This window comes from Pelophylax lessonae (assembly GCF_965119305.1).
Source record: "Pelophylax lessonae genome assembly, chromosome: 1".
Lineage (NCBI taxonomy): Eukaryota > Metazoa > Chordata > Amphibia > Anura > Ranidae > Pelophylax > Pelophylax lessonae.
In genome coordinates, this window is record NC_138768.1 from 292,116,949 (window position 1) to 292,405,306 (window position 288,358).

Below are 288,358 nucleotides of genomic sequence, written 5' to 3' on the forward strand. Positions count from 1 at the left end.
TCTGAGTCAGGACATTTTATATACTTAGTTTTAACTTATTGCCTGTAGTTGATCAAAGGCCGGCAGGCTTCATAAATGACTAGTACTGTGATTTTAAAATTATAATACCAAGTTTATGTTTATATAAAAACTGGACTCTATTCATAGTTGCTGAAAAACTACATGTGCTTAGATAAGCAAGATTTAATAATAGTTTAAACAGTAATAATGCAAATCTTGTGTAGGGATATTTTACTTCCCCTAAAAATTATAAACTGTATAAGCTGGAACACCTTCAATATAAGAAGTATAAAAATGGACTCTGGCCTATGTGCCTGTTGCAGGTGATTTCTGTAACCTCCTCACGTGTTGGAAGCTTCCATAAATATTCATGGGCACAGCAACCAGTGGACAGTTGGATATCCATACTGCAAACTGAAGAACCAGAAACATGTTGGTGTAAATTACAAACTGCTCTTGTCAAACCTCCTGATCCCGAGTAGTGCATTAATGCTCCTATTAGTCAGAATATTGGTTTCAATGATAAAGCTGCATCAGAAAAATCACCCAATGATGTCACCACATTTCAATAACTATTACATCTGCTTTTACTTGTATACATTTTTGTATCAAGTTTTTTTTTTTTTTTAGCTACACATTTGTTCCAGAGTAAACAGCTGTCATAGCAATGTATTGGTATCACAACCCATAGCAAGTCTGGATTTAGGCAATCAGGTTCCAGGGCAAAAAGGATGAATCTTCCTTCTATAATCAACTCCCATTTTGGACTTATGAGAAATGAAGAAGTATGGAGGCTGCCATAGGTGATCTCTCTCCTGAAAGTCTTGTTCATCATTCTGATCCACTAGCTTCAGTCAATACGTCTTGCACATTCTGAGTTCTGACTGTTGATAAGTGTCTCAATGTGTTCCAGACTGCTGTCAGTAGGATATTTTCACACACTGTGTTAAAAAAATGATAATATACTTCAAGGGTATCTCTTCATAAAAAAATAGCAATTTACCTGACACATACAGTGTAAAGATTATGGTTGTACAATCCCACTGATTACCCTAGAGAACATGAGATAGAATTGTATATTCATAACACATGTTACAGTTGTCTTTGATCCACTGAAAAAGTTGAAGACCAACAACATTTTTAGCAAAGTGCTGATTTGCCCCAAATACAAGTGCCATTATTGTATGCAATATGCTATAGGCATTATTTTGTCTGTATTAATGTAAAAAGTAGCTACACTAATGAAATGATTCATACTCAACAAAACGGGCTTAAGGAAATCCATGTTGGCTATTCTATTGCTGAGCATACCACAATCTGGCTACTCAGAAAAGCCTGCTGATCCTCTAGCTCTTACCAAGCCTAAAATAATTATCCTTTATTAGACTAACATTACAAGATTCATAGAGGATGTCAAATTACTTTAACCTACTTTTTTTCAAATAGATCTGTTCTGTATACACCATTGAAAAGAGCAGGGGAATGTGCATGTTTCAGATATGTGACTCACATATTTGTGTTGATGCAGCACAGGGTTCACTGTAATAAATGTAACCTTTTTAAAGGTAGCTGCAGTCTGTGCAAAAATAATTTCCTTTCACTAGTTCCTGCAATCCAGAATCTTAATAAAAAGGTGTACATATCCTGATGAGAACAGCTGTTTTCACACACAGTGGCTTGCATCCACAGAAAATGGTCTGTCTGCTGGCCAGGTAGAGGAGCCTCATTGATAATATGGACTTGGCTGCCACTAAAGACACTTGGAAGCCAAGACTCTCCATTCAGCGCATCCTCCATCAGTACCATCCCATGGTGGCTGGAAGCAGCTGTTGCAAAAAACGAACAAAATGGAAACACAACATTAATAAAGCAAAATAGAAACACAACATTGATATCCTTTGGACCACGATATGTGTAACCCATTACCATCAAAACAGATATTTCTTGTTGAGATTTTTTTTGACAGGTTGCAGGGACAAGTGAAAATAATTTGTACTGAAAGTGCCTTTATCTTTTCTATAAGCTCAGGAAATAGCAATGTGCAGTAAAATAAAGGTTGACGGTTCTAGTGTTCATATTTTGTTACAGTTTTGGAAAAGAAAAATAAATGTTCACAAGCTCTACAATTTAAGTAAAAAAGAATCGTCAATCGTTCTGCCAAATGGCACTGGCAAATTGTCAGTAACCAGGACATAATGAATGTTTACAAGTCAGATCTGTATTCTAAGAAAAAGTTGCCTTTGACATCTTTCGCACAGGAATAGGGCAAAGTCTGATCTGGCTAATACATTTAACTATGCATTTTACTTCTGTATTCTTTATTTTTTTTTTTCTATTTTTCTATTATTTGTACTTTTTTCTAAACAATGTTGCTTTCTACATCTACAAATATGCCATTAATAAACATGGCTGACTTACTGTCTGGTCTTTCTGTTAATATTTTATATTCGCTGTTAAAAGATGATGTAAAAACTTTTAGGATTCTGTCTGTTAAAAGAAAACACTGAAGAACTGGTGGCTGCAGTCCACTAGATTACATCTACTGGTATAGAAATGGATAACCATACATTGTGTTGGCTATAAAGTAATACAGTGAATGTCATGACAGGAAAACATTGCTAGCTCATTAAATATGAGAGATATGTCTCGGTTCACACTAGGTCGCTCCGACTTAGGGGGTGACCTGTGAAGTCGCGTGCATCGCGACTTGCACGGATTTCATAAAATGAATGTCTATGCAAGTCGCCTCCAGGTCGCCCACGAAGTAGTACAGGACCCTTTTTCTAAGTCGGAGCGACTTGTGTCGCTCCTATTAGAACGGCTCCTGTACGGCACAATGGGAGCGTGACGGTGCACGACTTGTCAGGCTGACAAGTCGCGGTCCAAGTCGGACTAGTGTGAATGCGGTCAAAGAATGGGCACACAGATAAGGGATACAGGGCCTGTGCGCAGCTCGAAAGCAACTGAGATGTGCAGGTTGAAAGAGGATGTTCACTCATTGGACTTGGGCCACTCAGACCTACGGCTTAAACTATGAGGTCATCCAGTTGACATTGTGTATTCCAAAATGGTTATGTTGCATTCCCACTTACACCTCTACAAAAAGCTCCTTAGTTGTGAACCTCCTGCATGGATGACCAGTTTGCCATTCTCATAACCTCCAATAAAATTTATTGTATCAGAAAGTGGAACTTCACAAGAAAGGAGGATCATCTAAAGATTACAGTTTATTTGAACTAATGTTTCAGTGGGGACCAACCAGGTTATATCAAAGTAACATATCTTACAGTGCTATATGCTAAAGGTAAATATCATTCCCACAAACTTTACCCATCCAAATGTCCACAAAAAAAATGCACAAGGTAACATTGTCAAAATCACCGTTAAAGCCCAGAGTGAAGGATCCTGAAAAGTTATTTTTTTAGCCCGTTTTTGCTGTGACAAGCAGCAAAAAAATGTCATAGATAAATTCTGTTCATCTGCTAATGAAACATATACACACACGGTACATCCAGAAAGTATTCACAGCGCTTCACTTTTTCCGCATTTTGTTATGTTACAGCCTTATTCCAAAATGGATTCAATTTATTATTTTACTCAAAATTCTACAAACAATAATGAAAACGTGAAAGAAGTTTGTTTGATATCTTTGCAAGTTTATTAAAAATAAAAAACAAAAATATCACATGTACATAAGTATTCACAGCCTTTGCCATGACACTCAAAGTTGAGCTCAGATGCATCCTGTTTCTACTGATCATCCTTGAGATGTCTCTACAACTTGATTGGAGTCCACCTGTTGTAAATTCAGTTGATTGGGAAAGGCACACACCTGTCTATATAAGGTCCCACAGTTAACAGTGCATGTCAAAGCACAAACCAAGCACATGAAGTCCAAGAAATTGTCTGTAGACCTCCGAGACAGGATTGTATTGAGGCACATATCTGGGGAAGGGTACAGAAAAATTTCTGCAGCATTGAAGGTCCAAATGAGCACAGTGGCCACCATCATCCGTAAATGGAACAAGTTTGGAACGACCAGGACTCTTTCTAGAGTGGGCTGCCTGGCCAAACTGACCGATCAGGGGAAAGGGCCTTAGTCAGGGAGGTGACCAAGAACCCAATGGTCACTCTGACAGAGCTCCAGCGTTTTTCTGTGGAGAGAGAACTTTCCAGAAGAACAACCATCTCTGCAGAACTCCACCAATTAGGCCTGTATGGTAGAGTGGCCAGACAGAAGCCACTGCTCAGTAAAAGACACATGACAGTCGGCCTGGAGTTTGCCAAAAGGCATCTGAAGGACTCTCAGAACATGAGAAACAAAATTCTCTGGTCTGATGAAACAAAGATTGAACTCTTTGGCCTCAATGGAAATCATCATGTGTGGAGGAAACCAGGCACTGCTCATCACCTGGCCAATACCATCCCTACAGTGAAGCATGGGGGTGGCAGCATCATGCTGTGGGAATATTTTTCAGCGGCAGGAACTGGGAGACTAGTCTGGATCGAGGTAAAGATGAATGCAGCCATGTACAGAGACATCCTTGATATAAAGCTGCTCCAGAGCGCTCTGGACCTCAGACTGGGGCAAATGTTCATCTTCCAACAGGACAACAACCCTAAGCACACAGCCAAGTTAAGAAATGAATGGCTATGTGACAATTCTGTGAATGCCCCTGAGTGGCCCAGCCAGAGCCCAGATTGAACCTGACTGAACATCTCTGGAGAGATCTGAAAACGGCTGTGCACTGCCGCTCCCTATCCAACCTGATGGGGCTTAAGATGTCCTGCAAAGAAGAATGTGAGAAACTGCCCAAAAATAGGTGTGCCCAGCTTGTAGCATCATACTCAAAAAGACTTAAGGCTGTAATTGGTGCCAAAGGTACTTCAACAAAGTATTGAGCAAATGCTGTGATTGTAAATTTGCAAAGATTTCAAACAAACTCCTTTCACATTGTCATTATGGGGTATTGTTTGTAGAATTTTGAGGAAAATAATGAATTTAATCCATTTTGGAATAAGGCTGTTACCTAACAAAATGTGGAAAAAGTGAAGAGCTGTGAATATTTCCCGGATGCACTGTATTATAGAATTTTGATAACTAAACATACACATATTATAGAATTTCCTTTGTTAATAACAAATATCTGTATAGTTCCAGGGGATTTTTCAGTACTTTCAGAAAATGTAACTAGCTTGAAATAGAGAAAACAAATGCAGCCACTATATCTAAGGCCCCTTTCACATGGGCTTTGTTGGTGTATGTCTCAGCCAACTTGGCAATGGCCACCAGATAGCCCTAAGCAAACTGGCGCGACTGCAAAGTTTTGTGTTGCAGCAAAACAGGTTAGATGGCTAGCAGGTGTCTTTGTGGGTGTTTGCGATCATTAGTGACTGCAGACAATCAATCCGTTTTTCATCTGAAAAAAACATCAGCAAGTAGGAAAGTCTGGTTATGTTAGAAGCAAATATGGGTTCCCCCAGGTACATATACAATTACAAACTATATATAAAACATTAACACACTTTGAAGGAGTTACCTGAAGTGCTTTTTGTTTTTCACAAGGACTGTATTTTCAAAAACAATTTTTTCCGTTGAGATCTTCACAAAAAATGCAACTATCTTTTTTTTTTTTTTTTTAGACATTTTCATATTCGATCATTTCTTATTAAAAAAAAAAATGATACAGTCTTTACAAACAACATTTATATTGCCTTTTCTAGCAATGTACCTTTTCTACAAATACAGGCTCTGCTGGGTACTAGCATATATTTTACAAGATTTGTATATTAAAAAAATTGCTTTTCGTAAAGTTTAAAAAAAGTATATGTAAACCCTTACTGGATGACATTTAGGTTGCTAGAACACTGTCTATCATAAACAGCTGCCATATATGTTTTAATATTATACAGCTTTCACGGTTGGTCAGCCTTTTTTTATTTTTTTTTATATGCACGCCAGTGCTGCTTATTTCCCCCAGACTTTTTTTTTTGTATCCAAGACCCCCACGCTTTTTTTTAGCTACCTTTTGTCTATATGTCTTTGCTCCAACTTCTGCTGCACTTTATTGTTCAGGACTGGCTTCCCGATAATGGTAGACTATGCCTGCACAATATGTGTTTTATCACTCCAGGTTACATATATATTCTACTGCAAAGCAAGCAAATATTTGCTGGTTTTGTTTGTGAAACAAAGTGACCATCAGACTAGTCCGCAAACAGATTTCATGTGGGTTAAGCAATAAGTAAATACCCACTATAGCTGACCTAATTTAACACTGACGCATAATTGCAATGTCAGAAGCTAAAAGATCAATGACCTCTTTCACAAGCTTGGGATTCCATCCTTGTTCTTTGAGGACCTTGGGATAAGCTATAAATACTGGCAGTGCCTGAATAAACTCTGTGGAGGTCTGTAGGCAGTCCAAACCTTGGGGTCCTCCTCGCAGTTTCTGGAGGTTCCTGGTGGGTGTGCTCTAGTGGGATAATATTGAACTAAGTAGTGTACACATTGGCTGCTGGATGACCCCACTACTGTACATTACATGTATGTAGCATGCACCAAACTTTTTTGCAAACTGACAGCTCAAAGAGTAAAGTGAACCCTATATCTATAGTTTATAGTTTTAACGTACTGTACTTTAACCACATCCTGTCTGTCCATCGTCAAATGACAGTGGTGCGGCTCTTGTTCTGGGATGACGTCATGTGACAGTGCCCCAGAACGGCTGCTCCCCCGCGCTTGTTGCAAGGCGATCAAGGTCGTGCCGTTTTCCTAGAACACGGCCTGACCCCAATCTCAGTAAACAGCCAATGACGCCGCTCTTTACCCATGTGACTGGTTGTGTCCAATCACAGCCAGTCACATGTAAAAGTGGAAGTGTCGTTTATCAGCTCTCCCCACCTCACACTGACAGAGTGTGTGGTGAGGAAAGCCGATTAGCGGCATCTCCTCGAAGGGATCACCAGTACAGGTAATCAGGGCACTGACTATCAGTGCCCTTATTACAGTAAATCCCTAGCAGTGCCCATCAGTGACCCCAATCAGTGCCCATTAGTGATGCCAGTCAGTGCCCATCACTGCCTGCTCATCAGTGCCCACCAGTGCCACCTTTCAGTGCTCATCAGTGCTGCATATCATTAGTGCCACCTATCAGTGCGGTATATTAGTACCTCCTCATCAGTGCCTCCTCATTAGTGCCCATAGGTGCCACCTCATCAGTGACTATCAGTGCCCTGATTACAGTAATGCCCCAGCAGTGCCCATCAGTGACACCAATCAATGCTCATCAGTGACCCCAACCAGTGCCCATTAGTGATGCCAGTCAGTGCCCATCATGCCTGCTCATCAGTCCCCACCAGTTCTCATCAGTGCCACCTATCAGTCTGGTATATTAGTACCTCCTCATTAATGCCGCCTCAGTGCCCATAGGTGCCACCTCATCAGTGCCCATCTGTGCCGCCTCATCAGCACACGAGTGAAGGAAAAAAATTATTTCTTTACAAAATTTACTGACCGCAACTAAGAAAAACAAAAAAAAAACCTTAAGAAAATTTTTCGGTCTTTTTTAGTAAAAAAACAAAAACCCAGCAGTGATTAAATACCACCAAAAGCTCTATTTGTGTGAAAAAAATGATAAAAATTTCATTTGGGTATAATGTTGCATGACCACGCTATTGTCATTCAAAGTTTGACAGCGCTGAAAGCTGAAAATTGCCTGAGCAAGAAGGGGGTGAAAGTGCCCAGTAGGCAAGTGGATAAGTTGTTATTGGGTATTTTCTCTATAGTGTCTTTTAATGAAAATGTTTTCCCTTCTTTGAGCTGATTCATGTTTTCTACCTTTTGTAAACAATTTAAGAAATATTCATTGTAATTTTCTTTCAAGATCAAATCAATATTATTTTGAATCATTGTCAAAGGGCCCTTAAACATAGGCCAGTGCCTACTCTGGTACTGAAGACTGGTACAAAGAGTGGTGGAGTTATAGCTCACAGTAAAAAATCCAATGGCATTTTTCTAGTGATGTTTAGAAGGTAAAACCTAAATCCCTGCATAGTTGCTGCAAACAAGAATTTTGGAGATAAGGCCAGCTGTATGTAGTGTTCTTTTAGCATTAGATTCCTCCATCTATGTCAAACAGTCTGAATACCTAAACAGTGGTGTCTGACAGGATGCAGTCACTCTACAACTGATCCTTTTTCATCCGGCTCAGTCGGGTCATTGGTGTCAACGGGGTCACCCATGCCTTGAAACTCAAGCCTCTTAAAGCGAAACTAAATTCACATTCACAAAAATTTCTTCAGATTCCAGAGATTCAGTGATTACATCTCTCACGGCCACTGTCATCGTTTTCCTGGGCTACTTATGGGTGCCGGAAGCAGGCAGGTAAGTGTTGCTTATCGTATGTCTCTTCTGCAGGAAAGAGCTGCCTGTGTGCAGTTTTTTACACCTTAGGTTTAGTTCCACTTTAAAGTTGGCCATACATGGGTCAAAATTTGGCCAGTCTAGTAGGGACACACACACACCTATGCTACACACCTGTGTGTTTGTATGAATATCTGCTTGTTTGGCTTCAGCAGAGTGCAGTCCTAGTTTATTTACCCATACCGAAAAGTAAACACAACACAATGATATGCAGTCCTAGATACACCCATGTATTTCCAGTATGTAGATCTACAGGGCTTCTTAGCAAAGCCGTCATATTACTGAAGATGTGCAACTTTATAAGCAGTCCTGGTTCGATGACTAAGTTCTTTCAGTACTATATTGTAAGACTTCGGATGATCTCCAGGTCATCACACTCCTCGTATCGAGGCTCCTCCTGAAGCTGCCATAGATCTTTAGGAAAAGTTTCTAATTTGGTAAGAGGAAAGCTATGTATGGATGTGTCATTGAAGATATCGCTGTACTTTGGGCACTCTGGCAACGGTGTTTCTTCTACAGCTTGTAAACTCTGCAGTGAAATGAAAGATGATAAATTCTAGTACACTTTGGTCCTAAATAAACACATACACAGCACCATGTACAACCATCTTTGCATTATCCATAATCATGTAAACTTCAACAAAATAATTTCCCATGGGATTAATAAAATCACCTTTATCTGAAAACCATTTCAATTTACAAATATGCTGATGTTCCCTTTTTGAAATAATAAAAAAAAATATTCTAGGATATCCTGGGTTAATAGTACCTGTTACATAAAGCAGAAATCCAGGCAAACCAATAATTACATACAGTGCTTTGCGAAAGTATTCGGCCCCCTTGAACTTTTCGACCTTTTGCCACATTTCAGGCTTCAAACATAAAGATATAAAACTACTGTTTTGTGAAGAACCAACAACAAGTGAGACACAATCATGAAGTGGAACAAAATTTATTGGATATTTCAAACTTTTTTAACAAATAAAAACCTGAACAATTGGGTGTGCAAAATTATTCAGCACCCTTAAGTTAATACTTTGCAGCGCCAAGTTTTGCTGCGATTACAGCTGTAATGCCCCATACACACGTGCAGATTATCTGCAGACTTTTGTCTGCAGACTTACCTTTTCTATGTAGTGCAAGGGCCTGCTGGATTGCATACAAATTGAAAGTGTTTAGGTTTGACCTCATATTATATGGTTTTGGTAAGTCTGCAGACAAAAGTCTGCAGATAATCTGCACGTGTGTATGGGGCATAAGTCGCTTGGGGTATGTCTTCTATCAGTTTTGCACATCGAGAGACTGAAATTTTTGCCCATTCCTCCTTGCAAAACAGCTCGAGCTCAGTGAGGTTGGATGGAGAGCGTTTGTGAACAGCAGTTTTCAGTTCTTTCCACAGATTCTCAATTGGATTCAGGTCTGGACTTTTACTTGGCAATTCTAACACCTGGATATGTTTATTTGTGAACCATTCCATTGTAGATTTTGCTTTATGTTTTGGATCATTGTCTTGTTGGAAGACAAATCTCCGTCCCAGTCTCAGGTCTTTTGCAGACTCCATCAGCTTTTCTTCCAGAATGGTCCTATATTTGGCTCCATCCATCTTCCCATCAATTTTAACCATCTTCCCTGTCCCTGCTGAAGAAAAGCAGGCCCAAACCATGATGCTGCCACCACCATGTTTGACAGTGGGGATGGTGTGTTCAGGGTGATGAGCTGTGTTGTTTTTACGCCAAACATAACGTTTTGCATTGTTGCCAAAAAGTTCGATTTTGGTTTCATCTGACCAGAGCACCTTCTTCCACATGTTTGGTGTGTCTCCCAGGTGGCTTGTGGCAAACTTTAAACAACACTTTTTATGGATATCTTTAAGAAATGGCTTTCTTCTTGCCACTCTTCCATAAAGGCCAGATTTGTGCAGTATACTATGGACAGAGTCTCCCACCTCAGCTGTAGATCTCTGCAGTTCATCCAGAGTGATCATGGGCCTCTTGGCTGCATCTCTGATCAGTCTTCTCCTTGTATGAGCTGAAAGTTTAGAGGGACGGCCAGGTCTTCGTAGATTTGCAGTGGTCTGATACTCCTTCCATTTCAATATTATCGCTTGCACAGTGCTCCTTGGGATGTTTAAAGCTTGGGAAATCTTTTTGTATCCAAATACGGCTTTAAACTTCTCCACAACAGTATCTCGGACCTGCCTGGTGTGTTCCTTGTTCCTCATGATGCTCTCTGCGCTTTAAACGGACCTCTGAGACTATCACAGTGCAGGTGCATTTATACGGAGACTTGATTACACACAGGTGGATTCTATTTATCATCATTAGTCATTTAGGTCAACATTGGATCATTCAGAGATCCTCCCTGAACTTCTGGAGAGAGTTTGCTGCACTGAAAGTAAAGGGGCTGAATAATTTTGCACACCCAATTTTTCAGTTTTTTATTTGTTAACAAAGTTTGAAATATCCAATAAATTTTGTTCCACTTCATGATTGTGTCCCACTTGTTGTTGATTCTTCACAAAAAATTACAGTTTTATATCTTTATGTTTGAAGCCTGAAATGTGGCAAAAGGTCGCAAAGTTCAAGGGGGCCGAATACTTTCGAAAGGCACTGTATATAGAAGCTGTTTAAAAGGAAAAATTATTTGAATTTTTATTTCTCTTTCGTTCATTGACAGACACAGCTCCTGATCTTAACCATTGGGTTATACTGGCCCCTACAGGAGTAGGACACTAGGCAGAAAAAAAAGTCTGGCTACGCCTATGGGCAGTCCCAGGGGATATACCCCCTCTCACTGCTATAGGTACTAATTTTTTTCTACCTATTCAGGAGTAAGGACCTAGTGCCTTGCTGGATCTCTGGTCCTGGCAATTTTTTATTTTTATATAGTAATTTTTCTCCTGTTTTTTCTTGAGATCTACAATTAAATGCCGGACTGGGCGACGGGCTGGATAATCTAATTCCAGTGGTCACTCCAGTCTGACCAGCGAGTTACACTGCCCCCTACAGGAGTAGGACACTAGGCAGAAAAAAAGTCTTGCTACACCTATGGGCAGTCCCAGGGGGTATACTCCCTCTCTCTGCTATGCTATATCTTGTTCGGCTCCCATAGACTTCAATGGGGTTCGCCAAGTTAACTTGTGATCTGCCTGACTTTTTGTGCTCATCAGCTATTCTTAAGATGGGTACACACGAGTCGAATGTCGGGAGACAACGGCTGGTTCAAACAAAAAAAAAAAGTCTGACATTCGGCCTGTGTGTGTCGTTCTGTTGGACATGCATGCTGGAAAACCAACATCCAATCCACTCCCAATCAGCGTTCTCAGCCAATGGCAGAGAGCGCTGATCGGTGTGTTCCGGTGGGGGGGGGGGGGGTTGCACCCCCCGTCAGAACACAATAGCTCAGCGGGGGAGATTGCTGAACTAACTTCGCATTGTTAGTACAGCGGTTCCGACTGGAGCTGTAGATTTTTTTCGTTCAACCCGCGGGGTTAATCGAAAAAGCCTAATAGTGTGTACCAGGCTTTTTTGTTAGTGTATTTCATGTATGACCCAAGACAATTCCTCTTCTTCCAATGTGGCCCAGGAAGGTCAAATGGTTGGACACCTTGGGGTAAGTCCTCTGTTGCAAACAAAAACCTGAAATAGAAATCCTACCTTAAAGATGTAAGTATAGTCTCTTTGCAAAACTCTGGATAGCAATCTAAAAAATAAAATATTTTACAAATGTAAGTATTCTATAACATTATACAGGGCACACAAAGGAAACAATCTATAAGCTAAAGTCTAGAAAATCAAAAATAGAATTACGGTAATATTTTTTTTTTAGGGCTTGTTCATGCTCTGAGATGTAATCCACATTCAGATCGTGTTTTTTGCATTTGACAGGCAGTGAAGAGACGTTGTATCATTTCCTCAGTACCTGCTTTAAACTCCCAGAACCCCACACTAGTGCGCCACAACTGTGTGCATTTCATGTAGGGGCAGGGCGGCCCTATTCAATTGAATACTTTGTATTAGATGGATGCTAAGCTTGCTGAAAGCAACAGGGAGTTTCATTCCTGCCAATGCTGCAAAGCATTGCGGCTGTGGCATATGTACACTCTGCAACTAAAGGGGGTAGCAGTTGGGGGGCAGTAAAAAGTGAAGCTGAACTGTGGGGTTTTACCATCCCCAACCTAAAATGTGAACGAGCCCTTAGTCTATTTTGTAGCTAACACATATGTGTGCATCTGTGTTCTTTGCCCATAGATACTGACACAAAAGAGTCGCAATAGTTCTGATGTCTTATAAATCCTTTTTTGTGTTAATTTAGTCTTGTAGGTTACAATTTAGTGTATTGCCTGAATAAAAGAAAACTAATGCAGACATCACATCTAAGAACTGGGAAGATGCAATATATTAATTACATTTTTGTGTTTGGGTTTAGATATGCTTTAAGATTAGGGTGACAGTAAGGTTTAAGCAAGTGGGACTAAAAGATTTTCTTTTCTTCATCGGTTTTATTGGTTAGGTGACTACGAGGATAACATTTATAGTCAGCTTAACACGCATCAGTGCCCAGACTATGGGCATTCAACTATTAACACATTCCAAAGCAAACATAAAGGGCCATCCTTGAACACTACTTATTCTTTTAATGTGAAGGTGTTCTTTTTCAGGAGTTACAACAAAGACTTGAGATTTGAATTATCCTAAAGGGTCTGTTGGGCTGTATTATTATTATTAAACAGGTTTTATATAGCGCCAACAGTTTACGCAGAGCTTTACAATATAAAAGGGAGACAATACAGTTACAATACAATATAATACAAGAGGATTAAGAAGGCCCTGCTCAGAGTAGCTTATAATCTAATAGGGTGGAGCAGGTGGTACACAAGGTTGTAGCTGTTGGGAATGAGTTGATGGAAGAGGTCAGAGATTAGTTTGAGGTGTGATAGGCTTCCCTGAAGAGATGAGTTTTCAGGGATTGCCTGAAGGCAGCTAGAAAAGGGGATAGCCTGACTGGTTGAGATACAGTGTTCCAGAGGATAGGAGAGGCTCTAGAGAAATCCTGGAACATGGGAGGATGAGACAAGAAAGGTAGTGAGTGTCTTTGTATGTTGTGGTTAGTATTTTGAATTTAATTTGATGGTGGATCAGGAGCCAGTGTAGGGATTGGCAGAGAGGGGTGGCAGACACTGAGCGGTTGGTAAGGTGGATAAGCCTGGCAGCAGCATTCATGATAGACTGAAGAGGGAATAGCCTATGAAGAGGTAGGTCTACGAGAAGGGAGTTGCAATAGTCGAGATAAGAGATAACAAGGTAGTGAATGAGTAGCTTGCTGGTTTCATTAGTTAAAAAGGGGCGAATTTTAGAGATGTTGCGGAGGTGAAGTCTACAATCTTTTGACGACTAGATTTGGGGCTGAAAGTACAGGTCAGAGTCTAGGATTACACCTAGGATTACGATTGCTGCATTACTGATTTTGATGGAAAAGTCATGGAGGGGGCACGGGGGGATATTACAAGCTCAGTTTTAGAGAGATTTTGTTCGAGCAAGTGGTGCGACATCCATGCTGATATGTCAGTTAGTAATGCGAGAGGAGACTGAAGGAGGGAGGTGAGGAGTAGACCGATAGATTTGGGTGTCATTGGCATATAGATGGTATTGGAAGCCATGGGCGGTTAACAAGTAACCAAGGGAGGTGGTGTAGATAGAGAAGTGAAGGGGTCCAATAACAGAGCCTTGGGGGATCCCCACAGAAGAGGGCAATGGAGAGGAGGAGATAGAGTTGTAGGTAAAACTGAAGGAGCGCTGTGATAGGTAGGAGGAGAACCAAGATAAGACAGAATCTTAAGGCCAAGGGAACGGGGTTTATTGAGAAAGGGCAGGTGGTCAACAGTATCAAAGGCCGCAGAGAGGTCAAATAATAGGAGTATGGAGTAGTGGCCATTGGTTTTAGCAGTTAGTAAATCGTTAGCGAGTTTTAGTAAGGCAGTTTCTGTGGAGTGCTGTGAGCAAAAGCAAGACTGTAAGGAATCAAGAAGGTAGGAGCTAAGACGGTTGTAGACCAAGCGTTCTAGAAGTTTAGAATGAAAGCAGTGAGATGAGTCTTAAGTTGTTCAGGTTGGTGGGGTCCAGTGAGGGCTTTTTAAGTATGGGAGTGATCTACGCATGTTTTAGAGGTGAGGGGAAGGTGCCACTAGAGACATTGAAGATGTGCGTGAGGGAACATAGGATAGAATAAGAGTGTGACCATAGTAGTTGTGAGGGGGCAGGATCCAGGGGACAATTGGTTGGGTGGGCATCTGAGAAAAGTTTAGTAACTTCTTCAGTAGTAGCCAGTTCAAAAAAGGAGTGTGTTGAAGATGCTGTTAGGCAAGATATGTTGGGTGGAAATGATGCATGCACAGTGGAGGTGTCCTCATGTATTGCATCAATCTTGTCTTTGAAGTGATTGGCAATCTCTTGGGCAGTGAGTGGGTAGAGGGGATGGGGGACGAAGCAGAGAGTTAAAGGTTGTGAAGAGCTGGCTGTAGATAATTACAGATAAATACAGATCGGACCATGCAAGTCCTTTATGTTTAAGAGAGGAAGAGGGGGTGAAGTAGATGTGTAGAGGCAGGGGAAAAGAATAACTTATGATTGGGTGAATGAGGGGAGAAAGTTCCTGTGGCTATAGGCCCGGCAGGGTGTAAGGGAGGTTTTCAGCATTGACAGTTTCAGTTGGTGCCTAACCGCTTAGAAACACCTACCTGGTTGTTTACTTTAGTAACTGGCATTCTAATAGCATGCTAATATTCTGTTCTCATAAAAATAAAAAATATAAAAAAAAATGTCTGTATTGTGAAATTTTGAAAATGAATTCATTCACAATGCTTATAGATACATAAATAAATGAGAATTTACTGTGAATGTGCTTTTACTGCTTGTTCTGTGTATGTCAATACTTACAGTACATCATATGGGCACAGGTTCACATTATAGCAGTATTAAACCCAAAAGCAAACATTTATTATATTGCAGCTCAACGATTCTTAGATTTGATGGCTGTATTAGTTTCCTCTTTTAGGCTTTCTTTCTTCTATGTTCATCTAGTCATCCAGCAATCAATCTGGTGGCGCTGTGCTGCGGACTAGAGCTGAGCTGAGCAGAGCAGAGCGCGGGAACAGAGGCTGACAGGGCGGACGTGTGTGAGGAACGCGTGTGTGGGACTGTAAGGAGTGAGTGAGTGTGTGTGAAGGAGAGCGGCGGCAAAACCCCCCCCCCCAGAGGAAAAAGAGCGTGTGGTGGCGGGCAGCGAGCGGCGCTGAAACCCCCCCCCCCCAGAGGAAAGAGCGGGAGGTGTGCGGGCAGCGAGCGGCGCTGTAACCCCCCCCCCCCCCCCCCCCGAGGAAAGAGAGGGAGGTGTGCGGGGAGCGAGCTGCGCTGTAACCCCCCCCAGAGGAAAGAGCGGGTGGTGTGCGGGCAGCGAGCGGTGCTGTAACACCCCCCCCCCCTGCAAGAGTGGGCGGCAGACAGAGAGGGCAGAGGAGACGTACAATACCTGACCTGGCCATTGGCAGGGAGAGGGGAGACTGATCGGTAAGTGACAAAGGAAGGAGCTTGGGTAGAAGACTGACCGCCTGAGGGAGGAGGTCAGGAACTGCAAGTGACAGGCTTAAAGGGACACATACACAAGACTGGTGACTGAGGTTGAACACTGACTGAGGCTCTGTGAGTACCTGGTGAGTATCTTTGCGACTGGTGAGTGTCCTTGCGACAGGTAAGTATCTTGCGACTGGTGAGTATCTTTGCGACTGGTGAGCATCCTTGCGACTGGTGAGTGTCCTTGCGACTGGTGAGTGTCCCTGCGACTGGTGAGCGTCCCTGCGACTGGTGAGCGTCCCTTCGACTGGTGAGTGTCCCTGCGACTGGTGAGTGTCCTTGCGACTGGTGAGTGTCCTTGCGACTGGTGAGTGTCCCTGCGACTGGTGAGCGTCCCTGCGACTGGTGAGCGTCCCTGCGACTGGTGAGCATCCCTGCGACTGGTGAGCGTCCCTGCGACTGGTGAGCGTCCCTGCGACTGGTGAGCGTCCTTGCGACTGGTGAGGGTCCTTGCGACTGGTGACTGGGCTGTGCGACTCAGGGTGGTGCGTCTGACCGGGCTGTGCGACTCTGTGTTGTGCGTCTGACCGGGCTGTGCGACTCAGTGTTGTGCGTCTGACCAGGCTGTGCGACTCAGTGTTGTGCGTCTGACCGGGCTGTGCGACTCAGTGTTGTGCATCTGACCGGGCTGTGTGACTTAGTGTTGTGCGTCTGACCGGGCTGTGCGACTTAGTGTTGTGCGTCTGACCGGGCTGTGCGACTTAGTGTTGTGCGTCTGACCGGGCTGTGCATCTGAGTGTGTGCGTCTGACCGGGCTGTGCGACTCAGGGTGGTGCGTCAGACCGGCTGTGCGACTCGGTGTTGTGCGTCTGACCGGGCTGTGCGACTCAGTGTTGTGCGTCTGACCGGGCTGTGCAACTTAGTGTTGTGCGTCTGACCGGGCTGTGCGACTGAGTGTGCGCGTCTGACCGGACTGTGCGACTCAGGGTTGTGCGTCTGACCGGGCTGTGCGACTCGGTGTTGTGCGACTCAGTGTTGTGCGTCTGACCGGGCTGTGCGACTTAGTGTTGTGCGTCTGACCGGGCTGTGAGATTGTGAGTGTTGTGCAACTGAGTGTCAAGCGAGTGTAGCGGAACACCAGAGGGTGAGAAGGTAGCGTTAGGAAGCCAGGAAATAGCCACATAGGATAGACTTAAATCGCTAAATCCCCATTAGATTAGATTAGTAGGTACAATGCCCGGCGGGTGTGGAGATGCGACTCGGTGTACATCTTGTGATATGTATGCGTTCCTCAGACATGTGATCGAGGGCGAATACAAATGTGCAAAATGTAAGCACGTTGCTTCCCTGGAAGCTCAGGTCCTGAATCTAGGGAATCAGCTGGCAACACTGAGACGTATGTCCATACCGGAGGAGAGCCAGGATCGTACCAGTCAGGTGCAGACAGGGGTCTGCACAGAGGTGGGCGGAGTATTGGAGGTGCAGGCAGAGCAGTTTAGAGGGGTGACAGTTAGGAGGGGTAGAAGGAAACAAGGCAAGGAGGCTGATCCTGGGCTGGAGCTTCCCAATAGATACGCCCCGTTGTGTGATGTTGGGGAAACCAGTCAGGGACCAGCATTGCTGAGCTAAAATGTAGTGAATACTGAAATCACCAAAAAAATATATATATACAAGAAATATATAATACAAAAACTTATATACCGCTCAATGTGTGTGTGAGGAAAAGGTAACAAGAAATTAATCGGTTATTCCTAAAAATGTGAATATCACCAATGTAAATCAATAATTAAATAAACATAAATCATCAAGAGCAAATTATAATGAAGTGAAAAGATAAGGATATTAATTAAATTCAATCCCAATAAAGTCCATACAAAAAATTAGAAGAAAATCCAAGAAGGTGTGCCACAGGGTCCCAAAAAGTGCATCCACACAATTCCTTGTGAAAATATAATAGACACCGATGTGCAAATCACCCAGGGAAAAACAGATGGCTGCTTACAAGAACGGGTAGGTCTCTCAAATTAATGAGTAGACCACAGAAAGCATAAGTGTAATGCCAAGGATGGCCACAGGATGTCTCCTTTAAACTCTCAATGGCGATGTCCACATAGTAGGAAATAAATTAGGACAGGGACATAGTGTAACTCCGTATATAAGGCATTTATTAATGATAAAAGGCAGATAAAAAACACTCACATTTGCGATGTGAATTCAAGGCATCTAAAAGTTACAGGTACGCTGGAAACGAACGAACATCTCCCTCGCTGTTAGTGTCTAAGGAGCCGGCTTGTTGGGGGCGTGGTCTCGTCACGTCTAGATCACCCGACCGGTTTCGCTATAGGTTAGCGTCATCAGGGGTGTGAGCAGAGTGACGCCCCTAGCTGCCAGGGGAAGAACTCCTCCAGTAAGGCCGGGAGAAAGGGAAAGGAAAGACAGGTGCTGGTGGTAGGGGACTCAATTATTAGAAGGACAGATAGTGTAATCTGTGACAAAGACCGTGTGCGCCGAACAGTCTGTTGTTTGCCGGGCGCTCGGGTTCGGCACATCGCGGATCGGGTGGACAGATTATTGGGTGGGGCTGGGGAAGACCCAGCTGTCATGGTACACGTGGGTACCAATGATATAGGCAGAGGAAAACGGAGAGTCCTAAACGATTTCAGGAACTTAGGCGCTAAGTTGAGGACTAGGACCTCCAAGGTAGTATTTTCCGAAATACTACCTGTACCCCGAGCCACACCAGAGAGGCAGCGGGAGATTAGGGAAGTTAACGAGTGGCTGAGGAGCTGGTGTAGTAAGGAGGCTTTCGGGTTCCTGGAGAACTGGGCCGACTTCTCAGTCGGTCACCGGCTCTTTGGTAGGGACGGATTGCACCTAAATGGGGTGGGTGCAGCCGTACTGGGTGAGAGGATGGCCAAAAAGTTAGAGGGGCTTTTAAACTAGGGAATGGGGGGGGGAGGGTACAGATGTAGAATTAGCCAGTGGAAAGCAAGTTTCAGAGGGCAGAAATGGGGGCATTACCGGTAGGGTGTTCGGAGCTCCTAAACCCAGGGTGGGTATGGGGAAAAATCAAGAGAGCAGCCTAAAAACATCAAACGAGGATAAATGTAACCGATCAAAATTACGAGGCTTGTATACCAATGCCAGAAGCCTGGCCAACAAGATGGGAGAGCTGCTAATGTTTGAGGAGGACTTACATTTTGTGGGGATAACTGAGACTTGGTTTGATAGCTCTCATGACTGGATGGCGACCATTCAGGGGTATTCCCTTCATCGCAGGGATAGAGAGGGTAAAAAAGGGGGAGGGGTATGTCTGTATATTAAGAACAGTATACTGGTAAATATGAGGGATGATATTAAAAATGGAGCTATGGACGAGGCAGAATCCCTATGGGTAGAGCTTCAAAGGGAAGGCACTGTGGGGAAGGTAATATTGGGCGTATGCTATAGGCCCCCCAACCAGAGGGAGGAGGGTGAGGCGGACCTCATGTTACAGATAGGATTGGCAGCAAGGATGGGAAATGTCATTATAATGGGGGACTTTAATTATCCTGATATAGACTGGGCAGAAGGAACTGCGCACTCAGCCAAGGCTCGGCAGTTCCTAAATGTTTTGCAGGACAATTTCATGGGTCAGATGGTGCATGCACCGACAAGAAACAATGCGGTACTTGACCTACTGATTACCAACAATACAGACCTGCTCACGGATATAGAAATACGGGACAACTTAGGGAACAGTGACCATAGGTCAATTGGTTTCAGTATTAATTCCAGTAATAGGAAACACAAAGGTAATATAAGGACACTGAATTTCAAAAGAGCCAATTTCCCTAAACTGCGCTCGCTGCTAGAAAATATCAAATGGGATAGAACCCTGGGAACAAAGAACACGGAGGAAAAATGGGAGTGCTTCAAGAGCATACTTAACAAAGGGGTGGGCCAGTGCATTCCACAGGGAAATAAATTTAAAAGAGCAAAACTAAACCCTCTGTGGCTAAACTCCAACATAAAAATGTATTTTAGAGCTAAAGAAAAGGCCTTCAAAAAATACAAGACTCAGGGGTCATTGGCAGCATTTAAGCACTACAAAGAGTGTAATAAGAAATGTAAAGACGAAATCAGGGCGGCTAAAATAGAACACGAGAGACATATAGCAGAGGAGAGTAAAAAGAACCCCAAGAAGTTCTTTAAGTATATAAACAGTAAGAAAGCGAGGTCAGATCACATTGGCCCCATAAAAGATGATAAAGGAAAAATGGCCACAGAGGACAGAGAAAAGGCGGAAGTGTTAAATTTCTTTTCTTCAGTCTTCACAAAGGAATCGGGGGGCTACACGAACCTTGCCTGTAAGGCCGAACTAAATAATACACCTCAGGAAGTGCCGCCATGGCTAACAGAGGATAGACTTAGAGCTAAACTAGAGAAACTTAACATAAATAAATCCCCGGGACCGGATGGCTTGCACCCGAGGGTTCTTAATGAGCTCAGCCAGGTGATTGCCAGACCATTATTCTTGATCTTTAAGGATAGTTTACAGACGGGTATGGTGCCAGCTGATTGGAAAAAAGCCAACGTGGTACCAATATTTAAAAAGGGGCCGAGATATATCCCGGGTAACTATAGGCCGATCAGCCTAACATCAGTAGTCTGCAAAATTTTGGAGGGCATGATAAGGGACCACATACAAGACTTTAGTAATGAAAACAGTATTATAAGTAGTAATCAGCATGAATTCATGAAAAATCGTTCGTGCCAAACCAATCTATTAACCTTCTATGATGAAGTGAGCTGCCACCTAGATAAAGGTAAGCCTGTGGATGTGGTGTATCTGGACTTTGCAAAGGCCTTTGACACCGTTCCCCACAAACGCTTACTGTACAAACTAAGGAAGGTAGGTATGGACCATAAGGTGAGTACCTGGATAGAGAACTGGCTCCAGGGTAGAGTCCAGAGGGTGATGATTAATGGGGAGTACTCGGATTGGGCGGGTGTGGAAAGTGGGGTCCCCCAGGGTTCGGTCCTGGGACCAATCCTGTTTAATTTATTCATAAATGATCTAGAGGAGGGGATATCTAGTACAATCTCAGTATTTGCAGATGATACTAAATTAGGCTTGCCAATATCTTCTATGCAGGATGTGGAAACCTTGCAAGAGGACCTGAACAAAATAACGGGGTGGGCAACTACATGGCAGATGAGATTTAATGTTGAAAAATGTAAAGTAATGCACTTGGGGGCCAGAAACCAGAAAGCAAGCTACTCACTAGGGGGGGGAACCTCTGGGTGAGTCTAGGATGGAAAAGGACTTGGGGGTACTGGTAGACAACAGGCTTGGCAGTGGCATGCAATGCCAAGTCGCCGCAAGCAAAGCCAACAGAATACTGGGATGTATAAAAAAGGGGATTCACTCCAGAAATAAAGAGATTATTCTCCCACTCTACAAGACTCTGGTCCGGCCACATCTGGAGTATGCTGTCCAGTTCTGGGCACCGGTCCTCAGGAAGGATGTGCTGGAACTGGAGAAAGTCCAGAGAAGGGCAACAAAAATAATTAGGGGAATGGAGGGCATCGGCTATGAGGAAAGACTACAAGCACTGAACCTATTCTCTCTGGAGAAGAGAAGATTGAGGGGGGTATGATATTAATGTACAAATACTGTACTGGCGACCCGAGCATAAGGAACAAACTATTCAGAGAGAGGAGATACAATAAGACACGTGGCCACTCACTAAAACTTGAGGAAAGGCGGTTTAACCTTAAAGTGCGTAAGGGGTTCTTCACTGTAAGAGCGGTAAGGATGTGGAATTCTCTTCCACAAGCAGTCGTATCAGCAGGGAGCATTGATAGTTTCAAAAAACTATTAGATGGACACCTTAAAGACCACAACATACAGGGGTATACAATGTACGGTTAATAGCAAACACACACACACACATCATAGGTTGAACTGGATGGACTGATGTCTTTTTTCAACCTCACTAACTATGTAACTAAGTAAGTCTGTTGTTTTTGACAGCACAGAAATGATCAGCTTTAAAACCAATACAAAGATTAAACACGAAAACAACAAAAATAATACAAAATAAAATGATCAGCTTTTAGTTATTCATGCAAAATAACACATTTTTGGTTTTGGGAATAATACTGCTTTAGGACTAGAATCAGGGACATTATTCCTCACTTCGTTTTTAGCACCAAAATCCCTGCACGGAGAACTACAAAAGCTCCTCTTTATGACTATGCTCCTTCCTGCTTTAGCATTGTTTGTAGGGCAGCTCACTAGACAGAGGTGATGTGTTCTGGGTATTCAGCTGTTTTGATCTGAACACTGTCAAATATCGAATCACAAAGATCTTTAAAGCCATGTCATGAAGGGTATAGAGCTTACCGTTCTTCAATCCCTCTGAAACTGTTGCCAATTATAATGATTTGTGACAAAACCTCCATTGACCAATTCCTCCACAGCAAGTTATTGTAAAGAGCCTTACCACAATGCAACATGTAGAACACTGTGGGTTTCTGCACACCCCGCTTTCCCTCCTAGAATGATAAGAGAACCTTCTGTAGCATCTCTTGGCAACTCTATTTGAGCTTACAAAGCATTAGTAAATAACTGTGAAATTTACAGTGGAACTCTGGTGCTTGTTCAGTAAAACACCATAAAAAGCAATGACTGTTCTGTTCAACTTTTATTTTCTTTGTTGTATTGAACTGCATCAGGGTATTATTTCTCTGTAGTATGCTGACATCTAGTAGGGGTTTAGTGCCACTAAAAATTGTGTACTTTGTGATATATAGGTGCATCTAAAACAATTAGAATATCATCAAAAAGTTAATCTATTTCAGTAATTCAATTAAAAAAGTGAAACTCATATATTATATAGATTCATTACACACAGAGTGATATATTTCAAGCATTTCTTTCTTTTAATTTTGACGAATATGGCTTACAGCTAGTAAAAACCCCAAATTCAGTATCTCAGAAAAAAGAATAGTGGCAAAAGTTCAATATTATAGACCAGTGTTTCTCAACCTTTTTTCAGTTGTGGCACCCTTAACAATTCTGCACAATCTCGAGGCACCCCATTCTAAAATGTAAAAAAAAACGTAAACTAATGGTTATACATAACGCAGCAACATCCATACACATGGGCCATAAATTATTTATTTCTCTACTATTGCAAACTGGTATGGACTAGTATTCTACGGTTTCTCTTCTCTCTGTTTCTCTTCTTCTATTTGCTAATGTGACCCCAGTGCTGATAGAAAAGGGATGAGGAGGAGTAAATAAGGATGCTGTGCAAGCACCTGTCATAATTCTTATCAACCAGTGATGTCACTGGTTGTCAGGGTGCCAGTGGCTTGACCCGCACAGTGCCCAGGGTTGTCAGGGTGCCAGTGGCTTGACCGGCACAGTGCCAGAGTTGTAATTCTACAAAGTTAAAACCAGTGGCAATTTGTTACCAATTTGCCAAGGCACCCCTGAAGAACCCAGGAGGCACACCAGGGTGCCACGGCACCCTGGTTGAAAAAGGCTGTTATAGACTCATGGTATCACACTATAATCAGTTAATTAACTCAAAACCCCAGTAAATGTTTCCTGGACTTTTAAATGGTCTCTCAGTCTGGTTTAGTAGGTTACACAATCATGGGGAAGATTGCTGACTTGACAGTTGTCCAGAAGACAGTCATTGACACCCTCCAACAAAAGGTCATTGCTAAAGAAGCTGGCTGTTCACAGAGTGCTGTATCCAAGCATAATAATGGAAAGTTACGTGGAAGGAAAATGTGTAGTAGAAAAAGGTGCAGAAGCAACAGGGATAACCACAGCCTTGAGAGGATTGTGAAGCAAAGGACATTCAAGAATTCGGAGGAATTCACAAGGTGGGGACTACGGCTGGTGTAAGTGCTTCAAAAGCCACCACACACAGACATATCCAGGACATGGGCTACAACTGTCGTATTCCTTGTGTCAAGCCACTGCTTAATCAGAAACAACGTCAAAAACGTCTTACCTGGGCTAAGGAGAAAAAGGACTGGACTGTTGCTCAATGGTCCAAAGTCGTCTTTTCGGATGAAAGTAAATTTTGCATTTCATTTGGAAATCAAGGTCTCAGAGTCTGGAGGGAGAGTAGAGAGGCACAGAACCCAAGCTGCATGAGGTCCAGTGTGAAGTTTCCACAGTCAGTGATGATTTAGGGAGCCATGTCATCTGCTGGTGTTGGTCCACTGTGTTTTATCAAGTCCAAAGTCAGCGCAGCCCTCTACCAGGAAATTCTAGAGCATTTCATGTTTCCCTCTGCTGACCATCTTTATGGAGATGCTGATTTCATTTTCCAGCAGGACTTGGCACCTGTCCACACTGCCAAAAGTACCAATACCTGGTTTAATGATCATGGTATCACTGTGCTTGATTGGCCAGCAAACTCGCCTGACCTAAACCCCATAAAGAATCTGTGGGGTATTGTCAAGAGGAAGATGAGACACACCAGAGCCAACAATGTAGTAGATGAGCTGAAGGCCACTATCAAAGCAACCTGGGCTTCCATAACACCTCAGAAGTGTCACAGGCTGATAGCCTCCATGCCATGCCGCATTGATGCAGTAAAGCCCCGTACACACATACCGATCGTCGGCCGACCGATCGGCCGTCTTTTGTCCCCGGGCTGTCCTGTCCGCTGAAAAGTGCAAAAGACTGCACACGAATTTTGTCCGCCGACTGCAGAAGTGATGTCATGTGATGGTTAACTTTCCCTGTTTTTTCTTCTCTGAGCATGCCCAGTCTTGCAAATCTGCTGTCTGTCGGCCGAATTCTGTACTGACTGGCGAACAATCGGCCGTTCTGGTGTCGGCATACAAAAATTGTAATGCTTGCACGACAGATTCTGTTCGGCCGAAAGTGCGATGTCGGCTGTCGGAAGCATCATACTAACAAGCCGAAAATCGGCCGATCGGTCGCCGGCCGAATCTTTTCGGCCGACAATCTGCACGTGTGTACGGGCCTTAATTCATGCAAAAGGAGTCCTGACCAAGTATTGGTGTAGTGCATACTATACTGTACATGGACATACTTTTCAGTAAGTCAACTTTTCTGTTTTAAAAATCCTTTTTTTTTTTTTTCCTTTTTTATTGGTCTTATGTAATATTCTAATTTTCTGAGATACTGAATTTTGGATTTTGACTAGCTGTAAACCATAATCATCAAAATGAAAAGAGAAAAATGCATCAAAGATATCACTGTGTGTAATGAATCTATATAATATGAGTTTAACTTTTTGAACTGAATTACTCACATAAGTTTACTTTTTAATGATATTCTAATTTTTTGTCATGCATCTGTAGTTTCTCCCTCTGTCCTCCCCTCCTGTTTAGTGCTAGTTAGTTCAATCCTAGCTAAACCTTCTCTATTTTTTCCACGTTCTCTCAGTCAGTGTTAGTTATTTGCAGGCACAGGGATTAGAAAAGTCATTGTCTTCTTGCACTTCAAAACACTGGAAAAACATCCTGTTATCTGAAGTAAAATTGCATTGGATTCAACTTCTGTGTCTTGAAGAGTTGAGCTGCTTATGGATGCTGCCAAGTCAGCCGGTTACCATACTGTCCAGATAGACTGGGTCTAAGGGGGTATGTCAATGCTTAAAGCTGCATTTGAAAAAAACAGTGACAATGCGCAAAACACAGTAATTCATATTATTGGTTTTGAGTAACTGCACTTTCTGTACTGCTCACACAGAAAGTGCAGTTACTCAAAACCAATGCTGGACAGGTTCAATACCATATAACTATCTATATCAGTGGTTGTCTACTTTTAAGGATAAAAGGGCATCCACTGAAGCCCCTGAGAGAGCCACACATAACATCCAATCTATGTAATTCTCTAAAAGACTGTCAGAGACTGTTGACATATTAGAAGAGATGGTTAGCGAGGGGAGACATCGTTCAGAAGTTGTAGAAAGGCAACCGGATTTTGGAGACTGAGGACAAGTTATGTGGGATGGCTAAAGATCACTATCATTAAAGCCCCTTTGCAAATCAATGCTCGAACACCCACTACTGGGAGTCTTCAAAGGCAAAAAGGCAAGCACCAAAGGGTCCACGTGGCCTTCTAGCCAAAGCTTGGGCATCAAGGGGCTATATGAGTCCACAGGAAAACAAATAATGCATCGCAAAACATTAATTTAAAACTATCAGAAAATGTGATTGCTGCCCTCTTCTTGAATATGCAAGGCTGTATATTTTTTTTAAGCCAGTAACATATTACTAATGTCTGCAGATCAGTATAATAGCCAAAAGATAGTGAACAAAAGTAGCTAAATATTCTCTCCTCGCGCACGCGTCAACCTTTTAGACCATTGAGAGGTCAATAAACGCACATGAAGTTTGATGGCCTCCCAGTCTTAGCTCTGCCAGGCCTCTACTGCAACTGTCTTCAGTTCCTGCTTGTTCTTGGGGCATTTTCCCTTCAGTTTTGTCTTCAGCAAGTGAAATTCATGCTCAATCGGATTCAGGTCAGGTGATTGACTTGGCCATTGCATAACGTTCCACTTCATTCCCTTAAAAAACTCTTTGGTTGCTTTTGCAGTATGCTTCGGGTCATTGTCCATCTGCACTGTGAAACGCCGTCCATTGAGTTCTGAAGCATTTGGCTGAGCAGATAATATTGCAGATAATATTGCCCAAAACACTTCAGAATTCATCCTGCTGCTTTTGTCAGCAGTCACATCATCAATAAATACAAGAGGACCAGTTCCATTGGCAGCCATACATGCCCACACCATGACACTACCACCACCATGCTTCACTGATGAGGTGGTATGCTTTGGATCATTAGGAGTTTATTTCCTTCTCCATACTCTTCTCTTCCCATCACTCTGGTACAAGTTGATCTTGGTGTCATCTGTCCATAGGATGTTGTTCCAGAACTGGTTTTACATCTTGTGGTGAACCCTCTGTATTCACTCTGGTAAAGTCTTCTCTTGATTGTTGACTTTGACACACATACACCTACCTCCTGGAGAGTGTTCTTGATCTGGCCAACTGTTGTGAAGGGTGTTTTCTTAACCAAGGAAATAATTCTTTGGTCATCCACCACAGTTGTTTCCCGTGGTCTTCCGGGTCCTTTGGTGTTGCTGAGCTCACCAGTGCATTCTTTCTTTTTAAGGATGTTCCAAACAGTTGATTTGGCCACACCTTATGTTTTTGCTATCTCTCTTATGGGTTTGTTTTGTTTTTTCAGCCTAATGATGGCTTGCTTCACTGATAGTGACAGCTCTTTGGATCACATATTGAGAGTTGACAGCAACGGATTCCAAATGCAAATAGCACACTTGAAATTAACTCTGGACCTTTTATCTGCTTCTTGTAAATGTGATAATGAGGGAATAACACACACCTGGCCATGGAACAGCTGAGCAGTCAATTGTCACATTACGTTTGGTCCCTTAAAAAGTGGGAGGCACATATACAAACTGTTGTAATTCCTATACCTTTCACCTGATTTGGATGTAAATACCCTCAAATTAAAGCTGAAAGTCTGCAGTTAAAGCACATCTTGTTTGTTTCATTTCAAATCCATTGTGGTGGTGTATAGAGCCAAAAAGATTAGAATTGTGTCGATGTCCCAATATTTATGGACCTGACTGTATACATTATATTGTGAAAAGTATTGGGATGCCTGCCTTTACACATACATGAACTTTAATAGCATTGCAATCTTAGTCCAAGTATAAGGTCCCTAAAGACATGGATGAGGAAGTATGTTGACTGGCCTGCACAGTCCTGACCTCAACCCTATAGAAGACCTTTGGGATGAATTAGAGTGGAGACTGTGAGCCAGGCCTTCTCATAAAACATCAGAGCCTGACCTCACAAATGAGCTTTTGGAAGAATGGGCAAACATTCCCATAGACACACTACTAAACGTTGTGGACAGCCTTCCCAGAAGAGGTGAAGCTATTATAGCTGCAAAGGGGGGGCCAACTCAATTTTGAACCCTACAGACTAAGACTGTGGAGGCCATTGGAGTAAAGTGACCTCATTGTCATGTTCAAGAAACCAGTGGTGAGATGATCTGAGCTTTGTGACATGGTGCATTATCCTGCTGGAAGGAGCCATCAGAAGATGGGTACACTGTAGTCATAAAGGGATGGACATGGTTAGAAATAGTACTCAGGTAGGCAGTGGCATTTAAATGATGCTCATTTGGTACTAGAGGGCCCAAAGTGTGCCGAGAAAATATCCCCCACACCATTACACCACCAGCCTGAACCATTGGTACAAGGTAGGATGAATCAATGCTTTCATATTGTTTACACTAATTTCTGAGCCTACCATCTAAATGTCGCAGCTGAAATCAAGACTTATCAGTCCAGGCAATGTTTTTTCCTATCTTCTATTGTCCAATTTTGGTGAACCTGTGCGAATTGGAGCCTTTGTTTCCTGTTCTTAGTTGACAGGAGTGGCACCCAGGGGGGTCTTCTGCTGCTGTAGCCCATCTGCTTCAAGGTTCGATGTGTTGTGTGTTCAGAGATGGTATTCTGCATACCTTGGTTGTAACGAGTGGTTATTTCAGTTACTGTTGCCTTTCTGTCGTCTGCCCATTCTCCTCTGACATCAACAAGGCATTTTCCTCCACACAACTTCCACTCACTGGATATTTCCTCTTTTTCAGAGCATTCTCTGTAAACCCTAGAGATGGTTGTGTGTGAAAATTCTGGTAGATCAGCAGTTTTTGAAATACTCAGACCAGCCGTCTGGCAACAACAACCATGCCACTTCAGTCACTTAAATCTCCTTTCTTCCCCATTCTGATACTCGGTTTGAGTTTCAGAAAGTCATCTTCACCTCGTCTAGATGCCTAAATGAATTGAGTTGCTGCCATGCGATGGGCTGATTTGCAAATTGTGTTACCAAGCAGTTGAACAGGTGTACCTAATAAAGTGGCCGGTGAGTGTATATATACACACACACAGTATATATATTTTTATTTTCAGATTACATACTGTAAATTTTGGTTTTCCCTTTGCCAGTGGTGGAAGAACAATAATAAAACCTGATTTTTGTTTAGAATCCTATTTACAATGTCTACCTGACAAATATGTTCTGTGTTTCTTTGCCTTTCTTTTACAGCCCCTAGGGATTTATTTAACTAGATTGTGAAAACAGCAACTACATGCTGTAACTCATGTCAGCTAGTCTGTAATTTGTCTGATTGGTTGCCATGCAAATCATTACCTTGTGATTCTGTTTTCTAAATAAGTTCTATTCTGCTCTGCCGGCAATTCTTTCTTATATGAAATGAGTAGCACTTTATTAGCTTACCTCATTTTTGCAAATAACTTTTAAGTCCAGTTCTTGAAGTACAGAAATCTCCAGGGAGGAAAACACTGGATCAAAAACATAGCACTGCTGATATGGAATCTGGAGAAAAAAAAAACAAACTTTAGACCCCAATTCTCCTAAATACATGCGCACAATAAACAGTATACAGGCAGTGCCCGGATTCTCTAGGTTTGTTCCTACGTTGAATTTGTATTTAAGTTAAAACAGGTACATTTTTTAGGTGTAATCAAGCCCAAAATTTTTTTTTGGAAGTTTTGGATAGCATGGGGAAGGGTTAACACCCCTGTAACCAGTGGCGGCCCGTCCATTAGGGGTGCAGGAGCGCCGCCCCCCCCCACCCCCCCATCCATGCGTCCGGCCCCCTAATCTACATGCAGGGCGCTGGATGTATGGATTCCAATGGGTTTTTTTTTTTTTTTTTGAAGCACGTGTTTAGAGCAAGAGGCTATAATAGGCTTCAAAAAGGGTGGGCTCGGGGCGCACAGTTCTGCGCCCTGAACCCACCCAGTTGTGTGACAATAGTGAATGAATATTCATTATTGTCACACGGATTTTCCTCCTGGCCAATCAGGAAGCGGGTCCTGAGACCGTTCCCCAATTCGCTGAAAGGAGAAGCCTTCCTATTGGCGAAGGAGGAAAAGGGAGGAGATGCAGGGGAATCCCGACCAGCAAAGGGGGAAATGGAGGAGACTGAGGGGGAAGCCACCGCCGCTTCCACATGTCAGTCCAAGGGCAGCACAGGGTGAGTGAGCCGACGACCCGGGGGGTGGGTAATGTGTGTGGTGCAGGCTGGAGCTGGTGTGGCCCCCCCCCCCGACCCATGGAGCACCAGCCGCCTCTGCCTGTAACATTTGTTTTGCTGTCTATGTTCCTGTTCAGAAGATTTCATCTCATTTTCTGTCCCTATGACAATTGGACTTTGAAAATTTTGGATTGTTGTGGAGACAAGGATTGGTGATAAAGCTTCAATGGAGACACCTTTTTCCCCATGATAACTCTTACAGGAGTGAATTTCCCTTCCTAGGGGTAGATTTCTCCTCACTTCCTGTTGTCTCCCTCCGTTTGTAAGTAGGAGTCGTATGTAAGTAGGATGTATGTAATTCAGGGACTGCCTATATATAGATGACATTAGATTAAGGACATTACTCCTTTTGAAAAACTTTCAATTGAAAGAGATCATACTGGATGTGACGCAGAAATGCACCATAAAAGTACAAATAAAACAAGACTGTAACACAATAAAACATGTTCTTAACCTGTCCAAAGTCCCAGCCTGCTGAGTAAGGGCAGGATTGTACCGAGCCCAAGTATACAATGTTTGTTATTACTAGCTTTATCCTGAAATTGGTTTATTCCATCCTCCTCCCCCAACATCCCTTAAAATGCATGTTTTCACCCCACTTTTCTCCCAGACATCTCCTAAAATATACATTGTATAATCAATCATTGGGGGGTCCCCAAAACTACAGAGTCCTCTGATCTACACTTATCACGTGAATTTTTACTGGCAAGCATACTTATATGTTGAAGAATAAAAAGTCAATAGGAGGTACCCACATTGAACTGAAGGATGTTCTGGCTTGAAGCCTGTGCCAGCCCCATGGGCAAAACATAGGTTCACCATAAAACCAGCTGCTCTTGTTTGACAGCTATGCTTTTCTTAAACTGCCCAAAAGAAATCAAATGTTGCTTCTTAGTAAACAAGGTAACTGCGGGTATTCAGTATACTGTTTGTTACAAACACCCCCTGATATCTTCTTTCCAGCTCATATGACTGGCTCATTGATTATCCACAGATGGCTGCACAGATCTCAAACTCACATTACAGGTAGCCCCTGCAGCAGAAATATCATTTATTAAAGTGGTTGTCAACCTCAGTCATGAAATCTGAACAAAGCACATATATCTGTAATGTTTATTGTCTCTTCCCCAAAGCTCTGAGTGTCACTTCTGAGAAGTTTTCCCGACACATGAGATACATTTGTGATGGGGAGAGAGCTCAGCACACAGTTTGTCTATTCAGAACACACCTCTGCATGTTCCTGTGCTGTGTGTGGAGGAGGTATCCTTTTCCTCCAATCAGCTCTCACACAATGTATAAGAGCTCTAACTGCAGCTCTCCATCCCCTCTGCTTTGCTCCTGACAGGTGAAGGAGTTTATCACAAATCTGCATCTTGAAGGGGGTGTAGGCAAGAGAAGACTGAAGATAAACAAGTAAAACTTATGTAGGAGGATTTGTGTAATCTCTGTGTATCATCAAAGGCAATGGGTTTACAACCACTTTATTATACTTCTAAACGCTAAGCCACATGAAATGATGGAATGCAGAACCTGCAGGTTTATTATTACAATTAGACTGATCACAATATTATAATGAAGGCAGATAAAGGTGCTGCCAAAGCAAATATTAATGTCTAAAAAACTGAGAATAGTAAATATCTGTAATGCAGGATTTGACAAATATAGAGCCAGTAAATCCAATCCAGGAACCAGCAGGATTTTTTGGAAACCAGCTCCAATGACTAGAGCAAAACTTCAAAAATTAGGTACATTGGCTACCTGGCTGATGGCATTTGTCCAGCCCCACTGTAATGTTTGCTACAATCCATAAAATGTATATAGTTGACATGCGAAGAATGATTTATTCTCTGAAAACTGGAGTTTCACTTTTAAACAGTTTGCAGTATGAAATCTTTCCTTAGACAAAGAAAACGTTTAATCAACAAATGTATTTTATGGTAAAAGTTGACTATGCAAGTCATTCCCAAATCCAACTTCCCATAGCAAGCACACCTCCTGTGTGAAAGTGTGTTCACTAAGTAGTACTAACTTAAAGGGTAACTCCACTTTAGTGGGGAAAAAATAGCAAATAAAGAATAAATAATATAGTGTACACACTTAACCACTTCAGCTCCCAAAGGTTTTACCCCCTTAATGACCAGGCCATTTTTTGCGATTTGGCGAGTTGCTTTAACTGGTCGTGTGAAGCCGTACGCAAATACAATTGATGTCCTTTTTTTTCCTAACAAATAGAGCTTTATTTTGGTGGTATTTGATCACCTCTGCGGTTTTTCCATTTTGTGCTATAAACAAGAAAAAGCGACAATTTTGAAAATAAACACAATATTTTTTACTTTCTGCTCTAAAACATTCCCAATAAAAAAATTTTAAAAATTTTTTTTTTAACATTTTAAGCCAATTTGTATTCTGCTACATATTTGAAAAAAAAAACAAAAAAAAATCACAAAAAGCATATATCGGTTTGTGCAAAAGTTATAGCTTTTACAAACTACGGGATAGATTTATGGACTTTTTATTTATTGTTATTGTTATTTATTGTTATTTTTTTATTAGTAATGGCGGTGATCAGAGATTTTTATCGGGACAGTGACATTGCGGCGGACAGATCAGACACCTAACTGACATTTTTTTGCGGACCAGTGAAATTAATACAGTAATCAATGCTAAATAATATGCACTGTTACTGTATAAAACACACTGGCAGGGAAGGGGTTAACACCGGGGGGGGGGGGGGGTGATCAAGGGGTTAAATGTGTTCCCTTTTGTGGGGGGATAGGTTGGACAGAGACAGAGAGAGATCGGTGATTCAGCGTAGCTGAATCACACAATCTTTCCCTGCCTTTCTGACAGAAAAGCCGCCTGCTTTGTTTACATAAGCAGGTGGCTCCTCTGTCATTCTGGTTGAAGATTGCGGGAGGCCGGCAGCGTTTGAGCCCGCTTCTCCCACGGTCTGGTTCCCGCTGCGTCTATTCACAGCGGGAGCGCGGCTCCGGCGGCGTGCGCGTGCCCCCGAATCTGCGTGCACATAATCACGTAGATCTACGTGATTATACGCAGCCGAGCTGCCCTGCCGCAGTAAATCTGCGTGGGGCGGTCGGCAAGTGGTTTAGTATATAAATAGTATGAAAGTGAGGCCAAAACATATTGGCCCCATAAAGGACGATGAAGGAAATCTGGCTACAAAGGACTGAGAGAAGGCAAAGGTGCTAAATAAATTCTTCTCCTTAGTCTTCACAAAAGAATTGGGGGGATACAATAACCTAGATTGTAGGGTTAACAAAAGACAAACTCAGAACTAGACTTAACTCAACATAAATAAGTCACCAGGACCAGATGGCTTAAACCCGGGGGTCGTTAACCACTTAAGCTCCAGCCCTATTTCGGACACTTTTTTTTACAAGTTAAAACCAGTATTTTTTCCTAGAAAACTACTTAAAACCCCCAAACATTATATATACTCTGGAGAATAAAATGTCGGTCATTGCAAAATTTTTTGTCACGCGGTATTTGCGCAGCGGTCTTTAAAACGCCATTTTTTTTAAAAAAATTTGAAAAATCACATTTCACTGCATTTAAAAAATACTAAACAGTAAAGTTAGCCCATTTTTTTTGTATATTGTGAAAGATGATGTCACGCCGAGTAAATAATAACCCAACATGTTACGGTTTAAAATTGCGCCCCCCCGTGGGATGGCGACAAACTACGGTCAATAGAGATCTCAATCGGCGACACTTTAAATTTATTTAACGGTTACCAGTTTAGAGATAGAGTGTAGCTCTTTTTTTTTAATTATTGCCCACGCTCTGGTGATCGCAGCGATACCTCACATGTGTGGTTTGAACAGCGATTTCATTCGCGGCTCGACTTGCGTATACGTTTTTTTTGTGCGCGAGCTAACGGTGACGGGGGCGGCTAAATTTTTTTTTTTCCTATTTATTTTTTCTTTTTTTTTAACTTTATTACAGGTTTTTTTAAAAAATCTGATCACTTTTATTGCTGTCACAAGCAATGTAAACATCCCTTGTGACACCAATATGTAGTGACAGGTACACTTTATGGAGGGATCGAGGGTCTAAAAGACCCTAGACCTCTCCACTACACTTCCCATTTTTGCATACAGCCGTTTTTTAAATCTGCCGCCTTTTGCAGCACAGTAACCCGGAAGTGACGTCATGGACGCCGCCTCCGGGTTACGTCATCGGAGACCCGATCGATGCCGTTTCCGGCATTCATCGGGACTCCATCCAGCCGGCGGACGTGCCGGCTGGGTGCTCGGGGCTCCCGGTGGGATGGGAGCCCCGAGCAAAGCCACGGAAGGCGGCGGGAGGGGGGGGGGACGTCCCCTCCCGCTCACCCGGGTAACGGTCGAGCGGCTCCCGAGCCGCATCGGCCGTTACCGAAGGAAAGCCGACCGTCGGCTTCAAACCACGGTACCGGGATGATGCCTCTAGCTAGAGACATCATCCCGGTATAACCCCGCAAAGTCAGCCGATGTACCGGTACGTTGATATGCGGTAAGTGGTTAAAGACCTCAGCCAGGTGATAGCCGCACCATTGTTCCTAATTTTTATGGATAGTCTACTGACAGGAATGGTATCAGCTGATTGGAAAAAAGCCAACGTGGTACCAATATGTAAAAAAGGGCTGAGATATATCCCTGGGAACTACAGGCTGGTTAGCCTAACATTAATATTCTGTAAGATATCAGAGGGAATGATAAGGGACTATATACAAGACTTTACTAATGAAAACGGTATCATTAGTAGTAATCAGCATGGATTCATGAAAAATCGCTCTTGCCAGACCAATCTACTATTCTTCTATAAAGAAGTGAGCTGCAATCTAGATAAAGGAAGGCCTGTGGATGTGATGTATCTGGATTTTGCAAAGGCATTTGATACAGTTCCTCACAAACGTTTACTGTACAAACTAAGGTACGTAGGTATGGACCATAGAGTGAGTACCTGGATTAAAAGCTGGCTTTACGGGCGAGTCCAAAGGGTGGTGATAAATGGGGAGTACTCGGAATGGTCTGGTGTGGAAAGTGGGGTCCCCCAAGGATCGGTCCTGGGACCAATCCTATTTAATTTAGTCATAAACGACCTAAAGGATGGGATAAACAGCTCAATCTCCGTATTTGCAGACGATACTAATTAAGCAGGGCAATAACTTCTACGCAGGATGTGGAAACCTTACAAGAAGACCCTAACAAAATAATGGGGTGGGCATCTACATGGCAAATGGGGTTTAATGTTGAAAAATGTAAGGTAATGCATTTGGGTGCCAGAAATATGAACGCAAGTTACTCACAAGGGGGAAAGCCTTTGGGGAAATCTAAGATGTAAAAGGACCTGGGGGTCCTCGTAGACAACAGGCTCAGCAATGGCATGCAATGTCAAGCTGCTGCAAGAAAAGCCAACAGAATACTGGCGTGTATTAAAAAGGGGATTTGCTCCAGAGATAAAACGATAATTCTCCCACTCTATAATTCTGGTCCGACCACATCTCTAGTATGCCGTCCAGTTATGGGCACCGGTCCTCAGGAAGGATGTGCTGGAACTGGACAGAGTCCAGAGAAGGGCAACAAAACTAATAAAAGGGACTGGAGGATGTCAGCTATGAGAAAAGATTATAAGCATTGAACTTATTCTCTCTGGAGAAGAGATGCTTGAGAGGGGATATAATATCAATGTACAAATACCATACTGGTGACCCCAGCATAGGGAACAAACTATTCAGGGAATATAAAAGGACTCGCGGCCATTCGCTAAAATTAAAAGAAAAGCGGTTTAACCTTAAATTGCGTAAAGGGTTCTATACCGTCAGAGCGGAAAGGATGTGGAATTCTCTTCCACAAGCAGTGGTGTCAGCGGGGAGCATCAATAGTTTCAAAAAAATATTAGATGGGCACCTTGACAACCACAACATACAGGGGTATACAATGTACTATTGACATAAACACTTATACACACTCATCATAGGTCGAACTGGATGGACTGGTGTCTTTTTTCAACCTCACTATGTAACAACTGCAACACAAGTCATATTGTAAATAAATGTTATTAAAAATTATATTTCCTTTTCAATCTGCAGCCACTGTAATTTTCTGAAAATGCAATACAATTTGGCTACCTGGAGCTGTTCTGTACACATAATGTATACTGAACACCACCAAGAAACAGAATTTCCTACTTGTGTGATTGGCTCACTGATTTTCCCAGAAGTCTGCCTAAGATACAAGTCAGAGTTCAGGCATCTCCTGCAACAAAAATGTCATTTTTGGTGAGATCTTTCCAATAGGAAATCACGTCTAAAGGGATGCAGGCCCAGCAGATTTCCTCATTAGTGCTCTGCAGGTGCACAGCTAAATGATAATTATGAAACCACTCCCATAAGGTTCAGTTTCCCATATGGGCATGGAGAAGCACAGAGGGATTTCTTCAAAATAACAAAAGGTAGGAATCTGCAACAAAGATTGTTGTAATCCTTGTAATGTACAGAGATCACCCAGAGGGGGGTGTTTTTTTCTCAACAAAAAATGTTTTATCCTTGTGGCTATGCATCCTTGTGTGGTTTTCTAGTGTCTGCTAACCAACTGCATGAAAATGTCTGTTCCTAAGGCTCATATATTTACACTGAAATACACACACACACACATGAATGTGCCCCGATCCCTCCATAGGAGGTTTCCACAGGAACAGGGTGTCTGAAATAAAGCTGCAGTGCTCTGGGAATCCTTTGTCGTAGGTGCACTCTCGGTATCAAATGTTAATTTGTACACCAAGATTATGTTTGTGTGTGTGTGTACAGTATCTCAAAAAGTGAGTACACCCCTTACATTTTTGTAAATATTTTATTATATCTTTTCATGTGACAACACTGAAGAAATGACACTGTGCTACAATGTAAAGTAGTGAGTGTACAGCTTGTATAACAGTGTAAATTTGCTGTCCCCTCAAAATAACTCAACACACAGCCATTAATGTCTAAACCACTGGCCATTTTCTCTCCCCAGTATCATGTGACTCGTTAGTGTTACAAGGTCTCAGGTGTGAATGGGGAGTAGGTGTGTTAAATTTTGTGTTATCACTCTCACTCTCTCATACTGGTCACTGGAAGTACAACATGGCACCTCACGGCAAAAAATTTTTTGGGTATCTGAAAAAAGAATTGTTGCTCTACATAAAGATGGCCTAGGCTATAAGAAGATTGCCAAGACCCTGAAACTGAGCTGCAGCACGGTGGACAAGATCATACAGCGGTTTAACAGGACAGGTTCCACTCAGAACAGGCCTTGCCATGGTCGATCAAAGAAGATGAGTGCTCATGCTCAGCATCATATTCAGAGGTTGTCTTTGGGAAATAGATGTATGAGTGCTACCAGCATTGCTGCAGAGGTTGAAGGGGTGGGGGGTCAGCCTGTCAGTGCTCAGACCATACACCGCACACTGCATCAAATTGGTCTGCATGGCCATCGTCTCAGAAGGAAGCCTCTTCTTAAGATGATGCACAAGAAAGGCCACAAACAGTTTGAAGACAAGCAGACTAAGGACATGGATTACTGGAACCATGTCCTGTGGTCTGATGAGACCAAGATAAACTTATTTGGTTCAGATGGTGTCAAGTGTGTGTGGCGGTAACCAGGTGAGGAGTGTGTCTTGCCTACAGTCAAGCATGGTGGTGGGAGTGTCATGGTCTGGGGCTGCAGGAGTCTTGCTGGCACTGGGGAGCTACAGTTCATTGAGGCAACCATGAATGCCAACATGTACTATGACATACTGAAGCAGAGCATGATCTCCTCCCTTTGGAGACTGGGAAGCAGAGCAGTATTCTAACATGATTACTACCCCAAACACACCTCCAAGACAACCACTGCCTTGCTAAAGAAGCTGTGGGTAAAGGTGATGGACTGGCCAAGCATGTCTCCAGACCTAAACCCTATTGAGCATCTGTGGGGCATCCTCAAACAGAAGGTGGAAGAGTGCAAGGTCTCTAACATTCACCAGCTCCGTGATGTCATCATGGAGGAGTGGAAGAGGACTCCAGTGGCAACCTGTGAAGCTCTGGTGAACTCAATGCCCAAGAGGGTTAAGGCAGCGCTGGAGAAAATTGGTGGCCACACCAAATTTTGACACTTTGGGCTCAATTTGGACATTTTCATCTTGGGATTTACTCACTTTTGTTGCCAGCGGTTTAGACATTAATGGCTGTGTGTTGAGTTATTGTGAGGGGACAGCACATTTACACTGTGTTGTCACATGAAAAGATATAATAAGATATTTACAAAAATATGAGGGGTGTATTCATTTTTGTGAGATACTGTATGTACATAAATTCTTCATTTTTAACAGCAACACAGACAAAAGTTAAAAGCATTTAAATGATTTTTGAGTAGAATAGGGGAAAGCTTTTTATTTCTGTTGTGTCGCAGATTTCCCCTCACTGTCTGGTGAAATTGTTGTCATCAGGATAGTAAGGGGGAAATCTCTCTATCAGAGCCCTGGATAGCAATTAAACTTGACAGGGGTTTTTAATACTTCCCCAGGCTATCCAAAATTAAAACAAAAGAACACTTTGGGCTCTAGTTGTGTTCACAGTGCATTGAGAGTGGATTTTCACATATTTTACATGGTTTTGCTTGAGTGCAAAGCCAATTTAAACAATGGCAGTCCATAATACACACTACTTTGTGCTGTGCTCTCATTAGTTCAGGCTTCTACCTTAAAGTGTTTGAGGAATAGCAGTAAGAAAGCCAGCTGATACCGAGATATGACACATGAAGCGAAATTTCCCAGACCATAACAGACACATTCATAGTCTTGGAGACAACGGTGAGAAGGCACAGCTTCCTCAAGGCACTGATTTTTCATTAATTCTACATTGTCACTGTTTTCTTTGGAAACTGCTGGAGCTATATTTTGACATTTGTAAAGACAACCTGCGGGAAAGAAAGATAATAATGTCACTGCAGTTGGAGCTGGCTTGTAAAAAAACAGTGTCAATAAATCTTTGTTATGTAACATTGCACTCTACAAAGGGCTTCAACTTAGTTACATCATTTGCTTTTTGCAATGTTATCTGAAATATAATTCAGAAAGTAAGGAAATCACAGATTTAAGATGACATTATTTCATTCAGATGAAAGCAGTACATTTTAAAGTGATTGTAAAGTCTTGTTTTTCTAAAATGTAAAAATAACAAACATGTTATACTTAGGGATGCACCGATCCGATATTCGGATAAGATATCTATACCGATATGGCCAATTTTGCTGGATCAGGGGATCGGTAAAATTGACCGATCCACTGGCCGATCCGTTTTTTGCTTAGTAACGGCTCAGCCATCCCTTACTAGGTGCAGTAGTAGTATGGGATGGGAGCCGCTACTTCCTGTATAGGTCCAGCTCACAGGCGGAGTGATATCAGATGCACTCCGCCTGTGAATGTAGGAGCCGTACACATGAAGCAGCGGCTTTGCTCTGTACTGCAGCCGTATGCTTTGTGTGTAGCTCAGGATCTGTGATGTCACAATGCCAGATATCGGTATCGGGTCCAACAATGTCGGATCGGTGCATCCCTAGTTATACTTACCTGCTCTGTGCAGTGGTTTTGCAAGAGCAGCCCCAATCCTCCTCTTCTCGGGTCTCTCTTCAGTGCTCCTTGCCCTTCACTCCTGTTGGGAAAATGTATGTGTGTGATTCCACGCTATGGATATTGAAATAATAAATATGGCTGCTGCTCCCACTATAACGAACTACCGTGGTAGTGTCTGGTGTGGAATTATAAACAGAAAATGGGTTTGGCGCTGCTCTGTGCATGTCTCTATAGTGTAAGAACCAATCATTCACAAAAACTCAAATGATCAATAAATAGTGCAGGTTAACAAACACAGTGTATCAAAATTCATATGTCATGTCTCATAATGGGAAATTTTAACAGTGCTAGTGCCAAGTGAAAGTGCCCAGTGTAAAATATCAGACCTATTGCACTTGAACGATCAATAAATCAATATAGCAAAAATGTATATAAAGTGACCAGAGTGATCAGTGCTCTAAAAGGAAAGTCTTTATATAGTAAGCAGTAGTCCTTCAATTAATCCAACATTCCAACCGTCATGTGTCAGCACTGCAGGTCCTTATAGTAGTGCTGCTAGAAAAATGATGTTTGGTGATATTGCAGCAAAAGGGAGTTCCACACTATCATGCAATGTGCCCGGTGTCTCCACACGTGCCCCCCTCTTGCTTCACTCACCAGAAATCTCTCCCTTCAAAAGTGGTAACCAGCATTCACAGCTCCACTTGGTTGTATAACCAGGAACAGCCCCAGGAACGTTCTAGGGTTGGTCCTGGATATCTATATACAGCCAGGTGGAGCTGTGAATGCTGGTTACCCCCATTGAGGGAAGAGATCTCTGGTAAGTGAAGCAACAAGAGGGGGGCACGTGTGGGCACTACTATAAGGACTTGCAGCGCTAACACATGACGGTTGGAATGTTGGATTAATGGAAGGACTACTGCTTGCTATGCACTGATCACTCTGGTCACTTTATATACATTTTTACTATATTGATTTATTGATGTTTCAAGTGCAATAGGTCTGATATTTCAAACTGGGCACTTTCACTTGGCACTTTTAATATTTTAATATTGCTTATTTTTTTAAATATTTCCCATTATGAGGCATGACATATTCATTTTGATACACTGTGTTTGTTTACCTGCACAATTTTTTTATATTTCGTGTTTTTGTGAATGATTGGTCCTTACACTATAGAGATATGCACAGAGCAGCACCAAACCCCATTTTTTGTTTAAAAATCCCTCCCTCCTGTTGAGTGCCCCCACTGCAAGAAGCTTTCTATGGGGGCACCCAAGCCAAACCACAGTTCCCTGTGTCCATTCAGATACAGAGGCCCTTTTCTCTCTTGGTTGACTGACTTTGATTGACAGCAGCGGGAACCAATGGTGCAGCGCTGGTGTCTCAGCCAATGAGGAGGGGAGTCTCGGGCAGCCGAGACACTCCTACAACATCGCTGGATCTAGATGGGGCTCAGGAAAGTATTAGGGAGGCGGGGGGGGGGGGGCTGCATTGAGATAAAAAAAAACATTATGAATTCAAAAGCATTTTAAGTGTTACAGAATTTTTCTCTAAAACAGTTATGGTCAGTTTACACCACAGAAACACAGTCCGTGCGTTTCTGCATGCTGGTTTTTGATGCGCTCCGGCACATTTTTTATGTGTTTTCAATGCCTTTTTTCCTGTCTTTCTTTTTTACAATGTTTCCTGGGGTTGTTTTGCTGTAATGCATATTTGATGTGTTCCAGTGCATTTATGATGCATTTTGCCAAATTTCTGTAAAAGTCTGTGCAGAAAAAATGCAGCATGTTGTACTTTTTCTTCTGCACTCCAGTGCAGTGCCTCACTGATTAAACTGGTGTGAACTTTGCCATTAGAACCCATATAATTGACTGTCCATGCCTTTTCGATGCAGAAAAAAACCACACTGGACTGCATCTGGTGTGAGCCAGCCCTTACTTCTAATAATATTGATTCTGGGCTATTACATCAGCATTTTTAAAATGGTATGTATTACCTATACAGTTCTGATATGTTGATATGTAAGAGATTTATAGCCACGTGTAGAAAGTGGGGATGCACCCATACTGGTATCGGTGCCGATACCAAGCATTTGCGTGAGAATCAGTACTCTCCCAAATGCTCCTGATACCGAAACCGATTCTATTTGCGTTAATGAATGAAAAAATTAATAGGCGCAAATCACACTGCAAAGATTTGCATGCCATTTGAACAGCAATGCAGTGCAATTCCTGTCCGAATCGCATGCAATTTCCCCCACTGCTTATGTGTGTTTGTGTATAGAAGGGAAAAATGCCATCTAGTGGGCGGTTTAAAAAATGTTAGAACTGGAGGAGATGTAGAGATGGTCCGCCCCCAAGCTGACATCACTTCCGCCCTATACCCATGGGGTCCCGGAAATTCTCCTCCTGCCCTTTGCTATCTTCAGCGGACCGGGACACTTATGTCAATTATTTTGTATGTGGCCAGATATGTACTGTGAGATCTAACCTTTTTTAAACTGCCAACTAGATGCTTTTCCCTTTCTATACACACACACAGGAGCAGACAGGAATTCAGACAGGAATCGCACCACATTTTTTGTATTGCCGCAAATCGCGCTGTGAAGTATCGGTACTCGGTATCATCAAGTACTTAAAGGATAAGTCCAGGCAAAACTTAACTAACGCTAAATCTGCTCTGTGCCACATTCTAAAACCTAATCTATCTATTCCTGTAAAGCAAAAATCGTTGTACTTACCTATTTTGCACCCGATCCGGTCTGGTCTCCAGCGACGAAAGCTGTGTGCAGGAGAGGACTGACAACAGCTGTGAAATGAATGGGAAGTGACGTCACCCATAGACTTACTATAGGGCTTCCGTTGTTGAGTGCCTCTCCTGCACCCTCCTTCATGATGAAGCCGACACGGACAGCTCAGCGTGGGACCGGACCGGTTTGGCTGCAGAAAAGGTAAGTACAGTGATTTTTGCTTTACAGAGTTAGATAGATTAGGTTTAGAATGTGGCACAGAGCAGGTTTAGCGTTAGTTAGGTTTTGCCTGGACTTATCCTTTCACTGCAAGTATGGTTCACAGGCAAAACATTTTGTATACATTTCTGCATCCCATATTAGCCATAATGTGTATACATATATATATATATATATATATATATATATATATATATATATATATATATATATGAAATGGGATTTTCTCTGACGTTCATTGACGGACACAGCTCCTAATCTTCTTGACCCACGTGGGTTATACTGCCCCCTGCAGGAGTAGGACACTAGGCAGAAAATAACTTGACAATGCCTCAAGGGCTGTCCCAGGGGCTATACTCCCACTCTCTGCTATAGGTACTCAGTTTTGTTACAAGCAGTGTCAGAAAAGAAAAACCCAACTCTATAGAGGGGTGGGTGCTGTGTCCGTCAATGAACATCACAGAAATGGATTTTACAGTAAGTCAAAATTCTCATTTTCTCTTTTGTTCATTGATGGACACAGCTCCTCATCTTCTTGACTACGTGGGACATCCCAAAGCAGTGTCAAACATGAGGGGTGGGAACAGCAAGAAAAGATTAATTCCCAAGGCTAAACATAGCCAACCAGGTAACATGGAGCTCAACCATAAAACAACTGGAGCTCACATGAAAAAAAATAAAAAAAAACCTTTAAAGACGACTAAGTCCTCTAAACCGCAGCCTGCAAAGCCAAAGGAAGCATCCGCAGATGCCAACATATCCACCTTATAAAATTTTGGCACTGACGCCTGATGACAGAAGGCCCAAGAGGCACTAAGCGCCTGAGCACAGTGCGTCTTAGCAGGGAAAGGAGGAACCTGACCCTAATAGAATAAGCCTGAACCACAGTCTGTCTGATCCATCTGGAAATAGTCTCAGCAGAAGCAGCCAACCCTTTGCGAAGTCCATCCGTGAGGACAAGTAGTGAGTCTGACTTTCTAAAAGACTCTGAAGCTGGCCAGGTACCCCCTTATTGCCTGAACCACATCCAGGGAATGTAAGGCAATTTCCCTAGGATGCTTAGGCCTGGGACACAATGTCTTCATTCAAATGAAAATCAGAGATGACCTTTGGAAGGAATGATGGACATGGACAAAGAACCACCTTATCCTTTTGAACCACCAGGTAAGGCGAACAACAAGACAGCACCGCCAGCTCCTACATCCTGTGCGCAGAAGTAATAGCCACCCAAAAGGCCACCTTCTGCGACAATGTAAGCAGGGGAACCGCCAGAATGTTTTCAAAGGTAGGCTTCTGGAGAACTGACAACACCAAATTGAGGTCCCACAGCGGCAATGGAGACTGCACTGGAGGAACCAAGTGTCTCAATCCCGGGAGAAAGGTACGCACCTAGGTGTGTGGCCAACGGACGTTAAAAGAAAACTGCCAAAGCCCAAACCTGGCCCTTGATGGTACTCAAGGGCAGGCGCTGCTCAACCCCTCGTTGGAGGAAAGCCAAGGTCCGAGTTACCGAAAAGGAGGGTGAACCCCGAGGGATTCACACCACGCAATGTACGTCTTCCAAATGAGATGGTATATCTTCCTAGATGTAGATTTTCTAGCTTTTAACAGTGTAGGAATCACTGAGTCAGACAACCCTCTATCCTTCAGCACCTGGCTTTCAACAGCCAAGCTGTCAAGCCAGGGACTGTAAAACAGGATGGAAGATTGGCCCTTGCAACAACAGATCTTCCCTGAGAGGAAGTCTCCAAGAAGCAAAGGCGAACAGCTGTACCAGATCCGCATACCAAGACTGGCGAGGCCAGTTTGGAGCCTTCTGGAGGAATCCCTTCTGCCTCGATCCTGCGCAGGAGACTCGGCAGAAGCTTGAGAGGAGGAAAAGCGTAAATCAGATGATACCGACTCCAGAGTCAGACCCAGATAGTCCAGGCTTGTGGACGGAACCAGAGCAGACTTCTGAAGATTCAGAATCCAACTGAACTCCCTCAGAGTTTGCAGAGTAATCTTCAAACTTTCCAACAGAGCAGTCAAAGACTCTGCTCGCAAAAGGGATCGTCCAAATACCCCAGTACCGCTATCCCCCACTGACGCAACAATGCTAGCACCGGGGCCAATCCTTTTGTGAAGACCCGAGGAGCGGAGGCGAGACCAAAGGGTAAAGCCACAAACTGATAATGCTTCCCACCCATGGCAAAGCGCTGGTGGCTGACACATATCGGGATGTGTAGGTAGGTGTCCTTGATGTCAATGGAGGCGAAGAAATTCCCCTGATGTAGGGACGCCACCACCGTGTGAATGGATTCCATTCGGAACTTCTGTACCCGCACAAAGCAGTTTAGCACCTTGAGGTCCTTGACTTCCTGCCTGGGAACTGTAAACAGGTTTGAGTAAAAACTTTGAAAAAGTTCCGATGTCAGAACCGGAACAATCACCCCTTGAAGTAACAAGTCTTGTACTGCCCCAAAGCGATCTAGGGACAAGTGCAGGTTGGAAGGGAAGAACCTGTCTGGAGGATATGATCGAAACTCGATCTTGTAGCCAGACCGAATTACTTTGTGGACCCACTTGTCCTGTGTCGGCGAGATCCACGGATCCGGAAACCCGCAAAGACGTCCCCCCACCCCAGATACACAGGGCGGTGAGGGTGCCCCTTCATGCGGACGAAATCTTGTGCGCAGGTCTGGCAGAACCCGCTTGTGGCTTGCCAGACCAGGTCCTCATAGAACCCCCGGCATAGGCTCTGAAGGGCTTAGATCCCTTGTCTTGAGACCCTGTGGGACAAAAAAGCCTCTTGTGAGCCAAAAAGAAAGGCCCCTGTCTGCAACGGGACCCCTTACCCTTGGAAGCCTGAGGAAGAAGAGTACTCTTTCCCCCTGTGAGGCCTTTGATGATGTCATCCAAGGAAGCTCCAAACCGGTGATCCCCCACAAATGGAAGATCGGATAAGGCCTTCTTAGAAGCCTGATCTGCAGACCCATAATTTCAGCAAGATAATATGCCGCAGGACCACCGCTGAGACAGACAGTCTAGAAATCAATGGAGCCGCATCCAAAGAGGCATACAAACTGTAGCCCTTGGACCAACTGATCCGCCAGCACTGCAAAGGTAGGGGGGAGCTGTTCCCCCTCCAGGTCCCGGGGCAGAAGTTTGCCCACTCTGTCATAGCTTGCGACACCAGAGCAATACCCTAAGTGCCGAACCAGCCACAGTGAACATATGGTGGGTCAAGGCCTCCGACCTCCTATCAGCCAGATCTGAGAAGACCGGGGACTCTTCAACCAGGATTGTGGTGGCTTTATTCAACCTGGAAACCGGGGAGTCCACTACAGGAGGAACTGTCCATGTTTTAAGGAGGGAATCCACATAGGGGTACTGCATTGCAAAACGCTTAGGGATTGCAAAGATGCGTTTCATGCACCTCCACTGTTTTGTAACAATATTGTCAAAGAAGGCAGGAAAGGGGAACCCCCTCGCCACTTTGGAGAATCTATGGGTGCCAAAAGGTGACCCGCGCCTCCGATGCTGCCTTAGTTCATCTTTAAGGTTTCCCGCACTGATACAATCAGCACATCCACCAGCGCCTTTTCACGTGCAGCTAGTGGAGCAGAGGAATCATCCTCACTATCTGAGCACGCAGGGTCTGTGGATACAGACCCCGAAGGGTAACTCGCATCCTCGGCGGTCGAATCAGATTCTGGATCTGATGAGACACAGGAAGCAGGTGAAGGCAGGGGACGCTTTGTGCTAGCCCGTTCACCCAGGACCAAATCTACCTCAGACACCAAGGACTCCAGGACCGCCATCAGTGCAGTCAGTTGTTAGGACCCAGGGGGCCCGACAGCCTCTAAGAGGGGATCAGGTGGTGAAATATGCTCCAGGGACTCCATGAATGGAGAGGGGAACCCAGTCAAAAAACTGTAGAATACTGCAAGGGACACCTTACCGCGCCAGCGGCACCACAAGGTCCAGCATGGAGCACTACCGCTGCAACAGCAGAGAGAGAGAGAGAATCCCATTAACAGACTCACCACCACCGGTTAGGTACTCACAGCACCGAACTAACTGCACACCATGCAGCGATCAGGAAGAGGAATATCCAGGGATCAACACTAGAGGCCGAGGAGGGGCTCCCACCACCGAATCACCACCCATCCGACTCAAAAAACATGGCCGCCTCTATGTTCAATGGGAAACCAAAAAAAAATGCCCGCCGAGGCTACACAAACATGGCCGCTGATTTGTAGCATAAAAGGCTACAAGAAAATGGCAGCCCGTGTTGCCCCCAGGGGCTCCCCAAAAGCTCGAAAACGATCTCAACAGGAAGGGGGGCCCTGGCAGGCACCCCCACTAGGCCCATCCCTCTCCCAAGGTTCGATCATTCGGTCGCAGGCAGCGCGCTCCCCCCACCCCCTTTGCCAGCTCAACACCCTAGGCCGAACTAAAAAGGTACGTTCACCCCCGGGAGGGGGGAAGGGCGGGGGGCGGGGGGTGTGGGCGGCTGGGGGGCAAAGCCCTGCAGAAGACCAAAGAGAAAGGGGCAGATGCTGACTGGGAGGGAGAGGAGCCGACCATCCCAGGGAGGGGCCCACGTCCAGCCCAAAACCCTCCAGGTACTTACCACACCAGGAACAGGGTGGATACTGCTCTGGACAGACCATCGCTCCATTGTAATGTGGGTGCTGTCGGCCAGGAGGAAACGTTGCAAATCAGGCCGAAACCAGTTTGTATGCGCCCTCGCGAGACGATTAACTCGCAGGCCAGCCCCCTTCCAGTGGGGCTATGTCGCGGCAGATCTAGCGCAGAGCTGAGGTCTGCACGCGCTCACTGGCCAGATTGGGGGTTCCATCTGGATCTAGATCAGCGGTCACTAAATGGCGGCCCGCGGTCCATTGGCGGACCGCATGATGCTTCCGCCCGGACCGCGAGGCCGTATTCAGCCTCCTCCTCACTGCGGCTCCCGGCTCACTCGCAGCCGGTGTTGTCCGGATGGGCCGCGAGTAGGGGTGTGACGTCACGTGCGCGTCCCGCCCCTTGCTCCTGACTGCGGCTCCCTACAGCTGTTTGATGATGCGCGGCCGGCGGAAGTGACGAGGGTATAGCAATCTGAGCGGGTATCTGTCAGAACACCGGGCAGCAAGCTAGGGCGTGACACTATGTGCACGCCCCGCCCCCCTGTTCGCAGCTTTTGGCTCAGCTCCTGGCTCCAGGTATGTGGAGCACATTTTTAGGGGAGAATAGCTGCACAAGCTTTAACAAGTGTGCAGAATGGCATATTTTGTTGTGCTCATTATAGTGCCCCATAAAAAAAAAATGTGCCCATCAGAGTTCTCCCTTGACATAAAATGTGCCCATCAGCGTGCCCCTTATTTTATGATAAGGGACATGCTGATGGGCATATTTTATGTTAAGGGGCACTCTGATGGGCATATTTTATGTTAAGGGGCACTCTGATGGGCATATTTTATGTTAAGGGGCACTCTGATGGGCATATTTTATGTTATGGGGCACTCTAATGGGCATATTTTATGTTAAGCGCAACGCTGATTTACACGCTTTGTTTTGCCCATCAGAGTGCCCCCTTACATAAAATGTGCCCATCAGCGTGCCCCCTAACATAAAATGTGCCCATCAGCGTGCCCCTTATTTTATGTTAAGGGTCACGCTGATGGGTATATTTTATGCTAAGGGGCACGCTGATGGGCATATTTTATGTTAAGGGGCACTCTAATGGGCATATTTTATGTTAAAGAGCAATGCTGATTTACACGTTTTGTTTTGCCCATCAGAGTGTCCCTTAACATAAAAAGTGCCCCCTAACATAAAATGTGCCCATCAGAGTGCCCCCTAACATAAAATGTGCCCATCAGAGTGCCCCCTAACATTAAATATGCCCATCAGCTTGCCCCTTATTTTATGTTAATGGTCACGCTGATGGGAATATTTTATGTTAAGGGGCACTCTGATGGGCATATTTTATGTTATGAGGCATGCTGATGTGCATATTTATGCTGTGGTACACACTGATGGGCATATTTTATGTTAAGAGGCTTGCTGATGTGCATATTTATGCTGTGGTACACACTGATGGGCATATTTTATGTTATGGGGCACTCTAATGGGCATATTTTATGTTATGGGGCACTCTAATGGGCATATTTTATGTTAATAACAACGCTGATTTACACGTTTTGTTTTGCCCATCAGCGCTCCCACCATCATAAAATGTGCCCATCAGAGTGCCCCCTAACATAAAATGTGCCCATCAGCGTGACCCTTAACATAAAATATGCCCATCAGCGTGCCCCTTATTTTATGTTAAGGGTCACGCTGATGGGCAAATGTTATGCTAAGGGGCACGCTGGTGGGCACATTTTGTTCTGCCCATCAGAGTGCCCCTAACATAAAATGTGCACAGACTTGAGATTCGGACCTCGGCCCAATGAAAATTTTAGCGACCGGACCTCCTTGAATTTTAATTCATTACCCCTGATCTAGATTATGCAGTCCATCACTTAGTCCGGCACTTGATTGTAGATCTTACAGGAACAAAATGATAAAAAGAGGAAAAAAATTAAATTTCAAAAAGAAAAAATTGCCATGACCAGAGATACCAGCAAGGAACTAGGTCCTTACACCTGACTAGGCAGAGAGATGGAGTAAACCCCCTAGGACTGCCCCATATGCATAGTCAAGTTCTTTTCTGCCTAGTGTCCTACTCCTGTAGGGGGCAGTATAACCCACATAGTCAAGAAGATGAGGAGCTGTATCCGTCAATAAACAAAAGAGGATTTTTTTTTTTACATAGCTCTGTCAAGTCAACAGGCCTGTATTTACAGAGATCACATACATTTACAATGTTTCCGTTTGCAAAACCCACCTGACTTAAGCCAGTAAAGTATAATAAGGGCTCCTTTACCCCAGGTTTGAGCTGTGTTGATCAGCTTTAATGGCGATTAACGGAGGCTCAAAATAAGGACACATAGAAGAAAATTTTTCTATGTGTCCTGCTCACAACACACGTGTTGGACTGCATTGCATTAAAATGTAGCATGTCTGCATTTTTATGTAGAGCAAAGCATAAAAACAAATGTCAACCCGCAGCACATGTTTTGCCTAAAGCTGAATGAAGAATGAAGTGTAATTTTGTGACATTTCAATGTGGTTAAAAAAAAAAAAAAAAGGCAGAAATTAGAAACACTGCAATTTGCAACACACCAAGTCAAAGAGTAACAATGCATTTGGACAATAAAACCTATACTGAAGTGTAAAGGGAACAATGACACTTTTATGTCTAGCAATGCCATCTGAATTATAGGCCTACTTTTATATTTAAAAAAATCTCAGAATTACTTTAAAGCCTAAGTGCAGTCAAAATAAACCCCACAAAATCAGCACAAGGGACATCATTTACAGTCAGTAGGATGTGTCCTTTGTGCTGATTCCTCTTCTGTTAGGTGAAAACCTTCTCCATTAATGCCTCCCACCCCCATAATCTTCTGGTGTGGTGTGGGTTAACAGACCTTTGGGAGCTGTGAGAGGATCTCATCAAGAGAGCCTTTTCTCCTAGCTCCTCCATTCATAAAAGCCAGTACTACAGCTTCTATGAATGAAACATGATCTATGAATGGAGGGGTGGACCTTTTAATCATCTGCCCGTCCTTCATTTTTAGATAGCTTTTCATTCATAGACAGCTTTGTCTCTATTTATTAATATTAACCCTTCTAGTCTAGTAGCGTGACATTAAGGAGCAACTAAAATGCCATAAAAAGACTTGTAAGGACTATTCCTCTTTTACTTTTTTTCAATATTTTACCCAAAGAGGAAGCAGAACAGTTAACGTATGCAAATATTTTTGAGTTTGAAATAAATTTTGAAAGGAGTCTCGGTGTACATGCAGTATAGCTGTTCACTGAAATTCATTTCACTAACACTGTAGCTAAGTGGATTTTTTTGAGATTTGACATTATTTCATTTATTTAGCTGGATTTATGGTTTGTAAATGAGGACTTTTAATACAATGTACTCACCTTGACAGGATTTCCAAAAGTCAGATATTCTTAGGTTTTCCCTATTGGATAAAAAAATAAACACATTCACAGCTAATACTTTCAGAAATGCTAGCAGAAAACCATAAATATCATTCATAAATATCACATTATTTTCAGTCATAGGTATTGAAAGTCATTCTGATAAATTGACACATATAGGTCTCATATCTCCTCCATGTGCTGCAAAATGCATTTGATTTATATGCATTAAATCAGTCATTGCAGCCAGCTGTTATATCCAGGAATATTTTTTGCTGGGCTACACAAAATAAGACGAACATTACTCATTCTTTATTTACTTCCTATGGGGTGGACTTTATAACCCCCAGCTGCTTATGCTGACCAAATGTGACTATTCACCATTTAAATGGACAAAGCCTATCTGCACAATGTTTTTTTGTACTGCACAAAAATCTACATCATGGTTGTCTCTAGCCCAGTCTCCAGGACATCCTTTTCTATGAACTTGGAAGTTCCAAGTTAGTAACTCTGCACACATGAAAACCTTTTAATATATACATGGATCTGATTATTTAGAGCATACTGGCAATGTTTCCTTTACATAATTAGTCCTTCACTGAAAGCCAGGCATACTCCAAAAGAAAGTCCTACAACATAAACACACAATTCACTTTATTCAGTTGCATTCTGTATGTGTGTGAAAAAAAATATATATATATATATTTTTTTTTTTTTTTTTTTTTTAAAGGGAAATAATAACCAAGCACCATCAGTGAAAAGAAGAACAAGGAATCCTGGAAGGGATGTCATGGCCCCCAAAGAGTCCTGATCTAAACAATATTGAATCTGTCTGGGATTGAATAAAGTGACATCAGCAACAGAGATAGTCTAAATCCAGAGAATTGTGGTTAGTTTGCTAGATGTTTAGTACAACTAGTCTGTCCAAAAAAAAAACGACAAAGGATTATGTACGAAGTATTAAATAAATTTCAGTAGCACGTTCAATACTTTTTTCCCTGTGTCATGCCATTTTTTTTACACATAACCTAATTTCTGAACTTATTTGTTTTGGTTTCTTTGTATGTATGGATTGCATGGGTTGTTACTGACATGTGGTGAAAATTTCATGTCAATAGCACTCTTAGCGCTCGTTCACATTTGAGCGACTTGTCATGGGGTTTGACAGGTTGAATTGCATGACAAGCTGCACCCTATTGTTAGCAATGGCACCGTTCAAATTGGTGCAACGCCGACTTTGTGGTGCCACATTAATATGAAAAAGTAGTTTGTGCACTACTTTTGGTGATTTTGGGTGCGACTTGCATAGACATCTATGCATGAAGCCGCATGTCTTCAAAGCACTGACATGCGGCTTTGAAATTGTGCCATTTCAGATGAAGTCACACAATTTCAAAGCTGCATTCAATGAGAATGAGGAGTAAGAAATATATTTACCTAGAAAAATGGGGACGTGTACAATTATTTTTTTACCTGCTGTGTATGTGTGTGTGTATGTATATATATATATATATATATATATATATATATATATATATATACACACAGTATCTCACAAAAGTGAGTACACCCCTCACATTTTTGTAAATATTTTGGTGAACTTCATGCCCAAGTGGGTTAAGGCAGTGCTGGAAAATAATGGTGGCCACACAAAATATTGACACTTTGGGTCCAAATTTTACATTTCCACTTAGGGGTGTACTCACTTTTGTTGCCAGTGGCTTAGACATTAATGGCTGTGTGTGGAGTTATTTTGAGGGTACAGAAAATTTACACTGTTATACAAGCTGTACACTCACTACTTTACATTGTAGCAAAGTGTCATTTATTCAGTGTTGTCACATGAAAAGATATAATAAAATATTTACAAACATACGAGGGGTGTACTAACTTTTGTGAGATACTGTATATATATATATATATAGTTTGTGGTTGCAGCATTCTGTAAATTTATTTCACTAGATCAAATAACAGTTTATCATGCAAGTTTGAAAGTCTGTCCTTCCTCAGGTCCAAGACACTGAATAAAAGAAGTAACATTATACATAGCATAAAAAGAAGTAACATTTTGCATAGTAAAAAAGGACTAACATTTTACATAATATAAAAATATAAAGTAACATTTTAATATTAAAGTGGAGTTCCACCCTATTTTTATACTTACCTCCATCTTCTCGCTCCGGGTCACCTGAAAAAGAAATGGATAATCGCATATTTTTTTTTTTTTTTTACTTACCTCGTAGCGAAGAAAAAATACTTACCTTACTTCCTTCTTCCTCGGCCGCGGCCCGTCGTCACTTCCTGGCTCTGCAATGATTCCTGGGAGCTGAACGTCATAGCTCCCAGGAATCATTGCGCCTGCACCGGCCCCGACGTCAGTTCCGGGTCGCGCGCGTCATCCCCTTCTAAACAGCTTCTGGGCATGCCCAGAAGCTGTAGAGGGATGACGCGCGCGACCCGGAAGTGACGTCGGGGCCGGCGCAGAGCATCGTGGGACCAAAGAAGGCGGAAGAAGACGCCGAAGGGGATCTCGCTGGCTTCAAGCTGCCCACATCTGAGATGGCAGCGCTGGACAAGACTTTTGCAAGGTAAGTATTTGTCCTAACAGGTAAGTGCAACCCGGGACAGATCAGAGGCTAGCCATTGTGGAATGCACTAGCCCTGACTGTCCCGGGGGTATTAAAAAAAAAAAAAAAAATCCAGGGTGGAACTCCGCTTTAACTATGTTTCTGTTTTCTGTGTATATGCTGGGTAATATACTATGTAAAATGTTACTTCTTTTATTCAGTGTTTCTGACCTGAGGAAGGGCACACTTTGCTCCAAAGATTGTGCTTGTATAAAATGCTGTTTTTTGATCTTGTGAAATAAATTTACATAGTGCTGCAAGCACAAGGTTTCCTATATACAGTACAGACACATAATGTTATTTAACAGAGGAGATGGCATGCTTATACTGTACAGTACTGTAATTTAGATCTGATAGTAGCATATCTTTATTCATACCATTAAATTCTTGTGGAACAAATCATCAGAGTTTCCATGATTTCTTATGGGAAAACTTGCTTTGATATACGAGTGTTTTGGATTACAAGCAAGCTGCTGGAAGGAATTATACTCGCAAACCAAGGTATTACTGTGTACATGTATATATATATATATATATACACACTAGGGCTGAACGATAGTCGATGTGATATCGACTATCGTTCTGCGGGCGTGGGCGATATTCATATCGCCGAAGACACGATATTGTGCAGGCAGCCGACACGAGTTTCCCCTTGCTTTCGGCTGTGATCGGAACTACGCCCCTCCAGCCCGATGCAATCCAGCCCTCCCAGCTCTGCCTCTAGTCTCCAGCTGACCATTACTCTGCCCTGCTCTGCCCATTGTCTCTCCTGGCTGCATCGGGGGCGGGATCAGGCTGTAATGTGTTGTAAATAGAGTCAATGGAGAGACAATGGGCGGAGTAATGGTCGGCTGGAGACTAGAGGCAGAGCTGGGATCACAGCCGAAAGCAAGGGGAAACTCGTCTCCGGTGAGGGAGGGGGAGCGCTGTGTCAGGTGTAGTACCGGTGATGAGAGGACGGTGACGGGGATCCTCCGGTGTCCGCTATGGAGTTCGCAGAGCTGATCAAAACCCCCCGGGTGGACAAGGTGGTCCTGTACCGACCCTTCGACCCGCCAGTGGGCGGGACCCTGTGCCTGACGGGTCACCATCTGATCCTGAGCTCCAGACAGGACAACAGTGAGGAGCTGTGGCTTCTCCACTCATGTCAGGCTGTGTTCTAACCTCTTCACCACTGTGAGTCCCGACTCTGCCTAATCCACACTGTCAGTGTCTTCTGCATTCCACCCAGAGAAATATCACGATATATATAGTTGAAAACCAAATATCGCAATGTACTTTTTTCCCCAATATCGTGCAGCCCTAATATACACACACATACCCACACATACAGGTTTACTCACATGGTGTCCCTAATTTTTTTAATGACATCTTTAACATTTACACCCAGATCCGGATCTTGTGAAGATATTTCAGCTTTACAAAGTGAGTTTTCTTTAATCTGCTGTGACTTCTTGCCTGTCTTCCTCTTGCTTACCACCTGCCAAGCATCTGACTCCATGCTGGGGAACAGCAAAGACACCTAAAGACAGCAAAAAGTTAATGTTTGAAAATAAAAGTATGAAAAATGTTTTTACTATTCTGACAAAAATAGCAAGAAATTGACCGGTACCAAATTATGTTTGAAGGAGTAATAAATAAATTTTCTATATTAAAGGGAAACTCCAGAAGGAGAGACTTTCTCATTTCTATTGTGTAAAAATAAATAAATAAAAAAGGGGGCTGTCCTCATGGAGTTCTTTTTTACCTTAAGAGCTGCAACATGTGAACTATCAACCTTATACACAACTCACCAGCATATATCAGAGAACAAAAACTCTGCTTCCAAAATTCCCTGCTGGGTCCTGCCTTATTTCACCTCAAACAGCATAGAAATGTTACAACAAGGCTATCGAATACAGAAAGGACACCAAAGACAATACTACCATTGCGGTGAAAGTCACGTGTCACTGCACTCTGCATGTCAGTGTGTGAATTGGAAAGGAGGGCTTTATGCTGCTGACTTTTCACAAAAGTCAAAATTTGTCTATACCTAATAGCGCTGTTTAGTGTACTAAGGCTGCACATTTGGTGGAGGGCAGGAAAATGTTGGAAAGAGCTGAAGGAATGAAATTTGAGGATACCACTTTATATAAATGCTTGGGGAATGAAACGATTCAATATACAGTATAATCACATACAATGGCTGTAGTAGCTTCAGGTCACTCCAAGGCACTGATCATGTGATTATTGAAAAAAAGGAAGGAGGAGAGGGAGAGGGGGGTAGAGTAGAGAAGGAAGGGCAGAGGGGGAGGGAAGACAAGAGAAAAAGGAGAGGGAAGGAAGAGAGGGGAGAAGGAAAGAGAGGAGGAGAGGGAAGAGGGGAGAGGAGAGAGCAGGGAAAGGGAAGAGAGGAAAGATGGTAGAGGGAAAAATGGAAATAGGGAAAGGGAGACAGGAGGGAAAAAAAAAGAGGGGAAGAGAAGAGGAGAGGGGGAGAGAGAGGAGGAGAATGGAATGGGAAAGGGAAGAGAAGGGGAAGAATGGACGATGAGGAGGAAAGGGAAGAAGATAAGGGAAAAGAGGAAAATGGGATAGAAGAGGGGGAAGTGGAGAGTAAAGATGAGAGGGGAAGGTGAGGGAAGAGGGAAGGGAGAGACTGGGAAAAGGAAGAGGAGAAGCAGAAGAGGGAAGAGGAGACAATGATGGGGGAAGAAATAGAGGAAGAGGAGAGGGGAAAGGGAAGAGGAGATGATGAGGGGGAGAGGGAAGGGGAAGATAGAAATGGGAGATTGGGAAAAGGAAGAGGAGAAGGGGAGAGGAGATGAAGATGGGAGAAAGGGAGAGGGGAAAAGGAGGGGAAAGTGGGAGGGAAGATGAGAGGGGAAGGTTAGGGAAGAGAGGAAGAGTGGAGGACGAGAGGGAAGAGGAGATGAGGGGGAAAGGGGAGAGGGAAGGAGAAAGGGGGAGGGGAAGAGAAGAGGAGAAGTGGAAGAGGAGATAATGAGGGGGGAAAGGAGAGAGGGAAATGGGGAAGTGAGAGGGAAGATAAGAGGGGAAGGTCAGGGAAGAAGAAAGAGGAGAGGGAGAGAGAAGAGGAGAATGAGAAAGAAAATAGGAGAAGCGGAAGAGGAGAGGGAAGAGGACACGATGAGGGGGGGGGGGGAGAGGAAAGAGGAGGGGGGGGGGAAGTGGGGAGGGTAAATGGGAGGGGAGGGAAGAGGGGAATTGAGAAGCGGAGAATAGGAAAAAGAAGAGGAGTTGCGGAAGAGGGGAGAGGAGACGACAAGGGGGAAAAGGGGGAGGGAAGAAAAGGGGAAGTGGGAGATAAGATGAGATGGGAAGATGGGAGGGAAGAGGAGAAAGGGAGAAGGAAGAGGAGAAAAAAAGGGGACAGGGAGGAGAGAGGAGGAGAACGGGAAAGGGAAGATGAGATGACAAGTCCGGAAAGTGGGAAGGAAGATGAGAGGGGAAGGTGAGGGAAGAGGAGAATGGGAAAAAGAAGAGGAGTTGTGGAAGAGGTGAGAGGAGACAACGAGGGGGAAGGGAGAGGGAAGAGGGGGGGGGAATTGGAGGAAAAATGAGATGGGAAGATGGGAGGGGAAGTTTGGATGGAAAAGGAGAGAAAAGGAGGGAAGACGAGAAAGGGAGAAGAAAAAGAGGATGGGGAGGAGGGAAGAGGAGAATGTGAAAGGGAAGTGGAGAAGGGGAAGAGGAGATGACAAATGGGGAAAGGGAGGGGGAAGTGGGAGGGAAAGGTCAAGGAAGAGGCGAAAGCACCAGTGGAGGAAGAGAGGGGAAGATTAGATGGGAAAAGCGGGAAGGGAAGATGAAAAAGAAGGAGGAGAAGGAGAGAGGGAAAAGCGGGAAGAGAAGATGAAAAAGAAGGAGGAGAAGGAGAGAGGGAAAAGAGGGAAGAGAAGATGAGGAGAAGGAGAGAGGGAAAAGAAGATGAGGAGAAGGAGGAGAAGGAGAGAGGGAAGAGAAGATGAGGAGAAGGAGAGAGGGAAAAGAGGGAAGAGAAGATGAGAAGGAGAGAGGGAAGAGAAGATGAGGAGAAGGAGAGAGGGAGGAGAAGGAGAGAGGGAAAAGAGGGAAGAGAAGATGAGGAGAAGGAGAGAGGGAAGAGAAGATGAGGAGAAGGAGAGAGGGAAGAGAAGATGAGGAGAAGGAGAGAGGGGAAAAGGGGGATAGGAAAATAAGAAGTAGATGGAGAGACAAGAGGGGAAAAGGAGAAGGTGGGGGAAGGGGAGAGATAGAGAGGAGAAGGTAAGGAGTGGGAGATGGGAGAAGATGAGAGGGGAAGAGGAAGAAAATGAGGAGGAAGGGGAAGAGGGGGTGAGTGAATAGGCAGAGCAGAAGAAAAAGTATGAGACGTTCTATGTACACTCTGAGACACATGTATAACACACTGCTCATCTTTATATCGGTCGTATATCTTTCTCAATGGGTATGCACACTAATGGATTACACTGAGCACTCCGAATGGCCCTCCATGCTAGTGGTAGTAGTAGCAGCGGACGGTCCCATATATTCCCGCACAATACACGGCATGTCTGCAGATGGGAAGAAGCAGCACGTGCTCTCTAGCCCCTCTCATGTAGAGGTAACAGAGTGAGATCGGTTATATACACGAGTAGGGGAAGGACTGACAGTCGGGATATTCCGGTAAACATTGAATAGGTTGGTCTTGCGTCCCAACAGCCTGCTCACTTACCTCTGCGTTCCAACACCAGGCAAAGCGGAAGAGTCTGTGCGTTCCAACACCAGGCAAAGCGGAAGAGTCTGTGCGTTCCAACACCAGGCAAAGCGGAAGAGTATGTGCGTCCCAACACCAGGCAAAGCGGAAGAGTCTGTGCGTTCCAACACCAGGCAAAGCGGAAGAGTCTGTGCGTTCCAACACCAGGCAAAGCGGAAGAGTATGTGCGTCCCAACACCAGGCAAAGCGGAAGTGTGTGTGCGCTCCAAGCCTCGCTCCTCCCCCTGTCGTGTATGTGGTGCGCCGTGTGTTTGGAAAGTGAGAAGGAAGCGGGGAATGTAGCTAGTGTATGAGGATAGAGGAAGAACAGGTAGGGAGGTGCGGGCTGCCTCTGTATGGGCCCATTGTACGAAGTAGAACAATAGGTGGTATGTGTGTGTGTTATTGTAGAACAGTTCGGACAAGTTTTGGCTTTGAGTCTATGCTGGGACTTGTGGTGGGTTATTCAGGGAGGCAGACACCATGGTGAGACGAGGAGCTCAGAAGCCCCCCCATTACTGAACAGGTCTCTTCCTAATGTGTGACCTCTGGGCACAGACCTTTATTAATTTTGGAGAATATCCCTGAATCTTGGCCTCTGAGACAATGAATTGCTTGCTGACAGTTCACCCATTAGCATTCATGTAATGCCACTGACTGCCAACAAGTAGTTAGGGGCCCATTCCCAGCAGATGTGTGGGGCAGCCTTGCCCAAAGCAAGAAGCCAGTTTCCTTCTCAGGTCATGGTGTGGTGTGTGTTATCTCAGGGTGGTGCCCACACCCAATCCACACATTGCATTGCTTCCAGTTGAACATAAAGGGGAACTTCACTCCCCCCTCATTCTCTGCCACCCTCTGCACATCCAGGTCTTCTTCTCTGGATGCATTCAAAGGCTAGGGATGCACCGATCCGATATTCGGATCAGATATCGGCGCCGATATGGCCATTATAGCTGGATCAGGGGATCGGTAACATTGACCGATCCACTGGCCGATCCGGTTTTTGCTTGGTAACGGCTCAGCCATCCCTTACTTGGTGCAGTAGTAGTATGGGATGGGAGCCGCTACTTCCTGTATAGTCCCAGCTCACAGGCGGAGTGATATCAGATGCACTCCGCCTGTGAATGGAGGAGCCGTACACATGAAGCAGCGAAAGCCCATTTTCGGCCACTGAAATTTTGGTACATCTCTATTAAAAATCCTGCTTGTTTTCCTATTTTTAATATGTTTTATAAAGTTCCACTTTATTGAAAGGTCGCAAATGACATTTCAGTAGAGTTTGCACCAAAAAAAAAAAAAAAAAATGTACTGCAATAAACTTTTGAACACAGTGGCATTGCTGCCTTCCACTACACATCAGCGGTAGTGTGTGCTGGTATAAATAGGATCTTAAAGGGGTTGTACACCCCTACCTATGCCCAGGGAAGTGACGGGCCTCAGGTGATACACAGAGATAAGATTCTCCTTCATAAGTTATACCCATTTATCTGCAGACATGGGTGAAAAGGATTTTTTCACAAAGCGGGGGACAGAGAGCGGATGTTACACACTGTACAAGAACTCTGAGAGCTGATTGGAGAGAAGGGACACCCCCCCCCCCCCCCTGCACACAGGAACAGAGCTGTCAATCAGCTGGCGGAGATCTCTCCCCTGACACCGTTTTTAGCTCTTGGTGTCAGGAAGACTCGTGCAAAGAATAGAGGAACTAGACAGCTAAGAGAAATGACATTTAGTGCTTTGGAGAGAGGCAAGTAAGAACTATATAAATGTGTTCTTTGTTCAGGTTTCATGTCTGAGGTTTACAACCACTTTTATCTCCCAGTAGGGAATAAATAGATTTAAAGAAAAAGTTTAGCCAAAGCTACACTATATTGTCAAAGTATTGGGACAACTTCCTTTACATGCGCTTGAACTTTAATGCCATCCCAGTCTTAGTCTGTAGGGTTTAATATTGAGTTGGGCCATTCTTTGCGGCTTCAACATCTTCAACTCTTCTGGAAAGGCTGTCCACAAGGCATAGGAGTGTGTCTATGGGAATGTTTGACCATTATTCCAGAAGCACATTTGTGAGGTCAGGCACTGATGTTGGACGAGAAGGCCTGACTCAGTCTTCACTGTAATTCATGCCAAAGGTGTTCTATCGGGTTGAGGTCAGGGCTCTGTACAGGCCGGTTAAGTTCCTTCACCCCAAACTCGCTCATCCAAGTCTTTATGGACCTTGTTTGTGCACTGATGCGCAGTCATGTTGGAACAGGAAGGGGCCATCCCCCAAACTGTTCCCACAAAGTTAGAAGCATGAAATTGTCCAAAATATCTTGGTATGCCGACGCCTTAGGAGTTCCCTTCACTGGAACTAAGGGGCCAAGCCCCACACCATAATCCCCCCCAAATTATTTGGACTGGTGCACAAAGCAAGGTCCATAAATACATGGATAACCAAGTTTGGAGTGAAGGAACTTGACCGGCCTGCACAGAGTCCTGACCTCAACCCAATAGAACACCTTTGGTATGAATTCGAGCGGAAACTGCTAGCCAGGCCTTCTCGTCGAACATCAGTGCCTGACCTCACAAATTCGCTTCTGGAAGAATGGTCACACATTCCCATGGACAGCCTTCCCAGAAGAGTTGAAGCTGTTATAGCTGCAAAGGGTGGGCCAACACAATATTGAACTCTATGGGCTAAGACTGGGATGCCATTAAAGTTTTTGTGTGTAAAGGCAGGCGTACCAATACTTTTGACAATATAGTGTATTTTGTCTAAACTTCTCCTGGGGATCACAGGAGTTCAGTTCGTTCTACACTCCTATGGCCCATTTTCAGCCGACAGCGGGCAAGATCCTGATCGTATGGTTGGGATCCACGCAGAAGCCTGGACTGCCACCTAACTCTCAGAGATCCGCTGAGAGCCTTAGCCAGCTACTCCAGTGAGCGCTGGAGGGGAGAGCAGAGAGCCATTGACTGACAGCCCTGACTCTCTGCTCAGAGCAGAGGAGAGAACTAAGCAATCAGTCGTCTTTGATTGCTCAGTTCTCAGGGCAGAGCCAGCAGGGCACAGATGCAGCATCAGACCGATGCTGCATCCACCTAGGTGAGTATAGATAATTCTTTTTTCAAAAACCATACTTCTCTTTTAACCACTTTACCACCGGAGGATTTTGCTGTCTTACGTCCAGGCCACTTTTTGCGATTCGGCGCTGTGCGACTTTAACTGACAATTGCGCGGTCGTGCGACGCCGTACCCAAACGAAATTTACGTCCTTTTTTTCCCACAAACAGAGCTTTCTTTTGGTGGTATTTGATCACCTGTGCGATTTTTACTTTTTGCGCTATAAACAAAAAAAGAGCGTTTATTTTGAAAAAATAACAATATTTTTAACATATTTTTTTTATATGAAATTCCCCCCCCCCCCCCAAAAAAGATGTAAAAACCAATTTTTTTTTACATTTTTGGCTAATTTGTTTTCTGCTACCTATGTTTGGTAAAAAAAATCACAATAAGCGTATTTTGATTGGTTTGCGCAAAAGTTATTGCGTTTACTAACAAAGGGAAAGATTTTTGTCATTTTTGGTGTTTTTTTTTTTAACGCGTAATGGCGGCGATCTGCGATTTTTTTTTTTTTTTTTTTTTTTTTTTTTTTTTTTTTTTGTGGGACTGCGACATTGCGGCGGACAGATCGGACCCTTGACTGACATTTTTGACACTTTTGGGGGTACCAGTGACATTACTACAGTAATCAGTGCTATACAAATGCACTGTTACTGTAAAAATGACACTGGCAGGGAAGGGGTTAATTTTATTGGAGAGGGAGGGGTTAATGTATGCCTGGTGCTTACTGACGTGTGGGGGGGGAGGTGACTGTGACAGAAGGACAGATCGGATGTCCAGCTATGCTGAACACTCCGATCTGTCACTCCCTGTCACTTGGGAGATCTGCCTGCTTGTGTTTACACAGGCGGGCGGATCTCCACACTAGATCCCCGACGATCGAGGATGAGCGGCGGCGATCGCCGCTGCTCTTCCCCTGGCCCGACTCCCGCTGTGACCGAAAACAGCGGGAGCGAGCCTCCGGCAGCGCGCAAGCGCCGCCCAGAAGGGGGAGTGTCTGACGACGTAGTACTACGTCGTCAAACGATAACGAGCCACTCTGCCGCAGTAATATTACTGTGGGCGGAGGTAAAGTGGTTAATTACTGAACTAAACACTGTTATTAACCTTTCTCTATGCTGTCCAAAGCTATATAAAAAGGTTTGCGTTATACATACATATTGAGGACACATTTGTTCTATGTATTGTGATAACGCTGCAGTAGTGCTCTGTAATGTAGCACACACATAGCTCACATCTACAAAGCAAGTGTGTTGTGTAGGGTGGTCATTCACAATAAATGGCAGTGTGAATGAGCCCTCAGCCATGTGAAGGAAGGATGTTTATACAAGTTAAATCCAATGTTCTCTTCTCAGTCTAAATGTAGATGGGGTCATTGGTTTTATTCTCTAATTAGGTCAATGATGTTGTGATTGGATAATTAGGGGAAGATGGAGGAAGGAAGTGTGTAACCAATGTCAATTATAACACAAACAGCTGATTTGTTCATCTGATCTCATTGTAAAGGTTGAACAAGCAGCGTACATTTCTATACTTTGATACAATTCTGTATACTAAAGCTAGGAGAGAGAGAACATGGGTGATTTACTAAGGGGAGGATCTTTACTGAAGCAAGTTCCTGTTCATGAATACTTAGTCACCTGCAGATATTTTTTGTATGATTAGATAATTAGGGTGAATATTCACACAGGTTTTTCAGTGTGTAGAACCTTATCTTTAGTAAATCAGCCCCCTATAACTGCTGCTGGTAGCTGAGAGCCAGTTTACACCGTGCCCATAACATAGACTGGTGGGTGTGCGCCACCTAGCGGTGTGTTTGTAATATTACAGGCTGAGTGGGAATGAAGGAGGAGGGGGAGGAATCACGGGAATTGTGTCTTGTGATCATTAATGTGATCTTGACTTTTCTCTTCCTTTGTTGTTTGCAGGCTGACCGGTTTGGGTGGATCGTTAGAAAGTGGAGGAAATCTTGTGAAGGCGTCTGTGATCGCCTGTTGTGTAAGGTTGGTGCAGTATATGAACTGGATGTTGGATGCCGACAGATAAGGAAAGGGGGGCAGACTAATCACATGTGCTCACTTTCTGCATGGATGGGGACCTGGCAGGATCTCATGTAAAGTTCTGTTCAACTTAATATGGGGACACTGCACATGTGTATGATGATGGGGGCTGTACATTCAGGATCACAGTCTCCTTGGGGTGGTATGATACCCTGTAATAGCACTCCACATGTGATCAGATCTCTGATTTTGATAGGTTTACTGAGAGAAGTATTGTATAGCTAAAGCAATCAATTCATGTCGTTTTTTTTGTTTTTATTTATTTTTTAAAAAAAAACGATTCTTTAATCTATGCAAGTTAATAGAGTGGTTGGAGTTGCTGATCGCTATATCTATTTTGTTTCCTGTTTAGAAATGCAGTAATATTTATGCTTTTTTAGATTAATGCATTTGTTGTATTAAGCAATTGCTTTGACTTGCGTGTTGATGTTAGTTCTCCCTACATTTTTAAATTTAGAATTCAGAGTTGATAGATTTGAGGTAGCCATAGATGGATCAAATTTTCGGCTGGTTCAGTAGGGACCAGACAAACTTAGATCCATGTGTGCCGCTGTAGTTTAACAGAAGTTGATCTATCAGATCTGATCTGTGTATTCTGACAGCAGGGGAGTCTCCCTGCTGTCAGAATATAATAGTGCAACAGGGAGGATTTGAGGTGGATGGGGGAATTTTTTTTTTTTTTTTTTTTTTCTCGCCCAGCCCGCTGGCTAAACGAAAAAAAAAAAAAAATGAACAATAAATAGCTGGCTTTTACAGTCATTTACCAATGCTTGTTAATACCTGTTGCCAATGTATAAAAATGCATGTTGTGTGCTTTGATGCTGCCATTGACTTCTATAGGCCTTGCAACTTACTAAAATGAAGTAGGGGAAAAAAAAGTTTTTTTTTTTTTTTTTTTATTCTGGGTTGAACCCATGTATTTTAGCCCATTGTAGCACTTGTGTTAAAATGCATTTGTCGGTTTTCACGCAGCAAAACTCATTTTCCTGCATTGAAAAGCATGTCAAATGCAAATCCATTCTTTTCTTTGGAGCTGGTTCACATCTGTACATTGAAGTTTAGGCCCTTTCACACCGGATTTATTTGAAGCGTTTCCAGAAGTACGTTAAAGGATAAGTTCACCTTCGAGAAAAAATAATTATATTTTCTACCCATTTTCAAGGTGTAACATGTTCCGCTTCTGCAGCCGCTCAGCTAGTGTGACAGCAGTTTCCTGTACTAGCTGTCACTTATTGAAAATATCACGGCCCTGCAGGGCTCTGCCCATATGGCCGCTTCATTCATTCACAGAGTTCTGTGAATGAATGAAGTACAACTACCCACAGCCTTTGCGGCTGTCAGCTTGTAGTTCTCAATCAACTACCAAGGCACTGTTGAGTGCTGTGGTAGTTCATTGATTCTTCCTGTCAGTGTAAAACTGCCTGCCTGTACGGGCAGACAGCTCACACTGATAGTCTGCAGGAGACCTGCATGGCACCTGGTGTAATGCTTTCTAGACTGCTAAAAAAAAAAAAAATAGTAAATGCATATACCTGCAAAAAAATGTAATTTATTTTTTTAAAAGCGAACTTATCCTTTAACGTTTGACACCTGATTTCAGTTTTGTTCTATGGGGCCCATTCATACCGATGTGTCTAAGAAATACTGTACTATTTTGTGTTAGGAAAGCAAATTTTTAGGCCTCATTGACTTTAATAGGGGCACCTGGAAAATACACATGACGTGTTTTTTGGAGGAATCTTCATGCATAAAGCCCCGTACACACGAGAAGAAATTCGGCCGGAAAATTACGTCCGACGACCAATCTGCCAATTTTCGGCTTGTTAGTATGGTGCTTCCGACAACCGACTCCGACTTTTCGGCTGAAAAAATCCTGGTGTGCAGGATATATAATTTTTGTCGACCGTCAACACACATCCGATTTTCGTCTCATTAGTACAGATTTTGACGGGGAAAAATCTGATGAGCAAGACTAGGCATGCTCAGAGATGAAAGAACACAAAGAAAGCAATCAAGCACATGACATCACTTCTGAAGTAGAATTCTGTCGTGCAGGAAAATTCATGTGCAGTCTAGAGCACATTCCAACCAACCGACACCACCCTGGACAAAAGACGGACGACCGGTCGGCGGAAATTCGTTGCGTGTGTACGAGGCTTTAGAGTCCTTTTACACAGGCATTCAGCCCCACGGACTCCAGTTTGCTCAGCAGGGGATCGATCTGTTGATCCCCGCTAAGAAGGCAGATGACATGCCGTCTCCTCTCACTGTGCAGAGACGGACCTGTCAGAGCCCCGCTGTCCTCTATGGGGAGATCAGATGAAAATGGACAGAATGTGAATTCAGATGTTTGATTAAAAAAAAATAGCTGAATTAGCATGCTACTAGAAAAATGGCTCATATGGATTTGTTGCCCAATGCCTTGGTTAATGAAGCAGTTACTCCTGATGAAAGACTAGTTGGACCCTCCCACAACCTTTAAAACTCAACTCAGGGAAAGTAAAAATCTTCCTTTGTAACAGGGCTGCACATGCACTGCAAGGGTTTAGTGCTGTTTTAGGCAGAGGGAGCAGGAAAGGCAGTTTTAATTCTCTGATCCTCCGCTCCACTGGCAGATAATGCTCCCCTACACTCAGGCCCTAGACTGCCCCTTAGTGTCTTCCCATTTATTGTAGGGCTGTGATCCCTGCATCTGTCCAGATTTATCCAACTGCCGAAGTACGGGAGAGAGAGAGAGGCTGTGGGGACTGCTTTTCCCTGTCTCCTAGACATAAAAGAGCATCTAAGCCTTGCAGTGTGGGGGCAGCCACATTGAAAGGGAAGATTTTTTTAATTCCCCTGAGTTCACCTGTAAGATTTTTGGCGGGTTCACTTTAACTTCGCTCTCTCTACCAGTGTATTCTTTCCTTTACTTCTCTCACCCGCCACTTCAGTCAGCCACTATGAGGGAAGGGAAGAGCTGTGTAAGCTATGAGCTACATGAATCATAGCTTGCACAGGTCTATGGCCACCCATGTGAAAGCATTGTCATAGGGAGTGAGTCACATGCTTCTCCATACTTAGAAGATTTGGGTATTTCCTTTTGGCTCCCAGCTGTATATGGAGCAAAGAAAGTGTGAGTATGTGCTGTGGGAGGGGGAATAAATAAAACCAGTTGCTTTGCCCTGAATAAGAATAGCTTAGGTTTGCTTTTATATTTTTCAGGGGGATACCAAAACCATATTGTCATCCCTGCTACATTCTTTGTTTTATTAATAAATACATACAGTATCTCACAAAAGTGAGCACACCCCTCAAATTTTTGTATCTTTTCATGTGACAACACTGAAGAAATGACACTTTGCTACAATGTAAAGTAGTGAGTGTACAGCTTGTATAACAGTGTTGCTGTCTCCTCAAAAGAACTCAACACAGCCATTAATGTATAACCCACTGGCAACAAAAGTGAGTACACCCCTAAGTGAAAATGTCCAAATTGAGCCCAACGTGTCAAAAGTTTGTGTGGCCGCCAATTTTTTCCAGCACTGCCTTAACCCTTTTAGGCATGGAGTTCACCAAAGCATCACAGGTTGCTACAGGAGTCCTCTTCCACTCCTCCATGATGACATCACGGAGCTGGTGGATGTTAGAGACCTCCACTCCTCCACCTTCTGTTTGAGGATGCCCCACAGATGCTCAACAGGATTTAGGTCTGGAGACATGCTTGTCCAGTCCATCACCTTTAACCTCAGCTTCTTTAGCAAGGTAGTGGTCATTTTGCAGGTGTGTTTGGGGTGGTAGTGGTCATTTTGCATTTTGTTTTGCCCTGTGGCCTAGAATCCAAAGGGTGGGGATCATGCTCTGCTTCAGTATGTCACAGTACACGTTGGCATTCATGGTTCCCTCAATGAACTGTAGCTTCCCAGTGGCGACAGCACTCATGCAGCCCCAGACCATGACACTCCCACCACCATGCTTGACTGTAGGGAAGAAACGCTTGTCTTTGTACTTCAGACACCATCTGAACCAAATAAGTTTATCTTGGTCTCATCAGACCACAGGACATGGTTCCAGTAATGTCCTTAGTCTGCTTGTTTTCAGCAAACTGCTTGTGGGCTTTCTTGTGTGTCATCTTTAGAAGAGGCTTCCTTCTGGGACGGCAGCCATGCAGATCAATTTGATGCAGTGTGCGGCGTATGGTCTGGGCACTGATAGGCTGACCCTCCACCCCTTCAACCTCTGCAGCAATGCTGGCAGCACTCATACGTCTATTTCCCAAAGACAACCTCTGGATAGGACGCTGAGCACGTGAACTCAATTTCTTTGGTCGACCATGGCGAGGCCTGTTCTGATTTGGACCTGCCCTGTTAAACCGCTGTATGGTCTTGGCCACCGTGCTGCAGCGCAGTTTCAGGGTCTTGGCAGTCTTCTTATAGCCTAGGCCTTCTTTATGTAGAGAAACAATTATTATTTTTCAGATCCTCAGAGAGTTCTTTGCCATGGGGTGCCATGTTGAACTTTCAGTGACCAGTATGCGAGAGTGAGAGCGAAAACCAAATTTAACACACCTTCTCCCCATTCACATCTGAGACCTTGTAACACTAACGAGTCACATGACACCGGGGAGAGAAAATGGCTAATTGGGCCCAATTTTGACATTGTCACTTAGGGTGTACTCACTTTTGTTGCCAGCAGTTTAGACATTAATGGCTGTGTGTTGAGGGACAACAAATTTACACTGTTATACAAGCTGTACACTCACTACTTTACATTGTAGCAAAGTGTCATTTATTCAGTGTTTTCACATGGAAAGATATAATAAAATATTTACAATAATATGAGGGGTGTACTCACTTTTGTGAGATACTATAATCCAGCAGAGAGACTGAGATTTTCTCCCTTGTGGCCCTAGCAGATGGGTGTGTTTGGGAGCTGTGGCTTGAGAGGCCTTGTCCCCAGAACTCCTGATAGCTGGTTAATTCATCCCACTTATACAGTTGTGCTCAAACGTTTGCTTATCCTGAAATGGTGAAATTTTGACATTATTATTAAAAATATGACTGATCATGCCAAAAAACTATTTTTTATTTATGGATAGCGGTCATATGAAGCCATTTATTATCATGTAGTTGTTTGGCTCCTTACTCATACCCATACTAAAAGGCTAGTTTTCCACATCTGTGGCTTTTTAATTTGCAATTGGTGTCTGTGTATAAATAGTCAATGAGTTTATTAGCTCTCACATGATGCATTGAGCAGGCTAGATACTGAGCCATGGGGAGCAGAAAAGAACTGTCAAAAGACACGCTTAGCAAGGTAATGGAACTTTATAAAGATGGAAAAGGATATTATAAGACATTCAAAGCCTTGAATATGCCAGTCAGTATTGTTCACTTATTAACTCAAATTCAGGGATCTCCTAATACCCAGCCAATGTCAGGTAGACCAAGAAAGATTGCAGCCACAACTGCCAGAAGAATTATTTGGGATACAAAGAAAAACCCATAGGTAACCTTAGGAGAGATTCGGGCTGCTCTGGAAAAAGACAATACTTGAACAAAAATGCGGTGCTTGGTTGAGTTGCCAGAAAGAAGCCTTTACTGCACCATTGCCACTTAAAAGCTTGGTTACAATATGCCCAACAACACCTTTACATGCTTCACAGCTTCTGGCACACTGTAATCTGGAGTGACAAGTCCAAAATAGAGCTAGGGGAGCTATGTTTGGAGAGTGGTCAGCAAGGACTATGGTGACAAGAATACCATCACCACTGTGAAGCATGGTGGTGGCTCACTGATGTTTTGGGGGTGTGTGAGCTCTAAAGCTACAGGAAATCTTGTGAAAATTGATGGCAAGATGAATACAGCATGTTATTAGCAAATACTGGCAGACAATTTGCATTCTTCTGCATGAAAGCTGCATATGGGAGGCTCTTGGATTTTCCAGCACGACCTTCACCCCAAGCACAAGGCCAAGCTGACCCTCCAGTGGTTACAGCAGAAAAAAGGCGAAGGTGTCCATCCCAGTCTCCTGAATTTAATGCCATTTTGCTAATCTAGGGAGATCTCAAACTTTCGGTTCATGCAAGACGACCAAAGACTTTGCATGACCTGGAGGCATTTTGGCTTAAGGGGGTAATACACAGTACTAAGAACTAAGGGTATGTAGACTTTTGAATAGGGGTCATTTGTTTACTTGTTGCCATGTTTTGTTTAATGATTATGCCATTCTGTTATGTCCTACAGTTACAGAATATGAATCCCATAAGTGTCGGTTCACACTACCGCGACTTGTCAGGTGACTGGTCAGCCTGATAAGTCGCTGTCCATTCTGTGCTACGGGAACCGTTCGAATAGGAGCGACTCAAGTCGCTCCGACTTAGAAAATAGTTCCTGTACTACTTCGGGGCGACATTGGAGCGACTTGCATTGACTTCCATTATGTGAAGTCCGTGCAAGTCGCGCCAAAGTCGTGGTGCACGCGACTTCACAGCCCCTGAAGTCGTGCCGCGGTATTTTGAACCGGCACTAAGAACTAAACAGAAATGTGTTTTCCTGCTCTCTCATGTTTTCTTTAAAAATGGTACATACAGTATATCACCAATTCTACAAGGGTATGTACACTTTTAAGCACAACTGTATTCACCAGATCAGTTTTTGGTGGATTTAACTTTTATTATATGTAAGCAAGCAGTTTGAAAAAGACTTTACATTGACTGTTTTACTGTGCTTGACTTTGCAGTTGAAGTGAAGGATATGCTACTGCACAATGAATGCTGCATATTTGTCACAGTGAAGTGTTTGTGGCTGTGATGGGATTGAGTCACACAACTGTCCAGTAACTTCATGGCATCTACCATTGTAGAACCAAAGCCGACATTATGGTAAGTCTATGTATTACAGAGTATTTCTTTTACTTGCAAAACCATTACCTTTTTAAACATTGTAGGCCAGGTCAGGTTTACTTTAAAAAGTTTAACCGCTTGCCCACCAGCAGCCATAGTTTTACGGCGGCAGGTCGGCTTTGTCCCGCAAAAAGACGTACCTGTACATCGATTTGCGGGACCGCTAGCGGGGGGCACACGTGCGCCCATTGGCCACAGGGGGAGCCAATCAGCGGGTCTGGCGGCCGCGATTGTCGCTGGGCACCCGCAATTGCTCCCTGTGGTGCCAAAATTATTATGTCAATTATGAACACAGGTCTCTGTGTTCATAAAGCAAGCCCATCCCCCCCAACAGTTAGAAAGCACCCCCTAGGGACACATTTAACCCTTTGATCGCCCCTGGTTTAACCTCTTCCCTGCCAGTGTCATTAGTACAGTAACAGGTTGTGTCCTGGGGCCAATCCTGTTTAACTTATTCATAAATGATCTAGAGGAGGGGATATCCAGCACAATCTCAGTATTTGCGGACGATACTAAACTAAGCATGCCAATATCTTCTATGCAGGATGTGGAAACCTTACAAGAGGATCTGAACAAAATAATGGGGTGGGCAACTACATGGCAGATGAGGTTTAATGTTGAAAAATGTAAAGTAATGCACCTGGGCATCAGTAATGCGAAAGCAAGCTACTCTCTGGGGGGGAAACCTCTGGGTGAGTCTAGGATGGAAAAAGACTTGGGGGTACTGGTAGACAACAGGCTTGGCAGTGGCATGCAATGCCAAGCCGCTGCAAGCAAAGCGAACAGAATACTGGCATGTATAAAAAAGGGGATTCACTCCAGAAATGGATTATTCTCCCTCTCTACAAGACTCTGGTCCGGCCACATCCTGGAGTATGCTGTCCAGTTCTGGGCACCGGTCCTTACTAAGGATGTGCTGGAACTGGAGAGAGTCCAGAGAAGGGCAACAAAAATAATCAGGGGAATGGAGGACATCAGCTATGAGGAAAGACTACAAGCACTGAACTTATTCTCTCTGGAGAAGAGACGATTGAGGGGGGATATGATATCAATGTACAAATACTGTGTTGGCGACCCTAGCATAAAGAACAAACTTTTCAGAGAAAGGGAATACAATAAGACACGTGGCCACCCAGGAAAACTTGAGGAAAGGCGGTTTAAGCTAAAAATATGTAAGGGGTTCTTTACTGTCAGAGCAGTGGGGATGTGGAATTCTCTTCCACAAGCAGTCGTGTCGGCAGGGAGCATTGATAGTTTCAAAAAACGATTAGATGGGCACCTTAAAGACCACAACATACAGGGGTATACAATGTACGGTTAACAGCAAACACACACACACATCATAGGTTGAACTGGATGGACTGATGTCTTTTTTCAACCTCACAAACTATGTAACTATGTAACAGTGCATATGTTTAGCACTGATTACAGTAGTAATGTCACTGCTTACCCCCAAAAGTGTCAAAAGGTCAGTTAGGTGTCCAATCTGGCTGGTGCAATGTCGCAGTCCCGCTAAAAATTGCTGATCGACGCCATTACTAGTAGAAAGAAAAAAAAAACTTTTTCTTTTCAGCCGGTCATTCTCTCAATTGTAAAAGCCATCCTAGCGTCTGATTAGCCGCCTGATTTTTTTTTTTTTTTTTTAGAGGCAGTGGGACGTCCACCCCCAGCCTCCTGCCGTCCATCAGCATCTCTCTGGGCTCTCCAGTGCAACTGGAAAGCCTGAGATCCGATCTGGTGGCGCCAGGTTACCACAATGCTGGCCAAAATTAGAATGGTCTCCGGCCAACTTTATGATCCTGGGAGCTCAGGAGCGACGTCATGACGTCACTACCGGCTCTGTCAGATGAAAACACTGACATTTTTTTTCCTGGAAAGCAGAGAGTTATGTTTTTTTTTTTTTTTTTTTTTCTGAGGTATCGCCGCGAATGTTAGAGCGACAGCAATAATTCTAGCACTAGACCTCCTCTGTAACTCTAAACTGGTCACCTGTAAAAAGTTTTAACGCATCAACTATGGAGATTAAGTACTTTAGTTTGGCGCCATTCCACGAGCATGCGTGATTTTCAAGCGTGACATTATGGGTGTCTATTTACTTGGCGTAACATCATCTTTTTATACTTTCCAAAAAAAATTGTGTTTTTTTTATATATAGTTTTTTTTTTTTTTTTTTTGAAAAATTCATTAAAGGGTATTTTTTTAAACAACCGCTGTGCAAATACCATGTGACATGAAAAATTGCCACAATCGTCTTTTTATTCTCTAGGGTCTCTGCTAAAAAAAAAAATATATATATATATATATATATAATATAAATGTTTGGGGGGTTCGGAGTAATTTTCTAGCAAAATACACAGATTTTTACACGTAGAAGAGAAATGTCAGAATTGGTCTTGGTGAGAAGTGGTTAACAATTCAAGATGAGCGGATTAGGTGACCCCTGCTCTAGAGAACTTACAATTTAGAGGGAAGAGGCAAGTTATATAAAAGGTAATAACTGTGGAGGATGAACTGTTATAGAAAGTAGAAGTTCAGTTTTTAGGTAGAGGTGGGTTAGGCTTCCCCCCATGAGATGAGTTTTCAGGGATAGCGTAGGAGACAGCTGGACAGATTTGGGTAAGGCGATCCAGAGGCAAGGCTCTGGAGAAGTCTGGATCTGAGCATGGGAGTAAGTGATGAAAGGAGCTAGAGCTTGAGGTGTTGAGAGGAGCAGAGAGGACAGTTTGGGTGATATATATTGAGATGAGGTTCGTGATGTAACTTTGGGTGGAGCTGTGGATGGTTTTGTATGTTGTTGTTAGTATTTAGAATGTTATGCCTTTGGGTAGTTGAAGCCAGTGGAGGGATAGGCAGAAAGGGTGATGGACATTGGTCATTGGTAAGGTGAATTAATAGGAATCCAGCAAAAATCCTATATATCAAAATTGTTAAGCCACAAAACAGAAAAATTTTGCAAAACATCACAACAAAAAACCTAAAAGATGTGAAAAGGGTGGCAAAGGTCAGAAAGAGAAAATCGGAGGAATAAAAAGTGAAGAGACAGTGGTGCACGGCACATGTCTCTAGGTTTCTTCAGTTAACTGCCTTTAGAGTGGATCTGCATGCTTGTGGCTAGAGTTCCCTAAACCATTTTTAAATTTAATAAGGATGATTATTAATTGGTATACATATACAATATAACTAAATCTTAAAATATAGTTTTAATTTTTTAATGAAAGCAGTGTTTTACTTTCAAATCTAAACTTTACTTTCAAATCACAAAAGCTTTCATATAAATCTAACATTTAAATTCAGTCTCAGAGTGTGTAAGAGGACTTGGGGCCACACAATAAGATTGGAGGAGAAGCGGTTTAACCTAAAACTGCGCAGGGGGTTTTTCACTGTCAGGGCGATAAGGATGTGGAACTATCTTCCACAATTGGTGGTGTCAGTGAGGATTATTGATATTTTTAAAAGACTCTTGTACAAGCATCTTAGCGAACACAATATACATGGATATGGGAAAAGTTTATTAATACTGACACACACCTACACAGGTTTAACTGGATGGACTATTGTCTTTATTCAACCTTACCAATACCTACTATGTAACTATACGTGTAAATATGTGGTTATCTCACCGCAAAGGTAAAAAATAAACCACTGTGTTCACCAAAGACCTATGCTAATCCAGGTATTACCTTGTAAAGGTAGCTGTGACATTATCACTATGCTGTACATAGTGTAACCTGTGCAGAGAGCAGGGTTCTGGGAAGGAACCAGCTCACGCCACCCAGTGCAGACTGCCTGCAGAAAATTACAGGAGGGGTTCAGCTGCAATGCCAATCACCCTGCACAATGAGAGCAGTAGTGGCTGTTCTGCAAACCAAAAGGCTCTTGTCAAGTACAGGAGCAGTTCCGTGCTGATTTACTGCACAGATCTGAAAAAAAAATACACAAAGGACACCTAGTAAGAGTACAAATGACTATTGCATTTAGAAAGTTATAGTTTAGCCTGGATTTCAGATTTAAAGAAAGGCTAAGTTCTCCTTTTAAAGAAAATATCCTATGCAGTTAAGGGTCCCCAGGAGGTAATAAAATTGTGCTGCCTTAAAAAACGTTGGATAATGTAAATGCATTAAGTGTAGGCCATTTACATCCCCCAGAAGCCTGGCTAAAAAACTCCCACCTAAGTTCAGTAATGCTGCAAGGGGAGAGAGCATATCTGTGGAAACTATTACAAGAACGCGCACTTGCTACTCTAATGCTGGGGGCATGCTTCCAACTTCTACATTATCCTAGCAGCAGGATGGGGCACAAAGCTATTCGATATTTCCAGCCTTGCTTCTATGGGGTGGGCACAAATCGCCTACAGGCATTTCAACTACATTATTCACCATTTTTAACATCTTCCCACTGACGTTATGCATATATCAGCACCAGGGCAAGTGGGATTTAACACTCTGCCACCACACAGATGTCACGCTACACGTCCTAGAAGCTCAGATTTTCTTTTCTGAGAGCACACTGACGGAGCTGTCACCAACAAATCCTGGTCACAGTTTGCAATTGGAAGCCAGTGGGGAATGCTCCTGATCATGTGACAAGCAATCACAGTGATCACGTGATTGGGAAGAGGCCTTCGAACCTGGAGCAAACTGGCAGCAAGGTGTTAAAAACTACACAGATTTTCATTACCTCCTGGGGCCCCTTGACTGCATAGGCTGTTTTGTTTATGAGGTGAAATTAGCTTTTATGACAATTTGTGCTTCCATAGATGACCCTCTTTTAGAAACTCTAATTGCTGTTTTGTCTCTGGCTGCAATATTTTTTGAGACACTGCTCTGGAATTGGCATGATAAAAAAGAGTGAATTCAAATATGATATGCATTCTTGTTCCAGATCAGTGACTAAGAAATTACTGAAATCACTGAATCGGCACAACAATCAGGCCAACAATTTCCAGGAGTGGTCAGCAGGAACAAGTCCTCCATATTCTCTCAGGGGTCCTTTACTGACCTATTGTGTGAATTGTACTTCTGAAAAATGCTTAACATAGTTTGCTGATATTTTTTTCTTTTTAATTTAATTTCAGGTTGAGTTACTTCTTTCTTTACGATGGTTCAAAAGTAAAAGGGGAAGGTGACCCCACAAGGGCTGGAATTAATTACTTTTATCCCCCTCAGGTAAGAAGTGGTACCTACAAAAGTCTATATAAACCTGCACCTGTAGAACCAGGACCAATAAAAATGGCCTGACTTCAGAGGTACGGAAGAATATGCATGTTTTCTCCTCAGTTCTGCAATGCACCACTCAATATCTGTTCTCTCCTACAGAGTGGACTTAAGCATCCCTAATTGACTTTCAGAAAGTCAGTATTAACAGTGTTAACCAGACTTTAGGATTGTTAGCTAGAAGAGAATGGCATCCCAGTTACTTGCAGCCAACTGGGAAACTGATGTCACGCATTCCAGGAGGCCTTGGGGTACTTGACGGTGCGTATGGGCTGTGAGTCATCATGGGCCAGCTGGTTCTTGCTGCCAGCCCCTAATAATGCAAAGCATGTGTGTCAATAGGGGGCCTAATACAAAAACCTTGAGGAGACAGTGGTTCACTGCTGACATCCTAAAGAAGATGGCACTGTGTGACCCGGTGTGATGTTGGGATTTGGCGGATTGCAGCAGGACAGTGCTGGATCCACTGGACATTTGAATACGTAGTTTGAGAATAATCCAGCGAACAAAGTAAGAGGGGATTAAAATAAAACACCAGGGGGTTAAGTTCCTCCTAAAGGTTTTTACTCTGATATTTTAAAGCATCTGTCTGTATTTAAAAAAAAAAGGCAGCATACCTGCAAAGAAAGCAGTGAATACTTACCTATCCTGCTGGGCACCCAGCTGAACTGTGCTGAACCATCAATCTAAGCTTGCTGACAGATTCTAGCATCTGGCACATTTCAGGTGTGTCAGATGCCTTGTCCCCTGCTGCATGCTGCTGTTCCTTGCGAATGCCCCTCTGTCACTATTAGGTCCTCCATTGGCGTAGGAGTTGGTGGATATGAGCACAGCAGGTAATGCCAGCATTGGACATTTGGAGTATTGATTGGTCAACATTCTTCAGCAGGTTTCGATCTTCCGCAGAGTTCAGCACCATCGCAGCACGATAGGTAAGTATATTGTTAATTTGAAACTGGCAGCATTTTAAAGTAGTTGCCTAATGTGACATGATGCTGCATGTTTTCACATAAGCACAAGTAAGCTCTTGCTGAATCTGGCTGCTGGGTATTACATTGAGATGGAGAGTGATTTTTCATTACAGGAGCGGTATTTTCTGGAAAGTATACACCATTGGTTCATTTTATTTTGATCCTACAGTTGCTGAATTATTTTTTTTTCTTTGATGTATTTTACATATCTGACTTTGTTAGTCCTACTCATGGTCATACTTTAGTTTTCATTTTTTCCCATTCTCTGATCACGCTGCTTGTGTAAAGGAAATCCTTCACACCAAAAGCAGCATATATTGCATACAGTACATACAATATACCTTTTAAGAGCCATTTCCAGGTGACTTACCTGTCCACTTTTTGCATTATACCGCATCGCATTATTGCAAAGCAAAAAGAATAGAGCTTTTAACATTGTGATTAATCGTCCACCAGATGGCACTCTGCTCTCATGGTGTATTGAAGATACATTAGTATTTTTTTTTTGTCATGGTCTGATCTAAGCAATGCATGCAAATGTGCTGATAAATGAAGTCCTTTGTTTTGCATGCGTTATGAGGATATTTAGTTGACCAGTAAAAGTAACAGCATGTACAGGATGTTCAGTGTTAGATCTGCTTAGTCATTGTGTAGTTTTTATTTTTTTTTTTTTTTATGTTTAAAAAAAGATGTAATATCCTATGAAAAATGCTGTTCTGAAACAGAGTGCTTCATTACAGCATTACAACATATGAAATCCATTTTTCTGAAAATAAATCATTTGTATGTATAGATTTTTTTTTTGTGGAAAAAAAAAAAAAAAAAGTCTAAGAAATAAAAGTTTTTAGACCAGCTAGGCAAAACTGCCACTGTGGTGTTAGAGAATACTCACAGCAGAGTTAAAGTGATAGAAATGTTTTGTTTTTGTTTGTTTAATAAGAAACATGTCATACTTACCTACTCTGTTGTTTTGCAAAGAGCAGCCCCGATCCTCCTTTTCTGGGGTCCCCGGCCAGCACTTCTGGCTCCTCCAGCTTTCCGAGTGCCGCCATAGCAACCTGCTTGCTATGGGGGGCACTCGTGGGGATATGATTCAAACCGCACTGTGTGCATCTATTGACACACACACAGTACGGCTCAGCACCCCCCTCCCCCTCCACACTCCCTTTCACTGGATTTGATTGACCAATGGCCCCTGCTGTCACTGATAGGCAAGAGAGCAGTACTGCTCTCAGGCGCAGTGCTGGATTGAGATCAGGCTCAGTAAGTATTGGGGGTGAGGGGGGGGGGGGGCTAGAAGGGTCTGCAGAGAATACATTAGGGTAACAAGCCTTATTGTCTTTATGACCACTTTAAAAGCCTTTTTTTTTTTCTTGCTGAGTAGAGTGGGGAATGGTTAGAGTTTTTGTCAAGTTTTTTTTTTTTTGCTGCCCCCATAATATTTTTCAGCTCCTTGTCCCAGTGATATGATAGGAAATCTACCTAGCAAAGATAGTAATTAAAGTAATTAAAGTGTGTTGGCACTTCTGACCCTAAACCCCCCTCTCTGTCTAAAATGTAAAAGTATTTTCTGTAGTACTACTTTAACATGTTTTTGTGAATTAATATATTTAGCCACTAAATACAAAATGTTGTTTTCAAACTTCTTTTCTACAGGCTTTTTTAGTATCTTCTCCTTCACGCATTCCCATCTTCTCTGATTTTTAGACATGTATTGAACAACAAGAGTTACTGTGTGGACAGATTGCTGGGGTCGTTCGCTGCATGACTGAAATTTCCAAGTCTCCTCCGAACCTTATCAGGCTGCGGAAGCTGAAATTTGCTATTCAGGTTCATGGCGAGTATTTGTGGGTGAGTGTGCTTTGTTTGCGTAGCCAATAATATTCATTTTACTTTTTTTTTTTTTTCTCTTTTTTTTTTTTTTCTGGGTGCTATCAGTTTACCATTACAATCTATTTGTTATGTTTAAAGACTAAGGCCCCGTTCACATAGGGGCGATCCGACTTCGGGGGGCGATCCAAAGAAGCTCCGGACCCTTTTTCTAAGTCGGAGTGACTTGTGTCGCTCCTATTAGAACGGGTCCGCAGCTTCCCTATGGAAGGCGACCAGGTCGCCTCACAGGTCGCCTTAGTGTGAACGGGGGCTACATAATAATATTTTACAATATTTGATGATGTAAAAAAAAAAAAATGTAGCCAAAGCTTTTGGCCATGCTTCTCTTGCGGGTCACAGGAGTACAATTACTTTGTCTTCCTGTGACCCAGAGTCAGCCTGATGAAGCAGAACTGCTCCAGGCTCGGGAAGCCTCCCTACAATTTTGTCGGGATCTGTCCTGCTGCCTGATAAACAGCTGGCTCCTCCTCTTAGCCAGCCTTTCCCATCCCCGCTCCAGGCTGGCACTCCAGTGAGAGCCGGTGACTGACACTCACTGTTCTCCATATGGAGTACTGAGCAGTCAGCAGTTATGTGGTCACTCAGTTCTCGATCTAAGGGCTGAAGTTGGACAGCTGCAGCATCACACCAATGCTGCACCATGAAATATGAATGAAAAAAAACTGAAGAGCTTGGGAGGAGTAGCTGTACCAACTATCCGATGTTAGTGAAGCAATCTCTCCTGCTGAGCTATTGTGCTCTGACAAGGGGCTGCCCCCTTGTCAGAGCACACTGGTCAGCGCTCTAAGCCATTGGCCCCTCCGACAGAAGCCACATGATAGGCCAGCTTCTGTTGGACCGGCTGCCATACACATGGGCCAAATGTCAGCCGGTTTCAGCCCATGTGTACAGCTTTTTAGAGTTGTACATACAGGTTCTCTCTTTGTCCTAATGTGGTTTAACTATAGTTTAACCACCTAAGGACCGAAAGGTTTTCCCCCATTGACCAGGTCATTTTTTGTGATACGGCACTGCCTTACTTTAACTGACAATTGCACGGTCGTGCGGCGCTGTACCCAAAAAAAATTGATGTCCTGTTTTTCCCACAAATAGAGATTTCTTTTGGTGGTAGTAATTGATCACCTCTGCGGTTTTTATTTTATGCGCTATAAACTAAAAAAAGTGACAATTCTGAAAAGAAAAAAAAAACGATTTTTTACTTTCTGCTATTTCTAAACATTCCCAATAAAAAAATTTAAAAATCAAATTTTTTTATCAGTTTTGACGAATATGTATTCTGCTACATATTTTTGGTAAAAAAAAAATCTCAATAAGTTTATATTGATTGTTTTGCACAAAAGTTATTGTGTCTACAAACTATGGGATAGATTTGTCATTTTTTATATTTATTCTTTACTAGCAATGGCAGCGATCAATGATTTTTAGCGGGATTGTGACATTACGGGAGATGTATCAGACACTTAACTGACACTTTTGGGGGGATCAGTGACATGACTACAGTAATCGGTGCTAAACGTATGCACTGTTACTGTACTAATGACACTGGCAGGGAAGAGGTTAACACCAGGGGCGATAAAAAGGTTAAATGTTTGCCTAGGGGATGCTTTCGAATTTTGTGGGGATGTAATCTCTGGATGAACCCAGAGACCGGTCTTCCTAAATAGGAGAAACACAGGATCCCTGTGTTCATCACTGACAGAACAGCGGTCTGCAGTGTTTACATAGTTCTGTCTCCATGGGGAGAGATCGTGGGTGCCTGGCGGACATCACGTCCACTGGACCTGCTGATTGGCCCCCCTCTAGCAATTCGCCACTAACTGCTACATGAAGCAACGTACAGGTACGTCGCTTCGCGTAACAGAGCCAACCTGCCGCCGTATAACTGCGGTGGCTGGTTGGCAAGTGGTTAAATGAGCAACAGAAAGTGAAGCATAGTGTGTGTGTGTATGTATGTGTGTGTGTATATATATATATCTACATTCCCTATCATAGTGGGTCCCCCACAGCACTCTTATACACAACATACTATATTGGTTGGCTGCAGTGCACTTCAATACTTCACCAGAAGGTGGCACAAAATAAAATGTAATTGTATGACTCATTATTACTAGTGCACAGAGGGATATGAAACAGAGGAGATTTTCCATTTTACTGGAAATCTCTTTGGAAAGAATTTTACTTCCTATTAGTTTTTTTTATCCAGGGCACACAAACACAGAGGAGTAAAATTATAATTATTCACACCACTTAGGTCAGCTGTGGTGTGTTAAACATACGCACGGGCGCCAAGGCAACCCATTTCTTAGAATGGCCTACCTAACGTACCACACTTTTGCCTTTTCAGCAGCAGATTGCAATGGTAGTGCATTACTGCTTGTTTGGGTGCCATTCAAACTTAATGGCACCACATCAAACCAATATGTATTAGCGTAGGGTCTGATGAATGGGCCTTTAGGGAGTAGTGTTGGAATGTGACATAACTATACAAATTGGAGAAATTACTTGGAAGGTAGTTCCTGTTTTTAGATTGTACAAGCAGTTTAATAATGATTACATCACAGTGTACATTATTCCTGTTTATTGTGGTACAGATTTTCTAGATTTGATCACTGCACCAGCTCTGCCTCATTGTTTACTTTCTTGTTAAAGGCACTTGGATGCTCGGTGGATGTTGCTGACGTCAGCTGCAAGTGTTTTCTGGACGATCTTGTTGGGCTCTTCCGGTTTTATAATGGACCCTTATGGCATGCTTATCGGGTAGGTATACTTCTGCTAGAGAGCAGCTAATTGACAGTTTTTCTTTGCCGCTAGGTTATATTCCCATCTCTTTGTTGTGGGTGGGGTGCTTTGAATAAATCCTGCACAAGTTACAGAGGGATCAATGGTAACAAGCGTAAAATAAGCCTAAAAATGCACATGATGCGTTCTTTATCAGATACTGTACTTGTGTATGTTGATTTATCTGTTGGGTACATTTTCTTCAGAAAAATTAACCTTCACGTGGTATTGAGTGAGCAGCTAAACTGACTCAACATAACGCTGTACTTTTTCTTTGTAATACAGTTCAGTGGCTGTGATATAATAATCCATTGCACTTCTGCAAGCAAATTATTTCAATAGCAGTATAAATCCTTCTTTTTTTTTTTTTTTTTTTTTTTGTGGAGAAAATTACAAGGTTTTTGTATCTGACAGCTATATTAAAAATGCTCTTGACGAATACATTGCGGGGACCATGTAATTTGTTTCCCTAGATTGTTTATAGATTGTACTGAATATTCATGACACTTATTGAGGCAAAGTGTTAGCAGTCCTTAGCAAACCTGTTTTGGAATGGTAGTACCTAGTTTGCCAGCAGGATAAGCTAACTGATATACAAATTATGCCACCACTTTTAAGCTGGGTACTTACAGGTTGAAATTTGGTTGGGTCAGCAGGAATCGTATGAATTTTGATCTGTGTTTAGCCCTCTTTGCTCAAAAGAAATAAGTTGCCACCAGCATTCGATCAATGAACCACAGCGCTAAATAGTGTATTCTGATTTGGGGGGGAAGAGAGGAGTTAAACGTGATTCTAAAAAAAAAAAAACATATCCTACACACCTGCTCTGTATAATTGCACAGAGCTGCCCCGATCCTCCTCCTCTTTTCGGGTCCCCCGCCAGCGGTCCAGGCTCCTCCCCCCCCTCCTGAGTGCCCCCAAGAGCAAGCCTCCTGCTATGGGTGCACTTGAGCAGGCTAGTTCCTGAGCTGCTCTCCCATGAATGGACACACAGATTGACAGCAGCAGGAGCCACCAGGAGAGTTACTGTTCTTATGCACATTACTGGAACGAGATGGGGCTCAGGTAAGTAAAAGGGGGGGCTGGGGGGGGGAGCTGCACCCGGAAGGTTTTTTACCTTAATGTATGGAATGCTTTAAGATAAAAAAAAAAAAACCTTCTGCCTTTAGAACCACTGTGAGGTGACTATGCCCTATACAATCTGAACAATCTACTTAGAATCTACAATCCACTAAAGTGCACCCTGAAAGTATTCCCAGCACTTCACTTTTTCCACATTTTGTTATGTTACAGCCTTATTCTAAAATTGATTTAATTCATTCTTTTCTTCAAAATTCTACAAACAATACCCAATAATTACAATGTGAAAGAAGTTTGTTTATAATCTTTGCAAATTTATATAAAAAAAAAAATGACATTTGCATAAGTATGGACAGTCTTTGCGCAATACTTTTTTGAAACACGTTTGGCACCAATTACAGCCTCAAGTATTTTTGAGTATGCTGCTACAAGCTTTGCGTGCCTATTTTTGGGCAGTTTCTCCCACTTTTCCTTGCAGGACCTCTCAAGCTCCATCAGGTTGGATGGGGAGTGTCTGTGCACAGCCATTTTCAGATCTCTCCAGAGATGTTCAAACGGGTTCAAGTCTGGTCTCTGGCTGGGCAACTCAAGAAACTTCATAGAGTTTCCCCGTAGCCACTCTTTTGTTCTCTCATTCTTAGGGTTGTTGTCCTGTTTGAGGATGAACCTTTGCCCCAGTCTGAGGTCCAGAGCGCTCCAGCAGGTTTTCATCAAGGATGTCTCTGTACATTGCTGCATTAATTTCTCTCTTGATCCTGATTAGTCTCCCAGATCCTGCCACTGAAAAACATCCCACAGCAGGATACTGCCTTCACTTTACTTCACTGTAGGGACTGTCTGGGCAATCTACCATACGGGCCTGATTAGTGGAGTGCCGCTGAGATGGTTGTTCTTCTGGAAGTTTCTCCTCTCTCCATAGAGAATTGCTGGAGCTCTGTCAAAGTGACCATCGGGTTCTTGGTCACTTCCCTGTCTAAAGGCTGTTCTCCCCCGATCACTCAGTTTGGCTTTGTGGCCCACTCTAGAAACAGTCCTGGTGGTTCCAAACTCAATCCGTTTACGGATTATGGAGGCCACTGTGCTCATTAGGACCTTCAATGCTGCAGAAGCTTTTCTGTACCCTTCCCCAGATCTGTACCTGTCTCCGAAGTCTACAGACAATTCCTTGGGCTTCATGGCTTGGTTTGAGTTCTTACATGCACTGTTAACTGTAACCTTATATAGATGGGTGTGTGCCTATCCAAATCATGTCCAATCAACTGAATATACCACAGGTGGACTCCAATTAAGTTGTAGAAACATCTCAAGGATGATTAGTAGAATCAGCATGCACCTGAGCTCAATTTTGAGTGTTCTGGCAAAAGCTGGGAATACTTGCGTACATTTTCGTTTTTTATTTTTAATAAATTTGCAAAGATTTCAAACTTCTTTCATGTTGTCTTCATGGGGTATTGTTTGTAGAATTTAGAGGAAAATAATTGAATCTATTTTGGAATAAGGCTGTAACATAATAAAATGTGAAAAAGTAAAGCGCTGTGAATACTGTATGGATGCACTGTATGTTGTTCAAGGGCCTGCCTGATTTTATACAAGTTCAATTGGTTGTTTAAGTGTGTCCTCCTATTATATCGTTTTGGTAAATCTAAAAGAGATTGTACAGAGTCTGTACAATCAGATTGTATAGTGTATGACCAGTTTTAGCAGTATTCTGTAGTTGCAATCTGTTAATTGAAGCTTTTTTTTAACACTCTTTAGTTTCCTCTCAGGTCCGCTCTCAGGCAGGGCTGAATGAGGAGTGGAACCTTTACCTCGAACACATGCAGAACACTCCCGAGTTACACCGGATCTTCAACTCCCTCAGCCATGTGGACAAAACCAAAGTATGGGTTTCCTTTTATGTTGGACTATCTTCTCCGGGAACTGACTTAGCAATATTTTCTTTTCTTCTTTTTTTTTGTAAATAACTGGAGATTATAACTGGTGATATGCATGCAATGCCTTGCTATTCAGCTTGCTGAAAGTAGAGATTGGTTAGACATCTCTATTACAGATATTGGTAGTGAAGCAGTAGTTATCAGTCTTTCTGGCGTATGGCTTTTTGCCCGGGGACAAGGAACAATGCTCAGTTGGCAAACTTCCTAATCTGTTTCTGTAGCAAATGAGAGCTGGCTTTTAAATAACTGTCAACAATGTTGCACAATAATTATATTTACTGTAAACCTTATTGATGATGTCTGTGTTCTTATGTTGTGGAAACAAAATGATTTCACAGCTGTGCTGTGACTGTTCTGTACCAGAAGGTGTCAGGGCAGTCATTGGATCTTACATATTGCATGTATGTACACGTTAGAAGTAGCCTTGTGAAAATACATATATATCTGACTCTGTCTAACCAAAAGAATACATTTCTAAAGGCTAAGCTCACCATTGGAACATATTGCACCCATATTTATGGTGTAATATGTATCTCGTGCCCTGCTCACCAAGCGCCCCCCCCCCCTTCACTCCTTCCCCTGTGACAGCTGGGGGAATTCTTCATTTTTAAAATGGCGCAGTTGTGCAAAGCTCTGCCCTCACAGCTATATATTTCACTCATATCAATCTGTGAATTAAGAAAATCGAAGTCCCAATTGCTACCGCGGCAGATAGTTTGTAGTTCTTCATGAACTACGAAGGCACTGATAAGCACCCTTGTATTCATTGACGCTTCCTCCTGCTTTCTAACAAAGTCTGTGCAGAGATACAGCCAAAAAAACTTGGAAAAAGTGTCTGCAGGACCCTGACATTGCACCCGTTATTTCCCTGATTGCTGGTGCAATGCTTTGCAGGCTCCTGGTGGAAACAAAAAGAAATGCACATTTTTTTTTTTTCCTACAAAAATATGTACATTTCTTATTTTTTCCTATAAGGTGAACTTAGCCTTTAACCTGGTCCCGACCGCCTGCCGCCGATTTACTGCGGCAGTGTGGCTCTCCTGCGCAAACCGACGTAGACCTATGTCGGTCGCATGCCTGCAGCTAGGGGGCGAGCGTGCGCCGCCGGCGGCATGCTCCTGACCCCACTCGGCAGCGGGGACTCCAATGCACAGGGCAGGTGGCTCCGATTGCCGCCTAACACCCACAATCGTTCCCTGCTGAGAGAGAGGAACGGTCAGCTGTTGTAAACACAGCTGACTGTTCTTCTCTCTGGAATGATCACAGGGTGTTTCTCTGCTAAAGGTACAGGCTGACTTTGCCGCATTCAGGGGCCAATGGACGGGGCCATGTATTGTAAAATCTTGGATCAGAACCTTTTTCCCTCAGCCAGAACACTGAAGATTGGTCATGAATGGGTCTTCCAGCATGACAATGACCCAAAACATACCTGCAAAGAAACAAAGGAGTAGCTCAAGAAGAAGCACGCTGAGGTCATGGAGTGGCCCAGCCAGTCTCCACACCTAATCTTATAGAAAATTTATGGAGGGAGCTGAAACTTCGAGTTGCCAGGAGACAGCCAAGAAACCTTAAGTATTTAGAGAAGAGCTGTAGAGAGTGGACCAAAATGCCTCCTGAGATGTGTGCAAACCTGGTAACCAACTACAAGGAACGTCTTGCCTCTGTGCTTGCCAATAAGGGTTTCTTTACCAAGTACTAAGTCATGTTTTGCTTGGGGATCAAATACTTATTTTACTCACTGAACTGCAACCCAATTTATAATACTTTTTTATGTTTGTTTTTTCTGGAGTTTTGGTTTAAATTCTGTCTCTAACATTTAAAATACACATATGATTAAAATTCTAGACCTTTCGTTTCATTTTCAAGTGGGCAAATTTACAAAATCTGCAGGGGAACAAATAATAATTTTCCCCACTGTATGATTTTTTTTTTTTTTATATATATCTTTACACTAATGTTTTGGCTTTTCATTTCTATTTTAAATTGAATGGGTTGTTTTACAAAGTGATCATTTACAATCAGTTTAAATGTGTAAAGCTACAATCAATTCAGGAGAGTTCTCTTTTCATACTGTGCTTATTAGCTATAAGTTATGGTCAGTGGATGTAATATTCAGTATTTTTATGTCTGTGGCTCCTGTTGAAGCTGATGTTCTTTAGACTGTTAACAAGCTACCTTGTCTGTGTGATGGCTAGTCAACAGGGGACCAGTCAGTACCATGCTGTATACAGGCATGGGGGACAGCCCACACGCTTCACTAATGAATATGTCAGAAGACTGACAAAAATATAAAGGTGAAAATAGATTATTTTATTCTGTTTGCTGATGATTCTTACCCCATTATGGTATGCAGGTGGATCCACTTCTTTTACTGAAGGCTGCACTCATTCTGCAGACATGTCAGCGCTTCCCTCATGTCCTGGCTGGCTGTATTATGTATAACCATCGGTAAGGCAAACCTCCTTTAACTTTTGTCAATAGAGCATGCTATTTAGGCATCAAGTTTTGTATAGTGGAACTTAAAGTGTTACTAAACCCAGAACCCTTTATTTACTATATCTGTTCTCCTACAGTACACAGAACATGGAAATGCAATTATTTTAGTAAATATAAACAGATTAATGCTTTTTCTCATCCGCAGTATATAGCAGTCTTGTGACTTCTATCAGTGTGCAGCTGAGCACTGGTTAAAGCTTGTAGGAGGAGTTTTCATTCTCCTCTGACTGTCCTATGAGTGTGCAGGATCCCTGACTCTGTGTGGACAGTGCTGATTGGCCCTGTGCTGATCACATGCACGCTCCCAAAAAAATTAAACTCTTGCAATACACACCAAACTGAGCATTTACAGAGTGCCTCCTAGGGCTGAATGATTACTATTTACCTACTGTGTTCATATGATCAATTTCAAGAATGTGCATCTTTACCAATAAAACCAACTTGCTAACAAATGATAAACTGAAAGCCAACAATCGTTCTTTGTTCTTTTCTAGGATAGTGAGTACACAGCTGTCTCCTCCTTTGACTTCCAGGATTCTTATACAGAGGCTTGTACAAGCTGTAAGTACCCTTGAAAGTTGTATTTTACCTAACTGTTAAAGCATAGCTAAACCCAAAAACAACAGTTTATTGTATCGCAGCTTAAAAGTTTTTTTTAATACAGTGGCTATGTTTGTAATCTTTGCTTTTTTCTTTTCCTTTTTCTTTATTTTTTCCTTTATTTCCACCTGGTAACTCTGCAAAACACCCACTTACTGCCCTTAACTTCTCCACTGTTTCTATGAGGGGAGCCATGGTTGTCACCTAGGCTGGACTTCAAACAGGTCCGCCTATGTTAATCTACATTACATGGGAACAGAGCGATTAGAAGTTTACAGACGAAAGCTATTGTTTTATGCTTTCAGGTCAGCTCACAGAAAGTAACAAGGATACAACATTTTTGGCAAGATCAACAAGCATTTTTTGTAATTGCTGAAAATGTTCTCAGTTGTGAAAAAAAGGAAACTAATGCCGCCAGCACCTTGCGAAACAGACCAGCTGAAATATATTACTTAGTTCTTTGGTATAGATATCCCTCAAACTAGAAGGGAAGGCTAAAGAATACATTTTCATTAGGATTTTGCCTCCCCATTGACCTGCATACTTTTTTAGAAAACACTTTTTTTTTTTTTCAAGCTTTTTTTATTCTGCAGCCAGCTCCAGCTCCTTGCTGTTGGTGTGCAGTTGGTAGGAAGGAACTCTCTCCTCTTATAAAAACACCTGAAGCAGTGGATGATGTCAGTGTTTTAAGTGATTCAGCCTCATTGTCAAAGTTACACAGATTAACCTGAGCTTTGTGGTCACGTGACCATATGGAAAAATTTGGGGGGTAAAAAGCTATTTACATAGCCATTTATGCTAAAAATGTATGTGGGACAATGGGGAGGCTACATTTTGAAGCAGGTTTATTCGCCTACTTTAAAATGGTTCTGTGTATGCAAATAGTCCAAACCATCTATACAGCTAGGAAGTCACTAAGCATGACTTCCTACATTTTCTAAGTTGTCTGAATGGTGATTGTTCTCTTTTATTGGCTGAATAGATTACAGCTGTCCGTTTTTGTCACCAATGGAAGAATAGACCTGAGCAAAATGAAAAGATTGCATTTGTAATCTAGTGAACCAGCCAATAAACATAGTTTAACTCTGCGCTTTTTCTATTAGCTAACATGGTAAATCTATTACCTTTATAGGATATGTACATAGTGGGATATTATGAGACCTGCTGAGGGCTTTTCTAAATTAAAGCCTAGTACACATGGGCCAAATATCGGGTGGTATTCGCCGCTTCAAAAGAAAAGACTGCCATTCAGCCCGTGTGTACGGCAGCCGGTCCAACAGAAGCCAGCCGCTCAGCTCACACAAGTGAGGTGGATGCAGCAATTCCCCTGCTGGGACATTATATTCTGACAGCAAGCACTGTCAGAATGCATTGATGCAGCTGCTGAACAAAGGTTTTCCAGCGGGTCCGTTCAACAGAAGCAGATGTAACAGTCAGCTTCTGTTGAACAGGGGGGTTACACACAGATGGAAATTCAGCTGGTCCTCGATGAAACGGCTGAATTTTGATCTGTGTGTACCCAGCTTAAGAGCAGCCAGTATAATTAGAGATCACTGCTGATCCCTTGCTAAGGGCTCTTTTACACTATCCGCTCCGTCGGCGGACTCCGTTTATCTCTGCGGGGGATCGATTGATGTGTGCGGAGACACAGCTGTCAGAGCCCCATACATCTCTATGGGGGAATCGGATGGGAACGGACCGTCGGTCTGTTCTCATCCGATCCGCTGGACGGATGGAAAATAGGGTTTCCATCCGTCCAGATTTGACGGATCGGATGTCAGAGGACATGTCTCCGCTGACATCCGATGCCCCATAGGGATGCATGGGATCCGCCAAAAAAACTGACAGGCGGATCTGAACGGTCCGCCTGTGTGAAAGGGGCCTAAGGCTTTCTGGACATTGCACATACTAAGGAAAGAAGACAAATAGTGCTTTCTGCTAAAATGTGAAGTAGAGAACACTATTTGTTTTCTGTTTAGTTGTGTGTATGTATGTATCATTCAGATGGACCTGAGGAGTTTCCAATCTGGATGTGTGGCTAGATTTATACTGTTTTACATTGGTTACACAAGCGAGGTTTGACCATCCTGTTAGCTTAGGGAGTCATACCTATAAGGTGAGCTGCTTGGATTGCCTCTGGTGATGGAAATTACAACTCTCACATCCAAGTGATAGACACAACATTTTCCATCCACTGTCTATCTCCTCATTTGACTGACTTCATCTGTTATGGACTTTTAGATGAATCTTATTATATGTGTATGTTTTATTGGGCTACACTTTCTGATTATTTAGATTACTTGTATAGGTTTTGTAAAATTTACCTATAAGTTTTCAGCTGGCATTATTTGATTTAAGGTTTGCCTTGTGATTTGAGTGCGTTGAATTATTCTTAGTTTTTTTTAGCGGCTAATCCTAAGCACCTGATTTTTTGTTAGTTTTGAGTCTGTAGTAATCCACTAATATAGCAGAGCTCAGACTAGGACTCCGAGCACAGAGCCTTTCATTTGGGCTTCCGTGCTTAGTGTATGTTAGTGAAATTGACTTTTCAGCTCCTTGCAATCCATGCAGAGTTCAGAACGAGAGAGCGGCAGCACAAGGTACCAATTAGTTGTGCTAAAGTGCTTTCAAGAAACCTGCTAATATAAGGAGAGAAGATTGACGGAGAGATGAACTAATCAGTCCACTGCTTCTCCTCCACTTTCCAGTCACTGGCAGAGGATGAGGAGAATACCTAGTTGTATTACTTGACTGCAGTAGAGAACAATTAGGTCTGCAGGATGGTTTGGACAGTGGGTCAGGGTTGAGTAAATCTTAGGAATAAAATACACATTCTTTGGGATGTAAAACAGTCCTCAGATGTATTTAATCTGTGTAATTAGCTGTCTGCCTGGAATGCAGCTTTAAATAGCAGTGACAGTGAGCTGGAGCTGTTACAGCCACAGATCATTTGGTGGATTTAAAATTGGTCAGAGTGAAGACAATGCTGTTTTATGGTTAAATGAACATATCTTAAATATATCCTATAGTACATATATAGCTAAAACTCTGGAGCTCACATACACGTCAGATTTCTTTTTTGCCAACTGACTTTTCATGAATTACAAGAGGTAACTGATTTTACATGAATAACACAGGCAATAAAAACATTTAGAGTAGAGAGTGGGCTTATTTGTTAATGGCCCAGTCTAAACAATAATGCCTCTAGATTTTAAAACCTTTGAAGTTGGCATAGCAGCTAATAGGATTGATGTGCATATGTTTGAATGGCCTTTGCCATCATTTCCATACATGTGATGAGCAGATAAGAGAGGTCTGTCATCCACCTAGTGAGAAGCATTGTATTGTCAGCAAACACATGATTTGTGCCTGTGTTTTTTGATCTGACTTTATCCCTTTAGTCTAAACAAATTAATCCTATCACTGCTGTTTGACCATCCAGCCTTTGTAAGAGCCAAACTCTGTGCAAGAATGTGTGAGGCCAGTTCCAGCATTAAAGGGTTTGTAACCCTAAACTATTGCCTTGCTGCCAGCCCCTCTCTTTTCATCTCCTATCCTGCATTGTATTACTGTTTGTACGAAACAATGCCTCTAAATACCTTTTTGAGAAGCGCCTTTAGGTCTGTCACGTGACTCCCGGCCGCTCTGATAACACAATCCAGGGCTACAGCAGGAGGAGACAAGCTCTCCCTCTGACATCAGCCAGGAGTCACGTGACCGCCGAGCTGGCAGATTGGCTCCTCCTGCTGTAGCCCTGGATTGTAGTATTACAGTGGCCGGGAGTCACGTGACAGACCTAAAGACACTTCTCAAAGTATTTAGAGGCATTGTTTCTTACAAGCAGTTATACAGTGCAGGATGGGAGCTTAACCGAGAGTGGCTGGCAGTGACATTTGACTGATTTATTATCAGGGGGGTGGGGGGGTGGGTTGGAGACAGAGACACAGACAGGAGCTGACAGGCAGGGAGGGGAGGGGGGAGATTAGAGCTGCAGATGACGGAGGCACCCAGGCTGACCACGGTGGCCAGGGCTCATTAGCCATGATTATCGTGGTCAGCACAGAGAGGGGAACACAAGAAGTGGCAGCATCAGCCAGATTTCTTACAGTTCCCAGAGAGGCAGGTTAGAGAGCACAAGCACTGTGCTGTTTTAACCTGCTTTAAGGAATCCAGGATCTCTTTTTTTTTTAAGTACTAAAATGAGGCATATGATACATGTAGCGTGCAGTCTTGATAACTACCAGTTGTGACTTATTTTTGTCTTTCATTTTTTGCTGCCGAAATTACACTTTGTATTTCAGCTGGTCTTACTCTTCAGTCATATGGTACCTAATTGGGTGTTTTCATTGATACTGGGGTAATATTACTGTGTTTATCATATTCTTTTATCCACGTTCCACCTATAATCCTACTGCTCACAACTGAGGCTTTATTACTACGTGTCTAAACTTTATCATCTGTAGCTAGAAGTAGTTAAAGGACAGTTCAAATCACAGGGTGAAGTATGACCTACTAGTTTTTGTTTGTCAGACAGCAGCTATTGGACTAGTTAAATGAACAACCAGCAGGATGGGTCAAATGCATCCATATTATTAGTTCTGCAGTCCTGTGACCCAAATTCAGCTGACAGCGGGCTACTAATATTTCGAGATTTTGGTTACAACCCAAAATGTGGGATTTTCTTTCACCTTTTATTAAAATGGTAAACCGCACAAATAGTGAGGTTCGATCTCCCCCACAGACCGCAATAAAAATGATGGGTTCTAATCCCTCTCCACTATCCAAGACTGAAAAAAAAAAAGGTTTTGCCTGTAGTTATTCGTTAAAGTGGTATTAAAGGTTCGGCTTTTAAAAAAACAAAAAAAAGCAAACCTGTTCTACTTACCTGCTCTATGCAGTGGTTTTGGCACTGTGGCAAAAGAGCAGCCCCGATCCTCATCTTCTTGCTTCCCCCACCGGTGCTCCTAGCTCCTCCCCTTGACCAGTGTCCTCAATAGCAAGCCATTTGCTATGGGGACACTAGTGAATGCTCCCTCCTGAGCCATAGATCGGCCCCGCCCCCACTTTCTCCTCATTGGCTCACTGGCTGGGATTGAGACAGCAGTGGGAGCCAATGAGGAGAGGGAGTCCTGGGACAGACGAGGCTCTCGTGCACGTCACTGGTTCGAGAGGGAGCTCAGGTGAGTATTGGGGGGGGACTTTGGAGCTGCTCTATTGTGAACTGAGCCTAATATTCAGACACAAAACAAACCTAAAACTGTGAACAAAATAATTTTGGTTTATATATCCGAAAATGAGTGGGAAGAAGTACCAGCTTATTTCATGCCACCCCTTCTCTATATTTAATAATTATCTAGCCCCCCTTCATAAAGTTATACAATACATAATTCTAATATATTTGACTAATTATGAATAATTGTGCTATACAATCATACATGCATACAAGGTAAAAAAAACCTCCAGCCTTTACAAACACTTTAATGTCAGACCAGGCTGATGCAAAGACAAGAGATGCTCCCATTTTGGGCACCGTTGTGGGGAGAGCAGCTGGGACGCTTCCCAGGAAGCAAACCTACAGAATACACTATGTGGGTCATTTTTCAAGTGGAATCTTCAGGACCCCCGCTATCATTTTGACAGCTGGTCCTGTTCTGTGTGTTTACCAGGCATGCGATTGCATGGTAATTGCCTAGCTGTCTTTTGAACTCTGTATTTAAATCTCTGACCTAGAATTTCACCTGGCCAGGAAATAGGGGAGGGGGATCCTCCCAGTGAAGACTCCTACAATTAAGGTCTAAAGTGTGCAAAAACATAGGCATAATCACACTTGATCCTTTTCCATCCCATCATGCACCTTTGGGTACTAAGAAACCTTTTAACTCTAAAAAGGCATTCCCCATTCATGAGCAATAGAATGGACAATTTATGGTGATTGGGTAAACCCTGAAAAGATTTTCACTCCTCATAGAATTGTTGCAACACTCTATGCCAGGGATTCCCATACTACGGCCCTGCAGCTGTTGCAGAACTACACATCCAATGAGGCATTGTAAAACTCTGACATTCACATACATGACTAGACATGATGGGAATTGTAGTTCCTGAACAACTGGAGGGTCGAAGTTTTGGAATCCCTGCTCTATGCAGTAAAAAAGAGTTTACGAAAAAGCAGCCTGTCGTCTGTCGTAAACATTTTACTTTGTCTGTAAAAGATGTTCTTTTATTTTAAAGATTCTGCTGACCAAACTTTGAGATGCTTTTAAAAGCTCTCTTTATCCTCACAGACCCAGCTCTGCAACTGGCTTTTGCTGCTATTTCTGTTTGTCAGACTGCAGCTAAATGGACTAGGGCAATGAGCAACCAGCAGTATCCCAGCAGGAAGTGTCAAACCTTGGCAGAATAGACATTGTCTTCCACATTATTTTTTTGTGTTGATGCACATGAGCTAGTCATGACACAGATCTCAAGAATGGCTCTCATTTTTATTTAGATGTATAAAATCTTATGGCTAAAAGTCTGGTTAACTAAAGCTGCTTGCAAACCTCACCTCACAAATATGCCCTTTAAAGGAGGATGTGTGTTTGGTGTGTTGCATGAGAAAGCAGAGCTGTGAGAGGGTCCCAGCAGGCTCCACCCACTACAGGCTGCCTGCAGAAAACTACAGGAAGGAGTTGAGACAAGACCAATCACCCTGCAGAAGGAGAGGGACCTGTCTTTATTACAAGAAGTTCCTGCACAGAGGCAAAGTTTCATACTGGATTACTGCACAGATCTGGATAAAATACACAAAGCACACCAAGATTCAAGGAGAAATACACATGGCTCCTAAATTTAGACAATATTTGCTTATCCTAGTGGTCAGCTTTTTAAGCAAACCTTAAACTAAATAATAAAACAAACTTTAGTGCTGTGCTAAATACCTTAAACTAAATTGCAAGGTCAGCTATTAAATCAGACACCCCACCCCTCTCTCAAATCATCACATCTCAAACCTGTTTACTCCAAAGAGCACCCCACTAACAGGTGTGTAGGGACAAGGAGGCTAAGGTGTGGGGACTGCACACCACAGGATTTCCAAGGGAACAGTCAGGTGCAGGCATGTAGCAATTTAGAGGGAAGTCGGGTCAGGACAATTTGGGTCAGCAATGGTCAGGCAATCTCACGCCTAAGTCTTTATAGCTCTTTTGAAACCAGAGGTAGCTGGTTAGTAGACCTCTGGGTATTTGGGCATTACTGGAAGTGGCACTGGAACTGGAAGTCCTGCCAAGGCATCTGTGAGTCCACTTCTGGACTCTGGGTGGAATTAGAGTTCCCGGGAATCTTAGAAATGCAAATATGGGAGTTATAGGAGCGTGTCATGGAAATGCAGAGATGGGGGGTGAGACACGTTCCTAACGACTGATTGATTGATATCCTCGAGGGCTGTGATCCTGGTAATGATATTGAATGATGTCCTCTGGGGCTGTGCTTCTGGCGATGATGCTAAATTATGTCTTTAGGGGATGTGCTCCTGGCGATGGCACTGAACGATGTTCTCTGGGGCTGTGATCTTGGCAACAATGCTGAACCACATCCTCTGGGGCTGTGCTCCTGGCAGTGATGCTAAATTACATCTTCTGGGACTGTGCTCCTGGCGACAATGCAGAATGCTGTGCTTCAGGCATTGACACTGGATGATGTTCCTGGGGATGTTCTCCCAGTGCTGATGCTAAATGTCCTCTGGTGCTGAGCTCCCGGGGACTATGTCGAAAAAGATTCTCTGGGAACTGTTTCCTGGTGGTGATGCTGAATGACGTTCTCTAGAGCTGTGCTCCCAAACATAATTTTTTTTTTTTTTTAGGCTACATTCACACCTGAGCGTAGCGTTTTTCGCGCGTTTTTTACCGCGATTTTACCGCGATTTTTGCGGCGTTTTTACCGCGATTTTACCGCGATTTTTACCGCGATTTTTGTGCAGGCGTTTTTAGATTGAATAGAGATCAATGGAAAACGCCTGTAATCTGCCCAAAAAGAAGCTCATGTACTTTTTTGAGCGTTGGGCGTTTTGTAAACAGCGTCAAAACGCTCAGATGTGAACAGGGGCCATTGAAATGAATAGGATTTGTCTTGTTGGGCGTTTTGAGAGCTGATCCTAGAGCAGAAAAACGCCCCAAAAACGCCCCAAAACGCCTAGATGTGAACGGAGCCTAATTGTAATCCTAATGAAAATACTAGATTATCGTTTTTGAGTTGGCTTATCTCTGTGTTTCTTTTTCTAGTTCTCATATATTAAAATCTTGTTACCATTGGTGGCAACAATTTAAATTTGTCCAAAAACACCAAGCTTTTTTCTTACAGAACTGTTTTTGGGAAGGCATAGGTGCACTTCAACCCGTGCATGACCTATTTACTAAATCTGATAGTGATAGCTAGAAAAAAAGACATTTAAAGTGCAAACAAAATCTAAACAGGCATTTGACAGTTAAACCTTAGGCATCGATTTCCCAGTCATGTAACTTTTCTGTGACGTTTGATAGGTTGCTACTTTCTGTGTAATAAAGTTGCCAGAATTTAGAACAGCACATAAAACATGTTATGACGCCGTCAATTTATGTTGATACAAAAATGTATTTGCATTTAAGTGTTTTTCTCTGTGTGTGTCAGTTTTCTGCTGTGTTTTCTTCAATTATGACATTTTGGTTGCTTCTGGAACATCCATTACTATTACTATTATATTTTAAAATGTGACTCATGCTCTGTATTAGCTTTTTTGATGTGCTGTCCTTGAGGCTTGCTAATATCACAATGGATAGGTAAAACAAAGGCATTGACTTAATCACTTTGTGTTGTCTTTACAGTCACCACCAGCAAGCAACTATCAAGGTCTTGGTAAGAATGCTGATCAATTGTGAACTTAGGCTTGAAGGGGGAGCTATATTCTGTTATGGTGGTGATATATTTGTTTTCAAGCCAGTCCCTGCTGAACTGGCCGAGATTCAATCCATGTATGGGCAGGCTGATTGTACCCAAGATAATCCATCGATCTACTTGGGTACAATCAGCCTGTCAGATTTCTAGCATGCTATTATTGCCAGCAGCTATAACCGCTAGCAATAATCATGGTGTTCTCCCAGGAGGGACAGCCTGTGGTTGCAGGAAAGAAAATTGCAGGATCTATGGCCTGCATTAAGCCTGACACACTCTCTAGTCATTTTCTCTTTCGTTCATTGACGGACACAGCTACTGTCATTCTTGACCATTGGGTTATACTGTCCCCTACAGGAGTAGGACACTAGGCAGAAATAACTTTTGGCTACACCCATGGGCAGTCCCAGGGGGTGTACTCCCTCTTCCTGCTATAGTCACTCTTTTTTTTTTTTCTGCCTAGTTAGGAGTAAGGGCCTATTTCCTTGCTGGGATCTTTGGTCCTGACAATTTTTAGATCCGGTGGGATCTGCGATCAAATCTTGGACTAGGTAACTGGCTGGATACTCTAGATCCAGTGGTGACCCCAGTCTGACCAGCAAGTGCGCACAGGCCCCAGCTCCATGCTAGGTCAGCCGCGACATAGCCCCACTGGATCGGGGCTGGCCCTGAGAGTTAAACCTCTCGCGAGGTAGCATACAACCTGGCCTCGGCCTGAGTCACAGCGTTCCTCCTGGCCGACAGCCCCCCCATTTCGATGGAGAGGAGGATCTGTCTGGAGCGGTGCCCAGCCTGTTCCTGTATGAGTAACTGTCCCCCCTCTATCCCTCGAGGGTTTTGGGTTGGACGTGGGCCCCTCCTTGGGACAGTCAGACCCCTGGTTTCCCTTCTATCCCCCAGGCACCCCCACCTCATCCTGCCCCTCCCCCATCCGCATATGCTGGAGATGTATTTTTTTGGGTGGTCTGGCCACTTTCCTGGGGTGGGGCCAGGGCGCTAACTGGCGATGGAGAATGGGGGGTGCGTCGCCGGTGATTGAGCAGGGGGGTTGAACCTGGTGGGGACGCCTGCCAGGCCCCCCCCCCCCCCCCCGTCCTGCCTGGATGTGTCCTAAGACCTGATCCCTCTATTCTGGGTCCCTGTATGCCTCGTGGTGCCGCCATTTTGTTGTAGCCTGTGTTTCTATGCACGCTGGCCATGTTTGTGTAGTCCGGGGCCTTTTTCTTGTGGTTTACAATGCAAATAGCGGCCATGACATTGGAGCCCTGTGGGTGGTGTTTTCGGTAGTGGGACCCCCTCCTTATCCCCTGGTGCTGACTCCTGGATCATTTAGCTTCCTGATCACGAACGTGTAGTGCTGATTCTTCTGGTGGTTGCAGGTGCCTGTGTCGGCGGGTGGTGAGTCTGGTGGGGTTCTCTTCCTCTCTCCTGAGGGTCACTCTGTGCCTTGTGCTGGAGACCAGGTGGTGCTGCCAGCGCAGTGGGGGTCGTCCCTTAGCAGTGTTTTACTTTTTGTGGGGTCCCCCTGGTGACTCATGGAGTCTTTAGAGCACGTCCCCCCACCTGATCCCCTCTTTGAGGCTGCGGGGCCCTCCGGGTCCCAACCATCCATCCATGCACTGACGGTGGTCCTGGAGTCCCTTGTGTCCCCGAAAGAGGCGGCTTGCGGGTATAGGGCTGGCAAAGGTGTCCGACATTTGGTTCCTCCAGTGCAGGCTCTGTTGCCGCCTTGGGATCCTAATTTGCTTTCAGCTTTACAGAAGGCTCTCTTTGAAAATATCCATATCCCTTGCTTACGCTGTCCCAGAAGGTGGCCTTTTTGGTGGCGATCACCTCTGCATGCATGGTGTCGGAACTGGCGGCGTTATCCTGTTGTTCACCTTACCTGGTGATTCACAAGGATAAGATGGTGCTTCGCCTCTGTCCGTCATTCCTTCCTAAGGTGGTCTCTGACTTTCATGTAAATGAAGACATTGTGTTGCCTTCCCTGTGTCCCAGGCCTAAACATCCAAAGGAAATTGCCTTGCATGCCTTGGATGTGGTGCAGGCAATTAGGGTGTACCTGGCAGCTACAGAGTGTTTCAGGAAGTCAGACTCTTTGTGCTCATGGATGGACCTCGCAAAGGGTTGTCCGCTTCTTCTGCGACCATTTCCAGATGGATCAGGCAGACGGGGATTCAGGCCTATTCCATCAGGGTTCAGGTTCCTCCTTTCCCTGTCAAGGCTCACTCTACTAGGGCGCTTAGTGCGCTTAGTGCCTCCTGGGCCTTCCGTGTGGAAGCATGGTCGGTGCACACTTTTACAAAGTTTTATAAAGTGGATGTGTTTGCATCTGCAGATGCTTCTTTTGGCCGCAAGGTTTTGCAGGCTGACTGATTAGGCTGCTGATTAGATGACCTGATCCTCTTTGAGGGTGTATTGTTTTTTTCAGGTGGGCTCCAGTTGTTTTGGTTGGAATTTTTTTTTGCTGTTTTCCACCCCTCATGTTTAACGCTTTGGGATGTCCCAATGGTCAAGAATGACAGGAGCTGTGTCTGTCAATGAACGAAAGAGAGAATGGGATTTTTGACTTGCCATAAAATCCCTTTCTCTGATGTTCATTGACGGACTTGGCACCCACCCCTCTGTGGAGTTGTTATTCTTCTGACACTGCTTGTAGCAAAACTGAGTGATTATAGCAGGAAGAGGGAGTATACCCCCTGGGACTGCCCATGATTGTAGCCTGAAGTTTTTTCTGCCTAGTGTCCTACTCCTGGAGGGGGCAGCATAACCCAATAGTCAAGAATGACAAGAGCTCTGTCTGTCAATGAACATCAGAGAAATGGATTTTGCGGTAAGTCAAAAATCCAATTTTCTCTAGCGCTCATTGACAGACGTAGTCCTCGGTGATACACCACCTTCGGGTTATGTTGCCTCCACAGGAGCAGGACTAGACAGGAAATTAAAAAGCTCTGGCCACACCCTAGGGGCAGTCCCAGAGGGTATATCCTCTCTCTCTCTGCCTCAGCAAATCAGTTATTTTCTGTCTAGTTAGGAGTAAGGACCTAGATACCTTGCTGGGATCTTGGGTCCTGGCAAGAATTTTTTCTTAAAGGATTTTTTAGACAGCTTTTTTTCTCCAGTGTTCCTGTGAGATCTTCAAGCAAGAAAGCTGAACTGGGCGACGGGCTGGATGTTGAGATCCGGTGGTCACCCCAGTTCAGCCTACGAGCGCGTGCAGGCCATAGCTCCGCGCTGGGTCGGCCGCGACAAAGTCCCATTAAAGGACTGTCCACGCGAGTTAAACGTCTCGCTGAAACGCCAAAGACCATGAGTCACGGCGTCCGTATCGGTCGACAGCCCTCCCGCCCCGGTGGAGAGGGGTACTGTCAGGAGTTGGTGCCCGCCTGGTTCCGGTATGGTGAGTAGTATGTTCCCCCTTTTCCCCTGACGGGTCTTGTGGTGAATGCGGGCCCCTCTCTGTATGGTAAGATAGAGTCCCTCTCTATCCTATAACATGACACAGATCCTCCTACTTTGAGTGTGATTTTATGTGCAAAAAGCCAGGAGGCTTGGTTTGGGGGCTAACAATCTAATTGTATACATGTTAAAAAGATGTAATCTGTGGCATTCTGGGAATCTTACGGTGTTAAGAATAAGCTACCTACCAGTCAGAAGCCACGGACATGTAGACTGCCTTCCTAATCAGATCTCCAGCTATTAGCAGGCCTCCTGAATGGCCATACGGTCCGCCAGGGCCGGTACCGCCAACCACGCCATATCCCCATGCAGAGAGAATGTTGTGTGCCCTGCAGCACACCGCTATTCAGTACAGGCCGCCGCCATTTTTTTTGCTGGATCGCACGAGCCGCCATTTTGGCGTAGCCTCGTGTCTCCAGCATGGGGGCGGCCATGTTTGAGGTGATCCAAACACCTCGTGGAGCTTGGGGGAGGCGCCGGAAGGCGTGCAGAGGGGCGGAGCCGCCTCCTTTCTTCCTGGGCAGCCAGCCAAAAGACTTCCTGTTTGTCAAGACAGCGCTGTAACCTGTTGCAGTTAAACTCTGAGCATCAAGTGGTGAGCCTGGGGGTCTATCTCTCTCTCTCTCTCGATCGATAGGGATCCCTAGCAGGTAACACTAAGGGGCTTTTGTGGCGCTGGGGGTCTGAAAAAAAAAAAACAAAAAAAAGTTTTTTATTTTTGAATTATATTATCCAGGAAGTGACTGGAATTATCATGGACCCTGCCACACATATTCCCCCACCTGTTTCCCTCGGGGGGGCCACGGGACCCGCCGGTGCACAGAGTATAGAGTCTTTTACAGCAATTTTGGAGTCTATGGTGGCTCGGGTGGAGGCGGCCTGTCAGGGACGGGGGTCAAGGAAGCGACCCCCGCCTACCCCTATACTATCTGACACCTCTGACTCTGATTCAGAGATGGTCACTGCAGTTGCAGGTTCCTCTGCAAGGGCTGTTATCCCAGGTAAAGCCCCCTCAGACAGTGAGGAGGACGCTTCTTCTCCTGCTATAATTCAGGAAGAAGCATTGGTGGACGCACTAGTTGTGGCAGTGCAGGAAACCTTAAAACTTGAGGCTTTACCGGCAGAGGAAACTGAAACAGAGATTCCTTTTGGTACTAATAAGCCCATCAAAACGGTGAAGGTTTTTCCTGTACCTAAATGTTTCGGTAATCAGATTAAAGGAGAATGGGAGCATTCTAAACGTACCTTTACTATTTCCAAGCGTATTGCTAGACGCTATCCGTTTGAGGAATCCATCATTAAGAAATGGACGGTACCACCAGTGGTGGATCCACCTATTTCCAGGCTGAATAAAGCCACGGTTATTCCAGTGGAGGACACTTCGTCCTTTAAGGATCCGGTGGATCGAAAGATGGAAGCAGAGTCCCGCACCATCTTCTCTCTGATAGGGTCAGCATTTAGACCAGTAATTGTTATTGGTCTAGTTTCCCAGACACTTACGGAATGGGCGAAAATGGTACGCCAAGATCTTAGGGGAAAAGATATTCCCCAGGAGACATCTGATTTGATGGAACAGATTATACAAGGGCTACAGTTTATCTGTGACGCAGCCTTGGACACTACTCCCTTATTAGGGCATGCATCTAAGTCAGCGGTGATCCTCAGACGTGTGCTGTGGTTAAAATGCTGGTCAGCTGACCTAGGTTCCAAAAAGACCTTGACAAATCTCCCCTTTCAGGGGAATCGTCTATTTGGGGCCAACCTAGATGAAATCATTAAGGATGCCACTGGGGGCAAGAGCACTTTTTTGCCACAGGCTGCTAAAGCTAAGGGACCTCGCAACAAGCGAGGACCTTTCTTTACCGCCCATAAAGGGCGCCCGGCTGGTACTAGCGGGAAAGGCAAGACTCCTCCAGGAGGGTTCAAGAAGGGCTGGTCGGACAAGCAAAGGACCAACCCAGCCAAACCCGAAGCAAAGGAGTACACAGCCTGAAGGTGCGCCCCCACCCGGTTTCAGGGTGGGGGGACGTTTTCACCGGTATTCAGGACATTAGATCGAGCATCAACCACTACTACCGGTGCGATTCTTCCCTTCCAACATTTAAGTACTACAGGAAGCGGTAGTTACCGTTCCCTGAATAGATCTTTTCCTTTACCTTTTCCTAAGATTAGTCCCGATACCTCACAGGAATCGGATCTGGTTGACCAGATAGGCCAAGTAGCCTCTAGTCGGGTGACTTCGGTCCCTGAGGTTCAACCAGAAAAGATCACCTTTCCTGATAACTATCAGGTATCTGATAAATGTGTGGGAACAGAAAACGACCAGACTTTCTCGGATGGTCGGGGCCAGATACCTCTAGGGACGCCTGGTTCAGATTCTATCAGCGCCAGTGGTCCTAGAAATTCTAGGCTGGCCTCCTCAAGCCGGCCTGGCCGACTTGGACATGTTAGTCGTAGACGTTCCGTGGGAACTTCGTCTCAGGGAGTGTCTGTGGTCTCAAGGACCAATTTACCATCATGCTTTACAGTCGCTGGGTTTAATGGCCTGGCCATTGAGACCCAAGTACTGAAGGACAGAGGTTTGTCTACTTCAGTCATTCCTACCCTTATTAAAGCAAGGAAAGCGACTTCCAGCAAAGTCTATTATCACACATGGAAGACTTATATTGCGTGGTGCGAATCTTTAGGATTTCCTCCACGTACCTATTCGGTGACTCGAATATTGGCCTTTTTGCAACAAGGGGTTGAGCAGAAGCTAGCCTTGAGCACCATCAAGGGTCAAGTTTCAGCATTAGCAATCTTCTTTCAGAAGCCTTTAGCTACCAAATCCTTGGTGCGGAATTTCATCCAGGGGGGTGCGGCACCTGGCTCCTCCAGTCCGCGCGCCCTTACCGCCCTGGGATCTTAATTTGGTTTTGTCGGTTCTACAGAAACCTCCCTTTGAAAACATCAGGGAGATTCCCTTGCTTACTTTATCCCAGAAGGTGGCCTTCTTGGTGGCTATTACTTCTGCTCGCAGGGTGTCAGAACTGGCTGCATTATCATGCCAGTCCCCTTACCTAGTGATTCATAGGGATAAGGTAGTACTTCATCCTAAGCCATCTTTTCTTCCTAAGGTGGTTTCAGATTTTCATCTGAATGAAGATATTGTACTACCTTCCTTGTGTCCTCAGCCCAAGCATCATCGGGAACATGCGTTGCATTCCTTAGATGTGGTTCGGGCAATCAGGGTATACCTGAAAGCTATGGAATCTTTCCGTAAGACGGATTCACTTTTTGTGATCACGGATGGCCCCAGAAAGGGTTTGCCTGCATCTGCCGCGACCATTTCCAAATGGATTAGACAAACGGTGGTACAGGCTTATTCTATTAAGGGTCAGAGTCCTCCGTTCCCTGTTAGGGCGCACTCCACTCGAGCGCTCAGTACTTCCTGGGCCTTTCGCCATCAGGCGTCAGTGTTCCAGGTATGTAAGGCGGCCACCTGGTCGTCGGTACATACCTTTACAAAATTCTATAAAATTCTATAAAATTGATGTGACGGCATCGGCCGCAAGGTTTTGCAGGCCGCAATTTGAGGAGACCGGTGGTCTACCTCGAGGGTTTTTTTCTGTTTGAAAAAAAAAAAAAAATTTTCTCTTTTTTGTTGAGTCTCATCATTAAGGATGAGCATTGTAAACTTCTAGTTGGCACCGGTTGGGCCTTCTAGATTGGGATTTGATTTCATTTTCCCACCCCTCAGTTGTGATACTTCTCTGGGACGTCCCGAAGGTGGTGTATCACCGAGGACTACGTCTGTCAATGAGCGCTAGAGAAAAATGGATTTTTGTAAAATCTTTCCGTAAAATCCTTTTCTCTTAGCTCATTGACAGACGTAGTCCCCGCCCCTCTGTTTTTTGAGTTGGGTTAAAATCTCTAAAGACTGCTTTTTCACATAACTGATTTGCTGAGGCAGAGAGAGAGAGGATATACCCTCTGGGACTGCCCCTAGGGTGTGGCCAGAGCTTTTTAATTTCCTGTCTAGTCCTGCTCCTGTGGAGGCAACATAACCCGAAGGTGGTGTATCACCGAGGACTACGTCTGTCAATGAGCTAAGAGAAAAGGATTTTACGGTAAGATTTTACAAAAATCCATTTTTTTTTGCTCAACCCAGCAGTCCAATATTTGTCCCGGATGTACTGTCCTTTAGATTAGCAGCGTACATGAATGAACCTTGCACAATTATCGGAAAGCAATGGCAGGTTTTATAATTCTCTCCTGACAGGCTTCTTTGGTTATTTTTCTTATAAGAGTGTTAAAAAAATGTACTGTTTTTTCTTATGGTTCAAGTCCAGCTTTGGACAGTTTGAATTTTAGGGTGGATGGTTAGAACCCTTGTTGGGTGTTTGCTGATGTCCAGAGCTCTATTCGTTATTTTACATCTATAACATTATTTGCACCAGACTAAAAGTGAGAAAAAATTTCCAACATAAAGAAAAAGTAGTTCTCTATCGTTCATCGGCAGACGCAGCTCCATATCATCTTAGACCACTGGGTTATGCTCCTTCAATCGGGAATAGGCACTAGGCAGGAAAAAGCTTTACCACGCCTATGAGGGCTGTCCCTGCAGGCATAACCCCACACACTCTGCTACAGCAGCCAGTTTAGTTGCAAGCAGTGTTTAGAAGACAAAACAACCACATTCACTCAGAAGCAGAGGGGCAGGTGCTGCATCTGTCGATGAACTTCAGAGAGAGGATTTTACGGTAAGTACAAAAATCATTTTTTTCTTTTATACAGAGTAGAGAAAGGCTAGAAGTGCTTTTAATTTTTAGTTTTGGGCATACATCATTAAAGGCACTCTTACTGTAGATATTTAAAGTACCCATTCTTCTTCTTTTTTTTTTTTTTTTTTATTTTGTTGAGCGAAAGAAAATCATCCAAGCACCCAATCTTCAAGGTGGATGGGGGAATCCTGTTGTTTTGTGTTCTGACAGCGGGGAAGGGCAAAATACAATGATCAGTGCTACCAGCTATATCCAACGGCACTGATCGATCTGGAAAAACCTGAGAGGCAGGTTGTACATCAGTCGATCTACCGATATATGTGTCGCCTATATATGGCGCCTATATATGGGTCAAAATTAATCTGGTCCCTGCTGAACTGGCCGAATTTCGATCCATGCATGGCTGGCTTAAGCTATGACCAATATGAGCCATGGTGGCTGCTATTGCTACCTTTTTTCTTTTTAAAATTATGCTGATCAGGTAAGGAGAAAAGTCTATTTGTGCGTACTCTACGTTAGGGACTCAAAGATAGTAGAGTCAATAGTACACCATGACATCTAAGCACATAATGTTTTCAGAAGAGTTTGACTTCACCAGTTTCCATATTTATTCATTACAGGATTATTTTAGTGGGTTCCAACTGCAGGTTTCAAGTTTTTTTTTCATGTCGTTGTTCCATATAACTAAGTCTGGTGTCTAAAGATATGGATGTGCAAGTAATAATATTAATGGGACTCTGGTTAACGTGCGTCATTTTTTTTTAGGTAATGTTTGTTACTATAATATGTTGGTTCTGGCAGTTTTTAAAATACGAAAAGAATTAAAAGTGCATTAAAGGGGGCTTACATTTTAAACATCTACTTGTAAAGATCTTTCTGGGCCTCAGCTAATGAGACTTACAAAATCTCTTGAATGACTAAATCTTCTTTACTTTGGAAAAATTATGTAGACAACTTAAGGGTAATGTGTTACCATAATCCCTAAAAGTAGGTTTTAAGAAAAAAAACCCTTGGTATCGTGTGGGACTTTAAAGGTAACAATGGATTACACATATGAATAATAAATTGTAATGTTCTAAAATAATTTTATTGAGAATTGGTATAACTCTAGACCAATATTCATTCTCGAATGATTACACAGGATATAACAACATATTAGGCCATAAACATAATGGCTCATCCATCACATTGCAAAGATAAGAAACACAAACATGGTGCTACTAAAGGGAGTGGTACATAATCCAACGCGTTTCGATAAATGTGTAATTAATAACATACAAATCTTCATCAGGGATTCTGACTCCACTCCTGAAAAAGTACAACATAGTGTAAGTTTTATACAACTTGAAAGATGTATACAGAATGCATACATTATTCTATATTATGCATCTGCGACTTCTTCCTGGAGGCGGCCAAGAAAAACTCCCCTAAAACACCACCCCAACTCCCCAATTCCACCACATACCTGACACCCTGCACCCTGCTGTACTCCTCCTTAGAAGTGTATCCTGTATACTCAGGTAGAAGCTAGAGCCAAATAATCTATATATAAATCCACAGCCGGAGGCCGTTCAGAGGGTGCCCACACACACCGTGACCCCCCCTACTGATCCGGGGACCGGAATGGACCGCTTTATTGAGCGCCAGCGCTCCCAGCCAGGAACTGTCACGGAGCGGCCAGAGACAGCCACCTCACACATAGCAGCTGACATGGCTGCGGATGCACGCGCGGGAAGAGAGGAGGGGGGAAATCTCTCCCTGCCTCTCTCGCTTCAGCCTGGTCCCCTTCAGCCTACCACTGCTCCTGGAGGTGAACCAATGGACCCAGCCTATCTTAAAATGGCTGAGGCAGTGGCGGCAATTCTATCACCCACCATTAAAGCTACTATTGAAGCAGCAATGCACCAGGGACTAACTCAGTTACAAAAGCTCTCAGCTCACAAGCACCAGATCCAGGAAGCTGAGCAGCGGATTTCATCCTTGGAGGAAGAAACCCTGATGAACAGCAGAGACTTAAATTATCATGACAAGGCTCTCCAAGCACTGCAAGATAAAATAGAGGATTTGGAGAACCGTTCCAGAAAGAACAACCTCCGTATTATAGGAGTTCCTGAGTCGGTTCAAGGGGAGGCGATCCACTTACTGTGCACTGAAACTATCCCGCAGGCTCTAGGCATGCCATCCCCATGTATTGTTGAAAGAGCACAGGGTGGGAGCGCCAAACAAATCCCGGAAGAATCCACGACCCATCATAGCCAGGTTCTTAAACTATGCGGACAAGAACACTATCTTGCTGAAATTCAGACGGCAGCGTTCCCTGCAACTACATGGTTCCTCAATACTACTTTTTGCAGATTACTCCGCCGAGGTCTCAAAGCAACGCAAAGCTTTCTCAAAGGTATGCTCTTCCCTCTTCGCTCAACAACTTAAGTTCACCTTGGCGTACCCAGCAGTGCTTCATGTCACCTCCCAGGACAGAGAGCGCCTGACGTTTCACTCTCCTTCTGATGCGGAACATTTCCTCTCATCCCTCCCTTCACCGATGGATGACACCACCACCATCGCCAGGAAAGCTTCGCTCTCCCGCAAAGCGCAACTGACACCTCCCAAAGAATCCACTAAAAAAGGACGCTTTGGTAATCCATCCTCTCTGAGAGCCATCACCTGAGCGCTGGACAACTCGCCCTCTTGAGGGACTTCGTCCGCCTTCCTTGATCTCAAGGTTTCCTTTTTTCTCCCCGGATCGTAAGTTTGCCCGACAGTTGCACGAGTTCTGACTGCCTACGCTACTACATCCCCTCGAGCAGCTATACCCACCCGATTACAGGCGAACTGGTTTGACTAAAGTTGTAGATTACTGTTATTCTGGTTTGTGTATCTGCATTGTTGATGGTAACTTGTATACTGTCTGTTTTCCATTCATGGCCTCCTTGCACTAACAGGCAGAGCATGGATAACTAGCCCCCTAGCGTGCCTCCTTGCCTTCATTGTTTGGTAACTTAGGCATTGGGGTTGTGGAGCCACCCTTGTTCACTCCCTTCCACATGGTGAAAAAAGTGAAGTCCTTACTTCGCGCTCCCCCGCAGGGATCCCGAGTCCCCTACTCCCCTGTTGTTCACTTCACAGCCCCTTTGCACTGGCACCCCCCTGTTTCTTCCCTTCCTCTCTCACCACCCCTGGTACCTACTCTATATCTTGACGACTACGCTATGAGACTACCATTGAGATCCCAAATGCTTAGCTACCGATTTCTGCCCATACGGCTGCTATGGCCACCCTAAAGATCATATCCTGGAATGTCAAAGGCCTTCGCTCCCCAAATAAGAGGATGATGATCCTCCGCCATTTAAAGAGATTAGGGGCAGACGTTGCACTCCTGCAGGAGACTCATCTTGCGGAGGGCGACTTGCGCTTTTTGAAGAAGCTCTGGGTTGGCGAGGCAGTGTGCTCTCCCGCGGCGGGACGCAAAGCCGGAGTAGCCATACTGATACACAAAAATCTCCCCTGCAAAATGTTATCCACGGTGCATGATGACATAGGCCGCAGAGTGACTGTCTCACTCAAACTGCCATCCCGCACCGTGAAAATCTCCAACATTTACGCCCCTACACCTCCTTCGGCAGAATTCAACAGAGACACCTCGACCTGGCTGCTCCAAAATCCTGCACCTTTTCATGTCATTGGGGGAGACTTCAATGATGTTATGAATTTACAGGAGGACCGGAAGCAACGCAGGCCGAGACCTCCCACACATGCTCAGACACGGTCCACGAGAGAAACCGCACTCAACTCTGTCAGCTGCCCTACATCTGGTGGACTCTTGGCGCCTTAGTCATCCCACTGACAGGGAATTTTCATTCTATTCCCCCCCACAAGACTCCATGGCAAGGCTGTACTACCTTTTTGTTACTCCGGAATTGGTAAAGTCCATCCATCACACCGATATCCATAGTATTGCCATTTCCGACCACTCTCCGGTTTCATTGACCCTACTAGTGGCCCCCTCTACTGCCCCCTCTAATTGTTCCTGGAGACTCCCTGGGTTTCTCTTAGATAATGACGATTTCCAACAACATGTTCGTAAGTCCTGGGAGGACTATGCTTCACTGAACCAGGGTCATTTGGATGACTCTGTTCTATTCTGGGAAGCGGGTAAAGCGGTCCTCCGGGGCGCCATCGTAGCGTGCACGGCTTCATATCGCAAGTCTCTTACGCAACACTACAGCAAAGCCAGTGAACGTCTCCGCAAGGCACAACTAGAGCTCACCGTCTCCGACTCCCCCAATCGTATTGCTGACTGGCATTCTGGCAAGAGGCAATTTGATCACTGGGCTGAACAAATAGAGAACACCAAACGCTCGCGATTTGCAGCAACACTTTTTCGATTCGGCAATAAACCCGGCAAATTGCTCTCCAGACTGATTAAGGGCCCCCACCGACCAACGCACATCTTAGCTCTTAAAGATAGCTCTGGGACCCTGACACACACCCCACAGGAGATAAGCGACATATTGGAGGATTATTACAAAGCACTTTACAGTAGTGACCCCATAAATCACGAGTCTGCCCAAGCCTTCTTAAATGCCTTGTCCCTCCCCTCCCTCTCTGTCACACAATTGGAACAGATTAACGCCCCAATCACTTCAGAAGACATTAGTAAAACCATTTCTAATATGGCATCTCACAAAGCTCCGGGGCCTGATGGATACCCACCTGAATTTTATAAAACGTTCAAGGACACGCTCTTACCCACGCTCACTTTGTTCTACAGCATTATGTAGCAGGAGGGCACGTATTTGCCATCGCGCACTCAAGCATACATAAAGCTGTTAGCCAAGAAGGGCAAGGATCCTACCCTACCCGGATCGTACCGCCCAATATCCTTACTGAACATTGACGCGAAAATCCTGTCCAAAATCATAGCATCCAGGATTGCCCAAGTTCTCCCTACGCTCATCCATCCTTCACAGGCAGGCTTTGTCAGGGGCAGGTCAGCAACGGCAAACATCCGCAAAGTTATAGCGGTACTGGAACACGCTAAAGCCAACCCCACTGCTCAACTCGCTATAGTTACACTAGATGCCGAGAAGGCTTTCGATAACATCAATTTTGACTGGCTGTTCCTGTCCCTGACAAAGCTGGGCTTCTCTGGTAGAATTTTGAGCTTTCTGAAAGCCCTGTATGCATCCCCCTCTGCACGCATCCTCACCTCATTAGGCATGACCAACCCCATATCACTCCACAAAGGGACACGTCAAGGGTGCCCCCTGTCCCCCGTACTGTTCAACATGGCCATGGAACCTCTTTCCAGGTTTCTACTCTCCTCGGCCCCCATTCATGGGATCACTTTGGGGGAGGAAGAGTTGAAGACCGCCCTCTTCGCGGACGATCTTTTACTTTTTACGTCGCAGCCCAGCGGTGATCTCCCTAAAATCTGCTCCCTGCTAGAAGAATTCAGGACCATAACAGGACTGAAAGTTAACTTTTGATAAAAGTGAAGTTCTCCCTCTAACCCAACCAGTAATTGATCATTGGGACCCCTCTCTCCCCTTCCCGCTTACTCTCGACCACATTACCTATTTAGGTATCAAGATAGGCAGACTCCCCTCGTCCTTATATCAACTCAATTATGTCCCTCTGATAGAAAAGCTTGTCAGGGAACTTGAGATGTGGATGACTCTGCCCCTGTCGCTCTTCGGAAGGTGCCACCTGGTCAAAATGGTTAGCTTTCCACGCTTGCTATATCCGCTTCAGACGATCCCTATTTTCCTTAAACATAAAGATGTCCGCACTTTAAACAGAGCCATAGCCTCATTTCTTTGGAATAAAAAAAGATCTCGCATCTCCATTGCCAAACTGCACCTTCCGAGGAGCGAGGGGGGAGCTGGCCTACCCAATATCAGGCTCTACAATTTGTCATGCCTCCTACGCTATGGCCTGGACTGGCTTACGGAGTCCTCTACCTTCTCCAACTATGCTCTTGAAGCCAATGTGGTGCGACCGTTGAAACTCTCTGGCATACTCCATAGCAATCTGCGATCTCTCCCCGACTCTCTCCGGCACCATCTACTCATCCGGGATACCTTAATCGCTTGGAGAGAAATAAGGAAGCACCTCGGAGTACCGTCCTCTATTTCAAAACACCTACCGCTCCATGGCAATCCATCCTTCCCCCAATCTGGAGTCTATACTCCGTACCAACTTTGGGCACACAAAGGTCTCACCTCAGTCTACTCTTTTGTCCGGCCGCCCGACTCTTCCATCAAACCATTCTCAAAGCTTGCTGCGGAATTCAACCTGCCACAGTCTCATCTTTTCTATTACCACCAAACTGTCTCCTTCATCAAATCTTGCTCCTGTAATCCTGCGAAGAGTTTTCAGACATTTGTGGATGACTTGATTCACCGGAAACATTACTCCATCTCTCTCATCTATGGCCAGCTTGTAATGCACACAAATAAGATTACGGTGGAAACGTTGTTCGATAAGTGGGGCTCCGACTTCCCTCAAACGGACTTGGCACAGAATATTCTGAACGGTTACCTAAAATTGAGGAAATATGTACTAGCCGAAACATGGAGAGAAACCCAGTTTAAGTTAATCCACAGGGCTTTTATACCAGCCTTCTACAAGTCTGACCCGGGCACTACTGCTACCTGCCCCAAGTGCAATGACAACAGGCCGACCTTGGCTCACAGATTCTGGCATTGTCAGGTGATTTCAGTGTTCTGGGACCTTGTGTTGGACTTTATCCATTCTGTCCTAGACATTCGCCTGGAGAAGTCTCCACATTTTCTGCTTTTCGGTTGTGAAGCTCCGAGCTTGGCTACAGGGTCCTCTAAAAAGACGAATGCACCAACCCCTCAATGGGCCTACCTCTGCGCTTTGGCAGCCAGGAAAGTCATACTAAAGACCTGGATCTCTAATGTCTCCCCCACAATCTCTATGGTATGCAACGACTTGAAAGCCCTACTCTATATGGAAAAAACTGACCTGGAGACCAGGAAATTTCTCTCCACGGAAACATTTTTTGCTAGATGGCTGTCATTCATTGAGCGAAAATTTCACGAAGATGAAAGGAGAACTTTAATTACCTCATTCCAGTATACAAAATGGTATCTGCAAACCTCTATTGCAAACACTTTGGGTAGTCTGAAGGTCTAAGACATACATAGATCCACGTGAATCTCGGGAACGTAACTTAACCCTTCTTCCCTCATTTCAATCTGATTCTCATGGTCGTATTCCAACTCCCCCCCCCTACACCTTCCTATATCCTCTTTCCTCCCCACCCCCAATACCACTGTTAAAGCTTATGTCAGGTTATGTGGCCAGTACAGAGTCATCCGTATCTGTCTTTTTGATGTTTATTGGTTGACGTTCTCCTCCCGTCCCATGCAAGAATGTTTCAACCCCTTCCCCCCTTTGCTACTTTTCTTCCCCGAGGTCCTTTTCTTCCCCGAGTTTGTATTTACCGTTTGTACCCTCATATATGTGAACTTTTGGACCCATATTGTTTCAAAATAGTTTCAAAATGCCTCATGATTTTGTGGTAAAACATACACCTTATTGTTGGCTTACTGGATTATGCACTTTGTTTGTACAACCTGTTCTTTTTCAATAAAAATATTCTAAAATAAAAAAAAAAAAACAAGAAAATATGTGTATAGTGCAGTATTCCCCTCTGCTCCAGCGCATCAAGGTAACATTTGCTCGTCCTCCATCTATCATAAGGAGAAGGATGGGGGAGGGGAAAGGTGAAAAAATGAGAGTTGGAAGGCTCAAGGACTGTGAGGAACCTATTTAAACTTGCATGAATTGACCATTTGCATGTCATCATTTCTTACCTTAACAGTTAGTCAAGAACCGGCAGCTTTATATTAATCCATAATAGACCAATCTTTGCTCTTGGAGAAAGGGAAAGCCCACCTATTGAAGATAGGGGTCTCTAAACATTTTCCCCAATCTTGGTGATTTAATTCCCCTGTAAAGAGCAGAAATATATATACACAGAAGGCTTTTCAATGTTTGAGCATATAATTTGCCAGAAGGGAAAATACCCCAAATGGAAGCCTATTCAAAAGATGTATGACCACTAGTACTTATAGCAATTTAGCCAAAACATTTCATCCCTGTGCCATGTCAGTGTATTTGTGACAAAACCCAGCTCCAATACATGGCAAGCAGGATATTTCCTGTCTTCGGAGAAGCCTCTATCTCGTGAATTTCTTAGATGTGCTAATGAAAAATCATTAATTATGCTTTAATATTATTTTATAGATGCTTTCTTACCACAGGATGTCTACATGATTCCCGTTTTTCTAATGGAAAAGGAAGCAACAGCACTGCGCCAGTACCCTGTCCAGTGGATGACCAGGTAGTAAAAAAGATACCGACTGAAGTGTTGGCCTAACAAACCCTAAAATGTAAATTGTCAGTGGGTGCTGGAAAGTTGAATGGCTCATTGGCTTTTTATGTCTCTGAGAAGCTCCAGTGCCTGATAAAGTTCCAGGTTCAGCCCAGACCGCCACCAAAGAGGAGCATGTGGTAACGGGCATCTTTTTCTTTTTCCAGAATGAAGAAGAATTGAAATTAATGTAATTGGGAACTTGGGTGCAGAGATCTTGTTGCCAGAGTTATAAGAAGCTAGTGTGTGATTCATGCTGCAGACTTTATTCGAAAGCAAAATGTCAGTTTTAAGGGTACAAACTCTCATTTTGCTGCATTAAACTGAGCCTGTACCTTGCACATGCAAGGCAAACAGCAAGTTCACTTTAAGGCTACATAACCTACACTCTCTTGATCATGTGATATACTCTGTTTTGAGCGCTTAGAACTATCACATGAGAGCACGGGAAGAATCATGTATGCTTCAAGTTAGTGTTTCTTCTCCTCTCTCCTGCGAGTTGATTGGCAAGGGCCAACCCATGTGTCTGGAGGAGCTGGGGGCCAACCCATTAGTCCGAGGGAGCAAGGGCTATCCATGTGTCTGAGGGAGTAAGGAGAATAAGTCCTCTGTAACTGCTTTGTTGCTTACACAGGGCTTAGGACCCTTTTCCCGCCAGTGACAGCACTGAGCCCAAGAATAGCTAACCACCAGTGCTGTCATGTAGGCTTAAGCAGAGTAGGTCAGATGCTTCCTCATACCTGGCAAACAAAACAACAGGACAGAAAAGAGATGTTTTAGCAAATGGATGAGCCATCTTTAAAGTGAACCTCTTGTTTTTACCTGTATGAGCAAAGAACAGGTTTACTTTAAAATTAAGTTGCTGTTTGTATGCTATACATTTCCTTACTCTCAAACATCTCCAATACTGTATAATGTATGTTTATATCTGTACAGTCAATGCCTAGTGTTCATATTACATTGAGCAATGGATGAATCTGTGCTCAATTATTTCATACAGAAACTCTAGCAGTGGGGCATATGACCACATGCCACAACATAAGGTGACATGAGGCCATTGTAGAGGCTGGAGCAGACCCTGCAGGGGAAGATTTTTTAGGCCTTGCGCACACTGGACGTTTTTACAGCTGCTCCTAGGGGCGTCTGACTTTTTTTTTTCCTGCCTCTAATTGCCCCTCTACGTTAGTCTATGTGTCCATGCACACATAGGCTTTTACCAGCGTTTAGTGGCAGGAGCTCTCAGAGGCAGAAAAAAAAAAAACAGTGCTAGTGCATCCAGGGGCAGCAGAATTTGTGCAGAAAAAAAACGCTTGACGCTACTAAAAGCACCTAAAAGCTAGTGTTTGAGCAGTAATTCATTTTAAATTGTCAGAATAAATTATTTTCTCTTTCGTTCATTGACGGACACAGCTCCTGTTCTTTATATTCATTGAGTTATACTGCCCACTACAGGAGTAGTACACTAGGTAGAAAAATAATCTGGCTACGCCTATGAGCAGTCCCAGGAGGTGTACTCCCTCTCTCTGCTATAGGTACTGTGTAGTTTTTTTCTGCCTAGTCAGGAGTAAGGACCTAGTTCCTTGCTGGGATCTCTGGTCTTGACAAATTTTTTCTTTAGATAGAAATTTTTTCTCCTGTTTTTTTTCCCTGTGAGATCTACAATGAACTGCTGGACTGGGCGACGGGCTGGATAATCTAGATCCAGTGGTCATCTGAGTGTGGCCAGCGAGCGCACGCACGCATACCCCAGCTCTGCGCTAGGTCAGTCACGACATAACCCCACTGGACAGGCTGGCCTACGAGTTAAACGCCTCACAAGGTTGCATACGACCTTGCAAGTTGCAGCGTTCCTCCTGGCCGACACTCCACCCCCCCATTTCGATGGAGAGGGGTTCTGTCTAGAGCAGTGCCCGCCGGGTTCCTGGTATGGTGAGTAGCTGTTCCCCCCTCCCCCTGGAAGGTTTTGGGTGGACGTGGGCCCTCCTTGGCACGGTCATACTTCCAGGTTCCCCTCCTTCTCGTCAGGCCCCCCCCCCTTTCATCTGTCCCCATCCTACTTCCCCCCCCGCCTCCACATATGCTGGTTGCTGTGTGGGTGGTCTAGTCCACCTCCTGGGGTGAGGGCAGGGCGCTATGCTGGCAATAGGGGCCGGGGGGTGCGCCACTGGCGACCGAACGACCAGCTATGCGAGGGGGGGTTGTACCTGGTAGGGGCTCCTGCCAGGGCACCCCGTTCTGCCTGGGTCTGTCCTTTTGAGGCCTAGGGATCCCTCCTGGGTCCCTGTAAGCCTCGTGGTGCGGCACGGGGCCGCCATTTTGCTGTAGCCTGTGTGTTTCTATGCACGGTGGCCATGTTTGTGTAGTCCGGCGGCTATTTTGCGGTGGTTTGCAATTAAAAATAGTGGCGGCCATGACAGTGGAGCCTTGTGGGTGGTGATTTATGCGGTGGGAGCCCCTCCTCATCCCCTGGTACTAACTCCTGGATCCTTTCAAGTTCTGATCGCCGCACCTGGAGTGCAGATTATCCTGGTGGCTGCAGGTGCCTGCTGGGTGGTGAGTCTGGTGGGGTTCTCTCTCTCTTTGCTGAGGATCACTTCATGCTTTGTGCCTGGTGACCAGGTGGTGCTGCCAGCCCGGTGGGGGTTGTCCCTTGCAGTTTTTTACACTTTTTGTGGGGTCCCCTTGCTGACTCATGAAGTCTTTGGAGCATCCATCCACGGCAGTCCTGGAGTCCTTTATGTCCCGAGTGGATGCGGCTTTCGGGCAACAGCCTAGCAAAAAGCGCCCCCCGCCTTCCCCTGCCTCATCTGTCTTATAAGATCCTGAATCTGATTCGGCCCTGGCGGGTGTGGGTCACCCTGCTGGGTCTGCACCCACACGCCTGGAATCCTCCTGATAGTGATTCCTCCACATCTGCAACTGCGCACGAAAAGGCGCTGGTGGGCGCACTGATTGTATCTGTGTGTGAGACCTTGAAGATGGAGGATGCAGCTGCGACGGAGGCGCAGGTTCCCATTGGCACTCAGAAGCCATCCAGAGCGGCAAATCGGTTTCCTTTCCCCGCCTTTTTATACAGACTTGTCGCTACAGAGTGGGGATGACCAAAGCGTCCCCTTGGGGTCCCTAAGCGATTTTCTAGGCGTTACCTCTATGGGTAGTCCCTTATTAGGAAGTGGACTTTTCGATATCCGGATTGAACAAGGCAACCATGATTCCGGTTGAAGCGTCCCTGGCCTTTAAAGATACGGCTGACAGGAAGGCGGAGGATGTGGCCCGCAATATGTACACTCTGGCTGGTTCTTCACTGAGGCCGGTATTGGCCATTGCCCTTGTTGCAAACTCTGACCGAGTGGGCTAAGCTTTTATGCCGTGACCTAGAGGCAGAACAGCTTCCCCCTGCCTTTGCTGAGCTTGTGGACCAGCTGGTCAAGGGACTGCAGTTTATCTGTGATGCCTCTTTGGATGCGTGTACTCTAGTGGCTGGGCTCTCGGTTTCTGCAGTGGTCCTTCGGCATGTCGTTTGGCTCAAATGCTGGTCTGTGGACCAGACTTCTAAAAAGGCCTTGACTGATCTACCCTTTCAAGGAGATCGGCTACTTGGAGCTTGATGACATCATTAAAGGTCTCACTTGGGGGAAGAGTACCTTTCTTCCGCAGGCTACTAAGAGTAAGGAACCTCGTTGAAGAGGTGGGCCCTTCTTCTGGGCTCAGAAGTTTTTTCGTCCCTCAGGGTCGACTGACAAAGGGCTCGAAGTCCCCCAGCCAGGTTCTTTCATTTGCAACTTGTGCCTGTCCCCGGACCGCTTACAGGGTCTGGTTATGATTGGTGTCGTTATGATTAAGCGATTTTTATCTTGAAACACGTCAACCGACACGTCTGTCCGTGTATTGCAGTCTGTCTGCTGTATTCATGGAGAATAAAGGAGTTCTATTGATTTTTATTCAACATCTCTGAGTGCGGTCTTTCTCTTTTTGGATGTCCGCTTACAGGGTCTGTACAAGACCTGTTGCTTCAAGGGGTGATTGTTCCGGTCCGAATTTGGAATATTTTCAGGGTTTTTACTCAAACTTGTTTACAGTTCCAAGGAAGGAAGGCGCAAGGTGCATCCAGTCCTGGATCTCAAGTCGCTGAACTGCTTTGTGTGGGTGCAGAAGTTCAGGATAAAGTCCATTCACACAGCGGTAGCATCCCTGCATCAGAGGGATTTTCTTGCCTCCCATCGACATCAAGGATGCTTACCTTCACATTCCAATATGTGCCACTCACCAGCGCTTCCTTTGCTTTGCCGTGGGAGAGAAGCATTATCAGTTTGTGGCGTTACGGTTTGGTCTCGCCTCTGCTCCTCGGGTCTTCACAAAAGTATTAGCCCAGTGCTAGCACTGTAGCCAACAGGGGATTGCGATACTGGGCTACTTGGACGACCTCCTTCTGTAAGCAGTGTCTCCTACTGCTCTGGTGAAAAAAAACTGAAAATCGCCATACGAACTCTGCGGGAGTTCGGCTGGATTCTGAATTTTCAGAAGTCTGCCCTGGTTCCATTCACAAAGCTTGACTATCTGGGTCTGACTCTGGACTCAGCCTTAGCCAGAATGCTCCTTCCTCTGGACAAACTCCAGAAATTGCAGACTGCAATTCGTCTCCTGCTATCCAGCAGATGGTCATCCCTCCGGACTTGCATGTGGGTGCTGGGCCTGATGGTGTTTACCGTCGAGGCGGTTCCGTTTGCACAGTTCCATATGAGATCCCTGCAAAGGTAAATTCTGCCCAAATGGTGCAAAACTCCGCAGTCTCTGGACAATCAGATCCGGCTGAGCCGGGGAACTAAGGAGTCCCTGATATGGTGGCTTCATTTTCCTGTGCTTCCTCTGGGAAAATCCTTCTTCCCCTTGTATTGGACAGTGATCACCACGGATGCCAGCCTGTCCGGCTGGGAAGGCGTCCTCGGCAAACATTCTGCTCAGGCAATCTGGACACTGGAAGAGTCCAGACTGCTGATCAATGTCTTGGAACACAGAGCGATCAGACTGTGCCTGGACCATTGGACAGATTGTCTTCATGGATGTCCAGTGCGCATTCAATCGGACAATGCTAGGAAATCTACTTCTAGGAAGATCTGCCATCATACGTGGAAGACTTGCATTGCGTGGTGTGAGTCTCTTGGGGTTCATCCTTGCTCCCTTCTTGGTGGTTCGGATCTTGACCTTCCTTCAATGAAGGGTTGAACAGAAATTGGCCTGGAGTACCACCAAGGGTCAGGTGTCTGCTTTGGCGGTCTTCTTCCAACGACATTTGGCCACACACTCCCTGGTGCATACCTTTTCTTCAGGGTGTCCGACATTTGGTTCCTCCAGTGTGGTGTTTGTTGCCACCTTGGGACCTCAATTCGGTGCTTTCAGGCCTTAAGAAACCTCCCTTTGAGAATTTTCGGGAGATTCCCTTGCTTACGCTGTCTCAGAAGGAGGCTTTTTTGGTGGCTATTACCGCAGGGTGTCAGAACTGGCGGCGTTATCCTGTTGTTCACCTTACCTGGTGATTCACAGAGATAAGGTGGTTCTTAGCCCCTGTCCATCATTCCTCCCCAAGGGTATCTCTGATTTTCATTTGAATGAGGACATTGTGTTGCCTTCCCTGTGTCCCAGGCCTAAACATCCGAAGGAAATTGCCATGCATGCTTTGGATGTGGTCCGGCGATTAGGGTGTACCTGGCAGCTACAGAGTCTTTCAGGAAGTCAGACTCACTATTTGTGCACACGGATGGGCCTCGGAAAGGGTTGTCTGTTTTTCTTCTGTGACCATTTCCAGATAGATCAAACAGACGGTGATTAAGGCCTATTCCATCAAGGGTCCTCCTTTCTCTGTTAAGGCGCACTCCTGGGCCTTCCGTTATTGCGTCAGTGATGCAGGTTTGCAAGGCAGCCACCTGGTCTTCGGTGCACACTTTCGCAGAGTTTTATAAAGTGGATGTGTTTGCATCTGCAGATGGTTCTTTTGGCCGCAAGGTTTTGCAGGCTGCTGATTAGAGGACTTGATCCTTTTCGAGGGTGTATTGTTTTTTTTCAGGTAGGCTCCAGTTGTTTTGGTTGAGCTCCTGTTGCCTGGTTGGCTACTGTTTAGCCTTTAGTTTTTTTGCTGTTCCCACCCCTCATGTTTAACACTGCTTTGGGACATCCCAATGGCTGTGTGGATCAGGAGCTGTGTCCCTCAGTGAACGAAAAAGAAAATGGGATGTCATTATTTCATTTTATTCAATTATCGTTCATTGACGGATGCAGTTCTCTCTGATTCATATCAGTAGGGTAATACTGCCCCCTACAGGAGTAGGACACTAGGCAGAAAAAAGTTCTGGCTACGCCTATGGGCAGTCCCGGAGGGTACACCCTCTCTTCCTACATAGGATGCTAGTTTTATCTGCCTAGTCAGGAGTAAGGACCTAGGTTCTTTTGGTCCTGGCAAAGAAGTAATTTTTTTATGTAAATTTTTTTTTTTTTTTAACTAGTCATTTTTTCTCCGGATCGTTTTTCCTACGAAATCTTCTAGCAATTATGCCGGGATGGGCGACAGACTGGACCCCCATATCCAGTGGTCACCCCAGTCTGGCCATCAAACGCGTGCAGGCCTTAGCTCCGCGCTGGGTCAGCGGCGACATAGTCCCGCTGGACGGGTAATGGCCCCGCAAGTTAAATGTCTCGCCAGGACGCACACGACAGGGTTTAGGCTGATGTCGCAGCGTTCCTATTTGGCCGACAACCCCCCTACTCCTGTGGCGTGGGGTCCTGTCATAAGATGGCGCCCGCCTGTGTTTCTGGTGTGGTGAGTAAACGTCCCCCCCCCCCAGCCGGCGGATTTTGGGGTGGACGTGGGCCCTCTCTCTGGGATGTTTGGACCTTCACACTCCAGGGTTCCCTCTATCCTGTTGTGAGTACTTGTTCTTTTCTGCTGTTCCCACCCCTCATTTTATGGCACTGCTTTGGGACGTCCCTACTGATATGAATCAGAGAGAACTGCGTCCGTCAATGAACGATAGAGAAAACTGGATTTTTGACTTGCCTTAAAATCCTTTTCTCTTAAGTTCATTGACGAACGCAGTACCCGCCACTCTATTTTGAGTTGGGTTGATGTTACTTTTCTGACACTGCTTTGATACAAAACTTGCATCCTATGCAGGAAGAGAGAGGGTGTATCCTCCAGGACTGCCCATAGGCGTAGCCAGAACTTTTTTCTGCCTAGTGTCCTACTCCTGTAGGGGGCAGTATTACCCTACTGATATGAATCGGAGAGAACTACGTCCGTCGATGAACTTAAGAGAAAAGGATTTTACGGTGAGTCTTACTGTAAAATCCATTTCTCTGATGTTCATTGATGGACACAGCACCCACCCCTCTGTGGAGTTGTAATTCTTCTGAGACTGCTTGTAATTAAACTGAGTGCCTTTTTTTGTAAAAGCTTTAGACACTGTCAGGCATTTGACGTTTTTGCAAAAACGCTGCTGGCTCCTAGGTGTGTTAAAAAAAGGTCCTGTGTGCATGAGGCCTAAGGCTGGGTTCACACTATTGCAAATTGGATGCAGGTTTCTCTGCATCCAATTTGCATGTCAGGAGATTGTGACCAGCTCTCTAATTGCACAGGAGACCTGTGCTGTTTCAGGTCAGAATTAAGCTAAAAATTCGGACTTAAATCGGACCTGAAACCGTGAACAGGGACGCACCGGACCCCTGTGCGGCAGTGTGAACCCAGCCCTACAGTTTTGTCTTCAGAGATGCAAGAATCCCTTGGGTGTTTAAACCTTTTCAATACAAGACTATAAAGTGTTATCAGTTTTGGTTAGAATTGCACTTAGGTGGTGATGGAATTGGTTGAAAACTTTCTCTGTACAACATTGTTCAACCTCAGCCTCCAGTCTATGTTTTATATGTTCTGTTTGCCTTTGTTACTTACTTTACACACCGACGTGCTGCAACTTTTCTTGCATTTAACAACAATAACCACATATAAGCGCTAAATGAACCCAATAGATAATGGGTGATGACTGTAACAGTTATCATAAACGATGCAGCACCCTCAATGTAGATAAGGTATAAAATCTATTAGAAGTCAATTCCAAGATAATACAACTGTTGATAAGACAGTGGCAAACCTTGTGCAAGGACCCCAAATCTGCGATATACCCCAACCATGGGTAAGGATAACCCACAGGATGGCTGCCAGCAAACCCACTGGTGGAGACATGGGACCAGCCAGGATGGTGCAGAGGTACAGGTGGCCATGCTGTACTTGAGGCCATGGAGATGGTGATGGAGGGGGTGTCCCGATGAATCACGAAGGAGGGCGGCCAGGCTCCTATGGTGCCAGGTGGATGAGAGGCAGGAAAAGAGTGGAGCGGTGATGGTGTCACCGTGGCTGATCGTAGCAAGCCGGAGGTCCCCTTGGTGGCGGATTCACAGCGTGAAGAGAGCCAGATGTGACGTCAGTGCTACCAGGATTATCCATTCAAAGCGAGGCTTGAACCACTGAAAGTGAGTAACTGGAACCACTGGTGGAACACAGATGGACAGGAGGGGAAGCAGGAGTTTGCAGCTTTCATCTTTTGTCTTGACTGCACATTTCGGGCGGGGCCCTTCTTCATATCATGTAATATGGACAACAGATGAAGTTAAAATTGGAGCTGGTGCTGAAAAGGAAAAATATGAGCCTTTTTCTTAATGGAGCCACAGCTCTTTATCTTAAAATGATAAAAATTTATAGAAAAAAATTGTATATATACGGCAACGCTGTACAGTCCTGGTTGGTATAATAAATGCCATTGTATAAAAAAATGCCAATGTATAAAAACCCATGTATAATGGTATAAAAAATATCTCAAGTTAAAAATTAAAAAAAAATGATAAATTGTGAATATCAGTGGTTACTAAGGAAGGTCCAATAGGCAATTAAAAATAAAAAAATAATACAAGAAAAATGTCTATCATTAACAATTTGTATTATAAATGGGAAAAAGAGGGGATGAATAACTAGGGAAAAACTAGGAGGGGGAAATGGAATACACATTGTGAAGGAATCTGCTTACATCCAAGGACTAATGACCAAGTCCAAGAGCAAAAAAACATCCATGAAGGGGCCAGTGCCTATAAAATGCTGTGCACCTCCAGCTCCTCGTTGAGCCCATTAGGGGTTAAGGATGCCAATTTATAAATCCAAAAGGATTCCCGTCTACACAGTAGGGAAACCCTAATTTATTCCTAATTACCTCTTTATTAGTAACCATTGCTATTCACCATTTATAATTGTATTAATTTTTAACTTGAGACATTTTTTATACCATTATCCCCTCCCGTCCATCTGTGTTCCACCAGTGGCTCAAGCCTCGCTTTGGGCAGCTACTCTTGGAATCCGCCGCGAAGGGGCCCTCTGGCTTGCCACGATCAGCCACAGTGACACCATCACCACTCCACTCCTTTCCTGCCTCTCATCCACCAGGCACTATAGGAGCCTGGCCCTCCATGTTTCATTGGGACACCCTTCCATCATCATTTCCACCTCCACAGCCTGAAGTACAGCATGACCACCTGTACCTCTGCACCGTCCTGGCTGGTCCCATGTCTCCACCAGTGAGTTTGCTTGCAACCACCGTCTGAGTTATCCTTCCCCTTGGTTGGTGTATATCGCAGATTTGGGGGTCATTGAACAAGACAAAAAAGCTCAGTTAAATAATTAATAAAAATTTATTGAAGTGGCATCCATCCCTAAATTGTTACAAAGGCACATGGAGGGCTACACCCAGCTAAGGGTTGCCCCCAAGAGAAGACGGGGGAATGGGATACCTGAGATGCCTTAAGTGGAAATCATATAACAACCTATGTTAATATAGGTATACTAGTAGTGAAGCAAGAGATATAGTAAAAAATCTTTATTAAATAAATTCTCATAGAACAGAACATATACAGACATATTAAAACCTAAAAGAGTTGCAATAAGTAATAAACAAGGATTCACAATATGCTTTCTTGGAAGACCAAGAACAGATAGGGTACATAGTACATAGGTACTATAGGTACATAGGGTACATAATGTAAGCCCAGCTGTTCGAGAGCAACCCATGAGTCGCCAGTCCTAACCCAGAAGACACAAAGGGCAGGGGTATTGATGGGCGGGAGGCAAGACCTGGTGGCGATATGAGGAGGGGGGGAGGAAGGGAGCACATAGAAAAGCAAATAAAAGGCAACAAACAAAACAAAAAAATGTAACAAAGAAAAAAAAGAAAAAGGGAAAAATGAATATATAAAAAACAAAAAGAAAAAACCCAAAATTTTGTGTATGGACACAAGAGTTCAATATGTCATATACCTGCTGAGGTTTAGTTGTGACGTCTCAAAAGGGAAGCCGCATGTATAGAGGCCAAAAAAAAAAATTAGGGGAGAGTAATTTATAAAACAAAAAGGTCTCAAACCAGAGGGAGGAGGGGCTCCTTATAGCCCACAGAGTCCCAGCCGGGACCAGTTGTGATTCAGAAAGAACTGGGCAAGGTTAGGTTGAATAACCTCCTAACTATATACAAAAAAAAAAAAAAAAAAGAGGAGAAAGACCAACCTTAGTTGGTGTATATCGCAGATTTGGGGGTCATTGAACAAGGTTTGCCTCTGTATGATCTTGGAATTGACTTCTAATAAACTTTATACCTTATCTACATAAGAGGGTGTTGCATTGTGTAGGATAACCGTTGCTATCATCACCCATTACCTATTGGGCTCATATAGTGCTTATATGTGGTTATTTTTGTTGAGATGTTTACCCATTGAGCACCCATCTTGGTGCATCATTCCCTTATAGCTGCTCTATGACCCTTATGTACCTATTGTCTCCCAAAACAGAGGGGGTGCAAGTCCTGGTAATTTAGCGCCAGACTACTTTTGTGTTTTCAGTGACTTTTTCTTGCCTTTTTAGAATACCAAGTTTTTCAAGGAGAACATCTAGCATGTCTCACAGCCTCAGTGAGGAAGCACAAATCAATCAGTCTCATGTTTCAAACGCAGACTTCCTAGATGAAGTAAAAATGCAAGAGGAATCTTCTTTGACGAGTGTGAATTTTTTAGAGGAGCACTCTGTGGGAATCGTCGCTAGGGAACAGGAGAGTGTTCTCTCAGAAACAGAGTTTGTCAGTAATATCGTGCCTACTGCCATACAAAGCTCCTCTCCAGTAAGGACACTTCATACAGATGATAAAACAGAGCAAGAGTCTATAAAAGTGGATGACCCTGACAATGTGTTCATTGATACCAATCTGGAGAGTATTTCTCAGGTGGCTTTTGGTGACCAACCAAAGCATTTATCAGAAGATTTTGAGCTCAGAAATGATCGCTTGTCCACAGGAAGTTATGTAACATGTTATTCTACAGATAATGTGGAGAAGAGCAGCCCTGAATCTGGCTTCTCGAACCCTGAGGACAGTACCGTTACAGTTAAAGGAGGCCAAAAAGAGCCTCCAACTATGGAAAATTCTCCTGGAGACCATCAAGCACATTTACTTAATACAGTTGTGAGTTCAACAGAATTATTGGACATTACAGAAGGTGACACCAATGTCACTGAAAAAGGTAGCACAGAAGTCATTACACAGCTCTATGAAAGCAGAAGTAATAAAAACATTCTGTCACACAGAACCTCTAGTATCACGGACTGGACCTTAACACTGGACTCAAATCCATCAGTCAGCAGTTCTAAACTGGTTAAGATGGTTTTATATGTTCATAATGTGAATGGCTTAGTTCTGTCTTTAATAGCAGAAAATGATTTCAAATACATCAAGGAATCCATTAAGGATGTGGTAAGTGTTCCTATCTACATCTACAGTATACAACACAGTTTTTATGGCAAGACCTACTGTATTTCTTTCATGTTCATTGAAGGACACAGGAATTCAGATACAGTCAGGTTATACTGATGCTTACAGGAGGATTGGACACTGACAAACAGAATAACCATAAGCCAGCCATCCCAGTATTTCCCCTTCTCCACCCAGCATGCCTTGTTTTTAACTAGTGTCCTGGGGGATGGACATCTATACTCCAGCTTATCAGAACAAAGTCTAACCAATATTTTGTACTAGCTTTTTTTTTTTTTCGAGCATTCCTCTTTCATCGACATCAAATAAAACTCCTTGTTACATCACTGCTTGGACTGATCTCTATATAGCCGCTATCCAGATCTGAGTTTCCCCACCTTAGCTTCAAATGCTGTACCTGGAGCCTGCTGTACTGGATATGCAGGACTAGCCTGGAATGTGACCTTTAGGCACTAGGCTGTCAATTGTGACGCTTTCCAGGTCCAAAGCCATGGCACAGCCCCAGGTATGTTCTTGTCTCTGAAGACTCTCTTAGTGAGTAGAGCTTGTTGGGATAAAGCGTCGGGAGCTTACCTCACTAGCACCATCGGGTGCTGTTTGAAATTTCTCGTTGCTGTTGGTTAATTGTAGTAAAGATTAAGTCTGAGTGACTTGTCCTGTGCATACTTCACACTCCCTTTCCTGCCAGTCAGCATTGGAGGAAGCACCATGCCACTGCTGATGTTTCTCCTGCATGCAGGTACATCGTAGAACTCAGCTCTCTGGTCAGTTACCACTGCCTGCCTACAGTTCTGGACTCCTCTGGCTACCAAAAACTTTCTCCGCACCAACTTTCTTTTGTTTGTGAGTACTTGGCCTTAGCACCTCCTCTGGTGCCTAGTTGCCTTACTACTATACACCTGCAACATATCTGCAGACACACGGGGGAAAGTCCTGCTGTTAACAGGAGACCGAGCCCAGTGCTTCCCTAGCTGTTTTGGGGGCGTCTTCTAGGTATCCTGTGAAGGAACTGGAATGTGTAATCGGGAATTGTTATTTGGTCTTCTTCGTGGTCCATTGGGTGAAGCCGAATTCCTGACTCTGTTCTCTGGGACCACAATCTCCACTCAGGACTTTTTGATCTTGTTGGCTCAACCCAAACATTGATCAGCGGGTTACATTCCAGTGTAATCCCCTACTGAGTCTATCTCCAAAGATTTTGGCTCAGGCCAAACCACTGGTCCCTGTGACTATCTCGGATTGAGATTTAGAGTCTTAACTAATTTCTTTCTGTGGAGGCACCCCAGTCACCTGTCCATCACCCCAGATTTATAGGGTAGTGTATTGAATCATATCAATGCTCCACCCTGCATTTTAGATTTCAATATGTTTGTTTATAAATTTTTCGTGAGGCAAGAAAAAATACACAAAGATGCTTACAGTTAGGGTCCTTTCACACGGCCGCTCCGTGTGTCCGCAAATCATCCCATCCGTTTGCGGATGATTTGCGGACATAATGTAAGTGAATGGCATTGCGGATGTCAGCGGAATACCATCCGCTGACATCCGATTTTCCTCCTTTCAGTTCTGTTCCATTTTTTCGAATGGAACAGAACCCTATTTTTTCATCCGTGTAAAAAACGGAAAGGAAGGAAAATCGGATGTCATCGGTGTCATCCGCTGACATCCGCAATGCCATATACTTACATTATGTCCGCATATCATCCGCAAACGGATAGGATGATATGCAGGCACACGGAGCGGATGACACAAATGTCATCCGCTCCGTGAAAAAAAAAAAAAAAAAGTCCCGCAGCAGACTTAAGCAGCGGAGCGGCCGTGTGAAAGAACCCTTAACATCTGCAATGAAAGATAACATATAACAAAGCTAAACAGTCAACATCGTCCTCAGAGGAGCTCATGGCAATGGCATACATGGCTAAAAAACACCACTCCAGTAGTCTCCATGGACCGGGGCAATGTCCTCTAGACCTGGTCTCACTCCCCCCCTCCGGCGCCCCCAGGGGAACACACTGTGCCCCAAGGGGGGAAGCGGCCACCCAGCCCCCAGTCCACCGTACCACCGCCGGCATTGGAAAACCTCACCGCCAGCACTGGTATACCAGAGCCACCGATACGTCAAATTTAGACAAAAGGCCGCTGCAGGCGGCAACGAAGGGTCAACAATGACTAAGAGAACCACGTCTTTGTAAATCTCTTTGCGGTAGAGAGAAGAAGAGAGCATGAAGGAGAGAGAGATGAGGAAAGGAAAGAAGAAATGGAAAGGGAGCGAAAAGAATAGAGTAAGGAATAGAAGCAGTAGGAGGAGGTTGGTGTCCAGGTCCATGAGATAGGGCCCAGGCGACTCGGAAGAGCCGTCGGATCCCGGCATGTGGAGGGAGTACCCTCCTGTTTACGGGGGGAGCCCGCCAGGTATCTCACCCCGGGGTCCCAAGTCTTCTGGAAAAGAAAAGGAGAGTTGGTGCAACAATAGTTGCCCAACAGGAAATTGCGGACTTTAGAGGCACATACTGAACAGGCAAGATAGTTTGGTTAAAAACATTTTACATTTTATTGAAAATATTCTTTTTTAAAAAAAGGGAAAATCAAAGAATTATATGTGCATAATACAACATATTAAAACCAAACTGTTTATGGAGAAAAACCTCCATATGAGTTCAAAATGGATATACAAACATTGTACATAGATTGTTACAAGAGGTACGTGTGTTGTACTGGTCTGGAAAGGTCTACGCCTTTCGCATTGCGCTTCTTCAGGACCACAGACGATTAAGTACTCTCTTAACGGAATAAGCAGAATATACAAATCAACAATACACATTAACATGTGTTTACATTTGTGCATTTACTCAATATGGTAACCATAAAAATTAATGCATAGACCAACCTCCTGTAGCGTAATACATTGTCATCCATGGCGAATCAACGGCCAGTGGGGGGGCAAAAGGAACCCACCTGTATTATAAAATATTAAGGGATGTGTGAGCTTCCAAGGTTATTCTAATTAGGAGTGGTATCACGGGTAAGTATTTATGCCATAACCACCTATGGTTCCAGCTGGTCTTAGACAGGTAACGGCTAGGCGACAGATGGCACCTAAACCAGCAGACAAGGGGTTTAGGCCTGGCTGTAAGAGATATGTGTGTTACATCATAGAGCGACAGACTGGCGTTAATTTAGGTTTGATTTAGACTTGCATTTACCTTATGGGCTGTAAAGATGAAGAATTAAAGCTCAGAAGATTGTTTTTCCTATGTACCAAAGGGCAGGTAGTTCAAATATTCTGGTATTCTGAGACAGAGGTACCAAGCTGTTTTCTATGTATGATCTATAATAGAAGTCAAGCAAGCTTATGTTCTGAACTGGCGCCACTCTATACGTTACGTTGAGACATACCTCAAAGCTTCCCCACTTTGACTCTCTTAAAGCTGTATATATATTTTGTCTCCTCTCTAGTGTCAAGAGAGTCTTTGATGTTTACATGGGACATGGGATCAGTCCCCTTTTTTTCCCCCTTCTTGAGATAGACGTACTTATCTTCCCAAGCGTTGCTACCCTATATTAACCACACTTAGGGTCACAAGCTACATGTATGGCCTGTAAGTATTTTATAAATATATAATCTTACTCTGAGAATGAAATAGCATGATAATTTTACCTACTAGAACTCATACCCTGATTGACTTCTATTATAGATCATACATATAAAACAGCTTGGTACCTCTGTCTCAGAATACCAGAATATTTGAACTACCTGCCCTTTGGTACATAGGAAAAACATAACAATATTCTGAGCTGTAATTCTTCATCTTTACAGCCCATAAGGTAAATGCAAGTCTAAATCAACCCTAAATTAACGCCAGTCTGTCGCTCTATGATGTAACACACCTATATCTCTTACAGCCAGGCCTAAACCCCTTGTCTGCTGGTTTAGGTGCCATCTGTCGCCTAGCCGTTACCTGTCTAAGACCAGCTGGAACCATAGGTGGTTATGGGATAAATACTTACCTGTGATACCACTCCTAGTTAGAATAACCTTGAAAGCTCACACATCCCTTAATATTTTATAATACAGGTGGGTTCCTTTTGCCCCCCACTGGCTGTTGATTCGGCATGGATGACACAATGTATTACGCTACAGGAGGTTGGTCTATGCATTAGTTTTTATGGTTACCATATTGAGTAAATGCACAAATGTAAACACATGGTAATGTGTATTGTTGATTAATTTGTATATTCTGCTTATTCTGTTAAGAGAGTACTTAATCGTCTGTGGTCCTGAAGAAGCGCAATGCGAAACGCGTCAACCTTTCCAGACCAGTACAACACACGTACCTCTTGTAACAATCTATGTACAATGTTTGTATATCCATTTTGAACTCATATGGAGGTTTTTCTCCATAAATAGTTTGGTTTTAATATGTTGTATTATGCACATATAATTCTTTGATTTTCCCTTTTTTTTAAAAAGAATATTTTCAATAAAATATAAATGTTTTTAACCAAACTATCTTGCCTGTTCAGTATGTGCCTCTAAAGTCCGCAATTTCCTGTTGGGCAACCATTGTTGCACCAACTCTGCTTTTCTGTTCATATTTAGGATTATGGCACACGAGGGTTAGCTCACTTTCCCTTTTTAGTCTTCTGGAAAAGGTGCATTTTATCTTGGAGGATGGCCACCATCCTCTCGATGATCATGATCCAGGTCAGCTTAGCCTTAAGCAGCTCCATCGGTATCACCCGAGATCTCCAGGTACGGACTATAGTTATTTTGGCTGCTGTGAAAATAAAATTAGCCAAGCGTTTAGTGTGTTTTGAAGCCTTCTCAATAGGTTTACCCAAGAGTGCCTGTAGAGGCGACTTGACCAAGTTGATGTGAGTGAGAGAATATATAAAATTATATATGCGAATCCAGAATCGTCGGACCTTAGAACAGGTCCACCAGATATGCAGAACTGTGGCCGTTTGGCCACAGCCTCTAAAGCACAATGGAGAGGCCTCTCGAACCGCTGAAGCCAGTCTGACCGGGACCATGTACCACCTCAAGAATACTTTATAGTTGGCTTCTATCAGAGATGTGTTAATCAGGGATTTCGAGTTTAGCTGTGCCAACGTGTTCCACTCAGCCCTATCCAGTTCCTCACCCAAATCTGCCTCCCAACATTCCATATAAGGTAATTTAGTGCTGTCATCATTCAGTATGTTATAAATCATAGATATGAAGCCCGCCTGTTTATCAATTGTGTTGCAGAGATGCTCCATGGGAGTCGAGGTTGTTAGATCACAAAGACGTTTCATAGAGTTCACATAATGGGAGATCCGAGTATAGCGAAAATACTCCCTCACCGGAAGAGAATACTTTCCCTGTAACATAGCTCTTGGGAGTAGACCCTTCCTATCAAAAAGGTCCGCCAAGCGGAGAAATCCCTTGTTCGTCCAACATTCAAAAGCAGGAGGACAGAGGCCCGGAGGGGGAACAGCGGATTGCCCAATAAGGGAGCCAATGGCGCGTGGGGAGACTTAAAGCCGTGACGTTTCGATAATTCCACCCTTCATTTTAAGTCTTTTAAGGCTGCAAATACTTTCCCTTTACATCTGCTGTTTGACACATTCTTCTGCTTCTGTACAGACCGGAAGTACCCTGAGGGGTCTTGAGCCCCACCTGAGAAGGTAACTGAAATGTTCCTTTTTCGGAGGGAATTTCTTAGATGGTGAACTGTTCTCACTGTGGTGTACCAGACCATAGGGGCACCACTAGACAGGTTGAAGGTTTTCTTACCTTTTTAGGATTCTGACAGACAGGTAGAATCCTTCCCCAGATCTCCGCTTGAGCTAGTTGTTAGTATGAAGTGCTGGTGTGCTTTAAACACAAAGAACATTAAAAATTAAATTAAGAATTTTAAATTCAGATGTCCAAAGTGAAATCAAGAAGTCGCAGGAGTGTGTTCATAAAACTCACAAAACAGCAAGAAAACTGTTGCTCCTTCTCATTTCCCGTATACTTTGGGTCCGTGCTCTGCATTTTCCTCATTCTGTTTGGGATCTTCCCACCTTCAGTCCCCTTATTGCAGCTCTTGATGTGATATTTCATGTTCTGGAACCTTGCACCATCTTGGGGAGGTTTATCCCTTGGGACTGTAAAGGGAACCTGCAGTAGCGGTGGCAGCGTGCAGTGTTCGCTTTGGGTACTGGATTTTATGTTCCGTACTCACCTTGGCACGTGCTGTAACAAATGTAGTTAGACGCAGGGTGCTTTACAGGTCCAGGTTGGTTGTCCATTCATTGGAGCATACGAGACAAATGGTGATATTTCTGCTGCAGATCCTGAGGACACTAGTTGTTCCCTTTGTTCCAAAGCAAGGTCTTACACTGACACTCCCTGAATCCGGCTCCCTCACAGATCAGTAACATGCAACCTGTTTGTCTAAAGCAGAATTTTCTGCCATTATGTCTGATCTATTCCTAAGACTATTACCACTTCTGGAAACTGCCAACAGCTTTAAACACACTTCTGCCTCTCTGCCCCCCCTGACTATATATTCATGCATCAGAACCTGAATTGCCTGGCTCACTTACATTTGCAGAAAGCAAGTGAGAGCTCACATTTTAGCTGAGGCTGCTGAAGAATGTTCGCCACAAAAATTAATTTATTGGCATCTCATCATATGTTGCAGCCAACTATTGCCACTTTGTCAGTTGCCCAGACTATGGTGAACTTATCAGTAAACTTGATCTCGGTATAAATAAACCTGTTTTTTATACAAGATCAAAGCTCTTATGCTCGGCTCTACTATTCTGTGTAGAAGCCATTGAGAATGGTGATTCGTCAAATATCCAGAATGTCCTTTTTATGGCTTGGAGCTTGGTTGGCTGACCCTACTTGGAAAATATACTTTTTGTACATGCATTTTGGAAGGTGAGCTCCTCTTTGGAAAATCCCTTGTTTAACACATTGAGGTGGTTTTGAAGGTAAGAGGGTTCCTACCCCATCATCCATAATCACAGCTTCCTATAGATTTGTTCTGCTCTACCTTACATGTACAATTTGTTCTCCCCTCTCCAAGCATCATCATTTACTGTTGGTCCATCCTTTTGTGGCAGACCCTTCACCTCTAAGCTCACCAGACTTGCTCACAAACATTCTTTACAATGAAGGTTTGCCCCCTACCTGTAAGTGGGGGGGGGGGGGGGGCATCCACTGACTATTTACACCAGCGTAAAATAAAGGTGTCCCTGCCTTTTGTGTGCCTTTTTTCAAAGACCACATTAACTAAAGCGTTACTTTCTTTTTCGTACATCAAGAGACACAGAGCAGCGATATTCATTACGATCTGGGTTATACGCCACCTATAGGTGAATGGACTCTGGCAACCAACAAGACAGGAAGTTCTCCTCTATATAACCCCTCCCATACAGGAAGAACCTCCGTTTTTTTTTTCGCCAGTGTCTTAGAGGTGATGGTCCCGTTTGGAGAAGCTCCACATTTTTAAAGAAGAAGAAAGCAGTTTGTTACAATCCCAGTTAAGATCTCTGGATCTAAGGGGATTGGTAATCAGATCAATCCAAAAGTGGAAGACGTAAAGGATAGTACCTGAGCCTCGGTAAAGGAAAAACTAGGTATTGCCTGTAATGCAACCTTATTTGGATTCGGACCCTTGGTAAAACTAACTCCAAAGGCGTTCCGGCAGGGTGCTCTACGGGTCCAAGGTAGTGGCCCCAAAAATCAAGGGGACCCAATCCTTGAAGGTTGACAAGTGACAGGTCCCGTCGTGATGGGTAAAGATTTAATTATTATAGGCAGAATCCTGCGGCGGGAATGGTAAGTTCACTTTTAAAATTATGTTGCACTGTTACCTTCTGATTTAGCAGATGATGGGTGCCATGTTTCATGTCTCCTCTAGGGGCAGTGTGTTTATTCACTGGTGACTGACAAGCATAACTTGGATGCCTTTCAGCTGCTCTTAAAACTTGCTTTGCATACAGGAACAGGCACTAAAGGTTCTGTTACCGAATGCATCCCACCTGTGCATTCGTTCCACTCTCTGGCTCTAGGCAGAAGCATGGCAAAAGTCAGCCTTTTTTCTTTGGCTGGTGATCGCGTGCGCAAGTTATGCTTCTTTTATGTGTACAAGTGTGCACGTAGCTTGCGGATGTGCACGTAGCACACCGCACATGCGCAGCAAGCGGCAGGAACAGCTTGGCATTTGAGTAGTGTTTCTGGCGGCGCAAGCTTCTGTCAGAAGCCGGATGGGACACAGCAGCGGCAGCTGGATGTGTGAGTTACTGTGGGTGCATGTATACAGGCACTGACAGGTTCTGCTACTTTGGGATAACCGATGTGTTTACCTCCCCTGAGAGGCCAGAGGCGACTGGCCAATCTGTGCTATTATGGTTGTCAGGCATAGTAGTCACATCTAGTGCTTCTGTCTCAGCCTATGTTACGAAGGATGATTTTGGCATCGGCTTTAGCCAGCCTTGAGGGCAAAATTGCTGGCATGATTGCTTCAACGTCACAAGGAGGGAGGAAAACAAGATAGATCCCTCTCACCTGAGCTCCCCCCCCTTTTTAGTTCAGAATTGGGCAGAGGATGTGGAAGGAGTAGCTTTAATTGGCTTATAAGAAGGCCAAGCAGAGGATTCTACTTTTGGGTAGTCAGGGTCTGGGGAGTCATTCTTGGCCTCTCAATCCCAGAGATTGTTTAGTCTCTCACTGAAATGGTCTGGTCTGGATTTCAATGACCTCCTTTGTGAAGTCTCTTTCTCCTCATTAGGCTCATTACGCCCTCCTCAAAATCCTCTGGCTTTTCCCTTACATCCACTCTTGGAGCAGATAGTATGCTGATTGGGATCATCCTGATAGGATTTTTATTCCTTCCAAAAGGTTTTCTTTGTTGCATCCTATGGAGGAAAAGTTGACAAGAAAATGGAGTGTACCTACAGTGGCTACTGCTATTTCTTCTGTAAACAGAAATTTGACTTGTCCTGTAGATAATGCCCAGGTTTTTAAAGATCCTGCTGATAAGAAATTGGAACCTTTGCTAAAATCTTCCTTTTGCTATTGCAGGTTTTGCAATACAACCGGCAGTGGCAGCTATAAGAGTTCCAGTCTTTGAAAGACCATATTAAACCGGTGTTCAGGACTGTTCCTTCTCAAGAAGAGTCTGTTGAAGATTTGGCAGATCTACCCAAGCGTTGTGTTTTGCATTAGATGCTCTTAAGGACTCCATACAGCAAATATCATGGTTTGCTCTTTTGTCAGTTCATATGCACAGAATCCTAGGGCTAAAAAGCTGGTCTGTCGAATTACTGTGTTAAAGTTCTGGCTGGTTTTCTCTTTCATGGGGAGCTCCTGTTTCGTCACTATCTGGATAAAAATATCAAAAATATTTTGGGAGGGAAGTGTGCGCTGCTACCAGTTAAAAAGAGAAGTAAACGTCCTTCTTTTAAAGGTATCGAACACTCAGATGCCCAGTAGTTCTAATCCCAAGCATTTTCGACAGCCTCAGCCGTCTGGATCTAGAGCCAAGCCTTCAGGTCAAGGGCAAATGAAACCCTGGGCCCAGAGACCTACCAAGCCTAGCTCTAAATCCAACTTGTGAAGGGATGCCCCCACTCAGTTGGGTGGGGGGGAGGCTGCTACGGTTCTCGCAGGGCTGTGTGGAAATGATTCAGGACAACTGGGTTATTTCCACAATTTCACAGGGGTACAAACTAGAATTTTGGGTGTTTCCTCATCCTCAGTTTGTAAAGTCAAACATACCTGCAGATCCCCTAAAAAGAAGAACCTTCTTTCTGGCGCTGGACCATCTAAGGTGTCAAGCAGTGATTACAGAGGTTCCGGACGGCAAGAAATTCAGGGGTTTTTACTAAAACCTTTTCTTAGTCCCCAAGCCAATTGGAGACATAAGACCTATTCTGGATCTCAAAGCTCTAAACCAGTTTTTAAACATTCGCACATTCCAAATGGAGTCAATTTGCTCAGTCATGGCCTCTCTGCCAGGAGGAGAATTTCTAGCATCCATAGACATCAAGGACGCATACCTTCATGTGCCTATCTTTCAGACCCATCAAAGGTTTTTGTGGTTTGCAGTGGAAGACCGTTATTTTCAGTTCATGGCTTTGCCCTTCGGGTTAGCCACGGCTCCACAAGTGTTCACAAAAACCCTAGCTCCAGCATTGGCTATTCTAAGGTCTCAAGTGATTGCAGTGGTAGGATACCTTGACGATCTATTACTTCTAGACCGATCGGCTTCTGCTCTAAGCCAGAATGTGTTCCGGGCAGTTCAGTTCTTGAAACATCTGGGTTAGATTGTGAACTTGACAAAGTCAGCATTGCAGCCGGTACAGAGTCTGGAGTATCTGGGTTTCCTTGTGGACACAGTACAAGCAAAGGTATTTTTGCCACAAAGAAAGGCAATAGCCTTAAAGGGTCTGGTTCAGATAGTAAGAGGGAAGAAATGTCCTTATGTACGTCTTTATATGAGATTACTAGGGAAGATGGTGTCCTTATTTGAAGCAGTTCCTTATGCTCAATTCCATACCAGACCTTTACAGAACATTTTGTCAGCCTGGAACAAAAAGATCCAGGCCCTAGATTGTCGCATGTCTCTAGTACCAAGGGTAAGTCAGAGTCTAAGTTGGTGGTTGGTAGCCAGGAATTTGGAGAGCGGGAAGTCCTTTCTTCCTGTAGTCTGGAAGATGGTGACTACAGATGCCAGTCTCTCTGGCTGGGGAGCAGTTCTGAAAGAAGCCACTGTCAAAGGGAAATGGTCCTGGGTAGAAAGGAGCTTTCACATCAATATACTGGAAATTTGAGCGGTTTGTCTAGCATTAAGGTACTGGACGCCCAAACGTTAGGGTTACCCTGTCGGAGTGCAATCTGACAATGCCACGGCTGTGGCATATAGCAACCATCAGGGGGGCACCAAGAGTCCGTAAGCCCAGAAGGAGGTGGACAACATCCTATCCTGGGCGGAGAAATTTGTTCAATGCTTGTCGGCAGTTTTCATTCTGAGAATAGAGAACTGGCAGGCAGACTTTGAGTCTCCAGCAGATGTTTCCTGGGGGGGAATGGTTCTTACATCCCGAGATCTTTGCATTGGTTTGTCAACACTGGGGGGTCCCCGACGTAGATCTGTTGACATCCAGGTTCAACAACAAGTTGAACAAATTGTTGTCCAGGACCAGGGATCCACTCGCAGTCGAAGTGGATGCCTTGGTGACTCCTAGGGAGCAGTTCCCCCTGATATATGCCTTACCTTCGGTTCAGCTGCTGCCACGTCTTCTGCACAGGATTCAGGAAGAGTGGAAACCAGTAATCTGTTGGCTCCAGCGTGGCCCAGGAGAATTTAGTACGCACAAATTCTAAAGTTGGCTGTGGGAAGGCCTTGGGTTCTCCCATTGCGTCCGGACCTGCTCTCTCAGGGTCCGATATTCCACCCTGCTTTATAGTCTCTAAATTTGACGGATTAGCTATTGAAGTCTGGATTTTGAGGGAGCGGGGTATATCTGGCCTGCAGTCTCTACCCTAATGAATGCTAGGAAACAAGTCTCAAGGGGCATTTATGATGGAATCTGGAAGTCTTACATTTCTTGGCGTGTGGCCGGGAGGTGGCATCCCCGTAAATATATCTTCATTAGAATTCTAGCCTTCTTGCAAGTAGGGGTAGATATGAAGTTAGCCTTAGGCACTATTAAAGGTCAAATTTCAGCTTTGACAGTCTTTTTTCATAGAAAGATTGCTTCACATTCCTTGGTCCGAACCTTTATACAAGGGGTGCTACATATGCTTCCGCCAATTAGGCCACCATTGTGTCCTTGAGATTTAAATTTGGTCCTGGCGGTTCTACAGAAACTACCATTTGAGCCCATTTGGCATATTCCTGTGGTTCTGTTGACCAGATAGTCTTTTTGGTGGCTGTAACTTCAGCTAGCAGGGTATCGGAGCTAGCCGCTCTTTCTTGTAAAGAGCCATTTCAGATCTTACATCAAGATAGGGGGATTCTATGTCCACATCCAGGGTTTGTGCCCAAGGTGGTGTCTGCTTTTCATTTGGATCAGGACATTATACTACCTTACTTCTTTCCAAATCCTCAAACAGCAGAGGAAATATTGTTAATTTTCTCGATGTAGTACGTGCATTTAAGGTCTATTTGAAGAGTTCAGCTCAGATTCGGAAAAGATTGACCTTTTGCTCGTGCTGCCAGAAGGGCCCAGGAAAGGACAAGCTGCATCTAAGTCTACAATTTCTCACTGGATTTGCCATGTTATTTTCCAGGCGTATGGTTTAACCGCTTGCCGACCGCCTCACGACTATTTACTGCGGCGGTCAGCCCCTCACAGGCAAAGCGACGTAGGTCTACGTAGCTAGCCTGTGAGGCTCTAGGGAGCAAGAGCACGCCGCGATCACGGACCCCCCCCCCCCCGCGCGTGTGCCTGGCGGACCCGATGTCTGCCGGGCATTCGCGATCTTCCGTTACACCCGAAGAAAGGCAGGCGGCTAATGTAAACAAAGCCGCCTGTCATTCTTCCCTGTGTATGTAGGACCGTTGATCTCTGTTCTTACACATGTAGCCACAGCCAATCAGTTAGAAACACGCCCCTAGGGACACACTTAACCCCTCCCTCTACCATAAAGTTAACTCCTTCACTGCCAGTGTCATTTTTACAGTAACAGTGCACATGTATAGCACTGATTACTGCAGTAATGTCACTGGTAACCCCAAAAGTGTCAAAAATGTCAGTCAAGGGTCCGATCTGTCCGCCGCAATGTCGCAGTGCCGCAAAAAAAATTGCAGATCGCTGCCACTACTCGTTAAAAAAAAAAAACACAAAAATGACAAATCTTTCCCTTAGTAAATGCAATAACTTTTGCGCAAACCAATCAAAATACGCTTTTTGCGATTTTTACCAAACATAGGTAGCCTAAAACAAATAAAAATGTTAAAATAAAAAACAAAATGTTAAAAAATTTTGATTTTTACATTTTTTGGGGTAAATTTCATATAAAAAAATGTGAAAAATATTGTTATTTTTGCAAAATTGACGCTCTCTTTTTGTTTATAGCGCATGATCAAAAAATCGCAGAGGTGATTAAATACCACCAAAAGAAAGATCTGTTTGTGGGGAAAAAAAAGGACGTCAAACTCGTTTAGGTACAGCGTCGCACGACCACGCAATTGTCCGTTAGTCACGCAGTGCCGAATCGCAAAATAGGCCCTGGTCAGGAAGGGGATAAAATCTCCCGGGGCTTAAGTGGTTAAAAGGGAAGGTTCCGTGATGTCATCATGGAGGAGTGTATAGGACTCCAGTGGCAACCTGTGAAGCTCTGGTGAACTCCATGCCCAAGAGGGAGAAGGCAGTGCTGGAAAATAATGGTGGCCGCACAAAATATTGACACTTTGGGCCCAATTTAGACATTTTCACTTAGAGTGTACTCACTTTTGTTACCAGCGGTTTAGACATTAATGGCTGTGTGTTGAGTTATTTTCAGAGGACAGCAAATTTACACTGCTATACAAGCTGTACACTCACTACTTTACATTGTAACAAAGTGTCATTTCTTCAGTGTTGTCACATGAAAAGATATAATAAAATATTTACAAAAATGTGAGGGGTGTACTCACTTTTGTGAGATACTGTATCCCTTCTTTTCCACCTTGCTGATTGGAAATTGCCCTTTTTTTTTAGGGCTTTTGCCTTCAGCGAAAGAGATCCTTCCTTCCATACCTGTGCCTACTTTTGTCAGGATTATTTGGCTTCTTCAGCATAAAGCATCTGTTTTTTTTTTTTTTTTTTCACAGGTTGAGTACATGATTCCCTGTTCATGTTTTCAAATCCATTTTTTTTGGCAAGGTGGTTGTTTGAGTCTCTGCTGATGTGTGCTTTGCCCACAAAGTGCTTGTGCAGTCAGTTTGTCCTGTTGGTTCTGTTTTTGGCTGTTTTGCCGCCACCCCTTGGCTTATTCTCTAGGGGTATCTCATGGTCTTGGAATTAATACCTATGTACTGTACGATTTAAGATAATATGAATTTTGACTTGTTTGTAATTTACATATCTGGTCCCTTCCCTCTTTCCTCTGTTATCTTACTGCTTGCTTATAAAACTGGTGCCTCATGGAGTAGGCGTTTTTATATGGATACACTGGGGGCGGTCCCAGCAAAGCTTTTTGTCTGTGTCCAATCACCTGAAGATAGCAGCATATGACCCATACATTCCCATGTCTTGTACTGTATTCCAAAATATGGAATTTACAGGTAAGTCAACATTCCTAAAACCAACTTATAGGAATCTATTTCATTCTTAAACTGGCCTAGATTTGGGGGTTCAGGAGCACTCTACAGGGTTGTGTAATGTAGGCTCCTGTATGTGCCAGCAATTTATAGTAGGTAAAGTACGGTAGGTAAGACACAAGAAAAAACACATTCGGTTTTTTACATATTTTTAAATCACCAGCCTTTTTTTTTTTTTGTTTTTTTTGCACTATATCATTCCAATTTTTGTGTATAAGAAAGTGTTTTTCATAACATTTAAAAGACCAGCCTTAGCAACATGATATGTTACAATGCTTTACAGACTGTTGTAAAACTAATAAATGCACATTTTTTCCAGCAAACCTATGTGCATTTTTTAAAGTGAAATTAGCCTTCAAAGGGAGCCTGTCAGAAAATTAGGCTTACAAGTTTCCAAATCTTTCTATTAGCAGCCTGCACATACTGCAGATCTGTGTCTTCTTGTCATCCTTGTATAATCAAATGTATTTTGTGTGCTTTTTAGAACCCGTTAAAAGGGGCACACAAAGTTGTAACTCTGGTACACCTCTGTCATACCAAAAGAGTCTAGAAAGAGATATAAAAAGATCACTAGTTATTTGAAATAATTTCCCTGTAAGAAAAATAATTTACAATTGGTTTAGGTTTTTGCCAATTTGTCCAGGCCCAGCAAATTCAGCCTAAGACCTGACAGTCTGTTGAAGTCTCCCCAGAATATTTTCACAGAATCTTCAGGTACCTTTTTGTGACATTTTATGTGTATCTAAAATAAAAAAGAGATTGTACCACCTTAACCCACAAGGCAGGTGTTATATACAAGGGTCCAATTCAATTAGCAAGTTTTCATATCTATACAAAAGCCTTACATTCTTATACCGTGAAGTGTACCATACAGGAGGGCTTCTGACCTGTGGATGATTATCATTTGGTTATTTATTTTAGCTTGGATAAACTTATGAAATTTTCATGTTGACCCTATACTATTACCCCTATACTAGTTAACTGTTACAAGCAATGAGACCAGTCACCAAAAAGAATATATTAGAATTAGGTAATGAGCAACACCAAACCTGTTATGTACCAAGTCTGTGTTGCCTCAGATTTCCTATCAAATGCACAGGAAGCAAGGAGAAAGTGATGGGGGGGGGGGGGGGTTGTTTGAGCATCAGGATAGATATCTAGTCCCCTCTTCCTGACCAGGAAAAGAGAAAACAAATCAATTTGAGGACATAGATCTACAAATGTTCCACATCAAAGCTCATATTTACAATTTCCAGCCTGTAGGTGGCGCTTCATGCTCCTTCCACAGGATAAATAGTATAATATCACTCAGTGCCACATGCAGTTTACACATATAGTGCAAACAAAAAGAGAAACCTATATCGGTTTTTACTGGTAAGACAAGAAGCACAGAAGTTCTATGATAAAATACAAATTTTATTGTAAATCGGTTAAAAACCACACAATAAGATGTAAACAACAGCAGTCGAGCAGTTGTTGTGGTGTTATGCGTTACATATGCCAGCTGCAAAATATCCACTTATATATAGTAGCCATCTATTAGAGGTTTACCTTGCCACATTACAGATACATATATTATTCCTAATGGGTCAATGTGTTTCTTATTTTAGCTTCTTCAGGACTGGGGTCACAGTAGGAAATAAAGACGGTTTCAGGACAGTAGCCAATAGTCAGACAGTGCACACAACAGCATTTTACGATACCTTACAGATTTTCATGTAGCGAGAAACCGAAAACAAACAATTGCATAAGAAAACGGATAATGCTCCATGAAATCTGTTTTATGTGTGAACCCAGCATCTTTTTTAGCATTTATAAATTTGTGAACTTGGAAAAAAAATGGATGCCAAACCTTTGTAGTTCCCATTAGATGTACAAAAGTTTGAGTAGCTTAAGTGCATTCATCTTTTAAATAATTTATTGATGTAATAGTGTGCAAACATTTAGTGTTTTTTTTTTTTTTTTTTTAACTTGCAGTAGAGCGAGAATAATGTTAGTGTTCTTACAGGAATATAGGACAAAATGTGGGCTTTTCCAGTATATTCATAGTGAGACATTTGTTGGCATCAAATGATGATTTCTCTTAATGTAGGATGACCAAGACATTTTATATTAACCTCACCTCTGTCTTTCTTTTGGCCTGCAGTATGACAGCACTTTGGCTTCTCTGAATGGCTTAGAAGTTCATCTGAAGGAGACTTTACCCCAGGACAATAACAATGTGGCAAAAACCACTTACAACTTTACCCACTATGATTCAATCCAGAATATACTCACAGGTGCCTAATTTGAACTATGATTGTCAAATCTGTTTTGTAACGCATGCTTGCTACACAGGAAGTTGCTGTTTCAATTTTGTGAGCTGCCCTGAAACAGGGATCAATAAATGGTTGGTGGGCTGCATTTTTGTATTAATGCCACTGCCTGTGATTGACTGTTCTTTGTCATTGTTAATAGAACAAGTAGAAAGTGAGAAATTGCCTTTCTTTCCTCTGTTTCTAAAGAAGATATCCTACCTAACAAAGAAAGTCTCACACCTATGAATTGCAGAAAATCTAACATTTATTAAAAGGATGTATTTATATATCTATCCCATCAGGTGCAGGCTCCACCTCTGATGCCCTTCACCCTTTTGAGGGTTATACATGTCAGGGTAGAAGCCTGCATCCAGCAAACAATAAATCCATCTCTTTTTAATAAACTTGTAATCTTCTGGAATGCAGTGGTCCCTTTGGTTGTAGACTTGGATGCGGGGTGGATCACTATAAGCCCAGCCACCCATGGTTGGTTACTGCACTGAATGTGAGCTTAGGGCAGTATCTTTGGCAGAATACCGACAATTAATGAAGCCAACTAAGTTGCAAAAATCATTGTTAATCACTCACAGCCATTGAATAGACAATGTTTTGGACATTGCATGGACCTTTCTCAAGTTAGTAATATGTGAGAGCATAAATAACTTATTTTGTTTTTGTGTGTGTGGTTTTTTTTTTTTTGTTTTTTTTTTTTTCAGTTCACACTTTACGCTTGGTTTTCCACAATGATTGCAGATATGGATCCAGAGCTTGTTTCTACTCCAAAACCACTGCACAAATTGAGCAAAATGCACCAAAATCTTCTCAGATCCACTTTATAACTAGGATGGCCCGTAGTAATCCCCACCTGGGATCTATGATTAGGCCCTACTGGGTAAAATGCATCCAAATAGGGGATTACTATGAGCCATCCAAGTGAAACAAGTGGATTTTGAGCTATTTTCTATGTATGTAGTGATTGTATAAGAAGTTAATTTTATTGTCCATTGAGGGACACAAGTATCTTGCACATGCAGGCTATACTGCTGACAGCAGAAGTAGTAAACACTGGAATACAGAAAAACTGTAGGCCAGCCCGGGGCATAATTCTCACACTTGCAGCATGTCCTAATGTGTTTTTTTAGTATCCTAGGAGCATAGACTTTTTTTAACTGTTTTGAAAGACAGTTTTTTTTTTTTTTCTGTGACTTCTCTACCCTGCTTTTGGTGTTTCCTACCAACATGCAGCTAATCCAGCTTTGTCATCCTTGCTTTTGTACTATATCTCATCTGGAGCTCCAGTGGACTGAACGTTGCAGAGGAAGTCTGGAAGTGACCCTAGGGCACAAGGCTCAGCATGGAAGCTTTCTATACTGGCGCTGGTTGTTAGTAGTGGATCTCTCTCCAATTCTAGAGCCGCTTCATTGCCTCTGCACTTTCCCTGTTTGTGTGAAGACTCATTAACAAAAAGGCCATTCGGCAAGATGCCAGGAGCTCTCTTTTATTTTGGTCAATGGGCACACCATTAGGTTCCAGTTTCTTGCCTAGTTTAAAGTGGAAGGTGTCAACACTGGGACAGCGCACTGACAGATTTTGGTAGGTGGAGTGTTTCACACGCACTCACATGGAACATCTGGCAGTTTCTGCTGCTCACCTACAGTGGCCTTTGCTGCTTAACCCTCACAAATTACGATTTCTACCGGTAGGAGTACTCCAGGCTTTGCCCCTGACTTTGAGCCTAGACATTGCCTAATGCACTACATTCTTAATATGCCTGATAGTAGACATGGGGAATAGCCCTGCTGTACCAAAGGTACACTACACACACTCCACAAATAGGTTAGGCAATGCTTGCAGTAGGCCCTCAGGTAGAGATAACATCTGGAGCATTGAATCTAGCTGCCCTCCGTTTCTCTCGAGTCCCTCCCTCATAATTGCCATCTGATTTCGTCGGGTGTGGCGGCCCTTTCAGCTGAGGTTTTTTCATGATTATGCAGAACTTTATGACCAAAATTACCCAGTTGTTTTCATAGGCCATCATATAGCATGGCTGTTGATGCCTATGTTCTAGAGGTACTGGGTAATGTCGGTCCATTTATCATGATGCTCAAGGCTAGAAATTTTACTCCCTACAAGATCTGTCATTGGAATGTTTTAATTTGCATTGGTGTGAGTCTATGGACTTTCCCTCATGGAATTTTTCATTGGACAGATCTCTTTTTTCTGAAGTTGAGTCTGGACCATGCTTTGCTAATGGTACCATAAAGGGCTGGATCTCTTCCTTTTCTCCCTTTCTGTCTTTCTCTGTTGCCCCATCACCCCCCCCCCCCCAAACACCCCCTCCAAATCAGGAGATTAATTTTTTGTTTGGTTTGGGTTGTGTGAGTATATCTTTCAGCTACTGCTTCTTCTTCTTGGAAGACTGTCTCCCTTTTTATAATTTTCATTTGGCCCAGGAAGAGCATGCTGGCTTCTCCTTTCACCGTTTCTAGGTGGCTCAGACAGATTATCATTTCACTTTTTGATGTTAAGGACCAGGTTCCTCCCCTTCTGGTTAAGGCTCACTTCACTTGGGCATCTTTTTGGGCTTTTTGGCATCAGGCCTCTTTCCTATATTTTCACATCCTTCTGTTCACATTTTATGTAACCTCTTCCAGGTGGATGTTTCTGCCTCATCTGCCAGCTTCAGGCAGAGGGTCCTTTAGGCAGGTCTTGAGATGCATGCAGTAACCAGTTCCTGTTTATATTGGGTCTGGTATTAACAAAGCGGTTATTTTGCTTTGTTGCCCACCTCTCAAATGGACTGCTTTTGGATGTCTCAAAGGTTTTAGGACTTCCTTTTTCCCTCAAGGGATGAAAAAAAAATTGGATGTTTGTACTTACTGCCTAAATCCTTTTACTGAAGTCCATTAAGGGACACCGGACCCACCCTTATATGTTTCTGATGATGCTCTTGATACTGTTTTGTGTAGTGTATTGTAAGTGTAATTGTATATATAGTGTGTGTATGCATAAATATATATATTTACACTGACGATACACTACACTTTGCTACAAAACTTAGGCAAGTAGTTTGACCAATGGCCAGTGTCCAAGTGTCCTGTAGGCAACAGTAGAACCCAAATGTTAACCACTTAAGCCCCGGAAGATTTTACCCCCATTCCGACCAGGGGGTATTTTGCGATTCGGCACTGCGTGACTTTAACGGACAATTGCGCGGTCGTGCGACGCTGTACCTAAACGAATTTGGTGTCCTTTTTTTCCCACAAACAGAGCTTTCTTTTGGTGGTATTTAATCACCTGTGCGATTTTTTGATCACGCGCTATAAACAAAAAAAGAGCGTCAATTTTGCATAAATAGCAATATTTTTCACATTTTTTTATATGAAATTCCCCCCAAAAAAATGTAAAAATCAAAATTTTTTAACATTTTTGGCCAATTTGTTTTATGCTACCTATGTTTGGTAAAAAAAATCGCAAAAAGCGTATTTTGATTGGTTTGCGCAAAAGTTATCGCGTTTACTAACAAAGGGAAAGATTTTTGTAATTTTTGTTGTTTTTTTTTTTTAACGCGTAATGGCGGCGATCTGCGATTTTTTTTTTTTTTTTTTTGCGGTACTGCGACATTGCGGCGGACAGATCTATATATGCACTGTTACTGTAAAAATACACTGGTAGTGAAGGGGTTAACTTTATTTGGGAGGGAGGGGCTGCGTGTGTCCCTAGGGGCGTGCTTTCTACTGTGATTGGCTGTGGCTTGAGCTGTAAGGACACTGATCAACGGATCTACATAGTAGATCCATGTGATCAGTGTCTTTACAGCGAGGAGAATGACAGGCAGCTTGTTTACACAAGCTGCCTGACATTCTCCCTCTCCCCCGCCGATCGCCGAGTGGCCGGCGGACATCGGGTCCGCTGGTCACACGCGCGGGGGGGTCCGTGACCACGCGGGAGCGTGCCTCCGGGGGCGCGCGCTCGCTCCCTAGACCCTCACAAGCAAGCAACATAGCCCTACGTTAGTTTGCCTGTGAGGGGCTGACCGCCGACGTAGATAGTCGTGCGGCGGTCGGCAAGTGGTTAAAGACGTCTGTGTCCCTCAATAGACTCCATTAAAAAGATTTTACAGTGAATACAAAAATCCTATTTTGTACAAAATGAATAAGATGAATATTTGGAGATCACTGTAATGTACATCTGTACTTTGGAACACATCACCTGTCTGTACCTACACAGTCAACATAATAGAATTTCTGATTTTTCTGAAATATCCTAACTTCTGAGGTATGGTGGGAGCAAGCATATTCCCCTCTCCATCGCACAATGCAATGCTCAATGCCCGAGTAGCATATCACCAGGCCAGAGTGCTGTCAGTAAGTTGGTATTAGCAGTGGAGCTTCTAGGGTCTCTGTAGGGGACATCAAAAGGATGACTGTGTCGATGTGGTACTTTGTTACACATACTAGTCATCAGGGATCTTAGCTTGACTTAAAACAAACCGTAATGAATACACAATTAAAATACATGTGTCTACTGTTTTGCCTGCTATAGTTTTATCATTTTGACCATCTATTGTTATAGTGCACACACCTCCTGCTAGTCTGTGAAATCAAAGGTCAACTCTTTGTTCACAGGACACAGGTGATGATGCTAATTTACTGTCCAGTGAGGATCCTGGGTGGAGAACTGATATAGGGAGATGAGTTGCTGAACCAGGAAGATGAATTGCTTAATTAGGAACTATGCATGTCACCTGTCTGTTTCTACAGTGTGTAAATCACAATATGGACTGCACAGAACTATACATCTTTTTGCCAAAGATTGTTCCCTCCACTTTTTTTTTTTCTCTCTCTCTCTCTACTGCATCAGAATCTCTTTCCGCTGTTTCACTTTACTGACACAGCTCACTATTAAGCAGCCCAATTTTTTTTTCTTCCACCATGTGAATCCCTTCTGCAGCGCTATCGTGTTCTGCTAGCCGGGGAGCCTTCCCTCCTAACAGAACACAATGGTCACTGTTGGCAGCAGCCATCAGTGATTGCATGAAAAAGTCCTTCCAATTTAACCAATAAAATGGGGAAAAAAATATACAAACCTATATACACAATCCTATACCCAAAGTTGATCCAGAGGAAGGCAAAAATAAAAACCGCAAAGCATGATCCAATTTGCTCCAGCAAGGGAAAAAAATCCTTCCTGATCCCCCCCCCCCCCCCAAGAGGCAATCGAATATACCCTGGATCAACTTTACCTATAAATGTTAGTATGCAGTTATATTATGTACATTTAGGAAAGACTCCAGGTCTATTTTAAAGCAATTTACTGATTTTGCCAGAACCACTTGTGGAGGGAGTCTATTCCACATTTTCACAGCTGTAACAGTGAAGAAACATTTCCGTATTTGAAGATTAAATCTCTTTTCCTCCAGATGTAAAGAGTGCACCCCTGTCCTCCTGTAATGACCTTAAAGTCAATAACTCTACTCCAAGATGGATATGGACCATTTATGTGTTTATATATGTTGCTTATACCCCCTCTTATCTTCTGTTCTATAGAGAATACATTCAGTTCCTCCCAAACTTACCTAATAGCTGAGCTCCTCCATGCCTCATCAGTTTAGTTGCTCTTCTCTGCACTTTCTCAAGTTCCCCCATATCCTTTTTGTGAACTGGTGCCCAAAACTGAATTGCATATTCCAGATGAGGTCTTACTAATGATTTGTACAGGGGTAACATTTTCTCTCTCTCTCGATCTCTCTCTCAATCTCTCTCTCGATCTCTCTCTCGATTTTGCAGTGCATTGAGGTCAGCTTCTAAGTTGAAGATGTCCTGTTAGGATGTTATTCCACTGCATAGCTTGGTGTCCTCTGCAAAGACTGAAATGTTTTTTTTTAATCCCAGACCCTATATAATTTATAAATATATTAAAAAGTAAGGTTCTCTACACTGAATCTTGGGGTACACCACTAACAATCCTAGACCATTCAGAGTATAAATTATTATTCACCAATCTGAATATGGTCTTTAGACAGTTTTCTATCCATTTAAAAATTAATGTTTCCAGGCATGTAGACGTTACCTTCCAACTTGCGCCTGTCCCCGGACTGCTTACAGGGTCTGTTTGGGGCAGTACAAGACCTGTTACATCAAGGGGTGAGTGTCCCGCTTCCGACTTCGGGATGTTTTCAGGGTTTTTACTCAAACCTGTTTATAGTTCCCAGGAAGGAAGGCAAAGTGCGTCAAATCCTGGACCTCAAGGCGCTGAACTGCTTTGTGCGGGTGCAGAAGTTGAGATGGAGTCTATTTGCATGGTGGTGGCATGCGCCAGGGGGATTTCCTCGCCTCTATCGACATCAAGGATGCTTACCTTCCCAGCCTTCCCACCGGCTTCTAGTGGGAAGAGGTTTGGCCCATGGAAAAAAGGCAATCACAGACGCCTTGCCCAAGTCCTCCGTGCTGTTCCATCACTGATGGCTGCGGTCCTATCTTGGGAATCGCTTCAACTCACGACGGGATGATTACAGAGACAACAGGTCCTTTCCTATCTTCATACACTGCCTTCTCTATCAGATATCCTGGCGGACCCTTCGTGTTTTGAGGACCTGCTTTTGCAAGCCGGTCCTCCCGAGTGGGTCGTCTCCAATCTGTACTCCCTGCTGCTTTGGGCTTTTTCCACTGATCTGTCGCCCTACACGCGAGCATGGGAGAAGGAACTTCAACATGCTATCTCACCCATCGACTTGCAGAAATGCTTCATATTAACACACAAAATCACTGGCCACCAAAACCCAGGAGAAGGGCTTTAAATTGTTGACCAGATGGTACAGATGCCACTCCATCGTAAAATACATAGACCCTTCCCTATCAGACGTTTGTTGGTGTTCATCTGCTACAGGGATACTACTCCATATTTGGTGGGATTGCCCCCCAGTTTGGTAACTGTGGGAGACGATTTTTACTCTATACTGCAGGCTGATGTTGGAATCTCTTCAACCCAAGCCAGAAATGGCCCTATTGTCAATCATACCAGGGTCATTTTGATCCATCAAAAAAGACATCTTGCTGGACTTCTTGGCCGCAACAAAGGTAGTAATACCTAGACATTGGAGAACATCAGATATGCCTTTACTAGGAGACTGGGCCATTGAGGTGGACAAGATTGGAGACTTGAAATGTCTGTTGGCGTAGGAGAATGGGAAACTGGACCAATTCTCCTCCACCACATGGACATATTGGTTCCTGTTCCGATTTTCAGCAGACTTCCTTCACTGGGCCAAGGGTGCAACAGATACTGGTACCCCTGTGCTATGATGGAGTGCGTACAATCTTCACAACACTTTCCCCTCTCCCTCTTTCCTTATTTCCTCTTCTGTCTCATTTATATTCTTCCCCTTATATTTCTGCCTTGAAGTTTTTTGAGCTACCTTTACACCAAATTATGGCAAAATTCCATGTATATAACATCTCTAATGACCTTAACAGATCATATCCTACTGTGAGAAGGCGGTTATTGACGTAACTCACGATATCCTTTCCGATATAATGGGCCATTTGCTTTTTGGTGGCCTATGAGATCTATTTCATGTATTTCAATGCAGAAACCTTTGGAAGTCCAAAAATCAGATTGTGAAAATGCCATAATGTTGTAACTATGCTAATTTTCTTATGATCCTTATCTTTGTACCATATTGTATAACTTGGTATATAACCTTTTATATTGTTGTACATTCTTTCTCTATTCATATTTTAATAAAATAAGATTGAACAAAAATATGCTTACTTTCACATTCCAATATGTGCCAGTCACCAGCGTTTCCTCCGCTTTGCCGTGGGAGAGGAGTATTATCAGTTTGTGGCGTTACCCTTTGGTCTCACCTCTGTTCCTCGGATCTTCACAAAAGTGTTAGCCCCAGTGCTAGCTTTGCTACGCCAACGGGGGATCGAGGTACTGGGTTATTTGGACGATCTCATTTTGTGAGCAGTGTCTCCTCTCCTTCTGCTCTGGCGGAAAACCTGGGGATCACAGTATCAACTTTGCATGTGTTTGGCTGGATTCTGAATTTTCAGAAGTTTGTCCTGGTTCCATCAACAAAGCTGGGCCTGACTCTGGATTTGGCCTTAGCCAGAGTACTCCTTCCTCTGGACAAACTCCAGAAATTGCAGGCTGCAATTCATCTCCTGCTGCCCAACAGATGGTCATCCCTCCGGACTTGCATGCGGGTGCTGGGCCTGATGGTGTCTACCTTGGAGGCGGTTCCGTTTGCACAGTTCTATACGATGTCCCTGCAAAGGGAGAATCTGACCAAATGGGACAAGACTCCGCAGTCTCTGAAAAATCAGATCCAGCTGTGTGTGGGAACGAAGGAGTCCCTGATATGGTGGGTTTGTTCTCCAGCGCTTTGGCTGGGCAAATCCTTCCTCCCCTTGTATTGGACAGTTGTCACCAAAGATGCCAGCCTGTCTGGCTGGGGAGGCATCCTCTGCAAGCATTCTTTTTAGGGAATCTGGACGCTGGAAGAGTCCAGACTGCCGATCAATGTCTTGGAACTCTTGAGCGATCAGACGGTGTCTGGGCCATTGGACGGATCATCTTCAGGGTTGTTCAGTGCGCATTCATATGAACAATGCCACAGCCGTGTCTTATGTCAATCACCAAGAGGACACAAGAAGTGTTCTGGCGGCTCTGGAGGTAGCCGGCATTCTGAGGTGGGCAGAACAGTTCGTTCCAGCCCTCTCCGCTGTACACATTCCCGGGGTGAAAAACTTGTCAGGCGAATTACCTCAATCGGCAGGTGTTGGACCAAGGGGAGTGGTCCCTTCATCCGGAGGCATTTCATCAGTTGTGTCTCCGGTGGGGCATCCCTGAGGTGGACCTGTTGGCGTTTTGGCTTAACAGAAAGGTGCAGAGGTTTGTGGCTCGGTCAAGGGAAGGTTTTGCAGGCTGCTGTTGAGAGGACCTGATCCTCTTCGAGGGTGTATGTATTTTTCAGGTGGGCTCCATTTGTTTTGGTTAAGCTCCTGTTACCTGGTTGGCTATTGTTTAGCCTTGGGAATTTTTTGCTGTTCCCACCCCTCATGTTTAACATTGCTTTGGGACATCCCAAGAGTTATGGAGAGCTGAAGCTGTATCCCTCAATGTACCAAAGAGAAAATGGGATTTTTTACCTACTGTAAAATCAATTTTTCTGATCATTGACAGACACAGCACACCACCCCTCTGTGGGGTTGTAATTCCTCTGACACTTCTTGTAACTAAACTGAGTACCTATAGCAGAGAGCGGGAGTATACCCCCGAGTCTGCCCATGGACGTAGCCAGACTTTTTTTCTGCCTAGTGTCCTACTCCTGTATGGGGCAGTATAACCCAGCAGTTATGGGGATCTTAAGCTGTGTCCTTCAATGACCATCAGAGAAATGGATTTTACGGCAAGTCAAAATCCCATTTTTCAAATCAATGGAAGCCTTAAAAAAAAAAAAAAATCCTCACCGACCATTTCAGTGCACAACTACACATTGCATTGCTTTTTGGACAGGAACAAATTGTCATTATCTAAAGTTATGCCTAATGATGTGACCCTCAATATCCTTTCATATAGCTAATCTTCCATCTTCATCAAACACTCAAGACCGCCAGTTTCTTCGAGCTGCCAACCTGATTCATGCTGACTTCAGTGCACATCCCTCTCTCCTGGAAGTTACAATAAGGTAAGAGTTATTTCTGCAACTGGAAATCCTGCAGAACTGGTAGTTCACATTATGCAGAGAGCACGCTGTGGGTATTTCAGGCTACTGCATTTTATAAATGAGATGTAAAATGTGGACTAATTACTGCATTGTCCTGCAGATAGCTGTATCCACTCTCCTTTTTTAGTAGTCCCCTATGTGTGATAGAAAACTAGCACTGCTAATAACTCTGAGAACACCATCTGTATGTTGATGCATGGTGGTGGTACCATCATGTTGTGTGGATGCTTTCATTGGCAGGGACTGAAAAATGTGTCAGGATTGAGCACAAGTGAGAGACACTTATGGAGCTTTTCCACTGCATGGAACCGTACCGGTTCGGCACGCTTTTGTGCTTTTCCACTGCTGGTACCGCATGGTATAGGGTCGGAACGGTTCGGTATGGTACGGTATAGGTTTGCTTTTCCACTGCATGGAACCGAATGGTACGGTACGGCTCTGAAAAAACAGTACCTACTCGATTGTGGTTCCAACAGGTACCAAACTGGTACCATATCCCACAATCCTTTGCATGCAGCCACTACTAGCCACTGATTGGTCAGAGAATCCCACCCACCCCGTTGTTATCCCACCCACTTAACTTAGTACTACTTTAGTGGAAAAGCAAACCTATACCGTACCGTACCGAACCGTTCCGACACTATACCATGTGGTACCAGCAGTGGAAAAGCAAACCGGGCCAAGCAGGGCCGAGTAGAGCCGACCCGGTACGAGCCGGTACTTGCAGTGGAAAAGTGCCATTACAGAGAAAATCTTTCTAATATGTGCTGTTGCTTAGGATCGGTTTACAGTATGGTGAACCCAATAGAGTTTCTTAATACAAAGGGCTTTTATTTCTCTGAATTTGTGGTAGGATTTTAAGGGTTACTAAACCCACAAACATAAAATCAGTCTGTATATGCAGTAAAGCATGCTTGTTATACTCACTGTGGAACCTAAGGGGTTAATCCTCTGCATTGTGTAAAAAGGCTGTTTGACCCTGTCTTCTCTGATCCTCCCCTTCTTTCACAGTCCCCAAACCATATCCTAAAAGAAAAGAGCCTTGGGGGCAAACTGCACAAGCTCAGTTTGGTGTGTATTGCTAGAGAGTTTTTTTTCCTATTTATTTATTTTTGAGAGAGTGCATGTGATCCGCACAGGACCAATCAGCATTGTCCAGACAGGGTCAGGGGTCCTGCAGCCTCATAGGACAATCGGGGGAGAATAAAAACTCCTCCTACACGCTTTAAGCAGTGCCCTGCTGGGCACTGATTTAAGTCACCAGACTGCTAAATACTGCTGATGAGAAAAGGTATTTAGCATTTTAGATTTACTAAAATAATTGCATTTCCATGTTTCCTGTACTATGGGAGACCAGATATTACAAATGCAGGGTACTTGGTTTAAAAACACATTAAGGAGACTGTTTGGACTGGTTAAGTTACAAGGTATAGGAGCTTCTCAACATCACCAAGGGAATGCAGGGAATCTACCCTCTTTGTAATGCTACAGAAGGCTGTCATAGAGTGCATGGTGAGATACTGTGGACATGCTGCAGACCATTGGAACATGTTATTGCTAAAGATCACTGCCATTACAGCCCATTTACGAATCCGCTTTCCAATTCATGACCACTGGGTTTTGAGGGCTGCACAACAAGAATTAAAAGGCTGCAGGTTGGGCACTGGGGGTTTAGGTAGCATTTATTGTTTATGGAGTTCCTTTATATTCTATAGGTTTTACTTTCACTCCCTCATGCTTTATTTGCAAATGTATAGCTAAAAAAAGTAGTTATGGTAATATTGTGTTGCGTATCAGATATGTTAAACGTTTTCTTCTCTTCTTTTTGATAACCTTTCCAGAAATGGTTCTTCCGCTGTCTATGGTTGCCAGAGCAGCGTCCATGAGACTTACTTCCAGCAGCTGGCACCACCTTTCCGGAACTCTGGAGGTCCCGATTCCCAGGACACTGCTTTCATGCTACACAACAAAGCCAAGCAGAAGCTGCTGAAATATGGGCTTAACCTTCTGTAAAGCAATTACTCAAAACAAAGCTATTCATTGTGTTTCCATTCTGGGCTCCACGCAATCTTTCCAATACAATTTCTACATACTCCAAATATAAGCACTGTGAGAATTTCACTGCAGTTAATGGACCACATACAAAGTCATATATTGTAAATTTCTCTTATTGATAAACCCGTTTCTGACTAAAATCTTCTGCAAGTGTTTTTCTTTCATCGCACAATAAAGTCAATCCTGTATATGTGCTGCTGGTTTGAATAATATCCAGTAGTGACTGGCATGTTAAAGTGGAACTTTAGTCAGAAAAAAGTCCTTGATCATTTCAGGCTGGCCCCTTTTGCAGGTATAGCTATGTAAACATTAAAAATAAAGGCACCCTGCTCTGCACATGCTCAGTTGCTCTTTTTTTTTTGGCACTGTCCTGAAAATGAGAGTCACAAGAGGCTGATATGCTGACAGTCTAAAGATTAACTGCTGCTCAGGGGCTCTAGTCTTCAGCAAAATGGCAGCCTCCAGGAAGAAGAAACCGGAGCAATGCTGGAGGCAATTTACAGCACACACTTATTTTGGTAGCATAATTATTAATGCAGAATGTATATTACTTGCTAAAGAACATTATTTTTTATCAAGTTGTTATGGGTAAAGTTCCGATTTAAGCTGAAAATATTTTCTTCTAAAAACATGTTAGGTAAGTGACTTAAAGAGAACCAGTCATGTCTGGGATTTTATACAAATCTAAACAATAATTCTTTATAACTTTCAAAAGTTTGGGTACAGGAGAGACCAGTGGATGTATTAAAGACCTTCTATATTTCAAAGAGCACTGAAAAAGCAACACAGATCTTTAAATAGGAAGATCACATAGCATTCATCCAATGGATACCAGTAACAGAGTAGCAATATTTTGAATAATTAGCTGGGAAGTGAGTGCTAGTTATTACCACTATCTTTGTATGTGTAATTTCATCAGCCCAACAAATCATGACTTTTACCAAATCACTGAGCAGGCAAATCTACTATATATTAAAGAAATGCCATACTGACACAACTTAGATCATCCTAGATGTATTGAGAGCAGACTTATAACAATATTGGAGACAAATGTTAGATTTTTGGGAGGGCGGGTGGGACTTGTATATGTAGGTGCCAAGAGTTGGACAACATTTCACCAAACCAAGCCTATATGGATAAACCTCTCTAGGTACTCTAGAGTACTCACAAACTTTTAATCATCTCTGAAGCTGCCTCAGACACATTCTAGAGTCATTTAGCTGCTCCCCTTCCTCAGCCCTACTGTCTATCAAGGTACTGGCAGAGGCCAGGGTAGATATGCATTGAAGACTAAGCTCACCTTTTTAGACAAACAAAATAATAATAAATGCACATTTTGCAGGTAAAAAAAAAAAAAAAATTACATTTTATTCTTTTTTTTACACTGGAGCCAGTGGATTGTGCAATGAATGCAGTTACTCAGCTGCAGGAAGTATAAGTTAGCTATGAGGGCGCTAATCAGCATCCTGGCAGTCGATTGAGAACTACAAATTGTCTGCCACTGAGCTTCATGCAGTCATTCTGTTTTTAAAAATGTGCCAAAAGCTCCCGGGAGAAGAACCCAAACACCCCTCCACTGTAACAAAAAAGAGGGAGTGAGGTGAGGGATGCTGAACATGTTACACCCTAAATTTGGATGCAACTGGTTCAGAAGGTAAACTTATCCTTCAACAGGGTTTTCAGTCTGTGTAAGGGGTCTCCAGCCCTGATATTGGCCAAGGTCCTGGCAACGGCTGGGAATATGCGCAACTCTGTGCTTCTGAAATAAAGAGACTCTGTAGTGTCAGAGGCAATTAAAAAGAAGAGGTTGATTTTCAGCACAGCAGTGGAAAATAAGTTTAAAACAAACACAGCTCGGGATATGCGTATGTGAGTATTTTATCTTGAGAGTCCCCACACCTTTTCTGATATCTTCTGTCCAGTTATGTGGCATGTTAAGTCCTCTTAGGACAGGGGTCTTCAAACTATGCCCTCCAGTTGTTCAGGAACTACAATTCCCATCATGCCTAGTCATGTCTGTGAATCTCAGAGTTTTTCAATGCCTCGTGGGATGTGTAGTAACGCAACAGCTGGAGAGCCATAGTTTGAGGATCCCTGTCTTATTATCTCCTGATAGTGGGTGATCCTTAACCACTTTACCACCGGAGGATTTTGCTGTCTTCCGTCCAGGCCACTTTTTGCGATTCGGTGCTGTGCGACTTCAACTGACAATTGCGCGGTCGTGCGACGCCGTACCCAAACGAAATTTACGTCCTTTTTTTCCCACAAACAGAGCTTTCTTTTGGTGGTATTTGATCACCTGTGCGATTTTTACTTTTTGCGCTATAAACAAAAAAAGAGCGTTTATTTTGAAAAAATAACAATATTTTTAACATTTTTTTTTATATGAAATTCCCCCCCAAAAAAGATGTAAAAAACAATTTTTTAAAAAATTTTTGGCCAATTTGTTTTCTGCTACCTATGTTTGGTAAAAAAAAATCGCAATAAGCGTATTTTGATTGGTTTGCGCAAAAGTTATTGCGTTTTCTAACAAGGGGAAAGATTTCTGTCATTTTTGGTGTTTTTTTTTTTTAACGCGTAATGGCGGCGATCTGCGATTTTTTTTTTTTGTGGGACTGCGACATTGCGGCGGACAGATCGGACCCTTGACTGACATTTTTTACACTTTTGGGGGTACCATTGACATTACTGCAGTAATCGGTGCTATATATATGCACTGTTACTGTAAAAATGACACTGGCAGGGAAGGGGTTAATTTTATTGGAGAGGGAGGGGTTAATGTATGCCTGGTGCTTACGGATGTGTAGGGGGGAGGTGACTGAGTGAGTCATGGACAGATCGGATGTCCAGCTATGCTGAACAGTCCGATCTGTCACTCCCTGTCACTATGGAGATCCGTCCGCTTGTGTTTACACAGGCGGGCGGATCTCCACACTAGATCCCCGGCGATCGGGGTAGAGCAGCGGCGATCGCCGCTGCTCCTCCCCTGGCCTGACTCCCGCTGTGAATGAAAACAGCGGGAGCGAGCCTCCGGCGGCGCGCAAGCGCCGCCCAAAAGGGGGAGTGTCTGACGACGTTAATACTACGTCGTCAGACGATAACGAGCCACTCTGCCGCAGTAGTATTACTGTGAGCGGACGTAAAGTGGTTAATGATGCAGGAAGTAGTGCTGATGTGATATCACAACTTTTCTCTGCATTAATACATAGTGAGAGCCTCCAAGTAGCCATTTAAAAAAAATATTTTGCCCAGAGTTGGGTGTTAGAGCTGTGCACTAATACAGTGGACTTTCTCGCTCAGATATTTTCAACGTGTGGATTTAATTATTTTTTATTTTTTTTATATATATATTTGTTTGTGCCATATACCTTCTTTTTACCACCACCTACTTCCAGATTGAATGACACTCTGCATTATTCAGCTGAGTTATTTATTTATTTTTATTTTTTTGCCTAATCAGCAGGTTGAATGAAAATAAAAACTGGAACAGTTCCCCTATCTGTACATCTGAGATGGATGGGGGAATCATCCCCACCGAGCTATTGTATTCTGACAGCAGGGAGACCTCCCTGCTGTCAGAATACATGGATCAGCACCACCGCCTGTGTTTGGCAGAAATTTTACAACAGGGTAGTTGTACTGAAGTCGATCGATCCCTGCTGAACTGGCAAAATTTCAATCCATGTATGGTTGGCATTTCTTTTGAGCTCAGCTGTCAGGCACACTGCCCCCTGGGCATGCGCCATCAGGCCAGTGTAGTTTATCAGCACTGTATGGAGTCGGTCCATATGGGTACTACTCTATGCTGCCACGATTGAGGAGAATGTACCTGTGACATCACTAGACCATCAAGATGGCCACTTGCATCAAGGTATATAATTAGGAAATGTAAAAATAAAATATTGGGTGCTCTTGAAGGTTGAGGTAGCGCGTTGGGAAGACTTCAGGCTTAAGTCTTGCAACGATTTCCTACTCCTATGTTTTTAGCTTGTAACTGATTGCTACGTAATCAGTCAACAAAAAATCTCCTCCATTTTGTGCTGATGTCAGCACGAGTGGGATCCCGGAAGGACGTGCTTTGTTTGTATGCTGGTCGGTTTGATTTTAAGGCAAATTTTAATCTTCAATTATGTAAGTGCAATATTTTAGATTTAAATAAGAGTTGAATGATCTTGCACTATGTGGAGCTTTTTTGCATTTCTGGGTTTACCTATGATGATATTGTTGGGTTATCGATGTGTGGAGACATAGGAGGACCCTGGATCTCTTAAAGGCTCCGGCTGGGTATTAAGCCACAAGTGTTACTGACCTCTGGTAACAGGTTCAATGTGAGTTGGTAAGAGACCATTTCAGCCTGTGGTGGTGGCGGTGTTATTAGTGCCTACCTGTGCTGACGTAGAGTGGTTTTCATCACATCAAGGATTTTTTTTTACTATTCCACTCGTGGATTGTTACTCGATCTTTAACGCAACCTATATCTTTCTTTTTTTTTTTTTGTATTGTGTATATCTCACAAATTAGTTGCTGCTCATTTTTGTTTTATTTATTTGTATCAACACTAGCACTGTATTTTTTTCTTCTTTTTTAAGTAATGAAAGGATGCCACGTTGTTTAATGGAAATTACAATTTTTAACCTACAGAGGGCTGAAATCAAAGTAAAAAAAATAGTGCAGCAGGCTAGTCCATTTTGCTGAAATTTCATTGCAACAACTAAAAATGGTATTAAGTAGTTTATTTGGCCCCCACGTGCTTGTATGCATGATGAAAATGTAGGCGCATGCTCCTAATTAGACGAGAGATGGTGTCCTGGGGTATTTCCTCCCAGATCTGGACCAAGGCATCACTGAGCTCCTGAACAGACTGAGGTGCAACCTGGCGGCATCGGATGGACCGAAACCTAATGTCCTAGAGGTTTTCTGTTCGATTTAGGTCAGGAGAGCGTGGGGGCCTTTCAACAGTATCAATTCCTTCATCCTCCAGGAACTGGCTGCATACTCTTGCCACATGAGGCCAGGCATTGTCGTGCACCAGAAGTAACCCAGGACCCAAAGCACTAGCATAGGGTCTGACCATGGGTCCAAGGATTTCATGATACCTAATGGCAGTCAGGGTGCCATAGTGTAGCCTGTAGAGGTCTGTGCGTCCCTTCATAGATATGCCTCCCCAGACCAACACTGACCCACCACCAAACCAGTCATACTGAACCATGTTACAGGCAGCATAACATTCTCCACGACTTCTCCAGACTCTTTAACGTCTGTCACATGTGCTCAGAGTGGAACCTGCTCTCATCTGTGAAAAACAGAGGACGCCAGTGATGGCCTGCCAATTCTGGTGTTGAATGGCAAATGCCAATCGAGCTCCATGGTGCCGGGCTGTGAGCACAGGGCACTCTAGAGGACGTTGGGCCCTCAGGCCATCCTCATAAAGTCTATTTGTGATTGTTTGGTCAGAGACATTTACACTAGTGGCCTGCTGGAGGTCATTTTGTAGGGCTCTGGCAGTGCTCATCCTGTTCCTTCTTGCATAAAGAAGTAGATATGCGTACTGCTGATGGGTTAAAGACCTTCTACGGCCCTGTCCAGCTCTCCTAGAGTAACTGCCTGTCTCTTGGGATCTCCTCCATGCTCTTGAGACTGTTCTGGGAGAAACAGCAAACCTTCTGGCAATGGAACGTATTGATGTGCCATCCTGTAGGACTTGGACTGCCTGTGCAACCTCTAGGGTCCAAGTATCGCCTCATGCTATCAGTAGGGACACTGACCCTAGCCAAAAGCAAAACTAGTGAAAATCAGTCAGAAAAGATGAGTAGGGAAAAAAAAGTGTCAGTGGCCTCCACCTGTAAAACCATTCCTGTTTTGGAGGTCCTCTCACTGTTGTCCATCTAGTGCAGCTATTGTTAAGGACTCAAGATTAAGATCCTTATAGATATATGACCTACAGAATAAGGGGAGTTTCTTACCCAGTTTGTGTGGAGCACAATCTTCCTTTAGGTTATAAAAAGCATGCAGTGTTTTGTGTTTTTATTGCATATTATGATATTCCCAATATGTTTAAATCTTTGCTGCATTTCCCTGCATGTGTTTTTTGTTCCTTCTATTCTAAAAGATTTAGGCCCTGTTCACATTGGTGCTCGTTTGCCGTGCTAAAATGCACCTTCCCAGCATAACAAAGGCACATGAAAAATAGTCCCCTTTAAATCCTATCTAACTGTGCACATCTGTGTGCAGTGTTTTTGAAACGTCCTGCGTACTGCATCTTTATTGCCCTGTTTAACCACCGCTGCCGACTGCCTAACTGGGAATATGTGTTAATAATTTGCAGTTTATTACCGGGGTTATGGCTGCAGCTAGATGCCATAACCCCAGTATTAAAATTTACCTCAGCTGCTGCGCTTTCTGAACTGAGCAGCTGATTAGCCACTGGATCACTTTTAGAAGCATCAGGAGTGGTTGCCCTTTCTTTCCAGTGGTTCTCAGGCTTACCTGGCTCATCGGGAAGACTGAGAACCAATCGGGCTGGGTGATGGCTGGCCATATAGATTAGCAGAGGAAAGATGGCCTCCACTCATCTCTAAGACCTAGGAGGCCTGATGCGACGCCATGATGTCACTTCCGGTTCACGGCCAATGTCAACAAGGCCATTATTTTTTTTAAAGCATTTTAACAATGTTTTTTTGTTTTTTTTGGATCGGGTGCTTTCCATTGTAGAGATATGAGATGAAAGAAGCACCAAAAGTAGTCAATGTAAGTTCACCAAAAAGGCACCTTGCATGTTTAAGTGTGTTTTTTTTTTTTTTTAGTCACTGGGCACGGTTCAGTTTTTTCCCACATGACTAGGGATGAAGATGCATGTAAAATGCACGAATTATGCACTGCATTCCATTTTTATTACAATGCAATAAAAAGCGCACCAATGTGAACAGGCCCATGTACTGCATAATAACCTACAGTATGTCTGCTAGTCGTATGCATTAAAATTCAGTAAAAATACTGTGTGTGTTATCTGAATTACTAATAACTGATTGGGCACCAAATGAATACTGACGCAAAAAAATTCATGCAAACTAGAATTTTTTTTAATCATGCACAGGGATATGAAGGGGACTTTTTGAATAGTATAACAGTTTTATGTTTGCTGTGAATTCCCTGTGCTTATGTAACATTCGTGATCCTACTGCTGGCTGCCTAAACCTGAGAGCTGGAGTGCGAGATTCTGCAACATTTCACTCAGAGAGGAAATTACGGTGTTGGTGCAGGTAAGTACTCTTTTTTTTTGAGATCCTGTTGCTGTTAAATTGGCACAAGTGATATAATCGCTAATGTGACATGGGCCTTAAACGCTTAGATGTGAGCACGGCCAGTATTACACATGATGTGGGCAACCTGGATTCACTAGTTCCCAATTAGTGTTAGTAGATGCTTTATGACGCATCAGGAGCAAGTACACAATCCTATCTTGTTGCACCTCTTACCACACACCCCAGTTTATTTGTATCAAGGGCAAAGTTTCCTTTAACCACTTCCCACCCATCATATAGCAAAATAACAGCGGCAAAGTGGTTGCAATATCATATCATATGACGTCCAGGCGATCGGTGGTGTGGTGTGGCACTCTGACACACCGCATCTCCCATCCCGGTAAAGAGCCCTATTACATAGGCTCTTTACCATGTGACCAGCTTGTCCAATCACAGCTGGTCACATAGTAAATAGGAAGTGCCGTTGATCGGCTTTCCTCAGCTCGCGCCTGACAGGCGTGAGTAGAAGAGAGCTGATCAGCGGGTCTCCTGACGGGGGGGGGGGGTGTCTGTGTTGGTAATCAGAGCATTAACTACCATTGCAGACCCTTGCGGGATGCCACTAGAGCAACCGGGGATTGCCCACCCATGCCACCAGGACTGCCAATCAGGGAGCCTGCCAGTGCCCTCCTCATCAGTGCTGCCCATCATTGCCATCTATCAGTGTCACCCACCAGTGCCCATCATTGCCATCTATCAGTGCTGCCCACCTATGCCCATCATTGCTGCCTATCAGTGCCACCTATCAGTGCTGCCTATTAGTGCCCACCAATGCTGCATATCAGTACCGCCTCAACAGTGCAGGAAAAAACATATTTATTTACAAAATTTTATAACATAAACAAAAAAAACTTTTTTTTTTTTTTTCAAACTTTTCGGTCTTTTTTTTGTTTAGCAAAAAAGAATGATTGATTAAATACCATCAAAAGAAAGCTCTTTTTGTGGGGAAAAAATTACATAAATTTGTTTTTTTTTTCTCTTTTCTTTCGCTCACACTCTCAGTTGCTTTGAGGAATGTCTTTTTTTTTTTTTTTTTTTAAAGGGCAGTGCCATGAAATCAAGTTTCAGTTAACACCAGTCTAGTAACATTTGACACCCACATGTTCCCAGTTGATTGAGTGTAATTGAGAGCAGAATAACAAAGACCTCAGTTTATGACACCTATTGTTTTCTGATGAGGACACTTCACCTTTAGCTGAGAACTATGCAGAGATTTCTGTCAAGTGATAAATGTAACAACTCCAGCTACACTATTTTCTCTACATGGATATTAATATGGTATTTTCCTCTAATTGCTATGCACAAGGCATATATTGCTCTGCTGTAAATTATCCTTTTATTAATATAAATGAGCTTCTGCCTTGATTGCTATGGCTTGTATGATGAAAAACTATCCTGAAACGAGCAATCCGTTTTGTGATACATCATATAAATGACATTAATAATCAATGACTTCTGAACTAAGCGTTTCTGGTGGTGTGCGTCTCTTCTGCTCACTGCACAGACACACTGGATGCGTATTGTGTGTAAAATGTCAGATTCCCATTAACCCAGAACAAGCAAATAGTTTGTATGTCCATATTGGCTACAGAGGCTGCCAATGCATGCTCATGAATCTAACCGGTAGCAGCAGATGTTCTTGTGCTTCTTCTGATTGCTGGGATCTGTCATAAAAATAAATTCTCAACTCTGGTAGCATTTAGATTTGGAGCATATGCAACAATGGGATTATCTACTTTGGAGTTAAAAAGTAAAACAGAATCATATAAAAAATTGCTGCATGATAATGAGTACTTTAAGCAAAAGGTACATCTATAGCCATAGCAGACAATGCAACTGCTATAGGACCCAGATACATGGAGTCCAGAATAATATGTAGACGTAGTAAGAGTATCAGGCAAATCTGAACAAATTTAATGTACAATATACATAGTGTAAGAGCCTCTATAGGATTGCTTTAAAATAATTCAGTATTCTGCATCACTAGAGATAATGTCTTTGTGATATAAACTAGTTAAACAGGGGAGTCCCTTAGGCTCCGTTCACATATGCTGCGGCCGCGGTTCACAGCATGGAGTCCAGTGCGTCCCTGTTCACCAATTCAGGTGCGAATCAGTTTCAGATTTTTGCCTGAATTTGCACCTGCATCGGACCAGAAGGGGCACAGGACCCTTTTTCAATGCAGACCGTGGCCACCCCAGATCTGTGTGAACTGCCTCCTTTGAGAGCCAGTCACACTCTCCTGTCATGCAAATTGGATGCAGGGAAATCCACATCCAATTTGCATATTTGCATATGTGTAAACCCAGCCTTAATGGCTTATAATGGATCCTAAATGCAAATAAAGTATCTCACAAAAGTGAGTATGCCCCTTACATTTTTGTAAATATTTTAATATATCTTTTCATATGACAACACTGAAGAAATGACACTATGCTACAATGTAAAGTAGTGTAGTAGCGTACACGGAAGCTCAATAGGGTTTAGGTCTCAGGACATGCTTGGCCAGACCATCACCTTTACCCTTAGCTTCTATAGCAAGGCAGTGGTCATCTTGGAGGTGTGTTTGGGGATGTTATCATGTTGGAATCCTGCCCTGCAGCCCAGTCTCCGAAGAGAGGGGATCATGCTCTGCTTCAGTATGTCACAGTACATGTTGGCACTCATGGTTCCCTCAATGAACTGTAGCTCCCCAGTGCCGGCAGCACTCATGCAGCCCCAGACCATGACACTTCCGCCACCATGCTTGACTGTAGGCCAGACACACTTGTCTTTGTACTCTTCACCTGGTTGCCGCCACACACATGCTTGACACCATCTGAACCAAATAAGTTTATCTTGGTCTCAGACCACAGGACATAGTTCAAGTAATTCATATCCTTAGTCTGCTTTTCTTCAGAAAGAAGTTTGCAGGCTTTCTTGTGCATCATCTTTAGAAGAGGCTTCCTTCTGGGACTACAGCTATTCAGACCAATTTGATGCAGTGTGCAGCATATGGTCTGAGCACTGACAGGCTGACCCCCTCCCCATCGTCAACCTCTGCAGCAATGCTGGCAGCACTCATACGTCTATTTCCCAAAGACAACCCTTTGGATATGACGCTGAGCACATGCACTCAATTTCTTTGGTCGACCATATTGATATTGACCATATCCCAACAGCAGCAGCCCAACCAATTCCTTGTGTGAATGATCTGAAGCAAGTTTTCCAGGATCAGGCCTATAACTATATAAGTATGTACCAAACCATGCAACAAAAGGGAATTTTTCCCATGAAATGCATAGGTTAATATATTATCTAATATACTTACAGATATGGTGAATAAACCTTTCTTGATAAAGGCACTATACCTGTAAGCCGAAACGCGTAGGAATTTAGATATTCCTCCTATGGACCCCAGGCGGAATTCTCCAGCATGGACCAACAGAAGGACATATTCACATGTCACCATATCACTGTGTCAACTCTCTCTACTTATTTCACGATCACCAATGGGTCTATAACCCAGACACCAGATAGAGTGTCACTATACTCTGTTTTACTTTCTCTAATAAATTGTACAAGAAATTTTACAAACCATTGATTTACTTGGCCCATAAAGTCCCAATTTTCTTGGTCTGAGGCACCAAACCCATTCAAAGATCTTCTTATAGCCTAGGCCTTCTTTATGTAGAGCAAAAATTCTTTTTTTTTTCAGATCCTCAGATAGTTCTTTGCCATGAGGTGCCATGTTGAACTTCCAGTAACCAGTATGAGAGAGTGAAATTTAACACACCTGCTCCCAATTCACACCTGAGACCTTGTAACACTAACGAGTCACATGACACCAGGGAGGGGAAAATGGCTAATGGGGCCCAATTTGGACATTTTCACTTAGGGGTGTGCTCACTTTTGTTGCCAGCAGTTTAGACATTAGTGGCTGTGTGTTGAGTTATTTTGAGGGGACAGCAAATTTACACTGTTATACAAGCTGTACACTCACTACTTTACATTGTAGCAAAATGTAATTTCTTCAGTGTTGTCACATAAAAATATATAATAAAATATTTACAAAAATGAGAGGTGTGCTCACTTTTGTGAGATACTGTAGTTACAGCTATGGTTCTATCATTTCTAAATGTTTGTTATTGCTTGAGAGGTGACACCCAAACTGGCCAACTCACAAGCAGTGTTAAGGTTTTAATTAATTCCAAAGCAAGACAGGCCATAGTTATAGAGAAAATGAACTGTGGAAGCTATACCCTAAAAAAGGCAGGCGGAGGGCAAAGGATTAGTCATCAACATAGCTGTGATCCCTTTGCAGCTGATCTTTAATGACTTACCATGCCTTGATCTCCACTGTGTATCTCTATGAAGGTGGCCATCTTAGTAGAGGCAGTGCTTTTGCTTCTTCATATTAGAACCTCCAGCATAGAGAACCATGAGCAACAAAGTAGTGATCTGACCAAATTTCTCTGCACTGCTCCTGAGACTAGCAGCCAAAGGCTGCAGTGCCTTAGCTCTCACACTGAAAATATAGAGCTATGAGACTGTAGGCACAAGACTGCCTAAGCACACTTACATACCAGAAAGTGCTCTGCTATTTTTTTTAAGAGGCATTTCAAAGGGAACATTTTCAGGGTGCTGCTAAAATACAATTGCCATTTCGTATTTTTCCCTATACCATATCTAATCTTCACTTTTTTTTAGTTCAGTTTACTTTAGTTGTAATAGCTATCACAAGATAACTTTCCTTTCTCCTTATCTCCATGTAGGTGATCCAGGTATGACTACCCTTCAACTCTCAGACATGCTTTATGTGGGGGAATTGGCCACCAAGCTGGATCTTTCAATGTAAGAGGAAGGTAAAAATGACTGTCCATTGGTTGAGTCAAATAGCAGTATTATCCTTTTATCTATTTGCCAATATTTTACACAGTTCTGTATCATATAATAATAAAGGGATGCAAATTATAGACTCCAAAAAATTAACAATAACAGCGATATCAGATAAATCTTAAACAAATGTGCCGCACTTTCCCTTCCAAACTGATAAATACTGACAGCACTTTTGTGTTTGATATATATTCACTTATTAATATAAAAAGTAGAAGTATGTTATGATTGGTTAAGTGTGGTGAAATTTACACAGGCAGTTCTTCTATATTCAGTACATAGTGAAGGGAAGGGAATGCGCATCACATTTGTTTTTGATTTATTAATTATACACATTTATATATGGGAATGTGGTAGGTGTCAGCAGCTCTCATTAGAATAATTAAGCAATACATAGCTGCTCTCAAGGCTAGTCATTAAATGGAGATATGATGAAAAGACCCTACCCACATAGGCTTATAAAAGAAAGATTTGAGGACACAGACTAAATAGTTATGTCAGCCTAAAATGGATGTAAACCCTTTCCTTTACCCAGTGAAGTGAATACCCTCAGATGATACAGAGAGATGAAACAAATCTCCCTTTTTATGTTTTATTTGTATATCTGCTGTCTTCAGCTTTATATACGGTTTAGAAAGTATACATTGTGTTAGATCCTCCTGTTTCAGCTGTGAGAGCGTAGTCTTGGCATTCACTGTGTTACAGCTGATTGGAGAAAATGTACACCCCCACTCCACATAGGTAGAGGAAGGAAGGAATGTGCAGCAAACAGACCAGCTCTCTGTATTTATAGCACCCACTCCGACACAAATTTTCAGCTGATCTTATCTCCTGTTTTGGAGAACTTGTCTGAAGTTATCATGCTGATAACAGAAGAATGGAGCAGCATAAAGACATAAGACTTAGGGCTTTGGAGAGAGATAGGTAAACAATACAGGTATATGTGCCCAGGTCAAATTTCATGAAACGGGTTTACATCCACTTTAATCTTGCAGAGAAGTAAATTCCTAGCCTTTGCACATATATCATGTGAAATGGTCTAAAGTATAGTAGCGGAGAGGTCCAGGACCACAAAGTGGTATGTACAAAGTTTCATGTATGGCCTTGTGTCAGAATGGATCCTCTAAGTGGAAAGATTGTCCCATTGCTACTTGTCTGATTAGCCAACCTAACCAACTGAGAATAACTTATGCTTTATCAAACTTATCTAAAAACCAGAGGAAAGAGCACAATGGGTGCATGGGACACAACAGACACAGAAATACAGATTTCCATTAATGATCTTAATAATAGAGCTTTATTAATGCAAATATGGAAGCATCGGGTGGCTGGACATGCAGCACAATTTAGTCGCCATTAGGCATCTGAATATTTTGGTTATTTCCTGAATTTAAAAGGATGGCCTTATGTGACTATTCCTATTTCGTCAATAGAAAGAGTAAGCAGAAGTGTTCTGTAGACTTCTTTGGTATTGCATTATCAGGGGAAAACAATATTGATTGGACACGGTTTTACTCGCATTGCTTCCTTCCTGTACAAGCCTTGGCCAGTTTGCTGCTACACCATAGAAATTACACTGTAGACACATCAGAAGTCTGTCTTCTAATGGCTTTTGGGCACCTTTAATCTTCAGCTGCCAGAGCAGTAAAAGTAAGTTCAATCAGCAAAGATTGCTTCTAAGATGACATCTTACCGAAATGTATAATATTTAATCAAGGAAGGATAGCATCAGTTTTTAATTACTTCAACTTTACAGACATCTTTTTTTTTTAAATAGAAGATAATTAATTATTCTTGTAATAACAGTAAAAAAGTACTTGAAAGAATTCCCTATGAAACTCACATCAGTGAAAATATGCTAATTGTTTCCAAAAGTCATTGTTAATTAAATTTTGTTGATTGACACCTTTAGACATATAAATGAAATGCATAGAATGAAAGTGGCCCCTGAGGGTTACAATTATGAGGCATAATCAACTGGAACTGGAAATTTTCAGCAGACAGAATACTGGGTTTGTTTGATGCAGAAATAATGCAGCAGTTTGTACTGCCTTTGGAGCATAACAGGGACGTTGCCTGACATAATACTAACTAGTGGATAGAGATGTCAAGACTAAACATTTTGTGGCCTTACATGGGAAGAGATTGCTGGATGATACAAACTTTTTCTATATGAGTATGGATGAGCAATAAAGAGAAGATCATTAACATGAGCTTTTTAGAATATATATATATATATATATGAAATCTGCCATTTCTAACTTTCTGTTGAATCCTGGGCTGCTGTTCTTATCCTTCCTTTACTACCTGGTGAGTCACTGACCCAGAATAAGCATGTGTCAGAGCCCCTTGATATGCATGCGCTACTTCCAAATAAATAGCTCTGCATGCTAAGCATTGAAGTGGTAATAACAGCTCCACATCATGCACCTTCTAAACCATTTTGCTATATACAGTATTTATATATTAATGTACTGATGCTTCCACTTTTAGTGGATGGGCATTTTGGGTAAAGGAAATATTCTGTAAATCACTAATCTTTAGGCTCTAAATGATCAGAGCTTTAAGTTTACTGTCAATTTTAGAAATAAATGATTTGGCTAGCCTATGCTTTTAGGGATGTGCTCCGTTTCCGGCCCTGTTAAGACGGCCATAGATGAGATTTTGACTGGTTCTGCAGGGACCGGCTGGTTGTAAAGAAGTCAATTCATCAACGGCCGCTAGCAGAAATCATTGTGTTCTCCTGGCCCGAAAGGCTCCCCACACGCCCACAAGCAGAACACAATAGCGATGCGGGAGGGATTCCTTAATTAACACTGACTGTTGATGGGGGAATTGAGAAATGTTCTTTCCTGCAACCAAAAAGAAAAATCATCAATGGCCTGCCTTGGAGTTTCAGTGTATACATTACTTAATACTGTATATGCTTTACATCTTTTAACACTGCAATGATGGCTAAAGTAGGGTCCCTACCTCTGCTACCCACACTACTTGACCTTTCTTTCTTGCTTGTTATGGTAATTACAAGATAATTTTGCAACTCTTCTACTCTTTCATACATTTGACTATTGTAATATTAAACATACAAATATGTAAATTAGCCATCTTGTATACTATTGCTTTGCTGTTTTAGTGCAAGTTAGTTTTAAACATTCAGTCTCCTTCAATTATGGTACTCAGGTCTGCTATATACAAAGCAATATACTATATAGCCAAATGTGTTTTTGCCCTCTGACTATCACACCTACAATTTATGGTAAAAAGAATGTAGACCCCCCCATCAAATGATTGTGTTCAGGTGTTTCCGTTGAGTACTTTTAACATACACAGACCATTTAGACCATTGTGTGCTTTCAAACTTGTGGCAAGTCTATATATAGGCCCTTTTCTGTTCCAGCATAACTTTGCTTTGTGTCCAAAACCAAGCCTAGGTAATGATTTGAAAAAAAACATGCGTGACCTGCAGAGAAGCCTGCCCTCAACTATGTCAAACACCTTTAGGATGAATTGGAATGGAATTTGGAGCCAGATCTGGTTGTCCAACATCAGTGCCTTAGAAAAGCTCTTTGGGCTGAATGGGCAAAATTTTCCATAGACACACGCCAAGATCCAAGAGTGGAGACTGTTAAGGATACAAATGAAGGACCAATTTCATATTAATGCCCAACATCCAACAGTGTAGGTGTGATGGGAAAGTGTCCACAAACTTTGACCATATAGTGGACATGTCTATGTCACTTCTCTGCGTATTCTATTTGTACAGCGATGAGAAGATCATTTTGCTCGGTGGCAGGAGAACTACTAGACCTTGTACACACAAGTATTAAAAGGGAGCATTCAGAGCACATTACAGTCACTTGGTTAAAAAAAAAAGAAGGATTTATTAGTTGTTTTAAATGCCCTCACATCAGCACTCCAAATGAAAGCTTATATGAGAGAAACATAAAAGCTGCATCTCCTTCTGAAAATGCTGGTAGCCTGGCTGTCTGGTTTCTATACTGTGTTACTAACACTGACTCAGAAAGTACTGAAGCCAAACACGCCAGAATTTTCAGAAGAAGGTCAATAATGGCACCCCCTGTATTCCTCTGTCGTCAGTTTCTTTAGAATAAAGCCTAGTACACACGATCAGAAAATTGTACAAAAAATCCTGCTTTCGAAGCAATCATACGATGATCTGATCATTAGTACACAGCTATTGAGAGTTGATTAGGACAGGTCATGTGAAATTATCTATGTGTAAAAAAGTGCTCAGGATGTGAAATCAAGTAAAGCTGCAACCTTAGAACCAATCAGGGAAAAATATATATATATAAAAAGAAGCAGGTGCGCTAAACTGATATGTGTCAACCAATCAAGTAGAAGTGAACCAAAACAACAAAGTGATAAGCAAATAATCACAAAACTCTTACATATGTGATAAATGATAAACTGATACGCGTCAAGTACAAAAATGTAGTTACTATATCAGAAATGTGAATAGCAAAATCACACTCAAGTAAAGGTGAAAAAATAGAAGTAGAGGTGCATAAAGTCCAAAACAGTATTTCCAGTTAGAAATGAAGATATCCGGGTGAAATATCCACTACAACTTTAAGGTGCAGATGATCCCGCCACCATGTTGAGGACTGGCCCCTTACAGAGAGCAGAATGTTAAGGGCGTATATGAGAACTCCAGATGAGGAATAGGTGCTCAGGGGAGGGTGTGAACCACTCAAATAGGAAGATAAGCCTCTTACCAGACAATGGATAATTTAGAGCTTGATCTTAAATTCTCCTGAATGGTGCTTGTCCTCTATCCTAGGCGTCCTCACTCTGGGCAGTTCCTCTCTGGTACCAGTAAATATGTCCACGCAGGTATCTTAGGAACAGACTCCTGAGAGTCAATACACACTCTGGGATAATCACTGCAGTCTGGTTTGCCTTCCCATTGCCTTGTCCCATTGGATGTGAAATTATCCAATGGGACAAGCACAACATTTTTTTCTCATACGATTTTCATTTAATCAGTACAGTTGAAAAGTTTTTTTGCATAAGGTTAAATAAAAAATGGGTTAGAGCACGAGCACCTACGTGGATATACAATGTATGGAAATTATTGTTCTTAAAATATATTTTTTTGTAATAAAATTATGTTTTTAAATATTATTACATGTGTCTATACATTTTCTTCCTCTTTTTTGATACATTTTAATTTATAGCACCATTAAAGTCCTAATTGCCCCGTGTTTTGAGTCTCTACAGTGCACCTGTGTAGCCTAACCGGTCATGGAGTTTTTATGCGCCATTCTCCATTTTTGACGGGGTTAATGGTTCCCCAGAGTTGCCCTGTAGAATACTCATTTGTTGTTCCTTTCTAATCAGTACAGTTTTTGTCCAACAATACAATACATCACTTCCATATTTTCATTCTGTCATACAAGAATTTTCGGAACTTTAGTAACTTCTTAATATGGAGAGTAACATGCAAAAAAAAAAAAAAAATGGACGATCATTTGTCTAGTAATCTCATCAAGTGTACCAGGCTTAAATGTGGACTGCAGCAGTCTCATCAATTTGCATTGTAGTCCCAAGGAGAGTGCCGAAGGACCAAAGCCAGGATTTTCACACAGGCGACAGATGAGGTGACAGCACCTGTGTATACACAGCTAAATGCGCTACATACAGCTGTGAGATCTCATCTGAAGATGGAGAGAGGTGCCCATAATTAAAATGATGGAAAAGGCATGAATGGCCTTACCATGTGATTGAGGACTAACAGATTAATCCTGAAAGTGAAACATTCTGTTTTTTTTTTACAGCAAGAGTAAAGAGTAGTACATCTGACAATTTCAATAACATTCTGTTGAAAGTTCTCAGTAAAGTGTTTTGAGCATAACCCCAGTGACCCTGCCACATTAAATGGACAGGCACATTAATATTCAGACCATGTGCCTGAACCAGAAATTCTGTTTATTTAATGCATTATGTTTGTCTCGTTTTAATTTAATTAATGATATAATTCATTAATATTTAAAGTAAGGGAAATGGACAAATAATATATAGTGATCTTTGTTGTGGAGGGAAAAATCCCTACAGTATATCTAATAGGGGCGTGCAATAGCAAGTAAAGTGCATCATCATCAATTTTTTTAAACATTTCAAGAGTAACAAAAGCGGTCTTTTGATTAAATTATCAACCACATTTTAACATACATCATGGAGACTGATCAATCATTTTGATGATGAAGGAAAAAATCAGGTGCCTAAAACAACCAGTTAGATTTTAACTTTCCCCTTTTGAAAAGTAAAATAAAATAGTTTCATTTAATGTGCATCAGTTTTCATAAATCAGCCCTGTTATTCTACACTTGAGAAAGAAAAAAAACTTGTTTCTGTTAGGAGGTCAAATTTTCTTCAGTGAATGAGTCATAATACAGACAGACTCGCAATAAACATGGCTGTAGATGTCAGATGATTGCCACTTGACCAACCATATTAGATTGATTGATGAACTTCATGTTTATGATCCAGTCAACCAGCCTAAGAAAATAGCAATTGGCCAACTGGTATTTTTTCACTCTTGAGATGGGCAGGTGCTAGAGCTCCCCATTGTGCTTTCTAATGTATAAAGATGCCCATAAGGGTGCATATTTATTTGACAATTTGTATGAAAAAAAAAAAAAAAACAGGTGTGGTTGGATTGTACCCACATTTTTTATCACCCTCTAATCTTAGGGCTGGTTACAGCCACACGCTTTCTACAGTTCATTAAAACCTTGTGCAAGGCAATGATTTCCGTAAATGTGTGAACAGTGTGTTGTCTAGTTGTGTATTCGTTCGTCTTGTCCCAACACCCCTTATTGGAATGCAATTAGAATGAGACAGAGACTTTGGGAAATATTTTGAAAGGTGCCTATAGTCATATGATGATTGTCTTCCAATCTAGCCAATTATGGTCAGGGTGCTAAATAATTGCATGTCTCTGGATACTCAGACTTCTGCAGACCCGCCCTGGCCCATTATTCTCAACAGGTCCAGGTTTCCATCTCTGGCACCTGTAGGCGAACAGTCTTTGCCACCCAACACAGCAACCCTCTACTATAATCTCCTCTTTTATACAAACCATTTTCTCAACCAACTGATCCTAATTTTGCTTAGAAAAATGTGAACATGTGTTTGTGATTACTGTATTATAAATAGGAAGAATGCATGGCCATTAACTAGGAAAAGTTGCCTCTTTTATTGGCTGCCTATTTACACTATGCCTTATGGTAAACCCGCTCCTCAATCTTGGTGATAAATATGAATGTCTGGGCTGGATTTCCTTGGCATGCGGCTATTTGTTGGGCACTGGAATTTCTACAAAACCTGTATGTTCAGCTGACAAAGGAATGCAAGTTTATGTCATAAGCCCTAAAATAACAACTGTTTAGCAGATGTATCTTCCAAATGCCATCACATATTTTTGGGTATCTTTTCCTGTCCGAAAAATAGGAATCTTTTTGGAAATTAAAAAAAATTCCCTATACATTATGAAGATTTATTTTTCTAGATTCTGCAAACGTATGCAGCATGATTCTTAATGAAATAGACTGTTTAGTAAAAAGTGGGAATAATAGAATGATGTGCAGGCATATCATGAGCCTTCCTGTTTAGTTATTTCACACCTCTCTTGGTCAGGGCAGACAACACCCCCTGCAGAAACTCATTACTATGCATATGAATGGCCACCAGCTCTGTAACTTGCAGATGTCTTTGTTAAGTACTTTAGGTAGCCAAAACAGTTGATTTTAAAACACAACATTTCCTAAAGCATTGCACTTTAAGTTTTGGTCATCTGTAAAGAAAAAAGCATGTTATTTTGGCAATTCATCTAGAATCATTGTTTAAAGAGCATGCCATATTGATGATGTAATTGTTATAACCTTGTACAAGCAGAGATGGCTCATTGTATCTTGATCTTGTATGCTGTAGGAGTTGCTATGCAACTGTATGTACTTGTTAAAATGTTTTATGTATCTGCAGTTTACTTTTATGTACCTTTTGCTAGTAGCACTTCATTTTTACAGTACTACAAAAAAAATGGTGGGACTATACAAATATATACTTAATAGAATTTTTTGACATTTGATCTGTACACGCAGTATGCACTTTAATAGCCTACAAGACATACTCACTAGACAGGGGCATAATACCATTTTACTGAAATCTATAAAGATGGTACACTACATCAACACAACATTATTTGACCACTGGCTGTAACCAGAATAGAACTTTGCTATTTAATTGAATATGCCACATTCATAGCATAGTAAAGGAGATTAAAAAGCTTTTTCCTAAAAAAAAAAAAAAAAAACATAAGGGAATAGGCTTATTTAGTAATGGACAGAGCATTTTGCAATAGTCAGAATTCATCTTTCACAGATCTATCTGCATAATATTGAAATCTTACTGATTGCTATGGGTGCTGCATTTTACATACAGTCTTAACACCATGTATGGATAAAATGTTTTACTAGGTTTTAGCAGAATAATATACTTTGTTAGCCGCTGAATAATATGACAAGTTTGAAGTTTAACCGCTTTCGGACCGCCTGCCGGCAGGCAGCCCCTCCTGTGCAAACCAACGTAGGTCTACGTAGGTAATACCCTTTATCGGCTAACCTAAGTTATTCAATATGCAAGCTTTCAGGATGTCTAGATTTAGATTTAAAATGTATAATGCCTGCAGTAGGATTCTAAAGTTGGACATTAGAGGGATCAAAATTCAGCCAGTTCAACAGGGACTGGTCCAATTTGTCGGTGGCCACGTCTGCTCCACAGAACTCAATTGTTTAAACTACTTTTATCAATGCTATAAAACTTTTGTCAACCAGCACATTCAGCCACTGATCATTGTAGTCTGACAGCTTCCTACATATACACACTTTCCTTGTGTATATAAAGGAATGTTTTTGCTTTTTTCATTGTTACTTAAAAAAAAAAAAACTACAATCTATGGCTAGCTTTAGGCATCCCGAAAGCTTGCATCTTTAATAAGTTAGCCAATCAGGTATATCCCCTAAACTCCCAAATTTCCCTGCCTTCATTTTTTATTCCACCTGAAAGTTTGTGTGTCCCAGCACTTTGTTTTGCATTCTCAAAAAATGAATTTAATATAAAAATATAACAAGGAGAGTGGGACCCCTAATAAAGAGTACAGCTGGATTCACAAATATGCGATGCGGGAACCAGCGAGATTCCAGTGTGGGTTCACACATTGCATCTAACTGACAGGCAGTTCACACTGCTTTCTGTGAACTTCTGCGGGTGTCAATTGAAAGTTAATGACACCCCCAAATCAGATCACAAGTGCGAACTGTGGAATCAGATCGCGTGGGTGTGAACTCCCATGCAATCCCATTCCAGTATGGACCAAAAAAAGTTCTTTTAGTGCAAATGCGATGCGGTTTTAGCCATACAAACTGTTTTTTGAATGAATTTGCATCACACAGACATCGCATGTGATATGCACAGCAATGCAGTGCGAAACACATGCGATGTCTGGCATTGCATATGTATGAACCCAGCCTACAACAGGTGTACACACCTAGGAACTCAAAAGAAAATATTTTACCAATAGAGCCCCTAAGAGATAGAAGGCTTGCTAAGATTGCAATAGAAAGTGCGGGAAGACATGTTTGAGCTATCTCTTTGGAAATCAATTGTCATTGATCATAAAAAAAATGTCTAGACAGTCGCACATTACTTTCCTCAAAACAGCAGGGGATGTAACTGGTAGGCAGACACCTCTACACACAAAGATTCTAATAGGAATGTAATTCATTTGGAGACTAGTACGTAGATATACTGTGTGTGTATATATATATATATATATATATATATATATATATATATATATATATATATATATATATATATATTACATCATCATACTTTTTGATCTACAGTGAGACATTTATGTTGTAGCAGAAGACTGTGGCACCCTGTGGTACTGAGTTAGACATGTGGGATCTCATTTAATTTGTAACTTTGTTCAGCAGTGTAATTTTTTTTAACTTGTGCCATCACAATCTGAAAGTCACTTTTTGTGAATGTTTTAAATTAAAAAAATATATATACCATATTTTCAAAAAAAAAAAAAAAAAGTGTGTGTAGGATGGTTTAACCGAGTTGTTAGGAATGAGCAAAAAACTTGTGAATATCCAGGGAAGAACATGTTTTCTAGATAGATTGGGAAATCTTACATCTCTGTCTATGCTGATACCTGCTTACTTACCTACTGTATTTTTGGGGAAAATTCAATCAGCCTGGATTAAGTTTTCATGGCTAATTACCTCTGCATTCCCAGAGAAAGGTGCCCATAGAAGAGAGAGTAGAAAACCAAACTGTTGAAGAATTGCTACATAAATATGTAGATGATCGTCCTGAGGGAACAGTAAAAATCAGTTGGTAATGTCCAACCAGCTTATTGATTCCTCCATTGGTCAGCCAGTAGGTGTCTAACTAGGTCTTAGAATTTCAACAGACCAATCAATGTTTCATATTTTGGTCCATGTGGCCGAATGGCTGATGCAAGCACATCTAATTAGGACACATGAACAAAACTGCATGTCTAAGACCGCATTCACACTGCAGCGGCATGACTTCGGGGGCGACCTGTGAAGTCCCGTGCACCGCGACTTCGGCGCGACTTGCACGGACTTCATATAATGAATGTCTATGCAAGTCGCCCTGAAGTAGTACAGGACCCTTTTTCTAAGTCGGAGCGACTTGTGTCGCTCCTATTAGAACGGGTTCTGTAGCACTGCATGGACCGCAACTTGTCAGGCTGACAAGTCGCGGTAGTGTGAATGGAGCCTAAATAGGAAAAGGATGTTCATTGTCTGGTTTGACCAGTTTCAGTCAATGGAAAGTCATCATGTATGTACTGATTCTGCTACCGCTGCAGCCACGCTAAGGATTTCTACTTCTGCAGGAAGACTGGATCATTCCAAAGAATTGTTTATCAATTGGATTTGTTTGGACTGTCCTCTCATGTCTATGGTCAGTTATAAAGGGTTAAAAAAGATTTTAACTAAAATAATAAAAATCATTATCTGGTTTGAAAATTGACCAGTGCTTGAGAATGTTTATACTGGCTATTATATTAGCCCACGCAGAACATGAACTGATAGGGTATGAAAAAAGGCAAAATATTTCTTGTAGGCTAGGTAACCAGTCATTCATCTCCTTTACAGATAGTTGACTAGCGGACTCTAAGCCTATTGGTTGTTTTGGATATAAACCATGATGCTTCAAATAGTTAATTGACAATATTTTTCATGTAACGGTTTCCATAGGCCTGTATATTGTCTATGCTATGCAAAAATCACAAAACAGAGTAAGCCAAGCAGCTACAGCAAGCATCCTAAGGTCCTTATTGACATAAACATGCCAGTGTAATGCCTCGTACACACGTGCAGATCGTCGGCCGAACGATCGGCCTTCTTTTGTCCCCGGGCTGTCGTGTCTGTTGAAAAGTGCAAAAGACTGCACAAGAATTTTGTCCGCCGACTACAGCCGACTGCAGAAGTGATGTCATGTGATGGTTAACTTTCCCTGTGTTTTTTCTTTTCTGAGCATGCTCAGTCTTGCAAATCTGCTGTCTGTCGGCCGAATTCTGTATTGACTGGCGAACAATCGGCCGCTCTGGTGTCGGCATACAAAAATTTTAATGCTTGTACGACAGATTATTTTCGGCCGAAAGTGCGCTGTCGGCTGTCGGAAGCATCATACTAACAAGCCGAAAATCGTCCGATTGGTCGTCGGCCGAATCTTTTCGGCTGACAATCTGCACGTGTGTACGGGGCATAAGCAGGTGTTCAATTATCATACTTTATTCTTGCCATAGGCTTTAGGAGAAAATAGGTCATACAAGCCTGCTCCCAATACCAGAAGATTTGCCCATTTTACTGATGGTCAAATAAACATTCATTCTCTAGTGATCTGTGTGTATATTTACACCTATAGACAGGAGATGAAACATTCCTAGACACCTTAACCGGCCACAATGAATCCACAATGGAAAATCGCTACTTTCTGAAATCGTGGGACCCTTTATCACAGACTGTCCAACAGAAACATATGCTTAGCTTGGTCCCACAAACATATTGTGGTATACATAGCAGAGAGAAAAGCTGCCTGTGCAAGCTTATATAGGGGAATATTGTCAGACAATGATTATAAACCTGCCCAATTGGGTTCAGTCGCCAGGAGTTGCTGGTGGTGTCTGCAGATATAAGACTGTTTCAAGGTCCAAAAAATTGGGGAATAGTCATCTCATGTCTATAAGCACATTTACAGTAGGACTGTTTGCTGTCTAATTTGTCAGGCCATGTTGAGAGCATCAGACTACTCATGCTCTTGTCTCCCATAGAGAGGTTTCTGACTTCAGTAAAGAGCTTAAGATTCTCATTACCATAATGGTAGCTGTGCAAACAAGTCATTATCTCAGCTTGAGAAACACATTGTTCAGAGGTTTGACACCATCATCCTATATGAAAGGCCCTTTTCCATTCAATACCCCTTGACACATCCTGAGAAAGAGGCTTTTGAAGGGGAAATAAGGCTTGGTGTATTTAAGCAAAGCTTTCAGACAACTTTGAAATTATTTCAAAAGAGAGGAAAGATGTGTACATTGTGGCTCTGGCTATGTGTCCTTCTTCAGGTCTCCTGGACGTTCCCCATGTTCTTAAGGAAAACCTCTGGACATGTACCAGCATATGCCAAGCCAGAAAGGGCAGCTCAAACAAATATCATCAAGAAACAGAGAACAGATCATCAAAACAGGGACAGAATAGAGACAATAATGGAAAAACTCACTGCTGACAGATGGCCAAAAGGACAAGACATCCTACAATATCACAGGACACAATGTAATTACATGAATCAGTCTTGGACACATTGGCACGATTCTACCGATAATCAAGATCTCAAGTCAGTTTACACGCTCAGAATATTCACCGGACCATTGAAGGCAACATTCCCTCAACGGAACCTCTTCCAATATGTGAGCAGGATCTACAGGTGCTGCAAGCTTCGGCTGAACTGTCCTAAAATAAAGGGACTCCAGGGAACAATGGTGGATGGTATGTCTTTTTTTGATACATATTTTTATACAATTTTGATTATACTATTACTTCTCTATTTTAGTGTTAATTGTATATAATGACAGCAAATCAAAAGTGTTATATATCTGAAAAGCTACATTATGTGAAAGAGCTGCCTGAACTTATTTTTTATAATTTTGGTTTCAGGGGAAGGGGTTTAAAACACCCCTGTAATTTTTCTTTGCCATCCCCGTCTCATTGGGGAGATTTCCCTTTACTTCCTGTCCTATAGACACAAAAAGAAGTGAGAAGAAATCTTTTCAAAGTGCCAGTTGTCCCTAGAGCAAGCATCTCCATGGGAAATGATCCCCTAAGCCATTCTGGTGATTATTTAGATTTATGTGAGGCCTAAATTAGCTAGCATCACATGCATACGGAGGCCCGTACACACTTGACGAAAATTGGACAAATTATCCTCCGATTTTTCTCTCTCTTGCTCAGCGTTCATTACCGATTTTAGTTGACAGTGCAAAAATGTTCACGAGATTTCTTGTCCTTTTTTTTTTGGCACATTTGTTCCTAGACTTCCGGGTTGTCTGCAACTTCAGATCATGCGCGGTCTTTCGTATGCGATTTTTCACGGACGTACTGCATACACATTAAACGAAAATTGGTCGTCTGGGGACAGACTACAAAAATTTTGGTGTTTGTTCCTCCGTTTTTTTTTTTCATTGAAAATGTCGGCTGCTGAAAGTTGTGTACACAATAGCCCAAAATCGTATGATTTTACCTCGGGCATGAATTTTCGGAAGATTTTCTACTGGTGTGTACCCCGCTTAAATGGTAGTTTTTCGTTTTCTTAAAAATATCTTTATGGTCCCTACCAAGAGCAAAAAAGACTCCGTTTTAGTAATGCGGGGTACACCTTGTGCATTGATGGATAATATCTTAGGGGAGTAAATTGGGTCCGCCGGTCACACGCACAGGGGGGGTCTGTGACCGCGCGGGAGCTCGCCTCCGGGTGCGCGCGCTCGCTCCCTAGACCCTCACAGGCTAGCGACGTAGATCTACGTCACTCTGCCTGTGAGGGGCTGACTGCCAACGTAAATAGTCGTGCGGCGGTCGGCAAGTGGTTAATAGAAGACCCTCTTCTGCAATAGGATGGGTGTTCTATGGGTGGCTGCCTGCAATGTGATTATCCTTATAGATTAATCAAAGGTAGAAGAGAAAAGAAGTGTGGTATTAGAACTATCCCTTACTCTGTCCAAAATGAAAAAAAGTTCTACTTTATAAAGTGAAGTATTGGAACTTCACCCCACCCAGAAGACCAGGCACCCATAATATTTTGTATATTTGCTTTTACTTCAATAAAACAGATTTACACTATGGGCTCCCAGCCTTTATTCTCTCAACATGCACACAGAATGGAGGGGAGAAGTAAATACGAGGTTGACACGATCTTCTATCTTGTACAAGGTGCAGATATATCATTGTTTCAGTGAGTGAGGACACATAGGAGGGGAGCGCAGAGCGGGACACCTGAAGCACTGGATTAATGCATACTGAGCACCTTCATATCACAGCCTAATAACTTATTTAACATGGATTACTTATGCTATAAAGTGCTCCATGTTGAAATCAATATGAACTTTGACTGAATGTGGACTGTTTAATGATTTTACAGCATGGAGCACTTTATTGCAATTTGGGTATTCCTAACTTAATGCATTACAGAGCACTTTATATTTGATTCATCTGTTACATACCTTTATTTGGTAATGATATAAATTAGGTAGCGTTGCATACTTCTGATCTCCTTTATTTCTACTTTAAGGTAAATATCCCCAGTAGGACATCGACCATAATATATATATATATACACACACACACACACACACACACTTTACCTATATGAATTTGACTGATGTAAACTAAAAATCCTGTTTTTGTTTTGGTACAGGGAAAAAAGAAATCAGCCTCTACATTGACCCAGACAACTTTGGCCTTTCTATTCGCCGAGCTGAATTACATTTGGAGATTTTAGCTGATGAACAGTTAACAGTTGTTCCAGTGTTAACCCTCAATGGGCACACCCACTCAAGGTATCTATTCTCCAGCATGATGGCTTTATGTAAATAGCTGTTCTGAACTTCGAGACTATGTTGCCAGACCATTCATTCAAACAACAAGATTATATGTATATTAGAAGTATAACTGAAGGCAAAACTATTAGATTTGGATAGAGTGGAGAAGGATTAGAACATAGGTTTGTTTGTTTTTTGCTCTCTGTAGCCCCATTAAGGAGATTAACCCTCTCAATTAGTCCTATTTACCTATTATCACTAAAAGTAAATTAAATCTCAAACTTTGGGTTGTCCCTAGAACAGTGGGAATGTCTTTCAATGTGGACAATAGTTCTAGTGACAATCAGAAATTCCCTCACATTAGATGGATTCTCTCTCACTTCCTGTTTTGGCTATGGGACAGGAAGTGTAAAATCTCCCCAATGGGACACAAACTAAGATTTAACTCTACCTTATTCTATCAAAAATGCAAAAACATTGCCTTTAGTTTTACTTTAACATATTTTATGCATGATATTTACCTTCTCTGCCTTTCGGCTAAGATCAAGTGTAGTATCTGTTCTTATCAGTGATCCAGTGGGGGCGCTGTGCTGTCACCTGAGCTGGCCAAGGTTGGGTGGCGGCTATGCAAACCTGCTGGAGTGATGGGGACCTGGAGGGTCAGTATTGGCAGGAACTGAAACTAGAGCGCCCATAGGTAATTGGGGGCCAGGAGTAAGTTTTCCTCGAGAAAGCTGGAAGGATCCATAAACTCCTGATCCTAACATTCTACCTTGTCTGGCCATGGGCTGGGAAGGCAGAGAGTCCATGGGGTCTGTGCCCTCTGGGGGTGGTCGCTCCAGAAGCGCTCTTAGTAACACTTGGGTGTGGGACCCCAATGTGTGAACACTTTTTCTGCACTGCCCCTTTTATGGCTGAGCCTTTTGAGGCAATTTTTGTTACCAGACCTCAGGGCCCGGCCAGTGCACCATGCATGGCCACTTTTTTATTTTCCTCCCACGTTTGTCACCTTTCACTTTTGTGTGTGTTTGTTTTTCATGGATGAAGGGTGTGAGTCCTCGGGCTTGCCCTGACATCTAGGGGGAGGATGTATGGCATTCTGGTTCCTTCCTCCCCTGCCTCTGGGGGGGTCTCTCTTCAGGAGAGCCCCTCAACCAAGTATTTGGTAGCGGCTTCAGCTGCCCAGAAGAACGGGGTCTGCCAGGCTTCCTGGCTAGGCGGACCATGTAAACTCTTTATCCACTGTCAGGAGTCTTGCGCCCCCGGGATCAGGGTAGAAGTCCTACCCCTTCAGAGGGTGGACTAAAAGCACATCCTTAAGTGCACATTTTAGTGTGTGTTCATATGCACGTTTTTTGTTCACTTACAGGTTTTTTCGTTATAGGTTTTTTTTTTTTATCCGGGATGGTGCAAAAATGTACCTATAGAATACTCTTTCATGTAGATATAAAAAAGGCCTTTGACTGCTACTGGTCGCTACCATCTTGAATGTGATGTCAGCAGACCAGCAAACTCAGAGCTGTCACACAAGTGACACTCTATAATATTCCCTTTTGCTCCTTCCCAGAAGTTTCATGTAGGTGAAGTGAGGGTTGGAGTAGCTGGACCCACACAGAAAGTAATTAGGACACTCTCTGAAGAGAAGGGGGCTACAACATGGTGGAGGGGGCTGCGCTAGGGAATTGACTTTTCCTGGAGTATTCTATTTTTCTATCTAGTTCAAACACACATTGCAAGTGAATATAAAATTATTTATGGAAAACACTGCAGGTAAACATTGAAAATACTTGATTTTCTGTGCTTTTACCTGCAAATGTTGGCGAAAGGGTCTCTCTAAGACACCACCACTGAAAAACAACAAATGAATCTTGATCCATTCCATTAGCCATTCAGTAGTTATACTTAAATAGCAGTGCAGGCATCCATATTCATTAGTAAACACCTCAATGCAAACTGTGACAAATCCTGCACCAAGGGACATGTTAATTAATGACATTTTGATGATCGTATTAATTTAAGCATTATATCTTTGGGCTTATTTCTTAATACAAGGTGCAGCGATGTGTAGTAACCCATGACATTAATCTGAATTTAGCAACTTAAGTGGGCAGATTAATGAATGCTAATTCTGGATGGCTGCTGCATGCAATTTCACCTATTCAAGAACACAGCTAGGTGCTATTTGTATCTAAATCTGCCTTCTAATAGGCTGTGAAATACTATTTTTTTTTGTGGTTGTTTTCTCGAGCTTTTGTCTGAATTCATGAGAAGGAATAGGAATTGTTCTCGTTGACCTTTCCTCCTTCTCAGTGCAGCAGAATATACTATCTCACCAAACGTGTTGGGGCGCCTGCCATAGGGTTCAATATTGAGTTTGCCCACCCTTTGCAGCTATAACAGCTTCAACTCTTCTGGGAAGGCTGTCCACAAGGTTTAGTAGTGTGTCTATGGGAATGTTTGATCATTCTTCCAGAAGCACATTTGTGAGGTCAAGCACTGACGTTTGAGGAGAAGGCCTGACTCGCAGTCTGTGCTCCAATTCATCCCAAAGGTTTTCTATTGGGTTGAGGTCAGGACTATGTGCAGACCCATCAACAAACCCCCCCCCCTAAACTTGATCATGCATGTCTTTATGGACCTTGCTTTGTGCACTGGTGCACAGCCCCAAACTGTTCCCAAAAAGTTGGGAGCATGAAATTATCCAAAATGTCTTGGTAGGCTGACGTCTTAAGAGTTCCCTTCACTTGAACTAAGGGGCCAAGCCCAACTCCTGAAAAATAACCCACACCATAACCCCCCTTATCCTCCATCAAATGAGTTGTACCAGTGCAATACTTTTGGTACTAGTGTAATTAGACTCCGGTCCCATAATACATGATGGAAAAAATTCTACAGTTTGCACTCCTAATTTTCCAAAAGGACAAAGCAACCAAGTTCATTTTAATGGTGACCCTGCAAGCAGCCTAAACTTCTCTTCTATTTGCTCCCCCGAGGCTCTTTTCTGGCAGGGGTAAAAAGAGGAAGCCTTGTGTTAGTTACGATTCATACTGGGTTCCTGCATACTCATTCAACAAACACTAGCACTGTCCCATTGGAAGAAAGGGAGTAAACCACTTGCTCCCCCATACCTGGAAATACTGGACATGTCAGTGTGTGTCTCCTGGGGCAGAGTGATGGGATACATGGCGAGCAGAATATAAGCTGTTGGGAGTAAGCTGTAAGTGAACCCGATTCTTTGCTCTGATTAATCATGCGCATTGTGTAAAAAGGGTGTTGGATCCTGTCTTCTCTGATCCTACTTCCCCAGTCCCCAATGTATTTCCTGATAAGACAGAACCTTTGGAGGCACTCTGCACAAGTTAAGTTCGGTGTGTATTGCTAGAATTATTTTTTCCTTGGGAGAGTGCATGTGATCAGCACAGGGCCAATCAGCACTGTCCAGACAGAAGGTCAGGGGTGCTGCAGCCTCATAGCACAGTCAGAGTAGAATATAAACTCCTCCTACAAGCTTTAACTGATTAGTCACAGGACTGCTATATACTGCTAAAGAGAAAATGTATTTAGCAGTTTATATTTACTAAACTTATTATCCTTTCATGTTCTGTGTACTGTGGCAGATCAGATATAGTGAATGCTGGTTCCTGGGTTTAGTAACACTTTAAAATGCCTGTATCAAAGATGTGCCAGACTCAGGTTTGCATTTGTACTAAAAAAAATGATTGCCATAAATGTTTTTTTTTGTATACAAGAGGGTAGTGTTAGCTGGGCAACAATGGGTATTCTTTTACAGTAAGTGCAATTTATTGCACAGTTTTCTTACCTTTACATATTTTATTTTGTAGGTTCACACAGTTGAGGAGTGGCCATATTATTGACTTAGCGTTGGATGTAATGTTCCTGTTAGAAGCCTTGAAGGAGAAAGAAACAGACAGCATGGTGAATGAGGAAGTGACAGAGCTAAGCCTGACCTTAAACTGTATGAAGAATGAACTTCACGTACCCTGTAATTCCCACAGGGTGTCTCTGCTTCACGCTCCTTTTATAGCTTTTCAGTACTAGCTCCAAGACACGATTGATCCCACATTAGACTATGTACTGAAAGCAGGGAATAGCAACACTTCCTTTGAGATGGATCTCACAAAATGACACGTGGGGCAATGCCACCAAAGACTGCCGACGTGTAACGCCTGACTAGCCAGTCAGGTTATAACAGCTATGGAATACAAAGGTGTCTAGTATACCTCCATAATATATTGGCCATTTTATTCATGTCTACACTTTGTATATATTTTCCTTTGGCACTTTTTTTTTTTTTTTCGGAATCAGAACTCGGGGTAACACTGGAGACTTACTAGAACTGTTTAGGTGGCTTGGAGAAGATACGAAACACCTTTAACATTGCAGAACAAGTCCAGTTGAATGTGACCAACTACTATATATATATATCTATCATGACCCTCTTTAAACAAGTACCTATATATATATATATATATATATATATATATATATATATATATATATATATATATAACACTAGACAGCTTTGAAATGACATGGAATCTCAGAGCGGCTTTGGACTAGAGGTTACTTCGGGGTGTAAAAGAACAAGATCACCTCTTAGCAGCGGAGTGTGAGCAGTTTAAGGCTGTTTTTTCTGATTGACTGCGGTTTTTACTAACCACTACTGCTCTGCACGTTATATCATTAAAGAAGTAAGAACTGCGACCATGTATGTCACCCTGCTGCATTTACTAGGATTCCTTCAGATGCTGTGAAACATTTATCTTTTTGACATGTCCCAATTTAATCCTTGAAGCATAATTAATGAAAACATCTCATTCACTCTTTAAGGCAGCATAATACAGTTAAAATACAATCCATCAATGACATCTACATTTTATTGGTCGGTGTCATCACCTCTACAGGACCCTTAAGTGACAAACAGGATTTTTCTATCCTCTGTGATTAGTAAAATGGGGGTAGGAACAATAGCGTTACACTTTTAAGTTTATGGACTTCACAAGATGGTATGGGTGCTTCAAACAACTGGATGCTTCACAATGAGGACTATAGAAAACTAGTAGAAAGGTGTGGGTGTTGCCCATAACAGTCAGATGTTTGCTATCAGCTAGCCATACAATGGCAAATGTTCTCACAAGGACCCTGGGAGGTGAGATCTCTCTAAGCTTAGCTGGATTGCAGCACAACTGGGGGAGGGGGTGAATCTCTGCAAATCTTTTGCCCAATTTGGCTGATCATCCAGAGTTTGCCAAGGCCAATCCATGTGTGATAACGAGCACTCCCTGCGCTTGTAGGTGCTCATCGCTCACTGTGAAGTCATAACTAGCGTTTTTTTTGCGATCTCTTGTTCAGGACAAACCTCCAAAGTGAGGGAAAGTCTAATCAATGACAGTTGTCACTAGAACAAATGTTCCCATTAGAGTGTTTTCCATAAACGCCTGTCCTGGTTTAAATAACATTTTGGTAGATTTCCTTTAGTTCTCATAAATGTTCCTCAATGCAGAAATGTTAATAATGTTAAGTTTAGCACTTTGTTTTTATTTGTAAATAAAATTTATATTTATGTTTTTTAGTTAATATTTTAAATCATGTATAGATAATATGCATATTACATTCTTCCTATAAATAAAAATGTTAAGCGTGGATATAAATCTAAAATCTCAATAGAGTTAGCAATGTAGGGTTGTAAACTTCCAGCAGATTCTCCACTTTCATCATGATACATGCAGTGCTATGTTTACTACCTATGGACATAAAATAAAATTGGTGGACATATGAATGAACACGTTTTCATGTTTTTAAGCTCCTGAAAGCTATTTTTAGCATTTTTTTTTCTGTTTCTAGAAGCCAAATAGGGTTATCCTATGTGTCCATGCACACTACTTTAGGCGCTTAGCATTTTTTAAGCTTCAGCTTCTAGGAGCAGAAAAGTAAAATGTTTTTGTAGTTTCTTGGATCGTTTTTCTAGCAGAAATAAGCTGAATGCTCCTAAATGCTATTAACACGGTCGTGCAATGCAGTACCCAAATAAAATTGAGGTCTATTTTTACCCACAAATAGGGCTTTCTTTTGAGGGTGGTATTTGATCACCTCTGTGTTTTTTTATTTTTTTGCGCTATAAACAAACAAAAAAGAATCTTAATTGCAAAAAAAAAAAAAAATCATTTTTTACTTTCTGCTATAAAACATATCCAAATACAATTTTTTTTTTTTTAAATCAAATTTTTTTCATCAGTTTAGGCCATGATGTATTCTGCTACATATTTTTGGGAAAATCCTAATAAGTGTCTATTGGTTGGTTTGCGCAAAAGTTATAGCGTTTACAAACTTTGGCATACATTTATGGACTTCTTATATTTTTTATTGTTTTTACTAGTCATGGCGTCAAGCAGCGATTTTTTAGTGGGACTTGCGACATTCCAGCAGACAAATCTGACACTTATGCCCCGTACACACGTACCGATTTTCGGCCGTAAATATCGACGGCCGATTGTAGGCTTGTTAGTATGATGCTTCCGACAGCCGACAGCGCATTTTCGGCCGAACAGAATCTGTCGTGCAAGCATTAAAATTTTTGTTGGCCAACACCAGAACGGCCGATTGTTCGCCAGTCAGTACAGATTTCGGCCGACAGACAGCAGATTTGCAAGACTAGGCATGCTCAGAAAAGAAAAAAGACAAGGAAAGTTAACCATCGCATAACATCACTTCTGCAGTCGGCTGTTGTTGGCCGACAAAATTTGTGTGCAGTCTTTTGCAGTTTTCAACAGACACGACAGCCCTGGACAAAAGACGGCCGATCGTTCGGCCGACGATCGGTACGTGTGTACGGGGCTTTAAGCCCCGTACACATGCACAGATTGTTGGCCAACTGATAGGCCAACTTTTGTCCAGTGTTGTTTGTTGGTTGAAATGTGCTCTAGACTTGCACTGGACTTTTGTTGGCCAACAAAAACCAACTTCAGAAGTGATGTCATGTGATGGTTGACTTTCCGTGTGTTTTTTCTTCTCTGAGCATGCCCAGTCTTGCTCATCTGATTTTTGTCTGCCGAAATCTGTACTGACTGACGAAAAATCGGCCGTTTTTTGTTGGCTAACAAAAATTTTATAGCATGCACACCAGATTTTTTTCAGCCGAAAATTCGCAGTTGGTTGTCAGAAGCATCATACTAACAAGCCTACAATCGGCAGATCGGACGTTGGCCAACAATCTGTGCGTGTGTACGGGGCTTAAGGGGTTGATTTACTAAAACTGGAGAGTGCCAAAACTGATGCAGCTGTGCATGGTAGCCAATCAGCTTCTAACTTCAGCTTATTCAGTTACGCTTTGAAAAAAAAACCTGGAAGCTGATTGGTTTCTATGCAGAGCTGCACCAGAGTTTTCACTTTCCAGGTTTAGTAAATCACCCCCTATGTGACACTTTTTGGAGACCAATGACACCAATACAGTGATCAGTGCTAAAAAAAAAAAAAAAAAAAAAAAAAAAAAAATGCAGTTACTGTATAAATGACACTGGCAGGGAAGGAGTTTAAACACCTGGGGCGATTAAGGGGTTAGGTGTGCTCCTAGGGAGTGCTTTCTAACTGTGGGGGGAGTGGAAGCACTAGAGGAAAAAGCGAGATCTGTATTTCAGCTTAGCTGAAACACATGATCTCTCTCTCTTCCTCTGTGACAGAACAGCAGTCTGCCTTGTTTACACAGGCAGACTGCCATTCTGTCATTCCACCGAATGATCGGTGGATCGCGACCGCTGGACCCTCTGATTGGCCCCTGCTGTGTCCGATCACAGTGGGAGCGGCGTGCGCACTCCCCCAAAAATCTTGTGCACAAAATCACGTACATGTACGTGATTTTGCGCAGCCAGGCCGCCCTGCCGCAGTATATATGCGGCAGGTGGTTTGGAAGTGTTTAAGAAGAAAAGCTGTACAAATCAAAATACACAGGAACCATGAAGATACTACTAATGGCGCTTTTCCACTGCATGGAACCGAACGGTTCGGCTCGCTTTTGTGCTTTTCCACTGCTGGTATCGCATGGTACGGTGTAGGAACGGTTCGGTACGGTACGGCGGCGCTTTTCCACTGCATGGAACCGAACGGTACGGCTCTCAAAAACAGTACCACCTTGATTGTGGTTCCAAGAGGTACCATACCCGGTATCATATCCCACAATCCTTTGCATGCAGTCAATACTAGCCACTGATTGGTCAGAGAATCCCACCCATCCCGTTGTTATCCCACCCACTTAACTTTAGTACTACTTTAGTGGAAAAGCAAACCATACCGTACCGAACCGTTCCAACACCGTACCATGCGGTACCAGCAGTGGAAAAGCAAACCGGGCCAAGCAGGGCAAGTAGAGCGGAGCCGGTACTTGCAGTGGAAAAGTGCCATAACTAGTATTCCCTGTTTCTATAAATAAGCAGCACTTATTTGTAACAGAACACCACCCACCAATAAAATCAATCTCACATAAAAGTGATACACTTTAACACACACAAAAAAAAAAAAAAAAATGTAATTGAATTTTACATTTTCACGGTGAAAATCCAATCTAAAACACAATCACTCCAAATTCATCAAAAGTCCTTTGAAATTTGTATTCAGGGTTTCAAATATACATCCAAAGATAATGCATACATTAATGACTATACCTCTCTTCCTTTTTCACCACACACTGTGATCCCGCCACCTAAAATTTAGAACCGCATTTATCTGCACTCTTGTGATTTAGATAAGCCCGGGGGGGGATTAATGAGAGGACACAAGAGATTGCATCTGCTGATGCTGGATACTTTTATAGTGTCAATAAGCACTAATAACATTAGATTTTATTTGTAATACATTTAAAAGGTTTTACACTATATGCTATTCTTTTTGCTTTCAATGTATCAATTGAGGACCACATACACTATATTGTCAAAAGTATTGGGACGCCTGCCTTTACACGCACATGAATTTAATAGCATCCCAGTCTTAGTCCGTAGGGTTCAATATTGAGTTGGCCCACCCTTTGCAGCTAGAACAGCTTCAACTCTTCTGGGAAGGCTGTCCACAGGGTTTAGGAGTGTGTCTATGGGAACTTTTGACCATTCTTCCAGAAGATGAGAAAGCCTGGCTCGCAGTCTCCACTCTAATTCATCCCAAAGGTGTTCTAATCGGGTTGAGGTCAGGACTGTGCAGACCAATCAAGTTCCTCCACCCCAAACTCGCTCATCCAGGTCTTTATAGAGAGGCCAGAAAATTTGTAAGTAGGGTTTCAAACTTGGGTGGAGGGATCATGGTTCATGGTGGGGAAAAAAGAAGAAGAGTATAATTACGGAGATATACAATAGCTTTGGGTGAAGAATAGAAACATTGAATACAAATTTGCAAAAAGGCTTTTGACAGACTTTGGAGTGACGCAATAGATTATTGATTTTCATTGGGGAAATTCAGTTAAAGGTATTTTTTTTGTTGTATGTTGGCATGCATCACTTTTATTCTAGACTGATTTATTTGGTGGGTGGTGTTATATATTACAAATATGCACTGAATATTAAAATAAATCTCTTAATGATTTGAGGTGGCTGACTTGCTGTATGTGTAGCCGCTGTATTTGGGTAGCTTCACTACTTATAGAATAATTAGAAATGTAGTTCCACTAAAGTATACTGTAATATATACACATACACAAATGTTTGACAGATCCATAATAAATAAATTTCAGTATTGATTTATTGACATCGCGCACAGGTAATTCCCTGTTGGGGGATTATTAATCCAAATTTTGAATTAAAATCCATGATTCAGGGCTCTCCACATCATGTCGGCCCACACTTGAAAACTGAAATGCTTTCAGACGTTTTGCGCAGTATTGTGAATGGCGGTGATACAAGTCAATAATGCAACTTTTAGCAGATATCACGCCACCTAGTGGTTAAAGTGTAAACTGACCTTCAGCCAAATGCAGCACTATACCAGACCATTACACCCAAATGCCTTCACACCGATACCTCTATATTAGGAAAATCTAAACAAAATAATCAATACAGTTGAGAGATCTGCTTCTATCGCTGAATCTAACTCTGTAGAATTCATCCGCATTGTACCTTTGACACTTTTTTTTTTTTTTTTTAATCTGTCCAGTCAGAAGGTGCTAGATGTGTTAGAAAATGTTTTTACATGAACATGCTGGTTGCTCCAGAAGTCAGTGGACTAACATTATCTCAATGAAGAAAATGTTTTCACATTAACACGCTGGTTGCTCCAGAAGTCAGTGGACTATCATTATCTCAATGAATGGATAGCAATCTCAAGCAAAAAGTGATTAAAGTGTGTACAATACATTTATATGGCACTAGCGCTGATTTATGGAGTCACAGAGATTCAACCATTAAACCAGCAGTTGTGTCAGAGGATTATACCCAACAGGTACCTACCTTTTACTCCTATTCCACTGCTACAACCTCTAGGCCTATACACACATGACCACCAAGTATAGAACGTACCTAATTTGAGTTTACCATTACCAGGACTCACTTCTTTGCATGAAATGCTTCTATAGACAGCAAAGAGGGTGGAGTTTACCGATTTTTGCCTAAAGTATATGCATGGAAAATCAAACATTATAAAACCATAGACAAAGGAATTGGTCTATGTTTCCAGAACCCCAGATTAATTACAGCTAGAATATTTAGGTGGTAAAAAGACTTGGTGTAAGGTGCAAAATGTTTTTGGGCTGAGTACCCGTGAAAACATTTTGAGAAGTCTTCCAGGATATTATATAGTTATTTATATTTAAAATTACCTTTGTTTTTTTTTTTTAAAGCAAAAATGTAAAATGTTCAGATCCAAGGTTCTAATTACCAGATAGATATCTACCTTATTTCAAAATGACCATTCAGTTTTAAGGCCAAGGTTTTATAATGCAACCATGTTGTAGTTTTTTTTTAAATTTTTATCCTTAAGTACCACAGAATAGATTTTTATCTTTTAGACACATTTTGTTTTTTATTACAGAACAAAATGAAGTCTGTTGCACTGCGAAGTACAAGACAACAAAAATTTTTTTTGTTTCCACATTAAAGACAATATGGCTGCTTTACAACCACCATAAACAGATCCTCAATTCTGGAGCTGGAACATTAGACAGACGTACTGGAAATGTTCCTTTTTATCAAACTGAAAACAAAAAAACACTTTGGTCGGATAAAGATAGAAGATCTCTGAAATTCCTTAAAAATAACTTTGACCAAGCCCTTCCAATGCCCACAACTACACAAGTGAGCTCTTATACATTTTAAGAGAAATCTAAAGACATTTTAATAATAATTTTTAATAATTCTATATGTCAATTTCAAAAAAGTCTCTAGAAATTTGGACCAGTGAAGAAAGTCCAGTTTTTATTTAAATTTGATGATTTCAGCATTATACCTGCATTCAAAGGATTTGTATTGTATACAACTATCACAGAATGCAGTATCGCCTTTTAAAAAAGATCTATTTTTTTGTCTAGCCATGGCTGAGCGGAGGGAGACCTCCCCCTACATGATTAATGAGGGTGTAATACCTCGGCATGTCTGAGTGAGCAAGAAGGTAATCCTACATGGCTGATCAATTTTGACATGAATCAGACTTTGTGGTCTTGTCCATGCCAACAAATACATTGCTTTATGTCACTTCCTAAACTTCTATTTCAGAGTTGTATAAATATACAGTAGTAACATGAAACATACTATAGTAGTGCTGCATTCTAGTAGAGAATGGAAAATATGGTGTTAGCTGCAATATGAAATAATACAATTCTTGCTAAAATCTCATAAGGGGAGAACAAAACTGAGCATTGTGAAGGATTCCCAGCCATTCCCTGAATGCTTTGATATTACTATATGCGCCTAAAAAGGTGTCTCCCAGCTTTTTGCCTCGTTTATAATAAGCCTTGAAGCTAAATGTTGGTTTGTGCTGTTTAGTTAATATGGTGCTAGAAGTCTTAGCCACCATATCAGTGCTCTCCTCTGCTGAGTAGAGTTCAGTGCTCTCTCGTGAAAGAGTTGTACGTTGGTTGATGCATATACTTCTTTGTCACATCATTTCTACAATGGAAACCTATGAAGAAGCCAATGATTAAATAGAGAACATAAGACATAGTTCTTATACACAGAATGGATTGTTAGAGACAAGCTTTTCTTTGAGGCAAGATCCCATGAGCATAGATGTTTGGTTGCGAGTGGAAGAACAGAATCAGCGTCCGGGAGCAAATATCGAATCAAGTGCTTGACGTTCAGCTGCTGCCACATTGGGGTGCCACAGATCGACCATAAAAATCACTCGAGGACCGTCTTCTGCTGAACCTAGAATTAAACAAACAAAAGGCATAAGAAAATGGAAAGATATAGGTGGTTCCATGCAAGGAAGATTGTATGCCATCACACCAAATACAAAGTAGGGCTGGGCGATAAATCGATTTATCGATTTTTTAGTTTGAAACGATTTTTTTTTTAAACTCGAGTTTTTTCTACAATACTTTTTTCTGCCTTGTGCAGCCACCGAACTCCCCAGTAACGGACCACCTCTGCGCCTGGATGTGACATCAGCTGCGGGGCGGGCGGTGCGTCTGTACAGGCCGGGGCTGCGGCGCGCTGTGATAGGTAAAGTCTCCCCGGCATGGATGTGACGTCAGCTGCCGGGAGAGGAAGCGGGCGGCAGCTGACGTCACATCCAGGCCGGGGAGACTGTACCTATCACAGCGCGCCACAGCCCCGGCCTGTACAGACGCACCGCCCGCCCCACAGCTGACGTCACATCCAGGCGCGGCGGTGGTCCGTTACTGGGGAGTTCGGTGGCTGCACAAGGCAGAAAAAAAGTATTGTAGAAAAAACTCGAGTTTAAAAAAAAAAAATTGTTTCAAACTAAACTAAACTAAACGTTACTGGGGAGTTCGGTTCCTGTGCGGCGGACTAGGAGCTGGCTGGAGCCCAGGCCCAGGGTGTGTGTAGTTAACGCGGGGGCTGGCTGCACAAGGCAGAAAAAACTATTGTAGAAAAAACTTGAGTTTGAAAAAAAAAAAATCGTTTCAAAGTCAAACTAAAAAAGGTGGCCGGTTACTGTGGACTCGTTCTCTGGACTGTACCTATCACAGCGCAGCCCCTGTACAGACGCACCGCCTGCAGCTGACGTCACATCCAGGCGCGGCGGTGGTCCGTCAGAGTCAGACACACATATACAGCGCTTCTCCTTCTCCTCAGTCCTCCCTCCAGACTCTGCAGTCATTTTTTAAGTGCATTGGAAAAAAAAATCGAAAAACGAATCGAAACTCAAATTTTTCTTTAAAAATCGAAGATTTTTTTTTTAGGCAAAATCGCCCAGCCCTAATACAAAGTGTAGATTGTAGCGACACTCTATAGTAGTGATGGCAAACCTTGGCACCCCAGATGTTTTGGAACTACATTTCCCAGGATGCTCATGCACTCTGCAGTGTGGTGGAGCATCATGGGAAATGCAAGTTCCAAAACATGTAGGGAGGTGAGGGCAGGGATGGAGGAGCTGGACCAGCACAGGGAGTAATCAGATACTCCCAGAAAAGAAGAGGGATATGACAACGGAGAAAAGAAGATTAACAGTGGATGTGCTAGGTAATCAACTCCTCTCGGGAGTTGCTGCAAGAGAATAAAAAAAAAATAGGATATTAAGGATAGTAAAAGATGCTGCAAGTAGGTATTTAAAATACTTGGGATTTTACCAGTTTTGATAGTTAAATTTCTGTCAGGGACTCTTTAAAAGAGTTTTCGCAACTAATTTTACCACCGATATCTGTGTGGTATCAAGTCTACAAAATTATGATATGGCCAATATTAAGAGGAAATATTTTACAGAATCAAGCCACCTATGCTAGTGTAAATTTTTGTTTATTAAAAATCTCACAAGCATAATAAAAACATATTTACATATATACAAAATTAAATAAATATATAAACAAAAATAGCTTACATCAGCATAGAAACAGAAAATTATTACTATCATGACTAAACTCAACAAAGCCCTAACCTCCACCTAAACACACCCTCAGGCTAAGAAATGATTACATATTTATCGCATGCATGCAGCCTTTTTTCAAAAATTCAATCTTATAAAAATCTAGGGGACGTGAAAGGACAGAAAGCAAAGCCGCACACCCAGAGACTGACAGACAGCAGCTACGGGGACCTGACATTCCTCCACGCCTTTGCCCAGGCTCCCGGCCGCCACCTGTCCTTCTCAAGAACCTGAATCTTCCCAACCTCACCCAGAATGTTTTGCACCACCACCTCGACAGGAAGGACTTTTTTCCGAGTGGAAACCTGACACCGTGCATTCCACGTGAAGTAACGGACTACTAAGCCAACTAGAAAAAGTGTCTCGAAATCAAAATCCCGATGTGACTCAAAACACCCGTACGACCACTCCGCATAACTTAAGCAGGAAAGGAAAGGGATACCCAGAGCCCCACCCACCCCCTTATAGACTTCTATATTGAAGGGGCACTGAAGCAAGAAATGGTTCATAGTCTCCTCCACACCACCACACTCCACGGACAACCACGGTTTTCCGGCAAGCGATGCTTCAAGTTGCCCTTCACATAGAGTCTGCCATGGAATGAGAGCCAGGCCAAACCCCAAAACTTCAAAGGGATTCTCTCCAGATTAATCAAACGCAGACCCTCCCTCATAACAGTGCCTGGGCAATCCCTCAAGACCAGTGGCTCGTTAAAGGCAGATTCAACAACCCTCCTCTCCAGGGCCTTCCTAGGAAGAGACTTAATTTCCTCCGCCGTCACTCGCCACTGCCGAAGCATCTTCAGGCATGGAGCAACGTAAGCTGGGAGCTTACCATGTCGGACCCTTAAGCTTTTCACTGGCCCACCATTCTCCCAACTTCGCAGAAAAGGCCTAAACCAGGACTGAAAAATACCAACCCACCCAGGCGGTTCCTCTGCCAGCATGTTATCAAAATTATGTTTTAAAAACATCAGAGAAAAAAATACCACCAGGTTGACCATACCTAAGCCACCCATCCGCCTGGGAAGATAGGTTAATGAGATTAATGAGATTCAGTTTGTGCCCCCATAACAGCTGGAAAAACAGCTGTAGATCCTTGCATAGAGAGACACTGGCAAAACGCAGACAAAGCTGACATACAGAAATACCGGGATCAGGTAAGTTTTAATCAGGTCAATCTTTTCCCTGTAAGAGAGTTTCCATTCCTTCCAGCTGGCAACCTTGGCATTGGCATCTTGTAGCCTGCTTTCCCAATTTGCAAGGCCGTAATCGCCGGGACCAAATTTGATGCCTAAAACTTTAATTTCCTGTTGTGGCTCTGGGAAGGTGTCCGGAAGCTCAAAGCTATCGCCTTCTTCTCCCATCCAAAAAACTTCACTCTTATCCTGATTGATCTGTGAGCCAGATGCCTCAGCATACTGTTCCATCACTGAGACCACCTCCTTCGCCTCCTCTGTCCCAGAGATGAAAACAGACACGTCATCAGCATAGGCCACAACTCTAAAAAGGTGCTCACCAGGAATGCCCAAAGGCACCCCCCACAACGGTCCACACTCTAATCTCCTGATGAAGGGATCGATTACGAACGCGTATAGCAGAGGACTCAAAGGACAACACTAACGCACACCCGAGCCAACCTCAAAGGGCTGTCCAATCCAACCATTCACAAGCATGAAGCTTTCAGCTCCTCTGTACAAAGTCTTCAGACCTATGCTAGTGTAATATCCTCTCAAGCCTTGGCTTCAAGGAGTTGAGTTTGTTTAAAGTTAGAGGTGTACCGAATGGAACTTTAGGTGCTGAAACAGAAAATTCAGGATACACTTGGCCAGAGATAGATTAGGACAGACAGACAGACAGACAGACAGACAGACAGACAGACAGACAGACAGACAGACAGACAGACAGACAGACAGACAGACAGACAGATAGACAGATAGACAGATAGACAGATAGACAGATAGACAGATAGATAGATAGATAGATAGATAGATAGATAGATAGATAGATAGATAGATAGATAGATAGATAGATAATGTATTTTATTCAACTTTTTAAATATCATGAATTTAAAGCTGGGTCCTAGAGGCCTAAAGCCATTTTGTGAGTGGCCCTTTTTTACACGGGTGGACGAGCACCACTTTCAAGCACCCTAGTTAAGAAGAATATAGCGCACTTGTCACTATTGGGGATTCAAAATTGTGTTGTTATGGACATTTAAATTGTTGGTTGATATTTTGTATTTAAGTTCTACAATTCAAATACATTGGGATGTTTTTGAATCAATACAGAGCTCTTTAGGAGTTCACATTTGCATTTTCACAAAACAGCACCTCAAAATCAATATATTCATTATAGGTTTGGTATTTACCAAAATTGATGGCTGCTGTCCCCATGGTTACCAATTAAAATTTACCACTAGGAGGCGCCATTTTAATATATATTTTGCACAATATCTATTTATGTGTTCTTGTCCACTGCACTTTCGTTGTGCTGTTAAAAACCTTGCTTGTTGCATTTTTGGCAAGTTAAAAAAACTGCACCAAAAAAAAAAAAAAACTGCACCTCCTCTGTAAAATGCATTGGAAACACAGCAAGAGCACATTAATAACGCACACATGTGATGCGATTTTTAAAATCACATGGCCAAGAAAAACACACCATAAGCGGGGCAAAATCGTATTCCTTTTCGGTGCCATTATCGACACCTTTTTCTCTATTGGCAAAATGCCAAAAACACTATTTTAGGCCACCAAATGTTTGGTGCATCCTACACAAGATCTAGACAAAACAACAAGGCTAAGAAGGTTTGGACATACAATCGAAGGCTAATCAAATATGGCAGGTCCAAAATACAATCACACCAAGGAAATGCTGACTATGACACGTAGGGATGAGCTTTGGTTCAACTAAGTTCAACCCAAGCCCAGCCTGTTTGCAGTTCGGCAGACAACAAAACTGCTATGTTTGATTAATGTCGTCACAGAGGATCCCTGACCGGTTTGTTTACAAACACAAGCCGTCCAGGGATCAGTCATTAAAACCGGCAGGGACCAGTAGAGATTTGAACCATGTATGGGAAGACGGATTCTACCCAGTATAATCCATCGATTAACTTGGGTATAACAAGCATGTCAGATTTTTCATGTGATTATTGCCAGCAGCTATAGCCGCTAGCAACAATTACTGTGTGACGGGGCCCACCCCCCGCCAGGAGAACACAACACGGACTGTGTTGATAGGGGAATTTGAGCGACTCTTTTCTTCAAACAATGGTTGCAGGAATAAAAATCGCACCCTCTATGGCCAACACAAAATGACATATACCTGGCTGCTAATTGTCAATAAAAAATAGTCCCTTTTATTTTAGTACCCCCCCATGGTGGTGCCTAGCCACCCAGGCTCTTTTTAAGGTAAAGCTTGAAAATTAGCTTTGGGGCTAGAAACAAGATTTGTCTCACGTAGACTTTAATGGGGTTCAATGCCCGCCCCCCCAAACTTTCTCCCTGGGTGGTTTGCCAATGTCCAGTGAACCATACTTTGTAAAAGTGGTGAATTTTTTAAAAAGTGACCAGGTTTTGCTTTGCTCACAGAAATCAGTCTTAATATGTTTAATTTCGGAACCACCATTTCTCTGTCGCTCATTGACAGACGCAGATTCCATATCTTGATATCCATAGGGTATACTGCCCCCTACAGGAGTAGGACACTAGGCAGAAAAAACGTTCTGGCTACACCTATGGGCAGTCCCAGGGGGTATACCCTCTCTCTCCCTGCTATAGGATGTCAGTTTTTTTCTGCCTAGTCAGGAGTAAGGACCTAAGTTCCTTGCTGGGATCTCTGGTCCTGGCAAGTTTTTTTAGTTAAATCTTTTTTTTTAGCTAGCTTTTTTGTCCGAATTGTTCCTGTGAGATCTACAAGCAATTATGCCGGATCTGGGCGATGGGCTGGATGCTGAGATCCAGTGGTCACTCCAGCTGCGTACGAGCGCGTGCAGGCCCTAGCTCCGCGCTGGGTCGCCGCGACATAGTCCCACTGGATGGGGACTGGCCCACGGGTTAAACGTCCCGCCGAGTCGCATACGACTGGTCGGCAACCGAGTCGCAGAGTTCCCATTTGGCCGACATCCCCCCACTGGGCGGCAAGGGGTTTTGTCTGGAGTGGCACCCGCTCTGTTCCGGTATGGTGAGAAAACCTTTCCCTCATGGCTGAATATGGGGTGGACGCGGGCACCTCCCTGGGACTAGCGGACCCCCATTTCTCTGGGCTCCCCTCTGTTCCTCTGTGTACCCCCCCTCCGGTGGTGTCCCCCCCCCCTCGGGTGTTTGTGTTGGTGGCAGTTCGTGCAGGCCGCTAAGGGGGTGGGGGATGGGGGGTCCCGACGGTGTGGACGGCTGTTGTGCAGGAGGGGGGCTTCCTCCCTGGCTTCCCAGGGCCTACCTGCCGATCGATCGCCTGTTGGTGTTGGCGGGGGCCCCCGGGGACCCCCCTTCCTGCCGCAGCGCGCGGGGCTGCCATTTTCCTGTAGCCTCCTTGTGTATTCATGGCGGCGGCCATCTTGGTACACCCAGCTCGTTTTGCTTCAGAGCTGGGCTGCAGTGGGAGTTCCTGGAGGTGTGTGAGGGGGTGGAGCCCCTCCCTGGACCCGGGAACATCGCTCCACAGGACTTCCTTTCCATGCGGACAGCGCTGAGAGCAGTCCTTTGAACTTCTGGTGCATCGGGTGGTGAGCCTTTTTGGGGTCTCTAGGCACGCTGCCTGGCCACTGGGGGGCACTGTAGCGCTGGGAGACATTTAAAAAATATATTTTTTTTTCGTTTTGTCATAATTTGCTGACGGGTTCCCCTGGTGTACCATGGACCCTGCTGCACATGTGTCCCCACCTGATCCCCTCGAGGTGGCCGCAGGGCCCTCCAGTCCCCAGCTCACCATTGATGCACTTTCGGCGGTCCTGGAGTCATTTGTGTCCCGGGTGGAGGTGGCCTGTCAGGGACGGGGGTCGCTTTTTTTTTATCCCTGTCTCGTCTGATGCCTCAGATTTTGATTCTGAGCTAGTCGATGCTGACGCGGGTCTCTCCTCTGGGGCTGCGGTCTCGCGCCCCGTGTCCTCTGATAGTGAGGATGACCTTTCTGCCTCCACTGTAGCGCAAGACAAAGCGCTGGTGGACGCGCTGATTGTGTCTGTCCGGGAGACCCTAAAGCTGGAGGTTGCAGCTGCGGATGCGACTGATACGGAAGTTGCCTTTTGCACTCACAAGCCCTCCAGGGTGGCAAAGGTTTTTCCTTTTCCCAAATGCTTGGACGATATCATTAAGAAGGAGTGGGTCCGTCCGAAACGACCCCCTGGGATGCCCAAACGGATTGCTAGGCGCTACCCATTTGAAGAGTCCCTCCTTAAGAAATGGACGGTGCCGCCTTTGGTGGATCCGGCCGTCTCCAGGCTAAATAAGGCTACTGTTATCCCGTTAGAGGATTCCCCGTCCTTTAGGGATCCGGTTGATCGTAGGGCGGAATCTGTATCCCGCTCTATATTCTCCCTGGCGGGGTCGGCCTTCAGACCAGTGTTTACCATTGCTCTGGTTTCACAAACATTGACGGAAAGGGCCAAGTTGTTACGCCGTGACCTCGAGGGGAGAAGCCTCCCCCCTGCCGTGGCGGAAATTGCTGGACCAGATGGTGCAGGGGCTGCAGTTTGTTTGTGACGCCGCGCTGTGTCGTTCTCGGCTGTGGTCCTCCGGCGCATGCTATGGTTGAAGTGCTGGTCGGCGGATCAGGCTTCCAAAAAAGCCTTGACTGATCTCCCTATTCAGGAGGATCGCCTGTTTGGTGCTACCTTGGATGATATTATCAAAGGTCTCACTGGGGGCAAGAGCACCTTTCTCCCACAGGCTGCCAAGAGTAAAGAACCTCGTCGCAGACGGGGACCTTCCTTTTCAGCCCACAAGAAGATTTTTCGTTCCTCCGGGGCGGGTGACAAGGCAAAGTCCTCCAAGGCCCCCTCGGGGGGATTCAAGAGACCCTGGTCTGGTAAGCAAAAATCCGGCCCTTCCAGACCTGAGGATAAGTCCGCTTCGGCCTGAAGGTGCGCCCCCACCCATGTCAGGGGTGGGGGGGGGGGGGCGTCTTCGCCGGTTCCCTGACCCGTGGCTCTCCAGGATTCAAGACAAATGGGTTCACGAGGTCATACGGTCGGGATATAAGATCGAGTTTCGATCAGTTCCACCGGTGAGGTTCTTCCCTTCCAATGTGCGACTGTCCCCGGATCGCCCAAGGGCTCTGTTGGGGGCAGTGCAGGACTTGTTACAACAGGGAGTGGTAGTTCCGGTTCCTGGGGAACATTTTCGGGGCTTTTACTCAAATCTGTTCACAGTGCCCAGGAAAGAGGGCAAGGTGCGTCCAATTCTGGACTTAAAGGCGCTCAATTGTTTTGTCTGGGTGCAAAAGTTTAAGATGGAGTCCATTCGCACAGTGGTGGCCTCCCTGCTTTAGGGGGACTTTCTGGCCTCCATAGACATCAAGGATGCCTATCTTCACGTTCCCATTTACGCAGGACACCAACATTTTCTGCGCTTTGCTGTGGGAGAGGACCATTATCGGTTTGTGGCGTTACCCTTTGGTCTCGCCTCTGCTCCCCGGGTCTTCACAAAGCTTTTGGCCCCAGTTCTGGCGCTGTTGCGGCAGCGGGGTATAACGGTTCTGGGCTACCTGGAAGACCTCCTCCTCCGTGCGGAGTCTCCGCAGGCTCTGTTGTCAAACCTGGAGATCACCATGACCTCTTTGGAAGAGTTCGGGTGGCTTGTGAGCCTGCAGAAGTCATCCCTGGTTTCCTCCAGGAGGCTGGACTATCTGGGCCTGACTTTGGATGCGTCCTTGGCCAAGGCGTTTCTCCCTGCGGAGAAACTCCAGAAGATACAGTCGGCGACTCAGCTGTTACTGTCCGCCAACTGGCCGTCCCTTCGGACCTGCATGAGGGTTCTGGGACGGTTGGTGGCGTCTTTCGAGGCAGTACCTTTTGCTCAGTTTCATACGAGTACCCTCCAAAAGGAGATTCTTCTCAAATGGAACCGGAATCCTGATTCCCTGGACAAATCGGATCCGGCTGAGCGCGTGGACCAGGGATTCCCTGGTTTGGTGGCTTCGGTCTCCGATGCTCAGTCAGGGGAAGTCATTTCTTCCAATCTATTGGACGATTGTCACCACGGATGCCAGTCTATCCAGGTGGGGAGGGGTTCTCGGCAGGCTGTCTGCTCAGGGGCTCTGGTCCCTGGAAGAATCCAGGTTGCCGATAAATGTGTTGGAACTGAGAGCGATCAGGCTTTGCCTGGTTCACTGGACCGAGCGTCTTCGGGGCCGCCCGGTTTGGATTCAGTCGGACAATGCCACGGCCGTGGCTTATGTCAATCACCAGGGGGGCAAGAGTGTTCTGGCGGCCGTGGAAGTTGCCGGCATCCTTCGTTGGGCGGAACGTTTTGTTCCGGCTCTCTCCTCGGTTCACATTCCGGGCGTGGAAAATTGGCAGGCGGATTTTCTCAGCCGTCAGACCTTGGATCAAGGGGAATGGTCTCTTCATCCGGAGGTGTTTCACCAGTTGTGCCTTCGTTGGGGCACCCCGGATGTGGATCTGTTGGAGTCTCGGCTCAACAGGAAAGTGCAGAGGTTTGTAGCCCGCTCCCGCGATCCTCTGGCGGACGCCACAGACGCGCTGGTTGCCCCGTGGGGGCAGTATCAGCTGCTGTATGCCTTTCCTCCTCTCAAGTTGCTGCCGAAACCTCTTCGCAGGATAGAGGCGGAAGGAATTCCAGTCATTCTTGTGGCTCCGGACTGGCCTCGTCGGGCCTGGTACGCCGACTTGGTCAGGCTGGTCGCGGACGCTCCTTGGCGACTTCCTCTCAGGGAGGATCTGCTGTCTCAGGGGCCGATCTTCCATCCTGCTTTATGGTCGCTGGCTTTGACGGCTTGGCTGTTGAGAGCGAGGTGCTGAAGGACAGGGGTTTGTCTGCTTCAGTTATTCCTACTCTTATTAAAGCGAGGAAAGCAACTTCCGTAAAGATCCATCATCGCACATGGAAGTCTTATATCGCGTGGTGTGAGTCCCTCGGGGTTCCTCCACGCTCTTACTCGGTGGCTCGGGTCTTGGCCGTCCTGCAACGGGGGGTTGAGCAGAAGCTGGCCTTGAGCACCATCAAGGGTCAGGTTTCAGCCTTGGCACTTTTCTTCCAGAGGCCACTGGCCACTCATTCCCTGGTGCGGAATTTCATCCAGGGGGTGCGGCACCTGGTTCCTCCGGTGCGCTCGCCCTTACCGCCCTGGGACCTTAATTTGGTGTTGTCGATTCTCCAGAAACCTCCCCTTGAAAATATTAGGGAGAATCCCCTGCTTACCTTATCCCAGAAGGTGGCCTTTTTGGTGGCTATCACTTCTGCACGCCGGGTGTCGGAACTGGCTGCGTTGTCCTGTCGTTCCCCCTATCTGGTGGTTCATAGGGATAAGGTGGTTCTTCGTCCGAATCCATCCTTCCTTCCTAAGGGGGTTTCCGGTTTTCACTTGAATGAGGAAATTGTGTTGCCTTCCCTGTGTCCTAAGCCCAGTCATCCTCGGGAGTTTGCATTGCACTCCTTGGATGTGGTTCGGGCAATCAGGGTGTACTTGGCTACTACGGACTCCTTTCGTAAGTCTGATTCGCTTTTTGTGATCATGGATGGCCCTAGGAAAGGGTTGCCTGCGTCTGCCACGACTATCTCCAGATGGATCAGGCAAACGGTGGTGCAGGCTTATTCTATTAAGGGTCAGGTTCCTCCGTTCCCTGTTAAGGCACACTCTACTCGGGCTCCTAGTGCTTCCTGGGCTTTCCGCCATCAGACGTCGGTGCTTCAGGTTTGCAAGGCGACTACCTGGTCGTCTGTTCATACCTTTACTAAATTTTATAAGGTTGATGTGCTGGCATCGGCGGATGCCTCCTTTGGCCGCAAGGTTTTGCTGGCTGCTGTTTGAGGGGACCTTTGGTCTACCTCAGGGATTCTGTTTTTTCAGGTGGGTCTCATCTTCTTGTTTCCATGAGTCCTCGGTTCTTCTGGTTGGCTCTTTTTGGCCTTCTGGATTGGGTTTTTTTCTGTTATTCCACCTCTCATTTATGGCACTGCTTTGGGACGTCCCTATGGATATCAAGATATGGAATCTGCGTCTGTCAATGAGCGACAGAAAACTGGATTTATGACTTACCGTAAAATCCTTTTCTCTTAAGCTCATTGACAGACGCAGTACCCGCCCCTCTATTTTGAGTTGGGTTGGTTTGATTCTCTGACACTGCTTTGTTACATAAATGAACTTTTTTTCTGCCTAGTGTCCTACTCCTGTAGGGGGCAGTATACCCTATGGATATCAAGATATGGAATCTGCGTCTGTCAATGAGCTTAAGAGAAAAGGATTTTACGGTAAGTCAAAAATCCATTTTTTTCACTTGACATGTACAATTGCTACCTGTTTGCAGCTGACCCAAGCATAGCACAACCAGCTGTATTTCCCATAGGTGGTAAACCTCATTTGCAGCACTGGCTGAACTCTGTTCCGATTGGGGTTACTGGAAGCTAGTGCACATGGAGCACAGATAGACACAAAGTGAAATTTAACAGCTGTTGTAGGCTCTGAAAATACTGCACTAAAATGAATTGAGTAGATGTTCTTTGGTATCTGCTTTTTTTTTTTTTTTTTTTTTTTTTTACCAAACCATTTCTTGCGATTTCCAGCAATTGACCCTACCTTCATGAAATGCTGTGTGCAGGAAGGAGTCATCAAACAGAAGGCAGTGTCCTTCTGCCCAGCACTGTGGCTCTCCTCCAACCACCAGTTCACAGTTAGCTGGGATTCGTAAACCTTGAAATGGAACACAGATTATCACAAGGTGAAAAAACAACAATAACAAAAAAAAAAAAAAAAAAAAAAACACAAACATACAAAACATACATTACATAAAAATTTCTGGTATACGTCGTATATTTTACCACAACTCCTCATTCTACATCCTTGCACAGTTTTTACTTCAGAGACACAAAATGACACTACACAGTGTGACACACTTTTAGAATGTAAATTCTATGTCTTGCATTGTGCTCTCAGACTGTTGTGAACATTACCAATAAAAACGCACACCACAACGGTCTACAGGCAGTCTATCAAGTCAGTCAGTCCGTAATTTTTTTTTTTTTTGCTGTAGCGGAGTATCAGAAAATCGCACTGTTTTAAATCACATCTAAGCATAATACACAAAAAACATTAGCTTTGTACTCCCAGACAGTGAGGCGATACATCTAGAGTGAAGAGAACACTGAAAGCAGGATTAATTAACTGGACCAATGAAATGCAGATGAGGGGGAACACAAAAACATGTAACTTAACCCACTTCTGGACCAGACGGTTTTACCCCCTTAATGACCAGGCCATTTTTTGCTGTACGGCACTGCGTTGCTTTAACTGAGCAGCGCGTGGTCGTGCAACGCTGTACCCAAATAAAATTGAACAACATTTTTTCACATTCTGTTATATGGCATTCTCAAAAAAAAAAAGAAAAAAAATATAAAAATCAAAATTTTTAAAACATTTTAGGTCAATTTGTTTTCTGCTACATATTTTTAGTAAAAAAAAAAAAAAAAACGCAAAAAGTTGCGCAAAAGTTATTGCGTCTATTAACTACGGGAAAGATTTATGTCATTTTTATTGTTTTTTTTTTTAACTAGTAATGCTGGTGATCTGCGTTTTTTTGCGGGACTGCAACATTGCGGCAGACAGATCGGACCCCTGCCTGACATTTTTGATACTTTTGGGGGGACCAAAAAGTGTCCCTCCCCATCAGTGCTGCCCACCAGTGCCCTCCCCATCAGTGCCACCCACCAGTGCCCATTATTGCCCACCAGTGCCGCCTATCAGTGCTCATCAGTGCCGCCCATAAGTGCCAATCAGTACTGCCTATCAGTGACGATCAATGCCGCCTATCAGTACCCACCAATGCTGCATATCAGTGCTACCCATCAGCGCCACATATCAGTGCCCATCAGTGCTGCATATCAGTGCCACCCCATCAGTGCCTGCTCATCAGTGCAGGAACAAACGTATTTACAAAGTTTTATAACAAACAAAAAATATTTTTTCGCTCTTTTTTTTATTTGTTTAGCAAAAAAGAAAAACCTTGCGGTGATCAAATACCACCAAAATAAAGCTCTATTTGTGGGGAAAGAAATGACATAAATTTGGTTTAGGTACAGTGTTGCATGACCGCGCAATTGTCATTCAAAATGCAACAGCGCTAAAAGCTATAAATTGGCCTGGGCGGGAAGGGGGAAAAGTGCCCGGTATTGAAGTGGTTAAAGTAAAGAGCAGGAGCAAAAAGTAACCAAAGTAACAGGCTTTATGAAAAAAACAATTGGTAGTAAAGGATTAGGAGCTTGAGTTATGGTAATTCTAAACCTTTTGCTCTTATTTAGGGAGTGAGAGATCTTAAAAAAGTTATGCCCCAGATGCCGATTCATTTTTTACTACATCCTAGGTTTTCCAGCGGGTAGCACACTACTTTGTTTTATACAGATTTTGGGTTTGTTCCTTCAGAGGTCTGACACGAGGTAAGCGAGTCCAAAATATGGTACAGCCCGAGTAGTAAACCCTGTCCCCATTGGCAGCAAGCTGTAGAGTGGGACCTATGCTCCGTGTAGGGAAGCAGTAATTATGTGGAGATACCCCCCCGCCCAGTTAAAACCACATTTCTTCAATTGTCAGGGAGCATGAGCTTTAAGGATTGCTGCATTAAGGGGGAGCTCCAGGTTCCTTCAGAAAAATTAAAAAAGTCAGCAGCTGCAAATACTGTAGCTGCCGACTTTTAATACTAGGACACTTACCTGTCCACTAATCCAGGGGTGTCTTAATCCGTGGCAGGAAGTAAAGAAGCATAGCTTCCTCTTTTGGCTGGAGCTCTGCTTTAAGGTCTGACTCAGTAGGGGTGGGTTAGACGCAAAACAAGATCTTAGGGTCCATTCACACCAGGTGTGGTGGGGACTGTTGGGTGGCTATTCCAGCACAGTCATATCGCAAGACAAGTCATAATGCCTTGTCTCTGGTATGGGCAGTTCACACCATGCGTTCGTGTGTGTTGCCAGCACAGCACAGGACAGGACACCGCATACTGGCCTATAGACCTTTATGAAATGTCTGTGCTGGTCTGGCCTAACCACACTACACTCCAGATGCTGTGTTGCATCGCAGCAGCTGGTGAAGTATACATTAACCCTTATTTTGTAAAATAATTAACTCAGTTTAAGAGATAAATGGATGAAAAAATGAATACTGTATTACCTTTTTCCTTTTTTAAATAGGTGATCACATGACCTCTGTTTTCAGCTCCAAGGGGCTGAAAGGATCAGGATCAGGGTGCACTCATTCCATGGTGACAATGAAGCATCCACTACAAATTCCGGAGGGTCTCTGGATCTTGGGGACAAACCCTATACAGTTTGTCCTTTAATTTGGATGCCAGAAGTTCCATGTCTGTCGCTCACTTGTGGCAAACTGTTTGGAAGAGCCCGTTTCCCTCAAATCCAGATGCTGATGGCTGAGAGAATCCACATGCAGTTCAGCCCAAGTAAGAATCAAGTCTGCATCTCATTGTGTGGTGCGACTTCTTGTTGTAGTCCACTGCCTAGCATTGTCTGACAGTATTCTGGTCATGTGACCTCACAGCTGACAGGTTCAGCTTTAAAGGGGTAACGGAATTGTCCAGCATGTTGATGGGAAATCAAGCTTCCTCCACAGTGAAAGGGCAACCAGAACTCTTCCCAAGCCCAACAGCTTGACTTCCATCATGACAACGTTCTGCGTCATTAGAGAAAAGGGTTTTCCCCGACTTCAGCACCAGGTTGGAAATCCACCATGCCAGTCTGGCCTTGCAGGTAAGATGCATGAGGCAGTCTAAGGACTACATCTGTTTGTCCCATGTTGCCCGAATGTTGATTTGCAATCATCTACCTTATCCACCTTTAGGCCAAGATCCTTCTCTATGCAGGCAAAAATTGAGGGCTCAGGGGCGTAACTACAGGGGTTGCAATCGCTACCAGGCCCCATGCTCCAGGGGGCCCGGTAGCAAACCAGTGGGTGAACTTCCAGGATCACAAAGGTCACACTTGCGACCGGACCCTGGCATTGCACCACTGTGGGGAGGCCCCAAGATTGCAGGAAGGGGGCCCACAAGATTGCAGGAAGGGGGCCCACTGCAGAACTTGTGAAAGAATCCTGCTGCGGGACCGTAATAAAAGGCCATGCAACGCGTGTAAAGAGCCCCAGGATTAGTGGGAAGAGCCCTGGGCTTGAAGGTAAGGGCCCCGGCCAGGGGTCTGGGGGGCCCTTCATGGTTTCTTGCATCAGGGCCCTGAAGGTTCTAGTTACGGCTCTGTGAGGGCTGCATATGGGGCTGAGGGGTCCAGGCACAAAATAGGAAGGATAGAAGTTTGTTGTGAGGCAGGAAAGTGCTGGACAGGGCGATCCTTAATACCAAGCACTGGTACTCTAATCAGTAAGGGATCCAGTGGTGATTTTCAAGTTTGAGGATCCACTTGAATCGCTGCAGTATCTGCACAGTCCACTGGCTGACAGAGTTTGGGAGGCCTGGTCTTTTAACGGGGGACTGTCCTGGTATCACACAATGAGAATCCCCTGGGAACAGAGCACCATGGTGAATACTTGGGTTAGTGATTGACCGATATCGGTTTTTCGTTGCCGATACCGCTATTTTGGCGATCACATATCGGTATCGGCCGATATTTTCACACATTTAAAATTTTGCAAAATAAACACAAATTTCGACAAAAAACGGTTTATAAACATGTTAATCTTTATTTAATAACATTTTTAACATTCTTCACACCTTAACTGCATGAAAACTGATAGGAAAAGTGCACTTGAAGGGACATCAGTTTCACATCATCTGATTGTGCATTAATGGATAAATAAACTGCTTCAGTACTGCACTCACTCACTGCAATAAATCACTACTGTAGTGCAGTCAGTGCAAAACTGCTGGAAAAAAAAAAAAAAAAAGCTAGACAAGACCACAGCTAGACAACAGCTACACAGTGGATTGGACTGGAGTCAGTGGACTACGTCTGCAGTAGGGCACTCACTGCAACTGCAGCAGTCTGCAAAACTGCTAGAAAAAAAAGCTGGGCAACAGCTAGACATTGGATTGGACACTACTCTTTTCAATACTCCCAATTAAGTAGAACAATATCATAATGCAGAAAGCAGAACATTTCAGCATGTCCATGCTCACCTGTTAAAGGTCTTCTGTTTTGTTCATACAATGCTGCCACTTCATAAACATGCTCAGGAGGAGTGGAGGACAGACGAGCAGAGAGAGAGGTATCTTCTAGCATGGGAAGTCTTTTGTAGCGTGCCTCATTTTCTTTCCACCAATGAAGAGGATGACTTCTTCTGTCAATTACTGCTTCTTTCAAATAGAGATGAAGTTCATCATCCAGGCTCAAAGTTGCAGATTCAGAAGAAATTGAATCCTCCACATGAGGCCCCAATAAAAAAACACTGAAAATGTCCTGATATATTCAACAAAGATGAGAAGATTCTCTTCTGTTCGTTGACGTATTTTTGGACATTTTTCTGTTTTTGCAGCATGCTGCTCTTCATAAAAATAGTGTTCTGGATTTGTCTTTTCGGCAGGAACCTCCTGCATCTCCTGTTGAATATCTTCTGTCAGCCACTGTTTCGCCTTAGCCAATACATCATCTGAAGAGAAAACATGGTTCTTGTATCGAGGAGTCAAGAGACTTGCAAGCACATTTTTAATCTCTTCATGCTTCTCAAAACATATAGCAAATCAAAGCTCTTTGGCTTGACAGGTCATCATTTGAAAGTTGGAGGGTGTTGCGTGCCATGACACAGAGGTCTGACATATCAGCAAGCCTCATTCCTTTCCGCATGTTTGCTCCACTGTCTCGAAGTTGCACAAGCATCACTCGGTCTTTGTTGATTCCCCATTCTTCAAGCCTGCCTAGAAACATTTCTCTACTGTTTGACCCATTTTTGTTTTTTGCAGTTACTGATCCCATACTTCTGTTGTTTGTACATGTGTTGCACACTGCTGCTTTTCCTGGAGAAGGTTGAGATGAGAAATAGTCCCAGACCACACTTTTACTTTTTCTCTCCTCCATCTCCATTTTAATTTGAAAGACACAAAAAAGATTACAAATATGGCTTGCTGAAGTTGCTACTGCTGCTGGCACCCTGTTGTGGGTTGGTGGCTGACACCTGGCAGTGTGGGTGGTTGCTTGCTGGCCCCCTGTTGTGGGTTGGTGGCTGACGCCTGGCAGTGTGGGTGGTTGCTTGCTGGCATGCTGTTGTGGGTTAGTGGCTGACGCCTGTCAGTGTGGGTTGCTTGCTAGCACCCTGTTGTGGGTTGGCGGCTGACGCCTGGCAGTGTGGGTTGCTTGCTGGTACCCTGTTGTGGGTTGGTGGCTGATGCCTGGCAGTGTTGGTTGCTTGGTGTCACCCTGTTGTGTGTGGCTTGCTTGCCAGAACACTGTGGTGGCTGGCTGGGTTGGTGTCACCCTGTTATGGGTGGCTTGCTTGCCGGAACACTGTGGTGGCTGGCTGACTTGGTGTCACCCTGTTATGGGTGGCTGGCTTGCAGGAACACTGTGGTGGGTGGCTGGCTTGGTGTCACCCTGTTATGGGTGGCTGGCTTCCAGGAACACTGTGGTGGGTGACTTGCTTGCAGGAACACTGTGGTGACTGGCTTGCTTGCAGGAACACTGTGGTGGCTGGCTGGTTTGCAGGAACATCGTTATGTGTGGCTGGCTTGCAGGAACACTGTAATGGCTGGTTGGCTGGCTGGTGTCAATCTGTTATGGCTGGCTGGCTTGCTGGAACACTGTGGTGGGGTGGCTGGCTTGGGGTCACTCACTTAGCCTGGCCTGTTCTGTGGTTGTAGGTCGGATGGTTGGCGGCTGGCACCCTGTGGTGGGTGGCTGAGGCCAGGGCCTGTGGGTGGATGGATGGCTGGCACCGTGACTGGACCAGATTGCAGATGGCTGTACACGAGGCTGTCTGAGGCATGGGAGGCAGTCTTAAGGCAGAGAACGTGTGCAGCGCATGGTGAAACGGCGTCACGTATGGGCCGCTCAGGCGTGGGAGGCGCTGTTAGAAGGCAGATCGTGTGCGCGCAACATACGCTATGACGTCACGAAAATATCGGCAAATCCAAAGGCCGATTTCGATATATTGGGGAAAGTGCATATCGGCCCCTGATATATCGGTGTTGCCGATAATCGGTTGATCTCTAACTTAATCTAAAATGTAGATTACATTGAGGAGGAGTTGGAAATATGGGGATGGGCAAATAAGCATCCCTAATGTAAACAGAGGTCAGAAGGCCCCCAGGGAGGCAATGATCAACCTGGCTGACTCCCATGTAGAACTTTTGGACTTGCAGAAACAAGTTAAGAGCTTTTAGATCCAGAATGGGTAGAGTGCTTCCATTTACCTTGTAAACAGAGAACAGGTTTGAGTGAAAACCGTGAAATCGTTCCTCATTCAGTATTAGGGTAACGACCCTGTGAGAAAAACTGCTGAACAGCAGCAAGAACACCCACCTATTTTTGCAAGGAAGATGGCAAATTTGAGAGCATTAGGTAGAGAAGAGGCCAAAGAACCTTCAAGCCCCTTGAAAATGACACTTTAAAATCTGACCTCTGCGATATCTTTGGATCAGATCACCAAGAAGGCTGACAGAAGTGCCCCTTCTCTTACAAGTGGGAGTGCCCCAGAGGAAGATGGTGTGCACATGCATGTCAATGGTAAATTGAGGCAGCAGAGGCACAATAGCAGCCCATTTGAAAGCTCTTAGCCAGAATTGGGCTGAAAATGGCAACAATTTTAAAAATGGCTAGCGCTTTTGCTTTATGGTTGCAAGATCTAATTTAAAAGTGTCATAGCCAGCACTCTGCAATAACCACCATGAACATGGAGCCTTACAGCAGGGGTGTCAAAGTCAATTTCATTGCGGGCCATATAAGCATTATGGTTGCCCTTACAGATATAATCTTACAGTTATATCTGTAAGATTCTATCTGTTTATATCTGTAAGATTAGATGTCCAGAACACCCCACGCCCCCTTTCACCCTTACATGAGATGTCAAGAGCCCCCCCCCCACCATCAGAAGTCAAGAGTCACTCACCCTTCCTTACATCACAATGCACACCCTTACCTTGTGCTGGTGCCAGGAAGAAGATGCGGGTGGATCTGGGAAGAAGTGCAGGGTCTGGAGGAGAACCAGAGGAGGGATGGAGTCAGCTTCCAGAGTCTGCTGAATGCTGAGACCAGGGGAGGCAGAGGCAAAGTGATGTTGTGGCTGCACAGAGAGGTGCAGGATCTGTAGGAGTTCTGCCCTCCTCTCTGCTGCGGACTGCTGAGAAGAGGGTTGGGCAAAGACAAGCCTTTCTGAAGCTGCACAGCTGAGTGCAGGATCTGGCAAAGGAGTTCTGTCTTCTCTTCTGCCGACTACAGAGACAAGGTGGGGGCAGAGACAAGGGGTGTGCCTCAGCTGCAGGAGAGGTGCGAGGGCCCTATGAAATGGCCTGGGGGGCCGTATTCGGCCCACGGGCCTTGTGTTTGACACATGTGCCTTACAGTCTGCCATTAAAAACCTCATGCTTGGTGTGCAGGAACAGGCATTGAGCGGTTCTGTTACCTGATGGGGCTCTAGGTCAGAAGTCAGCGTTGCTTTCGGTAACAGGTGATCGCACACGCAAGTTCTGCTTTTTTTTTTTTTTTTTTTTTTTTTTTTTTTTTTTTTTTTTTAGGTGCATGAGCATGAACATGGAGCTGGGAAGGAGTGTCTGATGCGTTGGCGTGCACGTGGCTTGAGGAGTGTTCCTGGCAGTGCGAGCTTCTGTCAGACACTGGAGGGGACACAGAGAAGCGGCATCTGGGTGCGCGAGTCACTGTGGGTGCATGCTTACAGGCACTAACAGGTTCTGCTACTTTGGGGATAACTGTGCTGTGTGTGATAAGCTATTCAGCTTGGCACAAGTCTCGAGTACACTAAAATTAGTACTTCAAGGTTTTTCTTGCATAAAGCAATGTCCTCGCTTAAGAGGAGTGGGGGGGTCACAGCAGGAAGGGGCACAAGTGCCGCTTTTAAGATTGGAAGAAGATTCTAGCCGTGCTTCCTCTGCGTTTACCTCCCCTGATTGTCCAGAGGCGACTGGCCAATCTGAGCCATTATGGTTGTCAGGCATATTAGCCACATCTAGTGCTTCTGTCTCAGACCAGCTGTGTCCAATCACAGCTGGTCACATAGTAAATAGGAAGTGCTGTTGATCGGCTTTATCCAGTTCACGTCTGGGGGGGGGGGGGGGCTGGCTGTCTGTGCTGGAAATCAGAGCATTGATTACCAGTGCAGAGACCCTTGGGGGATGCCACTAAACCCACCAGGGATTGCCCACCCATGGCCACCAGGGATTGCCCACCCATGGCCACCAGGGATGCCCATCAGTGCTCAGGGAGCCTGTCAGTGCCCTCATCAGTGCTGCCCATCAGTGCCATCAGTGCCGCCCACCAGTGCCGCCTAGGATTGCCCATCAGTGCTGCATATCAGTGCCTCATCATTAGTGCCACCCAATTAGTGCATCCTCATCAGTGCCTGTCAGTGGGGCCTCATCAGCGCAGGAAAAAAACCTATTTACAAAATTTTATAACATATAGGAAAAAAATCATGCAGTGATCAAATGCTACCAAAAGAAAGCTCTATTTGTGGGAAAAAATGACAAATTTGGTTTAGGTACAGTGTTGCATGACCACGCAATTGTCATTCAAAACAGCAACAGCGCTAAAAGCTGAAAAGTGGCCTGGACAGGAAGGGGGTGAAAGTGTCCTGTATTGAAGAGCTTAATAAATAAAATAAGGATAAAATATGATTGGCTACTATAGAGATATATACTTTTTGATATATTAGATATAGCATTAAAAAAATTAAAACCAATGAATGACACTTTAACTGATTTGGGATGCAGAGAGAGGACAGCACTGGACAGGGTAGCGGGAGCTACCAAAGTTAACTTGTCCTATTAACAAGCTGGGGTTTGGTTGCTAGGCCTCTCCGCTCCCACCTCATCTAGTTCTTCGCTGACTCCCGCTGTATGCCAGGCCCTGCTAGCAGAGTGACAGGGGGTGGAGGCTGGGAGGAGAACCGGTGCCCCTCTCCCCTCCGATGCAGCTCCACACTCGCCCTCAGCGTATTTCCACTCACCTAATGCAAGATTCTAGTGCTAGTCATACATTATACAAACAAATTGATTGTATCATTTCTGTACAATTGCAAACCACTTTGCAATCTGAGGACAAACCTAAACATTTAATTTGTATAAAACCTATCCATTAGGAAAAAAAATAAAATATCAGGCAGTTCTTTACACTACATAGTTTATGGTAAATAAAAAGACTGCATTGTGTATAGCCAGCTTTAAAAGACTTGCATTCCTTCTGGTGCTTTGCTTTTGTACATGCTGTATGTGGATTTTGGAATATGAATCTGTGCTTGTCTGGCTTTTTGAACATAATTGCTTGATAAAGGATCAAAAGTACTAAATTTAAAATCCTCCATTTTAGAGCTAACCAACTTAAAAAGTTTAAAATTCATAAATAGAATGATTCAGCCACACTATATTAGGACAGCCTAATAGATGTCCTTTCATTGTCTAGAAAAGGTTAAAGGTTTTTGTTTGATTAACTAGTACACACGAACTTGAGTGCTTCATAAGTGAACTGTACAATATCAATACAATCATATTGATTGTCGGTACTAAATTTTCCCAGGTGACAGCATTTCTGGCACCTTTCACAGCATGTTTTTCACAAATTGAAGTGTGCTGCTACAAGGAAACTGCATGAACAAAGCAGGGGTTATAGAGAGGTGCTTACTGTACATGTGCTATATAGGCAATTACATAGCCGCTTAAGGATGTACTCCCTGTACAGCAAAACAGATGATCTGATTAAAGTATAGGGATTATCAATCTTAATTAAATACCTTCTATGATTTTACACAAGCCTAATTTTAAATGCAGTTTGTCACAGACATAATTTAGACGAGTAAACACAATTTACATGATAAAGCAATATATAGCCGTTTCAGAAAATGAAAACCTTTTGTGTTTTTCTAGTTAATATTTTTTTTCTGTACTTTTCTTTAAATAAGTACTATTATTTAGCTGTAAGGGATTTTTTAATAACTGACAATCTCTGCATCTATAGGTCCATCAGTTTTAGTACTATACTTGCAGCACCGCCTGCTGCCGATAACTGGTATTGCCATACAATTATAAAATAAAATGGTTCTGCTGGAGCAATGTCGGTTAAATTACTATAAATATATGTGCCTCTACTTTAGTCCCCTGACATCCATGGGGGGGGGGGGGGGGGGTCACAAATAAAATACTGAGGGTATTGTAGTGCTGAAAAAAACGGTCAGAAACTTCAAAGATAGTATTGGAAATGGTCAGAGACTGGGGACCGGGTCCATATGTGGTCTAAGGGTACATATGTGGTTTAAAGCTTGAGACATGCAAAAGAGACCATTAGAGACTGGGGACATATAACACGGTACTGCTAGAGATTGCAGCCCTTTTACTAATAAATGTTAATGATGCTGGAGCTCAGTAAACTTCCTAAAGCTTCCTAAACTAGGCAGAAACAAACTAGAGTGTGTGGGGTTATGCCTGCAGGGACAGCCCCCATAGGTGCGGTAAAGCTTTTTCCTGCCTAGTGTCCTATTCCCGATAGGAGGAACATAACCCAATGGTCTAAAGATGATATGGAGCCATGTCTGTCGATGAATGATAGAGAAAAAATAATTCTCCTGTGTCCTGTGTCCAGGATCTAAACAGGAATTCTAAAATGCACATAACCTCATCTAAAACTACCTTGAAGCAGAACATCTAAACAGAGGAAAAAAGAGATACTCTGAATACTGTGCCCTCTACGCTCTCATACTGTGCTGCATTCTGAAAAGAAAAAGTTAAGAAAATGGTAATACTGGTATTTATAGTGGGGAAAATAACTATCTGATCCCCTGTAGATTTTGTAAGTTTGGCCACCTACAAAGAAATGAGTCTATTTTTTTTCTTATAGGTGTATTTTAAAAAAAGAGAGATAGAATAGCAACCAAAAATCCAGAAAAAAACACATGATACAAAGATTTTAAATTGAGTTACAGTATAGTGAGTAAAATAAGTCTTTGATCCCCAAGCAAAACATGACTTCGTACTTGGTGGAGAAACTCTTGTTGGCAAAAACAGAGGTAGGACATTTTTTGCAGTTGGTTACCAGGTTTGCACAAATCTCAGGAGGCATTTTGGTCCACTCCTTATAGATCATCTCTAAATCCTTAAGGTTTCTTGGTTGTTGCTTGGCAATTTGAAATTTCAGCTCCCTCCATACATTTCTTATAGGTTTAAAGTATTTATTAACCCCCCCCCCCCAAAAAAAAATAAAAAACTAAGATCTAAGATCCTGTTCCTTTAAGACGTGAATAACAGCACAGTGCTTGTGCTGTGCAATTCTTATCTTCCTAACTGGTAATAAACTTAATTGATCCTGCCAGTTCCTCAGTCCCCCCTGCCTCTGCTGACCACGATGATCATGGCTGCTAAGCCTTGACTACCGTGGTCAGGTTATATGTCTCCGTCATCCGCAGCCCTGGCCTCTCCATTAACAGTCTCTCCTCCCTCCCTCCCTGTCCGCATGAAAGAATTTCCTCCCTGCCCCTCCACCCTCTATTCTGTTGCATAATGCAGAAAATTTCAATGTATGTAATGCAGATATCCAGCCATTAGCAAAACTGTATGTGTTGGTCAGATATAAAAAGGATAAATACCATTTCTGACACCGCAGCTGTGCTGTTACGAGATCCCCCTAGCTGGCCAGCTTCCATCTATGGGGAAGCAGGAGGGGGTAGAGATTCCACACTGCTGGTCGGCTGACATCAAAGGGAAATCTCGGCCCTTCCCACTTCTCTCCGTAGATGGAGGCCGGTCAACACAGGGGATCACGTGACCGCACAGCTGTGGTGTCAGAAATGGTATTTATCCTTTTCATATTTAACAAACACATACAGTTTTGGTAATGGCTGGATATCTGCATTACATACATATAAAGTCACTTTAGTGACTTTACAAACACTTTAAGGTCTGGACACTGGCTAGGCCACTCCATGACCTCAATGTGCTTCTTCTTGAGCCACTGCTTTGTTGCGTTGGCGGTATTGTTTTGGGTCATTGTCATGCTGGAAGACCTATCCACAACCCATCTTCAGTGTTCTGGCTAAGAGAAGAAGGTTCTCATCCAAGATTTTACAATACATGGTCCTGTCCACTGGCCCTTCAATGCAGCAAAGTCAGCCTGTACCCTTAGCAGAGAAATAGCTCCAAAGCATAAGGTTTTCACCCTAATGCTTGACTGTAGGGATGGTGTTCTTAGGGTCAAAGTCAGCATTTTTCTTCCTCTATACACAGCAAGTCGAGTTAATGCCAAAGAGCTCAGTTTTGGTCTCATATGACCACAGCCCTTTCTCCCAATCCTTCTCTTAATCATTTAGATGTTTATTGGCAAACTTTAGATGGGCCTGTACATGTGCCTTCTTTAAGAGGGGGACCTTGCGGGTGCTGCAGGATTACAATCCATGGCGGATATGATTTACCAATGGTTTGTTTGGGGATTGTGGTCCCAACTGCCTTGAGAGCCTTCACAAGCTCCTCCAGTGTAGTTCTGGGCTGATGACTCACTTTTCTCATTAACATCCTTACCCCATGAGGCAAAATCTTGCATGGAGCTTCAGACAGAGCGATTGATGGTTATATGCATTTCTTCCATTTGAAAAAGAAAAAAACAAAACGCTCCAACGAATGTCTTCTTCTCACCAAGCTTCTTGCCAATGGTCTTGTAGCCATTCCAGCCTTGTGCAGATCTACAATCTTGTCCCTGATGTCCTTTGACAGCTCTTTGATCTTGCCCATGATGTTGATGTTTGAATGGAAGAAATATTGTGTGGACAGGTCTTTTACACACATAATGAGTTATTAGGAACACCTTCTTAAATGGACATGACTAATCTGTATTACATGAGCACATATTGTAGCCAGTCTGTGGGAGCCAGAATTATTGTTGGTTGGTAGGGGATCAAATATAAAATTGAGTTGCAGTTGAGTGAGTAAAATAAGTAACATTTGTATCATGTGTTTTTGTCTGGATTTTTGGTTGATATTCTGTATATAACCATTTAAAATACACCTATTAAATTATAGACCATTCATTTCTTTGTAAGTGGGCAAACATACAAAATCTGCAGGGGATCAAATAATTATTTTTGCCACTGTAGAAGCGGTTCTAAACACCATTACAGCTTATCCAGTTTCCTGCTCTGTACAAGGAATAACCAGAATAACCATCATGTACAGTTATGGCTGCTCTGTAAAGAACAAGTATTAAGAAAATGCTCCAGTGCTTAAAAGCAAAAAACAGCCTTAGCATGAAATGTCCTAATGATCCTTGTGTCTGACTGAGATCTAACAGACCTGACAGGTGAAAACCAATACTTAATTAACATACTGTATTGATCCAGCCAATGGCATGGCTTTGCTGACAGCTTTTGATGATAGGTCAACGACAAAACTGGAAAAATGCTAACCTATCCAAGCGCAGCTGGTGATGAAAGTACATCACGTTAAATCTGTATCTTTAACATATTTAGATGAGTTATGCCTTGTTACATCAGGGCTGTAAGTATGCAAGTAAATACAGGAGGATGCACAAAATAATGAAAAATTCAAAGGGAACCCAACCATAAAAAAAAAAAAAAAAAAATTACTGGTCATAATAGCTACAAAGTAGACCATATAATGTCAATTGTGAAATGGCAGTATACATAAACTTAGATGTTAAGTTAGCAGTTCAATACACAGATTTTTCTAAAGAAAAAGATTTTCTAAAAAAAGCTCAGACATGGATGAGAAAGTTTGGGGTTGGGGAACTTGACTGGCCTGCAAGGAGTCCTGACCTCAACCTGATAGAACACCTTTGGGATGAATTAGCGTGGAGACTACAAGCCAGGCCTTCTTGTCCAACATCAGTGCCTGACCTCACAAATGCGCTTCTGGAGGAATGGTCAAACATTCCCATAGACACACTCCTAAGCCTTGAGGACAGCCTTCCCAGAAGAGTTGAAGCAGTTAAAGTTGCAAAGGGTGGGCCAACTCAATATTGAACCCTACAGACCAAGACTGGAATTTCATTAAAGTTCATGTCTGTGTAAAGGCGTTCCAATACTTTTGGTGATATAGTATGTGTGTGTGTGTATATATCGATCTAACACACACACACACACACACACACACACACACACACACACAATTATATACTGCCTGGCCCAAAAAATATTTACCTTGAATTAACTAAGCAACTAGCTAAACTAAGCATGCAGTAACTATCCTATTGGATAGTTACTGCATGTGCCCAAAGAATGAGGTCAGCTGACTACCTGAATATACTGAACAACCAGGTTATTCCATCAATGGATTTTTTTCTTCCCTGATGACACGGGCATATTCCAAGATAAAAATGCCAGGATTCATTGGGCTCAAATTGTGAAAGAGTGGTTCAGGGAGCATGAGATCATTTTCACACATGAATTGGCCACCACAAAATCCAGAACTTAACCCCATTGAGAATCTTTGGAATGAGCTGGAGAAGGCTTCGCGCAGTGGTCCAACTTTTCCATCATCTGGTTAAAAATGACTGCAACACTGGACGGAAAAAAAATCTTGTAACATTGCAAAAGCTTATCGAAACAATGCCACAGCGAATGTGGGCCGTAATCAAAGCCAACAAAATATTACAGTGTGTGACTTTTTGGTGGCGACCTTTTTTTGGCCAGGCAGTGTATATGTAAATTTGGATATACAGTATATGCATTTGAAAAATAAAGAGCAAGTTTCCTGTCCTCTGGCCTAAATACTCCATTAAGAGGAGTCCTGGGCTCAGTCAAGTGCCCCTATTTCTGAAGAACAGAGGGGGAATGAATGAGCAGCAATTGCATGTGCTATTATCGCACGTTAGCAATTGGGACAACCTTTAAGATATTGACTAATTGACTAATATTGATTAAATTTGTCTATATTGTCTATATGTAGCTTAAAGTAGTTCAGCCTAAAACTAAAATCTCAATCTACTTGCAGCCACAATCGCAGACTAACCCATCTAGCCCTGTAGAGAGAGAAAAAAAAAAAAAAAAAATCGCTATGCATACCTTTTCTGAAGCCGCTCTGGTCCTGTCCCACGCTGAGCTTTCAGTGGCGGCTTCTCTATGTAGGTGTGTGAAGAAGAGACAACACAAGCCCCATAGTAACTCTGAGTGACGTCTGTGAGTGATGTCACTTCCCAGGCATTTTACAGTTGTTGTCAGCTGTGTCTCCTGCACAGAGCTTCTGCCACTGGAGACCAGACCGAGTCAGCTTCAGAAAAAGGTATGTATAGCGATTTTTGCTTTACAGGGCTAGATAGGTTAGTCTTAGATGCAAGAAGATTTAGAGATTTCAGTCTTAGGCTTCCACTTTAAGAAGTACTGTATCCTTTCAATGCTATATATTATATTATATATATATATATATATACACATACATATATATACATACATCCATACATACAGTGCCTTGCGAAAGTATTCGGCCCCCTTGAACTTTGCAACCTTTTGCCACATTTCAGGCTTCAAACATAAAGATGTAAAACTGTAATTTTTGAAGAATCAACAAGTGGGACGCAATCATGAAGTGGAACGAAATTTATTGGATATTTCAAACTTTATGTTAACAAATAAAAAACTGAAAAATTGGGCGTGCAGCCCCTTTACTTTCAGTACAGCAAACTCTCTCCAGAAGTTCAGTGAGGATCTCTGAATGATCCAATGTTGACCTAAATGACTAATGATGATAAATAGAATCCACCTCTGTGTAATCAAGTCTCCGTATAAATGCACCTGCACTGTGTTAGTCTCAGAGGTCCATTTAAAGCGCAGAGAGCATCATGAAGAACAAGGAATACACCAGGCAGTTCCGAGATACTGTTGTGGAGAAGTTTAAAGCCGGATTTGGATACAAAAAGATTTCCCAAGCTTTAAACATCCCAAGGAGCACTGTGCAAGCGATAATATTGAAATAGGAGTATCAGACCACTGCAAATCTACGAAGACCTAGACGTCCCTCTAAACTTTCAGCTCATACAAGGAGAAGACTGATCAGAGATGCAGCCAAGAGGCCCATGATCACTCTGGATGAACTGCAGAGATCTACAGCTGAGGTGGGAGACTCTGTCCATAGGACAACAATTAGTAGTATACTGCACAAATCTGGCCTTTATGGAAGAGTGGCAAGAAGAAAGCCATTTCTTAAAGATATCCATAAAAAGTGTTGTTTAAAGTTTGCCACAAGCCACCTGGGAGACACCAAACATGTGGAAGAAGGTGCTCTGGTCAGATGAAACCAAAATCAAACATTTTGGCAAAAATGCAAAACGTTATATTTGGCGTAAATGCAACACAGCTCATCACCCTGAACACACCATCCACACTGTCAAACATGGTGGTGGCAGCATCATGGTTTGGGTCTGCTTTTCTTTAGCAGGGACAGGAAAGATGGTTAAAATTGATGGGAAGATGGATGGAGCCAAATACAGTACCATTTTGGAAGAAAACCTGATGGAGTCTGCAAAAGACCTGAGACTGGGACTGAGATTTGTCTTCCAACAAGACAATGATCCAAAACATAAAGCAAAATCTACAATGGAATGGTTCACAAATAAACATATCCAGGTGTTAGAATGGCCAAGTCAAAGTCCAGACCTGAATCCAATCGAGAATCTGTGGAAAGAACTGAAAACTGCTGTTCACAAACGCTCTCCATCCAACCTCACTGAGCTCGAGCTGTTTTGCAAGGAGGAATGGGCAAAAATTTCAGTCTCTCGATGTGCAAAACTGATAGAGACATACCCCAAGCGACTTACAGCTGTAATCGCAGCAAAAGGTGGTGCTACAAAGTATTACTTTAAGGGGGCTGAATAATTTTTGCACGCCCAATCTTTCAGTTTATTTGTTAAAGTTTGAAATATCCAATACATTTCATTCCACTTCATGATTGTGTCTCACTTGTTGTTGATTCTTCACAAAAATTACAGTTTTATATCTTTATGTTTGAAGCCTGAAATGTGGCAAAAGGTCGCAAAGTTCAAGGGGGCCGAATACTTTCGCAAGGCACTATATTATATATATATTATACACACACACACACACACACACACACACACACACACATATAAGAGATGAGCTTGATGTAAATCTAATCTATAGGTTTATAGTTCTACATGTACATAGGGACTGCCATATTTACTAGTTACATACAGTATCTCACAAAAGTGAGTACACCCCTCACATTTTTCTAAATATTTTATTATAACTTTTCATGTGACAACACTGAAGAAATGACACTTTGCTACAATGTAGTGAGTGTACAGCTTGTATAACAATATAAATTTGCTGCCCCCTCAAAATAACTCAACTCACAGCCATTAATGTGTACACTGCTGGCAACAAAAGTGAGTACACCCCTAAGTGAAAAAGTTCAAATTGGGCTCAAAGTGTCAATATTTTGTGTGGTCACCATTATTTTCCAGCACTGCCTTAACCCTCTTGGGCATTGAGTTCACCGGAACTTCACAGGTTGCCACTGAAGTCCTCTTCCACTCCTCCATGATGATATCACGGAGCTGGTGTATATTAGAGACCTTGCGTTCCTCCACCTTCCATTTGAGGATGCCCCACAGATACTCAATAGGGATTAGGTCTGGAGACATGCTGGGCCAGTCCATCACCTTTACCCTCAGCTTCTTTAGCAAGGCAGTGGTCATCATGTTGGAATACTGCCCTGCAGCCCAGTCTCCGAAGGGAGGGGGGATCATGCTCTGCTTCAGTATGTCACAGTCCAAGTTGGCATTCATGGTTCCACCAATGAACTGTAGCTCCCCAGTGTCGGTGGTACTGATGCAGCCCCAGACCATGACACTCCCATCACCATGCTGGACTGTAGGCAAGACGCACTTGTCTTTGTACTCCTCATCTGGTTGCCGCCACACAAGCTTGACACCATCTGAACCAAATAGGTTTATCTTGGTCTCATCAGACCACAGGACATGGCTCCAGTAATCCATGTCCTTAGTTTGCTTGTCTTGGGCAAACAGATTGCAGGCTTTCTTGTGCAACATCTTTAGAAGAGGCTTCTTTCTGGGACGACAGCCATGCAGACCAATTTGATGCAGTGTGCGGCATATGGTCTGAGCACTGACAGGCTGACCCCCCACCCCTTCAACCTCTGCAGCAATGCTGGCAGCACTCATACGTCTGTTTCCAAAAAACAACCTCTGGATACGACGCTGAGCATGTGCACTCAACTTCTGTGGTCAACCATGGCAAGGCCTGTTCTGAGTGGAACCTGTCCTGTTAAACCGCTGTATGGTCTTGGCCACCGTGCTGCCGCTATCTTTATGTAAAGCAACAATTCTTTTTTTTAGATCCTCAGAGAGTTCTTTGCCATGAGGTGCCATGTTGAACTTCCAGTGACCAGTATGAGAGAGTGAGAGCGATAACACCAAATTTAAAACACCTGCTCCCCATTCACATATGAGACATTGTAACACTATTGAGTCCCATGACACTGGGGGATTAAAAATGGCTAATTTGGACATTTTCACTTTAGGGGTGTACTCACTTTTGTTGCCAGTGCTTAAGACATTAAATGGCTGTGTGTTGAGTTATTTTGAGGGGATAGCAAATTTACACTGTTATACAAGCTGTACACTCACTACTTTATATTGTAGTAAAATGTCATTTCTTCAGTGTTGTCACATGAAACGATAGAATAAAATATATACAAAAATGTGAGGGGTGTACTCACTTTTGTGAGATACTGTATGAAGAATTTGGTTGCCGCTATATAGTGCTACACCATGGTTGTTCTTTACTGCTCCTTCTCATAACTCAAGTCTACTTGTGCAACAGGACAAGTGCACAAATATTAAAATCCACCAAGCCCCTCTCCCTAGGTCCCTCAGTACACTAAACTAGGACACCACTCAGCATCTGATTGTCCTTACTTCCCTCCTCCAAATGTTGAGGCTTCTTTTACTGTTTACAGCCTGGCAAAAATCTAGTGCCAGACTGTCTGTGACTACACCTCAATCTCCTATGAACTTGAATGGAACATTTTCCCTATTGTACCAGTATTCTGAAATTAAGTTTATGGGGCAATCATGTGCAGGACAGGGCAGTCCAGTACTAGATTTTTACTGGTCAGTCTGTAGGCCGCACGGAAGGCCGCAGCCATTAAAGGGGGCAAGTAGGGATCTGTGGGAGTCGGTTGCATGGTTTAGTGAACTAAGGGTGTCCATTTGAATTTTGGTGAAAATTAATGCACTTGTCTTTTAGGCAGTTAGGCAGTCATGGTAGCAGGTAAACTACTCTGCTCGCTCATCACCCCCCCCACCCCTCCCCCTTTCCTGGCCTGCCAGCTGCATGCTTGGATAAGGGCCTGACATGAATTTATGAAGGGGACCCCAGGCCTAAATGACCTGGTGTGGATTGGGGGGTGAAGGATGCTGTTTTTTAATTTAATTCATGATGGCACTTTTTTTGTTTACATTCTGCCGTCAGTGAGGTCATGGTTGTTAAGGATGTGACGGCTGCCAGCTCCTTATCAACCAGCTAAAATGAAACACATTCCTTAATTATCGCATGCCTGGACCAGTACTTTAACACATGTTTGTTTATTTTTTTTTTAAATTTGCTTTAATGAATTGACTTTAACACTGTTTTATGCGGTATATACTGAGTGTTTTTGCTTTTTGAGGTAAACACCATATAAAAAGGGATAGTGAATTTACATTTTCAGCATTGCATGCGACATTTGGGAAAAAATGTGTCAGATCACCTAAATACCGCATGCAACCTGCTTTAGTGACTGGAGCCCAGTAAAAACTCTTTTAGACAAGGACAGAACCATAACAGGGAAAGAAAGTCAAGATAAGGACGAAAAAAAAAAAAACAAGGGAATGAGCAAATGGATTTAAAAACATCTAAAGTGAAGCGTCAGCCTATTTGGAGGTAAAAAGTTCTCTATTGACATATTATCCTATCTAGGAGTTACATGTGTAAAAAAAAAAAAAAAAAAAAAACGTTAAAATTGGTCATTTTCTATTCTCCAAAAAGATTTTTGGCAGCCTGTAACGAAACATAGTATGTTATTCAACAGGCATGGCATCAAAGTCTTTTAATGCTGGGGCAGGTTCACCATATACATCAAGGTTTCTTCACCCCTAAACCCTGACAGATACCATGACGCTGGTTTTAATGGTCTTTACATTATTAATCACCACCTGTAAAATACTTTATGTGGTGTTTCTACGGTTAGGACATTTATATTATATCTTCAGTCTACTAAATAGTTTTCCAATCCTTAATTTATTGTAAGCCCCTCTTTCCAGTAACCATGAGCAATGATTTATTTTTAACTTGTTTTAGAACAAAGGTTTAATTCTAAGAACTACCATGCTGAAAACTTTCATATTGTAAAATCCTAATCTCTACACAGAGCAGAGGAATTTCTCATTTACATCATCCAAAGCCTGGCTGGGAAGCCTTCACTGCTCAACAATATTTAAAGAAGCTAACAACTTCTAGTCTACTGTAAGAATGTGCCTAAGTATCATTACATTTATTCATTCTGGATCTCCTTTTTTGACTCAAAGTTAAATTTAACTATGTATATTATCAGAAAGGAAAATATGAATAGCATATATTATCAGATTTTATTTTTGAAGCAAGATAACTTGTTAATCCTTAGAGATTGATGATTTCGATGTGTAGCAGTTAGAGATGAATTAATATGGTTTGAGGGTCTGTTTGCACATTTTTGTGTTTTAAAATCTATTCTAAATGTGTCCCTTTCACAATGTGGCAATGGAGCAGCAATACATTAAAGTGTAACTAAATTCAAAAAATAAACATCTCTTATTTTATTTCCTTGGTCTGTAAAATTGTGTTTTTGGTATCTGTTCAAGAAGTGCAATATAAAGAAATAAAAATCCTTGGTAATTCTGCCAGAAATGCAGTGATGTCCTGTTTTATGTGTACTCTGCAGTCTCATCTCTAAAGCAGAAATCTGATCAAAACGTAAAGTGTTCCTAAACCCACAACAGTAAAATCAGTCTGTATATGTAGTAAAGCATGCTGGTTATACTCACTGTGGAACCCAAGGGGTTAATTCTCTGCATTGTGTAAAAAGGTTGTTTGATCCTGTCTTCTCTCATGCTCCCCTTCTTCCACAGTCCCCAATCCATCTCCTGATAGTACAGAGCCTTTGGAGTTACTCTGCACATGCTCAGTTTGGTATGTATTGCTAGAGTTTTTTTTTTTCTTGGGAGTGCGTATGTGATCAGCACAGGACTAATCAGCACTGTCCAGATAGAGGGTCAGGGGTCCTGCAGCCTTATAGGACAACCAGAGCAGTATGAAAACTCCTCCTACAAGCCTTAACCAGACACTGATAGAACTCACAAAACGGTTATATACTGCTGAGGAGAAAGGGTATTTAGCTGTTTAAATTTACTAAAATAATTGCATTTCCATGTTCTGTGTACTGAGGGAAATCAGATAAGAGTGAATGCAGGGCCCTGGGTTTAGTAACACTAAGTTTAAACCTATTCCCTCCCCATTCTAAGTCCTATAGGAATGGTCCTATAAAAGGATAAAACGAAAGATGAATATACTTACCCAATCTAAGGGCCCTATTACATGGATGGACCAATTGGGTCCATCTGTCTGTTTTTCAGGCGGACCCTCCAGTCCCAATTGGACCCTCCAGTCTCCTCCGTGGAATGGCGGTTTACATCCGCTGACAATTGATCCAATCCTATCTGCTGAAAACAGACAGATAGGGATCATCCGTCTGGCAGATTGGATTGGAAGGCCGTCGGGTGTAAATGGACAGGTAGCCTGTCGCCCATAGAGTAGAGTGGGCTGTGTTTGTGTCCACTCTGCATAAACCTAGTGGATACGGACCAGCCAGCCGCCTGCTTAGAGGGATTGGGGGACAGATTCCCTGCTGTGCAGGTGGACTCCAACACATCCCACCCTATGTGGAAGGGGTCACATGATCAGCTCCCAGAGTCAGCCTGTGGGAGATAAGGGAAGTGGACAACAGATGCCCTATAGTAAATCTATGGGGATGTCATTGTCTATGGGGATGTCACTGTCCCGACTTTTCAGCCTCACTGCCCTCCTCTCCTCTCCCTGGCCACTGGGGAGATAACATGACCAGACCAGAGCGCCCTTAGATAAGGCAAGTATGCACATCTTTCCTTTGCAGGGTAGTTAGTTAGTATAGGGCTTAAAATAGGGGTAGGAGTAGGTTTAAGCTCAGTTAAGTTTTGACCAGACTTCTAATACATTGTTAGGACTACAGAAAACCTCCTATGTTATGGATATGAGGAGTGGGGAAGTGCTCTGCAGTCTTAATATACACTTCCTGTGACAATGCTGCTTCTCTATAGATACAGTAAAGGGAGAGAGTGTTGTCACTGAAGCAGAGGAAGGGTGTTACTGGTATGCTCACCAGGTGAAAAATAACAGGGAAAAAAAAAAGCTGAAAAAGAAAATACGAATTTAGTAACAACATCTAAAGACTAGTAAGCTACATAACATTACATTTTTGTTCTTAGGTTTAGATACTCTTTAAGGAGATTCTTCATTGCCCGTGCTTTGGACCTTAGTAATCTTGTGTTTGTTACCTATTAAATTTACAGTCTAAGCTGTATCAAAATTGCAATAGAAATACATGTGGCACTGCAAGCTTCTCTGCAGTTATACTTCAGTTTTGACATGGATGACCTAAGCTCCAAAACTGAAGTGATTTTTTATTTTTGCAAATAGTCAACCACCGTAATAAATTATTTAAAAAAAACCCTCACCACCACCACCAGTAGTAGTATGAAGATTTTTTGTTCTTTAAATATAAACTAAATTAGAAAAAATGCAGAGTGAAAATGCATACCTAAATGGCATCTTATTCTGATGTTGGTGGGCCCGTAATGCTCTGTTATGACTGTTCCCGGGGTAAGCACAGATATACAAGCATTCCCAAACACATTGTTGCCAATGAAGGTACGAAGACATCCAAGCAAACGATACGTCCGTGGGCATTTCTTGCAATTGGCAGGAATGCACACACCTTGATTGACTAAATAAAATGTGAACCATTCCCCAGTTGGAGTACTGTTTAATTTCCAACCTTGAGGCATGCTGCAGTTTGAAAAGGCTTTGTAGATGACTTCAAATTCACTGAGGATGGTGGCAAAGTTCTGTTCTAGCAGTTCCACGTCATGCTTTTGAGCATCCCGCGAAAAATACGGCATTGTTGGTAAATCAGGAAGGAAGAAAAGCTCTGGCTTTTGTATAGATGGCCTGTCGTTTAAATAACGACCTTGTTCGCGGATGCCTTTGTGAATTCTGCCCATGCCAGACCAGGAGTACCTTTTGGCATATTCCTGCAGATTATGATAGAGTTTTTGGTTCAGTCCTTCATTATGGGTACAACGTACACACTCACGTGAGTGGCAATAAGCAAACCCATTCTGCAAGCCTTTGGCGTCTGAACTCTGAATGAGTAAATTCACAGTGGCAAAGGGAGAACGGGGTTGGTCCTTACCAACTCGGTAACAATACCATGCAAACAACAATAAGAGGCAGACAACGGTAGTTAGGGCGAAGGTATTGCAGTCACGCACAGCTTGGATGCACCCAGCAATCAGGTCACGAAGTCCTCTCAGTAAACAGGTCCAGTCAGTCAACCACTCTGCAGACATTTTTGTCCAGCCGCTGTCTGGTTTATAAGCCGATGCAATGCAACAAGGACTGGAAGTTCTAGAAGGAGCCCACACCATGCGGGTTAATATGGATGAATTGGTGAACAAGACAACATGACTCTGCCTGTTCCCTTTAGACATCTAAGCAATGTATTAGTAGCTAGGGGTTGTTTGGTGCTGAAATCTAGAACCACATAGAAACACATAGGACCATACTGATTTCCGTGGTCTGGTTTTGTACAGTACGTAGCAATGTGTCATCACTGGTTTTACGGCTATCCACTGAGGAGAGGTCATTCTGAAGAAGACAGCAGGCGGTCTAGATCTGTTGAAAATAAAACACAAAATGAGACTTTATTTGTATATGCTCTAAAAATGTAAAGGCATTTAAACATCAAGTTCAACATGATTAATGGCACGGGGCTTTGTGAAACAAAGCCTATTTCCTCTTACACATTTTATCCATTCGACCCATGAGGATACTCAGTGTTTGGGTCTAATGCCAGTTGCATACGTTTAATACTTTTTAGCTTCTCTACAGCAGAAACCCAAAAAAATATAGCAAATTCTGGAAGAGAGACAATTCTAACCAAACAAGGACTATAGAAGCCCCTGAGGATAAATGAAGACTACAATGGATGGCCCTTATTCTGACATTTGTTATGCTTGAAATACTTCTAGAAACATTGGACTCTTCACGGTTACCCACATTGATATAGTTTCTCATACCTGGTTATGGACTTATGGGTCCATGGTTGTACCCCTTCATTCTTTCTATATGTTCTGATTGTCACTGTTCATACACTGCCTATGTTGATAGCTTGTATTTGACTTTGTACACCTACAATGTTTGATTACGATTTGAAATCTTAAAAAAAAATATTGAAACCAACACCCAATGTGTCAGCACAAGGCCTTGCCACTGTGAAATGCTTGTAAAATAGACACAGGTTTTGCATATATGCAGAGTGCGGGACTCCAGGGTATCGTTTATGAGCAGAGAAAAAATGGATTTTTGTAAAATCTTACCGTAAAATCCTTTTCTCTTAGCTCATCGACAGACGTAGTCCTCGGTGATACACCACCTTCGGGTTATGTTACCTCCGCAGGAGCAGGACTAGACAGGAAATTAAAAAGCTCTGGCCACACCCTAGGGGCAGTCCCAGAGGGTATATCCTCTCTCTCTCTGCCTCAGCAAATCAGTTATGTGAAAAAGCAGTGCTTAGAGAATTTAACCCAACCCAACTCCAAAACAGAGGGGCGGGGACTACGTCTGTCGATGAGCTAAGAGAAAAATGGATTTTTGTAAAATCTTACCGTAAAATCCTTTTCTCTTAGCTCATCGACAGACGTAGTCCTCGGTGATACACCACCTTCGGGTTATGTTACCTCCGCAGGAGCAGGACTAGACAGGAAATTAAAAAGCTCTGGCCACACCCTAGGGGCAGTCCCAGAGGGTATATCCTCTCTCTCTCTGCCTCAGCAAATCAGTTATGTGAAAAAGCAGTGCTTAGAGAATTTAACCCAACCCAACTCCAAAACAGAGGGGCGGGGACTACGTCTGTCGATGAGCTAAGAGAAAAGGATTTTACGGTAAGATTTTACAAAAATCCATTTTTCTCTAGCGCTCATCGACAGACGTAGTCCTCGGTGATACACCACCTTCGGGACGTCCCAGAGCAGTATCACAACTGAGGGGTGGGAAAATGAAAATCAAATCCCAATCTAGAAGGCCCAACCGGTGCCAACTAGAAGTTTACAATGCTCATCCTTAATGATGAGACTCAACAAAAAAAGGGGAAAACAAAAATTTTTTTTTTTTTTCAAACAGAAAAAAACCCTCGAGGTAGACCACCGGTCTCCTCAAATTGCGGCCTGCAAAACCTTGCGGCCAAATGAGGCATCCGCCGATGCCGTCACATCAATTTTATAGAATTTTGTAAAGGTATGTACCGACGACCAGGTGGCCGCCTTACATACCTGGACCACTGACGCCTGATGGCGAAAGGCCCAGGAAGTACTGAGCGCTCGAGTGGAGTGCGCCCTAACAGGGAACGGAGGACTCTGACCCTTAATAGAATAAGCCTGTACCACCGTCTGTCTAATCCATTTGGCAATGGTTGCGGCAGATGCAGGCAAACCCTTTCTGGGGCCATCCGTGATCACAAAAAGTGAATCCGTCTTACGGGATGATTCCGTAGCTTTCAGGTATACCCTGATTGCCCGAACCACATCTAAGGAATGCAACGCATGTTCCCGATGATGCTTGGGCTGAGGACACAAGGAAGGTAGTACAATATCTTCATTCAGATGAAAATCTGAAACCACCTTAGGAAGAAAAGATGGCTTAGGATGAAGTACTACCTTATCCCTATGAATCACTAGGTATGGTGACTGGCATGATAATGCAGCCAGTTCTGACACCCTGCGAGCAGAAGTAATAGCCACCAAGAAGGCCACCTTCTGGGATAAAGTAAGCAAGGGAATCTCCCTGATGTTTTCAAAAGGAGGTTTCTGTAGAACCGACAAAACCAAATTAAGATCCCAGGGCGGTAAGGGCGCGCGGACTGGAGGAGCCAGGTGCCGCACCCCCTGGATGAAATTCCGCACCAAGGATTTGGTAGCTAACGGCTTCTGAAAGAAGATTGCTAATGCTGAAACTTGACCCTTGATGGTGCTCAAGGCTAGCTTCTGCTCAACCCCTTGTTGCAAAAAGGCCAATATTCGAGACACCGAATAGGTACGTGGAGGAAATCCTAAAGATTCGCACCACGCAATATAAGTCTTCCATGTGTGATAATAGACTTTGCTGGAAGTCGCTTTCCTTGCTTTAATAAGGGTAGGAATGACAGAAGTAGACAAACCTCTGTCCTTCAGTACTTGGGTCTCAATGGCCAGGCCATTAAAACCAGCGACTGTAAAGCACGAAGGTAACTTGGTCCTAGAGACCACAGACACTCCCTGAGACGAAGTTCCCACGGAACGTCTGCGACTAGCATGTCCAAGTCGGCCAGGCCGGCTTGAGGAGGCCAGCCTAGAATTTCTAGGACCACTGGCGCTGATTGGATCTGAACCAGGCGTCCCTAGAGCTATCTGGCCCCGACCATCCGAGAAAGTCTGGTCGTTTTCTGTTCCCACACATTTATCAGATACCTGATAGTTATCAGGAAGGGTGATCTTTTCTGGTTGAACCTCAGGGACCGAAGTCACCCGACTAGAGGCTACTTGGCCTATCTGGTCAACCAGATCCGATTCCTGTGAGGTATCGGGACTAATCTTAGGAAAGGGTAAAGGAAAAGATCTATTCAGGGAACGGTAACTACCGCTTCCTGTAGTACTTAAATGTTGGAAGGGAAGAATCGCACCGGTAGTAGTGGTTGATGCTCGATCTAATGTCCTGAATACCGGTGAAAACGTCCCCCCACCCTGAAACCGGGTGGGGGCGCACCTTCAGGCTGTGTACTCCTTTGCTTCGGGTTTGGCTGGGTTGGTCCTCTGCTTGTCCGACCAGCCCTTCTTGAATCCTCCTGGAGGAGTCTTGCCTTTCCCGCTAGTACCAGCCGGGCGCCCTTTATGGGCGGTAAAGAAAGGTCCTCGCTTGTTGCGAGGTCCCTTAGCTTTTGCAGCCTGTGGCAAGAAAGTGCTCTTGCCCCCAGTGGCATCCTTAATGATTTCATCTAGGTTGGCCCCAAATAGACGATTCCCCTGAAAAGGGAGATTGGTCAAGGTCTTCTTGGAACCTAGGTCAGCTGACCAGCATTTTAACCACAGCACACGTCTGAGGACTACTGCTAACTTAGATGCATGCCCTAATAAGGGAGTTGTGTCCAAGGCTGCGTCACAGATAAACCGTAGCCCTTGTATGATCTGTTCCATCAAATCAGATGTCTCCTGGGGAATATCTTTTCCCCTAAGATCTTGGCGTACCATTTCCGCCCATTCCGTAAGTGTCTGGGAAACTAGACCAATAACAATTACTGGTCTAAAAGCTGACCCTATCAGAGAAAAGATAGTGCGGGACTCTGCTTCTATCTTTCGATCCACCGGATCCTTAAAGGACGAAGTGTCCTCCACTGGAATAACCGTGGCTTTATTCAGCCTGGAAATAGGCGGATCCACGACTGGTGGTACCGTCCATTTCTTAATGATGGATTCCTCAAACGGATAGCGTCTAGCAATACGCTTGGAAATAGTAAAGGTACGTTTAGAATGCTCCCATTCTTCTTTAATCTGATTACCAAAACATTTAGGTACCGGAAAAGCCTTCGCCATCTTGATGGGCTTATTAGTACCGAAAGGCCTCTCTGTTTCAGTTGCCTCTGCCGGTAAAGCCTCAAGTTTTAAGGTTTCTTGCACTGCCACAACTAGTGCGTCCACCAATGCTTCTTCCTGAATTATAGCAGGAGAAGAAGCGTCCTCCTCACTGTCTGAGGGGGCTTTACCTGGGATAACAGCCCTTGCAGAGGAACCTGCAACTGCCGTGACCATCTCTGAATCTGAGTCAGAGGTGTCAGATGGTATAGGGGTAGGCGGGGGTCGCTTCCTTGACCCCCGTCCCTGACAGGCCGCCTCCACCCGAGCCACCATAGACTCCAAAATAGCTGTAAATGATTCTATACTCTGTGCACCGGCGGGTCCCGAGGCCCCCTCGAGGGAAACAGGTGGGGGAATATGTGTGGCAGGGTCCATGATAACTCCAGTTACTTCCTGGATAATATAAATCAAAAGAAAAAAACTTTTTTTTTTTTTTTTTTTTCTGACCCCCAGCGCCACAAAAAGCCCCTTAGTGTTACCTGCTAGGGATCCCTATCGATCGAGAGAGAGAGAGATAGACCCCCAGGCTCACTACTTGATGCTCAGAGTTAAACTGCAACAGCTTACAGCGCTGTCCTGACAAACAGGAAGTCTTTTGGCTGGCTGCCCAGGAAGAAGGGAGGCGGCTCCGCCCCTCTGCACGCCTTCCGGCGCCTCCCCCAAGCTCCACGAGGTGTAGGATCACCTCAAACATGGCCGCCCCCATGCTGGAGACACGAGGCTACGCCAAAATGGCGGCTCGTGCGATCCAGCAAAAAAAATGGCGGCGGCCTGTGCTGACTAGCGGTGTGCTGCAGGGCACACAACACTCTCTCTGCATGGGGATATGGCCTGGTTGGCGGTACCGGCCCTGGCGGACCGCATGGCCGTTCGGGAGGCCTGCTAATAGCTGGAGATCTGATTTGGAAGGCAGTCTACATGTCCGTGGCTTCTGACTGGTAGGTAGCTTATACTTAACCCATAAGATTCCCAGAATGCCACAGATTACATCTTTAAAACATGTATACAATAGATTGTTAGCTCCCAAACCAAGCCTCCTGGCTTTTTGCACACATAAAATCACACTCAAAGTAGGAGGATTTGTGACATGTTATAGGATAGAAAGGACTCTTTCTTACCATACAGAGAGGGGCCCGCGTTCACCACAAACCCCGTCAGGGAAAAAGGGGGAACATACTACTCACCATACCGGAACCAGGCGGGCACCAACTCCTGACAGTACCCCTCTCCACCGGGGCGGGAGGGCTGTCGACCGATACGGACGCCGTGACTCATGGTCTTTGGCGTTTCAGCGAGACGTTTAACTCGCGGGTTCAGTCCTTTTAATGGGACTTTGTCGCGGCCGACTCAGCGTGGAGCTATGGCCTGCACGCGCTCGTAGGCTGAACTGGGGTGACCACCGGATCTCAACATCCAGCCCGTCGCCCAGTTCAGCTTTCTTGCTTGAAGATCTCACAGGAACACTGGAGAAAAAAAAAAAAAAAGCTGTCTAAAAATCCTTTTAGAAAAAAATTCTTGCCAGGACCTAAGATCCCAGCAAGGTATCTAGGTCCTTACTCCTAACTAGACAGAAAATAACTGATTTGCTGAGGCAGAGAGAGAGAGGATATACCCTCTGGGACTGCCCCTAGGGTGTGGCCAGAGCTTTTTAATTTCCTGTCTAGTCCTGCTCCTGCGGAGGTAACATAACCCGAAGGTGGTGTATCACCGAGGACTACGTCTGTCGATGAGCGCTAGAGAAAGGTTTTTTACAGCTCTTTCTGGATTTTAGTATTTCTGGATTGTGTTCCGTAGTTTGGAAATTTTGGAGTGCTTTGGGAGGGCAGAAATCTCCAACCCAATTTCCAGGTTATGCAGAAGACCAGCAAGCTGAGTGTGCACAGCCGTTATAACGGTAGGTTTTGGCATAGTTCAGAGCTCCTATTTGGAGACAGATGTAGGTTTCTGTTAGGAGACCGAGGTGCTCTACTCAAGAGATGGCCTTGTCTATATTCCCCCTCGCACACGTTCCTGGAAACAAGGCTCATCGATAGTGGGTGCTGTAGTGTCTACCAGCTGGTTACTGGAAACATCACAGATAAATGCACATATTTGCCAGAACACCAAGGATCCTCAAATATCTTAGTGAAAATAAAGTGCAGTGCTGTGATAACAAAATACTCCAACAATTCACAGTGAAGGAAAATTATAAAATATATGACAGTCTATGAATGAATGAGGTGAAAGGAGTCCATATTCAAGTTCCAAACAATAAGTGCAGGTAGGATATTCCACAATACGAAAGGGAGTCGTGATAATGATGTCCCGTCACCAACACCAAATAAAATGCGCTCACCAGATGTAGTGGAGCGCTGGTTATATCCTTTGAAAAAGTCCTATTGGACGAAATGCATCAGGATCGTACCTTTACAGCCAGACTTGCATACCTCTCTGCTTTTACCATTGGAATGTTTGTGAGTGTTTTTTTCCCCCTTTTAAATAAACTATTTATTGGGGTTTTACACTATGTCTGTCTCCTTTGGTTTACCTCCACATGGGTCTGGTTATCTGTGAGTGATCCTGTCCATCTTCCCTGTTGGATACACACTGAGGAGACATCCGTGGTTGCAGATTGTTCAAGGAATCCCATCTCATCCTAACAGCTCTTTTTGACCCTCATGCCATAAGGTATTTAGGGTCAACTACATCTGGTGAGCGCATTTTATTTGGTGTTGGTGACGGGACATCATTATCACGACTCACTTTCGTATTGTGGAATATCCTACCTGCACTTATTGTTTGGAACTTGAATATGGACTCCTTTCACCTCATTCATTCATAGACTGTCATATATTTTATAATTTCCCTTCACTGTGAATTGTTGGAGTATTTTGTTATCACAGCGCTGTACTTTATTTTCACTATTTTGTATATCAACCTATTTGTCAGTTGTTTGTGTCAGCAGCTCTCACTTTGAATTGGTTAGCGCAGTTTATTTCCCCCCTTTTTTTTCCTCAAATATCTTCCAAAGGTTTTTATTGCAGAAAGATCACATCACAAAAGTTCACAAGATCCTCTATTGAGAGGCCAGAGTTGGGCCCATACGGCAGGAGATGTGACTATGAGCCAAGAAAGCCCCGGAAGCCAGGAGAGCCTGATAAGACTGAATGAAGGACCAATGACAAGAGCAGCATTGCTGCTGAAGAGAGCCAGGTGGCTTAATATTTTTGTTACTTGTTATGCAGGTCAAAATCCCCTGTGTGGGCAACCGCTTTGTGAACTTTTACTTTTCCAATAAACGTGGACTGGCAAGTCTTAAAACCCCAGTTCTGCAGTGGCCTTCTACAAAAATGCAACTACCACTGAGCTAAACAACTCCCATATCACACCCTAGAAAGCTGACCACCAGTCAAAATGCTACTACCACTGAGCAAAATAACTCCCATATTACACCCTAAAAAGATGAACATCAGTGGAACTGCTAGATACAAAAATACAAAAGATGACATAAGTATACAAGAGCTGTTCTACCTACCAAAGAATATTTTATTTCTGTCCATCCTACTCTGTTTACAAAGCATTGCCACACAGCACAGCTCTTTCTTGCAGAGCTGGAGACCGGATTTTTCTCTGCAGCAGTGAAAGAATAGGTTATCCCAACATTTCATATTCCTGATATGTGTCCCTTGCACCATGTGCTTGTATGAAAAAATATCCTGTTCTCTTTGTATTGCTTCGTTTGTGTGAAATACCTGATGATCCTGCCAGTTCCTCTGCTTTTCCCATTTCAAACTGATCACACTGATCGCATGAGAGAACAACCATCTTAGCGTGGCTAGTTTTCTGCCTGTTCTCCAAAAGCCAAGACTTGTGATGGCATTCCCCGCACAGCTAATCATTTCGAAGATCAGTGCACTGCTATTTCCCCACCCCTAGTTCTCTAAGCGGCTTATGAAACTGAGAACCGAGATTGTGAAAACCTTTAAAACATTAAACAAAAAAAAAAATGTATTTATAAGGGTATTAATTAGAAATCAGAAGCAGCAACCTGGTGAGCTCATCTATGGCACTCGCTCTCTCCTCCCTTGTTAGACAACATTACCTATCTTGGTCAGGCCGGTTGGCAGCCTTCAAGATGTTAATACTTCCTAAACTCTTATACTTCTTCAGAACCCTGCCTATTCCCATCCCTAAGTCTTTCTTCCTTTCCATGCAGTCCGTCATCTCAGACTTTGTATGGGCTGGGAAAAAGCCTAGATGCCAGAATAGAATTTTAATGAAAAAGAGAGCGGTAGGTGGCATGGGCCTTCCGATTCTGCGTTATTACTACACAGCCTCTATACTGGACCAGTTGTATTATTGGCTCTCCCCTTCACAGTCTAAGCCATGGCTGTGCTTGGAAAGTGATGTGGTTTTTCCTAACTCCCTACGAAATATACTCTTAGCCGTCCCACACTCTCAGAACCATAAATTTGCTGATCATCCCATACTCTCAGCTTCACTTACTGCTTGGAGGTCCCTTGTCCTTCAATTGTCACCTCCGTCACACTCCATTAAGATACCTACTCCTCTCCTCTTTACCCTATATCACGGCAGATCTAGATCTCTCATTATGGGCCAGCACGGGTAGAAAATTGGTGTACGACTTATATCGACATGACAAACTTTTAGCATGTCCCTTGTTAGTGCATGCTAACTGCAGCACAACCAATTGGCTCCCTGTGCTGCATCTCCTCTCCACATCTGAGCTTGCCTGTAAAGGGACAGAAGGGACTTACTCCAGCTCAAATACAAGTATTTACACTGCTTGCATAAAAAAAATGTACCTTTAATGATGTCATAGCAAATACAGAATATTTATTGTGTCTCTTGTAGAACTAGCTAGAGTTCTTCAGTGCACCCAAACTCCTATTTCAGTTCTTAGGCAGATGATGGTGGCTGTCATTTCCTAGCATCTTATATATTGTTTTAAGTAAATCTCAAAAGGCTCCTACAACAAGATGTTTGCACATACATTCTTTGGTCCACCCACCTGCCACAAACATTATGAAGTATTTCAATTTTATATGGATACTCCACATCAGGGGTAGACAAACTACACAGGGAACACTGGCCAATAAAGGCATTAAAAAAAAAAAAAAAAAAAAGTATCAGTTTTATAATAAAGATGCTGCCATAGTCATTAAAAACACACCAGATTCTATACAACATAAATACATGAGAATAATTGTCAATAAAATCAAATTAGTTTTCATTTTTCAATCAATCGAAAATGAAGACTACTATCTTACAGTCTAGATTTTATGCATATGCCCTCCAAAAAATGTGGATTTAGGGAAAACAAAAAAAACAAGCAGTGGGGAAAAAATAGAATTTAATTTATACAAGCAACCAATTACACGGTGATGACGCATTTTGTTTGAAAGCCGATCTCTACTTTGTAGCTGGATTGATGAGTATTTTCTAATCAACAGAAATGTTGGATGTAAAGCAATATTTCTGCATCTCCAATTCGCATCACAGAAAAAAAAAAAAAAAAAGGAAAAAAAGTATCACATTACTATGCAAGCCAAGCCTCCCAGGCATTTGTATGCATGATAATTACTGCACATTGCATTATTAACGACCAATTCCCTAGTAGAATTACAGACATCTATATCTCATACAGCACACTTTAACAGCCTCTAAAATGTACCAGCAATAAAGGATTATTATAAGCCCCCAAAAACTGGGCTGAGCAAAATGCAACGGTAAAATGGAACCAACAAAAATAATAAAAGTTGGGCTGCCAATCATTTTTGCGTTAGGTTAAAGTGGTTTTTATGTATATTTTCTAATTGTATAATTTCTGGAAAAAAAAAAAAAAGTGAACCCTCGAGAAATTGTTAGCACTTCTAAACAAATTCTCAAAATGTGATTGTATTTTTTTTTTTTTTTTTTTAACAGCAATTTTACTATTGCACCACTATGGCATACAAAAGGACCACAAGAGGAAGAAAAAAATAAAAAAGCTTATTTGTGACATGAAGTAAAAATTAATCTGTTTATAGACGGATGCAAAGCTTTCATGACCTTTATTTAGGTAATGGATCAGGTATAATCCTCTCAAACCGATCACACAGCGTCTACACTGGACTGTACAAGACATGCATTGAAGATGGAGATACAAACATCACAAAATGTGGTGTGTGTATGTGTCGTGAATGTGTAAAGTCATCTCACAGGGTCCTCTCATTTAGTTTGGTGTAACAAGGTAAATGCGCGCCCCCCCCCAAAAAAAACAAAACAAAAAAAAAAAAAAAAAAAACCCCATTACACACCTTTAAGGGAGAGTCTACGTCAACTGTGGCTTTACTTTATCTTTATTTAGCCACTATGCTGCCCTAGGCATAACTGAATACTGAAGCTCTGCCCTTTTGTCCTGAACTCATTTTAGTAAAAACAAATTGCTGGGCTTTGCAAATATAGGGAGCAAGTATAAAAATCTAACTTATCTTAATCACTTAAGCCCCGGAGGATTTGGCTGCTCAAAGACCAGGGCCTATTTTGAGATTCGGCACTGTGTGATTTTAATGGACAATTGCGCGGTTGTGCGATGCTGTACTCAAATGAAATTGACGTCCTTTTTTTCCCATAAAAAGAGCTTTCTTTTGGTGATATTTGGTTTGCACAAAAGTTATTGCGTTTACCAACTACGGGAAAGATTTATGTCATTTTTATTATTTATTTATTTTTTTTTTTAACTAGTAATGGCGGCGATCTGCGATTTTTTTTGCGGGACTGCGACATTGCGGCGGACAGATCGGACCCTTGACTGACATTGACACTTTTGGGGGTACCAGTGACATTACTACAGTAATCAGTGCTATACATATGCACTGTTACTGTAAAAATGACATTGGCAGGGAAGGGGTTAACTTTATTAGTGATCAAGGGGTTAAGTGTGTCCCTAGGGGCGTGATTCTAACTGTAAAGGGGCGTGGCTTTTGATGTAACCACGGAGACATACGATCCTACATAGCACGATCGTATGATCTCTGCAGTTACACCAGGGAGAATGATAGGTGGCTTTGTTTACATTAGCTGCCTGCCTTTCTCCCTCTGCAGCGGGAGATCGCGAGTGGCCGGTGGACATCGAAGCCGCCGGCCACTCGCGCGGGGATGACAGTGAACGAGCGGGGTCGGGAGCGCGCCTCCAGCTCGCACGCTCGCCCCCTATTGGCTCGCGGGCGAGTGACGTACCCATACGTCACTTTGCCCAGGAGGGGCTGACCGCCGCAGTATATGTACTTGCGGCGGTCGGCAAGTGGTTAATTATATAGTTTGTTTTCTTGCAAAGCTCCCGGCGCTAATACTGTGACTCCTTTGGTGTATCGAATAGCGTGTCCCCCTGCTGGCTGCTGTGGTTCCTCCTGCTGACCCCTAGTCACTGCAGGACACAGTAGTGACATATGGTCATTAGAAGGAACCACAGCGACCAGCAGGGACCATACTAATCCAAACATCTAGGAGTATGGTATGGTACTGGACACTGCACACAGAGCTCTGCAAGTGTACAATGTTCTTGCAAACTAGGCAGCTCCTTTATTGAAAAGACATGTACAACGCTGTATAAACAGCCTATGTGTTTCAGTCGTTAGTCCTTATTCATGACTAATGTCTGAAACACGTAGGCTTGTTTTTACAGCATTGCATATGTCTTTTCAATAAAGGAATACAATTTTTTGGGTGTCATCCTGAGTGCCGACCATTCCTTTTATTATTCTGGTATGTTGGAGGCGTCATTAGCCTCGCGGTCGAAACACCGGGCAGAGAAGTTATGTGAAAAGGTTGTAGCGCCTAACACACCTGTTTAAAGATAAATACAGTTTATCAAAAATTTGAAGGTTTTTATTCTGTTCCTCTGTATGCCTGTATTCCTGCCTCCTTTGCCCTTTCCCACTCAATAAGCTCCATTCACAAAGTGGTATCTACGTCTTGAAGAAATGCAGTAAAAAAAACAAAAAAAAATAAATAAACGCTCAGCGTCTTTCTAAATTTTTTTTGCCATTTACAAAAAAGCGCTTCTTAAATACCATACGCAATATTTTGCCTAAATATGCAGTATCTTGTGAAACTATGTGGTATTTCATCAAAATATGCAATATTTATCTCATGCGATATCCAGTGAAATGGATACAGTGGAGAAGAATTAGAACCCCGGTCAGTTTTTATTGCTAATAAAGAGGTAATATGGTTTAACTGTGGAAATATGCCAACTCACTAAGTCAGTGCGGTCCCTGCAGCATATATATTAATACAAAAGAAAAAAAGGTGACCAGAATACCAGTCAAAGGTAAGATACACCATGTGTGTCCTGTGAAAGCATAAAAAACTACTAAGTTCAATTAAAGTAAATACAAAATCTCTTTAGAAATGTCAAATACTGAACGAAAATGATATAAAAAACGATCACACACACACACACACACACCTCTTTATGATGGCATTTATAAATATATTTTGTTTACTTAACCACTTGCTGCCCGCCCGCCGTCAATTGACGGCGGGACGGTGCGACCATTGTTCTGGGAAGACGTCATATGACGTGATCCCAGAAAAGCAGGGCAGGCGCACGATCGTGTGCGCACCGCCCTGCACTGCCGGTGTCGAGGTGTCCCTGGGACACCCCCCGTCACCGGCAGGGGGGAAACAGCCAATGGGCATGGCTGTTTCCCACGTGATCGGCTGTGTTCCAATCACACAGCCGATCACAATACAGGAGCCCGGAAGATGACCGCGCATGCGCGATCGGGAGCGCGCAGCGCGGTCATGTCGGTGGCGCTGTGTTCCGTAGGAACACAGCTGTCACCGGCAGTAGTAAACAGTCACTGACAGTGACTGTTTACTAAGTGATCGGCTGTGAATCCATTCACAGCCGATCACAAAATGTAAACAAAGAGCAGTAACTCACTGTTACTAGCTCTTCTCCCCTCACACAGTTTCCAGTGTGAGGAGAGCAGAGCTAGAAACAGTGAGCTACTTCTCTGTACACCTGTCAAATGTAAAAGCACACAAATAAAGGTCCCCACACAGTCCTTAGCCCCCCCCAATTGCACCTGTCACCCAACAGTCACCTCATCAGTGCCCAGAAATTGACACCCATAAGGCTACGTTCACATGTGAGCGTAGCGATCGCGGGCAGAATCACAGCGATTCTGCCCACGATCTGGAAATCATTGCAAATTGCGGGACGCCTGTGCGTTGCCCGTGATTTGCAATAGCACCCCAAACGCTGTGCGATGCCGCGATTTCCACCTGCCGAATCGCGGTAACATCACGCATACAACGCATGACGCCCAAAAAAAGGTACAAGAGCTTCTTTGGGGCGTCATGCGTTGTTTGCGTGAGGTTACCTCGATTTGGCAGGCGGAAATCGCAGCATTGCACAGCATTTGGGGTGCTATTGCAAATCACAGGCAACGCACAGGCGTCCCGCGATTTGCAATGATTTCTGGATCGCGGGCAGAATCGCAGTGATTCTGTCCGCGATCGCTACGCTCACATGTGGACATAGCCTAAAGTTCACCAGTCACCAGAGACTGCCATCAGTACCGCCGTGCACCATCACCCGTCACCCATCAGTGACCATCGCCCGTCAACTGTCACCCCATCAATCACCGTCACCTGTCACCCCATCACTCATCGTCATCTGTCACCCAATCATCGTCACTTTTCACCCCATCAATCATCGTCACTTGTCACCCCGTCAGTGATTGTCATCTGTCACCCCATCAATCATCGTCATCTGTCACCTCATCAATCATCGTCACCTGTCACCTCATCAATCATCGTCACCTGTCACCCCATCAATCGTCACCTGTCACCCCATCAGTCATCGTCACCTGTCACCCCATCAGTCATCATCACCTGTCACCCCATCAGTCAGATAGCTGCCATAACCCAGGTATTTTTTGAAACGGCGGGCGGGGTCGGCTTTCAGATAAGAGTGGTCCCAGTGGTGGATTCGCCGCGGAATTACCCTTACGGTGCAGGGGAAGAGGTGCCCCCCCCCCCTCCTGCCGCGTCCCAGACGTTTTCCCAGCTTACCGGACCCGCCGGCAGCGTGGAAAACTATCCGGTCCCGGATCCTCAGAGACAGGAAATCGAGTGAGGGCAAGATGGCCCTCACTCGACTCTATGGTCTTGGAGGACCGGAGCTACGTCAAAAGACGTTGCCTAGCAACTGGTTTAAAGGGCCGCTTTTTTTTTTTTTTTTTCCTTTTTCAACAATTTTTTTTTTTTTTTTTTTCTTAGTGTAGTTGTGAGGTGTGAGGTCTTTTTGACCCCAGATCTCAGAATAAAGAGGACCTGTCATGCCTATTTCTATTACAAGGGATGTTTACATTCCTTGTAATAGGAATAAAAATGATCAAAACATTTTTTTTTAAAACGGTGTAAAAATAAAAAAATAATAAATAAAATAAATAGGAAAAAAAAATTAAAGCACCCTGTCTCCGTTAGCTCGCGCGCAGAAGCAAACGCATACGCAAGTTCCGCCCACATATGTAAAAGGTGTTCAAACCATACATGTGAGCTATCTCCGCGATCGTTAGAGCGAGAGCAATAATTTGAGCCCTAGACCTCCTCTGTAACTCTAAGCTGGTAACCTGCAGAAATTTTTAAAAATGTTGCCTATGGGGATTTTTAAGTACCAATGTTTGGCGCCATTCTGTGAGCATGCGCAATTTTGAAGCATGACATGTTGGGTATCTAATTACTCGGCGTAACATTATCTTTCACATTATGGAAAAAATTGGGCTAAATTTACTGTTTTCTTATTTTTTCGTTAAAAAAAGTGAATTTTGTTCAAAAAAATTGCATTTGGAAGACTGCTGCGCAAATATGGTGTGATAAAAATATTGCAACAATCTCCATTTTATTCGCTAGGGTCTCTGCTAAAAAAAAAATATATAATGTTTGGGGGTTCTAAGTAGTTTTCAAGCAAAAAAAAATTATTTTAGCTTGTAAACACCAAGTGTCAAAAATGGGCCCAGTCTTAAAGTGGATAAATGTACAACTTTGTGTAAAGCGTTACTTGGATGTTAGGCCTCTGTATGTGGCTAGGCTGTGTAAAAGTGTTACACATGTGGTATCGCCATACTCAGGAGGAATAGCAGAATGTATTTTGGGGTGCAATTTTTGCTATGTACATGCTATGTGTTAGAAATATTGCATAAATGGACAGCTTTGTGTAAAAAAATGTGTTTTCATTTGCTTTCCACATTTTCCAAAAACTTGTGGAAAAAAATGACATATTCAAAAGACTCATTATGCCTCAAAAATTATACGTTGGGCTGTTTGCTTTCCAAAATGGGGTCATTTTATGGGGGTTTCCATTGTCCTGGTGCTCCAGGGCCTTCAAAAGTGCGATAGGTTGTCAGGAAATTATATGTGTAATTTGTGCTCCTTGAATGCCGGACGGTGCTACTTGGATGTTAGGCCTCTGTATGTGGCCAGGCTGTGAAAAAGTCTCACACGTGGTATCGCCATACTCAGGAGGAGTAGTAGAATGTGTTTTGGGGTGTAGTTGCAAGTATACATATGCTGTGTGAGAGAAATAACCTGTTAATACGTCAATTTGTAAAAAAAAAATCTTCATTTTGCAAAGAGTTGTGGGAAAAAATTACAACTTCAAGAAACTCACCATGCCCCTTATTAAATACATTGGAATGTCTACTTTCCAAAAAGGGGTCACTTGGGGGGTATTTGTACTTTCCTGACTTTTTAGTGCAGGGCTTGACAAATTTTCCTGAAATCTAGGAGCCAGCTAAAAAAGTTAGGAGCCAGTTTTTTTTTTTTTTTTAAACTAACAACCACGCTTTATTTAATAAAACGGATACTAAATTTACACATAAATACGACTAGAACCCCACTCTCCTCTATAGTGCAATTGGATGGAAACAGACGTCTGTCTCTTTCCATCCGATGCCATCTGATCCGATCCACAGGATGGATAGAAGATAGAACCACCATCCGTCTGTTTTTGGCGGACAGGATCAGATGGCGGCAGATTACTGCTCCATAGAGGAGAATGAAGGGTCCGATCAGGTCTGCCTGAAAAACTGACAGGCGGACCTGATCAGACAGCCCGTGTGAAAGGGGCCTTCGGCTGTGGCATGGCGATGAGGGAAAAATTTTTTTTTTTTAATAATGATAATTGGAAAAAAAAAATAATAATTTTTTTTATTTTTTTTAATAATTAAAAAAAAAGAAAATTATTAATTTATTTTTTTTACATTTAAAAAATAAATTAAATTAATAATAATAACCACACTCCCAGTCAAAGGTAACTAACTGGACAGGGAGATGGGAATGCATTGAGAACAATCAGGCAATGGAAACAGTCATTACAACAGTGATTACTCCCGGCCACCACAAGAGGGCGCCAGTTCCCCATTGGAAGCCTCATCTCAAGAAGGCCGAAAAGCCAGGGCCTCAATTTTCAGACGGCCCGGAAGTCCGTGCGCGGAAGTCCGTGCAAAAATGACAGGACACCTTCTGCAGGGCACCCCAGGCGCCAGGTCGCTAATTCTAGTCGCAAATGCGACCTGGCGCCCGGGTTTTGTCGAGTCCTGTTTTAGTGTCTCAAGAAATGAGATAGGCCTTCAGTACATCAGGTGTGGTCAAGTGTGATCAATTTTCAATGATTAGCACCATAACTTGTGGACTCTACAACTTTCACAAAGACCAAATAATATATACTTATTTGGGTTATTTTTACCAAAGATAAGTAGCAGTATAAATTTTGGCCAAAATTTGTGAAGAAAAATTACTCATTTGCTAAATTTTATGACAGAAACAAATATTTTTTTTCACAATATTTTCAGTCTTTTTTTATTTATAGCACAAAAAATAAACCCAGTAGTGATTAAATACCATCAAAAGAAAGCTCTATTTGTGTGAAAAAAAGGACACAATTTTTTATGGGTACAGTGTTGCATGACTGAGTAATTGTCATTCAAAGTGTGAGAGCGCTGAAAGCTGAAAATCAGTCTGGGCAGGAAGGGGGTGAAAGTGCACTGTAGGCAAGTGGTTAAGGTATAACTAAAAAAGGAAAAAAACTTTTTTTTTTAGTTTTGGATAGGAGAGGTATTGGGGCTTGTTCACACTTAAAAAATGCTCCTATAGCGTTAGTATGGGTGTTAGACTTGGGCTACTGAGCTTTAATATGGGCGTTAGACTGACATTTTAAAAGAATTAATGAAGAGTTAAAAGAGCTCCCCAAATGCCCTATGCGCAGTTTTGAAACATTTTATAAGCATTAAGGCGTGTTAGCACCACTCCACAAACGCCTATTTTTAAAAGGGGACATTTGAGGAAATTAACTAATTGTAATGCCCTGCAACCACACCGAAAATGCCTGCCAGAGTGTTACGATAGACTTGAATGGGAGGCATTGAAAGGCTTCTTGATTCAACATGAGGCTTTAGTTACATAGTTACATAGTTAGTGAGGTTGAAAAAAGACATCCGTCCATCCAGTTCAACCTATGATGTGTGTGTTTGCTGTTAACCGTACATTGTATACCCCTCTATGTTGTGGTCTTTAAGGTGCCCATCTAATAGTTTTTTGAAACTATCGATGCTCCCTGCTGACACCACTGCTTGTGGAAGAGAATTCCACATCCTTACTGCTCTTACAGTGAAGAACCCCCTACGTATTTTAAGGTTAAACCGCCTTTCCTCTAGTTTTAGTGAGTGGCCACGTGTCTTATTGTATTCCCTTTCTCTGAATAGTTTGTTCCTTATGCTAGGGTCGCCAGTACAGTATTTGTACATTGATATATCCCCCCTCAATCGTCTCTTCTCCAGAGAGAATAAGTTCAGTGCTTGTAGTCTTTCCTCGTAGCTGATGTCCTCCAGTCCCCTAATTATTTTTGTTGCCCTTCTCTGGACTCTCTCCAGTTCCAGCACATCCTTAGTGAGGACCGGTGCCCAGAACTGGACAGCATACTCCAGATGTGGCCGGACCAGAGTCTTGTAGAGAGGGAGAATAATCTCTTTATTTCTGGAGTGAATCCTTTTTTATGCATCCCAGTATTCTGTTGGCTTTGCTTGCAGCGGCTTGGCATTGCATGCCACTGCCAAGCCTGTTGTCTACCAGTACCCCCAGGTCCTTTTCCATCCTAGACTCACCCAGAGGTTCCCCTGCCCCCCCTACTGAGTAGCTTGCTTTCTGGTTTCTGGCACCCAAGTGCATCACTTTACATTTTTCAACATTAAACCTCATCTGCCTTGTAATTGCCCACCCCATTATTTTGTTCAGGTCCGCTTGTAAGGCTTCCAAATCCTGCATAGAAGATATTGGCATGCTTAGTTTAGTATCATCCGCAAATACTGAGATTGTACTAGATATCCCCATCCACTAGATCATTTATGAATAAATTAAACAGGATTGGTCCCAGGACAGAACCCTGGGGGACCCCACTTTCTACACCCCCCCCAATCCGAGTACCACCCTTTGCACTCTCCCCTGGAGCCAGTTCTCTATCCAGGTACTCACCTTATGGTCCATACCTACCTTCCTTAGTTTGTACAGTAAGCGTTTGTGGGGGAACGGTGTCAAAGGCCTTTGCAAAGACCAGATACACCACATCCACAGGCTTACCTTTATCTAGGTGGCAGCTCACTTCATCATAGAAGGTTAATAGATTGGTTTGGCAAGAACGATTTTTCATGAATCCATGCTGATTACAACTAATAATACCATTTTAATTACTAAATCCTTGTATGTGGTCCCTTAACATCCCCTCCAAAATCTTGCAGACTACAGATGTTAGGCTGACCGGCCTATAGTTACCCGGGATATATCTCTGCCCTTTTTTAAATATTGGTACCACGTTGGCTTTTTTCCAATCAGCTCGCACAATACCCGTCTGTAAACTATCTTTAAGAATCAAGAATAATGGTCTGGCAATCACCTGGCTGAGCTCCTCAAGACCCTCGGGTGCAAGCCATCCGGTCCCGGTGATTTATTTACCGTATGTTAAGTTTCTCTAGTTTAGTTCTAAGTCTATCTTCTGTTAGCCATGGCGGTACTTCCTGAGGTGTGTTATTTAGTTTGGCCTTACAAGCTGGGTTAGTGTAGCCCCCCGATTCTTTTGTGAAGACTGAAGAGAAGAAATCATTTAACACTTCCGCCTTTTCTCTGTGGCCATATTTCCTTTGTCATCTTTTATGGGGCCAATGTGTTCTGGCCTCGCTTTCTTACCGTTTATATACCTAAAGAATTTTTTGGGGTTCTTTTTACTTTCTTCCGCTATATGTCTCTCGTGTTCTATTTTAGCCGCTTTGATTTCGTTTTTACACTCTTTGTAATGCTTGAATGCTGCCAATGACCCCTCAGTCTTGTATTTTTTGAAGGCCTTTTCTTTAGCACTAATATGCATTTTTATGTTGGAATTTAGCCACCCAGGGTTTAGTTTTGCTCTTTTAAATTTATTTCCCTTTGGAATGCACTGGCCAATCCCTTTGTTAAGTATGCTCTTGAAGCACTCCCATTTTTCCTCCGTGTTCTTTGTTCCCAGGGTTCTATCCCATTTGATATTTTCTAGCAGGGAGCGCAGTTTGGGGAAATTGTCTCTTTTGAAATTCAGTGTCCTTATATTACCCTTATGTTTCCTATTACTATGATTAATACTGAAACTAATTGACCTATGGTCACGCTTTCCTAAGTTGCCCCGTATTTCTATATCCGTAAGCAGGTCTGTATTGTTGGTGATCAGTAGGTCAAGTACCGCATTGTTTGTCGGTGCATTCACCATGAAATTGTCCTGCAAAACATTTAGGAACTGCCAAGCCTTGGCTGAATGTGCGGTTCCTTCTGCCCAGTCTATATCTGGATAATTAAAGTCCCCCATTATAATGACATTTCCCATCCTTGTTGCCAATCCTATCTGTAAAAGGAGGTCCACCTCCCCCTCCTCCCTCTGGTTGGGGGGCCTATAGCATACGCCCAATATTACCTTCCTCACAGTGCCTTCCCTTTGAAGTTCTACCCATAGGGATTCTACCTCGTCCATAGTTCCATTATTAATATCATCCCTCATATTTACCTGTACACTGTTCTCAATATACAGACATACCCCTCCCCCTTTTTTACCTGCTCTATCTCTGCGATAAAAGGGAGTACCCCTGAATGGTCGCCATCCAGTCATGAGAGCTGTCAAACCAAGTCTCTGTTATTCCCACAAAATCTAAGTCCTCCTCAAACATCAGTAGCTCCAGCTCTCCCATCTTGTTGGCCAGGCTTCTGGCATTGGTATATAAACCTCTTAATTTTGACCGGTTGCATAAATCCTCATTTGATGTTTTTAGGCTGCTCTAGTTTTAAAGCGGCGCAATGCTAACGTCTTATGTTTTTATAATGTGAACAGCACTGTCCATTTTATCATTTGCATAGGCGTTTGAGGGGCGTTTTTAACAAAATGCTTGCTTTTAAGGCCAGTGTGAGCCGAAGAATACCTATTAGGTTTTTACTGCCATCTGTGCCCTCATTAGGGAGACTCACCCTCTCTATATGTCCTGTATACCATTAATATTAAAATTCTGGTGACCTGGGGGACCCCAAGGGATTCCCTTAATTTGCAGGCATTTCCTCTCACTTCCTGTTTTGGCAATGGGACAGAAGGTGAAGATAAATCTCCCCAATGGGACACAGCTAGCAAAACAAACAGACAGGGGTTTTAACCCTCCAGTTTTCTATCCAAAATTAAAAAGAAAGTTTTGCCTTCAGTTTCACTTTTAACCACTTCCCGCAAAGTGACGTATATTTACGTCGGCAGACTTTGCGGGGTTATACCGGGATGATGCCTCTAGCTAGAGGCACCATCCCGGTACCGTGGTTTAGAGCCGACGGTCGGCTTTCCGTCGGTAATGACCGATGCGGCTCGGGAGCCGCTCGATCGTTACCCGGGTGAGCGGGAGTGGATGTCCCCCCCCCTCCCGCCGCCTTCCGTGACTTTGCCCAGACCTCCCGTCCCACCGGGAGACCCGAGCACCCAGCCGGCGCATCCACCAGCTGGATGGAGTCCCCATCTAAGCCGGAAGAGGCTTCGATCGGGTCTCCGATGACGTAACCCGGAGGCGGCGTCCATGACGTCACTTCCGGGTTACTCTGCTGCAAAAGGCGGCAGATTTAAAAAAACGGCTGTATGCAAAAAATGCAGTTTTCGGTGTTTTGCATACATGAAAGTGTAGTGGAGGGTTCGAGGGTCTTTTAGACCCTCGATTCCTCCATAAATAGTACCTGTCACTGCATATTGGTGTCACAAGGGATGTTTATATTGCATGTGACAGCAATAAAAGGGATAAGATTTTTTATTTAAAAAACCTGTAATAAAGTTAAAAAAAAATAAAATAAAATAAATAGGAAAAAAAATTTTTTTAGCCGCCCCCGTCACCGTTAGCTCACACACGAAAGAAAACGTATACGGAAGTCGAGCCGTGAATTAAATCACTGTTCAAACCACACGTGAGGTATCACCGAGATCGCCAGAGCGTGAGAAATAATTAAAAAAAAAAAGAGCTACACTAACTCTAAACTGGTAACCGCTAGAAAAATTTTAAAGCATCGCCTATTGAGATTTCTATTGACCGTTGTTTGTCGCCATTCCACGGGTGTGCGAAATTTTAAACTGTAACATGTTGGGTATCTATTTACTCGGCGTGACATTATCTTTCACATTATACAAAAAAATGGGCTAACTTTACTGTTTTGTATTTTTTAAATGCAGTGAAATCTGATTTTTCAAAATTTTTCCCCAAAAAAATGGCGTTTTAAAGACTGCTGCGCAAATACCGCGTGACAAAAAATATTGCAATGACCGGCATTTTATTCTCCAGAGTCTTTGCTATATATATATATATATATATATATATATATATATATATATATATATATATATATATATATATATATATATATATATAAAAGCAGCCTTTCTTAAACACAGAGGGGCCCTTGAAATATTTTTCCAGTCCCAGGAACCCCTGCTAAAAAAGGCTAAATCTAGTCCTTCGTAGTACTACATAGCAAACTGACGTACTACTACTACGTCGGTTCGCGCAGGAAGGGATGCCTGCCGCAGTAAAACTGCAGCGGGCGGTCCTTAGGCAGTTAAGTACATCAACCCCAATATTATCCATATTTTTATAATTTAGGTTTCTGTGCATTACTGTTGAAAGAACTGATCCAAAAAGGTAGCGACTACTCAAAATTTGCCATTAGATTTTCACATTCCTTTCATACGGCAGGACCACTACTTAATTACTGCATGGGTTTAATTATTTATTTTCCTTCCTTTCCTTCCTGTGAACAAAGTTTAATACCTTTTCATGTGATATTTACCAATCTTTTTCGGTAAATACCGCAAAACGGCACAGTGAATTGATAGCATCAGGATTGCATGCGATATTAAAAAGGAAGAGGTGTCTGGACACCTAAACACGGCATTCGATCTGCTTTAGTGAATGGAGCCCAATAGGCCTTGCCCCTAGTTGAGCACACTATATTCACAGACAAGTCAATCATTGGTTCATGCACCTAACACAGATTATGTGCACAAAATAAAATCCACACTATTATTTACTGTTCATACAAATCCACTCATCCATACATTCAAACTCTCCGATCAATATGTTCCTAAGGCAGCAAATAATTTGCCTGTAAATTATTCAGCAGGCTGTTAGAACAACAAAAACATCATGACTAGTCTAGGTCTCTGCCATTACTCTTGTGGAAAATAATAATCTAGCCGAGTCCTTACTCTGCTTTACCTTGATTGATCAGCCTAGAAGGCAAGGATGCAAAGGTGTTGTGATAGGATCGTGATAGTTTACGCTCTGTTGCCCATGGTTTCTACAAAGAAATCTAGGTTGTAAAGGCTAGACCATATGTTGTCTATTTCCACCCCCCAAAAAAATCTCCTCATTTTATTACTATTTTTCAGTGTTATTATTGTCATTATTACATTATTTTACCAACCAATCATTTGTTATTATTCATTGTTTTTTGATTGTCCTTATGTCTCAATCATATTATACGTCTTGCGAGTCCACACCAATGGTGCCATCATTGTCCATAGTTCTGAGCCGCCTGCCTGTTCATTATGGACATCTAGTATTGGTAGTTTACATAGGGATGCAAGGAGGAGGGCGGAGTCGGGTGAGCGCCGCCCTGTCCATGTCCACTGCTGGTTAGCACAGCTAGTGATCTGTGGACAAATGGTCCGTGCGGCGCCCCGTAGTGATGGCGGAAGTTATGCGGGTGGAACGCACCCACCCGCACTTCCGGTTTTCCACTTCCGAGTACGGGTTGGCGTGCGTCCCAGAGAAGGGACACAGCCATCCGAATGGCGATTTCCAAACATGCAGCGGACCGTTATGGTCCCGGTCAGCGGCGCCCTCCTCACATCAGGATTACAGGTATCATCTGTGTGTGGAGGCCAGTGGGATCCCCGTGCACCATGCCAGGCGAGCTGTGCATGTTCTGCTCCCATGGGTAGTGTCCCCCCTGCAGTGTTGCAGGTCGGGGGTGGTTGACACTGTGCTGCTTGCTAGTGGAGATGCATGTGTAAAGCAGTGGAGTATTCTCCTGATCCTATGGAGATCTAAAGTATTGACTGTAGATGTGTGTGTATATATTTATATATATATATATATATATATATGCCACTTTTGTCCTCAATGCATTATTCATCACATTTGGTTTGTTATTGTTTCCTTTCCTGTTCGAACAAGTGTTTCATATGCTGTACATTTTTTGCTGCTGATCACATAGTCCGAGCTGGCCTTGGAAGGTGGGTGTGGCTTGGCTCGGGCTGGACAAGTGTCCTTGCCCCCCCCTCTTCCATGTTCCTTCCCTGTCCCAGCATCCCCACTTTTCCTTCCCCTCCCTCTCCTTCTTGCTGCTCTTTCCGTCTTATTCTTCTCCCTTCCCTTCTCCCCCTCCTCTTCCCTTCCCTTCCCCCCTCCCCTTTGTCCCGCCCTTGGGGTTGGGGCGGAGCAGGAAGAGGTGGGGCCAACTCCCATTTAGTCTTCGGCCGTTCGGCTTGTGATCTAGCAGCATTTTTTCTGGCTCTAAGGAAGGGGGTTCGCCCCTGAAACGCGTCAGCCTAGCCACAGCAGCCCCATGCGACCATCTGCATGTCCATTCGTCACAATTGGGACCTGGCTACCTTGGAGACTGTATATGCTATTCTTGATGTGTGTTGTATCACACCAGTCTTGTGAGTACTTTGTACACTTTTAATATTTTAATAAATGGTTTTATGGTAATGCACTAGGTCGGTGCGCCCCTCTTTCTTTTTTGTCTTTTCTACCAGTAGTTCTGGATACCCTTGATCCTGAAGGGGGCAGCAAGACCAAACAGCTCTCTCTACATCTGAGTTTGTAGTGCACCTCTTTCTACTCCATCAGACAGCACTTGAGCGCAGGAGGTTTTGTTTTACTAAATCCTTCCTAAAGACAGGTCACCAGAACTGAATGGCAGTGGTAGAATTATAGTTTAATCCCTTGAATAGATAGTTTGTTTTTTAGCATGCTAATCTTTTGCTTGCATTGCTTGCTGGAGCTTGGCATTGCATGCCATGACTGAGTCTGTGACCTACAGGGACCCGCAGTTTATCCATCCTGGATCCCCCCAAAGATTGTCCCACTAGCGAGTAATTTGTGTTTATATGTTTAGCCCCCCAAGTGCATTACTTTACATTTGTCAACATTAAACCTCCTTTGCTATGTAGTTGCCCATCCCTTTATTTTATCGAGGACTTCTTGTAAAGTTTCTATAGCCTACTGTGAAGTTATTGCCCTGTTTAGCTTTGTATCGTCAGCAAATACTGAGATTGATATAGAGGGATAAATAGCTCATTCATGAATAAATTAAACAAAATTGGTCCCAGGACCGGTGGCGGCTGGTGTGTTGAGGGCGCAGCCCCCCCATCCATGCGTCCAGCCCCCTAATCTACATGCAGGGGCGCCGGACGCATGGAGTGCAATGGTTTTTTTTTTCTTCAATCACATGATTAGAGCCAGAGGCTCTAATAGGGCGATGAAAAGGGTGGTCCCGGGTGCAGAGCAGTGCGTCCCGAGCCCACCCATTGTGTGACAATAGCAAATGAAAATTCGCTATTGTCACACCGATCCTCCTCCTGGCCAATCAGGAAGCCGGTCTAATACCGGCTTCCTGATTGGCCGCATGGCAAACCCCATGCCATTGGCTGAGGAGGAGGCGGGAGCGGGAGGACCAGAGAAGACGCGCCGGAGTGAGAAGAAGCCGCCCGGAGTGAGAAGAAGCCGTCGCCAGAGTGAGAAAAAGCTGCCCGCCGGAGTGAGAAGAAGCCGCCCGCCGGAGTGAGAAGAAGCCGCCCGCCGGAGTGAGAAGAAGCCGCCCGCCGGAGTGAGAAGAAGCCGCCCGCCGGAGTGAGAAGAAGCCACACGCCGGAGTGAGAAGAAGCCACACGCCGGAGTGAGAAGAAGCCGCCCGCCGGGAGTCCGGGACCTGCTCCAGGTAAGTGCACTGGCTCTCGGGGGGTGGCACACTGCATTGAAAGGGGCACGCACGCGGAACTCTGCATTGATGGGGGCACGGCACAATGATCATTGCATTGAAGGGGGAACGCACGCTGAACTCTGCATTGTGGGGGGCACAGCACAGTGTTCATTGCATTGAAGGGGGCACAGCACAGTGTTCATTGCATTGAAGGGGGCACAGCACAGTGTTCATTACATTGAAGGGGGCACAGCACAGTGTTCATTACATTGAAGGGGGCACGCATGCTGAACTCTGCATTGAGGGGGACACAGCACAGTGTTCATTGCATTGAAGGGGGCACAGCACAGTGTTCATTGCATTGAAGGAGGCACAGCACAGTGTTCATTGCATTGAAGGGGGCACGCACGCTGAACTCTGCATTGAAGGGGGCACGGCAGAGTGTTCATTGCATTGAAGGGGGAACGCACGCTGAACTCTGCATTGTGGGGGGCACAGCACAGTGTTCATTGCATTGAAGGGGGCACAGCACAGTGTTCATTGCATTGAAGGGGGCACAGCACAGTGTTCATTACATTGAAGGGGGCACAGCACAGTGTTCATTACATTGAAGGGGGCACAGCACAGTGTTCATTACATTGAAGGGGGCACGCACGCTGAACTCTGCATTGAGGGGGACACAGCACAGTGTTCATTGCATTGAAGGGGGCACAGCACAGTGTTCATTGCAATGAAGGAGGCACAGCACAGTGTTCATTGCATTGAAGGGGGCACGCACGCTGAACTCTGCATTGAAGGGGACACAGCACAGTGTTCATTGCATTGAAGGGGGCACAGCACAGTGTTCATTACATTGAAGGGGGCACAGCACAGTGTTCATTGCATTGAAGGGGGCACACACGCTGAACTCTGCATTGAAGGGGGCACGGCACAGTGTTCATTGCATTGAAGGGGGCACGCACGCTGGTCACTACATTGAAGGGGGCATCTACGCTGGTCTCTGCATTGAAGGGGCATGTACGCTGGTCACTGCATTGAAAGGGGGCATGTACGCTGGTCACTGCATTGAAAGGGGGCATATACCATCTCCCATGACCTGTTACATGCCTGTACCATGACCTGTGCCATGCCTGTACCATGACCTGTGCCATGCCTATACCATCACCTGTGCCATGATCTGTGCCATGCCCTTACCATGACCTGTGCCATGCCTATACCATCTCCTGTACCATGACCTGTGCCATGCCTATACCATCACCTGTGCCAAGCCTGTACCATGACCTCAAAGTCACGCAATTTTTTACCGCGTTTTTTGACGCGAAGCAATACCTATTATATTTTTCTTTTTGCGCCCCCCCCCCCAAAATTTTGAGCACCAGCCGCCACTGTCCAGGACAGAACCTTGGGGCACCCCACTTACCACTACAGACTCGGACCAGTCTGAGTACACGCTATTTATCACCACCATTCGGACGTACCCCGGTAACAAGTTTTCTATCCAGGTACAAACCTGAAGGTCCATGCCAACCAACTTCAATTTGTAAATTAAGCGGGTATGGGGAACTGTATCAAACGCTTTTGCAAAATTCAGATAAACCATCACAGGACTTTATTTTATGGCAGCTCATTTCATTGTATATTGTTAAACAGATTGGTCTGGCAAGAACGATCTTTCATAAATCCGTGCCAATTATTACAAAATGATCCTGTTTTCATGAGTAAATTCCCCTTATCCTCATCTCCTCTAATAGTTAAACATACTATTGATATTAGTCTGACTGGCATGTAGTTTCTAAGTATAGATCTCTGCCCTTTTTTTAAATGAAAATAGAAAAAAGTGCGCTGATAATTAAGTTGTGCTGCTACCAAGATCCAGTGTGTGGAAATGAATGTACTGTATGTGAAAATTAATTGGTGCGCTACAAAGTGTTAAAAGCTCATATAAATATAAACATAAACAAATGCAGTATATAATCCACCCCGTAACAACAATAATAAGTGAGTTTTCAAAACATGTGTTGGATCAACACCGTGACCACACAAGAAATCCAAAGGAATAGTCCAAAAACTCAGATGAATGTCCACCAAGTGAAATGCAGCATAAACAAAAATAATGTGCTGAGTCAACAGCCCGACAACATCGACTGTTCAATGTATCTGCTGAACAAACTTAGTCTTTATTAACAAAAAAGTGGTGAAGTGAAGTCAAAAACAAAACTGGTGATGAAGTGATTACAGCGGGTTGATGACAGTTTCCCACCACCTTCTGGATGTGCTTCTTAACAGATAAAGGTTATAAAAGGGCATATACAGTGGGTACGGAAAGTATTCAGACCCCCTTAAATTTTTCACTCTTTGTTATATTGCAGCCATTTGCTAAAATCATTTAAGTTCATTCTTCTTCCTCATGAATGTACACATAGCACCCCATACTGACAGAAAAACACAGAATTGTTGACATTGTTGCAGATTTATTAAAAAAGAAAAACTGGAATATCACATGGTCCTAAGTATGCAGACCCTTTGCTGTGACACTCATATATTTAACTCCGGTGCTTTCCATTTCTTCTGATCATCCTTGAGATGGTTCTACACCTTCATTTGAGTCCAGCTGTGTTTGATTATACTGATTGGACTTGATTAGGAAAGCCACACACCTGTCTATATAAGACCTTCCAGATCACAATGCATGTCAGAGCAAATGAGAATCATGAGGTCAAAAGGAACTGCCTGAAGAGCTCAGAGACAGAATTGTGGCAAGGCACAGATCTGGCCAAGGTTACAAAAAGATTTCTGCTGCACTTAAGGTTCCTAAGAGCACAGTGGCCTCCATAATCCTCAAATGGAAGACGTTTGGGACGACCAGAACCCTTCCTAGAGCTGGCCGTCCAGCCAAACTGAACTATCGGGGGAGAAGAGCCTTGGTGAGAGAGGTAAAGAAGAACCCAAAGATCACTGTGGCTGAGCTCCAGAGATGCAGTCAGGAGATGGAAGAAAGTTGTAGAAAGTCAACCATCACTGCAGCCCTCCACCAGTCGGGGCTTTATAGCAGAGTGGCCCGACGGAAGCCTCTCCTCAGTGTAAGACACATGAAAGCCCGCATGGAGTTTGCATAATAAAACACCTGAAGGACTCCAAGATGGTGAGAAATAAGATTCTCTGGTCTGAGGAGACCAAAATAGAACTTTTTGGCCTTAATTCTAAGCGGTATGTGTGGAGAAAACCAGGCACTGCTCATCACCTGTCCAATACAGTCCCAACAGTGAAGCATGGTGGTGGCAGCATCATGCTGTGGGGGTGTTTTTCAGCTGCAGGGACAGGACGACTGGTTGCAATCGAGGGAAAAATGAATGCGGCCAAGTACAGGGATATCCTGGACAAAAACCTTCTCCAGAGTGCTCTGGACCTCAGACTGGGCCGAAGGTTTACCTTCCAACAAGACAATGACCCTAAGCACACAGCTAAAATAACGAAGGAGTGGCTTCACAACAACTCCGTGACTGTTCTTGAATGGCCCAGCCAGAGCCCTGACTTAAACCCAATTGAGCATCTCTGGAGAGACCTAAAAATGGCTGTCCACCAACATTTACCATCCAACCTGACATAACTGGAGAGGATCTGCAAGGAGGAGTGGCAGAGGATCCCCAAATCCAGGTGTGAAAGACTTGTTGCATCTTTCCCAAAAAGACTCCTGGCTGTATTAGATCAAAAGGGGGCTTCTACTAAATACTGAGCAAAGGGTCTGAATACTTAGGACCATGTGCTATTTCAGTTTCTCTTTTTTAATAAATCTGCAACAATGTCAGCAATTCTGTGTTTTTCTGTCAGTATGGGGTGCTATGTGTACATTCATGAGGAAGAAGAATGAACCTAAATGATTTTAGCAAATGGCAATATAACAAAGAGTGAAAAATTTAAGGGGGTCTGAATACTTTCCGTACCCACTGTAAGTGATCGCTATCAAGAAACTTCTGATAACACCTTAAGAGACACAGGGTGAATCAATTTTCCCTTCACCAAGTTTTCAGACAGCTCCTTACCAGATGTAAAGAGATGAAGAGCATATCAACATCTCTCTTTTCTTCCTGAACTGAAATTATGGGAAGTTTCTCCAGGCACTGATTTGTGATTGGCCTAGTCCCTTGCGGTTTTTAAATATTGGAACCACAATGGATTTTCGCCAATCAGATGGCAACGTTCCGGTCACTAAGCAAACCATAAAATTAGGAACACCAGTCTGGCTATTACCTGGTTAAGTTCTTGGAGGACTCTCAGATGTAAGCGGTCTGGTCATGGTGATTTATTTGTGTTAAGGTTTCAAGTGTTTTTCGGACACAATCTTCTGTGATGTGTTACTAATACAGTCTTGATTACTATACCCCTTGTGACAGAAGTCAGGTAAATCTGTGAGTGTTGTCACAGATGGGAGATACACTTCTGCTTGGTTTAGACAATTTACCAATTACTATAGGGTGTCGGCTGCAGAGGTAGCCAGCAGGAAGGTTTAAGGAAGTTGAAAAACCTTCAGCTATTCAGAATGAGGAAATTAAGGCCTCTATAATTTGTCCAGAGGAAGTCTATTGATTGCTGCCTCCTGACGCTGTGTGGGTAGAGGAGGACAGTCAGATGTGTGCCTCCTGACGCTGTGTGAGCATGGGAGAGGAATGCCTCCTGAAGCAATGTGCGCTGAGGAGGGTAAAGGTACTGAAGACTTCTCAAGGTGAGGTCATGGATTGTTTATGTGAAGAGAAACCAATGGACATTTTCTGTGTGAAGAGAAAATAAATGAACTATTTATATGTGAAGAGAAAAACAAACGGATGTTTTCTATGTGAAGAGAAAAGGAACATTTTCTGTGTGAAGAGAAAATAAATGGACTATTGATGGTCTGCTGTAGGATCAGCCAAGTCTGCCCAACAGTAGGTTGGGGACAGACTCCTTAGGTAGGTTCCTGTGTGTGAGAAGGTAGCCACCCACAGTGGCAAGGGTTTATTTTATTTTATGTTTATTTTGAAGTATGCTGTTTTTGATGCTTGCACTTGTGTGAAGAAAATTGCAAGAATAAAACCATACACTGTTTGCAACCACTTCTCGGCTATCTCCCTGTGTAACGAACCCCCCCAAGGGGTCATCCACACCCACCACCGAGCTAATCCCCTCACACCCTCCTTTTCCTTTGTAAAATCTGAGGAGAAGAATGCATTTAATACAGTTGCCTTCTCCTTTTCAGTGGTAACCAACTTTCTCTGATCATCCTTTATGGGCCAACCTCGCTTTCTTACTATGTATATATTAAATAAAAAAAAAAAAAAAAAAAAAAAACAACAAAACCATTTGTCTCTTGTGGTCTATTTTAATGTCACGAACTTACAGAAAATGGGATTTTTGACTTACCACAAATAGCCATTTCTCTGATGATCACTGATGGACACAGCTCCTGATCTACTTAACCACTGGGTTAAACTGCCCCCCACAGGAGGAGAAGGACACTGGGTAGAAAAAAAGTCTGGCTACGCCTATGGGCAGTCCCAGGGGGTATACTCCCTCTCTGTGCTTTAGGTAGCAGTGTCAGAAGTATTACAACTCCACAGAGGGGTGGGTGCTGAGAAATGGATTTTACGGTAAGTCAAAAATCCCATTTTATCTTTCGTTCATTGACTGATACAGCTCCTGATCTTTTTAACCATTGGGACGTCCCAAAGCAGTGTTAAACATGAGAGGTGGGAACAGGGAAAAAAATTCCCAAGGCGAACTATAGCCAACCAAGTAAACAGGAGCTCACCTGAAAGAAAAAAAAAAAACAACACACCCTCAGAGGACCAGGTCCTTTAAACAGCAGTCCGCAAATCCTTGCGGCCAAAAAGGAAACATCTGCAGATGCCAACACCTCCACTTTATAGAACTTGGTGAAAGTGTGCACCAACGACCAGGTGACCACCTTGCAAACCTGCGTCACTGACACCTGATGACGGAAGGCCCAGGAGGCACTGAGCGCCCGAGTAGAATGGGCCTTGACAGGGAAAGGAGGAACCTGACCCTGGATGGAATAGACCCGAACCACCGGCTTTCTGATCCATCTGGAAATGGTAGCAGAGGAAGTGGTCAACCTGGTCACATGTTTTGGCCTGGGACACAGGGAAGGCAACACAATGTCTTCATTCAAATGTAAATCAGAGGAAAATCTGAGGAAAGAATGACAGACCGAGGCGAAGAACCACCTTATCTCTGTGAACCACCAAGTAAGGTGAACAACAGCATAATGCCGCCAATTCTGACACCCTGCAAGCAGAGGTGATGGCCACCAAAAAAAGACCACCTTCTGGGACAACCCAAGCAGGGGAACCTCCCAAAGATTCTTAAAAGGAGACTTCTGGAAGAGCACCAACTTGAGGTCCCTAGGCAGCAACAGAGACCGCACTGTAGGGGTCAAGTGCTTAACTCCCTGAAGAAAAGTACGCACCAGGGAGTATGTGGCTAGGGGCCGTTGAAAGACCACTAAGGCCGACACCTGACACTTGATAGTACTCCAGGTCAGTTTCTGCTCAACCCCCCCCCCCCCCCCCCCCCAGGGAAGGTCAAGATTTAAGTCACCGAAAAAAAAGAGTGGGGATGAATCCCAAGAGACTCACACCAAGCAATGCATGTCTTCCACATACGAAAGTAGATCTTCCTAACTGTTAACAGCGTTGGAATCACCGACTAAACCTCTATCCATCAGCACCTGGCATTCAACAGCTAAGCTATCAAAGCCAGCGACTGTAAAGAGGATGGAAGATTGGACCTTGGGACAGCAGATCCTCCCTGAGAGGAAGCTTTCAAGAAACGTCAGTGACCAGATGCATCAGATCGGCGTTCCAAGCCCAGCAAGGCCGGTCCGGGGCCACCAAGATGACCAGAACTCCTTCTGCCTCGATCCTGCGTAGAAGTCTTGGTATATGCCTTAGAGGAGGGAAGGCATAAATCCGACGATACTGACCCCACGGGGCCACCAACGCATCTGTGGCGACTGCCAGAGAACCCCGTGACCGGGGCAAAAACCTCTGCACCTTTCTATTGAGCCGGAATGCCAACAGATCTACATTGGTGATGCCCCACCAGAGACAAATGACGGATGAAGGGACCACTCCCCTTGGTGAAACGCCTGCCGACTGAGGTAATCCGCCTGCCAGTTTTCCACCCCGGGAATCTGTACGGAGGAGAGGGCAGGAACAAACCATTCTGCCCACCTTAGAATGCCGGCTACCTCAAGAGCTGCCAGGGTACTTCTTGTGCCCCCCTGATGATTGACATAAGCCACGGCCATGGCATTGTCCGATTGGATGCGCACTGGACATCCCTGAAGACGATGATCTGTCCAATGGTCCGGGCAGTCTGATCACTCGGAGTTCCAAGACATTGATCGGTAGTCTGGAATCTTCCAGTGTCCAGATCCCTTCAGCAGAATTTTGCAGAGGATGCCTCCCCAGCTGGACAGGCTAGCATCCGTGGTGACCACGGTCTAATTCACAGGGAGGAGGAAGGATTTGCCCAGACGAAGCCCCCCAAAAAAAAAAAAAAAAAACCCGAGCCACCATATCAGGGACTCTTGTTTCCCAGCTCAGCCGGATCGGATTGACCAGAGACTGCAGATTCTTGGCCCATTTGGCCAGAATCTCCCTTGCCGGGACCTTGTATAGAACTGTGCAAAACGGAACCGACTCGCAGGTGGACACCCACCAGCAGGTCCAGCACCTGCATGCAAGGGACCATCTGCTAGACAGCCAGAGACGAATTGCAGCCTGCAGTTTTTGGAGTTTGTCCAGAGGAAGGAGCACTTTGGCTAAGACTGAGTCCAGAGTCAGACCCAGATAGTCCAGCTTTGTGGACGAAACCAGAGAAGACTTCTGAAAATTCGGCATCCAGCCAAACTCTCAAGCTCGTATGGTGATTTCCAGGTTTTCCACCAGAGCAGTAGAAGACTCCGCTCGCAGAAGGAGGTCATCCAAGTAGCCCAGTCCCGTGATCCCCTATTGACGTAACAATGCTAGCAACCGGGCCAACACTTTTATGAAGACCCGAGGAGCAGAGGCGAGACTAAAACAGTAACGCCACAAACTGATAATGCTCCTCTCCCACGGCAAAGTGGAGGAAGGGCTGGAGACAGACACATATTGGAATGTGAAGGTAAGCGCCCTTAATGTTGATGGAGGGAAGAAAATCCACCTGATGCAGGGAAGCAACCACTGTGTGAATGGACTCAATTGAACTTCTGCACAAGCACAAAGCAGTTCAGCGTCTTGAGGTCCAGAAATTTCAGGGCCTCTGAAACTGTGGCAGGTAGTGCGGAGATGAAATGCACAATTTACGCAATTAGAAAACCTGAAGGTGGTGATTGGTTTTCTGGGTATTGTGGTATCTTGACATTTCAGGGCCTCCTAAACCGTGATAGGTAGTGAGAAAATGCAATGAAAAATGTACGCCCTTTGAAATTCTGAAGGTTGTGATTGGTTTTCGGGGTCCCGTACACAGCTAGGCTCCCAAAAAGTCTCACATATGTGGTATCCCTGTACTCAGGAGAAGCAGCAGAATATATTTTGGGGTGTAATTACACATATGCCCATGGCATGTGTGAGCAATATACAGTTTGGATAAAATATATGACATAAATTGAGTATATTGGATATTTTTTAAAGACAAAGTTGAAAATGTAATTTTTTCTCAAAATTTTTGCTGTTTATTTTTTTTTTATTAATATCGCAAATAGGTGATTAAATGCCACCAAAAGAAAGCTCTGTTTGTGGGGGAAAAAAGGACGTACATTTCGTTTGGGTACAGCATTGCATGACCGCGCAATTGTCAGTAAATTCACGCAGTGCCAAGTTAAAAAAAGGGGCCTGGTCTTTGAGCAGCCAAATCCTCCAGGGCTTAAGTGGTTAAACACTAATGACAATGCTGTATAGTGAGATGGAATACACAAACAATGCTGCAAAAGAAAGAAGAGCTATTAAAGGGTTCACTGATCCCACAGGCTGCAGCATTTTCCCAGAGATACCAAACAGTTCCGGCTTGCTTAAGGCTATACAGTAAGTGAACCTTACAAACAGGACTGCAGCAAAGGAATGGGTTGCAAGCTTACTTTAGGACATCTCCATTATCCGACAACTTCCTGCATACATTTAGAGTATAAATGGATCACATATTCATGTCTTCCTCTGCAATACACAAAGGATTTTTTTAAGCAGGCATTGATCCAGCAATAGCTCATGAAGAAGTGAGAGAGCAGAATCGGGGTCAGCGGATAAACCATGCAGTATGCAGTGTAAGTTACCAACACGGCAGAGAGATGAAATTACTTCACTCTGGGCAAAATCCATAGGGAAGATCAAATTCATCCAGAGAAGCAGAGAAGATGTAATGTTTAAATAACTTTGCTGCTGAAGAAGATTATGGCAATGCTGTGTGTGCGCGGGCCTTTGGCAGCATAGGGGGATATAGGATATTTGGCCATTTCATATTGGTATCGGCCGATATCTTGAACATTTAAAGTTTTGCAAAATAAACAATTTGACACATATTTGTTACTGAACATATTAATGTTTGTTTATTAACATTTTTAATATTAAGGGCTCGTTCTTCACACCTTAACTGCATGAAAACTGATAGGAAAACCGTAGGGACATTAGTTTCACATCATCTGAATGTGAATGATGCATAAACTGCTGCAGTAGTGCACTCACTGCAAAACTGCTAGAAAAAAGCTAGACAAACAGCTAGACAGTGGATTGAAGTCAGTGGACTACCGCTGCAGTGGTGCACTCACTCACTGCAATGATTTTAAACCACTACTGCAGTCAGTGCAAATTAAACTGCTAGAAAAAAAAAAAAAAAAAAAAAAAGCTAAAAAAAGCTAGACAGTGGATTGGTGGAGTCATTGGACTACTACTGCAGTAGCACACTCACTGCAATCATTTTAAATCACTACTGCAATGAATGCACTGCAGTAGTGATTTAAAATGATTGCAGCAGTGAGTGGCGCACTACTGCAGCAGTAGTCCACTGACTCCAATCCACTGTCTAGCTTTTTTACTAGCACTTTTGCACTGACTGCAGCGCAGTCAGTGCAAAACTGCTAGAAAAAAAAAAAGCTAGACAGTGGAATGGATTGGAGTGGAGTGGACACTAGTACTATACTACTACACTTTCAATACTCCCAGTTAAGTAGAACAATATTATAGTGCAGAAAGCATAACATTTCAGCATGTTCACCAGTTAAAAACGGCTTCTGTTTTTTCCATAAATTGCTGCCACTTCACTAAAAAAATGCTCACTTGGTACCGAGGAAGGAGGAGAACAGAAAGATCTCTTCTAGCATGAGAAGCAAGTTTTTTGTAGCATGCCTCATTTTCTTTCAACTACTGAAGAGGATCACCACTTCTGTCAATTACTGGTTCCTTTAAATAGAGATGAAGTTCATCATCCAGGCTCATTATTGCAGATTCAGAAGAATCCTCCGCATGCGGCCCTAATAAAACACTGAACATGGCATCTATTCGACCAAAATGAACTTTCTCTTCTGTCTGTTGTGGAAGAGCAGGATGCTCCAAAAAGACATCAGAAACCTGCTCTTCTTGAATTTTGTTTTCGGCAGGAACCAACTGCACTTTCTGTTCAATATCTTCTGTCAGCCATTGTTTTGCCTTGGTCAATACATCAAAAGAGAAAGGATGGTTCTTGTATCGAGGATCCAAAAGACATGCAAGCACAACATTTTTATTCTCTTCATGCTTCTCAAAACTTTTGGCAAGGCTGTCCCTCATGGCCTGCCTACATGTTTTAGTGCCACGTGTGTTGGGTCCTTCATTCTCTTGAAGAAGCATCTTCAGCACTCTCACACATGGGATGACAGATGACACAGATGAGTAATAATGACTCACCTCTAGTGTCATTTCCTCTATGGGAAGGAGGGTCTCAATGACATTGGCTACAATGTCCCACTGATCAGCAGTAGGACAAGAATATCCTCCATATTCACCTGAATATATGGTAAGAGCTTTCTTCTGCTCCAGCATTCTTGCAGCATGTGAAGTGTTGAGTTCCATTGTGTTGGAACAGCGTTAATCAAGTTGTTTTTGGGTAGGCCAAGGTCTTCCTGAATGCACCTCATTCGCTGCTTGGCAAGGATTGAATAGTGGAAATGGCCTGCGCACTTCTTCAGCATGCTAATTATGTCAAGCAAAGCTCTCTGGTTTGACAGACCATCATTTACTAAAAGTTGGAGGGTGTGTGCCATGCAACTGAGGTCTGAACTTAAGCAAGTCTCATTCCTTTCACCATATTCACTCCACTGTCTCGAAGCACAAGCATCACTCGGGCTTTGGGGATTCCCCATTCTTCTAGCATGCCTAGAAACCTTTCTCTAATGTACTCCCCAGTGTGGGATCCTTGCATCACTTTTGTATTCAACACCAAATGCCTTCTTGTCCATCCGCTGTCAATGAAGTGGCATGTAAGACTCAGTGATTGCGTATGTCCTGACCAGCAGTCAGTCGTGAATGAAAGTGAGTTGCCAGCATTCTCTGGTTTCAGCATAGCCTTTACTTTCTCAACGACCTTTTGGTGAATCTTTCCCAGCATTTCGGTTCGAGAATACTTGTCACTCTTCAGTGTGTACCTTGGCTCAACTATGGACATCAACCGCTTAAATCCAGAGTCAGACACCATTGTAAACGGCTGGTTATCAGTGACCATCATCTCGGATTACTCTGTCCAGCAGTTGGGATCTTCCATCCAATTTTAGCCACCTGTTTTTTTTCTAAAACAGATCTGTTATTGTTGCCTGGGATAGTGATGTTTCACCTTGCGATTCATTTTGTTTTTTCTGTGCTGCATGATATAATTCAACAGGATGAACTCTTAGATGGGCCCAAAGATTTGACATATTTTTGGTTTTTGCAGTGATTGATCCCATGCTTACATTGTTTGTGCACATGTTGCACACTGCTGCTGCTTTTCCTGGAGATGGAGATGAAAAATAGTCCCACACCACACTTTTAATTTTTCTGACTGCATCCATCTCCATTGAAATTTGAAAGACACTACTGAAATTGAATATAGGCTTATAAAAAACTGGCTGGCTGGCTAGCACTCTGTGGTGGCTGGCTGGTTGGCCGGCACCCTGTGGTGGGTGGCTGGCCGGCACCCTGTGGTGGGTGGCTGGCTGGCTGGCCGCCACCCTCTGAAACAGGAGTATGGCTTCTGCACAGTAGTGGAGGGTCCGATTGGATTGTTGTAAAAAATATAGGATTTTTGTGATTGTTGTATAATCCTTTCTTGAAATCCATTGAGGGACATAGCTATATGATAACCAAACAACCTAGGGACGTCCAAAAGCAGTCCATTGTGAGGGGCAGCAACATAAAAACACTAGCAAACCAACCCAACAAGGAAAAAAAAAAAAAAAAAAGGGGGACAACCAAGGGCATCAAATAATCAAATAACTGCTGGAAGAAACCTTTGACCAAAACTAGCATCTGCAGAAGAAGACCAGGTAACGCCCTTGCAATCCTGAAACACCAAGGACTAGTGACAAAACTAAAAAAACAAACACAAAAACAAAAAAAACACAAAACACACAGCTCTATTGGGAAAAGTAGGTACTTTATCTCGCAACTTCTAGACCTAAATAATAAGCAGTCAAATCTATGTGAACATAGTTTATCAGGAAGCTGTGGAACTTCTTTTAGGACCTTTGAGATGACCAAGAGGGAACCCATCTGACTAAAAGAGCAATGGCTGGTTTTCTCAAAGTCTAAATGATTTCTGCTGAGCGCACAAACAAATCCTTAGCGCAAAAATAAAAACATAAAATAAATTACACCTAAACAATAAAAACAACTCTATATTGCCAGCTGCATGTTGCTTCTGAGCGGTTTCGCTGCAATGTTGCTAATGCAGTGCAAGCATGTGTGTACCCAATAACAGGTTTAAAAGGAGTAGAGCAAAGAAGAGAAGCACTAATCAACTCAAACCAGGCTGGGCCCCAGCTGCCAACAACCAGCCTGTATCGGATAGTAAAAAACTCTGATGGTCACTCTTTACAATGTCTCTGTACTGGTGACGTCACCAGTACAGGGGCGGTGTTGTAGAGTGTGCACTGTCCTCTAGGTAAAAAGGCCCAACGTCTGACAACTCCTCTGAAGGATCTCCGATAGAGAGTGTCTAATATTCTGGATCTCTGTCACATTCCACAGAGAAAATTTGATGCTTCTCAGATGTTGATAGAAAAATCTCAAATTAAATGAAAAACTATAGCCGAAAAGAAAGGAGACATCTATTCTTCTAAAGGACATATTGGATATCTAGGGAGTGGCCTTCAGCTTGTGTGCTTTGTGCCCAGTTACTTACAGGTGGGCAGGCTAATTATCGCAGAAGAGACTTATGTCTCTTTTGGAATAATAAAAAAACCAAAAAAAAAAAAAAAACCTACCTCCCTGGCTCACAGTTCTCTCTACAGGGTACATGAGCAATTTACATTTCTGGCACAGTGCCAGGATGACCAACTTCTTGGCATGTGCAGGAGTAAGGTCATCCCGTACCATCTAATCAAGATGGCCAAAAACCAGAACTCGAAAAGGTCTGAGACTTCTTCAAAGCAGACCTACACTCACTCTAAAGAGTCTACCTCCCTGACTCCCAGGAACATAGAACATACCCCAGGAGGCTGAAAAGGTAGGACAAACAGTGGCCGGTGGGCAGAGCTAGTGCACATCGTAGGCCAGCTGCTTAAATCTGGAAGAGGCAGCCGTGGGCTATGATGGCGGGGACCTGTGTTGTCACAACATCTGAGCAGTGGATTGCAGCTGGACAATGCTGGATCTGCAGGACAGGTGAGCAAGTGAACTGAGGACAGTGCTGCATGCACATCAAGCCGTGTCCCCAAAGTACATTACACTGTATATGTAAAGTGCTGTGTAAATTAATGATGCTATACAAGTACCTGTAATAAATAAAAGTAAGGTATATGTACAAAGGTAGAAAGGATAAACTTATGCGCTAAAATGGGGTAAGCGACCCGATGAATGCTATAAATGGGAAACTAGTGATGGACATGGAACTCCTCCGAGCTAGCAGCTGATTTAGATAGTGTCCCCACGTATCACAGTATAAAAAGAAAGTATAAATCAGCGCTGCACTCTCAATAAGGGGGACCACTCGTTCTACCTACAATAACCAATAACCGATGGTCTCAAAGACTGTGGATAACATTAATTACATAGTGAATAAATGTGTAGGTGTGTGGGTAGGTGACTAATCAAGAATGTGCAAAAATGAGAAAGGAATTTGATAGTAGAAAAAATTTTCCAAATAATCATCAAATTGTGAACAATCTGCTGAATCCAGATCAGAGTAATCATAAACAAACACAAGTGACCAGCAATAAAAAGCAATTGATATGTGAATAGTTGCTACTCATATAAATGATGAACATCAATAAACAATGTAAAATAGTGCAAATAACGGTATGAAGTGATGTAAACAATTCAAAAACAGTGCAGAGGTACTAAATTAAAAGTGCATAAATAGCCCATGAAATAACTCTTAGGTAAATAATAGTCCAATAAAAATTAATTAATAAAGTGCAAGGTGCCAATAAATATATAGTGATATCTTCCAGTGTAATTTAAAAGGTGAAGTTAGCTTTCAAACACATCAAAGTGAGTGTGTCCCGGTGAGCTCGCAATCCCACACCGAGTGCAGTGGCCGCTCACCTCCACAACACTCAAAAAGAGTGTTAAGTATAAATCTCCAGGCTCCTCACAATCTTCTGACGTGTATATATTATCCTCCAGCTGTTATGGGTTAAATGCTATCCTCCAGTTGTTATGGGTTAAGTGATTTCAAATCGGTCCACGTAGGTATCTCCCTGTGTCTAGTGCTGTTTCCGATGGGTCCTTTAAACTTTGGATCAAACTTCCTTGGTTCACCTGTCCAACGGTCCAGCGATGCGGCCGCCCGAAGCCTCGATCCTCTCCCTCGACCATGTTGCCGGCGCCGAGGGAGAGGATCGAGGCTTCGGGCGGCCGCATCGCTGGACCGTTGGACAGGTGAACCAAGGAAGTTTGATCCAAAGTTTAAAGGACCCATCGGAAACAGCACTAGACACAGGGAGATACCTACGTGGACCGATTTGAAATCACTTAACCCATAACAACTGGAGGATAGCATTTAACCCATAACAGCTGGAGGATAATATATACACGTCAGAAGATTGTGAGGAGCCTGGAGATTTATACTTAACACTCTTTTTGAGTGTTGTGGAGGTGAGCGGCCACTGCACTCGGTGTGGGATTGCGAGCTCACCGGGACACACTCACTTTGATGTGTTTGAAAGCCAACTTCACCTTTTAAATTACACTGGAAGATATCACTATATATTTATTGGCACCTTGCACTTAATTAATTAATTTTTATTGGACTATTATTAACCCAAGAGTTATTTCATGGACTATTTATGCACTTTTAATTTAGTACCTCTGCACTGTTTTTGAATTGTTTACATCGCTTCATACCGTTATTTGCACTATTTTACATTGTTTATTGATGTTCATCATTTATATGAGTAGCAACTATTCACATATCAATTGCTTTTTATTGCTGGTCACTTGTGTTTGTTTATGATTACTCTGATCTGGATTCAGCAGATTGTTAATAATTTGATGATTATTTGGAAATTTTTTTCTACTATCAAATTCCTTTCTCATTTTTGCACATTCTTGATTAGTCACCTACCCACACACCTACACATTTATTCACTATGTAATTAATGTTATCCACAGTCTTTGAGACCATCGGTTATTGTAGGTAGAACGAGTGGTCCCCCTCATTGAGAGTGCAGCGCTGATTTATACTTTCTTTTTATAAGGTATATGTACAGCGGGTAAAAAAAAGTATTGAACACATCACCATTTTTCTAGGTAAATGTGTCTCTAAAAAGGTGCTACTGACGTGAAATTTTCACCACATGGTTGGCAATAACCCATGCAATCCATACATTCAAAGAAACCAAAAAAGAAGAAGAAAAAAATTAGGTTATGCGTAGTAAAATTAAATGACACAGGGAAAAAAAGTATTGAACGTGCTAAATGAAATTTATTTAATACTTCGTACAAAATCCTTTAGTTGGTAAGGACAGCTTTCAGATTTCTCCTGTATGGAGAAACTAGTCGCATGCATTGCTTAGGTGTGATTTTTGCCCATTCTTCCACACAGTCTTCAAATCTTGAAGGTTCTGTGGGCCTCTTCTATGAACTCCGATCTTTAGTTCTTTCCATAGACCTTCTATTGGATTTAAGTCAGGTGATTGGCGAGCCCTTATAGCAGCTTTATTTTGATTTTCTTTCTTTGAAACCAGTTTCCTTGGCTTTGTGTTTAGGATCGTTGTCTTGCTAGAATGTCCACCCTCGTTTCATCATCATCATCCTGGTAGATGGCAGCATATTTTCTTTTTTTTTTATTAAGAATGTCTTTGTACATTTTTCCATGCATCTTTTCATTCATCCTTACTTTAATCATATGAAATTTGCCAGTACAGTATGCTGAAAAACAGCCCCACACCATATTCCTACCTTCAAACGTAACTGTTGGTATGGTGTTTTTTGGGGAGAGGTACAGTGCCATTTGAACTCCAAATATGGTGTGTATTATGGCATCCAGGGGAGTTCAATATTAATCTCATCTGACCAGACTCTATTCTCCCAGTATTTCACAGGCTTGTCTAAATGTTGTGCAGCAGACTTTAAACTAGCTTCAACATGCTTTTTCATCTGCAATGGAGTCTTGCGTGGTGAGCATGCATACAGGCCATGGCGGTTGAGTGCCTTATTGATTTATTTGAGTGGTCTTTGGCTCTTGGACAACTCTTCTGATAATTGTTTTCACTAAGAAATCTTGTGAGGAGCACCTGGCAGTGGCCAGTTTATGGTGCAATGATGTTCTTTCCACTTCCGGATTATGGTCCCAACAGTGCTCACTGGAAAATTCTGAAGTTTAGAAATCCTTCTGTAACCAATGCCATCAGTATGTTTTGCAACAATGAGGTTTGAGAAGGTATGGAGAGAGCTCTTCGCTTTTACCCATCATGAGATATTTCTTGTGAGACCTTGGTAACGAGACACATTTTTATAGGCCATCAGTTGAGACTGAACCAGCTGATATTAATTTGCACTGACAAAAAGGGGCAAGATTGCTTTCTAAATTACTGATAAAGTACACCTGGAAAGTATTCACAGCGCTTCACTTTTTCCAAATGATATGTTACAGCCTTATTCCAAAATGGATTAAATTCAAATTCATTATTTTCCTCAAAATTTTACAAACAAATACCCCACAATGACAACGTAAAAGAAGTTGGTATGAAATCTATGAAAAAAAAAAAAAACCAAACACACACCTATTTACAGTCTTTTCTCAATACTTTGTTGAAGCACCTTTTGCACCAAATACAGCCTCAAGTCTTTTGGAGTATGATGCTACAAGCTTGGCACACTTATTTCTGGGCAGTTTCTCCCATTCTTCTTTGCAGGATCTCTCAAGCTCCACCAGGCTGGATGGGGAGCATCGGTGCACAGCCATTTTCGGATCTCTCCAGAGATGTTCAATCGGGTTCGAGTTTGGGCTCTGGCTGGGCCACTCAAGGACATCCACAGAGTTGTCCCATAGCCACTCCTTTGTTATCTTGGCTGTGTGCTTAGGGTCGCTGTACTGTTGGAAGAGGAACCTTCACCCCAGTCTAAAGTCCAGAGCAGGTTTTCATAAAGGATGTCTCTGTACATTGCTGCATTCATCTTTCCCTTGATTCTGACTAAGCTCCTGGTTCCTGCCATCCCTATAGCATGATGCTGCCACCGGGGATGGTATTGGTCAGGTGATGAGCAGTGCATGGATTCCTCCAGACATGACGCCTGCCATTCAGGAGAGAGAGATCCGATGGGGGTGGATGGCTGGTCCTGAGTAGCGGTGGTGTTGGTGGTGGGGGGGGGGGGGAACAGAACTTTAGGCAGCACTTATAAGAACAGAAGCAACTCTAAAAGATGAGAAAGAGAAGAGAAGAGAAGAGGCACCTCAAAATGCAATATTAAAAAGGTTTATTATGGAGCACAAGGGATTGTTAACACTTACAGAATTCAGAAATACCTGAAGTAGTTGACATTCCATCTCCTCAATGCAGCGAAGGCCTGCATCCCGGCCATGTGGAGACAGACGCAACCCCCCACTCGGAAATTATGGTTCTCTAAGCTAGCAGAAACCCACTGTATGGAGGAACTGACTGCAACGTTGAAAAACACAGAAGAACTCACAAGGGACCGCTGGCGGCCTTGGGTGCATTTTACATGTGCTGATGCATACTTGCAGGCCATTGGCTGAGCTGTGGTGGACTGGTCGGCCTCCGTTGGGTATGTGCCTTGGTGTCCACGTCTCGGCCTTCTCTTCCCCTCTTTTTTCCCCCCCTTCTCCTCTTGTTACTTTTGTCCCTTCCTCCCCTCTCTTCACCCCCCCCCCCATGTCTTCCCACCTCCCTCTTTGTTGCTTTATATTTGTTGCCAGCTATGTTGCCTGTATATCATTTGTGTATCAGGACCCGCCTCTCCTAGGCGCCGTGTACGGTGCCCGCGGATAGGGGCTAGCGGCACATCTTCGCGCCTCCCCTGGCATGCATATGCACCATGTGCACCTTCCTTTGCTATATTTTTGAAAATTGTTCTTATATAGCACCTGAATATGTCTGTACACTGTCACTACGTGCCTGTCGCCACCATGTGCACTTTCGTGCCCTACTGCTGCTATATTTAACTGTTGACTTTCTCTGTTGGTTGGAGTGACTTTGTTCTCGTCCTCCTATTGCCTTTTTGTATGGTGCTTTGCTCTAAATAAAGAAATAAAAAAAAAAAAAAAAAAACACTTACAGGATCGTGGTTAAAAGGCGACATATCATAGAAAAGTCCTCATGCAAGTCCCCTGTCCTTCGCCTTATCTGCGGGGGAGAGTAGAGAGCTGTCCAGCAGCTGTCGGATTCCTGGAAGACTTTTTTTAACCACGATACTGTAAGTGTTTTTAACCCCTTGTGCTCTATAATAAACCTTTTAATATTGCACTTAGAGGCACCTTTCTCAGAGTCCTTCAGGTCCCTTTTGGCAAACTCCAGGCGGGCTGTCATGTGCCTTTTACTGGAGGAGTGGCTTCCTTCTGGCCTCTCTACTCTACCACTAGGAATACAGGTCTAATTGGTGGAGTGCTGCAGAGATGGTTGTTCTTCTGGAAGGTTCTCCTATTTCCAAAGAGAAATTCTGGAGCTCTGTCACAAAGTGACCATCGGGTTTTTGGTCACCTCCCTGACTAACGCCCTTTTCCCTCGATTGCTCAGTTTGGCCCAGCGGCCTGCTCTAGGAAGAGTCCTGGTGGTTCCAAACTTCTGCCATTTATGAATGATGGAAGCCACTGTGTTCATTGGGACCTTCAAACCTGCAGAAATGTTTCTGTACTCTTCCCTAGATCTCTGCCTTGATAAAATCTACAGGCAATTCCTTAGACTTCATGGCTTGGTTTGCGCTCTGTCATGCACTTTTAACTGTGGGGCCTTATAGGCGTGTGCCTTTCCAAATAATGTACAATCAACTGAATTTACCACAGGTGGGCTCCAGTCAAGTTGTAGAAACATCTCAAGAGTGAAACAGGATGAACCTGAGCTCTATTTTGAGTGTCATGGCAAAGGCTGTGAATACTTATATACCGTATTTTCCTGCGTATAAGACGACTCCCCTAATTTTCAAGTTAAAACATAGGATTTGGGCTATACTCGCCGTATAAAACTACCCCCCTTCTGAAGCAAGGCAACACCATTGAAAAACACCAGATTTCTCATAGATCTCCAAGGTACCCTAAGTATAAGTATTACCAGTAGATGTAATCTCAAGATGCTGGCTGTGTGGGAATCCTGTACCGGTATACCGTATGTACCCTAGCTTCGGCTACATACAGTATACCGCGCTGAGCCAATCACAGTGAGCGATATATTCTATTATTGAATGCAAAGCCTGCTTGGAATGGCAGAGTCAGAGAGGCGGGCTGATGTTACTCCGCCAATCCGAGCAGGCTTTGCATTCAATAATAGAATACATTGCTCTCCCCGATTGGCTCAGCACGGTACACTGTATGTAGCCGAAGCTACGGTACATACGGTATACCGGTACAGGATTCCCACACAGCCAGTGCCTTGAGAGATTACATCTACCGGTAATACTTATACTTAGGTTACCTTGGAGATATTATACTCGGCATATAAGACGACCCCCTATTTTTGGGGGATTTTTATGAGGTTCAAAAGTAGTCTTATACGCCAGAAAATACAGTACATAGGATTTTCTTTTTAGTTTTTTAATTTTAATAAATTTGCAAAGATTTCAAACAAACTTCTTTCACTTTGTCATTATGGGGTATGGTTTGTAGAATTTTGAGGAAAATAATGAATTTATCAGTTCTGGACCGGAAGGATTTGCCCCACTTAATGACCAGGCCATTTTTTTGCAAATCGGCACTGCGTTACTTTAACGAAAAATTACGTGGTCCTGCGACACTGTCCTTTTTCCCCCCGACAAATAGAGCTTTCTTTTGGAAGTATTTGATTACCTGTGCAATATTTTTTTCACATTCTGCTATATAACATTCCTAAAAATAATCACAATTTTTTATCCTTTTAGGTTAATTTGTATTCTGCTACATATTTTTAGTAAAAAAAATAAATAAGTCGCAGTAGGCGCATTTTGATTGGTTTGCGCAAAAGTTATCGTGTCTGCAAACTAGGGGAAAGATTTATGTAATTTTTTTTACTAGTAATGGTGGCGATCTGCAATTTTTAGCGGGACTGAGACATTGCGGCGGACAGATCAGACCCCTGACATTTTTGACACTTTTGGGGGGACCAGTGACATTACTATAGTAATCAGTGCTAAAAATATGCACAGTTACTGTAATAATGACATTGGCAGGGAAGGGGTTAACCTAGGGGTAATTAAAGGGTTAAGTGTGAGCCTAGGGGAGTGTTTACCAACTGTATGGGGGATGGGCATGTGAAATGATCATAGAGACCTGTGATCCTATATAGAAGGATCAGAGGCACTCTGATCATTTCAGAGAGAGAACAGTCAGCTGTGTTTTTAATAGTTGACATTCCTCTCTCACCGGGGAGCGACTGCAGGTGCCCCGCGGCAATCCCGGCAATCACGGCCACTGGCCCCTTGGATCGACACCATTTGCACCATGCGCACGACCGACCAGTGTAGGGCTACGTCAGTTTGCACAGGAGAGCCAGCCTACCGCAGTAAATTGGGCGGGCAGTCGGGGACCAGTTAATCCATTTTGGAAAAAGGCTGTAACATAACAAAATGTGGAAAAAAAGTGAAGCGCTGTAAATACTTTCTAGATGCACTGTAGATTTCAGCAACAGCAAAGAAAAAAAACACCAGGAGGTGGGAATTTTAAGGGCACAAAATGGTATAAGGTGTAAAACAATAGAAAATATTTATTATATCTAAATAGAATAAACACATGTGGATTACAACAAACCAGGAGCAGTTGTACATAGACAACCCAGAAATCTGTTTAGTAACAGTGGAGAAACACCCAACTCGTTTTGAGATATCAATCAATTTTCTCTTCATCAGGGGTGAAGGGTTATGAGTACAGTATTATCTATTAGAAATATACAACCAAATAGCACACCGCACGACGTTAAAAGCCGACCGTCGGACTGGTTTGTTCAGGCACTCAAACATAAAAAGCAACCTAGGAAAGGACCTAGACTCCCCCACTAAACACTTCACCAAAAGGGCCAAAATGGAACCAATAAGTAACTGATGTGAAGCCCAGTAATCAAACCATATAGATGTGAATCATATAGTCACAGAGGGTAATAAGCAGGACAGGTGAAGGACTGGTCATACTGGTAGATGGTATTCTTGTGTCCAAATGTGTGAGACCTAAACCAGAGCCTGTAGATTTCAGCAGGTGTCTTGGCTTTCCATGCCTTTTTGCACCTCCCTTCTTTAGGTGTTCAATACTTTTTTCCCCTGTGTCCTTCCAATTTATTAAAGCGGAGTTCCACCTAAAACAAAAAAAAAAAAAATACAAAAAAAATACCCCTGGGACAGTCAGAGCTAGTGCATTCCAAAATGGATAGCCTCTGAACTGTCCCAGGTTGCACTTACCTGCAAGAAGAAAATACTTACCTTGAAAATGTCTTGTCCAGCGCCGTCATCTCAGGTGTGGGCAGCTGAAGCCAGCGCGATCCTCTTCTGTGTCCTCTTCAGTCCCACGATGCACTGCACCGGCCCCGCCGTCACTTCTGGGGCTGCAGCGTCATCCCTGCACAGCTTCTGGGCATGCCCAGAAGCTGTTTAGCAAGGTATGACGAGTCTACACCGGGTGACGTTCAGCTCCCAGGAATCATTGCAAGCCAAGAAGTGACGATGGGCCGTGGCCGCAGAGGGAGGAAGAGGAAGTAAGGTGAGTATATTTTCTTCTAAACCAGGTAAGTAAAAAAAACAAAAAAAAACAAATTGCGATTATCCATTTGTTTTTCAGGTGACCCAGAGCAAGAAGATGGACCGATGTTAAATTTTAGGGTGTAACTCCACTTTAATTATACCGTATTTGTTTCGGTTTCTTTGTATGTATGGATTGCATGGGTTGTTAATGACGTGGTGCAAATTTAATGTCAATAGCACCTTTGAAAAATATATTTACCTAGAAAAATGGTGACGTATTCAATACTTATATTACCGCTGTAGAAGTAAAAAGCTTGTGCTAGGTATGTATAGGGATTCTGCTGCCTTCCAAGCAGGGGTCCGGAGATCATTAGATGATTACTGATAAAATAAATGAAGTGAGGTGTCCTGGTGCAATACCTGGATGATTAGCCCCGAGCAGTTATGCATCTCAGGGTTTCATTTTTAATACCTTCTAATTACACTATCACAATATTCAGGGAATAGAACAATGAACTGTAATTAAGAGTTTTTTTTTTAAACCGGTGTTATTGGAATCATTTATTCTAAGGAGAGGTTATTCAGACATCTAGGAAGAGGTTTTTGTTGTTAAGGTTTGCTTCCTATAGTCATGTATTGACAAAATACGCTAGTGCGAGGAAAAGCTGTTTGTGTGATCCACCCACTCACAGCAGCTGCTGGGACTACAAATATTTAATGCTTCAGCATGCAGCAGACCTCTTGTTCCTGGCACTACATTTCCTAGCTCATTTCTTCCATGGGAAACACATAGAAATCCACAGTGCTAGAAACTGTACTAAAGGCGGAGATGTATGAATACCATCCATATCTTTATTAAAAGGACAGATATCTAGAAAATGATACATGTATCACTAATATTTAATATTATCATACAGGGCTGTAAATAGATTTGGGGGAGAAGAAACACTGGAAGTGTCCTTAGTAATTAAACACTCTTGCATCCATTTAAAGAGAACCTGTTCATTTTCTGTGCAGGACACTTACTGCAATGTGTAATCTGGTGCAATGTGATCCCTTTCCGGCTCAGAAAAGCAATAAAATTCTGGCCCACAATAAAGAATAGAAGCTGACATCAATGAAGTTTGCTGCTTGATTCAGTTGCCAGTGGAACTGAATGCATTGTGCTTCACAGCTTGCAGACACTCCCCAAGTCAGCGTGCATTGTGCTGTACTGATAGAGGGGGCATACAGAGAGACTGTGCTTCATTACTAGGCACTCCATACTCCATAGCGTGGATGGAAAATGCCAGCTTCACATTACACAAGCAATCCTAACCCTAAGGCTGGGTTCACACCTTACCTTACCAGTGGTGTTCAAACGCGCAAATGTTTTTTCAGATCATTATGCGCTCTGCTTTAGGCAGTCCATTAACCCTCCTCTTGTGTTAGGGTCAAAACTGACCCGTTTTCAGGTTTTGAATGTCTATAAGTATCACATAAATTTGTTTATTGCATCAAGATTTTTTTCCTTTGTCAGGAACCTCTATTTAAACAATATAATAGAAATATAATCCTTTTCACTAAATTATAAAATACTGTGGTGAAAATTAAGACGTTCATGGTGTTAGGGTCAATTCTGACCCAGTTATAATATAGGATTTTAGGACACTAATAAGTTCCAAAACTGAAATCATAAACACTCTCTCTGCTTAGTAACAGTGACAGCCAATCCCCTCTCAACCCTGTGAGCTGTAGTTAGGGAGGGGCCTATCTCTTTTCCTGCTTGTCTGCTTCTCTAAATAAAGTGAAGAAACATAGGACAAATTCATTTCAGAGTTGCTGACTTTATTTTACCATTTTTTAAATTTGACAATGAGAGGTATGCTATCAAAAGAAAGGTCTAGGGGTCACACCAAAAATATTAAAACCAATATTTTCAAGGATAAAGAAGCCTAACAAGGTAACCAAGAGGTAAGAAACAAATTTGATGATAAATAATTATTCAGAGGGTATTTTATGGCTGATTTAAAACACGGGTCAAAACTGACCCTAACATCATGGATAGTAACGGAATTCTAACATAAGAGGAGGGTTAAGGCTGGGTTCACACTATGCGAACTTGAACCAGGTTTCCCCACATCCAATTCACATGACAGGAGAGTGTGCCCCGCTCTCAAGGAGCCAGTTCACACATCTGTGGCGGCTGGAGAGCAGATTACACAGGGGTCCTGTGCGTCTTTGGCTCTGTTTCAGGTCCAAATTCAGGCAATAATTTGGGCTGGATTCGTCCCTGAAAAAGAGCAGGGATGCACCGGACCCCCGCTGTGAGCCACATAGGAGGAAAACCGGTTTAACCTTAAAGAGGAAGTAAACCCTCCTCTGACACTTTTACCTATTGGTGAGCCTATGATAAGGCTTACCCATAGGTACTGTAAATATCTAATAAACATGCACCGTTTAGGAGAAATTAACCTTACATGCAGCCAGTGACGTCACTGGCGCATGCGCTCTGAAGGAACGGCCGCTGGTGCCGTTTCTTCAGAGACCCATGCCGTGACTGTCGGCTCCCGCGGGATTGACGTCACCGCGGCTCCGGCCAATCAGATGGCCGGATGCCGCGATCCCGGAAGACGGGCGACTGGACATGTCGCCCGTCATACAGGTAAGCGGGCTGCATGGCGGGGGCTCGTTCTAAGGTAAGTATTGCATAATGAGCTAGTATGCGATGGATACTAGCTCATTATGTGTTTCTCTTACAGGTTGCCAAAGAAAAAAAAAAAAAAAATACGGGTTTACAACTTTTTTAAAATACATAAGGGGTTCTTCACTGTCAGAGCAGTAAGGATGTGGAATTCTCTTCCACAAGCAGTCGTATCGGGGAGCCAGTCGTATCAGGGAGCATCGATAGTTTCAAAAAACTATTAGATGGGCACCTTAGAGACCACAACATACAGGGGTATACAATGTACGGTTAACAGCAAACACACACATCATAGGTTGAACTGTATGAACTGATGTATTTTTTCAACCTCACCTTACCAAGTTGAAACGTAAAGAGTAACTCCACTTTTGTGGACAAAAAAATAGCAAACAAAGAAACAATATTCTAGGGTATACAATTGCAACACAAGGGATTTCATGTTCTTAAAAATGACCTTTCCTTTTCAACCTGCAGCTCTGTAATTTTCTAAAATTGCAATGCAATATGGCTACCTGGGAGGTGTTTTGTACACAAAATGTGTAATGAGCACGCCCCAGAAACATACAGTTCTTCTTGTGTGATTGGCTCACCAATTTTCCCAGAAGTCTGCACTAGGATACAAGTCATATTTCAGGCATCCCCTGCAACAGAAATGTCATTTATGGTGAGATACTCCCAATAGGACATCACGTCTAAAGGGATGCAGACCCAGCAGCTTTCCTTGGTGCCCTGCAGGTGCAGCAACTGAGAATTATTAAACAACTTCTATTACTTTCCCACATGGATACAGACAAACACAGGGATTTCTTCAGAATAACAAAAAGGTAGGAATTTGCAACAAAGTTTGTTAAAATCCTTTCAATGTACAGAGATCACTCGGGGGAGGGGGGGGAGGGGGTTTCTCTCTCAACAAAAGTGGAGTTACTCCAAAAAAAAAAAAAAAAAAAAAGCAAAGATCAGTTTTGACCTTTTAAAATAGTAGAGAAATGGCAGCTTCCTATTTAAGAAGTCAAATCTGTTTCTGCTATCTGTAGCAATTTCTAAAATAACATCCTTAGCCCTGTAAGTAGAAAACTTCAAATGGAAGTCGTTGGTTAGCCCTGAGCATTTTATAGAGGACTCCACCAGCAGTTTCTATTTACCCTGGAGTGAATGTACTTGATTAACATAACACGCTATTGTGCGTTAAGGCAGGTCATTTGTTTGAATGGGATGGTAGAACACCTTAAACTAGCTTACTTAAAGCGGTAGTATCCCGCTTTTTGACACTTTTACCTACAGGTAAGCCTATAATAAGGCTTACCTGTAGGTACAAATAATATCTCCTAAACAGGCATGGTTTAGGAGATATTTACAGCGCGAGCGGCGCATGCGCTCTGAAGGTCCGGGGGGACCTTCAATTAGTTTGCCGGGAGCTCGCCAGAAAATCACTCCCGCGCGCATGCGCGGGAGTGACGTCATCGCCTCTCCGGCCAATCATCGCGCCGGAGCCGTCTCTTCCGGCCAATCACCGCGCCGGAGCCGCCGAACCCGGAAGAGACGGCGAGGGATCATGGCAGCGCCCGCAGCGATGTCCGGGGGTCCGTGTCGGGGGTTCGTTCTAAGGTAAGTTACACATGATGGGCTAGTATGCGATGCATACTAGCTCATTATGCCTTTGTCTTGCAGTTTTTTTTTTTATTTTTTAGGGTTTACAACCGCTTTAAGCAGAACTGAGACTTTTCAGTTTAAACGCAGTGAATCACAAAGCATGGTGTGTGCTTTGTAGTTTGCTAAAGTACGGCTGCTTTGCCTGCTACTATAATAGTACATGGGGGGGGGGTAATTTAAAAATAATTACATACAATAGATATAAGAGAGCGATGGGTGGCACTGCCTGAAAAAAACTTTAAGCGTGAAAAAAAAAAAAAAAAGCTATTTCTTTAAACTCATGTGTGCAAAAAAATGGGTGATGCGTGTGCAATACAATGTGGTAAAATATATAACCAATTCCAGTGTGCATACTATGGCTTATAAATCCAATAATAAAGTGCTCTCAGTGTAAAGTGACAGAAGATCAGTAAACCATATACGGTATCTCAAATATGTGACAACACGTGGTGTCATATAGAGTAAAAAGTGCTCTCAGTGCAAACATTTTAAAATACATGAAATATAAATCAATCCAAAAAAAGTCCATATAAAGTGGCAAGTGCAAAATCAGTGCAAATAAAAACACAGTCTCTGGTGATAAACAGAGAAGGTAGGTCTACTCGTGCTCCCCCCTTTCCAGGTCTGCACTCACCAGAAGGTAAAACCCCTGCAGGGGGTCACAGACACCAAAGAGATAATCAGAACAGCGATAGGTCTCCTTTTCCACCTTAATATACCAGGTCACAGGGGGCTCCCATCACAGGTTTATATGGATGAAAAGGAGGCATCCAATAGTGTAATTCCATATGAGGTAATTTTATTAAATACAAATAAAATGCACTCACAAACGAGCAGTAAATAAAGGCCTTAGAGTCAGAGCCGTCTGTTCTGTGTAGTTGTATCCGGAATGCTATGCGTTCCACGGACCGGAAGTGACGCAATGATGCTATGCGCGTTTCGTCAGGACGGCAGCTGATGAAATGTGTAGAGCGTCATCGGGTCACTTCCGTCCTCACACATTTCCGGTCCGTGGAACGCATAGCTTTGGCTACATCCAATATATAGCAATGTGTTCTGGCAGTGGGATAGAACTTCCAGTCCCACTCCTGGGAAAAAAAACCCAAAAAAACAAAAATAAAAGGAGTAGGAACTTCTCTGGGAGCTTTGTATTTCCTAGATGAATGCAATGTTTCATCTGATTGGCTGTGGTGAAAATCATGATATCATCTGCCTGCCTCTTCATCCCAATCAGAGGAAGCCTTATAGTTATGCAGAAAATACAAAGCTTCCTGTGAATGGCTGAACAGCGCTCAGCCCGACAAGATTTTGTTCTGGGAGCGGGACAGAAAGTCTCCATTCTACTCCCAGAGAACAGCGCTGTATATTGTCTGTAGCTGATGCTACATACAGTTTATACAGCAGCTGCATATGTTGATGAAGAATATTGTTTATTTGGATCAGCAAGGTCCAAACAAACTATTTAAATAGTTATAAACACTATTTTACTTTTTTGTTACCTTCAGGCATTCTCTGCATAAGGGTATAAAACTCTGCACTGCCTGTTCACCCCCAAAACACTTACCCGAGTCCTTTGTTGATCCAGCTCTGTGCCCAGCTGCAAGTGTTCTCTCCACTTTTCTAGGTCTCACAGACTTTGTGATAGCAGAGGGAGCCATTGAGTGGGAGCTGAGGTGTACTATAGGTGCACACAGCCCTGCTCATGAGTGAGCCTACATGTCTGTCCCAATAGCAAGTGGCATGCTATGGGGGCAGACACAGATTAGCCAGATCACCAGCGGAGGAACCCAGAAGAGGAGGTCTGGGGCTGCTCTGTGCAATAACTTCCCTTTCGATGTGAGACTAGCATGCAAGTATAAACCGATTTATTATTTTAGCTATAAAAAAAAAAAAAAAAAAACACACACACACACGGGCTCACCAAAACCTAGAGTTAAGCCCCATACACACGATAAGAAAATCAGAAGTAAAAGTTTGTACGATGAATGACCAGCCGATTTTCTGATGGTCAGTATAGTGCTTTCTACAGCAGTTACAACATTACTTCTGAAGTTGGATTTGGTCATACGACAATTTTTGTATGTGGAGTAACCTCTTCACTTTCGATGAGAGACTAGCATGCAACACAAAAGAAAATGACGAATGTCCCAGGAAGCTCATATAAATTTCCTTTAAGGTTTGCATACAATAGGATGGTCTATCATAAGTGTTATTCTGGCTTGGGCCTGCTTGTCTGTCTGTCGGTTGTACAGCTTGAGGTCTGTCACCTGACCTAAGCATTCCTTGAGATTCTGCCTGAATGCTGCCAGCTCCAACATCTGGAAGCCTACATACTACACCGTACCTTCCAGCTTTCTGATATGGAAAAGAAAGACACTTTTTAGCACAAAATCCTTAGGCAGAGGACTTTACATTACAATAACCCCACTTTAAGGGTTATATAGAACTCTTATTACAAAAATGATTGGTTAAACTCACTAACCATTTCTACCCTTGACATTTCTTTATATTTATGTTTGAAAGTAACAAAATTGAATAATTTAAAGGTTGTATGAAACATTTAGACCCCGTTCACACTGGGGCGACCTGTCAGGCGACCTGGTCGACTGAAAAGTCGCCGTGGGTCGCCTGCCATAGATTAGCACAGGACCCGTTCTAATAGGAGCTCCGACTTAGAAAAAGGGTCTGGAGCTTCTTTGGGGCGACCTGGAGCGACCTGCATTGACTTCAATGATATGAAGTCCGTGCTGGCCGCTCCGAGGTCGCGGTGCAAGCTGCGCACCGCGACTTCACAGGTCGCCCCGGCAAGTCGGATCGCCCCAGTGTGAACGGGGTCTTAATGCACAATAACTTTGGGACAAGTGAGGGGAAGAGGGACATAAGGATTTGGTTCCAAAAAAAGGGTCAGTCCCTCCTAATAATGAACAAATGGAAGCTATCCAAATTGGGGCATATTCAAGGGCCGCAAACTGGTATCACAAAGCAAGAGAGTGCTACTTACAATCTATGGCTAATCATGGCACACAATCACCACTGGTGACACAGGGAGCACGTCAATCATTGACACCCAGCAAAGATGCTTTTAAAGAGTACTAGCCCCTATGTATTTTGTAAAGATAAAATACACCCACACCTTATCTTATGGTTTGTTGCAAATAATCCTTTAATACTTTTTTTTTTTTTTTTAACTCTTCTTTAAAAAGGAAAATGACACGAGGCTGGCATTGCTGACCTGTTCTTTTACAAAATGCTAGCCAACTGTCTACTGTTGACCCCTCTGCCATTATTATTGGTCCCTGAGCAACAGACCCAGAACTACAACCAGTAGGCAGATAAGGTCTTCAGTCAGGTCTCCAACTGTCCTTATCTGCATACTTGTTCTGGGTTAGTGACTCTGAAAGTATTAAAAGGGATTGTAAAAAGCAGAATTTTATCTTAATGCATTCTATGTGTTAAGATAAAAAAGCCTTCTGGGTGCAGCAGCCCCCCTAATACTTACCTGAGCCCATCTCCATCCAACAATGTAGCAGGAGTTTCAGAGCTGCCTGGGACTCCCCTCCTCATTGGCTCCCACTATCAAGATAGATAGATAGATAGATTAGATAGAGAGGCTGGATCTATGGCTGAATGGACACGAATCCCCCCATATCAAACTGCATGCTGTGTGGGCACTCAACAGGAGGGAGGGGCCAGGAGCACAGAAGAGAGACCCCAGAAAATGAGGATCCGGGCTGCTCTGTGCAAAACCAATGCACAGAGGAGGCACGTATACAATGCTTTTGTTTTTTGTTTTTTAAAACGAGACTTTAAAGTTAACGCATCAGTTAAACAAGGAAGCTAGCATTTTAGGAGGTCAAAAATGAAAGCCTTGGTTTAATTTAAAGGGATATTAAACCCAAAAGAAAACATTTATGAAGTTGCAGCTTACCAGTGGTAGATTGATTCGTTTTCTTTTTTAGGCTCTTTCACCTAATGATCCAACTAGTAAGTTTTTTTTAACAAAGCTGTCCTTCAGATTGTAGTAGTTACAGGGATGAGACAAACAATTTCAACTGACAGGGGTGCTTACAATGATTAGATTTTAATTTAGGTTAAACCTTTATCCCAAAAAGGAATGAAAACTGTTGCTGCAACTGCTTAAAAAGTGTTATCTAGGGCATGGCTTCAATTTATTAGTGTATCTAAATCTGCTAGTACATCTAATGGGCCATACACACTATACAATTTTCTTTAGATTTTTTCCTTCAGACTTACCAAAACCATATAATATGAGGTCAAACCTAAACACTTTCAATTTGTATGCAATCAGACAGGCCCTTGCACTACATAGAAAAAGAAAAGGTAAATCTAAAGGAAATCTGACAACAAAAGTATAGTGTGTATCCAGCTTAACTCTACCCTCTCCCCAGATTAACAATGCTGTTGTCCAAAAGGAGTTTTTGTTGCTCCTTCATCCAGAGTGGGAGTACCCCAAAACAAGAACTGTGGCGTTGATTTACTAAAGCTGGAGCGTGCAAAAACTGGTACAGCTCTGCGTAGAAACCAACCAGCTTCCATTTTTTTTTTCTGCTAACGTTTAATTGAAGAATTTGAAGTTAGAAGCCGATTGGCCATCATGCACAGCTGCATAAGATTCTGCACTCTCCAGTTTTAGGAAATTAACCCCTGTGTTACTGGCCAGATCACCAGATGAAGAGAGAAAGAGCCTAAGAAAACTAATGCAGTCACCATATTTAAGGATTAATTTTTTTTTTTTTTTTTTTAAAGCCCGTAGCGTGTGCAACACACTCAAGACTCCACCCGGTGCATAAAAAAGTGCACACACACAAAGTGAGAACACAAAAAAGCACAGGGTGTGCGACAACGTATGGTCTTCCCTCCGAAGAGGTAGGACCCGAAACCTCAATCCCCCGGGGCGCAAGACTCCTGACAGGGACATAAGGTACTCATGGTCTGTCTGGCCGAAACCAGACCGACCCCGTTCTTCAGGGGGACTGCCGAAACAGCCCCCACCGAGTACTAAGTAGGGCTCCCCCGAAGGGAGACCCCATGGGAGAGGGCGAACTAAGCCAAAAGGCCATATCCACCCCCTCCCAAGACTTAAGGCTGGGCCCGAGGACCCACACACTCCAGTCTGTGCAAATAAAGAAAAAAGGTGACAGTGCAGTGACAAACTCCAAAGAAAAGGACAAACGAACACAGAAGTGGGGGAAGGGAAGTGGGGAAAGTGTGATGGTGCCATGTGAGGGACCAAGGCAGGCCTTCCAGCCGGAATAAAAAAATTCCTCTGGTGCAAGCCAAAAGGCCTGTCCCAAGAGGCAGGTGTGAAAAAGGTGTGCATAGTGCAGTGACCAAGGTGCCGAAAAAACTCACAGCGAGCTGCCCCTCACCAGTGAGAAATTAAGGCACCCCTGGGCTGCCACCCCAGGGGCACTTACACTACGGGCTCTTTCAATCTCAGCCCCCGGCCAGACCGAGTGTAGCCCATCCCCACCAGCAGACATCAGAACCTGGACAGCTTAGAGAGAGCTTACCTACCACTGGGGACACTCCTTTTACAAGGCCAGATCAAAACCCAGGAGAGAAAGCCCTCCCCTCGCCATCCTGTTCCTCAGCCCGTTACATCCAGAAGCAGTTCCACCGGCCACCCAGTCAGACCGGCTTTCCTGCCCCCTTCAAACTAGTTAGGACAGTTCAACCCATTCGAATCAGAAGGCCGCGGGCCCCACATGCTTTCCCAGATGACCTACTCCCCATACCTCAATACTCAGAGCGCTCCGGGTTTCGGTCATACTGGTACTAGCTAAGGCCCATACCAACTGATAAGAACAGATACTACACTTGATCTTAGCCAAAAGGCCGAGAAGCGATTTAAGGATTAATAAGTTGCAAAATGTTACATTTTTGGTTTTGGGCTTAATACTGCTTTAAAGAGCTGCACTGCAATTAAGGTTCCTGCTAGTTTCTTTTTATTTTGTGAGAGCAGATAGGCTCGGTGAATCATCCTCTGGGCTAGTGTACACAGAAATGTATGTTTTTCTTCTGACTTCAGTCTGGAAGCTGGTTAGACAGAGGCAGAATAAATACAGTGTTTCAATTTTGATGAAGTCATTGAGATTGCAACTCAAATCACTTTATCCGGCTTCCAAAGCCTGTGTACATTAGCCTTTTAGATATTCACATGCAAAACAGGTTTTTCCACTCCTATCCCCAGCACACTTCCTGATTCGCATGCTTACACTTTCCAGAGGGCATGTACTACATAGAAATGATGACGTGGCCTGCTGGCACTAACAAGGATAAAAGCTCATTTTACTGCTAAAAGGTGCATATACTTTTTAGGAGAGGTCTGAAATGAGTTGACCGTTTAATTTATTTAGGGCCTTTCTACACTAGTGGACCAATTGGGTCCACCTGTCAGTTTTTCAGACGGACCCGATTAGACCCTCCTGTGCCCCGCTATGGGTGGTCAGATGTATATGGACATGTGTCCATTGACACCTGCCAACATCCTATCCAGTTCGCTAAAAACAGATGGATGGGGATCCGTTCCCCATCCATCCGGCGGATCAGATGGCAGTCGGGTATAAACAAGCAGTTTACATCCAACCGCCCATAGAGAAGAAGAGGCTGTGTCTGATCTGCATAACTGGAGTGAACACACGGACTAGCCATGCGCCTACTTAGCAGGGGGAATCAGGAGATTCCTCCCTGAGCAGCCGAACTCCAACAGAGCCTGCCCTGTGTGGAAGGGGCCTAACTGTATGCTTTATTTACTGTAATGCATCCAATCAGATGAACAAACCAGGTACATGCTAAGTGACCTTGCTTTATCCAAAGCTAAAACTTTAGGCTGCTTTCGCATTGATGCGGTGCAGTTTTCCCGCATCTTGGGTGACCGCTGGTTTTGTGTGGGTTACATGCACATTGCCATAGACGTCTATTACATCAGCCAGTTTTGATGCATTTTCTATAGGTGTACTAAAAGTTCTGTAAGCAAGACAGTGATGGCCAGATCAAATGCTCTAATGAATGATTTTTCAAAAATTGTCATACAAACTGTCCAACAAAATCCTATTGGTTTATAGCCAGCTTTAGAGGGCCAAGGTCACGTTTACCGACAGCTAAATATGCAGGTTAGACATCCCTGCCTTTTTCTCTAAGCGCTGTGCCTATGCAGAAAGCTTGGAAGAACTTCCCATTCACTTGAACATTCTCTGCATAGAGTGGTAAGATGGGAGGAAGACAGAATCATGGAAACTTCAGGAGAGGTGAATGTTGGGAACAGATTATTTTTTGCCTAGACTAGCCTATTGTATGGGTTTTGGAATGCATATCAAACAATTACAACACAGAGCTCTGAACAGTTTCTGATAGTAGGAGACATCAGAATTGCTACATTGTGTTTTAGCAAGTGTTTTGTCCATGTCAGATGTGTTTTATAGGCCATCATCAATGGTAATGGCAAAAACACC

The 288,358-nt window shown here is 43.4% G+C and overlaps 4 protein-coding genes across 7 annotated transcripts in view; 2 read left to right on the forward strand and 2 right to left on the reverse strand.

Moving 5' to 3' along the window:
- Positions 1-8,341: 8,341 nt before the first annotated feature.
- SRRD (SRR1 domain containing) lies at positions 8,342-58,093 on the reverse strand. The gene is made up of 8 exons (XM_082262382.1): positions 58,056-58,093; positions 54,703-54,881; positions 50,733-50,773; positions 38,861-39,078; positions 29,317-29,415; positions 22,385-22,536; positions 12,082-12,127; positions 8,342-8,954 (listed from the first exon to the last, which is right to left on the reverse strand). Exons 2-8 carry the CDS (start codon positions 54,858-54,860, stop codon positions 8,763-8,765), a joined length of 906 nt encoding a protein of 301 aa, XP_082118508.1. The 5' UTR covers positions 54,861-54,881; positions 58,056-58,093; the 3' UTR covers positions 8,342-8,762.
- Positions 58,094-58,325: 232 nt separating this feature from the next.
- HPS4 (HPS4 biogenesis of lysosomal organelles complex 3 subunit 2) lies at positions 58,326-152,973 on the forward strand. 2 transcript variants are annotated; one of them, XM_082244001.1, is made up of 15 exons: positions 58,326-58,407; positions 63,111-63,185; positions 69,963-70,104; positions 75,200-75,290; positions 78,017-78,160; positions 80,852-80,959; positions 83,827-83,940; positions 86,348-86,442; positions 86,985-87,051; positions 95,928-95,958; positions 112,497-112,593; positions 123,563-124,442; positions 140,898-141,030; positions 150,637-150,745; positions 152,626-152,973. In XM_082244001.1, the coding sequence occupies exons 3-15, from the start codon at positions 70,067-70,069 to the stop codon at positions 152,795-152,797; spliced, it is 2,079 nt and encodes a 692-aa protein (XP_082100127.1). In that variant the 5' UTR covers positions 58,326-58,407; positions 63,111-63,185; positions 69,963-70,066; the 3' UTR covers positions 152,798-152,973. The 2 variants fall into 2 exon arrangements, with proteins under 2 accessions (XP_082100127.1, XP_082100128.1); XM_082244002.1 differs by having other exon boundaries at positions 58,342-58,407; positions 63,111-63,189; positions 69,969-70,104.
- Positions 152,974-177,659: 24,686 nt separating this feature from the next.
- On the forward strand, positions 177,660-184,231 carry LOC309545016 (uncharacterized protein; the record flags this gene model as incomplete). The annotated part of the gene is made up of 3 exons (XM_082244103.1): positions 177,660-178,127; positions 180,049-180,190; positions 184,015-184,231. The coding sequence occupies exons 1-3, from the start codon at positions 177,668-177,670 to the stop codon at positions 184,229-184,231; spliced, it is 819 nt and encodes a 272-aa protein (XP_082100229.1). The 5' UTR covers positions 177,660-177,667.
- Positions 184,232-191,178: 6,947 nt separating this feature from the next.
- The window catches only part of ASPHD2 (aspartate beta-hydroxylase domain containing 2), a 105,367-nt gene continuing 8,187 nt past the window's right edge, over positions 191,179-288,358 (reverse strand). For 2 of the 3 annotated variants that reach the window (XM_082244004.1, XM_082244003.1), the window contains exons 2-4: positions 227,399-228,534; positions 203,962-204,075; positions 191,182-192,525 (exon numbers count right to left, since the gene is read on the reverse strand). In XM_082244004.1, coding sequence (XP_082100130.1) covers positions 192,416-192,525; positions 203,962-204,075; positions 227,399-228,350 — 1,176 coding nt within the window. In that variant the 5' untranslated portion in view covers positions 228,351-228,534 and the 3' untranslated portion in view covers positions 191,182-192,415. Of the gene's footprint in view, positions 192,526-203,961; positions 204,076-227,398; positions 228,535-288,358 lie in introns of all 3 variants that reach the window. The other variant, XM_082244005.1, reaches the window with a different exon arrangement.

What these genes read in the sequence shown, in the direction of transcription:
- HPS4 (XM_082244001.1), top strand. Translation starts at nt 70,067, where the DNA reads ATGGCATCTACCATTGTAGAACCAAAGCCGACATTATG. An exon ending in TACAGAGGCTTGTACAAGCT is followed by an intron (nt 87,052 to 95,927) that starts GTAAGTACCCTT and finishes TTGTCTTTACAG; the next exon opens with TCACCACCAGCAAGCAACTA. An exon ending in CTCCTGGAAGTTACAATAAG is followed by an intron (nt 150,746 to 152,625) that starts GTAAGAGTTATT and finishes TAACCTTTCCAG; the next exon opens with AAATGGTTCTTCCGCTGTCT.
- SRRD (XM_082262382.1), bottom strand. Translation starts at nt 54,860, where the DNA reads ATGGAGTCAGATGCTTGGCAGGTGGTAAGCAAGAGGAAGACAGGCAAG. An exon ending in AAAAAAATTAGGGACACCAT is followed by an intron (nt 50,774 to 54,702) that starts GTGAGTAAACCT and finishes TTTATCCAATAG; the next exon opens with GGAAAACCTAAGAATATCTG. An exon ending in CTTTTGGAAATCCTGTCAAG is followed by an intron (nt 39,079 to 50,732) that starts GTGAGTACATTG and finishes TCTTTCCCGCAG; the next exon opens with GTTGTCTTTACAAATGTCAA.